The 288,358-nt window shown below is 39.6% G+C and overlaps 1 protein-coding gene and 1 pseudogene across 1 annotated transcript; both read right to left on the bottom strand.

Moving 5' to 3' along the window:
- Positions 1-109,299: 109,299 nt before the first annotated feature.
- On the bottom strand, positions 109,300-267,780 carry STAC (SH3 and cysteine rich domain). The gene is made up of 11 exons (XM_003930911.3): positions 267,379-267,780; positions 204,523-204,799; positions 171,334-171,434; positions 169,346-169,427; positions 168,179-168,294; positions 162,460-162,538; positions 151,280-151,344; positions 149,916-150,004; positions 128,207-128,258; positions 127,958-128,095; positions 109,300-111,106 (listed from the first exon to the last, which is right to left on the bottom strand). The coding sequence occupies exons 1-11, from the start codon at positions 267,487-267,489 to the stop codon at positions 111,008-111,010; spliced, it is 1,209 nt and encodes a 402-aa protein (XP_003930960.1). The 5' UTR covers positions 267,490-267,780; the 3' UTR covers positions 109,300-111,007.
- On the bottom strand, positions 252,182-256,466 carry LOC141585654 (small nuclear ribonucleoprotein F pseudogene; annotated as a pseudogene).
- Positions 267,781-288,358: the final 20,578 nt, after the last annotated feature.

Raw genomic sequence — 288,358 nt, 5'->3', positions numbered from 1 at the left:
GCTAATACACATGTCCTTTCTCTCTTGCCATGTACCCTAATAACCAGCTTGAATTGAAAGAAAGAGAGGGGAAATTTAAGGAGGACAAACCACATAATTACTATCTACGGACATTATTTAGCCACACATAAAATTGGAGGGATGGGCTTTATCTCAAGAGCTCATTAGTCAAGAGTATATTCATAATGCTCATCCACCTATGCTTATAATACCAGGGAGAGGATGAGGCTGTGGTTGATATCTCAGGTATGTAAAAAGGAAGACACTTGCTCTCTCATCCATCTCAATCATCAGCAGGAATTAAAGTTGCTTTTCAGCTCAGATTCATGGCTTCAGAGACATAGCCAACTGACACAGTCTCACTACTAGAAAAGTTGCAACAGAAATGATAGTGGCCCATGACCTGTTGGATGTCTCTTTGTTTCATTTTTCCTCATTTCTTTGAGGCTCAACTCCTTACTTTCTGGCTGTGGCCCTAGGCTGATCTGTACTTTTGGACTCGTTAAGAAACAAAACCCAAAACAGTTTTTAAAGAAGAGCCTCCATTCCCCAAATTGACATCAGTGAAGTTTGATTCTATTTTTACAAAAGGCCCAACTTCAGCCCGGTGGCTCCAGCTCAGCAGAGGGAGAGCAGAGGCTTCAAACGTGAGGGTGGTTCCTTTTATTGTGCTGCTTTCTTCAAACTTCCCCTCAGGGGGGAAGAAATCAAAATCAGAGAAACAATATAAGGTTGTGAAAAGTCAGTGGAGCTGCTCTCCCTCTTGGAATCAGAGGATTCAGGTCTTTGTACCTGCGAGGCAGCCTCTTCAAGCTGCCTGGCTTGATTCATTCAGCCCTCATAAAAATCGAAGGGCTGAACATCACTCTGTTTTCTCCGCTTTATCTACTCCCTTGAAAATAAACAGAAGCACCATGGGACATTTTGTCCCACATTTGCCGCTTCTAAGGGTTTTTTTCCAGTACCCTTCCAGGAGCTCTGAGTGACCGAGTGCTGTTTTCCCTGGTTCTGTTTCCCCAGGTTGTGCTTTCATGGCTGGCTCACATCCCTCTCAAACAGAACAGAGGCAGCAGCTGGGTCTAGTCCCCACCAGACGGGTTCCCCTTACCTCTGCTTTGTTCCCTCCTGTTTATGGCACTGTTCCTGACGATGGATCCATGCCTTCTGAGCTGCATCTTCATCAGGAATCAGAGAGTTGCCAGCAAGATACACAGCCCAAACAACTCAGGTGGAAAGAGGGCTTACTGAAAGGTCGTGGGGGGAATCTCCAGGAAAAGATCTTCACGAGAATAAGAAGGTGACTTGCATGGCTTCTCCAGCCTCGCTGTCCCTGTGAGGCTCAGTGGGCTCTCAGCGAGGCCTTGGACAGGGTGTTCTCTTTTCTCTGCTGCACTCCATTGTGATTCACACCAGCTTCCTGGGTCTTGCTCCATCACGTTTATGGTGTCATGGAGCTCACTCTGGCCCCTGAGTCTCCATTACCTGACAGCTTGTCTCCTCAGAGCTAACTGGCCCAGTCCCTCAGGGTTCCATATCTAAATTCCTGGGAAAGAAACTGATTGGCTTAGTCTAGGTCAGGTGTCCACCTCTAGTCCAATCAGCTGTGTCAGCTAGTGGACAGGTCACATTGTACATGGGCTGGCCTTTTTAAAGGAGAGTGAGTGTGGGTAGATTTCAAAGAAGAGGGGGGTCTTGGGTGAGTAGGAAATGGTTAGAGTTTCTAGTGCCATCCCTAAGTGACGCTTCCCTGCTCTCTGTCCATTACTCTGGAGCACACCCCGGTAAGCTTTCCTTTAAGAAAACATGATCTTCTGATAGTCTCACTCTCTGGCCTTCTGTTTTGGGTTCTGATGTTGGCATATTGTTCGTAGAGGCCTTTCCCATACCAAGATTAAATATTAAAACACTCTCCTGTGTATACACTTATTAAATATTTAAATAGTTAATATTTCATCCATCCAGGATATTTTTTGGGTGCAAGGAGTTAAATAGGGAAGCCAGCTCTATTTTTCCTTTCCAGGGGCCAACCACTTGTCCTGACACAGTTCTTATTGATCTACTCATTTTTTTAATTTTCAAGAATACCTCATTTATTACATACTACATTTTCTTATGCTTTAAATCTTTATCTAGATAATATTGTTTTATTAACCTGTGAATCCATGTGCCAGAATTGCAATAGTTTAGTTAGTATGGGCTTCTTTCTCTCTTTTTTTTTTTTTTTTGAAACAGGGTCTCACTTTGTCACACAGGGTGGAGTGCGGTGGCACCATTACTGCTCACTGAAGCCCTGACCTCCTGAGCTCAATCAATCCTCCCCGCTTGGCCTCCTCAGTAGCTGGGACTACACGATGCACCATCATACCCGGCTAAATTTTGTATTTTCTGTAAAGATGGGATTACACCATGCTGCAGGCTGGTCTCAAACTCCTGGGCTCAAATGATTCTCCTGCCTCAGCCTCTCAAAGTGTTGTGAGCCACCATGCCCAGCTGCGCTGCTTCTTTTAAACTGTGGAGTCATTTCTCACATCCTGTGATTATTCCGATCGTTATCTTCATAGACAAGACTGGTCTCATTTGCATAACACTGGCCACAGGCAGGTCCTGTGAGGGTTAGTGGAGGGCTTCCTCTCCATATCGGGAGGCATCTTACCATAGGAGTGCCACCTTTGGGCATTTTCCCTTCCATGTCCACTTCAGCAGCCCAAGGCTGCCAAGATCAAGGACTTCTCATCACCCAGTCCAGTGGCCCATGGCAGGAGTCATTCCCAGCAGGCCCCATGTACCCTAGGGCTGGGCTGGCTGTCTCCGTGCTCAGTGCATGCAGGTTGATTGCCAACGAGATCTGAGGTCACCTTCAGCTCCATTCCATGGAACCTTGGCAGCAGGCCACAGGGCCACTCCTGCAAGGCATTGTTCTCCACTGACTGCAAGCACCATCCACCTCCATCTCTAGCTTCTTGGTCCCAAGCTTAGGTGAAAGCCAGGTTCCTGGGATCCCATCACTTCATGTCCTGTTGAGCCCTTCTTAGAAGTCTATGTAGCAGAAGGTGGAAAGGACAGCACTTCTTCTAGGCTCCCTTGATCAGTTTGACCCATTCCAGTTTTTAAGTTTTAGGTTTAAAGCCCTTCTCTGGCTTCCTGTTAAGAAACCTATGATTTAGAATTTTTTACCCCGAAGTTTATTTGGCTATTTTGATGGAGATTTGATGGGGGAAGAAAATGAATTACATGGACTTAACTTACCACTTGGATTGGAGGTGCTACATTTTTTAAAGAAAGTAATGGGAAGGTAAGTGATTCCTTTCCTTGAAAGCAGTTTCTAAAATGTGGATCTACAATAGATGTACTATTTACCCATTATTCTACCTTTCCATCTCTCCCTCCTCCCAGGCAACCTCCATGGGAGGGAATGTGCTTCTCTAGCCGTTCATGTTAGTCACGTGACTGGCTTTGACCAATGAGATATAAGCAGAGGCTTTACACGTGTTTGCCTGTTTAGTTCGGTCTCTTGCGCTTCTGCCCTCCGCAGCCATCTGCATGTCCTGAGAAGCTCTGGTTCACATATGAAATACACATGGAGCAGACATAAACCTGGCCTGCAGACTAATGCACAATGGCCCTAAGTGACCTGCAGACCCGTGAGTGAGAAAAACAAATGATTGTTACTCTAAGTCATTGAAACATTGGGGTTGTTTTTTATACAGCACAGCACTATCTCAGCCCAAACCCGACTGAGTCACGTATAGCTCTTTCTCAGAGGAAGGAAATTCTAGCAAACTCTCTGTGTTGATAACACTTATTAATTCATTTAACAAATAACTCTGTGTGTGTGTGAGAGAGTGAGAGAAAGACAGAGATTGAGAAATAAGACCAGTTAGAAAAAATTAAATCATTTTATACAATGAAACTCAAATATTTCAAACAACACAGGTATACATTTCTTATCCCTGTAATCAATACTCAATCATAAAGCAAAATAACATTGCAAATTAAGTTAAAAAAAACCACATCGATAATCTTTGTCAACTTAATGGAACAGATGATGTTTTTCTTTCATGAAATTATTTTTTGCACTACAAACAAGCTCCTGACTGCTCTGTCTCAGGGTCTTTTGAGTTAGGTATGTTTATACCATTGTGAACCCTGCGTGACTTAATTCTCACATCACTTTTCCGTAATCACTGTGGAGCTTGCAGCTGAGACCCTTGGCTTTTGTTAGTATAAATGTTTCCTTAATGAGTTAGTCCATTTCTAATCTGTTTCGTTAACCTGCAACAATTTAAATAACAGCACCTGACACAACCTCCTAGCAGTATCCTAACAATGCAAGGTAAAGGTCTGGTATCTGGTTTCATGGTTTTCCTTTTCTTTGTCAGTCTGACAACCCGGCATATGTTTGGGTTAACATTTAAAATTTGTCATAAAAATGAAAAATAATGCAACAGATCACACGTCTTGGACTGTGGAACACCAGCATACTCATTCAGTTTGAGACCCTCTTCATGGAAGCACTTTTTGTTGATGTTGAAAAAAAGGACACACCGGACTTTGCACAGAAAAGGGATGTGGGCAGCAGGTGGTGCTATTGACATTGGAATCACACAAGGCCTGCCTTCCTGGGTGTGTTGGTCTATGAGATATAATTTACTGGTGTTGCATTGCAGTGGGTTTGCTGCTTTTTAGTCTTTCAGAAATACCCTCTACGTGATGACCTTATCTGGGCCGAGTCAGCCAAGCTTAGCCTGATGAAGCACACAAATGACTGCTGGGCTACAGTTTGGTCCTTGGGCAATATTTAATTTTTTGTTTCTTTCTGGGCTGTAAAAACAACACTGGCCCCAGCCTGATAGCCAGTGGTTTGCTGGGAAGACCTTTGTACCTCCCTAGATACAGGCAGGCTGGATCTTTCTAAGCGAATCCACTCCAGAGCCCACATGCTAAGGCAGGAGTGAGTCCTTTCTGCTCTGGTCTGCAAACAGTCAAAGGGGTCTTTAAAATGCAAATTAGGTGATTTTACCCTTAGTAACATGAAAATCCCAGTATACAATAATTTCTCTTCAATAATGTGGGGTCATAAGACACTTTGTTTTCAATTTGCTCTGTGGTCTCAACCATGGGAAGGCTTGTTTTTCTGTTTGGAATCTTGGAAGAACAGCGTCTTCTTAAGGATGTTCACTTATAGGATGTCTCACTTACACGATTTGTAATGAAAGTCACCCTGAGTTCTCCTGGAGAGATTAAACATAGATTTATAAGGCTTAAGAAGCAGCTATCATCTTGTTTACCTTATTCCTCTTACATCTGGAAATCTGATGCCCAGGGAGGGAAAATAAACTTGCCTAAGGGAGCCGAGTGCATGAGTAACACAGCTTAGATCTTGCTCTTCCAATCCAGTTTTTAAAAACACCAGAATTTTCCCCTGCCATAGTGCAAAACCTATGTACATTGTCATGCTGGCATTGTGCTAGGGGCTGCTCACCTGGGCCTGTCCTGCCCAGGTAATCTGTATTGTTGAAATAGATTGAACTCATGCTGTAGAATGAGAATATTATATACATTCGGTCTCCAATAATGTAATTCAAATCTAGGGCATCTTCAAGCATGGGACTCATTGATATTCTAACATCAGATTGAAGATGTCTTCAATGACATATATGTGTCTATGCTTCCAGATTTTAGGGACTCCCATAGCAAGTGTGGCTTTTTTTTTTTAATTTGAGGCCTAATTAACATATAATAAAACACATTCATCTTAAGTGTTCAGTTTGATGTGTTTTGACAATTGAGTAGTTGCCTTTTGAGAACAAAACTGACTATAGATCTCAGGCCTGTCTGGAAAGAAAGACAAAAATCTTAGAGATCCTGCCAGTTCTCCTGGTCTTCTTAAAAAAAATTCTGATTATGCATTCTTGGAAACTCACCAAACCTTCTACACCTTGTGAGAAAGGTGCTTGAGCCAATTTTATTTAGAACTCAAAGGGCAAAGTGACCACACACAGCAGCTGTAGCTGCTAATCAGAGGCTCTGACTGGTGTGTTCAGGTGCCTCTCACTAAGGACCCAGTCACTCTTCACTAACGAAGGTCAAACACCAGGTTTCTCTTGGTCCATTATGGGGATTGTGTGTGGCTATAGGTTTTAAATGCTTGGGTTTTAATTCCTTACTTCTGAGTCTTTGTCCTCAGTCTCCATCTTATATTTCCTCCTGGGTTCCTATAATTCTAGTAGCAGGTTTTGCAAAGTCTGTTCCTGCCCATGTGTTTGGGGTGGTATAAATCTGAGTCTTTAATGTAGGGTGTGCAGGGAGGATCACCTTTTTTAATGTTGTAATATTGTTTTGTTTTTTGTTTTTGTGAGATGGAGTTTCGCTCTTGTTGCCCAGGCTGGAGTGCAATGGCTCAATCTTGGCTCATTACAATATTTGCGTCTCAGGTTCAAGTGATTCTCTTGTCTCGGTCTCCTGATTAGCTGGGATTCCAGGTGGCGCTACCACGCTTAGCTAATTTTTTGTATTTTTAGTAGAGACAGGGTTTCACCATGTTGGTCAGGCTGGTCTTGAACACCTGACCTCGGGTGATTCACCTGCCTCAGTCTCCCAAAGTGCTGGGATTACAGGCGTGAGCCACTACACCTGGCCTTTTTATGTTGTAATATTGAAGCCCCATTCTGCTAGGCTGACAGGAAATTTCAACTCTCGTGTGACTGTGGGCATCTCTTCACTCTGGGGTTGTGCCAAGGTCTTGGAAGTCATTCATAGAGATAAGCAAAGGGGGAACCTCTCCAGTCCTGAGCCATGGGTCCACATTGGCTAGTGCTGAGACCTGTTCGTGTTCCACTTTAGACATCACAACCTTTGGTGAGGCCAGGAGGCCTGCTGCTTTGGGTAACTGGATCTAGCCTCCTGACCCTAGCATCTCCTCAAGGTCTAAGACCTGCTTGGAATACTATCCCCATAAACTCACGGGGATCACAGACATTTTTATCATTAGGAGTTCTGCCCAGCACTCTCTCTTTGCCAGCATAGGCTCTCTATTTCCACTGTCTATGGAATACCCAGTATTTCTTCATCAGGGAATTGTTACAGAGAACAGGAGAACAGGTTTCTGACCTCAGGTAGCTTCTGTCTCTGGCTCTGCAAAAATGCCTTAAGACAAAGAATTGCAAAGGCTGCTTGCATGAAATCCAGTGAGAGGAAAACAGCACTGAGAAGAACGCAGGTTAATATCTTAAAAGAAATATTCTCTGCCAAGTGTTTATAGTACCTCCATGGCCTGCTTTGCTTATGATGCTCCAGGGTTCTCTTTCTTGCTCACTTTCAGAACTTCATGAATACGTTTATCTGGAAATAGTCATTGTCTGTACCCAGCTGGGCTGAAAGAACACATCTTGGCACATTCCAACAGTGGTCCTGGCTGATTTGATTTCTAATGCACTCCAACAAAGAAAATGAATAAACTGCTTTATTTCAAATTGAACTTGGATATGTGTGAGTTTTTCCTTTTTTTTTTTTTGAGATGGAGTCTTGATCTGTCACCCAGGCTGGAGTGCAATGGCACGATCTCCGCTCACCGCAGCCTCTGCCTCCTGGGTTCAAGCGATTCTCCTGCCTCAGCCTCCCAAGTAACTGGGATTACAGGTGCCTGCCACCACACCCAGCTAATTTTTTGTATTTTTAGTAGGGATGGGGTTTGACCATGCTAGTCTCAAACTCCTGACCTTTTGATCTACCCGCTTTGATCTTCCACAGTGCTGGGATTACAGGTGTGAGCTACTGAGCCTGGCTGAGTTGTTCCTTATTATCCTCATTACCAGGGCCGGATAAATATTGGCAATTGAATAAGAGTGAGCAGGCTTTGACCAATAACCTTTTGGTTTATGTGTTGCTGGTGTCTTCAGGCTCTGCATTTTGGCACATCAAGGAGCCAGGAGCCAGGATATGGTGCTGTGGGCAGTATCACGTTCCTCCCATCCCAGGTGAGGAGAGAATCTATTCTTGTCACCAGGGCACACTGTGTGTCTGGCCGGTGGAGCTAGCTTGGCTGTGATCAGGGAGCGACTGAGTTTTGTTAGGTGCAACAATGCCTGGGCCTGCTTCCTGCTCCCTGGCCCTAAACCTGAGGGATTGGAGCTATGTTGGCTTCTGATAAATGCTTTCCCTGACAATCTGAGTTTGGTATCTTTCTCATTTTCTGCCCTGCTAGGTTTAGTCTCTCAAAATGGGATATTTCTGTCCGACAAGATAAGGGTTGTGTTATCATAACAAGATATTCTTGCTCATGGCAGTGACAAGCCTCATGGATGAACTCTAAATGTGCAGCCCTGGTCTCTGATCCTCACCCAGTCTCCTTGGCTTAGCTTCCCTCCATCCCAGAGGTCAGCGAGGGTGAGTGTGGGTGGACCACGCCCAGGGATGGGCTGATGCTTTGGCAGGGAGGGTGACAGGGAGGAGCTTAATGGGAAAGGGCTTGGGTGTTGAGTGATGCTGGAGGAGGCTGTGAGGCTTTGGGAGGGGCTGATGCACATTTACAGAAAAGCATAAAAGAGGGCTTTTTATACTTCGACAAGGTCCATTTTGTTATAGATGCTATAAAAAACTAGATTAAAAGTCCTAAAAATTAGAAGGGCTTTGTTACATTGCTGATTTGAAATCTTCTTATTCCTCCTATGGGCAGTGCCAGCCATGGAGAGCATGTTTTCTGGGATTAACCAGGACCTGAGCTGCATCTGCTGTAAAGGGATGTCTGGAAGGACTGGGGGCTGGGGGCCGGGGTACACCTGTGCGGCTGTGGCCACATCTGAGGGTTGCAAAGCACTCGGGGTTCATTTCTGCCCCATCTCTGCCTGTGAGAAAGAGAAACTTTGTTAGAGTTTGAATGTCAGTCCTGGGGACAAGGAATTCTCTCTCTCCAGCTAATAGCCCCAATTTCTGGATTAGGGTAGTAATAAATGCATAGAACTGCTTTGCCTAAGCTTGTCTGGAACCAGCTGTCATGAAAATGAGATAAGGTCTTGGGACTGAAATGTTCAAATGGCACGGTTTTTTTTTTTTTTTTTCTAATAACAGAGTTGCTGACAGTTGTAAGGCCTGAACCTTTTAAAATAGTTGAGGGTCAGCCAACATTTTAAAGTCAGAGAACTAAAATGAGTTAAACATGCTCAAGACATGTTGGGCTTGTTGATTATGACTTCAGATATGTGTGATATGATGAAAAAGATCAATTTGTAATAAATTTCATTGCTGTGATGAAAATGTGTTTTTATGGATGCAAACTGCAGAAGCTCAGAAATACTTAGGTTTGAAAGTTGTGTGGAAGAATGTCAATGTTTTGGTGACTTATAATCTTTACTTTTCCAGAGCAGTTTGCTCGTCAACTCCCCAGAATTGGTTGAACATTTCCCAGAACCTTCTAGAATGCTTCTAACGTCTAAGATTTTTTTTTTTCCCTAGAAGGTTTGGGAGAGTTAGATGAGGTTAGACACGTAGGAGGGATATGAGCACGTTGTCTTACCCAGAACCTTGACTTCTCCACAATTGTTTCCAGCATTCTCCTGCCCTTCTGTCCACAAAAAGAGGAGACACTCCCTAGCGTTAGCCTCACAAGAGCCCACAGTTGATCATGGAGTGACTAGTTTTCTCGACAAAGTATTCCATAATTTTTTGGAGGGAAATATGGCATCGTTATTAGTCAGCTATTATGTGTAATGAGCAAGCACAAAAATCTCAGGGACATAAAACAAAAAGCATTTATTTAGCTTATTCATCTGCAGGTTAATGGACATGTCTATTGATCTCAGCTGGACTTGCCCATGCATCGTGAGTTGGCTGAGGACCGACTGATCTAAGTAGAACACAGCTGAGTCGATCTGCTTTGACCACAGTGGCTGGGAAATCTCTACTTCTCACTGCAAGTTTGTAGGTCTCTTGGGCAGTGTCTTTCATCCTTCCCCAGGCCAGCAGTCTATCCAGGGCATGTCCTTATTATGGCAATGGCAGAAGTACACAAGGAAAGACTCCACTGCAAAAGCATATGTTAAGCCTCAGCTCTGTGTCACATCTGCTCAGATCGCATTGGCAACTTTTAGAGCTGATCCCGAAGACAAGGGGTGGCGAAATACACTCCACTGATGTCAACACAGGGAACTGGAAAGTCATACGGGAAAGGGTGTGGACACAGGGAGGTGTAAAAAATTGGCCCTTGAAATGTAATCTACCACAGTGCACACGAAGCACTTCTCTGCATTGCTCAAAAAATCTCAGTGGCTTTGCACTACCTTCAGCCTGGCACTCAAGTCTAAAGGCAATCTTTTACCTTCCTTCATAACCTTCTTTTCTGCTACCTTTCAGTTATACCTCCCACCTCCACCTCTCAGCCAAACACATCTTAAACATGCCTACCTTTCCCTGGGCAGCCCTCTCTCGTTTGCCGAAGCTCCATTCTTGCTTCATTGTGGAAGGAAGGGTCTGCTTCCTCCTTGCAGTTCTTGGAGGGCTGGACAGGTCAACTACCTCCAAAATCTCTGGCATCCAGCCTGGTGTTGAATGTTTAATAAGCAGTTTCCCTTCCCTCCCCCCAGGAGAAAGAGAAAGGAAAGTTGAGAGGACCCAGAGCCTCTGCCTCATCCAGCTTCAGGGTACCCTGTCCCTTTCACTCTCACATTGGAGTTAGGACATAGCTGAGACAGAGCAATTCATGGGGGTATTTTCAAGTCCTACTTTCATTTCCCTGGATACTCAAATTGATCGTTCTTCTGTTCGAACACCTGATTCTCAGCCTCATTGATCTGCCTCTATGAGTTTATTCTCTATTAGTTTATGCCTCTATTATGATTAGGTGATGAGACAATTGGCTTTTATGAATGGGATAATAAAATAAATATTTATGAGCTGTGAATCCATCTCCTCATATTGTTGGTCCCATCTTGTGGGTCTTATCCTGGGGTTTGTTCATGTTGCTGTCCTCTGGGAATACTTTTACCTTTCTAGAAGTCAAAGAACAATTCAAAGTCCACCTCTTGGGGCCTTTCTCACAGCCAGAGAGCTCAAGGGAAATCCTGTCTTATAATCAATAGGCTGTTTTTTAGTACAGTTTTAGATTTGCAGGACAATTGAGGAGGTAGTATAGAGCGTTCCATATTTTCATCCTTCCACTCCCTTCCACCCAAGCACACAATTTCCCTCCTAGGTACACCTTGCATTAGTGTGATACATATGTTACCATTAAACCACTATTGATACATTACTATTGACTATAACCTATTGATTAAATTAAGGTTGACTCTTTGAGTTGCATAGTTCTATGGGTTTGGACAAATGTTTAAAGACACATATCTACTATTATAGTTTCATACAGAATAGTTTCACTGCCCTCAATATTCCCTGTGCTTCACCTATTCACCTATTTATCTTTTCCCTGCTTCTTTCCCCGAGACCCCCTTGCTGTATTTTGTTAAAGGTGTTAAGTAAGGCAGGATAATCTTCTATGATCCTGGAATATTAACCAGAGTGGCTTTGCCTCTTGACACTCGTTTCATCAGGAAGGTCAGTGGCTCCCTCTGTCTATGTCTGTCTTTTGGGGTAATATGGAGAGTCACCTTAAGGAAAGAAGGTGGGTAAAGTGCCCAGCCTGAGACAGGAGGCTTGGTGCAGGTGACCCCTCTTCCCCCTGCCTCTACTGCAGGCTAGCGGAGGCTCTGAAGTTGGAGAAAAAGGTGAGGCGGCCCTGGGAACCCAGGTAATTAAATGATTTTTTGTAGTCATTCTTTTGCCTGCCTGTATCCTTAGGGGCTGACCAACAGGCTTTTCTGTCCCCAGGCAGGGGAGGAATCTAGTGGGAAATTTAATTTTCCTTGTGAGTTTACAGGAGTCAGAGGCCAAGACTTCCATTAATCACTGTGAGAATCATCCTCTGCCCAATTATTTGTGGGTGTCACCTATCCTGAACTATCTTCTTGGGGTTGGCCCATTCGGAACAACCCAAATTAACCTCTCGCAATTGGTTCTGACCCTCCCTGACACCACCTGCTGAAGGCTGGCTACCTTCACTGGGCCCTCTCTGCTACCCCCATTCTGCTTTGATGTTGGAATAGCTCTTCCTTTGCACAGACTCTGCCCTCTGTGGCAAGATCTCACAACACAGCTCTCTTTAAAGTTTGTCTTTAGCACAAGTTTTCATAAGGCAAACTGGAAATGATGGGATAGATTAATTAGGAAGCCTGGTTTGCAATGTGGAGACAGCTATTCATTCTAACTCGGAGCTTGCTCCATGAACATATGGAAAAAGTTGTTGCTTGCTACCCAAATACTTTCTTGAAGTGGCTTTGTGTTTAGTTTATCTTAACAGTGGTGGATTGGTCAGGGTCCTACAGGAAATAAATGGTGCATGCAATTATAATTCAGGAAAGTTTAATGAAGGGGTGTTTGCAAAGATGTAGATAGAGTGAAGGGTACTAACAAAGAATAGCGAGGCATTGTGGGATCAAAATCAGTGGGAAGACATTGCTTTTCCTGACAAGCAAAGGGCGAATGGTGATGTGAAGTTGGCAGGAGCTATAGCTGTTGGAGAGGGCCTTCTCAAAAGGAAATGTGACCATGGCTAGAAAAACATTGACCATGTCCAACTGTTGTCTAGTGGGGAGGGAGCCAGGGAATAAACACATAATTTCTTCCCTCTGCCCTTCAGTTGCTTGCTGGTAACTCCATTTGTTAAATCCAACCAGAAGCCAGAGGGCAAACGAGCCTGGGAAATGCATTCACAAAGGTCAGCCTGCTGGGGCCCAGAACAGGGCAGAAAAGGGTGGACAAGAGCTGGAGAGGAATGAGCAGAACAACGCAAAGTATATCATAAGCAGGATAAAGATGATAAGAACGTGTCGGGGAGCAGGGCTGGTAAACGTGCCACTAGTGAAAGGAAAACATGCAGTAGTCTTGTACAATAGCCAGGTGGAATCAGATCTTCCATGTGCTCAGTGATGCTTGATTTTGCAGCTTTAGGATACTTATTAGACTCCACCCCCACTCCCATGTTTTCTCCAACTTAAGGGAGTATCAAGTTGTATATATTTTTTCCCCTGGATTTTATTTTCCTGTTTTTTTTTCTTTAAAGAATGAAAGAATGATGTAAAAATAAATAAATGTATTATTTTCTGGTATATGCTAGAAGATTATGATAAATATTTTCAGCTCAAATATACTGGATTTTTCTACCTAAAAGCCACAATGCATTAAAATACCAAAGGAAGACTAAGTTGTGAATCTCAACTTCTTGAGGCCCCACCTCTTTACCATTTCTGCCCCTGCAACCACTGAAACAATTATGTGTGTGTGTGTGTATGTGTGTGTGTGTGTGTGTGTGTGTGTGTGTGTGTGTGTGTTTGCAGAAAGTGATTTATTTAGGCAGAGAGAGAAAAAGGAGAAGGAGAGAGAAACAGCTCTCACACTGACTGAGAGAAATAAAAGCCAGTGAGAAGGGTTCCTGGAGTGGGAAACCAGAGAAGGAAAGCTCCTCTCACACTGAGTGAGAGAATCCAGAAAGGTGGAATCCAGGATAGGAAAGCGCCTTCCACACTGAGAGTGGAAGGGAATTGAGAGAGAGATGGAGTTTGGGAGAGGAAAAGCAGCTTCCATGAGGGTGGAAGGGGACCCAAGAGGGGGAAAATCCCGAAACAACTATTTTTTTAAATTTGGGGTATCTCATTATTGTTTTAATTTGCGTTTCCCTGATGGCATGTGATGTGGAGCATCTTTTCATGTGCTTATTTGCCATCTGTGCATCTTCTCTGGTGAAGTGTCTATTACAGTCTTTGCAATGTTTTTAAATTGGGTTGTTTGTGTTCTTACTGTTGAATATCTTTATGTTTTGAATGACAGTTCTTTATCAACTATGTCTTTTGTAAGTATTTCTCCCAGTCTGGGGCTTGTTTTTTCATTCTCTTGACAGTGTCTTTCACACCAAAGTTTTTTAACTTTAATAAAGTCCAGCTTATGAATTCTTCCTTTCATGGATCATGCCTTTGGCATATCTAAAAAGTCATCACCAAACCCAAGGTTATCTAGATTTTTTCCTGTGTTATCTTATAGACATTTTATACCTTTGCATTTTAAATTTAGGTCTATGATCCATCTTGAGTTAAGTTTTGTAAAGGGTGTAAGGTCTATCTGTAGATCAAATTTATTTTATTTTTCTTACATCTGGATGTTCAATTGTTTCAGCACCATTTATCCAAAAGACTGTCTTTGCTCCATTGACTGTCTTTTCTCCTTTGTCAAAGATTAGTTAACTGCATTTATGTGGGCTTACTTCTAGGCTTTCCATTCTGTTAAATTGATGTATTTGTCTATTCTGTCACCAACATCACACTGTCTTGATTACTGAAGCTTTATAATGTCATGAGTTCAGTAGTATCAGTCTTCTTTTAATATTGTGTTGGCTATTCTGTGTCTTTTGCCTCTATCTGTAAACTTAAAATAGTTTGTTAATGGTTACAAAATAACTTGCTGGAATTTTGATTGTGATTTCATTAAATCTATAGATCAAGTGGAGAAGAACTGTCATGACAATATTGGATCTTTCTACCCTGTCTCTTCATTTCTTTAGCTCTTTTGATTTCTTTGATTAGAGTTTGGGAGTTTTCCTCATATAGATCTTATACATATTTTATTAGATTTACACCTAAGTATTTTATTTTTTAGAAGGTTCTAATGCAAATGGTACTATTTTTTAATTTTGAATTTTACTTGTTCATTGCTGACATACAGGAAAGTGATTGACTTTTGTGTATTAACCTTGTATCCTGCCACCTTGTTAAAATTGCCTTTTAGTCCCAGGTATGTGTGTGTGTGTGTGTGTGTGTGCGTGTGCGTGTGTGTGTGTGTATGTGAAGTCTTTTGGATTTTCTTCATAGACAATCATGTCATTGTGAACTGGTTTGACTACTGTAGCTTTGTAACATGCTTTGAAGATTGAAGTGTGAGGCCTACAGCATTGTTCTTTCTCAAGATTATTTTGGCTATTTGGGGTTCTTTGAGAGTCTATATTAATTTTAGGATATTCCTTTTATTTCTGTAAAAAATATGATTGAGCTTTTGATAAGGATTGCATTTAATCTGTAGATTACTCTGGGTACTATGTACATTTTAACAAAATTAAGTCTCCAGTTCATGAACACAGAATGTCTTTCCATTAATTTGTCTTTTTTTATTTATTTCAGCAAGACAGTTTTATTTATTTCTTCTTAACCAGTGTAGCTTTTATTTCCTTTTCTTATCTTATTACATTAGGACATTCAGTACAATGTTGAAACAGAATGGTGAGAGGAGATTTCCTTGGCTTGTTCCTGATTTTAGTGAGAAAACTGCCAGTTTCTCACCATGAAGTATGTTAGTTGTAGATTTTCTTTATGAAGTTGAGGAAGTTCTATTTTCAATTCACTGAGAGATTTTAAAAAATCACGAATGGGTGTTGGGTCTTGTCAAATGCTTTTTCTATAGTGATTGCTGTGACCATGCGTTTTTTCTTCTTTAGCCTGTTGATATGATGTATTGCATTAATTGGTTTTCTATTGCCAAACAAGGTTTGCATACTTTGAATAAATCTCACTTTGTTGTGGTGTATAATTCTTTTTGTACATTGTTCAGTTTTATTTCTTAATATTTTGTTGAGAAATTTTGCATCTACGTTCATAACAGATATTGGTCTGTAGTTTTATTTTCTTTTATGTTTGTTTGGTTTTGGCAATAAGGTAATGTTGACCTCATAAAATAAACTGCAAAGTAGTCCCTTTGCTTCTGTCTTCTGAAAGAGATTGTAGGGAATTGGTATTTCTTTCTACATACTTCCTAGAATTCACCTGTGAACCCATCTAGGCGAGGTTCTTTCTGTTTTGGAAGATGATAAATTATTGATTTAATTTCTTTAATAGATAAAGGCCTATTCCAATTGTCTATTTCTTCTTGTGTGAATTTTGACTGATTGTGTCTTTTATGGAATTGGTCCATTTCATTTAGGTTATCAAATTTGTGGGCATAGAGTTGTTAATAGTATTCCTTTATTATTTTAATGTTCATGGGATTTTTAGTAATGTCTTTCTTTCATTTCTGTTACTAGTGACTTGTGTTCACTCCATTTTTTTTTTCTTATTTAGCCTGGCTCGAAGCTTATGAACTTTATATATCTTTTTGAAGAACCGGTTTTTGGTTTTGTTGATTTTCTCTATTGATTTCCTGTTTTCTATTTCATTAATTTACGACTTAATATTATTATCTATTTATTCTACTTACTCTGGATTTAATTTGCTTTTCTTTTTCTAGTTTTCTGCCTCTTAATTTTAAGTGTACATTACAGTATTGTTAATTTTATGCATATTTTCATAAACAGATTTCTAGAACTTTTTCATCTTGCATGACTGACTGAAACTCTGTACTCATTGAACAGCACTGTATTTCCCCCTACCTGCAGCCCCTGGCAACTACATTCTCTTTATCCATTCATCCATGGCCATTTAGGCTGCTCCCCTATCTTGGCTATTGTGAATAATGCTGCAACAAACACGAGCACACACATATCTCTTTGAGATCCTGTTTTCAAATGTTTTGGATGTGTACTTAGAAGTAGGATGATTGGGTCATGTGATAGTTCTACTTTTAGTTTTTTGAGGAATGTCTATACTGTTCCAGACCAGCTGCACCATTTTACAGACACACCCAACATTGCACAGGGGTTTCAATTTTTACACATCCTAACCAACATTTATTATTTCTATCTTTTTGATAGTGACCATCCTAATGGATATGAGGTGCTATCTTACTGTGGTTTTGTTTACGTTTCTTTGATGATTAGAGATGTTGAGCATCTTTTCATGTGGTTATTGGCCACTGGTCTTTTTTCTTTGAAGAAATGTCTATTCAAGTCCTTTGAGTTTTTTTTTATTATCAAGTTGTAGGAGTTTAAAAAAAGATGTAGATATTAAACCTTTATCCAACATATGGTTTGCAAATATTCTCCCCCATTTAGTAGGTTACCTTTTCACTCAATTGAATGTTCTTTGTGCTGCACAAGTTTTTAAGTTTAATGTTATCTCATTTATCTATTTTTGCTTTTGTTATCCGTGCTTTTGGTGTCACATCCAAGAAATCACAGCCCATTCAAGTGTCATAAAACCTATATTTTTTTCTAAGAATTTTTCAGTTTCAGGTCTTATGTTTAGGTGCTTAATCCATATTGAGTAATTTTTGTATCTGGTGTGAGATAAGAGTTCATCTTCACTCTTTTTCATGTAGATATTGAATTTTTAAACTACTATTTGTTGAGGACAATGTGCTTTCTCCATTGTGTAATCTTGGCACCCTTGCTATGATTTGACCTATGGATTTATTTTGGAGCTTTCTTTTCTGTTCTATTGGTCTGTATGTTTGGCTTGATGTAAATGTCACACTGGTTTGATTACTGTAGCTTTGTAATATGCTTTGAAGTCAAGAAGTGTGAAGCCTCCAGCTTTGTTCTTCTTTCTGAAGATTATTCTGGCTATTTGGGGGTCCCTTGAGATTCCATAGGAATTTAAGGATATTCCTCTTATTTTTGCAAAAAATGTGATTGTGCTTTTGATAGGGATTGCATTGAATCTGTAGATTATGTTGGGTAGTATGGACATTTTAACAAAATGAAGTCTACCAATTCATGGACATAGGATGTCTTTCCATTTATTTATGTCTTCTTTCATTTATTTTAGCAATGTTTTATGGTTTTCATTGTACAAGTCTTTTGTCTCTTTGTATGCGTGTGTGTGTGTGTGTGTGTGTTTCCTTGAGAGCTTGTTTGGAGGTTCTAGCAGAGGAATGCAGCTACTCATATACCCTTGACTGAAGACTGGTACTTCTCTATCAGGGATGGTTGTCGTCTTCAATTAGTGCACAGCTTCAAGAGAGATGCACATGGAGCAGTGAGGGAGAAAGGGAACATCCGCCTATCCAGCTGGATCAGCCAAATCAGCTCTGGCAATCGATGGCGTGACATGTTGCAGCAAGATCACCCTCATCTCTTTTTGTCTCCTTGGTAATTTTATTCGTAAGTATCTTATTCTTTTTGATGCTATTGTAAATGGGATTGCATCAATTTTTAAAAAATTTATTAATTTTATTATTTCACAAATTGTTGGGGGCACAGATAGTATTTGGTTGCATGAGTAAGTTCCTTAGTGGTGATTTGTGAGACTTTGGTGTACCTGATTGCATCAAATTTTGGATGTTGATTCCTGGAAATTAATTTTGTTTCTTGATTTGGCTGTTTCCCTGTTTCTTTGTGTGCCTTGTGATTTTTGGGGCAGGGGGACATGGGAGCTGAGTTTTATGCATTGCAAAAACAGTGACATTTCCCAGTCTTTATGGACTGGCTTAATTGAGGGAAGAACTCACCAGTCAGCCTGGCTATAGATTCTGGGGACCTCTGAAACCTTTTTTGGAGGGATGCAATATTTCTGGCTTGTGCCCATTGTTTTCCAATGAGAAAGGTTTGCTAGTTTGTTTTTTAGGACTTGTAATCTCTTGCTTTTTCTAGTGTCTGTCTCTGGTTCTGCAGGTTCTCTGATGTAGCAATGAGCCACCCTCTTTTCCTTTGTTCTCAGGTCCCCAAGCATTGAAAGTATGACAGCTCCCTGTAAGTATATAGAATCAGGTGAGACAGACACAACACTAGTCTTTTAGGCAACTTTCTGCAAAGTTGGAATGCTGGACATGTGCTCAGTCTTCTCACTATTCCCTAGGGAGAAGCTGTGAGTTTAGTGCCTTCTTCTGATTGTATTGAGATGTCTCAGCTTCTCTATGTGGTCCTGTAGGCTCTCCGGTGCTGCAGCAAGCTGCCTCATCTTGTCCTTGCTTCAGTGACTCCCGGGCATGCAAACTATGTTAGTTCTGTTAGTGCTCCAAGTTAGTCAAGACAGAAACTTGTCCTTCAGGAAGCTCTCTGAAAAATGTTAGAACATTGGATACACGTTCTACTCTTCTTATGCGCTCCCCAGAATCTGTGAGACAAGCTGAGCTGTGTTGACTTGGGGGAGGGGAAATTAGGAATAAGTGAAACAGGCTCTTATTATCCATAGTAATGAAGCTATTCTAGGCCTTTCACTCCCTTAGTACTGCTGCATGTCTTCATTTGTTTCCGGAGTTCTCAAAAGCATTTTGGTCTGCATATTGTTAAGTTGTATTTTCTGTGGGGAATAATGGCTGGGACTTTCTATTCTGCCATTTTTCTCTAAAATAATTATTTTTATGCCAAGGTTTTATTTAATTTGAGATTTAAAAATAATGCTATACTTTTATTTCTTTTAAGCCAATTATCTGTGAACTAGTTTTTTGAGAAATTTTAACCAAAGAAGGTTCAATGACCAAATAAACTTGGAAAATGCTGGTTTAAACAAGGTTAAATCGATTTCCGTTTTGAAATAATAACCAGAACCTTTGGTATGCTAATGAGCACTGTAAATCTCTAAGAGGACAAGTAATTTCACAATCCTATTTGATTGTGGAAACCCTTTTCTTTTTCTTCCTAGAGCATTTGGTAATATCTAATGAACACTCAAAATGTTTCAAAGCAGCAGACACTATATATGGTTGAGCCCTGCCTTTGGTGTGTTCAGGATTTCATGATGTGCTTAATAAGAGCTTATGTCTTTGGTGAATCTGATGTAATAATCTGAGGTTGGTTGGTGGGCTTGGGAAACTTTTAAGCTTGGCTCCTTTGGAAAGGGTAAGTCGGTTTTGGATTTATCCAGTAGTCACACATAAGGAGACCCTGAGTTTTGATGGGAGGCCAGGTTTTCAAGTAAGTAAAAGCAGGAGGGAGTGTGTAGCTTGAGTGACGCAGGAGAGGCCAGCTGATGGCCTGAGTTTATAGAAGCAGATCTGATACTCTTACAGGGCTAAGAAGAAGGTTCCTGGGCAAGGCCTCGGTAGGCTTCAGTGAAGTGGCAACAGCTGTAGCAAGATACATTTTATGATGACTTTGGGTGTCAATAAACAAAGTCTAAAAGCGTAGAGGACTGGTTTTCGGAGTTCTCATAAAGGCATTTTGGTCTGTATTTCATAAAACTGCCATTGCAAAATTATAATTGAGACAGTGAAAGAGCTCTGACCTAACCAATTTCAACTTGTTTTTAACCTCCAAGCTGTCTTTGTTCAATCCTGGGAGTAGGATGAACTAACTTTGGTAGGAACTTAAGTTATAAGTTAAAACAAAGACAATAACAGCCTTTCCCCAAAACAAACCTTCTTGCCTGGGGACTAAGTTGCCTTTCTAGGCCTAATAAATTAGCCACAAGATTAGAAATTATGGTTTAGGAGTCATGCATGTGAAAGTGATGAGATTCTGACCCTTCTCAAATTGCTCCTGGGGATAAAATCCCTTATTGTAAAACCTAATATCACTGCCTGAGATATTTTGCAGACCCTGCACTTGATGGATCAGCTGGATGGATCACTTGATGGACCATCCGGATGGTAAAATGACTCATCTGATCTTGTGGCCCCAACTCAGGAACTGACTTAATGCAAGAAGGTAACTTCAACTCCCTTGGATCTGCCCAATCAGTATTCCCAGCTCACTGTCGCGCCCCCCCACCCCCGCCCCTGCTTAAAAACTTAGGAACAACAGTTTTTAAGTTGTTCTTAAAAACCTCCCTAATGCTTGGGGAGACTGAGTCGAGTAATAATAAGACTCTGGTCTTCCACATAGATTACTCTTTCTCCTTTGCAATTCCCCTGCCTTGATAAATTGGCTCTTTCTAGGTTGTGGGCAAGGTGAACCCATTGGGTGCTTACAGTCACACCATGTGTGGGGATGATGCACACATTCAGTTATAGCTACACGATTTATCCTGCTACAAAAACTGTGGCATACAGTAGATCACCTAAAAATGAAAGCTCTTATTTGGACTTTGAACCTCAGGTGTTGGGCAAAAGAAGTTTGTAAGGTGGACAGCAGCTGCCAGTGCAGTTAAATGGAAGTATGCAGCTTTGAATGAGATCCCAATTGAACTCTTGGTATATGACACATTTGCATGGAGCCCATGTCCTTACTACCATTTAGAAGAATGCTTCCTACCTGTACACCATTCATCCCGGATCTTGTTAAAATGCAGATTCTGCAGCAGACCTGAGGCAGGTTCTGAGATTCGACCTCTCTAACAGGCTCCCAATGTAGATGCTGCTGGTTCATAGAACATATTTTGTATAGCAAGGATTTAGAATACTAGAAAGAAAAGAAATCTTCAAATCTTCAGGGCTGTTTTTATACACAGTAACTTTTCTTTTTTTTTCCACACCCTTACAGACTTAATTCACCAAGGCCGAACCCAGAATATCATTTTATAGAAGGAGGGGAGCTAATATCCAGAGAATTTCCTGGGTCTTTCCACATCATTTGATGGATGTTGGAAGCAGAATACATGTTTTCTAAAACAAACAAACAAACAAAAAACACCTTAATTTGAGAACAGTTTTAGATTTACAGAAAAACTGCAAAAAACAAGCGTTTTCGTATATCCTATAGTCAATTTCCCAGTTATGGTAGATTTGTTACAATAATTCAATCTCTCTCTCTCTTTCTCTATATCTATATATAAAAGAAAGCATACTTACAGTTGTTTGTTATTGCTGGGTGTCTCACCTTCTCCCAATAGGTACCAATGGAGAAAGAAACACATTCTTTTTTTTTTTTTAAGTTTGTTTTTATAGATTTAGGGTGTATAAGTGCAGTTTTCTTACTTGTTACTACACTTGTAACCCTTAAATCTATAAAAACAAACTTTAAAAAATGTTTATATATTGTGTAGTGGTGAAGTCTAGGCTTTTAGTGTAGCTATCACCAAAATAGCGTATATTGTACCCATGCAGTCATTTCTCATTCCTCACCCTCCTCCTACTCTTCTACCCTTCTGAGTCTCCAAGGTCTGTTATTTCACTGAAGGTATGGATTCATGAGTGTTTACTTTGTATTTTGGGTTACAATCCAATGCTACTTTATTTCTTTTGCTCAAATTGTTTCAGCTTTGAATACTGGGAGCTGTTTCAGTTGGCTCCTGTGTCCGTTTGACACACTCCCATCTTGTTTGTTTTGAGTATTGACATTCTGGCACTTCGAGATGATCCAGGCTCATCTTGTATATTTCCTGCCTCAGTCTTACAATTAGCCATTTTCCCAAGGAGCCCTGGTTCCTTTTGCTGGAGAATGATATGAGAAGCTGTGATGGTTAATTTTATGTGTCAACTTGATTTGGTCAAGGGATGCCAAGATGATAGCCAATAAAACATTATTTCTGAATGTGTCTGTGGGGGTGTTTTTGGAAGAGATTAGCATCTGAGTCAATAGGATGAGTGACGAAGATCCACCCTTACCAGGGTGGATGGGCAGCATTCAATCCACTGAGGGCCTGGTAGGACAAAAAGGCAGAGGAAGGGTAAATTTTCCCTTTCTCTTTAAGCTGGGACACCCATCCTCTTCTGTCCTTGGACATCAGAGCTCCTGTTCTCAGGTCTTCAGACTTGAACTGGCTTTCCTGGGTCTTCAGCTTGCAGAGGGTATATTGTGGGACTTCTTGGCCTCCATGTTTGTATGTAGTGAATTCCCGTAATACATCATCTTGTGCCTGTGCGTGTGTGTGTGTGTGTGTGCATGTATGTACACACATGTATATCTTGTATTGTATCTATTTCTCTGAAGAACACTGACTAATACAGAATACAAGATTTGGGCATGTTTGTTGCTGCTGAGATACTATTGCTCCTAGGCACTATCAGCTGACAGTGTAAGAACACATATGTTTATATACTAACCCATGTATATACACATTTTAATAAATATTTCTATATGTAACCATCTGTATCTATATAAGCTAAACCTAAGCTCAAATTGATGTCTCTAACCGTAATCTATTGCCACATAGATCATTCTAACCTCTTCCCTTGTTTAACTGTAACTTCCTATTCCAACAGTGAGAAACTTGGCTCCCATCATCTGCCACCTGTTTGCTTAATTGTTTAATTCAGGTACCATGTATAGCAATACCACAATTGTTTACTTGCTACCTCCTTGAGAAACAACTTTGTAAACCACAGTACAGTGCTTATGTATAGTTTCTTCTGCCTTTAGTTTTATAGACTCTATTCATTTCCAAAAATACTTAGGTCAATATCATTTCCTCCTATCCACTTTAGTAAGATTATTTCTTACAGTTGTAAATACTATGTGTATATATATATATATATATACACACATAGTATTTACTATATGTCTATCTTTATGTATATGTTTACTATATATGCATAGTATTTATATATGTTTATATATAGTAAATTAAAAATGATATACGTATATATCTTTTTAAACTATGTTCTGCCTTCTGTCCTAAGATTTTCCTGACCTCCTGATTGTTTCTTAATTTTTTCAAATTTGCTTACATTAAAGTCCACTCTTTGTGCTGTAATATTAAGTAGGTTTTGACAAATGCATAGTGTTATATGTCCACTCTAGCTCCCATAATCCCCACATGTCATGGAAGGGACTTGGTGGGAGGTAATTGAATCATGGGGGTAGGTTTTCCCATTCTGTTCTCTTGGTAACAAATACATCTCACAAGATCTGATGGTTTTATTAAGGGCAGTTCCTCTGCACATGCTCTTCTGGCTACTATGGAAGACGTGCCTTTGCTCCTCCTTTGCCTACTACCATGATGGCTTCCCCAGCCATGTGGAACTTTGAGCCCATTAAAACTCTTTCCTTTATAAATTACCCAGTCTTGAGTATATCTTTATTAGCAGCGTGAGAATGGACTAGTACATCCACCATTGCAGCATTGTACAGAATAGTGGATGGCATCGTAAAAATCCCTTATACCTATTCATCTCTTCTCGCAATATAATTGTATTGATGTGGGTCTGTTTTTGGACTCTCTCTGTCTGTATTCTTTTACTAATATCATGCTGTCTTGATTACTGTAGTTTTACAGTACTGTATCTCCTGGAATTTGGCAGTGAGTGTTTTTCAACTTTCTTCTTCAGAATTGTGTTGCCATTCTAGGTGTTTTGCTTTTCTACATAAACTTTGGGATAAGTTTGTGAATATCTACAAAAGAATTAGTTGGGATTTTTTTTCTTTTTTCTTTTGAGAGAGTCTTGCTTTGTTGCCCAGGCTGGAGTGCAGTAGCAAGATGACTCACTGCAACCTCCGTACCCTGGGTTCAAGCGATTCTTGTGTCTCAGCCTCTCGAGTAGCTAGGATTATAGGCACCCACCACTATACCCAGCTAATTTTTGTATTTTTCATAGATACGGGGTTTCACCATGTTTGCTAGGCTGGTTTTAAACTCCTGACCTCAAGTGATCCACCCACCTCAGCCTCCCAAAGTGCTGGGATTATTGGCATGAGCCACTGTGCCTGGTCAATAATTAGTTGAGATTTTGACTGGGGTTTCATTTAATCTATAGAACAAGTCGGGAAGAATTGACATTTTAAGTATTGGCATCTTAACAATATTGAGTCTTCCAGTGGGTGAACACAAATCTCTTTCCATTTATTTGAATCTTCCTTGATTTCTTTCAGCAGTTTTGTAAGTCTGCATGTGTAGTAGATATTTTGTTAGACTTATACTTAAGTATTTAATTTTTTTGGGTGCTAATGTAAATAGTATTATTTATTTATTTTAAATTCCAAATTATTAATTGCTGGTATGCAACATGGCTTTTGATTCCAGCCCATCTCATGATTTTTCCACTGAAGCTTGATATCTGGGCAGCATCAGAAGGAAAAAGACCCTATGCTCTTAAATATGAAAATAATATTTGATATTTTCAATGCTATTAGAGTAAAGGAAAAGCTGGCACCTTCTTCCTATAAGCTTTTGGAAGGCAGCTTGGCTTTTGTCCTCGAGTTCACCTTTGCAGAGAACTGGGTCTCTTATCACCTTGTGATCTGCACTTGCAGAGATATTTCTTCTTGTTAATATTTCTCAGTGACACATGACATTAGCAGTACAAGGAAGGTAGCAGCTGGCTCATTGCCTATGTCTGAGTTTTTTTTCTCAGACTCCACATTTTGCACACAAAAATCAGCTTGGCTTTCCACTAGAAGTGACACTGAGATTTATGTTGGCTCATAACGTTTAACTTTACATTTCTTTCTCCAAAAAATATTGGAATGGGAGCCATGTTACATTCCCCAGAAACAGACCTCCAGACAAGGATTTGTGTGTATGTGATTTATGAAGAAACTATTCCCAGGACAAGCAGGAGAGGGAGTGGGGGAAGCCAACCAAGGGTGGGGTTTAGGGTAAGTCCTAGCTTAAACCTAATTCTGGGGTGTAAACCACACAGCAGAGTTTATGCAGCTTCAAGACAGGGAGCTAGACTTTGGTGCTCCTGCACCTGCCAATCACTGGCCATGGACCACCTCAGGAGGATGTAAACTCCTACGAGCTTCTGGCAGCTCTCGAAGCCTAAAGGTAGTGCTCTGAAGAGATTGCAGGTGTGAGCTGTTAGGAATGAGGAATGAAGAGGCTGGAGGCAGGGCATGTTTAATCAGTGAGAAGATCCAGGGGATATGGGCAGAACATTGATGGTAAATGCCTCTTGAGTCTTACATATTGAGAGTGCTTGGTGGGTAGAGCAGTTAGCACAGGGTTTGACATTTGATAGTTCTTTCCGTTTTGACTTCTCTCTTCTGATCTGAGGTTGTTCCCCCAGGCTTTCTCCTCCCAATATCTCATATAGGAAAGATATGTTTACTATATGTTCCTTTGCATGTTTCCTCTGGAGACAGACCATCAGTCCATTTTTTTTTCTTTTTGAAACAGGGTCTATCTCTGTCATTAAGGCTGGAGTGCATTTAAGTGCAGCGGTGTGATCATAGCTTACTGCAGCCTCAAACTCCTGGGTTCAAGTGATCCTTCCATCTCAGCCTCCTGAATAGTTGGGACTAAAAGTGTGTGCTGCTATACCTGGCTGATATTTAAATTTTTTGTGGAGACAAGGTCTCACTATGTTGCCCAGGTTGGTCTTGAACTCCTGGCCTCAAGTGATCTTCCTTCCTTGGCCTCACAAAGTGCTGGGGTTACAGGCATGAGCCACTTCACTTGACTCCTGCTTCTTCTTTACAAGGTCACAGGGCCGCCCACTCACTGTATCACAGCCCAAAGCTGTAGCAAAGGAGCATATTTCAAAAAATACATAACCACTTCTCTTTTTACTGGAAGGCAATGATTTGCCTTTTCAATTATCCAGGCAGTTTGATACCATTTTACTTTTAATTATCACATCCATAGGGAAACTGGGAGGTGAAAAGTGAGAAGCTGACACTCAATGGACCTAAAATTCAAATGAGCCAGGTTAGTAATGCCTCCCGCCCTGTAATTCCCCCTTATATGTTGACCCCTTCTCCATCGTGTTTGCATTAGTATAACTCATTTAGACAGGACACATTTCCCTAAAAGTAGTCATAATTTGCAGTGATGTTACTAGCAATTTTATTATTGATTTTGGATGATGAGAGCCAATGCACATTATTGATCAATTCTGGAAGCTAAAATTAGTAGCTGAAGGGAGTGGACACGTGACTCCTTTTCTGTTGGGAGTAAGGGTAGGGAGGTGGCAGAACCTTTAGGCCTTCTCTCATTCTTGCCTCCTTCTGCTCTTTCCTGCAGGTAGGCAGGACGTTGACAGAGGAGGTTGGGCCAATTAATCAGTTCCACTCTCCACTTCTGCCCAACATGATTTATTTTGGAGATACATTTATAGCCACTGTCTTTACCATGTTACTATCTAGTATGCCTGTATTAATCTATTCTTATCTTGCTATAAAGAACCACCTAAGGACTGGTTAATTTATAAAGAAAAGAGGTTTAATTGGTTCATGGTTCCACAGGCTGACAGGAAGCACGGTTGGGGAGGAAGCATGTTTTTTTGTAAGGAAGGTGAAGGGGAAGCAGGCACATGGTCATGTGGTGGAGCAGGGAAGAGAGAGCAAACAGGAAAGTGCTACACACTGGGGAACAACTAGATCTCTTGAGAATTTCCTCACTATCACAAGAACAGCCAGAGGGAAATCCACCCCATGATCCAATCACCTCCCACCAGGCTCCTCCCTCAGCACTGGGGATTACAGTTCATATGAGATTTGGGTGGGGACGCAGAGCCAAACTATATCAGTGCTTCTATAATTTTGGATGCTCCAGGTGTTTTGCAGCAACTAGAACAAACACAAATTAACATCTATGTATGCTATCCTGGCATAATTTCAATGCAAAGAATGATTGTTCTTTTAAGTACTTGTCCAAGACATTATGGATCAATTTAACACTTTCTTCTTTTTCAAGATATCAGACCTCATGCCAAAACTGCCAGTGGGTGACTCTCAAAAGGCAGTTTAAATGTGTCCATTGATAACTATAAATGTTTTATGTTTCTTTAAAGATAACACGAGTTATGCCACAATACTAAAACCTGTGTTGAGTGGATATCTAATTCAATTAAATTATTCTGCTTTATGTTTACTCCTACACTTATTTGTAATGAATGTTTGCAAGCTGACATATACAAAGACAGGGTTCATGGAGGATTGAGGGGTTTCCCTAGACTTGAGACTTTCAGTGCTAAAACTGGGAAATTCTCAGGTAAACCAGGACTTGCTGGTAACACTAGATTTCACAGTAAATTGAACCTGTAGCACAAAGTAGACACTGATGCCAAGGAGGCAGGTTTCTGAATTCATTGGCTCCACTGCTGTGGGCCAGTGGATGACTCAATTCTTTCCTTACTTTCCACTGTTCAAACTACTGTGAAATCTTGGTACAAGAGTGTTCCAAATTTACCTCCAGCGATTCAGATGTGAAAAATTAGCTTCTTTACTTTGCTTACTCTAGATCCAACATTTTCCAGAGCTTCCATGCTACTAGAGACTAAGAAATTCCAGGGTCGCCGGGCACGGTGGCTCACGCCTGTAATCCCAGCACTTTGGGAGGCCGAGGTGATGAGGTCAAGAGATCGAGACCATCCTGATCAACATGGTGAAACCTCATCTCTACTAAAAATACAAAACATTAGCTGGGCATGGTGGCGCATGCCTGTAATCCCAGCTACTCGGGAGGCTGAGGCAGGAGAATTGCCTGAACTCAGGAGGCGGAGGTTGCTGTGAGCCAAGATCGCGCCATTGCACTCCAGCCTGGGTAACAAGACCAAAACTCCATCTCAAAAAAAAAAAAAAAAAAAAAAAAAAAAAAAAAAAGAAATGCCGGGATCTTCCAGGGCTAATTGGGTGGGCTTATTTTTTCTCTTGTTGGGTACGGACTCCCCTTCATTATGTTCTCCTCTTGGCTGAGACAGCATTTGCCCTGCTGTCTTTTCAGGCTGTGATAAATATGGTGCAGGCAGAGAAACAGGCTTACTGCTAAGAGGACATGAATCAGGAAATATTTAGAAAAGTTAAACTCATATTCATTTAATGTGCCATGATAAATTTTTCATATTGAGTGTGTCAGTATATATTTTGTCTTTTGGTCCAAATTCAAATATAAATATAACTAACAATGTGGTACAAAGGCATAGGTTTTTTTTTTTTTTTTTTTTTTTTGCTGGTGTTTTACTATTGGGTAGCTCTATTAGAAGAAAATAAAGACTAAGGAAGATTTGAATGAAAGTTTTGGAAGGTTCTTCAACCTCACTGATAAATACCCTCTTTCCCACCTCTGAGAAACGCACGGCTGAGTTACCTGCTTATGAGCCAGAAAGCTTGCTCTTATTATGTTTCTGAATCTGGGAAGCTGTCACAGGGCTCCTTTTTGTACCACCATTGTGAAAGCATCTCAACTATAGCAGTATATCTGCTGTTACTGATATGGAATCTTCATCTCTCATCAGCTGTTTGCTAGTAACGTATGAGTGGTTTTAAATTCTCCTTCAATGGAATGAGTGCATGAAGTTTCACACTTCCTAGAGAATAATTTTACAAAGCCATTTCTTTAAGAGGCACATTTTTACAGTTAGTTGAATTTATTATTCCAGCAGCGACAGTTAAAGATATTTTCCAGGGGATGTTCATCCTTCCTGTCATTCATGCCCAACTGCTAAAACTGTAGATTTACATTGGGCATCTTGTGTTTCTGGCTTTTACATATTTAGCTGTCTCTTTTAGTAGGTGAGTATCTTCCAGAGGAGATGGTATATGAGTTTTGGATGTAATCATGACAAGAGGGATGTTTCTAATGACCCCTGTTTTTCAAATGCAAGTTTGATATATAGAAAACCCTTTCCTTTGTCGTCGTTGGCTCTAGAAACATTTGCTACTCCTTTTTGAGGCTTCTATTCTCCATTCAAAAGTTCAATATTTGTAATTCTAAGAATCAGATGGGGGTGACTATCAACTACATGTACTGTTTGAAAGCAACTTTGTTTTCTCAATAGATAAACCCCTCATCAAGCCAATCACAGCATGTCCTGCACATATAAATTCATGTCCAGTCATTTAATTTTGAGGTGAAACAAAATTTCTTGGGAATTTTGTCCTTGATCTTATTATTTAATGTGTGAATATTTTTATTTTAAGTCCAAGACTGGCATATTCCTTTTCTATTGCTGTGTAACAAATTTTCACAAATTTAGAAGTTTCAAACAACACCATTTACTAGCTCACAGTTCTGTAGTTCAAAAGTCTAGCAAAGCATGGCTGGGTTCTCTGCACAGGGTCTAAAGTGTCTATGGGGATGCTTAGGGAAGAATCAGTTTCCAAGCTCATTCAGGTTGTTGGTAGAAATCCAGTTCCATGTGACAGTAGGACTGAGGTCTTGTTTTCTTACTGGCTGTCGGATGGAGGTCACTCAGCTTCTCGAGGTGGCTTTTAGTTTCCTTTCACACGATCTCTTCTACCTTCAAAGCTAGCATTGACAGCACATTGAATCCTTCTTGTGTTTGAATCTCTGACTTCTTCTCCCATCAGCTGGAGAAAATTCAGTTTAAGTTAGCCCCATCTGGACCATCTCCTTTCTTAAATTTAACTGTAGCATATAACAAAACCTAATTGTGGGAGTGATATCTCATCATATCACAAATTCCGCCCACGCACAAAGAGCAGAGCTTATAGAAGAGATGTTGTTGCAGGGTCATTTGAGAAGTCTGCCAGCTCCCAATGGTGATAATGATAAAGAATGATGACCAGTTTCTTTGTGCATTGAAAAAAATCTCTTGGGTATAGAGATCAGCTGTTCAGAATTTAATAATAGAAATAAAAATGTTTAATTTTTATAAAGTAGGAAGGCACCATTACATTATCTCCATAGAAAAGGAGAGAGAGAACAACAAAAATGCAAGATCAAAGTAAAAATAAATTGCTGAAGGAGTGATAAACTTCAGATGTATGATTGTTCTATATTAATTTTATGATCTTGGAGTTTAACAAAAATAATGCACGTCTACTTTGTACTCTTTGTGCTTATGTCTTTGAGCTGAGACACATAACTTGAGCTCCAGTCTCTTGGCTCTAACCTGAACTTAGAGACCCTGGAAAGTCTGATCTTCATTTGGCTCCTAAAGATAATTATAGTTCACTTTCTTAAAGATAGCAACATTGAGGGCCTGTCTCACTCTAGGGTATGGGTGCTTGGATGTGACTGAGGTGTGAAGGGTCCACTCACTTGCACAGGCTGGAAGACATGTGGTCCGAGGTATTCAGCAGGTGCATGTTGTATTTTCTCTCTAGCTCTGTGGACTGTTATTGGATCTCAGGCAGTTTCCATGGGTGGCAGGCCACTCTCCTTCATCCATCTGGAAAAGTGAACACTTCAGAAATAACTATTTTTTTTCCTTTTTCCAAATCATATGTATGTTGGAAGCAGAGCCTAAATGCAAGTCTATTTACAAAGCCATTAATAGGTGATAGGCAGGATAGCGAGGTCCCATAGAGGAAGATTTTTCTTAGTCCATCAGTGACATACAAGGCTTCCAGAAGAATGTTCAAGGCAGTTAATTATTTCAAATTTGAATCATCTTCTGTAATCCCCACACAGAATCCTCCTGGAGTGGAGAACTGGGAGAGAAGGTGGGCTTCAGCTTTCCCTCCTGCATCCTGCTAGTCACCAGCTTTCTTTTTCTCAGCCACTAGAGGAGCCTTATCCTTCAGGAGTCTCACTCTCTCTTTCCACACTCTTTTCAGTCCCTTCAGGTTTTAAACAATCTGCTTCCTCATCCTTCTTGCCAGCTGTCAATCATTGTGTTTAATTTTAACTTTTTTTTCTTAGCTGAAACTCTGGAAGGCCGAAGATCCATGAAGGTAGGGGAGGGATTAAAAAAAGCAATTTGCTGGTCTCTGGTCAGATATGTATAAGATAATCAGAGGTTTACACTGCCAACACAGGCTTAGAAAAGTTCTTGTATACCATTTTTACATTACAGGGCCACTGTTTCTTCTCAGTGTGATTTGAGTAGTTCTTTTTGGTCACCTCAGCATATGCCTGATCCTCCCAATGAGTTGGTTTGGGCTTTGTTGGGAATAGTATGTAAGTTTTTCCACTCACAAGCTGTTTCAATAACTGGACAAACATCAACTTTATTCTTACTGTCTGTGGTTTTAATCCTCCTTGGACTTGGGAACACCACTTTATTTACAAAAAAAGCTTTGGTTTCCAAAAGTTTAATCACATTTTGCATGGACCATTGGATGATAACATTAAAATGGTCCATATTAACATATACATAGAGCTAGAGGAGCAAGATCAAAAAAACTCAAAAACTAGCAGAACACAAGAAATAACCAAGATCAGAGCAGAACTGAAGGAGATAGAGACACAAAAAACCCTTCAAAAAATCAATAAATCCAGGAGCTGTTTTTTTAAAAAGATCAACAAAATAGACAAACAGCTAGCCAGATTAATAAAAAAGAAAAAAGAGAAGAATCAAATAGATGCAATAAAAAATGATAAAGGGGATATCACCACAGATTCCACAGAAATACAAACCATCAGCAGAGATTACTACAAACAACTCTATGTACACAAACCAGTAAATCTGGAAGAAATGGATAAATTCCTGGACACTTGCACCTTTCCAAGCCTAAACCAGGAAGAAGTTGAAACCCTGAATAGACCAATAACAAGGGCTGAAGTTGAGACAGCAATTAATAGCCTACCAACCAAAAAAAGCCCAAGTCCAGGTGGGTTCACAGCCACATTCTACCAGACATACAAAGAGGAGCTGGTATCACTCCTTCTGAAACTATTCCAAACAATCCAAAAAGAGGGAATCCTCCCCAAATCATTTTATGAGACCAACATCATCCCAATACCAAAACCCAGCAGAGACTCAACAAGAAAAGAAAACTTCAGGCCAATACCCATGATGAACATAGATGCAAAAATCTTCAATGAAATACTGGCAAACTGATTGCAACAGCACATCAAAAAGCTTATCCATCACAATCAAGTAGGCTTCATCCCGGGGATGCAAGGCTGGTTCAACATACACAAGTCTATAAATGTAATTCAACACATAAACAGAACCAATGACAAAAACCACATGGTTATCTCAATAGATGCAGAGAAGGCCTTCGACAAAGTTCAACAGCCCTTTATGCTAAAAACTCTCCATAAACTAGGTATCAACAGAATGTATCTCAAAATAATAAAAGCTATTTATGACAGACCAATAGCCAATATCATACAGAATGGGCAAAAACTGGAAGCATTCCCTTTGAAATCTGGCACTAGACAAGGATGCCCTCTCTCACCACTCCTATTCAATATAGTATTGGAAGTTCTGACCAGAGCAATCAGGCAAGAAAAAGAAATAAAGGGTATTCAACTAGGAAAGAAGGAAGTCAAATTGTCTCTATTTGCAGACAACATGATTGTATATTTAGAAGACCCCATCATCTCAGCCCCAAATCTCCTGAAACTGATAAGCAACTTCAGCAAAATCTCAGGATACAAAATGAATGTGCAGAAATCATAAGTATTCCTATACACCAATAACAGACTTAAAGAGAGCCAAATCAAGAATGAACTGCCATTCACAATTGCTACAAAGAGAATAAAATACCTAGGAATACAACTGGCAAACAATGTAAAGGACCTCTTCAGGGAGAATTACAAACCACTGCTCAAGGAAATAAGAGAGTGCACAAACAGATGGAGAAACAGTCCATGCTTATGGTTAGGAATAATCAATATTGTGAAAATGGCCATACTGCTCAAAGTAACCTATAGATTCAATGCTACCTGACTTCAAACTATACTACAAGGCTGTAGTAATCAAAACAGCATAGTACTGGTACCAAAACAGATACATAGATCAATGGAACAGAACAGAGGCCCTACATGCAATGCCACACATCTACAACCATCTGATCTTTGATAAACATGTCAAAAACAAACAATGGGAAAAGGATCCCTGTTTAATAAATGGTGTTGGGAAAATTGGCTAGCCATGTGCAGAAAGCAGAAACTGGACCCCTTCCTGACACCTTACACTAAAATTAACTCCAGATGGATTAAAGGCTTAAACGTAAGACCTAACATCATAAAAACCCTAGAAGAAAACCTAGGTAAAACCATTCAGGACATAGGCATAGGCCAGGACTTCATGACTAAAACACCAAAAGCATTGGCAACAAAAGCCAAAATAGACAAATGGGATCTAATTAAACTCCAGAACGTCTGTACAGCAAAAGAAACAATCATTAGAGTGAACTGGCAACCAATAGAATGGGAAAAAATTTTTGCAATCTACCCATCTGACAAAGGACTTATATCTCAAATCTACAAAGAACTAAAACAGATTTACAAGAAACAAACAAACAAACCCATTCAAAAGTGGGAAAAGGATATGAACAGACACTTCAAAAGAAGACAGATACAGGCAAAGGGACGGAAGGCAGAAAACCACACTGCCATGTGTGTACCTATGCAACAATCTTGCATGTTCTTCACATGTACCCCAAAACCTAAAATGCAATAAAAAAATAAAAATAAAGAAGATGTATATGAGGCCAACAAACATATGAAAAAATGCTCATCATCACTGGTCATTAGAGAAATGCAAATCAAAATTACAGTGAGAAACCACCTCATGCCAGTTAGAATGGTGATCATTAAAAAATCTGTAGACAACAGATGCTGGAGAGGATGTGGAGAAATAGGAACACTTTTACACTGTCGGTGGGAGTGTAAATTAGTTCAACCGTTGTGGAAGACAGTGTGGTGATTCCTCAAGGACCTAGAAATAGGAATTCCATTTGACCCAGCAATCCCATTACTGAGTATATATCCAAAGGATTATAACTCATTCTATTATAAAGACACATACACATGTATGTTCATTGCAGCACTGTTTACAATAACAAAGACTTGGAACCAACCCAAATGCCCATCGACGATAGACTGGACAGGGAAAACGTGGCACATATACACCATGGAATACTATGCAGTAATAAAAAACAATGAGTTTGTGTCCTTTATAGGGACATGGATGAACCTGGCAATCATCATTCTCAGCAAACGGACACAAGAACAGAAAATCAAGCACTGCATGTTCTCACTTATAGGAGGGTGTTGAACGATGAGAACACATGGACACAGGGAGGGGAGCACCACACACTGAGGTCTGTGGCGGGGGACTAGGGGAGGGACAGTGGGGATAGAGAGTCGGGGAGGAATAACATGGGGAGAAATGCCAGATATAGGCGATGGGGATGGAGGCAGCAAACCACACTGCCATGTATGTACCTATGCAACAATCCTGCATGTTCTTCACATGTACCCCAGAACCTAAAATGTAATTAAAAAAAAGTATATAAAATAAAGAAAACAAAAAAATAAATAGAATTATTCTATAATGAAATATTTTGCAAAACACATAGTTTCTGATTCTTTGCCTTCAGCAAAATTGAAAAGAAGATGGAATAAAGTCAGCATCTAAGTCAGTGAAATTTGTTTTTGCTCATGGATCACTGTCTGATTTTTGGTATATAACGAAGAAGGAATTCAAAGAATTGTGTAACATTGTTACAAAAATATTTTTATTTCTACTTATTTATGTAAACAAAGTTTCTCAATGCTTTTTTCCATAAAAATAAAAATTAGATAAGAAGTTAATTTAAATTCTGCTTCATTTTATATTCATAATACTTATTCACAGTTATAAGATGAAGTTTAAAAAATTCCATATTATTAAGATGTGTTTACAAAAAAATTTATTTTTTTGTGTTGATTATTTTTCAAAAATTATATTTTTGTTTTGATATTTGCATGAGAGTAATTAAAATGGTAATTTAAACAGAAGAAAGTTTTAGAATCTTAAATGATCAATTGGATTTCTGTTCTCAATTCTTCACTCATTATGTTTGCAATAAAGAGTACATTTCTTCCGCCCTATTAATGTTGAACTTGACCATATGACTTGCTTTGAACAATGGAATCTTAGCAGATGTGAGGCAAGCAGAGGCTTAAATGTGCTTTTGTGATTCGACCTCCCCTCTTGAACTTATGTCATCCACCCTTCATAAGAACATGTTCAATGGGACCCTTGTCCAAGAAGGAAGAGATGGGGAACAGACCTGAATCACCCCAAATTCTGGAACCAAGTTCAGCTGACCCGTGGCCTGGGGTGAGACACCTCAATTGACCCAGAAACTCTGAAGTAAGAAAAATAAATACTTTCACTGTGGCCATTGGGATTCTGGGGTTGTTTATGTAGCATTATTACGGAAAAACCTGTCTAATAAATTTAGAGATGTGTGCCAAATGAAATAAATTAAAAATTCTATTTGTATACATGTTTCATTATAGAAAATATTATTAGTGTAAATAATAAAAGATATTCAAGCATAAAATATAAAGTCACATTCAGACAAAATTCTGTGGAGAAAACAGAATGAAAATACAAGTCCAAGAAAAGGAAAACATTAAAAGACTAGAAGAGCCTGTTCATGTATTTTTTTTAAAGGAGATGATAGTTGATGTCGAACTATGATGATATTTAATTTCCCTTAGAAATATTAAAATGAGTGATATTTAACAAATCTGATTTCAAAAAAAAAAAAAAAACCAACAAAAAACCCAGTACTTATATGCTGGATGTTATATCTTTTGCTCTTTTTAAAATTTGTGCAGAAAAATGGGTGACCAGGTACACTGTTTTTCAAATTTCTGTTAGTATATGTGAAAAAGAAGTTTGAAGACCGTCACCATATATAAGTACAGCTAGATGGTATCTTAAAGACCATTCAGTTAATAAAGACCCTTGAAGATCCTAAAGTCCCAAGTCCAAGTTTTGTTCTACATATGAGGAATCTGGTTTACTTTCTGTGCTTACTCCACAGTGTCCCTTTCAACCTTTAGTTCCACTGTAAAGAAAGAGATGTAAATGAAAATCCAAGTATCTATGTATTTGACCCGTGAATTTACTAACAGTAACAAAAAGGCAGCATTTCTTATGAAATTTGGCGAAAGAATACGGGAATGGCTTAGTTTACTTAAGTACGGAGACATTTTATCGATTTTCTCCTGTTCTTGATTAAATGAAACTGTCTCTAGAGAGAATTCCCTAAAACTGAGAATCTTAAAGTTGGCCATATAAACCCCCAAGGCTTTTGTGTGGCCGAAGATCATAGTCTACTCAATGTCCAGTATAAACATGATTTCTTTTCCTGGTGTATCAATTTCACTTGACCCAAAGCTTCTGTTTTTTTTTTTCTTCAATCTTTTTACTTTTATGTTGTTTATAAAGTAACTCAATTTTTTCATTATTTTTCAACTTACCACCAATAATGAATGCCTATTTCAGAGAAGTCAGGACATACAGTCAAAAGATCTTTCTTTTAAAATTAATTTTTATTTCAATAGGTTTTTTGGCAACAGGTGGTATTTGGTTACACAAATAAGTTATTTAGTAGTGATTTCTGAGATTTTGTTGCACCCATCACCCAAGCAGTGTACCCCATACCCAACATGTCATCTTTTATTCCTCACCTCTCTTCCCCTCTTTACCCCTGAGTCCCTAGAGTTCACTGCATCACTCTTTGCCTTTGCGCCCTCATAACTTAGCTCCCAATTATGAGTGGGAACATACAATGTTTGGTTTTCCATTCTTGAGTTATTTCATTTAGAATAATAGTCTTCAATTTCAACCAGGTTGCTGTGAATGCCATTGTTTCATTCTTTTTTTATGGCTGAATAGTATTTCATGGTATATATATACACCACATTTTCTTTATCCACTCATTGATTGATGAGCATTTGGGCTGGTTCCATATTTTTGCAATTGCAAATTGTGCCGCTATAAACATGCATGTGCAAGTATCTGTTTTGTACAATGTCTTCTTTCCCTCTGGGTAGATACCTAGTAGTGGGATTGTTGGATCAAATGGTAGATCTACTTTTAGTTCTTTAAGGATCGCTACACTGTTTTCCATAGTGATTGTGCTAGTTTACATTAACATCAACAGTGTAAAAGTGTTCCCATTTCACCACATTCATGCCAACATCTATTACTTTTTTATTATGCTCATTCTTGCAGGAGTGAGGTGATACTGCATTGCGGTTTTGATTTGCATTTCCCTGAAAATTAGTGATGTTGAACATTTTTCCATGTGCTTCTTGGCCATTTGTATATCTTTTCTTGAGAATTGTCTATTCATGCCCTTAGCCCACTTTTTAGTGGGATTTTTTTTTCTTGCTGATTTGTTTCAGTTATTTGTAGATTTTGGATATTAGTCCTTTGTCAGATGTATAGATTGTGAAGATTTCTCCCACTCTGTGGTTGTCTGTTAACTCTGCTGATTATTTATTTTGCTGTGCAGAAGCTTTTTAGTTTACTTAAGTCCCGTCCATTTATCTTTTTTTGTTGTTGTTGTATTCACTTTTCGGTTCTTGGTCATGAAGCCTTTGCTGAAGCCAATGTCTAGAAGGGTTTTTCCAATGTTATCTTTTAGATTTTTTTAAAAATGATTTATGGTCTTAGATTTAAGTCTTTGATCCATTTTGAGTTGATTTTTGTATAAGTTGAGGGATGAAAATCCAGTTTTATTCTTCTACATGTGGCTAGCCAATATATCCCAGCACAATTTGTTGAATAGGATGTCATTTCTCCACTTTATGTTTTTGTTGGCTTTGTTGAAGATTAGTTGGCTGTAAGTATTTGGTTTTGTTGCTGGGTTCTGCATTCTGTTCCATTGGTCAATGTGCTTATATCTATACCAGTACCATGCTGTTTTTTTGACTACAAACTTGTAGTGTAGTTTGAAGTCATGTAATGCAATACCTCCAGATTTGTTCTTTTTGCTTAGTCTTGCTTTGGCTATGAGAGCTCTTTCTGATTCCGTATGAATTTTAGAATTTTTTTTTTCTAGTTTTGTGAAGAATGATGGTATTTTAATGGGAATTGCATTGAATTTGTTGATTGCTTTTGGCAGTACGGTCATTTTCACAATATTAATTCTACCTATCCATGAGCGTGAGATGTGTTTTCATTTGTTTGTATCATCCAAGATTTCTTTCAGCAGTGTTGTGTGGTATTCCTTGTAAAGATCTTTCACCTCCTTGGTTAGATATATTCTGGAGGGGTTTTCCCCCACTGGCTGACATTCAAAGAGAATTTTTTTTTTTTTTGCCTGGGTTATAAGGAGGTTGATGTATCATTAACAGTGATGACAGATTGCAGGGGCTCTAAGACAGCCTCATGCCAAATTTGAAACAACCAATATGTTTGTGAAATAATTTAATCCATAATCACAGCATGTAATGAAAGGGACTGGTGGCTTGGCATTGGCATTTACAAGGCGATCACTATAATATGTTTCTATAAATTTCAGATTCAGCAATGTGTGTAGTTTATGAGCAATGAGAGAAAATGATCCATCTGGTCAGTTTCCGAAACTTGTTGAGGCAAGAGTGATGTCTTTAATCAACTGAATATAAAAATTACAGTACTATTTGAGTTATTTTGCTGTTCTGGAAAATATACCAGTTGGTGTCATATTTCTCTGTTCCTTGGCATTTCCTCAGGGATTTGAGAAGCAGAGAGGGTAACACTCTTCAATTTTGCTGATTATAAATTTGTTAATTTGCAAAGATGTGACAGATGTGGTACAATTATTTTTCTGTTACAATTCAGAGACAACAGAGCCAGGGCTTTGAGTATACTGCTTGCACTGACTTTGAAACATTACTTGAGTTATCTTTTATTGGTTAAGTCTAGAGCCACAGCTTGACCCTAGATAAGGCTGCAGACAGAGCATCTGTGAGATTTCTATGAAGTCTAGATTTTTCTATCACTTTTCATAGTGTAATGCAACCTCTCACTGAACTCTTGCTGCACTGACCTCTGTTTCAGCCATTCATTAACTGTGCTCATAAGCTATTTATTCCTTCGTGAGTGCCTTAGGAAGGCCTCATGTGTCAGCCTTTATAATCACATATGTGTGTTATGTTTGGGTCTACAAGTCAATATATATTTAACAAATCCTTGTTTACCATGACCTTTGGTGTTTTTATTTGGAAGACAATGATAATAGTATGAATATTTATGGTGGTCATGAGGATTAAATGATCAGCAAATGTGAAGCAGCAGCACATTGGTGCTCAGTTAGTGTCAGTTTGGGTGCCTTCTTTCCATCACTGTACATATCCAGCAGGTCCTCTCAGGGAAGGGAAAGAGTCCTGCATGTAATTGATGCTCCCTTGGTTTTTATGGGTGTGGGGTGATGACCAGACTTAATCAAACCAAGACTGTGAACTTGTAGGTTGAGCATCAACGGAACCAGGCAAGTATTAGCTGCGTCTCCTCATTGTATGGGTTGCATACACATTTTCTATTAATATTTCATATTCTTTAACAATCCACATTTTGAGGAAGAAAGTTATAATTTTTTCTGTTAAATTTCAGCTACTTTTAAGGCCCTCAGGTGTACTGCTCTCCACATTAAAATTTCATCTATATGATTCTGCTGGATTTTGCCTGAGATATTTTGGTACAGGCATGCAATGAGTAATGATGACATCACGTAAGACAGGGTGTCTATCCCCTCAAGCATTTGTTTATGTTACAAACAATCTGATTATACTCTTTTAGTTATTTTTAAATATACAATTATATTATTAGCTGTAATCACATTGTTGTGCTATCAAATACGAGGTCTTAATAATTCTATTTTTTTGTACACTTTAACCACCACCAGCCCCTCACCTCCCACTCTGCTTCCCTGCCTCTGGTAACTATCCTTCTATTCTCTATCACTATGAATTCAATTATTTTGATTTTTAGATCCCACAAATAAGTGACACCATGTGATGTTTGTCTGTCTGTGCCTGGAAAATGTCACTTTGCCTAATGACCTCCAGTTCCATCCATATTTCTGCAAATGACGGGATCTCATTCTTTTTTTATGGCTGCATAGTACTCCATTGTAAATAAGTACCACGTTTTCTTTATTCTAGGTAGAATCACCTCCTGACTTACTGGCTTCTTATTCTTTCATTCAATGAATGTTGTCCTTCCTGACCCTGTCATTCTTTCATTTTTTAATCTCTCTGAATAACCTCAGCAGCATGTGGCCACATTTCTATGTGTGGCTTTGTGTCCAGCCACTGCATATTGTACTATGTGTGCTTTTACATGCAAATGTCCATGACCAAAATGAGGAACTAAAGGGTCAACTTTCTGAAACAAATTTGGGAAGACATCTAGTTTTCTTTACATAGGAAAAAGATTAATGGAATGCTGAGGAATCTTATAGGAGCATTCATTTTCAAATGATGTAAAAAAAAAAAAAAGTCAGACCCTTTTCCCCAAGACTGTACTAAAATTCTGCTTGGAGGGCTCCTTGAGGATTTTCTCACAGAAATCTCTGTTGCAATTCTTAGTACTGATCACTCATTCCTCTCCACTTATATTTTCTCTACTGTCCCACCTTAGGTGATACAAAGCCCTAGTTCACTCTCAGGCATGAGAGCTGTCCCAGGTAAGGAACAAGTTATAGGAAGAGAGAGATGCCTCCCTCTCACTCAATCAGCATCTGAAGATCATTCTTACTGATGATGACCCTGGCAACCAAGAGGGGCAGGACCTCCAAGAACAGTTGGCTGAATGGTACAGGCTGGCAGAGTGTCTTGTCCACAAGCTCAGACTGGGTAAGGTGGTCACAGGCCCTGATGACGCAATGTCCTGGGCTTATGAGAAGACTCCAGACCACCACACCTACACAAATGACAACTTTATTGGTGGTCTTTCTTTCCACTAAACATTTGTGCCATGACATGACCAGGACTTCCTGTGTAGGAAGAGAGATGAGAAAGCCAGGATTGGAGGTGATGGTATTGCTAAAGCATCTTTGGAGCAAGAGGCAGCATCCATCCAGTTTTAAAGGACAGGAAGGAGGATGTGACAGGAGGCAGCTTGTTAGAGTAAAGGGAGCCCTGGACTAAGAATGGAAGTTCCAGGTTCTATCCTCAGCAATATCTCAGTAACTGTGGGCCAGCGATTTATCCTTCCTGGATGTCTGTGTCTAACTAGAAATAAGGACAAAGTATCTCTTGTGTGGTGGATCTAGCATTCAAATGTGGGAACATACATGAGCGTATTTCAAAATACGACAAAGCCCTTCACTGTGTGATGTTAGATAAGTTGGTTGAAGTGGTAGCATGTGGTGTTAGGAAAGTTGTTCAGATTGGAGACTTTTGAAGGTCATTAAGACTCCGTGGAGAGAATTTCCCAGGATAACACAGCAGAAGCCACTTGGAGGACCTGTGAAGTCCCCTGATGTATGAAGGGGCAGGGGACAGGGTTGTTTGTCCTATCCTAAGAGAAGTAAATCAGTTTTAGTGAGAGCTGTGAGGGGATGTAGAGTCTGTGTCTGGGAATCACATCTGTGGCCAGAAGGGAGAGACAGTTACCAAAGTCCAGAGAGAAGATGGACGAGGCACCAGTGATAATGGTAGAAAAAAAATCGTTTAAATTTTTTCCCATGTCATGATGGTAGCTCTCTGGATCATATCCACATTGCCAGGGCAGAAAACATGAGAGCTAAAGATGAAACACAAGGGCTTTCAGTGCAACACTGACTTGAACATAGATGTTCATGTCTCTGTATACATATGGCTGTGTTTGCAATGGGTGAAGTGGGAAATATCTGAATGGACACTATTGCATTTGTTTGCAGGAAATGATGAAGTTGGGAATGAAGATGTTAAAGATGAGAAAGTTGAAGAAGTCCAAGGACCAGTTGCCTCCAGGTAACAGTGAATAATCAGGGGCTGGTAATGGGTAGGTAAAATATGGAAAAGGCCTCTGAAAGAAGACAAGTGAGGTGTAGGTTGTTGTGGATCTCAGAGGAAAAAAGTTGCAGATTATATTGATTTAATGCACTTATTCAACAATGAAGCAGCCCTGTTGATATGGTTGTCTGTTTTCTTTGTGGTACTTGGAAGCAGGACCTGAGGAGAACTTACCAGCCTTAGGAATTTCCTGCACACACAGATAAGACCTGTTCTCTTCTGTAATGAAAACCAAGAGGAGTTTCACATCTGCTTCCTACACAGTTGTCATTAGGTTCTTGTTAGTTAAGATAAACAGCAAAGAGTTAACAAGGAGAGAAATCAGGAAGTAACTAGCAAAGTTAAACACCAAGAAAGGTACATAGACCAAAAGTACTCACTTTTCAAATCACAATATTAGAAAAAGGCCTAGAAGGCAAACCATCTCCGGAGTCTACAATGGCTTAACTGAGTTTCCTCAGAAGGCAGTCATCACACAAGAATAGAGAACATTGAACAGGACGGCTGACCTGTCTCCTTCAAATGGTCAATGTCACCAGGCATAAGACAATGAAAAGGGGAAGAGACATGTTGTGGTCAAAGAGAGTAAAAATGTCATGTAGCTATACTTCTTTAGTCATTTTGAACCCCAAATATCTCCTCTTTTTGTTGTTATTGATTTTGGTGACAGTGACTTGTTTGTGGAGGACAGTTCAGGTGTCTGGCTTAATGGTCTACATGCTGAAGTTGTCTGATAATTTCCTTATATTAAATTCAGCCTGAACATTTTGCCAAGAACATTACATAGTTAATGCTGTGAGCTTCTTACCTCAGCCCATCTTCAGGCAAGGAATGTCTAGTTTGTCCATCATCATTATCGTGATACTAGGACTGGTTACTTGGTTAAGGAGGAGTCTAGGAGAGCTGTCCCAAAGATATCTTATTCATAATTATGAAATAACTTGGGAAGTGATACTTTGAAAACGTATAAATATCCTGTATTCTAATGCTCTGCCTCTAAAAATTTTATCATCCATTAATCATCCCTGCCTGTGCCAAGTATTATATTTATATTTGTACATCGGTAATTTTATTTTCAATCCTTTGTATGTGCTTGTTTTTGCTGGCATTTTGCTACCAAAAATTTCTTCCCCAAATTTTAATTTTTTTTTTTTCTTTTTGATTGTTATATATGTAAAATTATTTTAATATGTATTAGAAAAAAATATCTTGCATATCAAATACAGAGTTTATAACATATATATGGTTCCACTGATAGCATCTATTAAAATAAGGGCAATATTTTACATATTTTTGGCATCTATTTAATATAGAAGTCAATTTAATGTTAAATTAAGTAAATTACGAATAGATGGCACACAGATACAGAATTTATATGGAATTATGCTTCTTTTCGTCATTATTGACATTTCATTCCCCAGTGTAAACTACACAGATCCTGGGCCTGCTTGCCCAAATTTTAATTTTAATGCAAAATTTATTTTAATCTATAAAATTATATTGTATATCACTCTGCACAAGTGAATTTTTAAAATTAAATGTAATTTTTTATGATTCTTTTTGTAGACAATAAATTAATACAACATTCTTTTTTTAATATTCTAAACTCTGCCACAGTTTTAGGCTATGTTTACCATATGCAATAAATTGTGCTTGTTGTGTTTCCCTGTCTGTATTATTTGTTTTTTGTGTGTGCACACCTGTGTTTGTGTATGTGTGTGTCTTTTGTAGTATTTAGGAAGGGTTTTATAGCTCAGGTAAAGTTTAACATTACGCTAAAACCCTTTTTTGACATCTTTAGACCCCCTTAACTTGCTACACTTTTAATATTTGGTTTCTACATTTTAAATTATATTTTTCAACTTTGAATTTGCCACCATGACAATCAAGCACATTATTTTCCTGTTTTCTGCTGTCTTCACCTGCCACTTCTTATAGTGTTGTTTCAACCCAAACATATACCAGAGACATACGATTTTTCCCATCTTGTTTCTAATTGTTTTAGATTTACAATGAAATGTTCTCTGATGATCTTCGCAGGAATAACTTTGTGGGAGGCTTGGAGTGAGTTGAAAAAGCAAAAACGACTCTTGTGAATGTTTGCCACACAGAAGTTTTAACTCTTCGTGTGCCAGTTACTTCTTCATCTTGGTGTGAGATCCCTTTGGACTTACCACAGTAGAACCCAGGATGCTTGTCTTTAGCTGTGAGATATCTCCAGGGCTAAAAACGGGGACAACGTATGTAAGCTTCTCAGTTCCAAAAGTCAGCCTCTTGGCTCTATCTTTAATAACAGAAATGGCTGGTGTGTGAGACACCTTGAGCTGTTCTGACAGGGTTTGGATAATAATGGCACAGTTATGAATAGATAAATGCGTGATGGGTGTGTTTGACCTTAAGACGAAAGCTACACAGGTGAAGCATGAGAAGATTGTACATCCACGATGAAGCCATTTCCCCCACACTTTTAGCCATTGTTTAGCTCAGTGTCTCTCAATCTCTTATTCTTATTTGTCCCATTAAGTGACTGTTAAGACATATTTTCCTCACTACCACCCCAATCATGACATTTCAAATCACAGAAACACTGTATATCTGCTTGTGTACTATATGTATATCTTTGCTTTATACATAAAATGATTAATTTTTTAACTCCCCTAAAAATTCATTTTTTGTAATATCACCTCTGTTGAGAATGCATGGTCTAGCACAATAACATTTTATCATTTGTAGTAGGGGTTGGTAAAGCATTTATGTAAAGGGCTAGATTGTATTTTATGGTTTGCAGGTCACATGCAGTCTCTGTGACATATTCTTTCATTTTTTTTAGCAACCATTTCAAAATACAAATCTATTTCTAGCTTGCTGGGTATAAAAACAGAGTGTGGGCTGGATTTGACCCATATGCTGTATTTGCCGATTCCCTGATTGGTAACTACAAAAAAAATCAAATTTAAGAGTTAAAAAATTACTTTTTTTTTGCAGGCTTATCACATGGTTGTTTGAAATGCAGGTGCTCTTCTACTTACGTTGGTGATACATTCATAAGTGAAAATATTGTAAGTTGAAAATGCATTTAATATATTTAACCTACCAAACATCATAGCTTAGCCCAGGCCACTTTGAACCTGCTCAGAACACTACATTAGCCTATAGTTGAGCAAAATCACCTAACACAGAGCCTATTTTATAATATAGTTTTGAATATCTCTTGTAATTTATTGACTGTGGTCCATTATGTCATCCCACCATTGTAAAATACAAAATTGTAAGTCAAACCATTGTTAAGTGAGGGAATATTTGTATATGATTTAGTTATAGATTCAAAAGGTACACATGATTCATTTATTTAGTTGTCAAATAGCGATTGAGGGCTTCTTGTGTGCTCAGCATATGAGTAACGTCTACATTATGGCAAAACAAAGAACCAAGAAACTAAGTGTTAGAATGAGTAAAAACAGGCAGGGATGAGCAGAGCAGGATGATGATGGAGAAGACTACAGTGGTATAGAGGGACTGAGTTGGGGACTGGGCTTAGAGAGACTTGGGTTTGTGTCTACACCCACCTCAGTCCAGCCTTATGACTTTGGATAAAGCATTTAACCCTTCAGAGCCTCAGTCTCTTAAACTTACAATGCAGATGGCAATAAAATCACCACTACAGGGTTTCTAAGAGGATTAACTGCAGCTGAGTATACAAGATGCCGGGTCCTTTATAGCAGTTCCATCTTGTTAACTTCCTTTTTCTTTCCTTTGCTCTTAACATGGCTGTGCTAAGTTTTTATGAGTATTGTTATAAATTATGTCAGAAAATCAATTATATAGCCATTCAGAGATGGAGACAACTGGAGACATGTTTGTAAGATGAGGATGCTTGTGGATTCAGGAACCACCTGGAAAGTCTGGTTTGGGAGGTCTCAGAGGCATCTGGGAATTTTCGGTTTTAAAGCGGGCCAGGTGATTCTGATGCGGGCAGTGCAAGGGCCACCCTTTGAGAAACATTCCCCTATTGTTAACCAGAAAGAATTGGCTGAGGTTCCCAAATCCCAGAAATATATAGTTTTTCTACCAGGTTTCCAGAGACCTCATCAGCTGCACAAGGGTGAAAGTGCCAGGACTGGGTCCAGGGATGTAATTTGGATATCTAGGTGGATTCTCTGCTGGGGTGACCAGTCTTAATAGGCTACAAAAGGAAACAAAGTGTATCTTGATCCAGCCCCAGGTTGACACCCTTGGTCAAGGGATTAGGCCTAGTAGGTAACAACACCACCAGCCTGACTCCAGATGGCACCACTGGATTAGAGGGCTTTTGACAGTTGAGGTTTCAGGAAATGGGATTGAAGTCAGGAAGAGGAAGGTGACAAGCACTAAGACGGGGTTTTCAGGTCTCAGCCATTGTCCAACTTTGTACATGGGAGATGAGACAACCACCTCTGTTATTTATTATGTACTAACTTCTCAGGCCCTCATTTTTCACATCTATAAAATGGGATAATAATTCCTACTTTAGAGTGATGCTGTGAGGATGATACAAAGTACTCAGAAGCACCCTGTATGGTATCTGGCACGCAGTAGGTTCTTAACATACAGGGCTGGTTGTTATAATCATTATAGGGTAGAGTTCTTCTAGCTCAACTCTAGAGAGCTAATCAGAAAATCAGACTCAGGCCAGCTTAGTAAGAATGGGGGAATGTATGAAGATAAATGTATGGAAGATTAATATAGGAAGATACATGAGAAGAGTGGTATTCTCCTTTTTAGTGTTTTTAGTACCCTTTTGAATGTTTGGAAACACACTGTGAAGGATCACAGGAATCAACCTGTCCCTGCAAACAAGCCATCACTCCAGTATAATACCCACCACCATGCAACAATGTCTCATGCTGCTTTTAAAGGCTTTCCATCGCTCCACTCGTCTCTGGTTTGCCTCTCAGAATCATGCTTCTGTTTGAGCTAAACTGTTACTGCTCTGACCACACTCTTGAGTATACCTAGGGAGGAAACTTCTTGCATTCTTGCTTTGAGTCCTGTTTGAGTTTCTGCTGTGCTGCCTACCTCTTATTCCCAGAACATGTGCTTCCCTCTACGTGGAGCCACGTGTCCTATGCAGCTCAAAGTGTAAACTGTACTAATGGACTGGATCTTAACAGTGTGCATCCTCTGTTGTAGCAAGTGCAGATGTTCTACAGTTAATTACAGTGGCCAACAGTTGGGGGCATACTTGTGTGGCAGTTTTCTGGAGCATGAGGCTTAGAGCCATTGGCATAGACAGATGGGGCACAGAGGGATTGCAGAGCACCAAAGTGGGAGTTGAACCGGCCAGAGACAGATGGGGCATCATTTAATAGTAGTGAAAGAGCAAAAATATTTCCTTGAAATTGTAAACCAAAAATAAAATTCTAAGCCCCTCAACTGACTGTATGGACTCCCTTCTTGGCCGAGGGGAGGATTCTAAAGAAACCTGAAAATCTAGTTCAGGCCATGACAGGAAGTGGGGAGTCAGACATGCCTCATTCCCTCTACCTTTCGGAGGTTAGACACAACTGACCAGCACTAAGGTAAAAATGCCGATCCTGAGACTGACAGCACAGGCTCTTTGTAGCAATAAGATACTAACTCCAACCTGGCTCTGGCGTAACATCACCTGGCAGATAACAGGCTCTAAAGGAAATAGTTATTTGACATATTTTGGAATGACCCTTGACATAGTTTGGATATGTGTTCCTCTCGACATTTCATGTTGAAATGTAATTCCCAGAGTTGGAGGTAGGACCTGGTGGAAGGTGAGTGGGTCGTGGAGGCCGATGTCTCATGGCTCAGTGCTGTCCTCATGATAGTGAGTTCTCCCAGATCTGGTTGTTTAAGTGTGTGGCACCTCCTCCTCCCCACTCTCTGTCTCTTGCTTCTGCTTTCGCCATGTGATGTGCCTGCTCCTGTTTCTCCTTCTGCTTTGAGTAAAAGCTCCCTGAGGCCTCCCCAGAAGCCAGGTGATGCCAGCACCGTGCTTCTTGTACAGCCTGCAGAACCATGAGCCAATTAAACCTCCTTTCTTTATAAATTACACAGTCTGAGATATTTCTTTATAGCAATGCAAGAATGACCTAATAAAACTCTGTAAAGCCATTTCTTGGGGGAAAAATTTACATTCTGTAGAAAATCTCCTTCCTTTTCCAAGCTTTTTTCCAAACCCAGAGAGATTTACCTAAGAGTCTGATACATTTTAGGGTATGATAAGAAACATTTACCATCTATTCTTTCTGAAGCTAGCTACCTGGAAGCTTCATTTATATAACAGGAACTTTGGCTTCCACAACCCCCCTTATCTTAACACCAAGCATTTCTTTCTGCTGACTTCAGCTCTTTAGGATGTCCTACCTTTCAGGGCCAAACCAAAGTATACCTTACCTTAATTGATTTATGTTTTTGCCTGTAACCTGAGTCTCCCTAAAATGTATAAAGTCAAGCTGTAACCACCTTAGGCATGTGTTCTCAGGACCTTCTGAGGCTGTGTTATGGGTTATTGTCCTCACATTAAACCTCTTTAGGTATTTTACAGAGGTTGTGTGTGTGTGTGTGTGTGTGTGTGTGTGTGTCCACAAAATCTTTTTTTGTTTTGTTTTGTTTTTACAGAAGTAAGTGGTCGGGAACGATTCCCAAGTCAAGGTAAGAACCCAGTCTCTCCCTTCTCTGACATCATGGAGATAATAACATCTGCCCATGTATGGACTGACTGTATACATCCCTTTGTTAGCTGGCGTGGCCACAACAATGCTGAGCTTCTCAACCAGTGAGTATGGATTCAGTAATTAGAGTATGAATTGAAATGAGTCTTTAGAATTCACTGCTGTTCCTCCTCCGGGGCCGGGGGCAGTGTTTATTCTTGTGGTTCTCTCTTTTGTTTGCTGGTGAAAGTCAATATGTTCATGTTAATTGGATTTGTCTGATTGAAACTGTTTTCTGCTATCATAATGAATGTAAAATGACAACCATTATTTACAAGAACTTCAAACAGAAACATGCTTTTATAAATGAATGTAATGTTAATGTGTGGAAACAGCATAATTTTAAAACTAGAGACACAAATGTCTGTCAGCTCTTTTGCCATCTGCATGGGTTTGGAGGCATAAGCAGTCTGACGCATTGCCTCAAATATGCTAACTTTTCACAGATCTTTGAATGACTCTCTGGTAAGAGGCTGTGCCTCTTGACCTTGAGATTCACAGAATGAAAGCATTGAGAGACCAATTTTTCAGGTCCTATGGGTCAGTTCTATTCAAAGTGTGGTCTAAGGACTGTGTCAGGCTGCCAGCTGTTTGTGAGTGGCCCAGGAGGATATGAATACAGAAATGGAGAGGACACTGAGGGCAATTTGCCATTGCTGCTGCATCTAAGCAATGATCAGTGGCTTTGTCTTTGAATGGAATAGAGGATCAGTTCTGGTGGTGAACCTGCATGGTGAGTTGCATTGTGGCACGAGCTGCAAACCAGTCATGGCCAGTAGGGCCATGTTATTAATAAAAGTTAATATAAACATATTGAGCTTGTTGAAATTGCTTTAAATGCTGTTCTTCCATTTCTGTCAACATATCTCTGTGGGATTGATTTATCTACTATTAGTGTTATTAAAACAAAAATACAGAAATAATTTATATATAATATTCCCTGTGAATAGTATCAATCTAATTTAGGTTAGCAAATTATGTGTTACACCAAAACTGTTAAATGCTGACATACTGGTGTTAATTTGGAAAATTGCTAACTTACAATTTTTAGTTTAGTTGTGAGTGTAAAATGACAAAAAGTTATGACAATACTGAAGATTTTCTATGTTTATTGTCACTATGCACACATTCAAGGTATACAATACATGAATTTTATTCTTTTTCTATGTCATGTTTGCTCTGATTATATTTATTAGTTGATATATTTACTGATATGTAATCTTTTATAAATTTACATTTCTGTGGGTATATAGTAGGTGTATATATTATGGGGTACATGAGATGTTTTGATACAGGCATGCAATGTGAAATAACTACATCATGAGGAATGAGGTATCCATCCCCTCAAGCATTTATCATTCATGTTACAAGCAATCCAATTATACTCTTCTAGTTATTTAAAAATGTACAATTGGCCAGGTGCAGTGGCTCATACCTGTAATCCCAGCACTTTGGGAGTCCGAGGAGGGCGAATCACCTGTGGTCAGGAGTTCAAGACCAGCCTGACCAACATGGAGAAACCCTGTCTCTACTAAAAAATACAAAACATTAGCCAGGTGTAGTGGTGCATGCCTGTAGTCCCAGCTACTTGGGAGGGACTGTCAATCCAAATCAATATAGTTTTGATTTGGATTTCTCTGAGGCAGGAGAATCACCTGAACCTGGGAGGTGGAGGTTGTGGTAAGCTGAGATCTCACCATTGCAGTCCAGCCTGGGCAACCAGAGCGAAATTGCATCTCAAAAAAAAAATTACAATTAAGCTATTTGTGACTATAGTCACCCTGTTGTGCTTTCAGATTGTAGGTCTTATTCATTCTTTCTATTTTTTTGTACCCATTAAGCATCTTCACCTCCAACCCACACCACCTGGATTACCTTTCCCAGCCTCCGATAACCATGCTTCTTCTCTCTACGTCCATGAGTTCAATTGTTTTGATTTTTAGATCTCACAAATAAGTATGAAAAGTGATGTTTGTCTTTCTGTGCCTGTCTTATTTCACTTAATGTTCTCCAGTTCCATCCATGTTGTTGCAAATGACTGAATGTCATTCTTTGTTATGGCTGAATATTAGTCCATTGTGTATGTGCATCACATTTCTTTATCCTTTCATCTGTTGATGGACACTTAGATTGCTTTGCTTCCAAATCTTAGCTACTGTGAACAGTGCTTCAACAAACATGGGAGTGCAGGTAACTTCTTAATATACTGATTTTATTTCTTTTGAGTATATACCCAGCAGTGGGATTGCTGGATCATATGGTAGCTCCATTTTTAGTATTTTGAGAAACCTGCAAACTGTTCTCCATAGTAGGTGTACTATGTACATTCCTGCCAACAGTGTATGAGGGTTCTCTTTTCTCTGTATCCTCACTAGCATTTGTTATTGCCTGACTTTTGGATAAAAGCCATTTTAACTGGGGTGAAATGATATCTCATTATAGTTTTGATTTGCATTTCTCTGATAATCAGTGATGTTGATGACCTTTTCACATGCCTGCTTATGATTTGCATGTCTTCTTTTGAGAAATGCCTATTCAGATATTTTGCCCATCTTTTGATCAGATTATCAGATTTTTTTTCCTATAGAGTTGTTTGAACTCCTTATAATTCTGCTTATCAATCACTCGTCAGATAGGTAGTTTGCAAATATTTTCTCCCATTCCATGGGTTGTCCCTTCACTTTGTTGATTGTGTTCTTGGCTTTGCAGAAGCTTTTATTAACTTGATTTGATCCTATTTGTCTCTTTTTACTTTGGATGCTTGTATTTGTGGTGTATTTCTCAAGAAATTTTACCCAGATTAATGTCATGAAGATTTCCCCCGATGTTTTCTTGCAGATTTAAGTCTTTAATCAATTTTGATTTGATTTTTGTTTATAGTGATAGACAGGGGTCTAGTTTTATTCTTCTGTGTATGGATATCCAGTTTTCCCAGCACCATTTATTGGAAAGATTGCCTTTTTTCCCAAGTGTATTTTCTTGGCACCTTTGTGAAAAATGAATTTACTATAGGTGTATGGGTTTGTTTCTGGGTTCTCTATTCTGTTGCATTGGCCTATGTGTCTGTTTTTATGCCATGCTTTTTTGGTTGCTATATCTCTGTAGTATATCGGTACCACACTGTTCTGGTTGCTAGATCTCTGTAGTATACTTTGAAATCAGGTAAAGTGATTGCTCTAGTTTTGTTCTTTTTGCTTAGGATACTTTTAACTATTCTGGGTCTTTTGTGATTTCATATAAATTTAAGATTTTTGTTTCTATTTCTGTGGAGAATGTCACTGGTATTTTGATACAGTTGCATTAAATCTATAGATTGCTTTAGGTAGTATGAACATTTTAACAATATTGACTCTTTCAATCCATAAACATGGAATATTTTCCCATATTTTGGTGTTCTTTTTGATTTATTTCATCAGTATTTTATAGTTTTCATTATAGGGATCTTTCACTTTTTGGTTAATTCCTAGGTTTTTAATTTTTTGTTACTCTTGTAAATGGGATTTTTAAAAAATTTCTTTTTCAGATTTTTCACTGTTGACATGTAGAAATGCTACTGATTGTTGTATGTTGATTTTGTATCTTGCAATTTGACTGAATTTGTATATTAGCTCTAAAGAGTTTTGTTGTGGAAACTACAGGTTTTTCCCAAATATAAGATTGTATCATCTGCAAACAAAGATAATTGGACTTCTTTCTTTACAAATGGGATTCCCTTATTTTTTTTTCTTGTCTGATTGTTCTAGCTGGGATTTCGAGTACTGTGTTGAACAGCAGTAGTGAAAATGGACATCCCTCGTTATGTTCCAGATCTTAGAGGAAAGGCTTTCAGTTTTGCGTTCAATATGATATTAGCTATTCGTTGGTTGTATACGGCTTTTGTTATGTTGAGGTATGTTCCTTGTACACACAGTTTTTTTTTGGGGGGTTTTCATCATGAGGGTATGTCAAATTTTATCAAATGCCTTTTCAGCATTGTATTAGTTTATTCCATCCTCATGTTGCTATGAAGAACTACCTGAGACTGGGTTCCTTATGAATAAAAGAGGTTTAATTTACTCACAGTTCTGCAGGTTATATAGGAAGCTTGGTTGTGGAGACCTCCAGAAACTTATAATCATGGCAGGAGGGCAAAGGAAAACCAAGCACCTTCTTCACATGGTGGAGTGGGAGAGGGGACAAAGTGGGGAGTGCCACACACTTATAATCAGACCTCATGAAAACACACTCAATATCAAAAGAACAGCAAGGGGAACATCCACCTTTGTGATAAAATCACCTCCCACTAGACCCCTCCCCCAACATTGGGAATTATAATTCGACATGAGATTTGGATGGCAACATAGAGCCAAACAATATCAAGCATCAATTGAAATGATCAGATGGCTTCTGTCCTTCCTTGTGTTGATATAATGTATCACACTGATTGATTTGCATATGTTGAACCATCCTTGCATCCCAGGGATAAATCCCTCTTGCTCATGATAATGATCTTTCTAATGTTTTGTTGAATTCGGTTTGCAAGGATTTTGGTAATGATTTTTGCATCAATATTCATGAGAGATATTGGCCTGCATGTCTGGTTTTGGTATCAGGGTAGTACTGGCCTTGTAGAATGAATTTGGAAATATTCCCTCCTTCTCTATTTTTCAGAGTAGTGTTAGTAGAATTGTTATTTGTTCTTTTTTAAATGTTTGGTAGAATTCAGCAGTAAAGCCTAGGGTCCCAGGCTTTTGTTTACTGGGAGACTATTTGTTAAGGCTTTGATCTTGTTATTAGTCTGTTCTGTGTTTCTTCCTGGCTCAGTAATGTCAGGTTGTAATGTGTCTAGGAATTTGTCCATTTCTTCTAGATTTTCTAATTGATTGGCAGATAGTTGCTCATCATTTCCACTGATTATCCTTTGAATTTCTGCAGTATCAGTTGTAATGTTTACTCTTTCATCTCTGATTGTATTTACTTGTATCTTATCTCTTTTTTCTTAATTAGTCTGGCTAAAGGTTTGTCAATTGTGTTTGACTTTTCAATAAAAACAACTTTTTGTTTCATTGATCTTTTATGTTGCTTTTCTTTATTTCAATTTCATTTATTTCTGCTCTGATCTTTGTTAGTTCTTTTCTTTTACCAATTTTGTGTTTGATTCGCTCGTTTTTCTAGTTTCTTAAGATGCATCATTAGATTGTTTATTTGAAGTTTTGTCTCTTTTCTTTAATGTAGGCACTTATAGCTGTAAACTTTTCTTCTTATACTGCTTTTGCTGTACTCCATAGGTTTTGGTATGTTGTATTTTCATTGTGATTTGTTTCAAAAAGTTTTTGAAATTTTTTCTCAATTTCTTCATTGATCCACTGGTCATTCAGGAGCATACTGCTTGATTTACATGTATCTGTTTATTTTCCAAAATTCCTCATGTCATGATTTCTAGTTTTTTTCCACTGTGGTCAGAGAAGATGCCTCGTATTAATTCAAAAATTTCTGGATGTCTTAGGATTTGTTTTGTGACCTAACATATGGTCTAGCCTTGAGAATGTGTCATGTGCTGAGAAAAAGAATGTGTATTCCACAGCTTTTGGATGAAATGTTCTGTAAATATCTATTAGATTCATCTGGTCTATAGTGCAGATTAAGTCTGATGTTTCTCTCTTGATTTACTGTCTGGAAGATCTGTCCAATGCTGAAAGTGGGGCATTGAAGTCTCTGGCTATTATTGTGTTGTGACCTAGCTCTTTCTTTAGTTCTAATAATATTTATATATTATTAATATATCTTTATATATTTGGGTGCTCCAATGTTGGATGTATATGTATTTAAAATTTTTATATTCTCTTGCTAAATTGACCCTATTTTTATTATATAATGACCTTCTTTTTTCTTTTTATAGGTTTTGTCTTGAAATTTGGTTTGTCTGATAGAAGTATAGCGAATCCTGCTCCTTTTTAGTTCTAATTGGCATGGAATCTCTTTTTCCATTCCTTTATTTTCAGTTTTTGTGTGTCTTTGTAGGTGAAGTGGTGTTTATTGCAGGCAGCAGATCAATAGGTCTTGTTTTTAACATTCATTCAGCCACTTTGTATCTTTTGGTTGGAGAGTTTAGTTCATTGACATCCAATGTTATTATCGATTAGAAAGGACTTAGTCTTACCATTTTGATTTATTTTTTTTCCTGGTTGTTTTGAGGTCTTCTCTTCCTTCTTTCTTTTCTTCTTGTCTTCCTTTAATGAAGGTAATTTTCTCTGGTGATATGAGTTAGTTTCTTGGTTTTTATTTTTTTGTGTATCCATTGTGTGTTTTTTGGTTTGAGGTTACTATGCAGTGTGCATAGGCTATCTTATAACTCATTATTTTAATCTGATTAAACACCTTAACACTGTTTCCATAAATGAACAAAGAGGCAAAACCAAAACCAAAAACAAGCTAATAAAAACTCTGTGTCTTAGCTTTATTATCTGGCTTTGTAACTTTTTGTTGTTTCTATTTCTGTCTTATTACACTATCTCTTGAAAAATTACTGTAGTTTTTATTTTTGATTGGTTCATTATTTGCTCTTTCTACTTAGTGTAAGAGTAGTTACACACTACAGTCACAGTGTTATAATATTCTGTGTTTTTCTGTGTAGTTACTCTTACCAGTGAGTTTTGTACCTTCACATTATTTCTTATGGCACATTAATGTCTTTTTTTTTTCTTTCTGATTGAAGTACTCCCTTTAGCATTTCATATAGGACAGGTCTGATGCTGATGAAATCTCAGCTTTTGTTTGGGAAAGTCTTTATTTCTCCTTAATGTTGGAAGAATGTCTTCCCTAAATATACTATACTAGGATAAAGTTTTTTTCTTCAGCACTTTAAATTTGTCATGCCACTCTCTCATGTTCTCATGTTTCCACTGAAAAGTCTGCTGCCAGATGTATTGCAGCTCCATTGTATGTTATTTGTTTCTTTTCTTGTACTGCTTTTAGGATTCTTTTTCTATCCTTGACCTTTGGGAGTTTGATTATTAAGTGCCTTGAGATAGTCTTCTTTGGGTTAAATCTACCTGGTATTGTATAACCTTCTTATACTTAGATATTGATTCTCTAGGTTTGCAAAGTTCATGCTATTATACCTCTGAATAAACTTTTTATCCCTATGTTTTCTAACACAAAGGATAAATGCTTGAGGGTATGAAAATAAATGTCACATTCTTCACAATGTGCTTCTTTCACATTGTGTGCCTGTATCAAAATATCTTGTGTACTTCATAAATATATACAACTACTATGTACCTACAATAATTAAAAATAAAAAAATTTAAAATTAAAATTTATTTTAGATTCAGTGTGTACATGTGCAGTTTTTTTTTAATTTTTTTTTACAAAAGTATATTGCATAATGCTAAAGTTTGGGCTTCTGTTGATCTCATCACCTGTATAGTGTACTGTGAATACAATACCCACTAGGAAGTTTTTTCGCCCATGCCCCATCTCTCTGCCTCTCTACTTTTGAAAACCCCAGCGTGTATTGTTATTATTTTTATGTCCATATATTCCCAATAGCTCCCACTTATAAGTAAGAACATATGATATTGGGTTTTCTGTTTTTTATGTTAATTCATTTAGGAGAATTGCCTCTAGCTACATCCATGTTGCTGAAAAAGACATGATTTTTTTCTTTTTTATGGCTGCATTGCATTCCATGTTATAGAAGTACCACAATTTCTTTATCCAATCCACTGTTAATGGGTACCTAGGTTGATTCTATGTGTTTGCTATTGTGAATAGTGCTGTGATAAACATGCAAATGTAGGTGTCTTTTTGGTAGACTGTTTTATTTTTCTTTCTTTGGTTATGTACTCAGTAATGGAATTGCTGGGTGGAATAGTGTTCTATTTATTTCTGTGAGAAATCTCCAAACTGCTGTCCACAGGGGCTAAACTAATTTACATTCCCACCAACAGTGTGTAAGTATTCCCTTTCCTCTGTGATCTTACCCCCATCTCTTATTTTTTGAATTTCTAACAATAATTATTCTGACTGATATGAGATGGTATCTCATTGTGGTTTTTATTTGCATTTTTCTGATGATTAATGATGTGGAGCATCTTTTCATGTTTATTGGCTGCTCATATTTTTTTTTTTTTTTTTTGAGAAGTGTCTGTTCATGTCCTTTGCCCAGTTTCTGATGGGGTTATTTGTGTTTTTCTTGTTGGTTTGCTCAAGTTCCTTATAGATTCTGGATATTAGACTTTTTTTTTGTATGCATAGTTTGCACATATTTTCTTCTATTCTGTAGGTTGTCTGTTTTCTCTGTAGATTGTTTCTGTTGCTGTGCAGAAGCTCTTTGGTTTAATTAGGTCCCAATTGTTGATGTTTGTTTTCATTGCATTTCTTTTGGAGACTTGGTCATAAACTCTGCCTAAGCTGATGCTCAGAAGAGGATTTTCTTTCAGGGCTGTTATAGCTTGACCTCTTATATTTAAGTTGTTAATCTATCTCTAGATAATTTTTGTATATGGTAAAGTGTGGGGGTACAGTGTCATTCTTTTACATATGGTTAACCAGTTATACCAGCACCATTTATTGAATAGGAAGTCCTTTCCCCATTGCTGATATTTGTCAACTTTGCCAAAAATCAGTTGGTTGTAGGTGTGTAGCTTTATTTCTGGGTTCTCTATTCTGTTCCTTTGGTCTATGTGTATATTTTTGTATCAGTACCATGCTGTTTTGGTTGCTGTAGGCTTGTAGTATAGTTTGAAGTTGGGTAATATGATACCTCTAGATTTGTTCTTTTTGCTTAGGACTGTTTTATGTTTTTGGGGGGTTTAATATAAATTTTTGAATAGTATTTTCTAATTATGTGAAAAATGATGTTGGTAGTTTGACAGGAATAGTGTTGGATCTAAATCACTTTGGGAAATATGGACATTTTAAAAATATTGATTTTTCCAATCCCTGAGAATGGAATGTTTTTCTATTTGTTTGCGTTGTCTCTAATTTCTTTCAGCAGTGTTTTGTAGTTATTCTTGTAGAGCTCTGTTACCTTTTTGGTTTGGTGTATTCTCAGGTATTTTATTTTCTGTGGCTATTGTAAATATAATTGTGTTCTTGATGTGGCTCTCTGCTTGAACGTTATTGGCATATAGATGCCACTGCTTTGCTGTTTATCAGATCTATGAGCCTTTTGGCAGTGTCTTAAGTGTTTTCTAAGTGTAGAGTCATATTATCAGTGAAGAGAGATAATTTGACTTCTTATTTTCCCATTTGGATGCCTTTTATTTCTTTCTCTTGCTTGATTACTCTGGCTTGGACTCCCAATACTATGTTGAACAGGAATGGTAAAAGTGTGCATCTTTCTCTTGTTCCAGTTCTCAAGGGGAAATGCTTGCAACTTTTACCCCTTCAGTATGAATGGCTATGAGTTTGTCATAGATGGCTCTTATTATTTTGAGGTATGTTCCTTTGATGCCTAGTTTGTTGTGGGTTGTGATCATGAAAGGATGTTGGATTTTATCAAATGCTTTTTTCTGTGTCTATTAAGATGATCTGTGTTTTTTGTTTTTAATTCTGTTTATATGGTGAATTATTCATTTACACATGTTGAACCAAACTTGCATCCCAGGAATAAAGCCTACTTTACTTGATTAGGGTGAATTAACTTTTTGATGTGCAGTGGATTTTGTTTGCTTGTATATCTTTTTTCTATATAAAAATTAAAATAATCATATCTGCTTCTAAAAGTACCTATTGACATTTTTATAAAAATATTGTTAAATTTAGAAATTAATTTAGAGATGTTTGACATTATTATGATGTCGAATCTTCCTATACAGTAAACTGATATGCCTTTTCATTGTTTCAAATCTTCTTTTGGGTTAGTTACTAGAATTTAAAGGTTTTCTTATTTTAGTTATTGAACATTGCTTGCTAAGACTATGAGTAATTATTTTATATTATTTCTCATGTAAATGAGGCAATTTCTTTCATTATATCTTCTAACTTGAGTATTGATATACCTGAAAGTCACTGATTTCTATATTTTAAGTTTGTTCCTTGCTAACATAGAAAAATTCATTGTCATAGTTTCTCAGCCAATTTAAGGGGGAAGATACTCCAGGTATACAATAAAATCATTTGTACACAGTGAAAGTGTTACATCATTCTTTCCAGTTTTAATCCTGCAGCATCATTTGTTGTTTGATCACACTGGGCAGGACCTAGAGAATGATGTTATGTGCTAGTGGTGATAGTGGATGTCCTCATCTCATTCTGACTTGGTGTTTCTCTATAAGCATGAGGCTGGCGTTTGGGTTGAAAAGAGCATCTTTAATCATGTTAGAGTAGTATACTTTTAGAAATTTGTATGGAATATTTTTATTATTTATTTATGCATATTAGGAATGGTTAACAAATTTTGTCAAATGACATTTCATTGTCTACAGACAGAATCTCGTTTTTCTCTTTACTTATACAAATATGGTAGAATGTACTAATAGATCCTGATACTGAACCATCCTTGAACAAACCTACCTCATCAATATGTATTGCTTTTGTGCTGCTAGAATGTCTTTCCTAATATTTTAATATGTATTTTTACACTGATACACATAAGTAAAATCCACTTAAGTTTTTCTGTTTTGGGCCATCTTCATGATCTTTATCAAAATTTGCTATTAATATTAAAATCATATAACTTTTAAAAAAATGTAAATATTTTCTTTCTCTTTTTAAAAAAATCTTTTTCATATTTTGAAACACTTTATCTGCAAATGACCTAGACTTAGAACTCTTTTCAGAGTTTTTCTCTAAATTTGTTTTTCTCTAAATTTTCTTTGAAAATCAATCTATTTAGAATTTCTTCATTTCCTGACATAACTTTTTATTCTTAGGAAAATACATATTTCATTCATCTTTTCATAGAGTTAAGTAATGAAGTCTAGTGTTGTCCTTTAAAATTTTTTCACTTTATTTATCCTTTTCTATTTCATTTTTTTGGTAAAATTATTTTTGTAATAAAAATTTTTCCAAGTTTTTTTAATTTTTATAAAAAATTTATTCTCTGTCTTCAGAGTAAAGGGTTAAATCGATCTCAGTCAGGCCTCTCTTGCTAACTCTGTCAGGCAGTCCTCTTTGGCCCCTGTTTGCCTTTGGCTCAGAATAATTTTGTGGAGTGGTATAGTAGGAGGGCCAGACCAGGGCCCTCTAAAACCTATGGCCTAGAGTAGGCCATCGTTTTGCTTGGGTCTAGGATAGTACTGTCATCCACACATCAGAAGAGTTAAAATTAAAGACTGACAATATCAAGTATGGGTGATCAGGCAGGGCTTCTGGAACTCCAAACACTGCTGGTAGTAAATTGGTGTGTAAATGGATGTAAATACTTTGGAAAACTCTTTGGCAGCATCAAATAAAGTCTGTGACAGAAATTCTACTCTAGGTATCTACCCAACAGAATTCTATACATATATATGCTAAAAGTCAGTACAATAATATTTGTAGCATTATTGTTCATAGTAGTCCAAATTGCAAATACACCAAAAGTCCATCAGCATTAGAATGAATAAATAAATTGTGGAATATTCATTCATTAAATCATTCATAAAATAGAATACTATACAGAAATAAAAATGAATGAGATACATGTGACAATGTGGAAAAGTCTCACAAAATTGAACTGGAGAAATATGACCCAAAATAATATGTTCTGTGTAATTTCGTTTATTAAAAACTCAAACATAGGCAAACTAACGTCTGGGGACAGAAGTCAGGTTTCTTTTGAGGAGGAAGGAGAGGCTGCTAACTGGGGGCACTTGCAGGGGATTTCTGGTATGTTGGTAATGTTGTATTTCTGAATCTGGGTAGTTGATAGATAAGTGTTTTTCTGTGATGAGTCATCAACCTATACGTGTGTAATTTTGAACTCTTCTATACATATGCTATAGCTCAATAAAAAGATCATTTGACAAAATCCTGCATTCCCATATTTATTGGATTTTCCCTGTCCTGGGATGATCATCTTTCTTTGGCAACTCTTCTGACTCTTACTCTCTTGTGTTTTCTTGCTTAAGGAACTGAGGAAGTGGAGGGCTCTGTGTCCACACTCGGAGATGGCTGGGTATGAATGCTGCAGCCCTATACAGATGACCTGCCACATTTTCCCTCCTGGTAGTTCTGGGAGGACCATGTAATTTAGGATAAGAGGGCCAGACGTTGACTGGATGGCTTCATTGAAAATTAGGCAGATCTGTAGAGCCGGTACAAGCTTTTGTGCAGAAACAACAACAAAGTCCAAATTGGAGTGGCTGAGTCAGGTATAAAGAGTGAGTACTAACTGAAGGTGGGAAATGAAGCCAGCAAGTCAGGAGCCAGAACAGATGGAGCTGGGGTTGAGTACAAAGGTAAAGCATGAGGTGAGGATTGATTGAGGTAGTCATTGCTGCCTCCTTGTCGGTGCACAGACCATTCATGGAGCAGGCTGGGAGAGGATGCAGGGGCCAAGCACCTGACCAGTGACACTTTCCATATTTTAATCCTGCAAATGGTTTTGAAACAATATTTGTTCTAAGCTCGGACTTCAAAATTTATAAAAACAAGTGTATGCTCGTGACAGCATGAGCAGTATCCATTGAATGGAACACCTGGAGGTTAGCTGTCTGCTCTAGGGAATTAAAATAAAGGATTTCTGGCAAGGTGCTTCTATCAATTGCTACCCATGGTGCAGTTAGAGCTTAAAATAGCACAAGGGGCAGGAGTGGGAGTTGTATTAAACTTTGTTTGTCTTTGAATTTATTTAGGGTCAAAGTAAAATGCAAGAGAAAATGTTTTGCAAAAACCAGGAAGTCAGAAAGTATTTTTATTCCAAAACCATTCAGTTGGTGTTAAAATGTCAATTAAATCAGCAGATGGTTAGCTATCCTTCTTTCTAAGATCAATTATGTAATTTCAGAATTAAAAGGCTGACAAATCGAGCATACATATATTCAATTGCTTCATTTAAATATATGAGACATGTCTTTAAGTCAACTTTATAAATATTTGCCTGCTTGTCCCACCTATCCCCCAAACCCTCCAATATGCTTGGAAATGAAACAGCCATGGGACTAGGGCATGGGAATGACTTCATTTGGTTTTTCTTGGACTGACTGTACTATTAGCTCAGCTTTTCTACCTGATGGATGATGTTTCTTTTTTAAATGGTGTTGCAAAATGAAAAAAAGAAAAACAAGAGACTTGTCCAAAGTCACTGACATAGATATTGGCAGAACTAGAACTAGAATTCAGGCATTCTTGTTGTAGCCACTGAGGATTTATTCATTGGATGAGTTTGACATGGGGTCTTGCACAGATACACCTGTTCACTGCTTAAATCGTCAAGTCACAGAAAAGCATTTAACAGTCACAAGGAAAGTCCAATCTGGAGAGGACACAGTAACAGAAGCCAGTGTGTCTTATTTATTGGTGTTTAGACCTAATCTGGAGATAGCAAGGAAGTAATAGAGGCTCTTATCTCTGACAGAAGCCGGGCAGGGCAGGTCAACAAATTATGAGAGAGATAGAAAACAACAAGGGACACTGGCCTCATCTGGTTCTCTTTTTATTTATTCTTGACAAATGTGATTTATGAATCCCAGATCTCTTGTCCTATTAGAGAAAGGAGCTATCTGCTTTGTGCCCTGACACTATAATTTTGCTCTAAGCCATTCTGTCTATTCTTATGCATTTCCTGGCCACATTTGTACACCCACTTGTCAGTTCCATAAATCATTCTAGATAAGCAAATCCTTCTCTTAACCTTTGGAAAGATAACATGACCAATATTTTCTGAACACATTCTTGCCAGGCTTGCTTTGGGGAGATAAATGTGGCCTCTCTTGATGGTGCATCACTACACAATAGAGTGATTTATGAAGCGGGAGTGGGGCTCGTTCATCGTGGCTTACCCAGAGACTTTTCAAATGTCTTTTTTTTTTTTTTTTTTTTTTAAGAATCCTGGTGAGTTATACGAAGACATAGTATGGGTATTTGACAAAGACCTTGTGGTCGGGATTTTTGCAGCTCTTTTTATGTACCAAAGTGGTGTTAAAATGTGAAAGTTTTAATATAGTCACTTGAATTATCCAGATATTCTTTTTGAGGGATATGAAAGTTAGTTATATATTTTTTTCTGTATGTTTACATAGATGCCACCAAAAGTAGCCTCTTTCTATCTTCCATATATTTGCAGTCTGCCTCTAGGATAAAGAAAACTCTACTAAGATTCAGAGAAAAAAAATGAAATGTATATGGCCCATGGGAAGAGTGCTTTACTACAACATAACCATAATATTGCACATTAATAGAAAACCACATCCAGCATAAACTTCAGAAAAGAAAAACGTGTCGTGGTGGAGACACAGGCTGTGGAGCCAGTAAGGATGGGTTTGCATCCCTATTTGTCAATGGAGTGAACTTATGGCAAGTGTCTATCTTGAGTTCACCTTTTTTGCTTCCTAATAAAATGAGTATAATGTATATCTTGGTCTTGTAAGGATTAAGAGACAACATCCTGGTTTTCAGTGAAGAATATTTTTTCCACTTAGGTATGGAGAATGAGGATGATCATCCCATTCCTCAGTTTATAGTATATGGTCTCCTTATTTCCTGCACGACCTCTCTTTTATTATTTTATTTATTGTCCCCTAATTTCCCATTCCCAATCCCGTTTCCTGTTCCCAGTGGACACTCGCTCTTGTGTGTCATTCCAGAGGCTTACTGGGCTTCGGATGTAAACTCTTATAAGCCAGGGAAAATTGGAGGCGCCTGCATCACGGTCTTCAAATCATCCCATCTGCTGCCCTGTGCTTAAGAGCTGGGAAGCTGAGCTTCATTCAGTTCCAGGGCTGTCTTTAATTCAGTTCAATCCACAGAATCTATGGAATGCCACGTGATACACTTCAGTGTTGGCAGAATGAGGTTAGGGCCTCATTTGTTTCAAGACATAAATACACACACACATATGCACTCACACACAGAGGATATACATATATATGTATACATATAAACATATAAATGTACATTCTGAAACAAAGTATATGCATGTAAACACATACAAAGTATACACACACACATATACACACATACATATATATGGTTTTTTTTTCTTTTCCTTTTAAAAGGATATCATGGTATTTTTGTTTTTCATAGCATTCAGTTAGGCTTTTTATGTAGATCTGCAGGTTTTTTTTTTTTTTAATAGTATTCCTTTTTTTTTCTTTTTGCTGCTGGAATAAGGAAAGCCCTTTCTGGATATGATCTCTACCATTTGTTGGGGTGGAAATTGATGCCCTTGGTCCTGTTCTAAGTCCATGCAGGCTCTACTGGAATTTTCTTTGGAGGTGAATAAATGTGAATAATTCCCAGCCCAGTTCATTCTGGGTCCCTTGGCAGGGGAAAGATGGAATCATGGAATATATATATTTTTAACTTCCACTGTCTTTTTTTTCTTAAACAAATGGGGTTCAACAATCTGTAGTCTGCATTACCTGCTGCTATTAGAGCATAAAGGGGGCTTCCTTTCTTGGTGACCTTTTCTCCGCAAATTGTCAGTTTCACCCTGTCTTCCTCTAGGGCTGTTTTCTTGGAGTTGCAGGTGCAATCAGGTTTAGAAAGGAAGATTCGGAGGGAGGTGGGAGTTGGGAGAGTGGGTGGGTACAGCACCCTGATTGCCACAAAACCAGCTGGAGCAATAGCAAGTTTTGTTTTGTACACTTCGAAGCTATTAGCAGATAAAGGTTCCCAATTTTGTTTAATTTTAATTATAGAGTCTACTTTATAAAATGACTTTCATGTCTTTAATTCTGTTTAATTAGATGTTTATATTGCCAATATTTTTCTTTATTATTATTGTTTTGTCAGTAGTTTAACTTTTAATCTCTTTGTGCCATTTTATTTCAGGTGTCCTTTCTTATATGTAGGATATAGCTGGGTTTACTTTTTAAAACAATCTGAGAATTTTTCTTATTTGGAAGAGGAATTTAACACATTCAATTTATTTTTCAAAATTATTTGTTTATGTAGGTACATAGCAGGTGTATATATTTATGTGGTATATAAAATGTTTTGATACAGTCATACAATGCATAATAATCCCATCAGGGTAAATGGGTTATCATCACCTGAAGTATTTATTCTTTCTTTATGTTACAAACATCTCACTTAAACTCTTTTAGTTACTTTAAAATGTACAATAAATTATTGTCAACTACATTCACCCTGTTGTACTGTCAAATTCTATGCCTTCCTCATTCTACCTAACTGTATTTTTGCACCCATTAACCATTTCTACTTCCCCTACCTCAACTACCCTTCCCAGTTGCTGGACCATCCTTCTACTCTCTGTTTCCATGAGCTCAATTGTTTTGATTTCTAGCTCCCACAAGGAAGTGAGAACATGTGAAGTTTGTCTTTCTGTGCCTGGCTTGTTTCTCCAGTTCCATCAATGTTGTTCCAAATGTCAGGATCTTGTTCTTTTTTATGGCCAAATAGTATTCCATTGTGTATATGTACCACATTTTCTTTATTCATTCATCTATGGATACTTAGGTTGCTTCCAAATCTTAGCTATTGTAAACAGTGCTTCAATAAACATGAAAGTGCAGATATCTCTTCAAATTACCAATTTCCTTTCTTATGGGTGTATACCCATTAGGGAGATTGCTGAGTCATATGGTAGTCCATTTTTAGTATTTTGAGCAACCTCCAAACTGCTATTCATAATGGGTACATTAATTTACCCTCCCACCAACAGTGTACAAAGATTCTCTTTCTCCACATCCTTGCCAGCATTTGCTATTGCCTGCCTTTTGGATAAAAAGTCACTTTAATTGGGCTAAGATAATATCTTATTATAGTTTTAATCTGTATTTCGCTGATGATCAGGGATGTCGCACACCTTTTTATATGCTTGTTTGACATTTATATGTCTTCCTTTGAGAAATGTCTATTTAAATTTTGTATTCATTTTAAAATCAGATGATTCTATATATTTTTCCCATTGAGTTGTTTGAGTCCCTTATATATTCTGATCATTAATCCCTTGTCAGATGGGTAGTTTGCAAACATTTGCTCCCATTCTGTGGGTTGTCTCTTCACTTTATTAATTGTGCTGAGCAGATACTTTTTAACTTGATATGCTCCCACATGTCCATTTTTGCTTTGGTTGCCTGTGCTTGTTAGTATTACTCAAGAAATCTTCGCTTAGACCAATGTCCTGGAGAGTTTCCTCAATGTTTTCTTTTCATAGATTCATAGTTTGAGGTCTTAGATTTAAATCTTCAATCCATTTTTATTTCACTTTTGGATATGGCAAGAGATAGGATGTCTAGTTTCACTCTTCTGCTTATGGATATCCAGCTTTCCTAGCACCACTGATTGAAGAGGCTGTCCTTGCCTCAGTGTATGTTCTTGGCACTTTTGTTGAGGACGATAACTCAGGCCATTTTTGTTCTAATTGAAGTATTTAGTGTTTTAACAGCTTTCTTATCTGCTTGTTCATCTGCATACTTTCTTTACTTTTAATTTTCCCAATCACTTGTTAATAATATGTCATGCTTTCAGTTTTGCTTTTGTAGTTCAACTTTTCTAAGGCACATTAATGCATTAATCTCTATTTTTTCAATTTTAAAGTTTAAGATCAATTCAATGATTATGTCTTTCCCAAGTTATTCTTGGAACTGAAATTGCTTACATTTATCTCATTTATCAGACCATTTCCTGATTTTTGACACTCTAGGATTATAAATCAGATTATTATTACTATTTAATCATTTTAAAAATATTATGCTGTGTATAGTTTTGATCCTCTTCTTTATGACCATCAAAACAGAAATTAACTCTGATTTTGTGTTTGTAGTTCCTTGGCCTATTTTCTCACATAAAACAATGGCTTCTTCATTTTTCCAGGTAGTTTTAAATTTCAGCCCTTATTTTAGCCTATTAATTTTCAGGTTGATTTTGCATTTTTCAAACAGAGTTGATACATTCTTATATTTTAAAGAAAGCACAAATCAGGCTTATACAAAGAGCTTTTTTTAAAAAAAAATATTTCTTATCAGCTTCTTCCAAATGTTTGGTATGTCTCTGAATCTTGTAGGTAATAGAGGAAAAGATGAACGAAAAATGGTTGGGAGGCCAAGGTGGGCAGATCATGAGGTCAAGAGATTGAGACTATCCTGGCCAACATGGTGAAACTCTATCTCTACTAAAAATACAAAAATTAGCTGGGTGTGGAGTGTGCCTGTCGTCCCAGCTACTCAGGAGACTGAGGCAGGAGAATTGCTTGAACCCGGAGGCGGAGGTTGCACTGAGCCAAGATTGTGCCACTGTACTCCAGCCTGGTAACAGAGTGAGAATCCATCTCCAAAAATAAATAAATAAATAAATAAATAAATAAATAAATAAATAAATAAATAAAAAGGCTCCTATGTGTTTGGTGGGGGAGAATCTGATGACTCTGTTGTCATTAGAACATTCCATTATTTTGGGCATGTTAAATTCCTGGTATCTCCTAAAATAATCCTCTGGTGCCATCTAAGGTTTAGAGCTCACAAGAGAGTTCAAAGCTGGAGATGTAAATGTAGTTGTCACCTACCTATAGGTTCCTACTAGAAACAACAAGACTTGAGTTTATCAGGGGAGGGTATAAGGAGAAAAGTAAAGATCTGGTCCTGAGTAATGCCAACATTTAGATTTGGGGTAGAAGAGAAAAGATGTGCAAAGAAGCAGAGAAGGAGTTAATAATGTAGGAAGAAAATGAGGGATGATGTATTACAGAATCCAAGAAAGGATTCTGCAAAGGATACAAGGAATCTGAACAAGTATTCTTATTCTATAATAGGGTTCTGTTAAAGGCTACTCTTATTTGTTTAGGTGTACCATTAAATTGGCCTTTTAGACAACATGGATTTGCTAGAGTAAGTCAAATTCACTGAGCCACATATAAAATTGAACATGAACTTGCTGGAATAAAGTGAATAGCCATTTACTTAACGTTGGAATATCAGGAAAAAATTCACCTGCCTTATCTCCAGCATCCCTTATTCATCCTGTGAGAATAGATAGCATCATGTTTTTGGATTAAAGGGTAGAGCAGTTGAGATAAGGATTTAAAAGACGCTATATTGTGTCTAAACATCTTCTATTTCTTGAACAATGTATAGCTCATCCTTTTAAGCTAGTTTAGAGAAAAGAAAGTTACTGAATACTCAGAATATCAGGCTTGGGGTCTAAATAGGAAGAAAACCAAAATGGTATTTTCTAGGGCCCCTTCAGGCTCATTTCCGTGATGGTGGGCACATGCCCCCATTTTCACGGAGGGCAGTGACCTGATACATGGCTTCTAAATCCTCCGACATTCCAGATTCTGAAAGCTTACTTTTTCTCTTCCAAGCTCCTTCTCCTTTCCAATAAGATGGATTCAGTGCTGCATCTTTTCTTGTCTTGTTTTCTTCATTGAAATCTGTGTCTGTTTTGCCTCCTTCTGCCCTGAGTGTAGGGGAAGTGGGGGAAGCATGTTCCCTGGTTTCTGTCTTACACAGGTGGGTCTCACAGTCTGGAGCATTACCACAGTACAGGAAGGGTATTTAAAACATTCTGGAAATTCACAAACATGACAAATATAGAAAGTAGAGTGAACCCTAATAAGGTCACCTAAAGCTTCAGTTGTGGGAAAACTAAAGACCGCTTAAGAGAATAGGTCTGGATGCAGTTCCGTAATCATTCTGTGTTGTTTGCTTTCATGAGATTTTGAAACGAGCTTCTATTTTGCTAAAAAGAAAGAAAAACATTGATTTCTACAGTTTGATTTTTCAAAGATGTGAGAATAACAAATAAACATGAATCTTGTTTTATTTTCTTCTTTTTGTTTAGTTTTTTTTTTTTTTTTTTTTTTTTTTCCCCAAATGTCACTGTCTGGAATGGACTCTGAGATGGTAATTTGAATGCTGGAGGTTTTCTGGTGCTTCTCTTGGAAAGAAGAACTTTGGCACAACTTTAGGAGTGGCCGTTCCCTGTGGCTGAGGGCAGTGCTTCTCAAGGGGCATAAACGAGCTGTCAACAGCCAACACTCCTAACAGTTGGTTTGGGAGTGGGGAATGTACCTCGGTTCTACAGGGGAGATCTGGATAGTGTACCACAGAATCCCCTACAGTCTATCAAAATAAATCTGCTTATACAGATTATATAAGCAATTTATAGTGAGTGCATAGTTGCAAGCAGTCCTTCAAGATTAGGAAGGAATGTCAAAGTTCTTGTTTAGTTAGAACTAAAACAATGGAGGACTTCTCTGCAGTGGTATCATCAGCGAATTTCTCTTTTTTTCTTGCTTGCTGTCATACCAATGAGAATTGAGTAGGTCAATGTGGTAACTATATTTTAGCACCACCCAACAATTTAATGTCTTACTGCTCTGTACTCAGGTGTTCAATTCATAGTCTAGGCTGACCAGTGGGTGGCATGATGCTTAGAAAAACTTTTTGGGACTCCTTTTTCTTATAACAGAATTGAGGCCGTGTGATCTCCACTCACATGTCTCTTTCCTGCTCCATTAATAACACCATCATTAGCTCAAAAGCATTCCGAGTGTTGTCATAATGTTTGGAAAATTTTGAAATTTTAAACTTTAGGCTGAGAAGTTAGCATTTACTTGGACCAGAATGGTTTGTGTTTTCTGAAGTCCCTATTGTTAGTTGCAGCAAAAGGGTAATTTCAAAAATTTATTTTTACGCGTAATTATTTTTAAAATATTTCCTTTTAGCAGCTCAACTAGGAAAGAAACTCTGAAATTAGCGTTCTTCTAACAGCAGCAGTCAGAATTATTTATCTCATTTCCTGTGTCCAATTAGCAGCTAGTCTTCTAGGACAGTACACTTTTAGAGAAGGAAAATAACAAGCATTTATTGAGCACCTATTATGTGGTCAACACAATTAACTCGAGTCTCATCAGGAGCCTGTTTTGTGTTCACCTTGCAGAATCAGAATAAATTTTCACCTAGAATTTGGTTTGAATATTGAGGCTAGTGAATCTGCATACCAAGAAAATTTGAAAGAAAGTTTATTATTCAAACAGGGGACTCCTAGAGGAAATTGAAAGGCACAAGCAGGTCTAGGCTAGCTTAGGAAAAGCAGGAGTGGATTGGGCCATTACAGTGGCTAGCAGGTGGGCGTGGGGACAATTTCCTGCCAGTGCTATGGGAGGAGTTGCATGCAGTGGCTCTCTTACCAGCCTGACCATATGTGGGGCCAAAGAAGGAGTGGGTGAAGCTTAAGAAGTCAGTAGTCAAACATAAAAAATGGAGTCAGACTCTATCACAGAACTTAAAATGCAATTAGTGGGAGCTCCGTTTCAAAAAGGAAGTTGCTTAGGGGTCCCACAGTCACTGAATAGTGGAGCAAGAAAGATTCAAAATCTGTGATATTTCCAAATCCCATTTAATATATGTATATACATATATAAATATATGCTCTAAGAGTTTTATATATTTATATAAAAATGAACCATAATTATATATATTATATAATACATAATATATATAATTTTTATATACTGTATCTATAATTATATACCTGTAATTATATATAGATGGCATTATATATGTAATGTTCTATAAGGGTTATATAAGGGTTGTATGCCTGATAGAAGAATGAGTGATGAATAAAACTACCATTTCCAAAATGTGTGAGCATTTCTTGAACATATTTATTTATACTTTGTAAGTAAGTATAAATAAAGGAGCTTCATTTAAATAAGATTGGAAAATGCTGGGTTGAAACCATTAAACCGTTTTTTCTTTTTTAACAGAACTTATGTGTTGCGAATCTTCAAGAGGAGCATGAAGAATGTCCCAATTTATTTGACCATGAAACACTCTTTTTCCTAGCAATACACTTTTGGGAAATGCTGGTTACACTAATTCCACTTGCTTTTATGTACATGGAATTAAGAGCCTTCCAGAAACATGATATCAATGTGTAGATAATCCTCCATCTACTTTATTGTTTAAAAAGTAATAGAGCTTTTCTTTTATTTTCCAATTTGCATAAATGAAAGGGCAGTCAAAAAGAACCTGCAACTTTGCATTTGTAGATCGCAGTTAACACTGTGACACTTATTCTTCCAGAAATTAAAAAAATATATTTATAATTACCAAAATATGAGATTATACTTTATTTTGTGCCCTGATTTTTCACTGAATAATATGTAATTGACAGATTTTAATTTCGAGACCATACACCCAGTAGATTATTTTAAATTGTTGTTTCGATGTGGTTTATTTAATTCATTCCTTATTGTTGAACTTTTGTCTGCATTGTGACTATTAAAATATGACCATTATTAAAAATGGTGCTGTAATAATTGTTCCTGCTGCTAAATCTTTACATACACCCCTAACAACATCTTTAGGATAAATCTTGGGGCCATTACACTTTCTCATTCTTCAGTTTTCTCAACTGTAAAATGGGACCTTTAATAGCATCAGTGTCAGACAGCTGATATGAGGGTTAAAATAAGTATTCCCTGTGCATGTGTAGGTCGCAGCCTAGCACTTATCACTCAGGAGGTGTTGCTGATTCTTATTTTATCGCCACACCTGGTAATTTGTAATCTTACCTGGCTGTGCTTATTATTCCCTTGATTTACCTGGTTCCTCAGCTGCAGGTCAGCTGCCGCAGCCCTCACTCCCACAAGGCCATCCTCTGTGCTAAATTTATCCTGGGTCCAAGTAAGTCCAAGGCTGCAGGGGCCTGAAGAGGGAGATCTGGGGAAGTTGTGACTGTTACAGACGTACCTCAGCCTCACAAGAGTCAACAGGGACTGAGCCAACAGGAGAACTCCCCAGCTAGTTCCCTGTCATGATTTTCCCGCCCCCCAACCCAACAACCCACATGTTTCTGAACTTAAACCCTGGAAGGGTAAGTATTAGGTGGGTGCCTTGCTTGCATTAGCCCCTCTCTCTTTGTAAAAGGAGAAATATGGTGTGTTTGTGATTATTTTTTTCATTGGTGCAGAGTTCTCTTTATCACCACAACTGAAAAACCATAATTGGGGTGTGGAGTGAAAGGCCATTTTACCTTTAAGGCCTAGAACACTCCCTGTGTTTGTTCACAAATCTCTTCTTGTGAACTATCAGAATGGGGGAACTGGGGGGGTCCCCAGCAATTCTAATTGTGATCAGGCTTGCTACACTGGAAACAAATGGAGGGCTGGCCCCAGGCTGGCTCTAACAAGGTGCCGTTTGGGTTGAAAAGGTCTCTTATTCACTCTCTTGGGACGACTTTTCCAAACACTGATGATGCAGTCTCTCCTCTAGTGGCTCAGGTCTGCCTGGTGATCCTGTTCCCACTGCTGTCATTCCAACAGCTTTGCCACAGCCCTTGTGTTTATTCTTTCTTTAGACCTAACTTCACAACATGGAGGAATTTGGATAGTGCCTCAAGTTTTTGGTCTGAACTTGCTTTAAACCACTTTAACACTGACCTGTTCAGCCTGGATTTGTCCCTTCAAACTGCTGCCCCCCAGCCACCATGTGACTTCTGGGAAGCCCCTCCTGTCTAAACAGAAGACCTCTTGCCTTTCTGTCTACTTGTGGTCATCCTGGCCCTTCCCCTCTTAGCTAGGAACTCTGTCCTGTGAGTAAATGTTTAGCCACAGAAATAGAACAACCTTAACCAGTGGCCTCCAGTTCCCTTGGATCCTCCCTCTAATGTCTGCTACTGTGTGTACGATCACTTCTTGCTTTTCTCCCATGGCAGACTGGGTTAGATATCCACCCATGAGCCAATAGTTGGTGGTTAGGGAAGCTAACAGTTTCAAACATGGCAATATTCATGGAAATCATGTACGTGGGGGAGAGAGGGGAAGGGGAAGTTCTGTGAAGAAGGAGGATGGTTCTTGGCAGACCATCCCTTATTGATCATTACAGTGATAAACTTTTAGATTGGTAGGAGAACAGGTGCTAGGCATTAGTCATCTTTTGCTGCAGTTAACAAACAACTCAATTTTCAACAGAATGAAACCACTTATTTCTTTCTGACATTACATGAAATACACAAGTTTGCTGTGATTGTGGAGAGCTTTCCTGGCCTCCAGGTATCTTGTCATCCCAGGACTCAGGCTAAAGGAGTAACCTCTATTTTCATACTGCTCTTGTAGAAAAAGGCAAAAATGCAAGAGGGTAATCTGAATAAGCTCATTTAAAGTTTCTGCTCACATGTGGCAAATCCCATGTTTGTCCACATTCCACTGTCCCGTTTCAGTCATGTGGCCAGCATGAGGGGAGGGGCCCAGGAGGACTGCAAGTAGGGTAAAGAAGTATATCCTGCCGACTGGGGTGAACGCAAAGTCACGTGGCAAATGTTGTTGATGAGTCATTCTCATTATTCATTATAGGAGAGGGAGCAGGAGGTGTGAGTTAATGGGAATAAGGGCAGGATAACACGTGGAGAGTTTAAAAGAACTTAGCACTTAAGGGACTGGAGGTGTGGTAAATTGTGAGGGTGGTAGATCAAAGTGGCATATTTTTCCCCCAGTGGAGAATTTTCTGCACAGAAGTGCAAGAGAAGCCACAAGAGAGAATAACTTGACACTTTTAGCCTACATTCATTGAGAGATTACTCTGAGCAGCCACTTTACGTTTGTCAACAGTCCTCATGAGCTTCATGAAGCAGGTACTGTCATTTTTATTTTAAAGTGAGGATAATGAGGCTGATAATATATAACTTGCATAGTCATAGAGTGACTGAGTGACAAAGTTGGTATTTAAGCCTAGGTGATGGACTGCAAAGTCTTGGTTTGTTTCTTATTTACTAGATAAAGGTGTTAGAAATACCTCCTTTTCCCCCAACCCACTACCCTGTACCTCCAATAAATCCAGTAGGTATGTAGGTGGTACCTCGCCTATCCTGGAGCAGATGGTAAACGTTTGAGGTCATTGAGAGGCACAAGATGAGATCAGTCAGCTCACATTAACATTTGCCTCCAACCTGTGCTTCAGGTGTGCTGTAAGTGTTGGGCAACTTTGCAATGAATACACTGGACCTTTGGTAAGATTTTCTGCTTCTTGGCTCAAGGTGGCCAAAGCAGCCAGAACTCCTGGGGATTACATCCAGATGGTGCTTTCAGCTAGAAAACAAACAAAATTTACCTCGGTCTCTCTCTGGATCCAACAGAAGAAGTTTTGGGTTTACTGTATTCCTTGGTGGATTTGCTGACACATTTCTATTTATTTGGGGCCAAATGTTCTGAAAGCAGAGCTTGCATTGTGTTTGCCAAACATGCTTAAGAACACAAACAAAACTCATGTTTGCAAGCCTCAGATAAATGCTTCTTGTGCCTTAAATGCCATTTGGAAACCATCCAGTGCCACAGTGTATAAGCTTTCTGAACAATTCTCTGTAATGGTATATGCAGAGGATGTATATTCACAATTACATGAATGTCTTTAATTGCCTTTGATTACATGGCACACTCTGTCCTGTCCTCTTAAAGTAAGTGTTCTTTACACACCAATGGCTTCCTAAATTTGAAATAGATTCCTGTGGAGTGGAATTTTGTATAATAAAATTTTCTAATTGGAGCTGGGGTGAAAGGAGAAGGAGAAAGGGAAAGGGATACCACATTCTAAACAGATAAAAGAAAAATTCAAGTATAAATGGTTACATGCCACTGCTCGTCTCCGAAACAACTCTGTGGGCAGAGTAGAGCAGGCACATTGGCCAAGTTCCCTCTGGGTGGTGGATTTGTGCAGTCCTAAACAGTTTCTGGTGTTTCTTGGAGTCTTGTTGTGTAAATGCAGAATTCAAATGGGCTGACCATAAGTGAGACAGAAGAACATGATGGCAAGGAGTGTATTACATACTCTTCACTGGTCCCCATGGTCCCCATTATTCATCCGTACCATGCAGGCTGGGGACAGGGGTAAAAAAGACCTATAAATAACCTAGGCTATCAGATGGTGGTAGTCCACATAGAATTGATTGGATGGGGACTGGAGAGAATTTCCAAGATTTGACACTCCACACGGATGACAAGGAGTAACGGATTGGCTGTTGGTAATTCATGGTCCTTATCAGAAGGCAATGGGAAGGATGGCAACTTAGCACCATCTGGATTGACTCAAAGCTCTTCTTAGCTGGTGATGCAAGCAATAGCTGGCTGTGGTTTGCAAATTCTCCATTTTATCCTCTCTATTCCAAAAGTTTGCTTTCTCCTCCTTTCCTCAATGCTGTGTGTCTTTTAAAATTGTCTTTTAGGCAGATGATGTTGCTCTCTATAAGAATGCAACCCCACTTTCCTCACCTGTGCTCTGGTGCATGGATTTTTTTGGCTAACATATGGATATTTGTGTTTTTTTTTGTTGTTGTTGGGGGTAGTTCTATAGTGCATAGGCCCAATCTATGTTGTTTAGACTTGGGAAATGAAGTTCAATGGCTGCAAGTAAGGAGCATAGATTAATCCTTAGAAATGTATGCCATGGCAATAAAATACTATTTATTAGGCTGTGCACACAATGAGCCAAACACTGCATTAAGGGAGTCTTCAAACATTTTCTCCTCCAACAAATATACAAGATGATTATTACTCCATTTTAACCAATGAGGAGATTGCAAATCTGAGTGTACCAGTAAATATCCAGATCTGGGAATGTAATTGGATGTGTCTGACTCCAGAACACATGATCTTTCTGATAACATCAGAAGGCTAGCCTGCCTCATTTTGAAATTTCCAAGGTCTTTTTTTTTCATGTCCCATTTTTCTTTGAGTTCCTTTACCCTGGTCCCCAGTGTTCAGTGACAGGTCCTGTGTGATCCTCTAACGTCAAAGCCTGATACGGCAGCATTTGTTTATAATGTTCCATTGATGCTGTTGTTTCCTTTTTAGACTGCATTTCTGAAATAGGGTTTTGGAAGTTAGTTCCAGGTAGAGGAGCTATTCCCAAAGGGCCTTGCCAAAAGGGTCTGGAGGTGCTGCAATTCTAGCATTGGTTCTTATACAGTTTTGCCAGACAAAAATGAGGCCAAGTAAGACAATAGTCTGCAAAGAGACTGTGTAGTAAACACTAGTACCTCCCCCAGTTCCCCTGTGTTGTGCACCCATCTTCTCAGCTTCTGTGAATGTCAGCTGCTCGTGTTTCACAGATATCCATCTTTTCTGGAAAATTATCCTGGAATGAGGGAAACTATCTGGCCTGCAAAGTTATGGGTATGAGCTTCTCTTCTCTCAAAAGGGATGCCTCTGAGGTGTGGATTTCTCTCCAGACCCTTCTATATATCAGGGCTAGACCATACTCTGCCAGAGACCAGATTCTTGCTCAGCGTCTTTCTCTTGCTTTTCCTACCATCCTTCCTTCACAAGTTTCTCATGAGAGGGCTTTCACAGAAAACCACATGTACTTGATTCTTGTCTCAGGCTTTGCTTCTAGAGATGTTGACCTAAAGTAGGCTGCTGATAATGGTCTGGTCCACTCTCAGCACAGAATCTTGAATTTAATAGCTGAACAAGATCTATTTTATTTCCAACAGCTTTCCCTAACTGTATCTGAAAGGGTTATTTAGTGGATTCTGGAAACATTAAAAAGGCTGTTTTAGAATAACTGAACCCACTTTTAAAATAACAACTATATAGACTTTTCAAGAAAGTTGACTCAAACTTAAGTAATCCAACAACTATGGATACTATGTAATGGGGTCCATGTACTAATTTCTGATGTTTTTCCCCTCGACCAGATAGATTTCCCCCAAGGGCTTATTCTCTCTTGTCATCCAGTCTGTGCTTTCTTTTCTTCCATTTGTCTGGTTCTGTTGTGAGTAAATTGCTACTCTTGTCTCACACTGTTCTTATTTTTTGCTGGCATGCAAGGAAAGCAGGGTTTTCATTTCACAATGCTGAGTCTCAGTCTCTCCTTACATACTTGTTCAAAGTTTAGTTTAAATATCATTAAATGATTGGAAAAAATGCTAAGTGCTAAATCTTTCTTGTTGGGGAAATGCTTCTCTCTTTGTTTTGAGGTCTTTTGCTGTCTGGCTAGGGCCTGCATCCGTGTGCTGGAACTCCGTTATTCTGCTCTGCATTATACTCTGCCTTTTTCCTGAAATGATTCTGATCAGTCTCTGAGCTGAAAACAGATCCCTTTTTGGGATGAATCAGGGCACCACAACAATTCCTGTGTAACCTCACCAAACATCTACTCTTGTTGCAGATTAGAGGCTCTGTTGAGTTACTTCATATCCAATATACTTTGAGTAAATGTTTTAGTCTGATATATATTCTTTGAAGTTTGTAGGTTTCTGAGAATGTTGCCTGTAAAGGTTTTAAAGTCAGTTTTCTTTCTGAATGTCTTTTTGAGTTTTACAAAGTGGGCCTTAAAATCCTCCAACGAGAGGAAAAAGAGGAGAATCAGAAATTACTATTTATTGTATCTATTTTGTTTTTCAATATAGGAAAGCAATTGTTGAATTAGGCAATAGGATGGGAGACTTCTTATTTGCAAGGTCTCTTCAGCATCCCAGACCCACTGAACCAATACTCACTGTCATGCCTTTGCTCACGCCATTCCCTCTGCTTGACACCATTCCCTCTCCTTTCTACTAAACTGCATTTCATTCATGTTTCAAGAGCATGTCCCACTGTCCTTAAAAAGTCTTTTTTAAATACTGTCCAATTCTTTACATGACCTTACCCTCTTTTGAACTCCTAGAACATTATCTGTATGCAAATTGCAAATAGATGTCATTGCGTACGCATACTCTGACTCCTGGTGGCTACCACTATGTTGTGTTGAGATGATACTAGACTCAGGGTCTATCCAGGCTCATTGGGAAAAGGAAGTGCTATAAACTAAATGTTTGTGACCCCCTCAGATTAGTATGTTGAAGCCTAATCCCCAATGTGATGATGTTAGGAAGTGGGCTTTTCGGGAGGTAGTTAGATCATAAGGGTGAATCCCTCATACATGGGATTAGAGCCCTTATAAAAAAAGGCAGGGGACAGATGATCTCTCTCTCTCTCTCTCTTTCTTGGCCTTGTGAGGATACAGTGAGAAGGTGGATGTTTACAAGCCAGGAAGTGACCCTTCCAAGACACTGGATCTGCTGACACTTTGATCTTGGACTTCCCAGACTCCAGAACTATGAGAAATAAATGTCTGTTGTTTAAGCTGCCCAGTCTCTGGTATTTCTGATACAGCAGTCTGAGCTAAGACAGAAAGTATAATTAATTGGGAATGTCTCCCATAGATATCAATGGTAGGAGTAGCCCTATGTTTGACATACTTGTGTTATATCATTCATATAACAATTTTATACTTTGTCTTTTTAAAGTTATTGTTTAGAAACATAATCTATCTCTTTAGCTAAATGCATATTCACTGAGCAAGCAGACCATCTGCTTCTCTGTAGCCACAGAGCTTAGCTTGTGACACAGAAGGTATTTATTATAATGAACCATTAATGACTTGTACTGCACAAATAATATCTATAGGCTACCACAGCTTCATTGTTCTTTAGATAGATAATTGCTCTTGGAGCTTCTCTTGAGTGCTTAACCTACAACCAGGCAGAAAGGCATGGTTCAAAGAATCACAGGCATGAAACATGGTTTCACAATTAAAATAGAAAGAAAGAAGGTGAAGCTCCATTTGACTTAGAAACACTAAAAACACATTCATTTGCCTGTGGGAATTTTTGGTTTTTAAAATTTTCCATTACAAAGAATGATTTTCAAAAGAAAACTGCTAATTAAAGTGGGCTTAAAACTTAAGTTGGATTGTTTTATGGAAAACTAATTATGAATTATATCTTTATTAAATACATGTCCACAAACCCGCAAAACTTTCCAGATTGAGAAGATATTTCCCCACTAAATCTAAATCTTAGAAAAGTTTGCATCATGAAGGAAAGAAAAAGAGCATCTATTCAAAGTCCAAACTCATTAAATAACTTAGAACAAGGGTCAATATGTGAATGAGCAATCTATTTGTTTACCTTTTAAAACATTTCTGAAGTTTCTGATGTACCATATGGATGTCTATTTCTTTGGAGCTGAATAAGTTATTCACCTTGGAATTGTTATTACTAAGTCTTGGACCTCAACATTTGGTTTATTTATAGTCAACAAAATATCAGAAAATTGTGTGTCACTAATAAACATGTGATCACTAGTGGAAAGTACAGAAATTACCTGAGGATAATTTTCAGACTCATTCAGAGCTTGAAAAACCCAAGAAACCATAAAGACAAGTTTTTAGAATGGCACTTTCTGGTGAAGGTATTACCAGTACAATTTTGATTGTAATCAAAAGCCAAAAGTTACACATAATTAAGTGTCTAATAGGTGTCAGGCATCATGCCACAGATTGCATACTTACAAAGATGAATAGTTCCAAAGTAATTAGAAAGAGTATGGGTCTGACACTTCATAATCACGGATTCACATCTGGCAGTATAACTAATTGTAGAAGCCTAGGGAGTTTACTGACCTTTTCTGAGCCTCAACTTCATTATCTATAATCTAATGATGTTGACTTCAAATGCCGTTACATGAAATAGGTGAGATGAAATAGATCTGAAGACGATTGGAACAGAAACAGAAGCTGCTTGTTTAAGACTTAGGTGAGAAGCTGCCCATTGTTGGGAGAGAAAAGACTACATGATGTGGGATAGAAGCCTTTTTTGATAAAGGGAGAATATATTAGTCAGAGGTTCTCCAGAGAAACCAAACCAATAGGATCTCTCTCTCTCTCTCTCTCTCTCTCTCTCTCTCTCTCTCTCTCTTCTCATGCTTGTGGTGATGCTGATGTAAACAAACCGACTGTGCTATCAGTCATATAAAAGTATAGCACATACAGTTATGTATAATACATAATGCCTGATAATTATAATAAATGACCATGATACTGGTTTTTATATTTACTATACTATCCATTTTATCATTATTATTGAGTGTGCTTTTTCTACTTACAAAGAAACTGTAAAACAGTCTCAGGCAGGTCCTTTGGAAGTATTCCAGAAGAAGGCATTGTTATCAGAGGTAATGATGGCTGCACGCATGTTATTGGCCCAGACCTTATTTCAGGGTGAAATAAGAATGGGGGTAGAAGACAATAATACTGATGATCCTGACGCTGTGTAGGCCTAGGCTAATGTATGTGTTTATGTCTAACTTTTAAAAATATTTTTTAATTTTTTAATTTTATGGTTACATAGTAAGTGTATGTATTTATGGGGTGCATGAGATGTTTTGATACAGGCATGCAATGTATAATAATCACATCATGGAAAATGAAATATTCATTCTCTCAAGCATTTATCCTTATGTCACAAACAATCCAATTATATTCTCAGTTATTTTAAAATGTACAATTAAATTATAGTAACTGTAGTCACACTGCTGTGCTGTCAAATACTGGGCCTTACTCATCCATTCTAACTCTTTTTCTTGTGCCCTTTAACCATTCCCATCTGTCCACCAACCCCCACTGCCCAGTATCCTTCCCAGTATCTGGTAACTCCCCTCTATTTTATGTCCATGAGTTCAGTTGTTTTGATTTTTAGATCCCACAAGTAAGTGAGACCGTGTGATGTTTGTCTTTCTGTGTCTGACCTATTTGACTTAACATAATAGCCCCCAATTCCTTCTATGTTGTTGTAAATGACTGAATCTCATTCTTTTATGTAGCTGAATAGTAGTCCATTGTGTATATGTACTACATTTTCTTTATCCATTCATCTGTTGATGGACACTCAAATTGCTTCCAAGACTTGGCTATGCGGGGCAGAGCTGCAACAAACATGGGAGTGCAGATATCTCTTTGATATACTGATTTCCTTTCTTTTGGGTATATACCTAGCTGAGGAATTACTGGTTCGAATGGTAGCTCTAGTTTTAGTTTTCTGAGAAACTTCTAAGCTGTTCTCCATAGTGGTTATAATAATTTACATTCCCAACAGTGTACTAGGCTTTATGTCCTCGTCAGCATTTATTATCACTTGTCTTTTGGATATAAGCCATTTTAACGAGGGTGAAATGATATCTCATTGTAGTTTTGATTTGCATTTTCGTGATGATCCATGATGTTGAGCACCTTTATGCCTCTTTGCCATTGGTATATATTCTTTTGAGAAATGTCTGTTCAAATCTTTTGTCCATTGTTTAAATTGGATTATCAGATATTTTCCTGTAGAGTTGTTTGAGCTTCTTATAATAGTCTGGTTATTATTCCCTTGTCAGATATGTAGTTTGTAAATATTTTCCCCCAGAATGGGAGAAATGGTTTGTCTCTTTATTTTGTTGATTGTTTTCTTTGCTGTGAAGAAACTTTTTAACTTGATGTGATCACGTGTCAATTTTTACTTAGATTGCTTGTGCTTATGGGGTATTACTCAAGAAATCTTTGCCCAAACCAATGTCCTGGACATTTTCCCCAATGTTTTCCTGAAGTAGCTTCATAGTGTGAGGTTTTATAGTTAAATTTTTAATCCATATTGATTTTATTTTATTTTATTTTTTGTATATGGTGAGACATAGAGGTCTAGTTTCATTCTTCTGTATGTGGATATACAGTTTTCCAAGCACCATTTATTGAAGAGACTGTCTTTTTCCCAGTGTATGTTCTTTGGATTTTTGTCAAAAATGAGTTCACTGTAGGTGTGTGGATTTGCTTCTGGGTTCTCTATGCTGTTGCATTGGTCTATGTGTCTGTTTTTATGTCAGTACCCTGCTGTTTTGGCTACTATATTTTTGTAGTATACTTTGAAGTCAGGTAAAGTGATTCATCCAGTTTTGTTCTTTATGCTTAGGATAGCTTTGGCTATTCTGAGACTTTTGTGGTTCTATATAAATTTCAGATTTTTTTTCTATTTTTGTGAATAAGGTCATTAGTGTTTTTATAGGAATTGCATTGAATTTGTAGATCACTTTGGGTAGTATGGGATTAACTTACTATTGGGATTTAACAATATTGATTTTTCTAATACATGATCATGAAATATTTTTCCATTTTTGGTGTTCTTTTCATTTTCTTTTGTCGGTGTTTTATAGTTTTCGTAATAGAGATCTTTCACTCTTTTGGTTAATTCCTAGCTATTTAATTTTTTGTGGCTATCATGAATGGTATTACTTTTTTGATTTGTTTTTTAGATTGTTCACTATTGGCATATAGAAATGCTGCTGATTTTTGTATGTTGATTTTGTATGTTGATTTTATATGTTATATCCTGCAACTTGACTGAATTTGTTTATCAGTTCTAAGAGTATTTTTGTGGAGTCTTTAGGCGTTCCCAAATATAAGATTATATTATCTGTAAATAGGGATAATTTGACTTCTTCTTTTCCAGTTTGGATGCTCTTTGTATCTTTGTCTTTTCTGATTGCTCTAGCCCAGGGCTTCCAGTACTGTATTGGATAACGATGGTGAAAATGAGTAGCCTTGGCCTGTTCCAGATCTTAGAGGAAAGGCTTTCAGCTTTTTAGCTATTTAGTATGATACTAGCTGTGGGCATATCATGTATAGCTTTCATTGTGTTGAGCTATATTTCTTCTATACTCAGGTTTTGAGGGTTTTATTCATGAATGGATGTTGAATATTATCAAATGTTTTCTCAGCATGAATTGAGATAATCTTTTTTTGTCTTTCATTCTGTTGATATAATGTATCACACTGATTGATTTGTGTATGTTGAACCCTCCTTGCATCCCAGGGATAAATTTCACTTGGTCATGGGTGAATGATTTTTTAAAATGTATTGTTGAATTTTTAAAAACGGTTTGTGAGTATTTTGTTGAGGATTTTTACATCAACATTCATCAGGGATACTGGCCTGTAGTTTTCTTTTTCTCATGGGTCTTTGGTTTTGGTAGCAGGGTAATACTGTCCTTGTAGGGTGCGTTTGAAAGTATTCCCTCCTCACACTATTTTTCTGAATAGTTTGAATAGGATTGGGTTTAGTACTTTTTAAAATGTTTAGTGGAATTCAGCAGTGAAGCCATCAGGTCCTGGGCTATTGTTTACTGGAGGACTTTTTATTACAGCTTTAATCTCATTCTTTATTTGTCTGTTCAGATTTTCTATTTCTTCCTGGTTCAGTACTGTTAGGTTGTATGTTTCTAGGAGTTTGCTCATTTCCTCTAGATTTTCCAATTTATTGGCATATAGTTGCTAATTGTAGCCAGTAATGATCCTTTGAATTTTTGCAATATCAGTTATAATGTCTCCTTTGTAATCTCAGATTTTATTTATTTGTATCTTCTCTCCTTTTTTCTTAGTCTGGCTAATAGTTTGTCAATTTTGTTTAACTTTTCAAAAAGCCAACTTTTTGTTTCATTGATTTTTTGTATTATTTTCTTCATTTCAATTTCATTTATTTCTTCTCTGATCTTTATTATTTCTTTTCTTCAATTTCATGTTTGGTTTGCTCTTGCTTTTCTAGTTCTTTAAGATGCATTGTAAGGTTATTTATTTGAAGTTTTCATTCTTTTCTTATGTACATGTTTATAGTTATAAATTTGCCTCTTAGTACTGGAGGGATAAATTTATCCCAAGGCCCAAGGATAGACACTCCTTGGGATAAATTTACCCCTGGGATGCAAGGATGGTTCAACATACACAAATACAACATACCATAGGTGTTGGTATGTTGTGTTTCCATTATTTGTTTTAGGACATTTTCTCATTTTCTCCTTAATTTCTTTATTGACCCACTGGTCATTTAGGAGCATATTGTTTAATTTCCATTACTTGTATAGTTTCCAAAATCTATATTGTTATTGGTTTCTAGGTTTGTTTCTTTGTGGTTGGAGAAGATACATGGTATTTTTTTTTTAATACTTTAAAACTTGTTTTGTGACCTAACATATAATCTGTCCTTGAGAATGATCTATGTGCTAAGAAAAAGAATGTGTTTTCTGAAGCTGCTGAATAAAATGTTCTGTAGATAGCTGTTAGATCCATTTGGTCTATAGTGCAGATTAAATTTGAGGTTTCTTTTTTGATTTATTGTCTGGGAGATTTGTTTAATGCTAAAAATGGGGTGTTGAAGTCGACAGGTATTGGGGTATGTATCTCTCATTAGCTCTGATAATGTTGCTTTACATATCTGAGTGCCACAGTATTGAGGGCATATATATTTAAAATTGTTATATCCTCTTGCTGGATTGACTCCTTTATCATTAGATAGTGACCTTCTTTGTCTCTTCTTATAGTTCTCATCTTGAAATATATTTTGTCTGATATAAGTATAGCTACTCCTGCTCTTTTTTTTTGTTTGGGGGAAGCCAGTCTTTTTAAAACATCAAGTTTTGGTCTGCATATCCCTTTTTTTCAACACTATAATTAGATCACACAGAAATGTTGAAAGTTTGAGAATCCCTGTTGTAAATGACAAGAAAAAGACTCAGTGTCCTACAGGGACACAGACATAAGGCTAGCACCTGCTTGTGAGAATTGGCAAGTGTGCTGCAGGTTTTGCTGGGTCATGTTCAAGAGAAGAATTGGCACTCACATGTCCATAGGCTGTGGGTTTTCCTTTTAGTTGTTGAAACAGCAGAATAGGTGTGGGCCCCAGAGACTGAATGACATTGTTAGTCATCAGTAGCCCCACAGTAACAGCAGAACTTGCTTAATTAGAAGATCATGGGCACATATGTAGTTTGTATTTTCTTACTGAAGAAGTTTCTTCAACAGAAATTAACAAAATCATCCAGAACAAAGCCAGGTTCCTGGTATCCCCATTCAATCTCACTCCCTTCAATGAGGGACAACTTGGGAGCTAAAGTGAATAGAAATGTGATAAAGATTTTCAATATGGTACCACAGGAAACATTACCATTCCTTTAATTCTAGAAGGCTGCTCAACTTCAGAGAGTTAGCCCAATAATGACTTGATTGTATTGTAGCATGAGATGAGCTGAAATGTGAAATGTAAAGTAAACATTCAGGACAATGATCTTGGTGTTATGGTACATCATGAATAAGACTGAAATAGAATTTACCTATAATAAAAGGCTCTTGGTGTAGGAGGGCTAGATGACAGGCATTATGCTTTTCAGACCAGGGTTCCCAGTATTGTAAACTCTAAAATGAAAAGTAGAAATTTCTAGAAAACTGACTTACACTAAAAATGCAGGAAAATCACAACTTTTAATTTTCCTTTGTGGTCTTGATTGCTCTAAAGCATGCTGTGGCAAGGGTCTCACTTTTGTATGAACCTCCTTTAAGAAATAACTTAGAATCATAGAGCATTAGAATGAGTTAAAAGCAACCCTAGTAAGCCTTATTTATGTAAGCTTCTCCTTGACTTATGATGGGATTATGTCTTTATAAACCCAATAAGTTTATAAGTTGAAAATATCATAAGTCAAAAATTAGTATACCTGACCTACTGAATATCATAGCTCAGCCCAGCCTACCTTAAATGTGCTCAGAACATTACATCATTTGCATGGTTAACTGGGCTCAATGGTGCTGCCCCCCATTACCAGAGTATATTAGACTGCAGCCTGGGAAAATATCAAAATTCTAGATCGAATGTCCAGGTTTTACTGAATGCTTATCACTTTCATGTCATTGTAAAGTTGCATAGTAGAGTCATCATAAGTTGGGGACTATTTGTATGGGTAAATGAGAATCCATTTGTTAATGGTAGAACTGAAAAGAGAACGCCATCTTTTTGCCATTTCTCCCTAGTCACTTCCTTCTTCTTCACAGCCCAGAGTATTTTCTCTTCTAGCTTGGATGTTTTATCACTTTAGTTCAAATTTGAAGCAAATTAAACATGATGCTCTATTTCTGTTTATAGAAATATAGAAGTAGAGGTAACTTCTATTTCAAGAAGTCAATTTGAAGGCAAATACATATAAATGGGAATGTAAGAGTGATTTCACATCTATAGATACAGCGTTTTTGAAAGGCAAGAAGACAGAAATCATCAGTTATGACATGAAATGTTCTTAAATTGTATATTACAATTTTTAGGAAAGAAAACAGAAACGTGATCTGTTTACTGGGTCTCAATTTCCATATAGCTTTAAACTGTTCTGAAAAAATAAACTTCTAAAAGGCAATATAAGTTGAAAATGTTGTAAATCAAAAAGATATTGAGAAGGCAGGCCTTTCTCTGCATTTGCTACTCAAGTTATCACATGATTATACATTTTGAAACAAACAGATTATACTGCAAGTGTGGGTGAGCACCATATGAATTACTGAAAGTTGTCATATCATGAAGCTTTATTTGAAAAATATCCTGTAAAGATATAGATTTAAAAGTTTGCTTTTTCTGAATATATGTAATTTTGTGTATTAATTCCAGTCAAAATGCTTATGGAGGACTCATTTTTGAAGAGTAACAATTGTAATAGTTTATACCTTTCATGTTTTAGAGGCTTTCTTGGGAGATTCCAAATACTTAGGTTTTATTGTAAATGTTCTTTCTCATTTTACAAATTCACTTTTCTTTCACTAGCTACATTAGTTATGAAATAAAAGAAATCCTTGTTTTCTAAGCTTCTGGCTTATATTATTCCTCATCAAAGGAGCAGGTAATGAGTTTTTACTAAGAATAGTTAAGAATATTTCAGAAATATAGAGAGAAAAGAAAAGAAAAATTTTAAACCTGTTGACTTTCCATCTTCATTATTGAGCAAGCTAACTTTCATACTTCTATTATGCTATAAAATAATTCATGGTACAAATTTAAACTGATGTGTCTCTTTAGGACAGAGGATGAGTTATGAAACACTTGTTTTTATTATACATTATTTTTCAGGAAGATGATTAATTCTTAATGAAATTGTGGGTTGATCAGATAGAGAAGTGAGGACATGCCTGTGGACAAAAATAACCCCTAAGCTATGGTGACTCAATAATGTGGGATCAGGGAAGAATCTTCACAACCTTGAATACTGGGTTACTCTGATGGAGTAGGGTAAATCCAAAGGGCATGGATGTAATGAGCTGTCTATGAAAAGCAGCTTAAACATTGGCCTATCTTCTGGTATTAACACATCGAAAGAGGCAACCACAGGGCTAGAGAACATCTGTGAGGAACAGAAAGGGGCTTCTGAGAGGAAGCTTTGTGCACAAGTGTTCTAGTCTGCTTGGCTGCCCTGCTGTTAGAGATGTGAGCATCAGGCATTGGGATCAGTTCCAAATTTCTCCTTTCCCTGCTTTTTTATGTATTATAAAACCTTATGGCTATAATTTTATTGCCATGCCAATTTGCTCGTGTGATAAGATGTATGACCTGTGAATATAAATAATATTAATTTTAGCAGTCACCATTTATAGGAAACCTGCCATTGTACTAGTATTATATTAATCACTTAATATATGTTATCCTAATTGTTCTAGTCCATTTGTGCTGCTGTAACAAAATACCCTAGATTGGAGACTGGGTAATTTATAAAGAACAGAAATTTATTTTCCTGCAGTTTAGGATTTGGGAAATTAAAGAGTATGGCACCAGAAGATTCAGTTTCTGGCGAGGGCCTCTTTGCCTCCAAGATGGTACCTTGTTATTGGAGGGAACAAATGCTGTGTCCTTACATGGCAGAAGGCAGAGGGAAAAGGGACCAACACTAATTCCCTTCAGCCCTTTTATAAGGTAATTAATTTTATTAATGAGGGCTCTATCCTTACAGCTTACTCAGCTCTTCAAGACCTATTCCTTAATATTATCACAATGACAAGTTTCAACATATACATCTTGGGGGATACATTCATATCATAGCCCTAGTTTATCCCATATCAACCTTATAAGGAAGGTATTTTTGCTGTCCCCGTTTCAGCTTGCTGTCATTAAATGTGTGAACAAGAACATTCCCTCCTTGGTTCTGATCTGATTTTTTATATTTAAGAACCCAGCTTCCAAAAGGTTTGTTTCTGGAGTTTTCATTGCCAGGATCAGAAATGGTGTTGGCAGAGCTCTAGCCTCCTGGCAGTCCTCCCTTCTGGAAGAAGCTGTGTGAGGCTAATGGGGTTGGGTGGTGGGTAGAGCCTCCTGCCAACACTTGTAAGCATTGACTAGTCCCACTGAGCAACATCCAGTGGGCCTGCCCTGGGGCTTTTTCTCTCATCAGCCATAGGCCCATCACAGTCACTCCTTCATGCTGACCCCATTCTTCAGAAGATGTCTAACATGGCATAAAAGAGATGAGTTCCTCAGCCCAAACTTCAGTCTTGTAATTACTGAGCTATCTGTGCCTATGAATGGATTGGAAACTTAATTCTGTGGTCTGAATATTTGTATCTCCTCCAAATTCATATGTTGATACCTAATCCGCAATGCAATAGTATTAAGAGGTGGGGCCTCGACTGGGTGTGGTGGCTCATGCCTATAATCCCAGCACTTTGGGAGGCCAAGGTGAGTGGATCACCTGAGGTTAGGAGTTTGAGACCAGCCTGACCAACATGGAGAAACCCCATTTCTACTAAAAATACAAAAAAATTAGCCAGGAGTGGTGGTGCATGCCTGTAATCCCAGCTACTCAGAAGGCTGAGGCAGGAGAACTACTTGAACCTAGGAGGTGGAGGTTGTGGTGAGCCAAGATTACACCAATGCACTCCAGCCTGGGCAACAAGAGTGAAACTCTGTCTCAAAAACAAACAGACAAACAAACAAACAAAAAGAGTTGGGGCCTTCAGGAGGCAAGTAGGTCATGAGGGATCTTCCCCTGTGATTGGAGTTAGTGTCCTTATAAAAGAGGCTTGAGGGAGACTGTTTACCCTTTCCGCCAAGAAGGTGCCATCTGTGAGGAATGGACCCATCACCAGACACTAAATCTAATAGTGCTTTGGTCTCAGGCTGCACAGCCTCCAGAACTATGAGCAATAAATTCCTTTGCTTATAAATTACCCAGTCTAAGGCATTTTGTTATAGCAGCCTGAACACACTAATACAGAAATTGATGCTGAGAAGTGTGCTTCTGTAACAAGTGCCTAAAAATGTGGAAGCAGCTTAGGAAATGGGTAATGGATAGGTACTGGAAGAGTTCTGAGATACATGCTAGAAAAAGCCCATATTCTTGAGAGTGGATTACAAAGAACAATTCTGGTGAGGGCTCAGAAGAGAGGAGAGCCACAGAGAAAGCCTTAATCTTCTTAGAGATTATCTAAGATCTTCTGAACAGAGTGTTCATGGAAATATGGACAAAGAGTCTATTCCAATGAAGTCACAGATAGAAATGAGGAATGTGTTACTGGAGGTGAAGGAAAGGTGATCTTTGTTATAAAGTGGCAAAAAACTGAGCTGTATTCATGTCACAGTGTTTTGTGGAAGGTAGAACTTCTGAGCAATAAAATAAGATATTTGGTGGAAGAAATATCTAAACTAAGTATGGAGGGTTTGGCATGGCTCTTCTTGACTGCTTAGAGTAAAATCAAGAAGAGAGAAACAAGTTAAAGACAGAACTCAAAATTAAGGGGAGCAGACCTTAACGATTTGGAAATTTCTTAGCCTGGCCATGTTTTAAAGAATAAAAAAGCATGCTTGGGAGAGAACACTAAGGATGTGGCCAAACTACCGTTTGCTAAAATTAGTGTGAATCGAAGGAAGTCAGATATTATTCATCAATTCAATGCAATAGTGGCCATGAAGGCATTTGAAAGATCATCAGGCCTGTTACTCCCATCACAGGCCCAGATTATCTGAGGGATAGATGTTAAAAGAGGTCTCTCAGGTGCTCTGTGCAGCCTCAAGTCTCTGCTCCCCACACTTTGGCACAGCACACTGACCACCCCAGGTGTGGCTCAAGCAGGTCCAGATATGGCTCAGATTTCACCTCTGGAGGGCATAGGTGGTAAATCTGTGTTTACCATAGGTGTCTAAGCAGTGCCATCTTCGTAAGTGTGCAGAGTGCATGAGCTGTAAGGGCATGGCTTCCTCCACCTAGGTTTCAGAGTGCTCAGGAGAGCCTTGGGTCCTAGGCAGAGAACTGCTGCTGGGATGGGGCCACCACAGAGAGCCCCCACTGGAGCAATGCCTAGTGGAGCATGGGGTTGCGGCAACTGAAGAAAGCTTCCACTAGGGCAATGCCTTGTGGAGCTGGTGGGGTGGGGCAGTCTCCAATATCTTGGACTGTTAGAACCACTGAAGCATGATTCCAGCCTGGGAGAACCATGGGTACTTGATATGGTTTGGCTGTGTCCCAGCCCACATCTCACCTTGAATTATAATAATCACCATGTGTCAAGGGCGTGACCAGGTGGAGATAACTGAATAATGGGGGCAGTTTATTCCATACTGTTCTCATGGTAGTGGGTAAGTCTCATGAGATGTGATAGTTTTATAAATGGGAGTTCCCCCACCCAAGTGCTCTTGCTTGCTGCCGTGTAAAATGTGACTTTTCTTCTCATTCACCTTCTGCCATGATTGTGAGGCCTCCCTGGCCATGTGAAACTGTGAGTCAATTAAACCTCTTTCCTTTATAAATTACCGAGTATTAGGTATGTCTTTACTAGCAGCATGAGAACAGACTAATACAGTACTTGACTTCAACCTGAGATAGGTGCAGTGTGGATGTCACCCAGCAAAACCATGGTAGTGGGATCATCTGTAGTCACAGGAGCCTACTCCTTTCTTCACTGTGTCCAGAAGGAAGAATATGGAATTAAAGAAGACCATTCTTAAGTGTTAAGATTAAATATTTTCCATATTGGGTTTTAGATTTGGTCACGTAGTGGGTAGAAGCCTGAGCTCCCCATTTAGTCTTAACGGACACAGTGGCTGGAGCGGTAGGCCTCATTACAGGTTGGAGGGAACGCAAGTCCTACCTCCATATTTGGTATCCCATTCTTTACTGTTTCTCCATTTTGGAATAAGAATGTATAAGCTATGCCTGTCCCACCATTGTATTTGGAGGCACATAACTTGTTTGATTTCTCAGGGTCATGGCCGGAGTAGAATTTGCCTCAGAATGAATCACACCCTTGAGTCTCACTCATATCAGATTTAGATAACATTTAAATGAGACTCTGGCCTTTAGACTTTTGAGTTGGTGCTGGAATGAGTTAAGACTTTTGGAACTATTAGGATGGAATGGGTGTATTTTGCATGTGAGAAATATATAAATTTATGGTCTGAATGTTTGTGTCCCCCCAAACAAATTTATACTTTGATACCTGATCCACAGTTCAATAGTATTAAGAGGTAGAACTGTTAGAAGAAGGAAATTAGGTCATGAAGGTGGAGTCCTCATAAGTGGGATTACTGAAAGTGGTGGCAGGTGCCTGTAATCCCAGCTACTCGGGAAGCTGAGGCAGGAGAATCACTTGAACCTGCGAGGTGGAGTTGCAGCAAGCCAAGATCATGCCATTGCACTCCAACCTGGGTGAAAGAACGAGACTCCATCTCAAAAAAAAAAAAAAAAAAAAAAGGAGTATGCACAGATGGCAAACACATGCAAACGTAGCTATTGGGGAAATGCCAATAAAAGCCACAATGAAATATCACATTGTGTATATCACATTATACATTCTCTGCATGTAATGAAATTTCACATGTACTCTATAAATATGTACAAATATAACGTTTCAAAAAAGGTAAATCTAAAAGAAAATCACTAGAAACATATAAAAATGACTAAAATAGAAAGCAGTGATCATACCAAATGCTGACAAGAATGCAGAGAAATCCCATGAATTACTAGTGGGAATGTAAAATGGTACCATCACTGTGAAAAACAATTTATCAGTTTCTTAAAAAACTAAAAATCTAACTACTGTATGATTCAGTAATCACGCTCTTAGGTATCTATCTGAGAGAAATAAAACCTTATGATTGCACAAAAGCCTTTACATGAATGTTTATAGAAGTGTTATTCACAATAATAAAAAACTGGAAACAAACCAAACATCTTTTAATGAATAAATGGTGGAACAAACTGTGGTACATCCAGACCGTAAAATATCACCCAGTAATAAAAAGGAATCAATTGTTGATCGATGCAGCAACCTGGACGAATCTCCAAATGATTATGCTGAGTGAAAGAACACCAAACCTAAAAGGTTACATACGATATTATTTCATTTATACATTTCCTACATGGCAAATTCTAGAAATGGATTAGTGGTTGCTAGGAGTTAAGGTGGGGATTTGGGCTGAAGGGTGGCTACAAAGGGCAACATAAGAGATGCTTGTTGGGATGGAAATGTTTTTTATTTTGACTGCATATCAACATTCTGTTGTGACATTGTGCTGTGATTTTGCAAGATGTCACCACTGGGGGAGACTGGGTAGAGAGTATATGGCATTTCTTTTGACTATTTTTTACAACCACATGTAAATCTATAATTTTCTCAAAATAAGTATACTTTTAAAAATCACTTAAAAAAAGCAATAATGTAAATTTCACTGGGTTAACCTGAAGTGAAAGGATATATATCTAAATGTAATGTCTTAAAGACATAGAGGTTAATTTCTTGTTCATGTAACTATCCCACGCAAGTGTTCAAGGACAGAGGTGGGTTCTTCCTCGTAATAATTCAGAGAAAAGGTTATGGTTCCAACATCCATTAGACTCTTGCTATATATGATTGAGGCTCCATTGTTGTATCCATAGTCCCACTGGTAGAAGAATACAGAGAGTACAAGGCTGGGTTGGCCTTCTGTGTCTGCCAAACCTTGACCTGAAAGTGGTTCATATTTCTGCTCATGTTCTATTGCAAATGTGGCCACATCTAGCTCCAAGGAGAACTGGGGAACGTAGTCCCTGTCAAAAAAAGCAGCTTCTGAGATACAACCATGAATAGGGAGAAGAGATTTTAATGGACAGGTTTCTGTTTGAAATCTAAAAAAATTCAAGCAATTTGAAAGAATAAAAAAGAGGAAAACAAATGCCCTGGCTTTCCAGTTCCATTTTCTCTACTTCCAGAGGTCACCACTGTTAAAGTTTGCAGTATTTCTTTTCAGACTTTTCCTAGGCATCTATACACGTAGTCATAGATAAAGAGCCCCCAGAGGGAGACTCACCAAAATGATTGCATGTTCCACATAACATTGAACAATTTTCTCTTTTAACTTACCAATGTTTCTATTGTTCTTTGTCACTGCCTCTCTGTCTCTACACACACACACACACACATACACCCTTCATTTTAAAGAAATACTTCTATTATTTCCATGGTAGAGATGTATTCCACAGCTTATTTATATTACTATAGAACCATTTTCTTTAGCCCCATATATAGACTGTTTCTAATTTTATGCTGCTATAAGTAGCACTTAGTTATTAACAACTTTGGGTAAAAAGCTGTTTCTCTGTTTAGAATTTTTCCAGTTATGAGATTCAGAAATAGGATTAATTCCTGGGATCAAGACCACTGGGTACAAGACCTGCAAGTTTCATATTTTAAACTCTTATCTCTTTTTTTGGATGCCTTCATGCGTTTGTCAGCTAAGTTTTCTTCTGCAAAGGTTTACCATATTTACTGAGTTCAAAAAGCCAAATTTTATTTCTGGGCCTGGTTTGAATTCTATTTTACTTCTTGGTGTTCATGATTCTCATGTTAGTATGTATGCAGAAAAATAGGAACAAGACACTGTCTCATTCTTGGAAAACTGTAGTTTCTCATTCTCAGGAGATTCCATAATGAAAGGCAGATCCCTGGGGTCAGTCATCCTGGACTGTGCTCTGCAAGGGGAGAAGTCAGGAGTGTTAAGGTCATTCATACATACAATTCATGCTTCTTAATTTGGAAAAGTTTCGATAAACTTAACAATTCCTTCCTGGCTGGCCACTCCTCTTGAGTTTGCTGGTCCTGACACTAGGTCTATCCCTTGGGCTTCTGGCTGTCCTCAGCCTCAGGTCCTGGTTTCAGGCAGTGTAAAGCCTTCTCTCTTGGACCTATATCTGCCGATTAACTTTGCATTGGAACAGTTTTTACTGCTCAGTTGAATCCATGAATAATTCTGCTCTGGTCCTTCTGCTTCCTCTTCTCTAGGAAATAGATATTTTTTCCTCTCTTATCTCTCTGTTTTATGATGTGGCCCTTTCTCTTCTCTCTGTGTAAAAGTCACAAAAGCTTTTTTCCCCTGTGGGGTATATTTCTGCCTTAGAAGGTCTCACTGGGTCCTGCTCCTCAGTTAACCTTACTTTGGCTTGTTTCCTCAGCTTCCCTTGTCCTCTTTCTTTTCCATCTGGACTGTGTCCTTCTGTGTGCTTTACACTTGATCAGTTCGATCACTTCTGTTTTACCATTAAAGGGTAACAGGGGTAGAGCCTTGGCAGTGGGAGATGGCAGAGATCTGGGTTGGCAAAGGAGACCGATGCTGGATCACTGTCAGACAGGCAGTGTGGTCTAAAGAATGGGCATGCAATCTGGAGCTAGAATGGCATGGCCAAACCTGTGTGGGCGTGTGTGTATGTATGTGTGTGCATGTAAACATGTATGTGTGCATAGGTGTATGGCAGACAATGGAAAGCAGAAAAGCTGGGAAAGAAAACAGAAAAGAAACTTCAACATAGTCAAAGGAAAGGAATAAGGGAACATATCAGAGGCATTATCGAGGTCTAGAAGAAGGATGGCAGAAAGTTTTCTGAGGATCATTTTTTAAAGTATTAAGGACATTCTTTTCTTAAAAAGAAAAAACTGGTGAGAACAGAACCTAGACTTCATGGAATTAAGGAAGAAATCAGTAAAGAGCTGAAACTCAGGCTTTGGACTCTGGCTGCCTGGGTTTAAATCCCAGCACCACCACACACCATCTAGTTGACGTAGGATAATCTTGTTTCTCAGATTCTTCACCTGTGAAATGAGAATAACAATAGTCCAGCCTTCTAGGACTGTTGGGAGGATTTTTTTTTTGGCCATTTAAAAAAAATTGCATTTTAGGTTTTAGGGTACATGTGAAGAACATGCAGGATTGTTACATAGGTACACACATGGCAGTGTGATTTGCTGCCCTCCTCCCCTTCACCTATATCTGTCATTTCTCCCCATGCTATCTCTCCTCACCTCCCCACCCCGCCGCTGTCCCTCCCCTATTTCCCCCTGACAGACCCCAGTGTGTAGTGCTCCCCTCCCTGTGTCCATGTGTTCTCATTGTTCAATAGCCGCCTATGAGTGAGAACATGCGTGGGTGTTTGATTTTCTGTTTTTGTGTCAGTTTGCTGAGAATGGTGGTTTCCAGGTTCATCCATGTCCCTACAAAGGACACGAACTCATTGTTTTTTTTATGGCTGCATAGTATTTCATGGTGTATATGTGCCACATTTTCCCTGTCCAGTCTATTATCAATGGGCATTTGGGTTGGTTCCAGGTCTTTGCTATTGTAAACAGTGCTGCAGTGAACATGCATGTACATATGTCCTTATAGTAGAACGATTTATAATCCTTTGAATATATACCCAGTAATGGGATTGCTGGGTCAAATGGAATTAAATAAGACAGTACATGTATATCACTTAGGGTTCCATCAGAAAAGCAGGGCTACTCTAAGTAATAAACAAAATTTATTATATGCATGTGATTTTGTAGAGACTGGGGGAGGAGCCTCTATGCCAGACTGTGTATCTCTTCATCTGGTGTTGCACCTAACGTAGCATGAGGGTACCCAGGCCGGCAGCTAGATAAGAAAGGGGGGTGTGAGCCAAAGCATAGACAAGCTGGATTCTATGAGGATGAACTGGAACTCAAGCCTGTCTCTTCCTATCAGCAAACTGGATGCCATGACTGACATGCAGGAGCAGCTGCACCTTTCACCGAGATGCTGTGCACATGTGTGAAGAAGCTGAAGGAGGAGGTAAAGCAGGAATCGCAAGAACAGCCAGTGACAATGTAAGTGAGCCGCCAAAGTGCCTCGTGCCTCCCAGAGCATCAAAAACATGGCGGCAGCTTTATTTCTACTTTTAAATCTCAGGCAATGTTTATCTTGTGACCTTCACCGACGTGGCATCATTCGGGGATGGGAATTCCGGGAAGAGTATTTTGAGCTTAGCTATGTTGTCATGGTGTAAAGGAGGGTGTTGGCCTCCAGGGCCCACTGGAGCACCTGTTTATGGTGGAGGTAGTTCTCGGTTGAGTTGGAAATCTTTCTGTTTCTTTCTGTCATAGTTGCCGATACTGTTTTGAGCTGGCAACTTGGAGCTCTGTCCTCTCACAGCTGCAGATAAGAGCATTCTAGTCCTTTCCATGCACAAAGGCCCTTCTTCTTAGGCCATGCTGGAGCTATTCTTTCCTCCTGAGAAGACATTTACTGTAGCCATGGAAACTTGGTCCAAAACAGGAATGTTGTGTTTCCCATAAGAGGTACCACACTGCACACCTTTGGAATTCCAGCTTATTTGCTTGCCCTAACCTCACAGACTCAGACTGTTGACGCAGTTCAAGCAGACCCTGCCTCAGCACCCCTCGACCCCAGTCCTTAATCCGCTCAGCCACATTAGAATGGTGGGGTGCCTTCTCCGAGAAATCACAGCCATGCTCTTTGGGGATTTTTGCTGACTTTCTGTGCACCCCTGTGAAACACTGGTATTCAGATATAATCTAAAAATGTACACATAAGAAATGAAGAATCCATAACAAGTCCTCTGATTTATCTGCTTTCTGCCTCAGTTTATTTGTATGGAAGATAAGGTTGTCAGCCACCTTCCTCAAAAGGATATTCTGAGGCTTCACATTGAAGGGTTGACATTTATTAACCAGGGTCATATGAAAGCCCTGATTTAATCTCTGGAGAAATGCTCTGAGTGTTTCAAACATGGGGACCATATAAGCATGAAGAATTTTGCCCATAGCTCTTAAAAGAGATGGCAGTCAGTCAACAGAGGCCTGGGACAATCCTTCGTTCATCTTGCTTTGCACTGTGCTCAGGCAAGTTAAATGGGGAATTGGAGGTGATCAGCATGTACTATGCTGGTTTTAAAACTATTAACTATTCACATACTGAACAAAAGATACTCTGAAAATATTTACCATATGAGAGTAAGTCATTATTAAAAAACTACTTACTTGTGCAGTTAGAATTTTTATATTCAAAAAGTTGCTACAGTGTAACTGCCTCTTAATAAGATAATACCACTCTTGGGGGACAAAAATAGTAAAAAAAAATGTGACCCTTCTATGTGCCACACACTACAATATACCCTTTCACATAAATATCTCCTTTAATTTGCTAAACATCCTCCCAGGTGAATATTATTATCTCTGAGGATTAGAAAGTTGAAATAATTTGTCCAAGGCCACCAACTAGTAAGGAATAAAATTAGGTTGCTTGTGTTAAAAAATCTATGCTCTGTTCTCACTCATAGACGGGTGTTGAACAATAAGAACACATGGACACGGAGGGGAGCACCACACACTGGGGTCTGTTGGGGGAAAATGGGGGAGGGATGGGGGTGGGGAGTTGGGGAGAGATAGCATGGGGAGAAATGCCAGATATAGGTGAAGGGGAGGAAGGCAGCAAATCACACTGCCATGTGTGTACCTATGCAACAATCTTGCATGTTCTTCACAGGTACCCCAAAACCTAAAATGCAATTAAAAAAAAATCTATGCTCTTCTTACTATCTTATCAAACACTAATAGTTGCCTTCTAGGTTAACAGCTGTAGTATTTATGATTTACTATTTATGTTCTTTTTTTGTGATGCAGTGGTAATATAAGTAAAATAAAGATAAAATAAGCTTTTAAAGATGAAAGCTATTATATTTTAGGGCACACAATTACATTTGTAATATATCTAAACTTACATAAGCGCAAACAATGTTGTTGCTGTCCTTGTGCACTTATGAAACGGGTTAGACTCCTTCAAAGGATGGTTGTGTAAGTGGGAAACAAATAACAGCTGAATTCATATGAAGGGAAGGCCGCATGCATTCAGTGCTGGGAAGCTCTAGGGAACCGAAGAAGACGAATATTCAAGAGAAAGCAGAAATGTTATTAAAAAAACTACTGACCAATGCAGTGAAATTATGGCATTTTGAGTAATTCTGTCTCTGCTGTTTGGTGAAGGGTATGATTTCTATTTTTCCAAGAGTGAACAATCACTAAGAATCCGTCATTGTTTCTAGTGTGTGGTATGTCGGAAAAGTGACTTTCCAAAAGAAATCTGTTTGCTATAATTATCCAAATCCCAAACCATAAGCCCAATAAAAATCATTTTGTGTTCAGCATGAAGGGAAGGCATAAATAAATAAGCATGCATTGTATTCCCATGAACAGTCAGTCAGCTGAGTTGAAAGAGTGAAACTTTCAGAAATTGGTGTCAGAAACATGCCTGAAAGGCAAGCCCAGTTGGTTTGCCATGTCGCACAGATTGACAGTGTATGAAGAAGTACACTGAGATGCTGGACATGGAGTGTGTCCTCTAGGGCAGGGACCAGGGAAGGGGCCTAGGGGGAGAAACCCTTGGAGCTCTTCTAAGTCATCGTTTTAAATGGAGGCTTTCCTTGGCAACTAAACATGGCATTTGTATAATTTTAACTGTCATCTAAGTTCTTCTACAGAGAGTAAGTCTTGTCAAAAAGGAGACTTCTAGCCCTGTTGAGCACTTTGGTGTGTTAGGCTGTGCAAAGGGAAGGATGGAGCTGGAGAGAAACACATTGTTTAAAAGAGTGAGAGGAATTATCCACATCTCAAACCATAAGACCTAGAAAAGTCATTTTGTGTTCGGCGTGAAGGGAAGGCATAGGTTAGCACGCATTGTATTCCCATGAACAGTCAGTCAGCTGAGTTGAAAGAGTGAAACTTTCAGAAGTAGGTGTCACAAACGTGACAGGAATACAGTGACAGGCAATCTTGTTTAAAGAAGCAGTCCTGGGACCAAGGACTGGGAGATGTAGGAGGCATGGGAGACTCCCTCCAGAGGCCTGGGCACCGAGACTGCTTCTTGTGTAAACAATAGCAAAGACCTGGAACCAACCCAAATGCCCATTGATGATAGACCGGACAGGGAAAATGTGGCACATATACACCATGGAATATTATGCAGCCATCAAAAATGATGAGTTCGTGTCCTTTGTAGGGACATGGATGAACTTGGAAACCATCATTCTCAGCAAACTGACACAAGAGCAGAAAATCAAACACCGCATGTTCTCACTCACAGGCAGGTGTTGAACAATGAGAACACATGGAAACAGGGAGGGCAGCATCACACACTGGGGTCTGTTGGGAGAAAATAGGGGAGGGACAGTGGGTGTTGGGGAGTTGGGGAGAGACAGCATGGGGAGAAATGACAGATATAGGTGAAGGGGAGGAAGGCAGCAAATCACACTGCCATGTGTGTACCTATGTAACAATCCTGCATGTTCTTCACATGTACCCCAAAACCTAAAATGCATTTTTTTTTAAAAAGAAGCAGTTCCTGGAGCTCCTGGGAGCCAGGTGGGAGGAATCAGAAGGGCTCAGGAAAGAAGGGCAGGGAGATGGTGAAAAGCCAAGTGCCAGGACTCCTCCTGAGACTCTTTGTTGATGCCATCAGGTCAAGTCTACAAAACTCAACACATGATTTATGGGAGCGGATTTCTCGTAAACAGTGATGAGAAGACCGACTTTCGCTTCCAGCTTGAGCTAGTGCAGCTCAGAAACAGCTTGCCGTTCTGCCTTCTGGGTGCTCACACAAGTCCTACAATTAATCTAAGACACATATTTACTCAATGCTCTTTACTTTTAAGATTACTTGGAATTTGGGACTTAAAAATCATAACATGCAAATAATTCCTATCCCTTTTCCCCGATCCCTACCTGAGCTGAGGTGTCTCTAAGAGCACTAGAGACTGGAGGGGTGAATGCACGGGGACTTGTGGAGCTGCCCTGCCAGTGGGTGCTCTTTTATGTTGCTTTAGTGGAGGTGGTGATGGATTTGCAACATCACACCCACGCCTCGTGACGGGGGCTGGAGCTGCAGTTTCTTGCCAAGGAATAGAATATAATCAAATCTCTAGTCCAGGTCTTGGATTTGATCTCTGTCTCGGTGGGCTTTGTTGGCCAATTTAGCCTCCTACAGACAAAGGTCGTGGTCATCTAGTACCATGACCTGGGTATTTAAGAGGTGAAAGAGTGTGCTGGTAACAGTGATTTTTCTGATGATGTCAATACTCCATGGCAGTCTGAAATGATCACAGAGATAGTTTCCCTTGACTCCCACCTGCAAGGCAATCAAGCCTAGCATTCTGCCCTCAAAGAGTCTATTCACTGAAATCAATTTTTACAATCATCACTAGTCAAACATGAAATGATAGACACTGCTCGAGCAGTTCAGGGCAGGGCTATGCAGTTTCAGAATAGCTCGGTTTGGCTTGAGGCCTCTGGAGAAATCTCCACTGCAGAGGCTGGACTTGCTTCTGTTTCCCTGGGGAAGCCCTTGGAGGGTTTTTAACAGGGTGGCAACAGGATCAAAGTGAAACTTTAGGAGGATGATTCTGGCTTTGAGGTTGGCTCTGGGGAAGAAGCACCTCCAAAAAAGGCATTGGCATGGTGGAGGAGCTGTGAGCACACGGTGCCAGCAGGTTGCTGCCAGACAGGCTGCCTGGCCATGCTGTGCTGCCCTCCGTCTCCTGCTGTTGCCCTATATGGCTGCAGACTACTGCTCAGTCACGGCCTCCCTCGTTGCTAGCCTGCTCCTCTCTTGTTCCTGGAAGTGTCTTCCCTTCTGTTTCAGCGTTCCCAATACCAACTCTGTTTTCACCCCAACATGTTAGAACCCTTACTGAATGTTATTTTCACTTATATTTCATGATGCCCCATAAACCTCTTCTTGGGTTCCTTCACCTACCTGTATCACCCCAAGCATGTTATATTCTTGTTTCCCACAATCTTCTCTTGCTTTGATACCTCTTTCTCTCATGCTTTATCAGTTACTCATTGCTGGTAATGATTGATCTGTCTTGAGATATAAATATAGAATGTATTTGAGAAACAAATTGCAGGCTAAGGTGGAAATGCTCATATCTCATCGTCTCCTTATCATCAGACCAGAGCTTATCTTCAACTCTGCTTTTGCTATCCCAGATCACACAAAGCCAGGGGTCATTGTGACCAAAATTTACCCTTCCCTGCTGAGAAAAATAAAAGTGAGAAGGAGAAAAACAGATTTTTAATATTCATCTCTGGAGGCTATGAAGTTTACAAGATAGAAGAAAGGTATTATGTCCTAAAAAAGGTGGAATATTTTGGAGTGCTGTAGTCTCTGGGTGGTGGTGGTGTTGGGGACAATGGAGAAGGAAAGGGTTAAAGAGAGGTGCAAGAAGAGAGAGGGGCATGGGAGACGCCCTCCAGAGGCCTCGGCACTGAGACTGCTTCTTGTGTAAAAAACAGGCAGGTTCTGGCTTTGAAATCCCTTAACTGACTCAAAGAACAAACAACTGCTTAAATCTTCACTGGAGTGCAGTATAAATGCCACCTGAGTGCATGTGTGTGCATGCGTGCATATGTGCATGTGTTCATGTATGCGTGTATGCACACATTCTGGAATGCCTTGCCTTCTGATTAGAACATACGTTGCAGTAGCATCCTCAGTGTAGGCTCCAAGGAGGCAGGGACGGTGTGACCTTGGATATGGTCCTAGTGGCCAAACGGAGGAATCTTTCTCCATTTTTCTCATCCTCAGAGGCTAGCGTGGTGATGGAGAGAAAAACTTTCCTACGCCGGTTACACATTACCACCATGATATTGTATTTTTCAGATTCTCTTTAGTTGGCTTTTCCTGAGTTTTGGGAGTTCAGTGTTCTTTAGGCATAACAATGGGTTTCAGTTAAATTTCTCCTGTCATCTCTCCACGTTTCCAGGTGGCAGCGCAATGCTGTATGTTTCCTATTGGTGCTGTAACAAATCACTACAAACTTAGTGCCTTAAACAATCCAAGCATGCTATCTTAGAACTATGGAGATCAGAGGTCCTAAATGGTCTCATTGGGCTGGGGTACAGGGGGCTTTCTTCAAAGGTTCAAGGAAGTTCAGCTGTGGTCCAGCTTGTAGGCTTCTCATCAAAGCTCTGCAGGTAACAGGGACTACCCTTCCTAGAAGTCAGGTTAGCATCAATCTGCTGTTATTTCAGCTGGTGTGTTGAGGATCTCACACATTCAGAAATCTCACATTTCTGCCTTCGGTAGATGCAGAGCTGAGTATAACCTGCTCAGTCTTGCTACTTCTTGGTGACTACTCATGGCCTGATGCTGCCCCACTCCCACCTACCAGCTTGCTGTATCTGGAACCTCATCTGAGTCCTGCTACTGCCCTTTTGGCTGAGTCCTCAGACCCTCACTGAACTATTCTTTTTATTTTACTTTGGAGGCAAGGTCTCACTATGCCATCTAAGCTGGAACATAGTGGAATGATCATAATTCATTGCAGCCTCAAACTCTTGGGCTCAAGTGACTCTCCTGTCTCAGCCTCCCAAGTGGCTAGGAAAACAGGTGCATGCCACCATGCCCAGCCTAACCTCCTCGTTCTACGCTTTTTCTGCAAAGTATACAATACTACTCAGTGTATTGTGTACTCACCTGGCTGATTCTGCAGTGAGTGCAATAGGTGTTTCTTGGTCCTGAAAGCTCATAGATTTATTCCCAGCAGTGGATCAACAAGATTTGCCCTGCACTGCTTCATTGTATTGAATTTTATGTTTTTAATATCACATCTGCAAAGTTGTAAACTAATTTCTTAGTATTTAAGGTTTTAACGCACCTCGCCACCCTGCCCTGACCCAGCGCCTGTAATTGAAAGGGACAAAAGCAACTTAGGCAGCACTAGGGGTGAGCAGCTTCATATTTGGTATCTCTCTGGATCAGGAAGGCTCCTTTGAGATCCATCATGAATGACAGGAATTTAGCCCAAATCACAACATGCCTGTGATTAAAAAGAGAAACCTGGTTCCCTTGGTTGTGAAGAAGCCTATATATTTTTTTCCATTTTGATGATGTTTTAACCCTTATTATTCTATAAATAATTTTCTTCTGGGGTCCTAAACATCAGGACAGATGTGGGAAAGATGGGGCCTTACCTGGGTGGATTATTCTTCTTAGGATATTTCTCTAAAGATAAGATACGAACCTAAACCCTCTTTGGAATGATATGTTGCATAAGTAAGCAGCCTCTTTCTCCTATGGCCCCCATCAGGCCTCCACCTAACCCCATCCCCTCTTCCTCACCAGCTAGCTCCTCTATTCCTCCCCAAGTCTTTTACTAATACTGCTAATATTGCTCAAATACACAACACTCCAACATGAAGGGCCCATACAATTGGAAACTTTTGTGTTAAAAAGTGAAAAAAAACCCCTTAGCCCACAAAATGTAACTGCCCAGTCTCCACCAAATACCCTCCCTTATCATCCATAAGTTCTAGTGAAAGTAAAGTGCTTCAAGTGTTGGGAAATTATATGAGAAAGAGCTGAAAGGGTGCCTTACCACACTGCCAATATAAAATTGCCTTTTTGGAAAGTGAGAACATTTTTAGCATGAGAGCTTTGAGCTCTGTAGGTCCTATTTCTAATGAAAGCAGTAAAGACCCAGCGTACTCTTATGGTTCACTGTACTTTCTCTATTGTAGCACTAATCACACATTTTTAGTATTACTTGTATGATTACCATTTTTCCCAGTAGACTGTAACAAATACCTGCTGATTTTACTGCTAAAATAACAATGTTGTATCTTAGTTCATGTTGTGCTGCTATAACAAAATTTCACAGGCTGGGTACTTTATAATAGAGAGAAATTTACTGGCTCACAATCCTGGAGGCTGGGAAGTCCAGTATTAAGGTGTTAGTGTCTTGTGAAGACCTCCTTACTGCATCATCCCATGATGAAAGGCAGAGGACAAAGAGAGGGCAAAAGAGATAATGAATCTGCTCCCAAGATAAAGACATTAATTCATTCATAAAGGCAGAGACTCCATAACCCAAACACTTCCTATTAGGTCCCACCTCCCAACGCTACTGCATTGGGGATCAAGTTTCTAACATTTGAACTTTGGAAGACACATTCAAACCATAATACATTGTCATGACCAAGGAAAACTCTGTGTCTTGAAACTAGAAGCTTGTGATTCACCATGTCTAGATTTAGATGCTCTCAGGTATGAATATATTTCATTCATTCATTATGTGATTTTCACCCTTCCTTACCAGTCTTGTAGGTGGCATGCCTTGGAGCTGTAAGAAATGGCCCCCATCCAAAGATCCAATCTTTGAGAACTTGGAAATAAGGGCACAGTTACTTTTGAAAGTTAAAATTTCCAAAAGTTAAGTACAGACTAGATAAAATTGGAGAGATTAAAACTCACCCTGAAAAGAGGCAATCCCTGGTTAGGGCAACACTTACCTGAAAGCAAGGACATATTTCAATCCTATGAAAGCATTGAGTGAAATCACTAATGCAAAAGTGAGCATTGGTCATTTTAAGCACTGGATGAAGAGAAGAAATCTTCTCCAACAAGTATCCAGCATGGTGGGTATCATCGTCAAGATCATTCTTATTGTGCATGTGACTCTTTCAGGTTATGTCAGTTGGATGCTACCAAATGCATCTATAACCCCCATAGTCACTGAGTGCCCTTCCAAGTACAGGAGGGATTTCATGCAGTTGCCGTTAGGGAGACCAAGTAGGTTAGATATGCCAGTAAAGTTTGTTCCTCAACATAGTGACGATATTACTTTCAATGTCAGCTCATAAATTATTATTTTGGGCCTATGTAACTTTTTGAGGTTGGCAAATGTAAGTTTTACTCTGAGAACTGGATTTCTCCTCCATGCACCAACGCATCAGACTCCTGGTTCTGCAAGGCTGAGGGTGTGTCCCATGGATCCTTGGAAATTCATAAGTGTAATGCAAACTCTTCTCCTGGCAATACCTTTACATCATCATGTGCTTTTTACTACAATCATCTATAAATCCATTAACTTGAAACTATTATTATCATCAAGGAAATAATTACAGTAAACTATATAGTAAGGCATGGCACTAATAATAATTATTGCCTCCTTGTTATTCTGCAACTCTAGCATTTAACTTTGCAACCAAATGCTCTCAGTAGCCAGCCACTTAGGAGCACTAGGAATACTGATACAGGTGTAAAACCTCATTCCACCTTTGGGTAAGTGATCTAACATTTCGGAGTCTCAGTTTCTCCAACTGAAAAATGGAGACAGTAAGACTCAGCCATCAGGATTATTTTCAGGAGTAAATTAATTCTTACCATGCAGCAAGTATTTATATCAGGATAAGACTGATTATCCCAAGCCTACTTTATGCAGTCTTTAGCTATGTGCTTCTAGGAATACCACTCCAGTAGAAGACATATTTCAGTATTTCATTTCCTATATGCCTAACATAAAGGAAAGAAAGGACTCAGATAACTTTAAAGTAGGAACTTGAAAGTTTGAGATTATCAGAAAAACTCTTTCCAACAGTGACTGTGGGTTTCATTGTAATTTATCTTTCTGTCAAGATTGCTGACCCAAATTCTCTGCCTTTGAAATTGAGGTTTTCTAAGAATATCTTTGGAAACTCTTCATTTAAAAGTGGTTTCTTTACAGTTTGCTTCAGGGAGCTAAAGAAAATGTTTACTTAGGAAATGACCTGAGTGATTCATCCTAGTGTATTACAGAAAGGGAGGCTGGGGCAGAGAGAACTGGCTGCTATTTCCTTCCTCCAAGGCTGGCTCCAAGGAAGTGGTTGGAGGTCCTTGTAGAATATCTTTTATTACAACCCCACTGTTGCTTGTCCTTGTCTTTGATGGAACACATGAGCAAAAATAAATAAAAATATAGATACTTAAAGGATTTGTTTAATAGATACATGTTGAACTCTGTATACTAAAGACATGACTTTCCCCCCAGCATCTACTGAACATTTATAAAGATGATAATACATTTATCAGCACACAAAACAATGTCAATTAATTCCTCAAAGCAGAAATCATATGTACCAAATTTTCCGATTATAGTGCTCAATGTTGTAATTAACACACAGTAAAAATCAGAGAAAAATAAAAACTGTAATTAAATAGAATTTATAAGTGAATGAAAATAGAAATAGCTATCTAATAGGGTCAAAGCTGAACTCAGAGGAAAATTTATAACCTTGGATAGTTTTTATTACCTAAATCAAGAATAAAGGTAAATAAACTAAGCACATAATTTTCAAAAAGCTGATAAAAACAAAGATAGAAAACGAAAATTTTTGCCATGTATAGGAAAAGATGGTTTCAGGCAATAACCTGAAAACCTGAGTGAATAATGCCAGTGGAGGCATTCTAAAGATGATCCATGATCTTGGAAATAGCTCTTGTAGTTTTCCTGGGTGTGTTTCCAGGACTTCGGTATGTCCTGATTTCCACGAAGACGTGGAGGATGTTCAATAATTAATTGCATAAACTTGACAACGAGCTGATAAAAAACCCTGCCATGTTTTCATTTGCAAAAGGGGACTGTTAAATGGCCATTTTCTTGTTAAAATTTCAAGGTATGAATAAACTTTTATAATCCATAGGAAGATTAAAGACGATTTAAAACTTCTCATTGGAATCTAAGAAAAAACACGTTCTAAGGGTCAAAACACCAGATGTTGTGTGAAACACACAGCAGAGTGGCAACTTAGCAAAATCTAGGAGATAGTTACAGGATGTCATTAAACTTGTTTTAATTTTTTGTCCGAGTTATTTTTAAGAGTTTCTGTTTTGTGATAAATCTGTGGAGCACACCTGCTCACTCAGTTTCCTGGGGATGCTATTTTGAGAAAGGATGAGTTTTCTTTTATTCCCAGATTTCGCAGCCTACTCCCTGATGTTGTTTGCTGCAGCTATCAGCATGATAAAGCTACTCTTCCTTTGAAGTTTTTCACTCTGGGAGTACACACGTTCCCACTTTAGCTTGTTCTCGTACCAGCTCGGATCCCAGAGTAGATTGCCTTCATCCTTATCATGATGATTGTGTGCTTCTGCCCTTTAAAAGTATTTCAGTGAGATGTAGAAAGAGAGGGGATAGTAGAAGCATAGGGGCTATTGGGTGATCTTGTATGAGAATTCTTTACTGCAGAATTTCCCAAGTTATGTTCCTTGGAATGTTGTTTTAGGAAAGGCTAATAGGTGATTCACAGTTTTAAATCTCCTTTTTAGAGACTTACCATGAGAATTAGCAAATTAAAGGCTCTGAGAAGTCCTGAGTAATCAGGTTTGCTTCAGTTAAATCTCAGGTATTTTTCTCCCACACACCACTTTTTCACAGCTGCATCTCTGCCTGGACCTGGCTGTAGGCTGAGGCTGGCCAGTACATTTCCTTCTTGGCTCTCTCCTCCTTGGAGTGCCAGTTTCTTGGACAACTGGATCTTTTGCCTTTTAACAGTACTTGGAACCAAGGTATTGTGATCTTCCCACTAGCTTTATTTTTCTCTCTTTAATAGCAGAGAAGACTAACTCTAATAGGTCCTACCTTGTTCGACTCTGCTACCTGTTCCATGCAACCCAAATGCTGCACTCTTCCTCTTAATGGGAGTGAGTGAGTGTATGTGTGTGGGTGGTAGTGGTGGTAGTGGTGTGTGGTGTGTAGTTAGGGAGGAAAAGTGGTCTGTGAAATTAACCATCTGTGAAATCTAGCCATCTAGACGTCTACACATGGGCTCTCTTTGCAGCCCTACTGCCTACATGAAAGCTGCTGTAGATATCTGCTAGTGATAGGAGATAAAGGGAGTTCTCTTCCATCTGGAGCCCTGAGGAAGGTTCACTGTTATTCATATCAAATTTACTATAATGGAAGTGAAGTCTCACAGCACTGGTTATGAGGTATAGGGCGTATTTTCCTTTGTGTAATGTATGTTCCTATGTACCATCCCTTGGCTGTAGGCAGGGGCAGAAGGTGAGGGGTCTCAGGCTGTTTTCTTACACTATGAAGCACATCCCTCAGCTTCCCTTTTGATTCTTCATATTGACATATCCTTCCTTCCTTGTCTCCTCAACAGAGTCTATCTCCTGAGGTCTTCATCTCTTCTCCATTCAAAAATGTGGTTCTTCTTTTAGCCATTTTCTGAGTCTTGCAAAGCTTTAAGACTTTGGTAGGCCATAGCTATCCTTGTGCTTTTAATTTATGCAGGCAGGCAGGAGAAGAAAAGCTGTGACTCCTAAAATCTATGTGTTTGTGTAAGCATTCATAAAAATCTATACTATGAGGAGCGTCTTGCTTTTTCCCTTATGTCTCGATGACTCTAGATCTTTAGGGAATCCTAGATATCTTTTATTTGGAGGGCTAATTGCCTGCTACCACTTGATGTTTGCAAAACTTTTGGGCTTTGTTGTGCAGAAAGAGCATCTTTCTCTTCTAACATGAACTCAAATTACAAAACCCCTGCCTCTGTTGTCTGTTTCTGTATAACAAATCACTCCAAAACTTAGTGACTTAAAAAATCCCCACATAATTATCTTGTTCATAAATCTGTAGCTTGGGCAGAGCTCAGCAGGGATGACTCATCTATTCTCTGTGATGTCTGCCACCTCAGATGATAAAACTTGTAGTCTTTCCAATGGGTCTTTCCTGCAGGATGGCCTCAGGGTAGTTGAAATTCTATGGTATCTCAAGGTTCTAACAGTGAGTGTTCCCAGAGATCAAGGCTAAAGCTGTGTTTAAAACTTAACCTCAGATGCAGTCTGGGATGGGATCATTACCACGTTTTGAATATGGTTTGTCCCCTCTGGGACTCATGCTTATATTTGATTGCCATTGTGGCTATATTGGAAGGTGGGGCTGAATGGGAGGTGTTTGGGTCATGGGGAGAATCCCTCATGAAGAGATAGGACTATCCCATGGGTGTGAGTGAGTTTGTGCTCTCCTGGGACTGGATTTGTTACTTCAAGAATGCGTTGTTAAAAATCAAGGCTGCTCCTCATGTTTGGTCTCTCTCTTTCTTTGCACATACCTGATTTCTATTCTGCTTCCCTACCATGCTATGATACAGTACGTGGCCATCACCAGAAGCCAAGTAAATGCCAATGCTATGCTTCTTGGACTTCGTAGCCTCTAGAATTGTCAGCTAAATAAATCTCTTTTCTTTACAAGTTAACCAGTCTCAGATATATTGTTATAGAAACAGAAAATAGACTAAGCCTTGTAGTACCATTTCTGCTGTATTCTATTGGCCACATAAGACGAGCCCTGATTCAGTGTGGAAAGGGACTACACAAGGGAAAGAATCAGGAGGTAGGATCACTGGGAGAGTACTGTGGAGGCTAGGTACCACATCTTCCTTCTATTCAACTGTAAAAGGCAAACTGATTTTTAGGATTCTTCTTAATTTAACATGCATATGATGTGACATCACTGTACCAAAAATTCAATGGATATCGCAACAGAAAGAAGAGATCAGGACACGTTTCTGATGCTCCTTTCCAGCCACTGTGTTGTTTTTATTAAATGGAATACTGAATTAGAGGCAAAGAGCATTTGTACTAGGCATCCAATTTTACAGAAAGACAGTCATATGATCTACCCTGGCTCTCAAAGAATCCATCTTGACATTGTACCTGGTTTTGCATGTGGCATCCGAGAGGGAGGAAATTATGGATGCTGGCCTTAAGGTAAGAGTAAGGCACCCAAACTTCTGTGAAACCAACAGCCATTCCCTCTCAGTTCCCAACTTCACAATGCATAAAAACCAAAGAAATAAATGGAGACTAATGATGCTTTGATTTGGGAAATAATGTTTACATGCATAGGATGTACCCATTTAAGTCTTTTAAAAACCACTGTTCTAATGATTTTATTGCACTGTAACAAAATAAATCAAACTGACATTGATTCCAAGGTCATTGTGAAGTAAGTTTAACCATATTAATGACTAATAGGATGCAAGTTTGAATGCTAGGAGGCTTGAGTAGGAAGGCATCACAGTATATTGCATTCTTGTAAACATTAGTACAAGTACAGAGTCATAGGGGTTCCCCTAGATGACGCTAATTGGGCCCCTAGTTCCTCTACTTTCAGAAGGATAAAGCATGAGGGTTCTTTTCCATTTTACATCTCCTAGGATATAATATACTGCCCTAAAGAAGAATGGATTCCAATTTGGCTACATTTCTTCTAAGACGCTGTTGTTTCCCCTCCATGTTCCTGGCTCTCCACAAGGTAGGCTCAGCCTCCAAAGTGGAGTCCTATAGGACAGCATGAAGGAAAAATGCTGCCTCCAACAGAGAGGATGCAAAGTGAAAGTGGAGACTTTTTGTTAGAGTCTCTTTCCCAGGTCCATCTCCTTCAAATAGGGACTTCCTAACTGAAAGGGCTGTATAATCTTCAGTAAGTAAGAGCTCTCTGCCCCACCTTTCCCCACTTATCTTCCTCACTGTATCTATGTCTCATGTCCTGCTCTGTCACCCAGGTCAATAACTAGGACAGCAGGAAGGATGGCCCATCGGCATTCTTTAGGCAGGTCAGGTCTTTGCAGGTAACGCCATGTCAACATAGCGCTCACATCTAATGCACACCGGCAGAGGTACTCAGAGGACTGAAGAGAAAGAAAGAACACATCAGACACTATGGACAGCACAATCACAAAGAGAGGGAGCCTGGGGAGCACTGGAATGCTGAGGGCTGGGAAGCAGGCCTTTCTGATGCTCTGCACAGAGATTGCTGGGGCCTGAAATGTGATGACACTGACTGACCAGTACGGGTGACAGGTCTGGAACCAAAATGATACATGGCTGCATGGATCTGCACCTTGCACTGGGCTATCCTGCAAACTGGAGCACACTCCAGGGTGTGAACTTACACCACACAGACAGGAAAGGAGTGGGGTCCCGGGGGACAGCTGTAGTTTATAGTCCTGCTGCTGCTGCCAGGCATGGCATCTGGCTCTGCCTGCCGACTCCCTCAGCCTCGTCCCCACTTGGGGCGGCCTGGGTATGCTGTGCAGTGGGCCCTCTGTTTTGTGGCTGTTACTTCACAGTCTCCGATCCTTGAGTCCTGTCTCGCTGTTTCCTTGGGGGCTGGGTCAGTGCGGCAGCTCCTCTGGGTTGGCGCAGTGTGAGATGAGGCAGAGGCATCACAGCAGAGCTTGCCTACTGCAAACGGAGGAGGAGTCAGGATCAGATGTTCTCTAGGACATCCATGGGCACGAGGCCTTTCTTTTTTCCACTGAGGACTCTGATAAAACCATCCTGTTCTTCTTCAGAACTCATGCAGATCTGAATGCCAAGGAAGAAAGAAAACAAAAGACTTTACTGTCAGCAAGAAAGAAGTTAGGACCTGCAGCTGGAACCCCTGCATACAGGTTGCAGGAGCAACAAACTGCAAAAGGGAGGGCAGTTTCAGGGTGGGGAAACAAGCACAGTGAGAAAAAGGGTTGATAAAGAATTAGGCAGAAACCTAGGTTTGGAACAAGTCCCAGGCATTGAATGTTTTCTGAAATTTGGCTTTATGAATGAGGATAAGGAAAATGAGGATTAACAGTACTGTGACCCTCAGAAGAGTCACTGTGAGGACAGAATGAGATAATAATGTTTGTCACGGAGCCTAGCATATGGCATGCAATGAGTTCTCAAGACACGATTTTAAAAGATTTTAACATAATAGCATTCAGCAGACTCCTGTCATGTGCTCGGAATTTTATATGCACCTCATATAACATCAGGAAGTCAAAGGGAACTATTTCACTCCTGGGCTCAAGCAAATAGATGCTAACATTTGAGGCCATCTATGCTAGACTTTCAAAAGGGGTTGATAAACATTCATTCGGATACTGTTGCTGCTCACCACTTATTGGCCACTGAAGCGCAAAGAAGGGTGGATGTGGCCAGATGAAAGTTAGAAGAGGTTTGTGAACAGAACTGCTGTTGTGCTGTGAGTTTCTTCTGCCTTACCTGCTTCCATGGGTGACAGGCCATGTCTTATATTGGATTCCCTAGAAACAGAGCCTGAAGCAGGGGTTCTTGTGCAAGTGAATTACTGAGTGGCTACTCTCAGGAGGTGGGAAGTAAGGGATACAGGATAGGGTAAGGGAAAGAGCCAAGCAATGAGAGGTTTCCAGTTGGAAAGCAGTCCAGCTTGGTTTCCCTGGGAGCTCTGGAGCATGAATCACATCACAGAATTGTCTCCCTTTGAAGCTAGGGTTTCAGACTTTTGGACTCCGTATCAGTGAGTCATTGGCCATTGACTGGCCTGTGAGAGGCATAACCTCCCAGGTGAGATGGTCCGATGGTCCTGCTCTCTCAAGAGGCCTTCCCTGAGAAGGGCAGCTGTGAGTTGTTCGTGGCTAACACAGCAACCGGGAGATGAGTGTGCCCACCTGCTGGAAGGGATGTGGGCAAGGCCCCAACAGAAGCCACCACAGTGGACTCGTCCATCATGAAGAAGAAGGGGCTTGATTAGGACACTCAGAGAGCTTGATTTGTGACTTGTGGAGCTTGGAACATATAATGGACTAGTATTGGGCTCATGCTTCAGAAATCTGTGTGAGAAACTTGACCAGAAAGAGGTGCAGACAGTGAAGTGAAGAGGAGCTATTTTGTAACAGTTAGAGGACGCATTGATTGTTTCATGAAGACCACATGTGGGTCACTTATGAGAGAAGTCGCTGATGGGACATGCTAGATCCCTTGACATGACTTCAAAAGAGATAGACTACTTGATTTTCAAAAGCTGAGACCTGGCCGGGCACGATGGCTGGCGCCTGTAATCCCAGCACTTTGGGAGGCCAAAACTGGTGGATCACTTGAGGTCAGGAGTTTGTGACCAGCCTGGCCACTGTGGTGAAACCCTGCCTCTACTAAAAATGCAAAAAGTAGCTGGGCGTGGTGGCACGTGCCTGTAATCCCAGCTACTTGGGAAGCCGAGGCAGGATAATTGCTTGAACCCTAGAGGCAGAGGTTGCGGTGACCCGAAATCGTGCCACTGCACTCCAGCCTGGGTGACAGAGTGAGACTCCCTCTCAAAAAACAAACAAACACAAAAGGCTGAGACCTGCCATTGCCCATGCCAGTAATACTGAAGGGGAGAGGCTCCAGTGATGAGCAGGGAGTATGTTTTAAAAGAACATACAAAAACGCCTCGAGAGGAGGATTTACCTTTACAATTTGCCAGAGTGTGTGTTTTCTTCCTTATTTATATGTGTCAAAATTCAACAACCCTTAATATAAGCTCTACCAGTCAGCATCAATAAAAATATGAACACCTGCCCTTTTGAATAGGCTGGTTCTAGGTGAAGCATGAACCATGAAAACATGTTCAATTTAAATAAAAAAATCAAACTTGAAAACAATTTATTGACACATACACACAGGGATGCTGTATTGTGGTGATGTTGAAGAGTGAGAATACAAAGCAAGGAGTCAAAACATTGAAATTCTGGCCAGAGCTAAGAGCCTAATGCCAATACTCTGTGCCTTGGAACAAACAAAAACCAGACGGCAGTTTTGATTTTCATTGGTCTTTTGGGTCATTTTCAAAGCATTCTATCATCTCTGTGAAGAGCAAATTTCAGTTCTTGGAGCAAAAAAACCACTGATGTTCAAATGCGTGCCTGTATATAAGGTAGACCTTTGCTTTTCTCTCTTCTCTTTCAAAGTTTTCATGTAGAAGAGAAACACTGCTTGACAGAGCCTGTGGAAGAACTGTTCAGAAGTGTCTCTGAAATACGTGAACAATGGTTCATGCTTTGTTGAATGCACTGGCTTTTCAACCTTCTAGCTTGGTGTCTCTAAAGTGCTCTGATTTTGGGAGACCTTTGTAAGGATGAGAAGTTTTGAAGATGATGAGTACAAATGGCTGAACGCACCCATCAGCAGCTTTCACTCTACCCAGAGATGAGGGGTCCAGAGTTTAAAATTCTGATTGTAAAATACATAACCTGTCAGCCTTGAGAATCTACCATTTCAGGAAACAATGGCAGAGCCTGAAACATTTCCATTTGTTTAGAGGCAGAATGGAAATATCATCCCAAAAGATCAGTTATGGGTAGAAAAGGGTGGAAAGTGAGGACAAACAGAGGAACTCCTTTGGTTTGGAGGGCCATAAATAGTCTCGGTTTACTCAGGAGTTTCTCAATTTTAGCACTGGAAGTCCCAAGTCCTGCCAAACCCTTCATTTCCAAACTGGAATTGAACAGTTGATCTCCCTAGCAGAAATGTTTTGCTCATCAGGGCCAGTTAGAGGTATTTCCATTGCTTAAGGATTCTCAATTCCCCACTTTCCTTATTTATTCACTCATTCAACAACTCTTTATTGAGTACCTACTACATGCTAGATATCATTCCAAAAGCTGGGGAACTAGTGCAATACAAGACAGACAGATCCCTCACAGAGCTTTCTAGGTACACTTGGGAAGACAGACATTCACTGAGTAATCAACAGTGTGTTGAGTGCAAGGGCTGTGGCTGTTTTGGTGGCTGATTGTCCTGTGGACAACATTTAGTAATCTGACTGGCAACATAAAACATAATATGTTTTTGCATGATTTGCTGAATGAAGAAGAGTACTAATGTAAAAATAGAAACGTGATTTAGCCAATGGGGTAAGAAACACCTTCTTGAAGAAGCAACATTTAAAGAAGGAGAAAAAGGTGGGGGAAGGAGGAAAACAAGAGTAGAGTAAGAACAAATTCTGGCATCAAGAGATTGTGACACTTTGAAGTCATGGGAAAAATTCAGTGTAGCCAGAATAGAGAGATGGTGGGAGTAAGGGGTGTAAGATGAAGCCACAAAATCCGTCAGGGCCCAGAGTGTGCAAGAAACACAAGCCATGCTAAATCTCTGCTAAGACCTTTGGCTGACCTTCTGACCTGTCCCATGGACTGGAATTGGGCCATAAGCAAAACACTAAAATCATCATCGACAAAGAGAATGAGATCAATTTCGTTAGCATTGCCTGAGTCGTTTAAGATACAGGTGAACAACAGAACAAAACTCAGGGCTCTACAGCACGGGAAAAGGGCAAACAAGGCTGTTGGTAGTAACCACAGTGTGTTAAAAGATTTTAGTTGGAGGGATGAGGTGCTCAGATTTATTTACAACAATTCTTTCTATTCTCCTTTCCCCTCCCCTGTCTTCACTTCCTCTTCCCTCTTCTCCACGCCCCTCCTCTGACTTTCCTCCTTTCCCTTCCCATCTTCATTCATCCTCTGTTTTTTTCTCTTGCCACCCATTCTCTCTCCATCCTCCCTCCCACTCTTTAACCTAAAGAGACCTCCTGAAAGTTGGACAGATTTTATTCCCATACTGATAAATCCCGACCTGACCAGCCAGCTTGCTGATATGAGGACATCCAGCAGTGATAAGCTGGATGCCCCAACACCAAGGTAGGTGCAGCATATGCAGAGCAGAGGCACCCCATATACACAGCACCCCATCTCCAACCAGCCCAGCACTTACCTAACCATGTAGCTCAGCTATAGCTAGCTCCTCAGCATCTCTCAGAGACTTTGCTTTCCTACTATGGGACACACAGAGTTTATGGTATTCTGGATTTGAATGACTTACTCAATTTCTTCTCAATCTCATTCTCTCTAGACTCTTTAATGGCTTGTAGGTCCCTGCTTTGGAGTTAAATGTTAACCCAGTGTTCAGTCTTTGATATTTTAGACTTCTGATCATGCATCCACGTCGTCTACTCTGGTTTTTGAATTTGGTGGGAACTGAGCTGGACTCCAGCTAAGTCACTCATTGTTTCAGCTGGGCAACCTTAGATCTGCATCAATAACTCACTGTTCTAGGATAACTAAAACCTTGAGGCAAATGCTGATGATGGGTACCCATGGTCATTTTTGTCCTTTTCCCACGAAGCAGAGTCCTGCCTTTCATTCTGTTGCCTATCCCTATCCTATGTGACTTGGGTAAATTTAATTGATTCAAGTCTGTTTCTATCCTCCTTGTTAGTGATTTTTAGTGGTTTACATAGAACTTAGTTCCAGTCAATGAAGCAAGATGAAATATCTGCTGGGGAACTTCTGGGAAAGTGTTTTTTTTTCCTATGAATCTTTGTCTGGAAGTATTCCTGGAGTGGCTGTAGCCACCTGTGACCACTAGGGGACATGGCTACCATTTCAAGGATGGCTTAGCAGAAATGTGGAAGAATTTGGTTCTCTGAACAGGGGATCAAGCCACTGAATTATCAACCCAACAACTGACCTGTATCAGAACTTTTATTATAAGAGTAAAATAGACCCTGTGAGGTTGAGTTTGAGTTTTGTAACTTGAGATGTTTATTCGTTTGCTATTAGTGTTGTAACAAATCACCACAAACTTAGAAGCTTTAAACAACACCATTTTTTTTTCTTTTTTTAAATCACAGTTCTGTAGGTCTAGAGGATTTGGCTGGTTTTCTCTGCTCCGGATTTTACAAGGCCAAAATCAGAGAGTCAACAGAGCTCTATTCCTTTCTTTCTTTGCTATTTCTCTAGGGGAGTATTTAATTTTAGGCTCACTTAGGTTGTTGCTGAGTTCAGCTCCCTGTGCCTGGAGGACTGAGATGTTCGTTTCTAGCTTCTAGAGGCCACCCTCATCCTCTGGCTTGTGGTCCCCTTTCTCCATCTTCACACTCAGCAATGGTAGGCTGAGTCTTTCTCATGCTTTATCGCTCTCTGACTCACCCCTTTCCCTCATTTCTCATCTGGCCTCTTCTGTTGCATCTCCCTGACTCTAGCCAGATACATTTTTCTGTTCTTAAGGGTTCAAGTGATTCGGTCTGGCCCATTTAGGCAATCTAGGCTATCTCCCCATCCCAGGGTCCATAACCTTCATCACATATGCAAAGTTCTTTCTGTGTGAAATCTGGATTAGTTTCCCATTGTTGCTATAATAAATTACCCCAAATTTGGTGGCTTATAACAACACAAATTTATTATCTTACAGTTCTGGAGTTCAGAAGTCCTAAGAACAAGGTGCTGGCAGGGCTGTATTCTTTCTAGAGGCTCTAAGAGAGACTCTGTTTCCTTGTCTTTTCCAGCTCTAGAGGTCATCATCTATATTCCTTGGCTCACGGCTCCCTCCTCCATGTTCAAGGCCAGGAGCATAGCATCTTCAAATCTCTCTCTCTCTGACCTCAGCTTCCATCATCACATCTCCTCTGACTCTGGTCCTCCTGTCTCCCTCTTCTATGGATCTCTATGATAACACTGGGATCACCCTGATAATCCAGATAATCTAATGGACACAAAACTTTAACTTAATCACATATACACAGTGCCTTTTGTTATATAAAGTAACATATTCAAAGTTGTGGAGATTAGGGTCTGGGCATCTTTGAGGAGTTGTTATTCTGCCTACCACAAGATAAAAGGACCATGACTGTTACTATAAAACATTTAAAAAATTTCAGAAACTGTGTACATATGTCTCAAAGTTCTCCTTTCAGACATAGTGAATGCAGTAGGTCGAAGGAAGACTTGGCTTCAGTGTTAAAAGGAGAGAATATCTAGAGATAAAAGAGACGATGCAATGAGACTCAAAGAAAACATGCTGTATAGCAAAGGCATGGATTCAACCTAAATGCTCATTAATGGTCTGAATAAAGAAGATGTGGTACATATACATCATGGGAATACTAAGCAGCCATGAAAAAACAAGATCATGTCCTTTGCAGGGACATGAATGGAGCTGGAGGCCATTATCCTTAGCAAACTAACACAGGAACAGAAAATCAAATACCATACATTCTCACTTGTAAGTTGGAGCTAATAATGAGAACATGTACATGCACAGAGGGAAATAACACATACTGGGACCTTTTGGGTAGGGTGAAGGGTGTTTGGAGGGTAGGAGAATGGACGGGGTCAGAAAAAATAACTAATGGGTGCTAGGCTTAATACCTGGTGAGAAAATAATCTGTACAACAAAGCCCCAGGACACAAGTTTACCTATATAACAAACTTGCACTGTACCCCTCAACTTAAAATAAAAGTTAGAAAAGAAAAGAAAAGAAAAGATGCTGTAGAAGAAAGGGGCTGACTAAGAAAAGTCTACAAGGAAATAAATACCAAACTAACATCTTAGAAATGTTAAAAGACTGAATTGAAACTTCAGAAAATCAAAGTGAAGTGAGGACTATCTTGAAGGAGTCTCTTGGGAGGAGTTAGAGATAAAGAAGTGGAAAATGATAAAGACATTAAAACTGTAAGGGAAGTATGGTAAACTAGAAATGATCCAACCAAAGAATGATTAAGCTCCTGGAGAAAGAGACATTGAGAGCAAAGGACAAATGATAAACCAGGGAAAATATTGGTCACATGTGGTACACCAGGCATAAATATTCTTCAAATGTAGAACACTTTTAAAATAATGTAAGAAAAAGGGCAAAGTACATAAATAGATTATTAAAAAATATAAATTCCCTATAGATACATATGAGATAAAATGCAAGCCTCTCTAACCATCCAGAAAATGCAAATTAGCATGAAATATTATTAATCTATCAAAACAACATAACAATAAGTAGTAACATTAAATTCTTGCAAGTATGTGATGATCTGAATATGCTCATGAACAGCTGGTTTGAATGTAGGTTGGTAAAACTTTTCTGAATGTAATTTGGCAGTATGTATCAAGAATTGTAAAGTCTTGATCTGTTTTCCTCTAAATTCTAAAGTACATCCTAAGAAAGTAATCAGAGTTAGAGACAAATAGGTTCAAAGATGTTAATTGTAGTTATCAAAGTTTAGAAAACGAAAGTTCCGAATATCCAATAATAGGAGATACTTAAACACATTCCTGTACATCTAGACTAAGAATTGGCAAACTTTTTCTATAAAGGGACAAATACTAAATATTGTAGGCTTTGCAGGCCATCTGATCTCTGTTGCAGTGACTCAACTCAGCTATTTAGTTGTAGCATGAAAGCGTCTACAGACCATATATATATGAATAAATTTAGCTATGTTCTATAAAACTTTCTTAAAAGCTGTGTTTTGGTAAACATTTAATGGCATTTTTTTTAAATGTTAGGAAACTAAAGTGGATATGATATCAAAATATGAATTAAAAAGTTTGGCATGAAATGTGCCCAAGTATTTATGTTGGTAATAATTTAATGGTTGAATTCCTTATGGTTTCTATTTTATCTTTTATACCTCTTAAAAAGATTTTCCCTCAAATGTTCTCCAAAATAAATGCATTTTGGTTTTGTAATATAAAGTATTTTTGTTTCTTTTCTATAGCTTTGATAGAACACAAACAATCAATGAAATGGTATAGGTGCAATAAAATTATGCATACATTTAAAGAAATTTTTTGGGAGGATCTTTAATGTCTGGTTGACTAGAGTAGAATAGACTAAATTCCACATGAATGTTTAATTTATGAACTTAATTAATTTTCCTAAGTATTTTAAAGTCCACTTTTGAGATCATGATTTTTTATTTTCTTTTTTAAAAATTTTATTTTAAGTTCCAGGATACATGCACAGGATGTGTGCAGTTTTGTTAGATAGGTAAATGTGTGCCATGGTGGTTTGCTGCACCTGTCAACCCATTACCTAGGTATTAAGGCCCACATGCATTATCTTTTTATCCTGATGCTCACCCTGTCACCACCCCATCATGGCCCCACCTCGACAGGCCCCAGTGTAGTGTATGTTGCTCCCCTCCCTGTGTCCATGTGTTCTCATTGTTCGGCTCCCATTTATGACTGAGAATATGCAGAGTTTGGTTTTCTGTTCCTGCATTAGTTTGTTGAGGATAACGGCTTCCAGCTCCATCCATGTCCCTGCAAAGAACATGATCTTGTTCCTTTTTATGGCTGCATAGTATTCTATGGTTTATATATACCATATTTTCTTTATTTAGTCTTTCATTGATCGGCGTTTGGGTTGATTCCATGTCTTTGCTATTTGGAATAGTGCTGCAGTGAACATAAGCATGCGTTTATCTTCATAATCGAATGATTTATATTCCTTTGGGTGTACAACCAGTAATGGCATTGCTGGGTCAAATTATATTTCTGGTTCTAGGTTTTTGAGAAATTGCCACACTGTCTTCCATAATGGTTGAACTAATTTACATTCCTACCAACAGTGTAAAAGTATTCCTATTTTTCCACAGCATCACCAGCATCTGTTGTTTCTGGACTTTATAATAATCGCTATTCTGACTGGAGTGAGATGGTATCTCCTTGTGGTTTTGATTCGCATTTCTCTGATAGTGATGTCGAGCTTTTTTTCATATGTTTGTTAGCCACATAAATATCTTCTTTTGAGAAGTTTCTGTTCATGTCATTTGCCCACTTTTTGCCCACTTTTTACTGGGGTTGTTTTTCTTAAAAATTGTAAATTTGTTTAAGTTCCTTGTAGATTCTGGATATTAGATCTTTGTCAGATGGGTAGATTGCAGTAATTTTCTCCTTCTGTAGGTTGTCTGATCTCTTTGATAGTTTCTTTTGCTGTGTGGAAGCTCTTTAGTTTAGTTATATCCCATTTGTCAATTTTTGCTTTTGTTGCAATTGCTTTGATGTTTTCATCAGAAAATCTTTGTCTGCGCCTATGTCCTGAATGGTATTGCCAAGACTTTCTTCTAGGGTTTTTATAGTTTTGGGTTTTACATTTAAGTCTTTAATCCATTTTGAGTTAATTTTTGCATAAGGTATAAGAAAGGGGTCCAGCTTCAATCTTCTGCATATGGTTAGCACATTCTCCCGGCACCATTTATTAAATAGGGACTCCTTTCTCCATTGGTTGTTTTTATCAGGTCTGTCAAGATCAGGTGGTTGTAGATGTGTGGTCTTATTTCTGAGATCTCTATTCTGTTCCATTGGTCTATGTGTCTGTTTTTGTATCAGTACCATCTTGTTTTGGTTATTGTAGCCTTGTAGTATAGTTTGAAGTCAGGGAGCACAATGCCTCCAGCTTTGTTCTTTTTGCTTAGGATTGCCTTGTGTATACAGGATCTTTTTTGGTTCCATATGAGTTTTTTTCTAATTCTGTGAAGAATGTCAATGGTTATACACCCTCTCAAGACTGAAACAGGAACCAGTTGAATCCCTGAATAGACCAATAATAAGTTCTGAAATTGAGGCAGTAACAAATAGCCTATCAATTAAAAAAAAAAAAACCCAGGACCAAATTTATAGCTGAATTCTATCAGAGGTACAAAGAGGAGCTGGTACTATTTCTTCAGAAACTATTCCAAACAATTGAAAAGGAAGGACTCATCTCTAATTCATTTTATGAGCCTGGCATCATCCTGATACTAAAACCTGGCAGAGATACAACAAAAAGAGAAACCTTCAGGTCAATGTCCCCAATGAACATTTATGTAAAAATCCTTGATAAAATACTGGCAAACTGAATCCAGCAGCACATCAAAAAGCTTATTCACCATGATCAAGTTGGCTTCATTCTCAGAATGCAAGGCTGGTTCAACATATGCAAATAAATACATGTAATTCATCACATAAACAGAACTAAAGATGAAAACCACATGATTATCTAAATAGATGCAGAAAAGGCCTTCAGTAAAATTCAATGTCTGTTCATTTAAAAAACTCTCAATAAACTAGGTATTAAAGGAACATACCTCAAAATAATAAGAGCCATTTATGGCAAACCCACAGCCAATATTATACAGAATGGGAAAAAGCTAGAAGCATTCCCCTTGAAAATTGGCACAACAAGGATGCCCTCTCTCACCACTCCTATTCAACATAGTATTGGAAGTTCTGGCCAGGGCAAACAGGCAAGGAAAAGAAATGATAGGTATTCATGTACGAAGAGAGGAAGTCAAACTGTCTCTGTTTGCAGATGTCATGATCTCATATTGAGAAAACTCCATCATCTCAGCCCAAAGCCTTCTTAAGCTGATTCGCAAAAGTAATGTGCCATCACAAGCATTGCTATACATCAACAATGGACAAGCAGAGAGACAAATCATGAATGAACTCCCATTCATAATTGCTACAAAGAGAATAAAATACCTAGAATACAACTAACAAGGGGAGTGAAGGACCTCTTCAAGGAGAACTACAAACCACTGCTCCAGGAAATAAGAGAGGGCACAAACCAATGGAAAAATATTCCATGCCATGGATAGAAAAAAATCAGTATTGTGGAAATGGCCATACTGCCCAAAGTAATTTATAGATTCAGTGTTATTCTCATTAAAGAAATATTTTTGGCCAGGTGTGGTGGCTCATGCCTATAATCACAGCACTTTGGGAGGCTGAGGTGGGTGGATCACTTGAGGTCAGGAGTTTGAGACCAGCCTGGCCGACATGGTGAAACCCTGTCCATACTCAAAATATAAAAATTAGCTGGGCATGGTGGTGGGCACCTGTAATTCCAGCTACTTGTGAGGCTGAGGCAGGAGAATCACTTGAACCTAGGAGGTGAAGGTTGCAGTGAACCAAGATTACGCCATTGCACTCCAGCCTGGGTGACAAGAGTGAAACTCCATCTTAAAAAAAGAAAAAAAAAAAAAAAAAAAAGAAATGTTTTAACGGCATTTTAAAGTTGATTTAATAAGGATATGCTTTAAATTTTAAAAATAAAGAAGGCAGGTGCAGTGGCTTACATTTGTAATCCCAGTACTTTGGTAGGCTGGGGTGGGCAGATTGCTTGAGCCCAGGACTTCAAGAGCAGCCTGAGCAACATGTTGAAACCCCATCTCTACATTAAATACAAAAATTATCTGAGGATGATGGTGCACACCTGTGGTCTCAGTTGCCTGGGAGGCTGAGGTGGGAGGATTACCTGAGCCCAGGGAGTGAAACCCTGCCCCACCACACACACACAAAAGAAGAAGACGAAGAAAACAGAAAACATACTCTGTCAACACAAATTCTCACTGTGTTCATAACAAGTGGATAACTTAATTGTATTTGGAAACTAGAGCTCTGTAAAATAATAATAATAATAATAATGATAATAATAAGACAGATTAACCCCTGAGGTTGAAAATGTGAATTAATCAGAGATACGCATCCCATTTATCTTCAGAATCAAATATATTTTATTTTCCTGTTAATGAGCATTTGTCTCTTTATATTTGCAAGGTTATAAATATATTGGCAACTTTCAGGTGCTTACTGGGTAATTTTAGGTGGCATTAATCACTGCAGATGAATTCCTCATTTAGGCTTTTCTCTTGAGTGACGATGGTAGCCAGAAAAATGACTTCTGCTATGCATCTGTGGTGGCCGGGCCCTGTGCTAAGGCTTTACATAGGTGAGCACGTTTAACCCTCACATAAAGTTCAAGAGGGAGATGCTACTATGCTGATGAGAAGGTTGACATTCAGAGGCTACTTTGTCAAAATTGCACAGGATATAGATCCATTTCTGTATGACGCTAGTATCTGTGTTCTTTCTATTACATGCTCCCTGCAATTAACAAGCATATTTTGAAATCTCCTACCTAAAATAACTTAGAACACTAAAATGGAGATAAATTTTGAAATTTGTTTCTAAAACAGATTTTTAGAAGGTAATTTTTCTTTGAAATGGCTGATGTATTTAAAAAATTGGTACTATGTTTATTACCTGAGTGGTGAAGTAATCTGTACACTGAACCCCTGTGACATGCAATTTACCTATATAAGAAACCTTCACATGTACCCCCTAACCTAAAGTAAAAGTTAGAAGAAAATAATTATGAGCAGACCCATTTGGTTCCATGTTCAGGCTGAAATGTTCTATTATATCCTGAATGTGTCTAGCTGAAGAGGCTGAGTTGCTCGCCTTACCTCCTCCACACCCCAACCCCTAGCAGATTCGGTTTAAGCATGTAGGCGTACAATTCAGGTGTGAGGCCCATTCCCAGAAAAAAAAATGGGGGGGGAATATGCCAAAGAATTGGTGGGAGTCACTGAACAGATGTTCTGCTTCTGGAAATTGATCAACTTGAGCACATTTTAATTTGTCTTCTGGCTTTGCCAATTGTATTTTAGTAACATAGAAACAATGTTTGCTCTCAAATGAAAAAGCATAAGATTATTCTGAGAAAAAAAACATGCTAGCAAGATCATTGAATAACACTTTGCCAATAAAGATGAACATTCTTCCCAAATTTATTTCATTCAAAAGAGTTCCCAAATTTTTGGAACAGGAAGTTGGGTAAACTTAGAGAAGTTTGAAGTGTTGGCATAGAATCAAGCTGGGAAAAGTGCCCATTTGCTTTGTGGGTTGTGTATGGCGTCAGAGACAGGGTGTTATTGTGATAATGATGCCTATGCCTGGAATCAAGAATGACTCAATAGGGAGCCCACCTGAGCAAGAACTTGTTTTCAAGAAATCCTCTGGTTCCGAGACACCTGTCTTTATGACACTTGCCATCCTTGGGAGCTAAGCTGCTCTTTACTGTTCAGAGTTCATTCCTCATTGTTCAGGGCACGTGGCTAATGGAAAGCCCTGATTTGGAGTTTGCAGACCTGTGTTTACTTTCCAGCCTGGACACTTACTAGGCTTTTGCCCTTTGAGCAAGACACATAACCTGTATGAGTGTTTGTTTCCTCATTTATAAAATAGAAAAAATGAATCCATAAAATTCATAGGGCTTGTGTATGACCCCTCAAATAAATGTTGTAGGTATATAAACTTTATATAAACAATGTGTCTGTGTGACATTAAATAATAACTAATAATAATAATACAGTAATTGTTATTGTGACAATGTTTAAGACAGTATTAATTTGTTCTTTCCTTTCCTTTGAGCCAGGGACTAGAGATAAAAGGTTCTCTTTCAAAAAGCAGACCCCAAAACAGGGTCATCACATCCAAAAAGGAATAGCCATGTGGGGTTTGCACATACTTTTATGGGAAGTAGAGTGGTCACTGAAATCTTCCAGGGGTAGGGGTAGTGGGTTTCCAGAGACATTGTCATTAAGGGAAACCCTCAGATGCCACTGCTCTGTATAGGCCAGGCGTCCCCAAACTATGGCTCGTGGGCCGCATGCAGCCCCCTGAGGCCATTTATCCGGTCCCCCCACCGCACTTCAGGAAGGGGCACCTCTTTCATTGGTAGTCAGTGAGAGGAGCACAGTATGTGGCGGCCCTACAACGATCTGAGGGACAGTGAATTGGCCCCCTGTGTAAAAAGTTTGGGGACGCCTGGTATAGGCAGATGCTAGCTTCTGCTGTTTCCTCTTTGAGGAGTGTTCAGGAAAGTGATAGATCGGCAAATAACAGCCCCACGGAGAACAAGCAACTTCAGGCAGAAAATGAAGGATCAGGTGCTTTTAAGTGAGATGTATTTCATGTCAGCACATTGATGGCTTTTGATCTCTTTAAACAGATATTCTGTCCACAAGTAACCTGGTAAAAGAGAGCTTGTGCAATTTACAAAATGCTGTGTGTCCTGAAGTGGGCACATGATATAAGCAATTTTTATGAAAGAGAATAATGCCAATTTCAAGTAAAACTGTGAAACCAGGGTGAAACCATAGAGCCCAGTGACCCAATTTCCTAAGGATATTAGAGACTTTAACAACCAAAAATCATTAGATGGCATACAGCTCCCGGGGTTATTGCATCTATATAAGAAGCAGAGAAGGCAGTTCTATATAGCAGGGCTGGGACATGGTGATGTGTGCGTGTCTACGGGCATTTTTACACACGTGCAAAGTTGAGGCCCAGGAAACCACAGCAACACTGTATACCTTTATCTTACTAGATTAGAAAGACAAGATTGAGTATTTTAAATTGTGCTTCTTTTTAAATTTACTTTTTTTTGTAAATTTTTTTGTAAATTAATACAATGAAAGAAATTTAAATGGAAGAGAAAAAAGCCCTTACATATTTTACTGCCATTATATCATGAATACTTATTTGTTCAGGGTTTATGAAACCATCATTTAAGATGGCAACACTATATTTGAAGATACCTGCCCTCTCTCCTAGGTCTCTCCTCACTTCTCCAAAGGCAGATCTGATTGCACCACATATGCAATATGTGGTTTTTTACTGTGTTTTAAAGCTTCCTCTTCTCTTGTTCTTCCTGGGAGGGCATCAGGGCATCTTGTGCCAGTTTTGCATAGTCCTTTCTGCTCCTTTTCTCCAATGGGGCATCTGGTACCACTGGCTCCTTAGATTCAGACCAGCCTGTGGTGGTGGTGGTAAGGTGGGTGGGTTGTGGTGAGGCCTCTTAGGGCTGGCTCCAGATCATACCTGGTACTCCGTCCAGTTCACTATGGTTCCATGAATGAAAACAGGGCTTCAGGCCCCATCTGCGTCTCTCCCTTTGTGTTTACCTTGGGAGAACATTGACTGAAATCTGGGTCCAGATCTCAGTATTCCAATTCCATAATAATATCAAAACACCATCAAAATTGCTTATTTTGTCCATTAAAGAAAATATTATCATTGAGCTAATCACTTCTGTTGTTGTGCAACTGTTCCTAATTCTCACCATCATGAGTATCACTCTGATAACTACTGTTTTTTTTTTTTTTCATATAAAGTCTCCCCTTGTTTACTTTAGGTTATTTTTTTGGATACATTATAGAAAATGGAATTAATGTATTCATGAAATTGAGCAATTTCATGGCTCTAAATTTATGGCACCAAATCAGTATCCAGATGAGTGGACTAATGTCTCTTAGCATTTATAAAAGTGCCAGTTTCAATGACTCCATCACCACCTTTGTTAAAATATATAGGGAAAGTAATGCTCAGAATTATTGGTCTCTGATTTTCAATGATTTTCATTTACTTGAATATAAAGGGAGGGTGAGTTACATTTTTTTAAAAAGTTGTCCTCCATATTATCATTTTTCTTTTAAAGATTATTTTGAGTAGCCAAAAAAAGGTAAATTATTATTTTTTGAGGATATGTTTGTTAGTTTGAAAGTGATAAAGTCAGTTGAGGCTACACGTGGAATATACAATGTTTGATTAACTGGGCAAACAATTTTTAAAGCTACAAATCAGCTGTAATTATAAGGTAATGACTGATTTTTTTGGTGTGACTTAGAAACTATCTTTGAAGCAATCCTAAAAAAGGCATTCACAATGTGCTTTGGGCAACTCTACTGAACAGAGATATATAAAAATTATTATTGCCTTTTACATTTTGAACTTCCTTGTAGGGTAAGCTTTATCAATGTCAACTCCAGGCATTCATTGCCTTGGGAAATAATAAAATTATTATACCAAGAATGCAGAAAGAAAGAGCGGAAAGATTTTGACTTCCAAAGTTGAAATTTAAGGTCCTCTGTGAGACTTTATTGGGAGAGAAAATAAATTTTTTAATTTTCCAAATTCCCCAATAGTATATCAAGAAAAATCTTGGATATCAGAGTATATTATTTTACTCTGTAGTGAGGACACAGGATATGACCTGAGGGGAGCTGCAATCAGAGAAGGGAAGGTAGGAAGGCCTCTCTCTGCTGGAAGATAGAGGAAGAGCAGGCCAGAGAGTTAAGCTGTGAGCATGCTGCCTCTGTCTCTATCAGCGTTTCAGTCATGAGACAGTGGAGCTGAAAGACATACAAATGTTGGGGTTCACATTTTACTTCTCAGGAAAATTGACAGTATCAAAAAGAACTCTACATTCCTGGAGCAAGACAGTGACAGGCACCTGTAGATTAGATGTACGGAGACATTCATTTATGAGCTTGAGATAATATCTGGTTATCTAAGTTTAGTCCATGTCTTTTGCAGTGATATGAAACTGTTATGAGCTTCATTGAGCAGGTAGAGGCTTGGACCCAGATAAGAAAACCCAAGAGATTCCTAACAGCAACAACTAATAACTAAGTATTCACTAGAGAGCATTGAAGAAGTAACCACACCATTGGTGGACATTAACTCCGAGCCTGAATAAGAGAAGATGCCCACATTAGAGAGACCAGTGGTCCTCAGAGAAGATCGTGGGGGACTAGATGTCCTCAACCTGCCACTTGGACATTTCCTTTTGTGAACAGGAACCACCAAGTGAGATCCCTAAAATTTTGGTTTGCATGTTTAGCTCCTACAACATTGACATCATTGGAGTATGTGTATATTTTCTCAAAGTGAATACTTTGAATGTGACCCCACTCATTCAGATTTATACACGTTATGATGTTTATTAAAATGACATCCTATTTGGCCCGTATCTGGAATGTGTTTATACGATTTACTCACCTGATTCTCTTTCAGTGTTATCTGCCCCTGTTCCTTACAACCAATGAAGGTTCTAACACATCTAAAAATCTTCTCATTTTGTTGTACTCTCTGAACAAAGTTGGCTGGAAAGAAGCCAATTCTGTCTTGAATTTTTCCCTGAAAGGAAAAAGGAGGTATGCGTCCACAATTGCAGCATGTATTGTAATTGTAGTTATCAAATGATTTTTTCTTTCTTTTTTTTTTTTTTTGAGAATGAAAAACACTTACTTTCCACCAGTCTTCATTGGAATCCTCTAAAAGAGTAATTATGTCTCCTGGCCTAAAACAAAGAATGAATGAGTTAGGTAAAAAAAAAAAAAAAAAAGAAAACTAAGATACTTTAAAGACATGAGTAATCATGTCTCATTTATACATGTCGTCCTAAAAGAAACAGAAATAAAGTAAATATAACTTTTACCAGTTCTTCCAATTCAAGAAAATAGCTTTATTACACATTGAAAGCAAACATGATTTTATGCTGTATTTTAAAAATAACTGTTGCCTGTATTTTGATATATAAATGATAGAAAAGCTCCAAATGTTAGAAGTTGATACATTTCAATGTACAAGTCTCCCTTCATCTCAGCCCACGATTTACCTCCCATGCTCTGTGTGTCCTTCTAGACTCCTTCCCACACTCTTACATTTATAGATAATAAATACCTGTATTGTTAAATTTAGTATTGAGATCTAGAATTGGTCATTATCTTTATCATTATCTACACCTTCCCAATACCTTCTCAAAACCTAGCATACTTTTGCTTAGGTCCACTTTCCCTGCCTACCTTTTATGCTGGTATGATTGGAATTTTGTACTAGATGTGTGTGTGTGTGTGTGTGTGTGTGTGTGTGTGTGTGTGTGTGTGTGTTTACATCATTCATCAGTAATTACTTGGGTTTGTCTGACTATTGTTTTTCTATTTGTTTTTATTATGTTTGTTTTTATTTGTGTTTTTGCTTGTTTTTATTGCGTTTGTTTTTATTGCGTTTCTGTTTTTCTATTCAACATAGCTATCACAATCAGAAGATGATTATTTTTCACACTGGGAAAGTTTTTTCTACTATTTCTTTCATGTTTTTTTCCTGTCTATGATATTCTCTTCTCTTTCCTTTTGGAACTTCTGGTCAACACATGCCGGACCTTCTGAATCCATCCTCACACTTTCTGTCTTTCTTACACACCTCTAGTTTTATTTTCCTCCATGTTCTTAAATTTTTTCCTCAATTTTATTTTCCTGATTATTTATTTTGTATTTGGGCTTGTTTCTTCTATTATTTATCATAATACTAAGAATTGTTTTGGAAAATAATTTCAGAAAACATTTTTAGAAAAAAATAATTTCCAAGGGTTCTTTACTATTTCTGAAAGTTTTCTTTCTTTCTTATTGTTTCCTTATTCTTTTCTGAACGAGTTCTGAAAGTGGCTTTCCATCATGGCTGCAATATTATAATGGATTGTATTATATGATTCTAATATAAGAGATATTAATATGAGATTATTCTATTTTCAAAATATGTTTATAAGAGATTATTCTTATAAGAGATATTATATAATGTATATGAGATAATAAAATATATATAGTATTCTTATAACTTATTCTTATAAGATATTATTATATTTTCAAAACAGTATTTCTTTCTTGTACTGAATATTTATTTCCTCTAAAATTAGTTGGCCCATACTTTATCTTATTACTTCTTTTTCATGTCAAGTATTTTTACTAAAATCTAGTGTTTCTTGGTTGTCCCCTTTTTGAAAGACTGAACATGGAGGCAGGTGGATGTGGACGGCTTCTCTGCTGTTCCGTACCTCTGGTCGGCCATGAGTTTCTCTTTCAAGGGCAACGGCTATTTACAGGCTCGTTTAAGGGAGCAGGGTGTGTCAACTGGTTCATCTCCTTTTTGGATACTTGAATGTATAGCAGACAAACATTGGTGCCGCCTGCTTCTCCCAGCCTAATGGCTGTAGCAAGGAGGATTTTCTTTTATTTTTGGGGGTGGGAGGGATGAAGTCTCACTCTGTTGCCCAAGCTGGAGTGCAGTGGCACAATCTCAGCTCACTGCAACCCCTACCTCTCAGATTCAAGCGATTCTCTTGCTTCAGCCTCCCAAGTAGCAGGGACTGCAGGCGCGTGCCACCATGCCCAGCTCATTTTTTGTATTTTTAGTAGAGACAGGGTTTCACCATGTTGACCAGGCTGGTCTTGAACTCTTGACCTCATGATCTGCCTGCCTTGGCCTCCCAAAGTGCTGGGATTACAGACATAAGTCACCGTGCCTGGCCCAGCAAGGATTTTTTTTTACCCCTGGTGAGAGAAAAGATCAGTTTATTTTTCTCCTAAGTAGAGCTGCCTTTTCCTTTTTTCCATGCCCTGTAGAAAGTCTGAAGGTCCATAGTTATCTCAACACAGTTCTTTCCCAGGCTTCTGTGCTCACATAAGAGTCCTCCTTAGGCATGGGTTCCCTTTCTTTAGAGTATAGATGTTGGCTTAATTCTGGAGTCCAACATAATTGCTGCCAATTGTTCATTATAAATAGTAATGTGGTGTTTTGAATACAGTTGAGACTGTATCAGTTATGTATTGTCACAGCAATGCTGTGTGATAAACAGCCACAAAACCCCAATGACTCGCTCACAGGCCTGGGTGTTGGCTGGCTTTTGCTGAGGTGACTGGGGTAACTTTGTCCTATTCCACATTTCTCATTCCCTAGAAGGTCAGTTTCATAGCAATGGTCAAGATTCGGGAGCAGAGCATAGAAACATGCAAAGCACATAAAGCCTCTATGGCTTAGATCCAGAACTGACACACTGTCACTTCTGCTTCATTTCATTGGCAAAGCAAGTCTCAAGGTCAGTTCAGACTCAAGGGATGGGTCACAGGCTCCCCCTCTGTTGTGAGACAAACTGCAAAGTCTCATGACAGGGGTATGCATATAGGGAGGGGTGAATAATTAGGGCTATTAATGCTATCAGTCCACTGCAGACTCTTCATGCTCTTCAGTGAAGTGCTATGCCTTCCATGTCTCTTTAAGTGTGCTCCCCCTTCTATAGCTGTTTTGTCCTGAGTATTCTTTGGTCTCTGGTCATCTTCATTGTTCACAACTCAATTGCATTTGCTGTAGTCTTTGAGGAAATTCCCAATATTTCTGGTTCTCTTCTAGCATGTATTCTTGTTTTCTAGTACTGTTACAGATGTGTTAAAAGAAAAAGGTATTTTCTGACACGTCTAGGAATTGGAGCAAAAGTAGATTTGCGTGTTCATTTTGCTATTCTGATTCAATCTCCTTTGCTGTCATTTTCAATTCTCAGTTAATATCTGTCTTCATCAGGGATTCCAAATATAACAGGCTTGTTATACCTGGAGCATTAAGTACAACTGGCATTTTGGTATTTCAACAGTCACAGTTTCATGCTGATGCCACAGAAAGCGAGGTGGCTGAAAATCACTTTCCCAGGTCAGGGATTTAATTAAGCAGCAAGGATGAAAGTCAGTGTAGAAAAATCTTCTAAGCCCCAGCACATTTTGTTTAAACCAGCAACCTAAGAAACCATGAGTTAGTATCAAATATAGCGACTTTGCTGCTGCTCTTGTAGAAAGTTTAAGTAGGGAATAAAGCTAGAGGAGGTACATTTTCCTAAGAGTAAAAGAGAGAGACTGTGGGAGTACCTTTCCCTAAGGGTGAAAGAAGGTGCTGCCTGAATCCAACTTCTGTTTTTATAGTCTACTGAGAGACTCGCTCCTGACTGTGCCTAGAGGTGAGCAGTCCCTACCACTTGCCCCTTGTTAATTCAATTATAGATTAGAATAAAGGATTCATTGGGATAACAGGCTATAATCTTATGAAAAATACCAGACATACTCCTGGAAGTGTGATGAGTGTTCTGTCTTTTCCCAAAAAAGAACTCCACCAGGACCAGAAAATTGCTTGGTGAATGATTTAGTTATCCATTTATTATTTCCTTTGTTTTTGTTTACCCACTCATTCAACAAATATTTATAGAATGTGGACTCTGAAAGACTGCCATCTTACTAGGCACTGGGTTTACTATTGGTGATTAAAATTCTCACTAGGACTAATAGTTCACTGAGAAAGATGGGTAATAAACAAGTAAATAGGTAATAAAACATTTAATAAATATATAAATAATAAATATATCATGTGTAGGTATAATTAGTAAGTATAGAATTGTAAATTGGCTTAAGGATTATGAGGGAAATGAGAAGATGTAGCCAAAAAGGACCAGTAGATTCCTCTTGACATTAGTCAAATACTCCAAGCACCCTGCAGAGATAGCTAATGACTCTTTTTCGTTATAGAGAGCATCTTGTTCTAGGGTAGCCCTTGAATCCAAGATAGTAACTCTCTAGCATCTGGGTCAGCAAATCTCTGGCTTGTGGGAATTTTTACTACCCCTATACCCTTCCAGGCACCACACAACAATCTCAGCACTCTTTCCCCTAGAGCCTGTGCTCTGATTTAGAATTCTTTTCAACATTGGGCTGTAGGTGGTGGATCTGAATAGGCATGTGAGATAAAACCACTCTGCATAACATAGCCTATTATTATTATCATTTTGAGATGGAGTTTGGTTCTTTCGCCCAGGATGGAGTGTAGTGGCATGATCTCGGTTCACTGCAACCTCCACCTTCTGGTTACAAGCAATTCTCCTGCCTCAGTCTCCTGAGTAGCTGGGATTACAGGAGCCCACCACCACGCCTGGCTAATTTTTGTATTTTTAGTAGAGATCGGGTTTCACCATGTTGACCAGGCTGGTCTTGAACTCCTGACCTCGTGTTCCGCCCACCTCGGACTCCCAAAGTGCTGGGATTACAGGCATGGGCCACCACGCCCAGCCTGCTTATTACGATTTTAAAAAAATGAGTCTTGAACCAGTTTTGAGGCTCTAGCTGGAGGATAGTCAGTTCCCCTTTTTAAGCAGATGATCAAATCCCCACCCCGACAACTCCCTGATATGGGCTCTTGTACTCTGGGCCCCTCTGTACCAGCCCTAATGTTCCACTCTAGAGCCAGGTACTAGGCAATGAGGGACATCCCCCGTGCCCTGGAACCTGTGAAAATTATTCAAATTAATCATCTACAGGGAGCTCCTGGAAACCTAGCCTATCCCGATGCCTGCCACACATAATCTGCCTACGTAGCTCCGGCTTGCTGTTACCCTGACTCCCGGGGCAACCTTCTGTGTTGCCTTTAGTGGCAGCTCTTCACTCTCAACTGTTTTCTTCTGAACCCTTTCTCAGTTTAGTCCTCTTCTCCTGCCATGGTGTTGGTGTGTTGTGCAATGTCATCAAAGAAACAAACTAAAACATTCTACCAACTGGCTCAATTTAGAAAGAGCCTTGCCATTGGTCCCACAGGAATGGAGCCCTAATGCTTAAAATCCTCCTCTCCCCAGGCTGGACATGGCTAATCCGTGACTCTGCCCTCAATTGTTCTGTGCTTCTGTGGCTGTCAGACCCTTTCCATGGAATCATTCTTCATTCAGGTTATCACACTACAGGCACATTTGAGAAAACTCCTTCTCTGGCCAATAGTTATTCTCTTGCTTTCAGGAGACTTTATATTCCTGATCCATTATGTGTAGATTTCGTGGTTTAACTCTTTATTTCCAAATTCTTGAGACCAACTTGATGGGCTCAAGATACTTAAATACTTAAAAAATACTTAATACTTAAATACTTAAAAAATACTTAAATCCTCAAATACTTAAAGTTTCCTTTGCTTAATTCAGTCAGAGCATTGTACATTCAAAGAAAGGTTTTGCTTACATTGTAATCCATAATTGTATGCCACGATGTAAAGTATAATGAAATTCATAAACAACTGAAGCATCAGTTTCTTTTGGTGAAGAGAGGTTAGAGCACCACAGCTGGCCTTTGCTTTTGTTTGCTCAATAAAATTTACCATAGGCCCAGAGGAAGACTTTCAAGTTGGTTATATCATGAATTATTGGAACTCTTGAAATGGTGAAAGAGCTGTGGGCTAGCAAAGATAGCTACAGAATTATGCTTGCCAGTGAGGAGGACAGGGTTTAACTGTGAGTGTGTGTGCCTGCATCCATGTGTGTAAGAACCAATGGTTGCTTTCCGGGTTCATTCTCAGCAGTCCTTTTGTCTCTATCCTTTCTCAATTTTTCATACGGGCATTGAAACCCATCTCTTCCACTACCAGGTAAACTGTCTGCAAGGACTCGGTGTACACAGAGGGTGTGAATGATACGAGCTGTATGAAATTCTTGAAATTCTTTGGCCAGCTGTATGAAATTCTTCTGTAAGATGTTAGAAAGATGGTTTGGTCTTCCAGGGTGGGCTCTTGGAGGGAGGAGTGTGAGTTGTCCTGAGGGCCTCTCCCTCCAATCCCCAAGTAGAACACAAATCCCTAGGAGAGGAGACGTAGCGCCCTCCAGATGAGGACACTGCTTCTGAGAGAAATACCTTCTCCACTGTCTGAGACAAGCTGAGACCTCAGACTGACCCTACTTTGGGAAGCAAATGTTCGAAGCAGAATGCCTTAGGACACTTGCTTTCAGACTGTTTTAAAATTAAAAGAAAATGGGCCTGTCTCACTCCTCCATTTCTGCCCATTTATCCTAGGAAAACTATATGACATTCAAGTATTTTCTAAATGTTTATAAAATTTCAGGTATTGGAAGTGTGCATTGGGGGATACAAAAATGAAAAAAATTCTCTAAGCCTTTATTTTCCTATCTGTAAGGTTAGGATGATAGTACTTACCCCTTCAATATTTTTTGAGGACTGAATGACATAATACTTGTAATGCATATTTAGATAAGCCCACAGTAGATGGTGGCTATTACTGTAAAGACATAGTTAATGCCCTCGAGATGTCAGAAATCTCAAAGGATAAAGACAGTAAACTGTTCAAAATAAGTGTCATCCCCCGACTTGGGGGATGCTAGGGTGGTGTGGAAATGACAAACAAGTATAGAATTGATCCCAAACAAAAATCCCAAATACATGTGTCTCTTTGAGGACTGGCTATCTCAATTGTATCTATATACTTATATATTGCGAATGATAAATTATTGTGAGCTATATTTACTTTGCAAAGTTTAAACTTTTTTTTTAAAAGTCTAACTCCGTTGTCCAGACTGGAGTGCAATGGTGTAATCATGGGTCACTGCAGCCTTGACATCCTAGACTCAAGCAATCTTCCTTCCTCCATCTCCCAAGTTGTTGGAACTACAGGCACATGACACCACTTCCAGATAACTTAAAATGTTTTATGGGGTTTCATGATGTTGCCCAGGCTGGTCTCTAATTCTTGGCCTTAAATGATCCTCCTGATTCAGCCTCTTAAAATGTTGGGCTTACAGGCATGAACCACCATGCCTGACCTCAAAATTAAGTCTTCATCACTGTGATTGATATAGTATAGGGATTAAAATTGTGAATTTCCATAGAGACTTGTAATTTTTCACTTGTAAATTAGAAGATTTATTTTAATCATTGCCTTTTAAGTTTATGTCTCATTAGGGTTTTGGGAGGTATGGTTGGTTAATGAAATGGCTTTTGACTTCAGTGGCTTCCGACACTGACATTCGGTATGATTCAGAACTATGGAAAAGCTTCTTTCTCTCTTCAGATTATGTCCATTCTCCCTTCCTCCTCCACTCTACTTAGTGACCACAAAGGTGTATCAAGGTCCAGGAGCCGGACCTAGTATTCTACTGTCCAGGTGGCTGATTGTAATGGAGATGTTGACAGGGTTGAGCCTAGAGGTTAATGGCAATGTTCACTAAATGAAGTTGTCATGATTAGTTGCATCTTCATGCAAGTAAGCAGGCTGAGAGAGAGTTCACCACTTATAGGTAGGGTTTGAATCTATGACTAACTCCACTAAATCAAGCTGCCTTTTGTACCACCTATGCCATGTCAAAACTCATCAGAACTGCCCTTTTTACTATATATAGTTGCTTTGAGCTTCTTTAATATTTCTTACCCCTTCTCATTCATTAGACAAAAAGAACCTTAAATCAAGTTTATAGCAACCAGTCACTCAGCAAAAACAGATATCCTTGAAAAACCAAGCTGAGGGGAGCGGAAGGAGTCAGCCAAATGACTCCAGTAATCTTAGATCTATAACCTAATTTTTCACCAGACCTATTTCCCAATTTGCACTATCTTTGTCCAGAAACTTTCACAGTCGTGGTACATGGGTATGTAATAAGGAACTCTTGAATTGCATTTAGATTTTGTCCTAAGCCTGATAGCTGTAAGACTGCCTGCACTTTCCCAAGTCCATAGATCAGATCAGAGAAAAAGCATTTACCTAAAGGGCAATTTGGAAGGAATTTGGTAAATGTTCTTGAACTGTCATGGATCACGCTCTCCAGAACCTAATTGAGAGAGGCATTTGAGTGAGAGGGAGGCTGCTAAACACATTAGTGACATTCGGGAAGATCTGGGTTTCTTGACATAGTGCAGCATCAGAACATAATATGCATCAGAGACTCCTCAAATAGCCTTAATTGCATTTTGATGTCCTGGTGACTGTGAAGATTATTTTTAAATCAAATTGGTGCATTAGAATTACATTTAGTTTTAATTAAGTTGATGCATTTGCCAAGCAGTAATGTACTTAGAAAATGGAAACAAGACACCAAGGGAGTCTTACTCTGTCTCAAAACCTTGCAGGGTGAAGGACATTCGAGTGTACACAAGTTACAGGTCAGAAAGCCAATGCACACCTGTGCATGGAGCATTGACAGAACTGGGAAATCTCTGTTCTGGCTTTGAGTCTGCCACTGGCCCGCTGCATATCTTTGGATAAGTCACAGTTGTTCTCAGATAGCGCAGATAATCAGAATCTAGGAGGACATTTAACCATGCAGGTTTCCAAGTAGGATTTGACTCTTTAGGTCTAGGTGGAGCCCAGGAATCTCTATTTTAATAATATTCTTTAGGAGATTCTTATGGCTTGTAACAAGTGGCTTCACCGTTCTGACTTGAGTTTTATCCTCTGTGAAATACTACTTGCTTGGGTAACCTCTGAGATTTATTAAAAGAACTCACAAGGATGCTAGGAAAAATTATGACAGACTTTGAAATGGGCAAAAAACATGATTGATCTGGATGTCCTGTCTGGTACGTCCTTTCAGATGACCTCCCCGTTGTCAATGCCTTTGAGCTATTTTACATCTCAAGCAAGTTGCAGAAAACTGATATTAATGCAAATGATTTTTGTCCATAGAAATGCAAGTGAATTTTGCCTGGTGGAATATAATCAGCTATTACCCTTTACCCTGTGAATACTGACTGCTTTTGCATCTATTTATAAATTCCTGTCAACATTTCTCATTGCCTATGTATACATGATGTACTGAGTTCTCCTTTGAATCGGGTGGAACATACTAGCTATTTCATTAGTTAATAAGCCATATAAAAATTCTGACATGTGTTCAATTTATACTGCATGAGAGTCATGTTTTTATCTTAATTAAACAAAATTCTCCTTTAACAGGTGACTTCTCAGTAACATACTCTATAGATCGCAAACTCTCTTGTCTTACCAGTCAGACTTAACAAACCTAATACACTTGAAAGAAGTGATGTGAGTGGCCAAGAAGGGATAAAGTAAAATGTTGCCTAACCTTGCTGATTAAAATAGAATTGTCAACTTTATCAGAGAGAAAACCTAGCACAGTGAACCCAGGATAGAAAGTGTAGTGGAGGAGAAAGATCAGTGGACTAGGAATCACCTCCAAGGATTCTAGTCCTAAGCTTCTATTTTCTACCTGTGAGTTATTGGGCTTGGTTCTCCTACTTCACCTCCAGAAAGATAAAAAAGAACCATACATTGTCTCACTGGAATATTAACTAAACAGCCAAGTGTCCATTCACGAAGCATTGCCAAGTTTTAAGACAGTCTTTCCAGAATCAAGACTGGAATTAATGTAGTTATCTAAATATGCTTCCGCCTCTGCCATGGAATTTTCACCACCTCTTTTTGTAATGGGGCTTGCCTTTGCCCCTGATTTGGCACCTCTTAAAGTAATTCTCTGGTTCTGAAGTTTAACCCCATGATTCCCTTATCCATTCTTCACTGGAGAGAGAAGGCTCACTAACCAGGCTTCCCAGCCACCCATGACCCTTCTTTTTCTGGAAGCCCAGCTTCCTCCATGTCCCTTTGAGGCTGCTGTAAAGTCGCCTGCACTACCTCCTACCCATAGCCTTGCACACTAGGTTGTAACTTCTGGTCTACTCTTCTGTTGGCCCCCTGGCCCATGACTCCTTGAGCTCTTTGAGAACAAAGCCTGTGAATGGTTCTCCCAGCAAAGAGCAAATGCTTGGTTACCAGGTGATGAGGGGTGAATACATGAAGTAAATCCTGGAAATAGCCATACAAGGGTTAAAATCACTTTTAACTTGATTTAAAGTAGTGCTTTGAAAATACCCCACAGAGATGAATTCAGGCCATCCCATCACCAGAGATTGTTGAAAATACTAGCTCATGAGAAAAATGGTTGCTTGCTTTCATTCAGACTTGCCCATGGAGAATCTGAGACTTGCTGCCACTAGGAGTGGCCATTCATGAATCTATAATTTGCACTTGGAGTTACAAAAGAAGATAGGTTTTTCTTTGAATGCCCCCAAATGTGGGTGTTCTGACATACATTGAAGTAGCAATTAATTTGCATTTCTTTTAGGTTTTAATAATACTGAAAGAACAGTTCCCTCTTTTCCTGTCTCGGCTCGTAGTCTTTTTTTCTCCCTTCTTTTTGCCACCCTTATGAAAAATGGCCATTATCATATAAATCTGTTTGAGGAGAACTAATAAAAATGAAAATGACTTAGATATGGGAAGTCAAAATGAATTCTTTGGAACAGGTATTGTATGATTGCTGAAATATGCATGTGAACCTTTAAATCTTTTATTTACTCTCAATCCTCTGTTTCAGTGTCCCTAAGATGTTTTAGAGGTTTACATTTACTCGAAGTTATTTCTCTCTAATGATTATTTACATAAAATATCAATTCAGCAAAGTCATGAAAGTTATTGTTGATTGAAAAGTTTTTATTGACTTAAAAAAGGTGACTTGGTGTGAATAATAAGTGATGACTCCAAGACCCTGTTTTGCAGACTACTGAGCCCAAAAGCAGTGAGGATAATGGGACTGGCTACACTGTAAGTGTTGAAGGCAGGATTTAATTTTGTCAAAACTAAGTGTGGGTTGTCAAGCTTTGGCTAACAATGTGTGTGTGCTTGCATGTGTGTCAATGTGTACCCGAGTGTGTGTGTGAGTGTGTGTATGTGCATGTATGTGTGTGTGTGACTGTGAGTCTGTGTATGGGGTTATTTGCATATGTAAGTGTATCACACACATGTACATATCCACTTGGCCAGAAGGGTGATGTGACACGTGAGTGATGTTAATTCGTGGAGCAGTGTATGATAATAATGTCAACAGTGCTGATTATAATAGGGTTCTTTAGTTTGCTTTTTATGCTCATTAATTAATTTATCTATATATACGGTCTAGCTCTGTCACTCAGGCTGGAGTGCAGTGGTGTGTTCATAGCTCACTACAGCCTCAACATCCTGGGCTCAATTATCTTTCTGCCTCAGCTTCCTGAAGAGCTAGGGCTACAGGTATGCATCACCATGCCTAGCTAATGTTTTATTTTTATTTTCAAAGAGATGGCATCTTGCTATGTTGCCCAGGCTGGTTTTGAACTCCTGGGCTCAAGTAATACTTCTGTCTTGGCCTCTCAAAGTGCTGGGATTGCAGGCATAAGCGACTACACGTGGCCATGTATTTTTATCATCATTTAAGAGCTTTGTTCATGAATTAAACTGGCAGTCCATAAAGTGTAATTACCAGGGCTCTTCAAAAAACTTGATAATAAAAGTCATTGGTGGAAACTGCCTAAGACCCTTAATTTCAGGAGGCTATTTACTATACCAGCCTGCTATACCCTGATAGAAGAACCTGGGCGGATCTCAAATGTTAGCAGACCTCAAATCGTCAGCAATGGTCTAGAGATTCCATGCATGATGGCAGCATATCTTGGTGTCAGTGATAAAGTTTCAGACCTATAGCTCATCATGTCAGCAACTACAAAACCTGCTCCCAAGATAAGTATTGGATATCACAGCCCCTTTTTGCTGGACCCGTTTGACAAGGTCTCACTGTGTGTGCTTAAAGAGAGAGCCTTGAACTACTGTGTTTTCTTTATACTGTATCCTTAGGGTGGTGTTAATGAGGTTGTTCAGAAGACTAGGAGAGAAAATATATTGTGAAAAGATGTAATTATAAAGAGAAGGTATCTAAAGGCTACTGTGACCTCACTTTGTACTGGGCATGAAATCCCACCTTTTATTTATATTGTCCCATTTAATACTCAGTCCCCCTAGGAAGGAGAAAAACTGAGGCTCTAAGAGATTGAACAGTTTGCTCCAATGGATGTAGATAGTGTCATAGTTGGAAACTAGACCCAGGCCTATTTGACAGCCGGAAGTTACTTTTTCCTGCCTTGCCACCTTGCTCTCTTGCTGTCTGCCCTCGATGGTAGACAGATAGAGAATTGTCATGGTCTGCATTAGCTCTAGAGGTTCAGGTGGGCAATAGCAAATTAATTTATGAACGAAGTGTATTTCTACTTTTTCAAAGCAGTGTAATAAATTAAATAAAGAAAGGAAGTTTATTTTGCACTGAAACTGTGGCAACGTAGACTGTGTGATGCCTCTGCCTTTACATGGGAATGGAGACTAATGATTGGAGCACAGCTCGTCTAAGAAGAGTATTCACTCACCTAAGAACAAGAGAGCAGCAAATAGCTCTTTCTCTTGTGAAAGGAAAATAAAATCTCAGGACTCTAAACTCACTCTATCAAAGGGAAAAAATGTTAACTTTGGGATCTGAGTCATGCAACAACTACCTTCCCTTTTTTTCCTAAACAGAGAGTTGCAAAGACGGAAGGCCACATAGCTCCCCAGGTGGCTCCCTCACAAATTGCTCACAAGGACATTCCTTGTGGGCCCCAAACTGTTTACTCTGTTTAAAACAGAGTTCTGTTGAATCTCATCCTGACGATATGAAATAACAGCTTTTTTTCACAGGTACAGGACAAAGACAAGGCTAGAAATCATCCCTCCACCCACCCAAGACAAATGCTATCTGACTGCTTCCTCTACTATATGTTTATTCATATCTTATATGAAATGCAGATTTACTGAGCACTAGACAAATGTATGATTGACTGTTCCTCCATCCCCCTTTCACTTGTAACATGTAGATTCAGGGAGCATTAATCAAAGCCTCACAAGAATGTGACTATGCATCTCTCTACACACTCTCCTTGCTTTTTTTCTATCCTCCTTACCTTACTGATGCCCTTTCCCCTTCGAATATTGAAGTCCTCAAAACGCTCTTTGGAAAAAAAGCACAGACCACTGATCTTACTGTAGCTTGTGTTTCTTTTTCCTAGGCACATTCTTAACCTTAGCAAAATAAACCTCTAAAATGATTGAGACCTGTCTCAGACAGTTTTTGGTTTATACTCTCTGAAGTCCCCCACCTCCTCTCAGCTGTGAGTGCTTCAGTAAAGTCTTAGAAGGGCCTCTTCCAAATTGTCTTAAATGCTTTGTTATTTGTGAATGGAACCACAGGTTACTTTTTGTCTCCTTCTTTACAATTTCTTTTTGACAAATAACATTTACCCTGGTATCAAGGCCCATCTCTTCCTGGAAACAGGCCTCTGACTAACTAACACCTTTCAGTTTGGTTTGCTTCCTCATTTATAGTTTCCATTAGATTAACTATATATATTAACATAGTCTTATATATTAACATAGTTATATATATATTAATGTAGTCTTGATTTGCCCACTAAGTTTATGTGTCAGGCATAGCATTAGTTCATTTAATCTCCAAAATACTCATTCATTCATCAAATAATTACTATCTACTATGTTTCAAGAATGAACTCATGTCTAGGGATATGAGGGTTTGTAATTACAGACTTGTTCTCATGGAGTTTATGGAGAGACAGAGATCAACCAAATAATTCCTGAAATAAATAAATACAAGTAGAGGTAAATGTTTGAGAGAACTATAGCATCATGAAAGATGTAACAAGAATGTAATCCAAAGTGGGGTAACAGGAAAGGCTGCAACGTAGAAACGAATTTGACCTGAGATCTTGTGGATGAATAATAGTCAACTGGAAGAGTGTGCCTGTGTGTGTGTGAATGTGTGTGTTTGATGATGGTGGTGGTGGGTGGATAGCAGGATGGAGGGAGAAGCAGACTGCAGGAAGAAAAATCCTTTGGCAAGTAGGTGGTGTGGTCCTTTTGTGACAAAAAGAAGCCCTGTGTAGGTGCATCAGAGAGGTCACCATGGATGAGACTGTGGGTCCTGGAGTCCCCACAGATATTCTAGATTTTACCCCAGGGCATTGGGAGGACAGTTTTGAGCAAATATGTGTTTTTCGAGCAGTCTTAAGGCAGGCAAAATGATTATTTCCTTTTACAAGTCAGGAAGCAGAGGCTCAGATGGTTAGGGTAACGTTTGCAGGATTCATTGTAGGGGGGTGTCACACAGCTAGACAGAGGCTCAGATGGTTAGGGTAACGTTTGCAGGATTCATTGTGGGGGGGTGTCACACAGCTAGACAGAGGCTCAGATGGTTAGGGTAACGTTTGCAGGATTCATTGTGGGGGGGTGTCACACAGCTAGACAGAGGCTCAGATGGTTAGGGTAACGTTTGCAGGATTCATTGTGGGGGGTGTTACACAGCTAGACAGTGGCTTGGCTGGGGCTTAGACTGAGGTCGACTGATGCTCACAATTGTTATTCTTAAACATTCAGTGAATGCTGATATAGTCTCTCTCTCTCTCTCTTCTCCCCTCCCCGCTCCTTCCCTCCTTAATTCTAGAAAGGAACCATCTACTTTTGAAATACAAGAAAGAACTGACTGGAATTAATATTATTAAGGTCCTACTGTGTACCAGATATTACTATCTTATTTAATCACCTTGATCCTAGATCTCAGTAAGGGGAGTCAGAGCAGGGCTTATTATTCCTGTTTTCCAGATGAGAAAACAGGTTCAGAAAATTAGCTAGTAAGCCCTATTGTTGGAAAATAGAGAAGGGATTGTGTGACTCCAAAGATTAGACAAAGCCTGGAACACTGTTCTGTTACCTTAGTGCACTCTCGCCCATAGCAGACAGGAAGGGAGAGGAAGACAAAACACAGAGACCAGGAAAGCACTTCTACAACAATCCAGGTGAGAGATGAAGGTGGGGGTAGATACAGTTGATTTTAGGCAAAGAGAAGGAGTAGGAATTGAGCATCAAATACATTTTGGGGAAAAGTAGAGTGGGACCTCTCCCTGGCTGGCTTGAGGCCTGGACAGTGGGTGACATCTTTCATCCTAAGGAGCAGGTTTGTGGAAGGGAGGGCAGAGCTGCCATGCTCTGTATGTTGCTGGGGTAGGCAGGTGGGTAAGTGAATCTGGAGGTCTGGGGAGAGGTCTGGAGCACTGGCCTTTGGCAGAAGCTTTCCTTATTATTGAGCAGATATGTAATGAATACTTGCTGACGTGGTGATTCATTTGCTCTGATTGACAACTGCTGACTGTGCCAGCTGGTGTCTTTGTCCTCAGGCTCACACTCCCCACATTTCCTGTACCCACATCCCTTGTTCTCTATCCTGAGTATAATACCCAGCGTGCTCCCCTGGATCAGAATGCAGGTGGATAAGAATGCTATTGTGTTAAAAAGAATTTTTTTCTACCTTATGATCTGAGGAGAAAAAGACAATTCGCAAAGCTCCGTTCATTCAAGGAGTTACCCTGAATCCCCAAAGCATTGCCTTACACATTCTAAATCAGGTGCCTGGGTTTTAAAATGGGAAACTACAATCTCTTGGCCAAAAAAAAAAAAAAAGAAAAAAAAAGTAAGTGTGATTTATCACTCCAATCTTGAAGTCCATGTAATGCAGACATTTCACTCCTGGGAATGGATAGTCTTGACTGCCTTCAGGCAGACTGTAAACATTTCATTCGTGACCAGACAGCTTGACTTCTAATGGCCTGCAACCAACTAAAACAAGCACGCACAGTGACGACCACCACCAGGCGGCTAGACATCATTCCTCAGTATCCCAGTAACATTCTGTATTTTTCTGAAATTGCTTTTTTTTTTTTTTTGAAAAAAGTATGATTTCAGAATAATCTAATACAAAGCTGTAGGACTTCTATAATAGAAAGCTGTTAAATCTTAAATGCTACATACCCAACTGACAATCTCAAAAAGGACACAATATGGTGTAATTGCAAAGTAAATACATGTCATCCTTGTCTCCATCAGCAGATAGTTAATTGTGGGTCATCTGGTGAAGGCATGGCTTCATCCCAGCAATGAAGCCTAGGCAGGCTCTGCTCTGGCTCACAGGGCTTGTCATATCTCTAACAGAACAGGGCTTCTCTTGAAAAAGGCTGCCTCCTCCTCTTCCACTGATGATGCCAGAACTGTTCAGGTAATGTTTACAACTTCAGCCAGAGAGTTCATCATGACAATTTTACTCAGCAATAGAGAAAACTCTAGCTTAGCAATCGCTGAAACATGAAGAACCTCAAGCTATGGTAAGAGAATGGTTTAGATTTTGAGAAGGTCAGAAGACTCATCTATTCTCTCTAGTATTTCAGTTACCACTAAGTGGATAGTTCCTAGTTGACTCCGATAGTTTTAGTTTGATTTTTCCCTCAATGTTAATTGGAGATTATAGATATATATATGTATAAAATAAAGTATTTTATATATAATAATTTAAGTTCTGGGGTACATGTGCAGAATGTGCAGGATTGTTACATAGGTATACATGTGCCATGGTGATTTGCTGCACTCATCAACCTGTCATCTACATTAGGTGTTTCTCCTAACACTATCCCTCCCCTAGCCCCTCACCCTCTGACAGGCCCTGATTTGTAATGTTCCCTTTCCTGTGTCCATGTGTTCTCATTGTTCAACTCCCACTTATGAGTGAGAACACGCTGCGTTTGATTTTCTGTTCTTGTGTTAGTTTGCTGAGAATAATGCTTTCTAGCTTCATCCATGTCCCTGCAAAGGACACAAACTCATCCTTTTTTATGGCTGCATAGTATTCCATGGTGTATATGTGTCACGTTTTCTTTATCCAGTCTGTCATTGTTGGGCATTTAGGCTGGTTCCAAGTCTTTGCTATTGTGGATTGTGCTGCAATCAACATACATATGCATGTGTCTTTATAGTAGAATGATTTATAATCCTTTGGATATATACTCAGTAATGGGATTGCTGGGTCAAATGGTATTTCTGGGTCTAGATCTTGAGGAATTGCCACACTGTCTTCCACAATAGTTGAACTAATTTCATGCCCATCAACAGTGTAAAAGTATTTCTATTTCTCCACATCCTCTTCAGCATCTCTTATTTCTTGATTTTTAAATTATTGCCATTCTAAATGGCATGATGTGGTATCTCATTATGGTTTTGATTTGCATTTCTCTAATGACCAGTGATGATGAGCTTTTTTTCACGTTTGTTGGCCACATAAATGTCTTCTTTTGGGAAGTGTCTGTTCATATCCTTCACCCATTTTTTGATGGGATTATTTGTTTTTTTTTTTTCCTTGTAAGTTTGTTAAAGTTCCTTGTAGATTCTGGATATTAGCCCTTTGTCAGATGGATAGATTGCAAAAGTTTTCTCCCATTCTGTAGGTTGCCCATTCACTCTGATGATAGTTTCTTTTGCTGTGCAGAAGCGCTTTAGTTTAATTAGATCCCATTTGTCAATTTTGGCTTTTGTTGCCATTGCTTTTGGTGTTTTAGTCATGAAGTCATTGCCCATGCCTGTGTCCTGAATGGTACTGCCTAGGTTTTCTTCTACAGTTTTTATGATTTCAGGTCTTATGTTTAAGTCTTTAATACATCTTGCATTAATTTTTGTATAAGGTTCAAGGAAGGGGTCCAGTTTAAGCTTTCTGCATATGGCTAGCCAGTTTTCCCAACTGCATGTATTAGGTAGGGAATCCTTTCCCCATTGCTTGTTTTTGTCAATCAAGCAGAAGAAAGGATGTCAGAGATTGAAGATCAACTTAAGGAAATAAAGCATGAAGACAATATTAGAAAAAAAAAAAGAATGAAAGGGATGAACAAAGCCATTTAAGAAATATGGGGCTATATGAAAAGACCAAACCTAGGTTTGATTGGTGTACCTGAAAGTGATGGGGTGAATGGAATCAAGTTGGAAACACTCTTCAGGATATTATCCAGGAGAAGTTCTCCAAAGTAGCAAGACAAGCCAGCATTAAAATTCAGAAAACACAGAGAACACCGTAAAGATACTACTCGAGAAAAGCAACTCTAAAACCCATAATCCTCAGATTCACCAAGGTTGAAATGAAGGAAAAATGTTAAGGGCAGCCAAGGAGAAAGGATAGGTTACCCACAAAGGGAAGCCCATCAGACTAACAGTGGATCTCTCTGCAGAAACCCTACAAGCCAGAAGAGAGTGGGGGCCAATATTCAACATTATTAAATAATTTTCAACCAAGAATTTCACATCCAGTGAACTAAGCTTCATAAGTGAAGGAGAAATAAAATCATTTACCGACAAGCAAATGTGGAGATATTTTGTCACCATCAGGCCTGCCTTAAAAGAGCTCCTGAAGGAAGCACTAAATATGGAAAGACACAACCAGTACCAGCTACTGCAAAACACACCAAATTGTAAGGACGATCGATACTATGAAGAAACTGCATCAACTGACAGGCAAAACAACCAGCCAGCATTGTAATGATAGGATCAAATTCGCACATAACCATATTAACCTTAAACGTAAATGGGCTAAATGCCCCAATTAAAAGACACAGACTGGCAAATTGGATAGAGTCAAGACCCATCAGTGTGGTATATTCGGAAGACCCATTTCATGTCCAAAGGCACACATAGGCTCAAAATAAAGGGATGGAGGAATATTTACCAAGCAAATGGAAAGAAAAAAAAAAAAGCAGGAGGTGCAATCCTAGTTCCTGATAAAACAGACTTTAACCCAACAAAGATCAAAAGAGACAAAGAAGGGCATTATATAATGGTAAAAGGGTCAATGCAACAAGAAGAGCTAACTATTCCAAATATATATGCACCCAACACAGGAGCACCCAGATTCATAATGCAAGTCCTTAAAGACCTACAAAGAGGCTTAGACTCCCACACAATAATAGTGGGAGACTTTAACATGCCACTGTCAATATTTGACCGATCAACGAGACAGAAAATCAACAAGGATATTCAGGACTTGAACTCAGCTCTGGAACACGTGGACCTAATAGACATCTACAGAACTCTCCATCCCAAATCAACAGAATATACATTCTTCCCAGCACCACATCACATGTACTCTAAAATTGACCACATATTTGAAAGTAAATCACTCCTCAGCAAATGCAAAAGAACGAAATTCTAACAAACAGTCTCTCAGACCACAGTGCAATCAAATTAGAACTCAGGATTAAGAAACTCACTCAAAATCACACAACTACATGGAAACTGAACAACCTGCTCCTGAATGACTGCTGGGTAAATAACAAAATTAAGGCAGAAATAAGTAAATTCCTTGAAATCAATGAGAACAAAGACACAGTGTACTAGAATCTCTTGGACACAACTAAAGGACTTGTTTAGAGAGAAATTTATAGCACTAAATGCCCATGGGAGAAAGCGGGAAAGATCTAAAATTGACACCGTAACATCACAATTAAAAGAACTAGATAAGCAACACCAAACAAATTCAAAAGCTAGCAGAAGACAAGAAATAACTAAGATCAGAGCAGAAATGAAGGAGATAGAGACATGAAAATCCCTTCAAAAAAATCAGTGAATCCAGGAGCTGGTTATTTGGAAAGATTAACAAAATATATAGACTGCTAGCTAGACTAATAGAGAAGAAAAGAGAGAAGAATCAAATAGACACAATAAAAAATGATAAAGGGGGTATCACCACTGATCCCATAGAAATGCAAACTACCATCAAAGAATACTATAAATACCTCTAATGCAAAAAACTAGAAAATCTAGAAGAAATGGATAAATTCCTGGACACATGCACCCTCTCAAGACTAAACCAGAAAGAAGTAGAATCCCTGAACAGACCAATAACAAGTTCTGAAATTGAGGCAATGATTAATAGCCTACCAATGAAAAAAAAAAAAAAAGGACCAGACAGTCACAGCCGAATTCTACCAGAGGTACAAAAAGGAGGTGGTAGCATTCCTTCTGAAATTATGCCAAACCGTAGAAAAAGAGGGACTCCTCCCTAACTCATTTTATGAGGCCAGCATCATCCTGACACCAAAACCTGGCAGAGACGCAACCAAAAAAAGAAAATTTCAGGCCAATAGTTGATGAACATCAATGCAAAAGTCCTCAATAAAATACTGGCAAAGCATATCCAGCAGTACATCAAAAAGCTTATCCACAATAATCAAGTCAGCTTCATCCCAGGGATGCAAGGCTGATTCAACATACACAAATCTATAAACGTAATCCATCACATAAACAGAACCAAAGACAAAAACCACATGATTATCTTAATAGATGCAGAAAGGCCTTTGATAAAATTCAACACCACTTCATGCTAAAATCTCTCAATAAACTAGGTATCAATGAAATGTATCTCATAATAATAACAGCTGTTTATGACAAACCCACAGCCGATATCACACCAGATGGGCAAAAACTGGAAGCATTCCCTTTGAAAACCAGCATAAGACAAGGATGCCCCCTCTCACCACTCCTATTCAACATAGTATTGGAATTTATGCTCAAGGAAATCAGGCAAGAAAAAGAAATAAAGGGTATTCAAATAAGAAGAGAGGAAGTCAAATTGTCTCTGTTTGCACAGGATATGATTGCATATTTAGAAAACCCCATCAATTCAGCCCCAAATCTCCTTAAACTGAGAAGCAACTTCAGCAAAGTCTCAGGATATAAAATCAATGTGCAAAAATCATGGGCATTCTTATACACCAATAATAGACAAACAGAGAGTCAAATCATGGGTAAACTCCTATTCACCATTGCTACAAAGAGAAATACCTAGGAATACAACGTACAAGGGATAGGAAAGACCTTTTCAAGGGGAACTACAAACCACTGCTCAAGGAAATAAGAGAGGACACAAACAAATGGAAAAACACTCCATGCTCATGGATAGCAAGAATCAATATTGTGAAAATGGCCATACTGCCCAAAGTACTTTATAGATTCAGTGGTATCCCCATCAAGCTACCATTTACTTTCTTCACAGAATTAGAAAAAATACTTTAAATTTCATAGCATATATAGCCAAGACAATCCTAAGCAAAAATAACAAAGCTGGAGGCATCACACTACCTGACTTCAAACTATACCACAAGGCTACAGTAACCAAAACAGCATGGTACTAGTACAAAAACAGATATATAAACCAATGAAACAGAACAGAAACCTCAGAAATAATGCCACAGATCTACAACCATCTGATCTTCGATTAAATATATTTTTTGATTCCCTATTAGACTCCTCTGGATACCAAGTGCATTTAATGTTCAACCTTCATGAAAACTCGCAGGTCTGTTAAGCATGTACTAAAGTGATGCTTCCCAAAGTGTAGTCCTAGGCCAGCATCATCAGTGCCACCTGGGAACTCCTTGGAATGCAGCTTCTTAGGCCCTGGCTCAGACCTGATGAATCAGAAACTCTGGGGACAGCCTGTGTGTTAAACAGCCCTGCAGGTCACTAGATGTATGGTAAAGTTTGAGAATCACTGCTCTGAAGCATTAGCGGGGGCACAAATGGAATTACTTTTTCACATGAAGAAAAACTGACTTTAAAATTTTATTCTTTTTTTTTCTTCACAAAAGGTTTTTACCTCATTTCCAAATCTTCATTCTCCTGTGGTACAAATTTGTACAAGGCAACGTAGGTGTTCATCTGTAATGGGTCTTTGGAAAGAGATCCCTGAAAGAGAAAATAAAAGAAAAATGAGGAAAGGAAGATGAAAGAAATTGAGAGAGGAAAGAAAGAAACAGGAAATGGAGCAGTTATTTCAATGTAATTTCAGTGTATAGATCTTAAGTGTTAAAATGTCTAACCATTACTAAAGATTTTCTTTCAACCTTGCATTTATTATTAATTTCTTAACTGAGGTTGGTTTCACTATAAACAACTTGAAAACAATTACTTGGAACTGCTTGCCAGAAATATTGCAATTTTCCCCAAATAAATTTTCTTTGATAATATACTGGTTCATGAAAAATTATACAAGTTAGACTTTGGAAATTGGAATATTCTCTCTAAAGAAAGAGGGACACATGAATAGCAGTGCATAACTCTTGCTTCCTAAAATTAACTGTTTATTAGTTAGCCAAAAAATTGGTATCTCGGATATCAAAGGGAACCAGGTATATTCATCTGGCAATTAGTTCATATATGTTGAGAAAAAAGCACAGGTTTTTGGCATTAGACTGATATAGTTTACATTACAGTACCGCCATCTATCAGCTATGAAACCTTGCAGTAATGACAATAAAAGCTGCCGTTTACATAGTTTGCTGTGTGCTAGGTATTAGGTTACATGCATTAACATACTTGAACTTAACAACAACTCTCTTAGGTAGATTCTGTGATTGTCCCTAACTTACAGATGATAAAAAACTCTTGTAAGTGTCATATAAATATTAGCTATTATTACTAACCAAATAAATGTTAATGCTATAAAACATTTACACTTTATAATAAAGAAGTTAAAATTATGTCATATATAGTTGCATAATATAACTATATAGTAATATAATAAATACATGCTATAAATTTATAGAGAACATACACAAAAGCTGTACACAACTATGTATATCATTTTTAGCTATGTTTAACTCTCCTCTTCAAAGCTCAGGTACATTATATAATACTATTCTAGTCTGTCTTAATTTTACATATATAAATGAACATTTAAAATATATATACTTATATGCTATAAAATACAGTGATAAGATATTATATAATTCTGTAATCTTATATAACAGAAACAAAAGGTGTATAGTGCAATGCTTACTCTTTTACCTTTTATGCACTGTGATATTTATGTTTATTGCATGCTATGGTACATTGTGCTATGTTATTCTATTCTGGTCTGGAATAGATGCTGGTCTGGACCCACTAAATCGATTTCATGACCCACTTGGGTTCTATCTAAGGACACCTGTCTGACTTGTCTTCTGTGACATCTGTAAATACCTGGTGGTTTACGTTCTTTGCTGGATCTCTGAAATCATCAGTGCCATTTTCCGGATATGTAAACACTGAAGGAGACAAGAGAAAGCAGGTGCTTTATGAATCTAGTCACCATTTTAAAAAAATGTATGTCTGAAAGATGGCTTTATTTATTCTAAGTATCACAGCTTTGCTTCTACTTTACTGCTTATTGCCTGTTCCTCACCCTCTGTGACCCAGCTTTCAGGTCATCTTCCACGTGACTCTTCTCCCGCCTCCCTATACAGCATTCTGCACCACCTTCTCTGTGCTCCCACAACTTTTGCACATGCCTGGTTAGCACTTGCCTCTTATAATTATTGGCAATAGTGTGCTCATATTTGATCTCATTTGGTAGTGTACTTCTCAGGAGCATCTGTCTTTGTCGAATGCATCAAACTGCTTGTTAATAGGTTGGTGGGTGAGGTGTAGTCCAATTTAGTTTTAATTGAGCTGCCTCATCTAAATAGGATTTCTTAATCTATATTCAATATCTTGATTCTAGTTTCTTGAAAATATCTACATTCTATTTAAGCTTTAAACTTCAAAATAATTCCTTGATTTCTTATTGTCAATGCACTGGGGCTATTATTTGGTTTTTCTTTTAGTTTATTCTTGAGAAGTATAATTTTCTTCTTCTTATATTTAAGTATCCACTCTGCAGCCTTTGATAGCGGACAAGCCTTCACAAAATGGGCGGAAAGGCTGGGCATGGTGGCTCATGCTTGTAATCCGAGACTTTGGGGGGCCAAGGCAGGCAGATCACTTGAGGTCAAGAGTTTAAGACCAGCATGGCCAACTTGGTGAAACCCCATTTCTACTAAAATACAAAAATTAGCTGAGTGTGGTGGCACGTGTCTGTAATTCCAGCTACTTGGGAGGCTGAGGCAGGAGAATCGCTTGAGCCTGATGGGAGGCGGAGGTTGCAGTGAGCTGAGATTGTACCACTGCATTCCAGCCTGGGCAACAGAGCAAGACTCCACCTAAAACAAAAAACAAAAAACAAAAACAAAAACCAAGAAACAAAATGAGTGTGAGTTTTCATTGTCCACAAACCCAGCTGTGGGAGGTCCCTGATGGATAATGGGAATTCTGCCTTATCTAGTTTGGTCAACCTAACCTACCTCCATGACTAATGGCATAGCTTTATCATTCTAGCTGTGTGTATTTTCCTTAAACAAAAATGTGGTAAATATGTCCAAGTTTATATAATAAAGCTTTGTTGTCTAAATTACTCTACCAGTTAGATGACTTGAAATTTTAAGATTATACATTGCTGCTTTATTCTTCTCTTTGACTTGCCTTCAGATTATCAAGGAAATGTCAGCAGACAAGGGGGAACACCACAGAAGGCTCTGAAACCTATTTCATTAGAGCACTGACAGCCTTTACTGTTCTTAAAATAGCCTCAACAACAGTGATATAGAAAACGTGTTTCAGAACAAGAGCCTCTGCAAAGGTAGTAGTGCTTATCAAGTGTCTATTCTCCATGGCTTGTAGTTCCAGAGTTTATGGATGCAATTCCATTATCCCTAGGAAGCCAATATGCAGTCACTGGTGGAGCTCTGCTTTGTAAGTAACCAGAAAACGAAGCCCTGATTCTGTGAATCTCATTTACCTCAATATTTGGCCACTCAGCTTGATGTTTAACAGACTAAAAAGAGTACAGATTAACAAAACCTTTTTCTGGTATGGTGTGACTGTCTGATATCCTACTGTAAACACCTGATTCCCTAAGTATAAAACTGGACACCTGTAAAAGAATATTACATATTTGAATGGGAATGTAAAGAGAATCTTCCTAGAAAATTCCTGATTTGGACTGAAAGGGCATCTATATAAAGTGCACACACAATGTTCGGTGTGGACTGATTTTACAATTTTGTAACTTCACGTTGTTTTAATTTTTATACTGAATCTCCCTCTGGCCAACTGGCTCAAAATGTGTACCATTTCTGTAAACTTTGCTGAAAAATATTTGAAATAACCTCAAATATGTTTTCAGATGTATGGTTGCAAGCATAAATGGAAGGGTGCAAAAATAATTTTTCAAACCTATTCCAACCATTTCTAAAACTTTGATTTAAAGGAAGGGGAGAAGAGAAAGGTAACTATCAAAAACATACCATATACCTTTTACTTTTGGTGCTTTAAATTACTTCATGAAAAATAATTTGGTTGTTTATTTCACCCATAACAAGTATTCAAAGAATATGTCTATTATGTGGGTATAATTTCTAATGCTACAGAAGCAAAATGAACCTTTAGTTCTTACCACATTCCCAAATAACTTTCTTCTTTTCCCATTCTATATGCTGTCTTTTGTTTTTTACCTTGCAGACCTGTGAGACCCAAGACCACTGTGTTTTTTAGTTAGATTATTATTTTTTTAACCTAGTAATGTAGCAAGTTACATTACTGGATTACCTGATGTGAACCCAGATTTGCATCCCTGGAGTAAGTTCAACTCGGTAATTATATAATGTCTTTTAGAACTACTATATAGGTTCCGTTTACTAAGAGTTTGCTTGAGATCTCTGCATCTGTATTCAAGAGAAAGACTGGCCAGTGATTTTCTTTTTCCATGTCATCCTTGTTTGGGTTTAAAGTCAGTGTAATCCTAGCCTGATAAACTGAGTTGGAGAATCCTGCTGTCCTTCTTCCCTGCTACTTCTTGTTTCTCTGAAAGAGCTTATGTAATCTGAAAATTTTCTCTTCCTTAAATGTTTGGTAGAATTTACTTGTAAAGTTGTTCAGGCCTGGCATTGTCATAGCGTAAAATTTAAAATATCGATTCAGCTTCTGTAAGTATTATAAACAAATTTATGTTTCCTATTACTATTTCTTCTTGAGTCACGCTTTAATCATTGAGATCTTTTTTTATATCTGCCCATTTAAAAATGTTTTAAAATACATTGGCATTCACTTGGTTATAAAATTCTCTGGTTTTCTTTTCAATCTCTGTTATGTTTCCCTTTTTTGTATTGCTTTTTGTTTCAATAAAACAAAAATCTCTTTTATCTTAAAAAATCATTAGAGATCATAATTTTGTTTAAAAACACTCAAGATTTATTGATCTATCTTTGTAATTTAATAATTTCTTCTCTTGTCTTCATTATTGCCTTCTGATTTTTTGTTAATTCCATTTTATTTTCTGACTTCTTAAGTATAGTGCTTAGATTATTACTTTTCAGACTTTCTTATTTTTTAACCATCATTTTAAAGCTAACTACTCAAATCCCAACTTTAGCATTTTTGATATGTGTTTTTTTTGTTATGTTTTCATTCTTATTTAACTTTAAATATATTCCAATCTTTATCATGAATTCCTTTAACATGTGATTTGTTTTGTTTTGTTTTGTTTTTTTGCTTTGTTTCTGAGACAGGGTCTTGCTCTGTCACCCAGGCTGGAGTGCAGTGGCACAATTATAGCTCACTGTAGCCTCAATCTTCCAGGTTCAAGTGATTCTTCCCCCTAGACTTTCAGAGTTGCTGGACCATAGATATGTGCCACCCTGCCTGGCTAATTATTTTAAGTTTTGTGTAGAGACGGAGTCTCCCTAAATTGCCTAGGCCGGCCTTGAAATCCTAGCCCCAAATGATCCTTCCACCTTGGCCTCCCAAAGTATTGGGATTACAGGTGTGAGCCACCATGCCCAGCCAAGCTATAAACATTTTAGAAGTGTTTTTGTTTCACAAGTTATTGGTTTTCCTAGTTATCTTTTGATTATTGATTTCTATCTTACTTGCACTGTGGCCACAAAGATGTATTCTACGTAATAATTCTGCAAAATTCATGAAATTTGCTTTATGACCAAGTGAGTCATCAGTATTTTAAATCATTCCATGTGTTCTTTTTAAAATTAATTTTAAGGTCAGGGGTACATGTGCAGATTTGTCACACATGTAAACATGTGCCATGGTGGTTTGCTGTACCTATTAACCTATCATCTAGGCGTTAAGCCCAGCATTCATGAGCTATTTTTCCTAATACTCTCCCTCCCCCTACCCCACTCTCCCAACAGGCCCCAGTGGGTGTTGTATGCCTCCTGGGGTCCATGTGTTCTCATTGTGCAGCTCCTACTTATAAGTGAGAACATGTCGTATTTGGTTTTCTGTTCCTGTGTTGGTTTGTTGAGGGTAATGGCTTTCAGCTCCATCCATGTTCCTGCAAAGGACATGATCTCATTCCTTTTTATGGCTGCATAGTATTCCATGGTGTCTATGTATCACATGTGTTCTTAAAAGGAATGTGACTCTTCTACTCGTTACGTGGAATGTCCTTTGTAGGTCAATTAGATTAGGATTGTCAAATGTGTCATTAAATCCTCTGTATCTGTACAGAATCTTTTTGTCTATCTGATTTGCCAATAACTGAGAGGCATCTTAAAATCACTCACTAATTTGGAATAATTTTTGTCAATTTCTCCTTGAGTTTCTATCATTTTTCAGGCTGCGTATTAGGTATACACGAGTGTAGAATTTATATCTTCTGATGAAGTGAACATGACCATGTAAATAACACTTTTAAACTAATGCTTTCTTGGTCTTAAAGTCAATTTTCACACATTAATACAGCTATATAATTTTTTTGCTTAATATTTGCCTGTGATTGCCCCTTTGTTTCTAGATCTGAAAAGTTATTTAATCTGCCTATGTTTTTCTTCCTCCTCGCCACTGCAGAAAGTTAAAAAAAAACCCTTTGTTTTTCAACTTCAATATCCTTATGTTTTAGATATTTGTAAGCAGTATATAGGTCATTTAAAAAATCTATTCTGAAAAACTTTATCTTTTATCTAGAGTGCTTAAATCGGTTTACATTTATTTTGATTACTGATAAATTGGGATTCCTGCTTAACATTTTCTTTTGTATTTGTCCCAAATTTTCTATGCTTTTTCTTCTATTTTGCTACTTTCCATCCCTTCTTCTTCTTTTTTTTTGAATTGATTTTTTTTCCTCCTCATCATTCCATTTGATTCCCTTTCTGGTTTGGAAGGTTGAATCTATTTTTTTTTTCCTTTAGCAGTCATCTTAGAAATTTTAGGAGGTATGTTTTAACAAAATCAAAAGTGAAATAATGTATTTAATCTCCTTCCAAGCAACACATGAATCTTTGAATGCCCACTTCCCACATAAAGTCGGCATTTTAGCTAATATTTTATTAACAACTTTTAAAAAACATAATTTAAAAAATGTATCCAATGTTTGCTTAGATTTAACCACGTTTCCACTTTCTTTGCTCTTTATTCTTACTTTTCAGTCTTTCCATTCAGGTCATATGTTCCTCTTTGAAGTACATCTTTTAAAAATGTTTTGAATGTTGGTCTTTCTTAATTGAACTGTAAATGCAGTTTTTGTCTGAAAAGCATATTATTAAAAGATAGTTTGCTTCATTTTCAATTCTAGATCATTTTCTTTCCACAAACTGAAGATATCCCTCTACTGTTATTTCACTTCTATTGTAATTTGTAAGAAGTAAGTCTAATGTTCATTTCTTTATATGTCACCTGTCTTTTGAACTGGATTTTATGTTTTCTTTCATCTCTGAAATTCTGCAGTTTCACTAACATATGTCTAGGTATAGATTTCTAAATCTGAGGAATAGTGTCTTTAATCAATTCTGGAAAATTCTCCACAGTATGTTCTTAAATATTGTCTCGCTCACATTCTCTCTTTGTCTCTCTCTCTTTTTGGGACAAGGTCTGGTGCGCTCCCAGTCTGGAGTAAAGTGGCATAATCATGGCTCACTGTAGCCTCAACCTCCCAGGCTGAAACAATTCTCCTACCTCAGCCTCCAAGCTAGCTGGGGTTACAGACAGGTTACCATCACGCCTGGCTAATTTTTGTATTTTTTGTAAAGATGGGGTTTTACCACGTTTCCCAAGCTGGTCACAAACTCCTGGGCTCAAACAATTCTCCCACTTCAGCTTCCCAAAGTGGTGAGATTACAGGTGTGAGCAACTGTGCCTGGGGCCCCATTCTCTCTTTATGTACTTCTAAATTGTCAGCTAGATGGCATGTTGGATTGACTCATCTTCCATGTCACTTTAACTCTCACAAATTCCACTGCTTTGGCTTCCTGACTATACCCTACTATTTCTTTGTATCGAAATTTTAGGGAACTAATTCTTTCTTTATGCCTAATATGCTGTTAAACCCATCAATCAAATCTCTCTTCAGAAAAATTCTAGAAGTTCAATTGGATTTTCCTCAGGTTTGCCTGCTTACTTTTGGTAGTCCCTTATTCCTTTATGTTTTCTAGTTCATTTTTAGCATATTAAATGTATGCAACTATATAGTCATCTATTTCTTCAGTTGGTAATTCTAACATGTACAGTCTTGAAAATCTGACCATAAAATTGGTTGCTTCTGCTAATACTTACTCATGATGGTTCATTTTCTTATGTGCTTTGTGAGTTTTGATTGTTAGCTTATGTTCTTTGAAAGTTCATTGGTAGGACGTTTTTGAGGTCTGGTTTAAAATTTTCTTCCTCTAGAGAGGGTTTACATTGTTTCTGCCAAATGCCTGGTGATGTTACTGCACCTGGGCCACTTTAAGCTAAATGAAACTAAAATTTCATATTTGCTCATAAAGCTAGTATGAATTCAGGCCCGATAACCCAAGTAAGAAGACTTTGTTTCTTTCTTTCCTCTTCTCTATCCTTTCCTCCCTCCCTCCCTCTCTTTCCTTTACCTGTCTTTTTTTCTCTCTCCTCCCGATATTTTTGTTTCCTTTCTTTTTCATCTGCGTTAAGGCTAACATAGTATATTCCTCTGCAGGGAATTCTTTTTGTCCAGTGATCCTAGGGTACCTTTTGGAGTATTAATATTTTTCAAAAGGGCCTTACATGCAACCGAATACCCAGGCCATTCCCCATTTTATCCTCTATTGTTCATTAATGGGGCCTCTTATTTCCCATGCTAAGGTCCTAGGGATGTGCACAGTAAACACTGGCCTTTACCTGCTTATATCTCTGAATTCATGTTTTATTGTCATTCCTAGACTCTAAGGAACTGCCTTATTTGCTGCCAGCTCAGGCATGCATTAACTAGAAGTTTATAAAAACTATGTATCTTAACAGTTTTAGGAATGCTAAACTGGGAAAAATTCCTCTGAACATCCAGTTCTCCACATTGCTGGAAAGGGAATCTTCCATTCAAGTTTAAAAAGATCTTTACCTGAACTTGATACAAAGCATGTGTTGCACCAACATACCACAGATAATTGCATCTGTAATTTAGAAATTATCCACTGGAGTGGTACAAAAACCAGGGGCACCTGCCTGCTTAACCTTTAAAATATCTGCTCTTTTTTTTGTGATGCCTTAAAATTTGAGTTATTGAATTAATACATGCTAAAGACTAGTGTACATTTTCCAGATCTAATCTTGCCTTTTTTTAGAACAAAATTTCTTTGCTTTAGTGCAAAGTGAGGTAATATTCGATTTTGTAATATCCTTAAGTGGCTGAGGATATTTTGTAATATCCTTAAGGGCTGGATTAATCCAGCCCTGTTTGAAGAAAATTCTAGGAATTTGTCTTGCTTATGTCCTCTTCTGTCTGTTTCTCTTCCAGGAAAATTATGATCACATAAAGTCATTCTGAAATGCAATTATTGAAGGCAGCCAATAACATTATTATTTGCCATTTGGAGCTGAAATAGGCAGGCCAGATTTTACTTCAGGGGAGATTTTTACTTCTCTCTTTGCTCATTCCTTTGTTATGAGTAAAGTTTCTAGCAGTTAAGCCAAAGGTGAAGACCAACAATTTCCCCCATGTATATTTATGATGCATTCAGGAATAGTGTTCAAAACAACAATCAGAAACACTCAAATCTGCCAAGGATCATTTATAAGAGAGAAAGCAGAGACTATACTCTTTGCAGTAATGAATTGTACTTCTGTCCAAGGTGGCTTTGGAGATATTCCTCAAGGAATTTGACATCATACCTGGCTAGAAGAAATAACACCTATATGCACTGCATATTTTTAAAGACATAAATGAAACATGTAATACAGAACCGGTTGTGACTGGAATCCAGACACTGCTTCTGAATTCCCTCCTTGCATGACTCAGAAGATCTGTGGGAACTTGGACCACATACATAGAGTGTTTTCTCCAAGTTGCTTCTCAAACTGCATGGACAGGACATTAAAGCCAGTCAAAGAAAGTGTTTTGAAGCCAACGGCTGCATAATTAATCAGCCTAGCTTCTCAGGGTGCATTGTAGATAAAACTATCGCTGATCAAAAGAATTGTTAATACATCTCCGACCCTTTTTGGAAGTTTATTGCTTGCTAAGTTCTTTCAACAGATCTCTTTGAATAAGGCTGTGAAAATGCCCCTTAACATAGAAGACATGGAAAATGATCAACTTGGTGACTTTGTGTGCATGACTCTGTGACTTAGATTCCTTATCTATAACGGGGTGTATTGTGGTGTGCATGTGTGAGTGTTGGAGGGGAGAGAATTGGACTAAGTGACCTCTAATCCTACTTCTTAAACTTTAGTGACCCTTTGAACCACAAATTCATATGCAGATTCTGATTCAGCAGGTTTAGAATGGCCTGATACTTGGTATTTCTAACAGGCTGTCAAATGATGCTCACGTGAGCATTTAGAGTAGTGAGGCTCTACCTGCATCTCTGACACTTTATGACTGTGTGACGGCTTTGTTAATAGCAGCGATGCTACATATCAGTGATTACTAAATATAGCTCTTCCCATTATAAAATCCTATTAAGGACTACCTTTTGAGAGAAGAAATCCTCTGTGTAAATTGAGTCCTAACTCCTCAAACAATTGGTGAGCAACAGCATAGACAGAGCCAGACCGGGAGGACTGAGGCAGATAGTTAGGCAGAGAGCACATGCTGGGCATACTTTTGAGAAGCAGCAGATAGAATTTGCTGATGGATTACATATGAGGTGTGAGAGGAAGAAGGAGTCAGGGCTTATGTCAAAGACTTTGGCCTAATCAGCTGGTTGAATGGAGTTCCTATTTACTGAGCAGAGACAGTTGTGGGAAGAGCCAGCCTGGATGTGTGGCTGGGTGAGGGGATCAAGAGTAATGTTTGGGTACGTTAACTTTAAGATGACTATTCCGCATTCAGGTGGCCATGTCCAATAGGTGATAGGCATCTGGAGGGAGCAAGGAAGCCTAATACTGGAGATGAAGTTTGAGTCATCAATGTATGGATAGTATTTACATTCATTATCTCATCCAAAGATCATAAGAACCCTGTGGATTTGGTGTTACTGTCTTCATTTTAGAGATGAGGTGATTGAAGCAGAGAGAAGCTAAGTCACTGGCTTCAGGATCACATGATCCTTAAGTGAAGTCTAGCAATCTGCCTCCAGAGCAAAGATAGGCCAAGGACCAAATGTTCCCAGTGCAGTTAGTGAGGAGGAGGCCAGCAGTGATGTGGGTGAGAAGAGTGTCAGGGGAAGGAGGAAGGCAGAGGTCAGACTCAGGACTGAGCAGCTGACCACACTTGAAGCATTAACATGCAAGTCTCTGGTGAGTCAGATCTCCAGATACTGAAATTCTAGAAACTCTAGGTTGCTGTTTAAATTCAATTGCTGGTCCTTCAATACCAGACAGTTGGGCTGCGGTGGTCCTGCTGTGCTGCTGACCACTATGAGGTTCGCCTTAAAGCCAGCACACTCTACTTTGTCTTTCTAAATGGCACTGCTAAGTGCTCAGTGATTGTTTGCGTTATCTAAAAGTACAGCTTTCCCCATGTGATGCCAAAGAATCCTTACCCCTGTGGTGAGCTTTAGCAGATGTGTGCGGGCCTGGCAAGGGGGGGCAGGGCAAACGCTGGTGCTTATTTAGGAAGGAAAGTCATGGGGCAGCTGAGCACATGGTGCCTTGTGGGAATCACACGGGCACAGTCCAAACTAGAGAAGAGACATAAATGAATTCCCAGAGTGAAGGAAGTGAAAGCGATATCTCATCAGACAGCTGTTGACAAAACAGCTATGTGGCATTGAATGAAGAATTTCTGCATCCAGGCTGGACAAGGCAGGGGCTGGGATTGGAGCTTGGAGCTGAATGCCATGGGAATTTCAGCTCAAGTTAACAACGCAATGCAGGTCCTGCAGGACTGTGACTGATACACTTTTGCTGTTGATAGAAAATACTTCCTAAATATTTTTGGATAAACAAGTGAAGGTTAAGCAGTTATTGATGTCAAAAAGGCCCAGCAAAAATAAATCTGTAAAGGTTTGGTCACATGTCTTTAAGCTCTGGATTACGAGGTGGCTCTTTCTTAATGTCAGCAAGTGAACATATGAAGTTAGCGTTTAACAAACATTTTACAAATTATTATAACTGAGGCATAAACTAGTAGAAGATTAAATAATTATAATACAGAATGTTTGGCTGGATTGCACTTATTAGTTCTTTTAGCTTCTTAGTTGTCTCTGCTGGGGAAGGAGCCAAGTATGAGGGTCACACTCCTCTCCCTGGCCCCACCACCACTTGGTTTCAGGCACAAGTTAGCTTCTCTGTGGTATGGTTTGCTAATTTAATCTAGCTCAGTGGGGATAATGACGTATTCATAAAAAGCTCTGGAAGTGACTCCTAAACCACAATAGAGCTCAGTATATATATATATATATATATATATATATATATATATAATATAATATTATATATATATTATTTTATATATATATAAAATAAAATATATACTCAATACATATATTACATATACTCGTATATGTTATACGAGTATATGTACTCATATATATTATATATACTCATATATATCATATATATGATATTATAGATCATATATATTATATATTATATATAATATATATTCATATGTGTCATATTATATATAATGTATATTCATATATGACTCATTCTATATGTATATATACTCTCATAGAGTATGGAGTATATATATACTCACATATATAATATATATTCTTTATGAGAGAGTATATATATATATATATATATATATATAATGTATATATACTCCATACATTGCTCCAGAAACAATGCTCACTTTCCCTCCAAAACATTGAACTCTTGCCCTGATTAAATTCCAGAGCTAGCAGAGAAAGCAAGGCAACTGGAAATCAGCTTGACCTGCCCGCTGAGCCTGACTCACGTGATCACATTGGTGCTGTGCCAGCCCCCTCACTCACCACTGTTGCTGCGTTTCCTTAGGTCACACCCACCTCCTGGCCCATCAGCTTCCTCAGGAACCTCCACGAGATCTGAAGTCTTGGAGGAAAGAGGAAAGAGCATGGGATGAGCAATGTTATATCTGTGAGTCAACTGAACGAGGATTTTGGTGTCAGTAAGAGAGCTTAGGTAGAATTTGTGTGACACGTAAGGACCCAGTGATTGCTGTCCTGGCTGTTTGGCTAACTTTAGAGGAAGCTGTGTCCACTTGTGGGCACCGTACCTCCCTTCAGGTGTCTGTGGCAGGCTCAGGCTTGGCAGTGGTAGGTACTCAGTGAGTGCCGAGTGAGTGGCTAGAAGCACAGGCCACAGCCAGGCTTCTTCCCAGGAATAGGCAACAGAGAAATCAGAAATCCTGCCCACATCCTATCACTTAAAATATTCGGTGAAACTCTATCTCTTTCTATAGGTGTTCTAAATATGAGTTTTAGAGAATGGGATGCCCTATGGAGGCATGCACTACTTAGGTACAAGTTAAATATCATTCCCGTTGTGGCAAAATTAATTGTTTTAATAAAATGTATCCTGACTTTTTAAAGTAAATCACAATCATTCTTCCACTTAGGTTACAGAAATAGCAAGAACAAAACCAACAATAATAACAGTAACATCACTCTAAATAGCTAATGGTGCCTGATCATTTACCATGTAATGTTTTTAAGGACTTTATAGATACCATCTCATTTACTGCCTAAGTTAATCCTATGATAGACCAATTTTTCAGAGAGAAAGCTGAAGCCCAGAGAGAATCAGTGGCTCTATTTGAGGCCCCATAGTGATACATGGTGAAGCTGGGGCTGTGAATCCCAGATGTTGCCTCCAGAGCTCGTGCTCTTAAGTACTGTGCTTTATTCCTTGGTGTGCTAGAGCGTCTCCATGGGCTGGTGAGAGTCTCACGGTTATCACACTGGTGGCATGAAATGGATCACTGTAGGAGTTGTACTCCATGGAATTGGCAAATGCTACAAATCAGGGTCCAGCTGGTGGTTAAGCATTTACCAGCACACTGCTGAGGGCCTCTTTCAAAGGACCAGGTGACCCAGCTCTGTCTACCTGGCTCTGTCCTCTTCAAAAGAGGAATCTAGGGGGCCTCTGAGGACAGTCATAAATATATATATACACACATATATACACATATATACATAATATATATAAATAATATATACATATATACATAAGATATATATATACATATGCATATATATTTATATATATCATATATGTTATATGTATATGTATATGTGTGTGTGTGTATATATATATATTTATGAGTGTCCTCAGAGGCCTCTTACATCCCTCTTTTGAAGAGAACAGAGCCAGGTAGACAGAGCTGGGTCACCTGGCCCTTTGAAAGAGGCGCTCAGTGGTGTGCTGATAATTGTTTAACCACCAGCTCAGAGCTGGACCCTGATTTGTAGCGTTTGCCAGTTCCATGGAGTAAAACTCCTATGGTGATTGATTTCATGCCACCAATGTGATACATGTATATGTGTGTACACACACACACACACACACACACACACACACACACATTGAGATGGAGTCTCACTCTGTCACCCAGGCTGGAGTACAGTGGTGTGATCTCAGCTCCATTTCCCAGGTTCAAGAGATTCTTGTGCCTCAGCCTCCCAAGAGGCTGGGATTAGAGGCATGCACGACCATGCCTGGCTAATTTTTGTATTTTTAGTAGAGACAGGGTTTCCCTGTGTTAGCAAGGCTCATCTCGAACTCCTGACCTCTGGTGATCTGCCTGCCTCGGCCTCCCAAAGTGCTGGGATTACAGGTGTGAATCACCACACCTGGCCTGACGGTCATATTTTAAAAAGTTATTTATTTATATCTTATCAGAAAGGGACAAGTTATCTTCTAAGCTCTCCTAGCTGGCTCTAGAGCCCTTTAGTACCACCGTCCAGAGACGGATTTTTGTTACAATTTAGCTTTAAAATTTTTTCAAATGCTGTTATATCATGATGCAGCAGAAAGAAGAAAAAAAATGTCATAGGAATTATAGCCACTCATACCTGGCTCCCTTTGAAGCTCACGATTTCTGTACAGAGGTTGGTTTGCAGAGAATTTCATTTATGTTAATTTAATCTTAACGAAACTGAAGATTATTAATAAAGTAGCCAACTAACTCCCAGAATATTGTTTGAATTTGGTTTCTTCTAGCCTTCCCAGAGCCGTCAAGCCTTTCATATTTTAGAACATTTGAATGTACATTAAGGAAAACATAACAATTTGGAAACAGCCAAGCAGTGACTTCTCAACAATGTAAAACAAATGTCTCTGCAGCCCTGGAAGAAAATAAACTTGTGGAACAAAGCTTGGCTACATGGGAATATGTTAGCTTTAGGACATAAAAATACTAAAAATAAAAATAAATAAAAAATGCAAGATGCTGAAGTTCATTATTACTGACCTGCAGGCAGGAAGCAAAATCACTTTAAAGTACCAATCAATGGTTTCTGTTTTCTTCCTTTGAGGATAGTTGGACTTTGGGGAAAGAACGAAATGACAGATGCTTAGGCACAATTTGGTTTGTCTGTCTCCCACAGCTCTCAGAACAATGCCTTCACAGGGCAGACCTCCAGCGAATATCTACTGGTGGAACCAGTGCCACTCTAAGTAGACAGTGATAAATGGACATCCCTTTGACATTCAGAAAACTATGCTTTTTGCTTCTAAAACCAGCCTGTAGGGTCCAGATGTTGCTAGAGACAAAGCTATTTTAGAGATGAGAGCAAACTGGACATTCCCAGTTGTCCCTCTAGTGGTCTTGCTGCTTCTTAGCAGCAGCCCCAAATGAGGAGGCTGACATGTTCATTGCCTGCTATGGGATGTTTCCATGGAGGTCTGTTTGTCGTAGTTCAGCAAAGCTCAGAACCACAGGAGCAGCCATCTACTGCTCGTGTGGATACATCAGAGCCATCTCTGGGGAGCCATCTCTGTGCAATTGCCTCTACATGCTGGCTTTTCAGTTGCCCTTCCACCAATGCCGGCCTCACACAAGCATGGGAGAGGCGTGCGCTGGAGTGGGATGGCACACTGGTTCTCACCAAAGATAGGAGAAAGGCCCGTTCAGAATGCTGGTCAAAGTGGGCAGAGATCTCTCTACTGTGGCCAGTTTTGTTTGTGCTTTTCCTTTGATTGCTGGGTGGCATCTACAGTCTTGACTTGCAAGGGGAGATGGTTGCAGGCTGAGAGTGAGCTGTGTGCGGCTTTGGGGAAGCAACTTATTGACAGCAGTGGCCCTCGCCGCAACCCTGAGAAAGGAGTTGCCGCATGGTACCTGAGGTTGGGGAGATGATTCGCAGTTTTGGATCTCTGTTTCAAACGAATGGAATGTAAGTTTAGTTTGAACCTGCTGATTTTGCAATATCTGTAGGACTGGTCTGGTGCTTGGGCAAGAGGAAATACCTAAGGGAGTCATCATTTTTGACACAGTGCTTGGACTAAAGGAATGTGAAAGAGATCAACTGAAAAAAGAGTAGAATAAGAAGACCAAGCAAAAGCAGACCCCTGGGAATGCCCCGACTTAAGGAGTTACAGGAGGACACATCAGAGAAGGAGATGGGCTGAGCAGAACAGGGAGGTACCCTTGAGTAAGCCAGGGGTTTCTAACACTGCCCAAGCATGAGTGTCTCTGGGAAGTGCCCTTCTCAGGTGACATATTTGCCTTGTTAATGGATTACACCCTTGTTTAACTTCATAATAACTCAGGTTCAAAGAAAACACAGCTAAGGCCTAGATGCATAATGAAAATGAAACAGCTGGGTGCAGTGGTATGCACCTGTAATTCCAGCTGCTTGGGACACTCAGGCAGGAGGATCATTTGACTTCAGGAGTTTGAGGCCAGCCTGGGCAACATAGCAAGACCTCATCTCTAAAAAAAATTTAAAAAATGACTTAAAATATAAAACGACAACAATTTCCATTTATTGAGTGTCAATTATGTCAGGCCCTGCACTAAACATGTTATGTATATTATCGTTACCCAACCTAAGCAGCCTTTATTTATATATAAATCATACCCATGTATGCTGTGTATATTGTCATCACATTTAGCACCATTTTAATCCTTCTTTCAGTAAAAGAATTAGCATTGTCTTTGGATGCCAAATGACAATGATCTCCTCCCTAAGGAGGTCATCAGGTATCTTAAAATGTCACACATTATCCCCTCACTGCTTTGAGGCAATGTCTACTGAAGTGAAACATTTTTCATCTTTACTATGAAATGCTTCAGTACTCATATGACACAGTCGTTACAATATCCTTAACACACGTAGGCTACATTCTCAATCATAATAAAATAGGATGAGACATATAAAAGTATTTAAAAAAATGGCCAACAATGCCACCATTGTCAGATTTCTTCACTGTTGGTTTGGTCTTCAGAAATAAGTTGTGAATTCTAAGGACACAAAGCTATGTCCTCCTGTTCTTTTGCATCCCCTACAATGCTAGTAAACTGTAGGCTCTTCATTCATGTCTTCTAACCAAGGAGAAGAAAGAACTATCTGACGTTAATTTTATGTAGTGTAAGGGAAAAAGAGTAAAAATGTTTTTCAGTTCTTCCCTCTTAGAAATCAGTGGATGCAAGAACAGGGTTTTCTGTGAGTTTAAAGATGTCTTCACAGATAGTCAGTTGGCATTAGTCAGAGGACCTATAAACCTACCTACTCGCCTACCCAACCTCTGTTCCTACTCACCTGCCTACAATCTCAGATCATCTTATGGCTTAACCTGCACCCAATGAAAGATGCTGTTTCAACTCAGTCTCTGAGAACCCCTTCCAGGCACATGCCCTGCTCTGCTTCCCACAGTCCACCTAATCACTTGATGTTGAGAGCACTTAGTGGGGGCAGACCATTTGAAGGCTCATCTGTGTCTTGCCTGGAAGCTTGCAGTCCAGCGGGGGCTGCGACAATGGAACTGATAACTAGGTGCCAGGTATCCTAAGTGGCCATGTGAGGTGGAAGGTCCTTGCTTCTTTGCTGGAGGAATGGTGGCTTTCAGCCTGGGCTGCAGAGTTGTATGGCATCTTGGCACATTTATAGAAATTCTGGTTGAAGCAACCAGAGACAAGATGATGGTAACAGGTCACAGAGATGCATGGGACAGTCAGTTTAAGTCAGATAAGACTTAGGAGAGGTGCTTAGAAGGCTGAGTGTTCACAGAGTCATAGTTCAGGTACCTTCGAGAAGGCAGTTTTTGTGTGAAATCAAAAGGTGTGCCCTCTCTTAGAGAGAAAAGACCAAAGATGTGAGAAATAGCTGTGTCTTTGAACTGGAATGTAGCTAGAAGGAAAACTGGAAATAGCCAGGACTTCCGAGTTCCTGGCCATTGTTTGAGCCAAACATTTCTGTGTGTTGACTCATATGTTATCTAATATCTAATATTGGAGGGTAAAGGAGAGAGGGTCCCTGGGAAGGTCAAGGGGCCTGAGTCCAAGGGGATGGGCTTTGGGTGGGACAGTAAAATTATCCCTGGGTATTGGCTACAGGAAGTGAACCTTTAGTGGCTCAAAGCACTGTGGGTTTCTCTCTGGAGGGTGTCTGACTCCCTGCAGACCCACCCTCATGAGGCATTTAGGTGGAATCCCCCATACTGCAGTGCCTGAGGCCTGCTCTGCCCAAGACCACCACAGACAAACCAAGGAAGGAAGAGGACAATTACAGAGGTTCTATGAGGCGAGTCAGAGCCGCTGCCAGAGCTGCTCTTCTTTGTCCTCTGCGCCAGGGAGGTGCCGAAGCGGAGGGTCTCGTAGACAGGGTCCACCTTATTGCCACAGGCTGCAACAGAAGAAGAAGTTCATCCAAGGAAGCTTATCTGAGAGGACCCAGCCAACTGCCCACCACGTCTCCTGGGTGAACAGCACCTAGGAAGCAGGTTCTGTGCAGAGGAGCTTAGCCGTTGGGTAGACAGGGCTTTTGTGGCCGTGCCTTCATCACGATGCGCCCCCACCCAGCATGCTCCCATTTGCAGGTCCTGCCATGTACTAACTAGTACTCTGCCCCCCAGTTCTTCCTGATTGGGTTTCCTCTTTTGTTATTTGTCTCTAATTTCAAGGTTCTTGCGGGGACCAGCTTTATTTCCTCTACGGGGAGGCTGTGCTCACCAGGGTACAAAGCCTTGAAACACAAGGTTTGCAGTAGGAGGCATGTTTTAGAAAGAGCTTGTCACTACTGGGCCTCACTAATTTCTAATTGAAAGCTTTCTAATTTGAAATTTCTAGTTTAAAACTTGCCCCCCTAAGAAAAGCAAAAACGTAGAGATTTTCAGAGGGAAAAATAATAAAAGTAAACTGAAAGTTATTGTTAAAGAAGAAATCCAAGCCAGAACTATCAATAAATATAGGGCATTTTTCATCTTCATTAGAGAATAATATATTCACTGAGTTCCACTAAGCATCGGTATATAACCTATATTTATTTTTATAGCAATTATGAAAAGCAACAATTGCTGTTGTCATTCTGTGGGGCTTGACAGGTCAAGTAGCTTGTTCAAAGACACACTGTTGCCAGCAGGGAGCTGGGCTTTGAGCCTGGTCTAGGGGGTGCCATGCTTCATGTTCTTTCACTGCATCATCCTGCTGATGGTGGGATTACTAATCAGTAGCCTTTGGGAATTAGGTGTTTTTTGAGCTTCATCAGAGATAGGATGAATCCTGGAATATATGGTCCACTTATGTTTCTCTTCCAGCAAAACACAGTCATACCCGAAACAGCCACCAAACAAACACACAGAGATGCCCCACAGGTTTTATAGCCCTGGGAGGACAGCAGCCATTAATGCTAACTTTGCTGCTCCAAACACAACTCAACCCATCAATGTCCAACTCACCAATGGGCATAACTTCTTTAATGCAGCCAAACTGTTCATGAATGAGCAAGGGGGAGCTGTAGTAACGCCGAAACCCCTTTGGCTGGAGAGAGAATGAGGAAGGCAAGGGGTTAATGTCACTGATGAGATGGAGAAAACCATACAAGAGCCCCCCAGATAAAATCAATTGGTTTCTCCAGGAGCATGCTCCTGTTTCCCATTAAGATGCCGACTTATCCTATAATTTTATAATGTAACTCCAGCAGGGGCACAGAGGCAGGGAGGTATAGGTGGCAACAAGCAAGTTACACTCTATCCGGAAAACAAGGTCCTGGCCCTGGCTCCCTGGTCCTGCCTGTCCTCCTCCTGCAGCACACGGCACCCTCCTTTGCAGCCCAGACCCTCTTTGCCTCCTGGGATTGCAAGTGGACTGCCACGTATTATTTCACCACAGTTTGTTATTGTGGTTTTTAAAATAATATAAATAAAAGTCGTGGATATGGGAAAGTTGGCCTCAGAAGGAGGCCTAAAGGCTCTTGTATATCTGAAGACCTTTACCCAGAATCATTTGCTCTGTGTTCTGGACTCTTATTTTCTGTTTTTCTGACCTCTCCTTCATGGTCTGTCTTGGCTTATGGGAATCACCACTGAGGAAGGAGAAGGGGAAGCAGGGGAGGCAGAGGTTTGAGAAAAGAGACATTGCAAATCAGAGTAAGCAGATAAACTAAGAACCTGGACTTACTATACTCCATCACTGGATGGGAACTTGGTGGCCCAGTCCCTACAGAATTCCAGAATCCTTTCTAGTGTTCCTGGCAAGTGATGTCCTTTGTCGGTACAGTGTCAGTGATGGGAGGGGGTGAAGGAGCATTCACTAACCCTAGAGGCAAGACATTATCTCTTCTTGTTAAGACTTAGTTTCCACCGATCCTAGGTCCTTCCCCAGGAGCCTCAAAGGACAAGAGGATTACTCTTCTATGTGATAGGTCTAAAATGTTTTGAAGGCAGCTGTTGATGTCTGTCTGATTATCCTCTAGGGTAGACATTCTTGGTCCTTTCTAGAATTCTTTGGCCATCCTAGTTTCAAATACCCTCAAATGTGCTCTGGATTGCTTTTTCTTTAAAAAAGTTTTTGAGACAAGGTTCTTGTTCTGTCACCCAGGCTAGAGTGCACTTGCCCAATCATGGCTTACTAAAACCTCTGCCTTCCGGGCTCAAGCGATCCTCTCATTTCAGCCTCCTGAGTAGCTGAGGCACACACCACCACAGCCAGCTCATTTTTAAATTTTTTGTAGAGACATGGCCTTGACATGTTGCCCAGGCTGGTCTTGAACTCCTGGGCTTAAGCGATCCACCCACCTTGATGTCCAAAGTGCTGGGATTACTAGCATAAGTCATTGTGCCCGGCCTGAATTGCTTCTTAATCAGTGTGTGGCACCAGGACTGAAGCCCATCCTCCTGAGATGGTGTGAACAGCCATCTCAAGGGCCATTCAATCTCTCTTGGTTTGGCCAACATGATTCTGTTAAACTGGTGCAGATATTTATTACTCTTTCCTCTTTTTTGGGGGGCTAAGCTCTTGTCTTCTCTTGCTACCCACTGAACTGACAACCAATAAAGCACTGGGGTGACCAACCATTACTATTTAGTAATTAGTTTGCCTGGGGCTTAGGGGGTTCCTGAGGTGCATGACTTTCACTTTTAAAACCTGAACAGTCCTAGGATGTGGGACTTTCAGTATTAAAGCTGAGAAAGTGCCAACCTGGGAGAAGAAGAGGGCCGCTCTGTTAATGACCCTGACTCCTTTTCAAGGTGGAGCATTGCTGATTAGGTTGATAAAGCTCCTTATCTGTTTTCTGATTATGCCAATTAGGAAGCCAAGCTGGCAGCCAGTTCTGGGGTGCTTTCCTCAGGGTTTCAGGGAAGGACTTTGGGGGGAGTGATCTCACTGCAGCAGGCAAGTGCCCTAGCAGGGAGGTGTGGGCCTCACTCCTGGCACAAGCCCTTACCAGCTTGCCCATGCACCGCTGGGGTGACAGGCCATCTGTGCACTTGTGGTGGATGCTCATCTTACAGGCTTTGCAGCGCAGTCCATGCTTAGCATTTGTTCCTGTCAGGCACATGGCAAACTTTGGTTAGGATACAACCTGCCCTTTCCTGCCGATTAGTCTAAAATCACAGAAAATGAGATTCCCTCTATAACCAGATAATTCTTTCCTATGACTTTTTCATGAGGCTTTCAAAATAGAAAAAAATATATATCTGGTAGGTTCTTTAGCATTCTCCTACATATTCTACCTAAGGTATATGCTCTGGTTTCGCCCCATCTTTCCTATTCATTAATCCAGCAACTCTAAGCCTCCTCCATGCCCTCTGTTCTCTCAATTTAAGCTAGTAAATTCCATATTATTTGCTTTTCATGTAGGTTACCCAGTTCTACTTTTCTGTGTCTTACTGAATAGTACAAATCCTGAAATTTCACCTATATTCTTCTGTCTTTCTGTCACAGGATCTGAGCTGTTGGATAAACTCTCAGGAAAATGTTTAAGGGGGAACAGCAGGTCTGTGTGAGAGTGGGGCTGACAGTCTTCTAAAGTAGGGGAGAGAGGACTCAATCAGATGCCAAACCCAGCCTGGGGAAAGAAGAAGAGGATGTGAATGATACTGAAATTACGGCTGCAGTGAATCACTTAGCATCTTGGAAGAGGGTGCTATCATGGAGCGAGAAGAAAGAAGGCAGAGAAGAAAAGGCAGAGAGCCATCCTGGCAGTTGCATCCAGGCCTGTGGTGTTACTGCAGCATGGCCTAGTTGGAGGCGCCAGCAACTGGATCTCCAACCTGCCCAACAATAGCCTGGGCTTCATTCTGGCAGATGCTGGTTTTCACGTGTGGATGGGGAACAGCAGGGGAAATGCCTGGTCTTGAAAACACAAGACCCTCTCCATAGACCAAGATGAGTTCTGGGCTTTCAGTTATGATGAGATGGCTAGGTTTGACCTTCCCGCAGTGATAAACTTTCACTCTCACACAGACCTGCTGTTCCCCCTTAAACATTTTCCTGAGAGTTTATCCAACAGCTCAGATCCTGTGATAGAAAGACAGAAGAAACTAGAAAGGCCTAAGGCAGGAGCACTGGAGAGGAGCTGGGAGGCCCAGCAAGAGGACAGGGTGTTCGGGAGCTTCAGCAGGGTGGCAGGTACTGGACACTGGTGTTCATTATTTCAGAAGGTGGGTGGATAAAGGTTAAGAGAGGGTGTTAAGATGGGAAGGTTCTGTCTTCATTGAGTACAAGACGAGAGAATGCAGGACAAGAGGTACCATCTGCTCTGATATCTCAAAGTAAGATGGTAGGTTCCCAGGCAGGTCTCCAAAAAAGTGCCAAAATGGATGTTTGCCACTCTTAGTTGACCGAGCACTTCATGTATTAGAAAAGAGGAAGAAAGGGGAGGTAGTGGAGAGAGGATTTCTTTGCAGAATTGTTGAGGCACCATCAGTTTTATCCCTTCTCCTTTACCATGATGAGAAGCATGGGGGTGCTCTGTTGTGTCCTTAGTCCTGAGAGGTTCTCAGAAAGACTATTTTAATAGTTCGGCCTGTGTCCCCTGGAGTCTGTGAGACATGTGGCTGTGGCTACACCCAAGCTTGCTTGGAAAAACCTGAAAATAAAAGACATGGATAGCCAGGGGTCCTGTCGGCCTACTGAGGAGGCCACTGTGTGAATAAGGCCTGCTCCCCAAAAGCTTGTTAGGAAAAGGGTTGATGAGTCCAACAAGTGTGTGATTCTCATGGATCAGGTATGGATTATGTAGGATGCCGTCCAAGACGACAACCTGGAAAGACAACAGGATTTCAACAAAGTACGTCTCTTCCGAGGGGAGAATATGTCTATGAAGTCATATTCATAGGCATGAATATGTCTATGAAGTCAAGATACCCCACTGTATATCACAGCTGACCACATGCCCAAAGTGAGGATGTTCTAAGACTACAAAATGCACCCTCTTCTCCACAACTGCCTCGCCATCTAGCCACGGTCACTGTTCCACCAGCTTTTGCCCTCCTCCAACTCATTGTGTGTGCATTGGCTGGGACAATGTTTTAAAAATGTAATTAAATCAACCCCATTTCTTGCTTAAACATCTTTCAGCAGGTTCTCTCTGCCTTTCCGATGTATTATAAGATGCCGATCATACTGGCGAGGCTCTGCATGCTTTGGGAGCCCACCTTTCACTTGATCTCAGGCCAGTCCCTCTTGTTCACCATGCTTTAGCCATGTGGTCTTCTTATAGTTCCTTGGATGCATGAGCTCTTTAATTCCTCAACTCCTGCACATGCTGCTTCATATGCTTGGAATGCTGTTCCCATCACTCTTCAGTTGGCTAGCAACCCCTCAGTCTGGACCTCTTGTCATTTCAATGACGTGTTCTTGAAAGCATTTCCCACCCCTGTCTAAATTATCCTTTTCCTATTATTTTTTCTCCCAACACTCTTTGGTTATTTTTCACATCATTTATCACAATTATTATTTATTTGAAAGTTTGTTTTATTCTGCCTTTCTCTCTGGAGCATGAACTCGGTGAGGTTAAGGACCGTGCCTATTAATTTGCCTTGATATTCCCAGCTCTGAGCATTATGACTGATAAATGTGCATTAAATAAATTAATGAGCACATTTTTTTTGTGGTCACTCATGAATTGAAGCAATGGTGACTGGTTTGAGATAATTCATGGAAGTTGGTTCATCAACGATGCATAAATAGTGTGGAAGGGCTGAAAGGTGGAATTTGAACAGCTATTTGTATTATTTCATTTCAAACAACAGGATCTAAGGATTTGCCTGAGGGTCCAAGTGGCAAAACATTTGCCCCAGGTTGGAGAAGGTCCTGCCAGATTTTACTCTTTCACTGCTTGTCCTAAATATTTCCTCCCTTTATTTAGATTGTTTAACCTACATGAAGATGAGGATGGGGCTAACTGGATGATATAGTAAGGGAGGGTAAGAACCTGGCATGCAACGTGGAAAAGGAACAGACAAACCCCTGAATGAGCAAAGAGTTAGAAACCCTTCAGGAGGTATTACCTGTAAACTTCCTTCAGGAAGACATAATTTAACATAATATGTGTCTGCTGTTATAATCACAGACAGAAAGTTGAAGTGACACATAAACACACTATAAATTATTGGGTATGTAGGCTTGTTTATAAATACTCACTAAAAATCCCTTTTCCTTTTTGAGAATAACTACTTAGCTGAAAGACTGCTATGCTTTCAAAAGACTGAACTTTGAAAGCAATTACTTATTTTTCATTTTCAAATTAGAGAATGCTATTTGTGCCCTATGTGGGAATTTAAGTAAAAACTTCAAAGAGGAAGTTATTTCATTGTGTGCTGGACTCTGAAATAGCATCATCGTGTGTGTGTGTGTGTGTGTGTGTGTGTGTGTGTGTGTGTATTTTATTCAGACCCAAACACCATGATTTCAGTTTTCCTTGTCTGTTCTTATAAAGTACACTGTTTTGTATGAACCAGAGCACCAGCAATTAGTTGGTTTCAGATATTCCAATTTCCACTCTGGAATAACAAGAATGATTGAAGAGGAAAGCTTGCATTTTGCAGCTCAGAGAATAGTTCAAAGGAATAATTCACATCACAGCAGTGGCATTAGTTTATTGTAGCAAGATATGGAGAAGCCATGGTCTGACTTGTTTTATTACTAGTGATCCCCATCACAAAGTCATTACTTCATGTGACCCTTATTCCTGAGTAGAGTAGGAAAAACATAGTTTTAAATTTGAATCTGTCTCAGGCCGGCTCGTTAAATTTAAGAAAACTACTCGTATTCCTGGAACCTCACCTAAATCATTAAATGGAACTAGTGTAGGTACTCTCAGAGTTGCTAATAGAATACTATCATAGTGTATGCAAAGGGATTGCATGGGTTTAAATACCTGGAAACAAAGATGCCACTGGACTTTGGGTAAACAGTGGTAGATTGATCATAGAATTTCCCATCTAGTCCTACCAACACCCTCCTAAAATTACAGTCCAGGAATTTTTTTTTTTAAAAACATATACTCCAAAGAACAAGGTTACTGGGAGAAATAGCAAGAATAGACAAGAGTTTAGCATATATTTGGAAGATAAATGGCAAGTGGAAATATGGTAAGCAATTCAGTAGATGATAGGAAGGCTGAATTTCTCAATAGCAACTTGGAAACTAGAAGAAGATGAAATTTCAAAAGCTGTTAAAATTGTCTGAGAAGAAAAATGATTTCCAAACCAGAAGTTTATGCCCCAGCAAATTATTAACATGTATGAAAGTAGAATTAAAGATATTTTCCAATCTTCAGGGGTTCAGAATATCTACTTTACACATACCTTTTCTTAGAAAACTGCTAGAGAATATGACTCAGAAAAATGAGGGACTAAATCAAGAAAGAGGAAAGAAAAACTGAAAACTGACACAGAGGAGAGGTAAGCAGCATCCCACTGTGATAACTCTGCAGTACCCATACACTGGAGCGTCAAGAAGAAGTAAGGCAGTAGAGTTGGAGAAAAGTAGCACTTAAAAGTTTATTGATAGCCAGACATGGTGGTTCATGCATGTAATCCCAGAACTTTGGGAGGCCAAGGTGAGTGGATTACTTGAGGCCAGGAGTTGGAGACCAGCCTGGGGAACATGGAGAAACTCCGTCTCTACTACAAATTCAAAAACTAGTCGGGTGCAGTGGTTCATGCCTGTAATCCCAGTGCTTTCGGAGGTGGAGGTGGGTGGATCACTTGAGGTCAGTAGTTTGAAACCAGCCTGGCCAACATGATGAAACCCCATCTCTACTAAAAATTCAAAAATTAGCTGGACATGGTGATACATGCCTGTAGTCTCAGTTAGTCAGGAGACTGAGGCATGAGAATCACTTGAACCCAGAAGACAGAGGCTGCAGTGAGTTGAGATTACATCACTGCACTCCAGCCTGGGAGAGAGAATGAGACTCCGTCTCAAAAAAAAAAAAAAAAAAACATGTTTATTGATACCTTTGAGGTTTTGATATTATAACAGATATGGCATTTCACAAATCTGTGAAGGCATTTGAAGAATATAATTACAGATACATGAAAAGTTTAGGAAGTGAAAAAGGCAATTTTTAATTTGAGGAAAAATAAAATCTATGTAAGATTCTAAGAATTGTACAACACTTGAATCAGAAGTTAACAGACACAATAGTGCATAAATTGGCTGTGTATCACAAAATTGTGATAAAACTGCTTGGGAGGAGGAAGCAAGGGAGCAGAGATTGTGATATGACTCTTTGCAGAAGATGATAGCAAGGAAGAAAGGAACAGGGGTGTTGCTGGAGACAGGAGAGCTGAACCCTCATCTTCTGTAGCAGGAGGCCGACACAGTCAATGAACAGCAGCAGGAGCACAGCATTTAGAAATGCGGAAATAAATGGCAGAAGAAACAGAGGACAAAAGTGGTTGCCTTCCAGACGAGAGTCTGGGATGAGACAGTTTCTGCTGTGGAACTTTCAATACCATTTGTTTTTAAACTATTCTCATGAACTACTGTAACGAAAAGCAGATTTAAAAAAATGAAGTCTCTGGAAACAGGGTCAAGTCATCCCCCTGGAATGATGTGGCTCTTGGGTTACGGAGATGTTGGGAAAACATGGGGCCAGCTCATCACGTAAGTCATCAGTTCTTCCCTGGGCATTTGAAGTTCTAAGACAGTTTGATGAATTGCAGCTGAAAATTATTAAAAACGTTAGTGATGATGTTCAAATGGAATTTGGAATGGATCAAGGCAAGCCAATACAACACTGATTAGGTGGTAGGCAGTGGGCTGTTTTATGACCATGGTGTCATTTACCACTATGGATAAGTGAGCTGTGTGCAGAGAGCCAAATATGGGAGCATAAAGACATCTGTACATAAATGTTGGAAGAAAATATTGAAAAACTTCTCTCAATGCTAGTGGCTGAATCTGCTATACTAAATGGCATGCTTCTGCTTTTTTAAAGAAATGAAATTAATTACATATATCTGTAAAATAATTGGCTGGACTCATTTTGATAAGATTTTGCCATTGAGGCATTGCTGAATCCTCAATCCAATTTCATGTAATGTCAGAGTTAAAGATAAAACTGGATAATCGACTTTCAAGATGGCCGCCTAAGAACAGCTCAGGACTTCAGCTCCCAGTGAAAGTGCAGAGGGTGAGTGGACGCCGCATTTCCAGACGAACTCTTATTGCCCACAGACCAGGAGATACCCAGGCAGAGGGGTCGCCAGCGTCGCAGTCCCAGCCGGTGCGGCTGTTTTGGCCCCCGCGGGGCTGATTCCGCCCGCGCGGCTGCTGTGACCACTCCCTGTTGCTGCGGTTCTCCTTACAAAAGCCACTGGTCTGGGAGCCCTCTTAGCTGGCGAGCAGAGCCCTGAGACGGCAGAATAGCCCATTCATCTGAAATAGCGAGCCAGGCCAGGAGATTCCTAGGCAAAAAATCCGCCAGGACCCGGCGCCGCGGTTCGAGCCGACTCCGTGAGTCCCAGCACGGGAGATCCCGGCGCCTTTTCAACAAGCGACCGGAACACGGGGTCGTTCAACTTAAAAGAAAAGACTCTGAGTCAGGGAGCCAGGTGATCAGGCTCGGTTGGTCCCACCCCTCCACCCCCAACAACAACGAAAACAAAAACAGTAATTGGAAACCCTCTGGGTTGAGCCCTTCAAACCAAGCACAGCTGAGCCGGGACGGTCCGGCTCCGTGGGGGAGGGGCTTCCGCCATTACTGAGACTCTCCACCGCTACGGAGGCAGCCTGCCGTTGCCGAGGCAACCTGCCACAACTGAGAGAATCCGCCATAACAGAGGCGGGGCCACCATTGCCCAGACAGTTCTAACTACGCCCATATAAAAAGGACTACAGGGAAGAGCTCAGGGCAGCTGGGCGGAGCCCACAGCAGCTCAGCAAAGCCCCTGCAGGCAGGCAGTGGCTAGGCGTGCTGCTAGCTGGGCGGGTCAGACCTGAAAAAAAAAATCAAAAAAGGCAGTAGTGCAACGGAAACTCATAAAGCTCCAACTCCCTGGGACAGAGACAGACAACAGGTGGATAAACCCACAAAAATGGGTAGAAACCAGCGTAAAAAGGATGAAAACTCCCGAAACCAGAACACCTCTCCTCCTAAAAGGGATCACAGCTCCTCACCAGCAAGGGAACCAGACCGGATGGAGAAGGAGGGTGATGAAATGACAGAATCAGACTTCAGAAGATGGGTAGTAAGAAACTACAATGAGCTAAAAGAACATGTTCTAACCCATCGCAAAGAAAATAGGAACCTTGAAAAAAGATTGGACGAACTGCTGACGAGAATGGACAGCATAGAGAGGAGAATAAGTGAATTGATGGAGCTGAAAAACGCAACACGAGAACTTCGTGAAGCATGCACAAGCTTCAACAGCCGAATTGACCAAGCAGAAGAAAGGATATCAGAGGTCGAAGACCAACTCAATGAAATAAAAAGAGAAGGCAAGAACAGAGAAAAAAGCGCAAAAAGGAATGAACAAAATCTTCAAGAAATGTGGGACTATGTGAAAAGACCTAATCTACGTCTGATAGGTGTACCTGAATGTGATGAAGAGAATGAATCCAAGCTGGAAAATACTCTTCAAGATATTATCCAGGAAAACTTCCCCAACCTAGCAAGGCAGACCAATATTCAAATCCAGGAAATACAGAGAACACCACAGAGATATTCCTCAAGAAGAGCAACCCCAAGGCACATAATCGTCAGATTCACCAGGGTTGAAATGAAAGAGAAAATGCTAAGGGCAGCCAGAGAGAAAGGTCGGGTTACCCACAAAGGGAAGCCCATTAGACTCACAGCAGATCTCTCAGCAGAAACCCTACAAGCCAGAAGAGACTGGGGGCCAATATTCAACATCCTTAAAGAAAAGAACTTTCAACCCAGAATCTCCTATCCAGCCAAACTAAGCTTCATAAGTGAAGGAAAAATAAAATCCTTTGTGAACAAGCAAGCACTCAGAGATTTCATCACCACCAAACCTGCTCTACAAGAACTCCTGAAAGAGGCTCTACACATATAAAGGAACAACCAGTACCAGCCACTCCAAAAACACACCAAATGGTAAAAAAGCAGCAACACAATCAAGAATCTGCATCAACTAACCAACAAAACAGCCAGATAGCATCAAAATGACAGCATCAAATTCACACATAACAATACTATCCCTAAATGTCAATGGACTAAATGCCCCAATCAAAAGACACAGACTGGCAAATTGGATAAAAAGCCAAAACCCATCAGTGTGCTGTATCCAGGAAACCCATCTTACATGCAAGGATACACAAAGGCTCAAAATAAAGGGATGGAGGAAGATCTACCAAGCAAATGGAGAGCAAAAAAAGGCAGGAGTTGCAATTCTCATCTCTGATAAAATAGACTTTAAAGCAACAAAGATCAAAAGAGACAAAGAAGGACATTACATAATGGTAAAAGGATCACTGCAACAAGAAGAGCTAACGATCCTAAATATATATGCACCCAATACAGGAGCACCCAGATACATAAGGCAAGTTCTTAATGACTTACAAAGAGACTTAGACTCCCACACAATAATAGTGGGAGACTTTAACACCCCATTGTCAATATTAGACAGATCAACCAGACAGAAAGTCAACAAGGATATCCAGGACCTGAACACAGACCTGGAACGAGCAAACCTAATAGACATTTACAGAACTCTCCACCCCAAATCCACAGAATATACATTCTTCTCAGCACCACATCACACCTACTCTAAAATTGACCACATAATTGGCAATAAATCACTCCTCAGCAAATGCAAAAGAACAGAAATCATAACAAACAGTCTCTCAGACCACAGTGCAATCGAGTTAGAACTCAGAATGCAGAAACTAACTCAGAACCGCACAGCTTCATGGAAACTGAACAACTTGCTCTTGAATGTTGACTGGATAAACAATGAAATGAAGGCAGAAATAAAGATGTTCTTCGAAACCAATGAGAACGAAGACACAACATACCAGAATCTCTGGGACACATTTAAAGCAGTCTCTAGAGGAAAATATATAGCAATGAGTGCCCACATGAGAAGAAAGGAGAGATCTAAAATTGACACCCTATCATCAAAATTGAAAGAGCTAGAGGAGCAAGATCAAAACAACTCAAAACCTAGCAGAAGACAGGAAATAACTAAGATCAGAGCAGAACTGAAGGAAATAGAGACACAAAAAACTCTTCAAAAAATCAATAAATCCAGGAGCTGGTTTTTTGAAAAGATCAACAAAATAGACAGACCACTAGCCAGATTAATAAAAAAGAAAAGAGAGAATAACCAAATTGATGCAATAAAAAACGATAAAGGGGATATCACCACAGATTCCACAGAAATCCAAACCATCATCAGAGATTATTACAAACAACTCTATGCACATAAACTAGTAAACCTGGAAGAAATGGATAAATTCCTGGACACCTGCAACCTCCCAAGCCTAAACCTGGAAGAAGCCGAAACCCTGAATAGACCAATAACATGGTCTGAAGTCGAGGCAGCAATAAAGAGCCTACCACCCAAAAAAAGCCCAGGTCCAGATGGGTTCACAGCTGAATTCTACCAGACATACAAGGAGGAGCTGATACCATTCCTTCTGAAACTATTCCAGACAATCCAAAAAGAGGGAATCCTTCCCAAATCATTTTACGAGACAAACATCATCCTGATACCAAAACCCGGCAGAGACTCAACAAGAAAAGAAAATCTCAGGCCAATATCCATGATGAACATAGATGCAAAAATCTTCAATAAAATACTGGCAAACCGATTGCAACAGCATATCAAAAAGCTCATCCACCATGATCAAGTAGGATTCATCCCGGGGATGCAAGGCTGGTTCAACATACGCAAGTCCATAAACGTAATTCACCACATAAACAGAACCAAAGACAAAAACCACATGATTATCTCAATTGATGCAGAGAAGGCTTTTGACAAAATTCAACAACCCTTTATGCTAAAAACCCTCAATAAACTAGGTATTGACGGAACGTATCTCAAAACAATAAAAGCTATTTACGACAAACCAACAGCCAATATCATACTGAATGGGCAAAAACTGGAAGCATTCCCTTTGAAATCTGGCACTAGACAAGGATGCCCTCTCTCACCACTCCTATTCAATATAGTACTGGAAGTTCTAGCCAGAGCAATCAGGCAAGAAAAAGAAATAAAGGGTATCCAAATTGGAAAGGAGGAAATCAAATTGTCTCTATTTGCAGATGACATGATTGTATATCTGGAAGACCCCATCATCTCAGCCCAAAATCTCCTGAAACTGATAAACAACTTCAGCAAAGTCTCAGGATACAAAATCAACGTGCAAAAATCACAAGCATTCCTATACACCAGTAATAGACTTCAAGAGAGCCAAATCAAGAACGAACTGCCATTCACAATTGCTACAAAGAGAATAAAGTACCTAGGAATACAACTAACAAGGAACGTAAAGGACCTCTTCAAGGAGAACTACAAGCCATTGCTCAAGGAAATAAGAGAGGATACAAACAGATGGAGAAACATTCCATGTTCATGGTTAGGAAGAATCAACATCGTAAAAATGGCCATACTGCCCAAAGTAATTTACAGATTCAATGCTATTCCCATCAAGCTACCAATGACCTTCTTCACAGAACTGGAAAAAAACACCTTAAACTTCATATGGAACCAAAAGAGAGCCCGCATAGCCAAGTCAATTCTAAGCAAAAAGAACAAAGCGGGAGGCATCACACTACCGGACTTCAAACTATACTACAAGGCTACAGTAATCAAAACAGCATGGTACTGGTACCAAAACAGAGATATAGACCAATGGAACAGAACAGAGGCCTCACAGGAAATACAACATACCCACAACCATCTGATCTTCGACAAACCTGACAAAAACAAGCAATGGGGAAAGGACTCCCTGTTTAATAAATGGTGTTGGGAAAACTGGCTAGCCATGTGCAGAAAGCAGAAACAGGACCCCTTCCTGACACCTTACACCAAAATTAACTCCAGATGGATTAAAGACTTAAACATCAGACCTAATACCATAAAAACCTTAGAAGAAAATCTAGGCAAAACCATTCAGGACATAGGTGTAGGCAAGGACTTCATGACCAAAACGCCAAAAGCAATGGCAACAAAAGCCAAAATAGACAAATGGGACCTAATCAAACTCCACAGCTTCTGCACGGCAAAAGAAACAGTCAGTAGAGTGAATCGGCAACCAACAGAATGGGAAAAAATTTTTGCAGCCTACCCATCTGACAAGGGGCTGATATCCAGAATTTACAAAGAACTAAAGCAGATCTACAAGAAAAAAACAAACAAGCCCATTCAAAAATGGGCGAAGGATATGAACAGATACTTTACAAAAGAAGACATACAGGAGGCCAACAAACATATGAAAAAATGCTCATCATCACTGGTCATCAGAGAAATGCAAATCAAAACCACATTGAGATACCATCTCACACCAGTTAGAATGGCGATCATTAAAAAATCGGGAAACAACAGATGCTGGAGAGGATGTGGAGAAATAGGAACACTTTTACACTGTTGGTGGGAATGTAAATTAATTCAACCATTGTGGAAGACAGTGTGGCGATTCCTCAAGGACCTAAAAATAGAAATCCCATTTGACCCAGCAATCCCATTACTGGGTATATATCCAAAGGATTATAAATCATTCTACTACAAGGACACGTGCACACGAATGTTCATTGCAGCACTGTTTACAATAGCAAAGACCTGGAACCAACCCAAATGCCCAACGATGATAGACTGGATAGGGAAAATGTGGTACATATACACCATGGAATATTATGCAGCCATCAAAAACGATGAGTTCACGTCCTTTATAGGGACATGGATGAACCTGGAAACCATCATTCTCAGCAAACTGACACAAGAGCAGAAAATCAAACACCGTATATTCTCGCTCATAGGCGGGTGTTGAACAATGAGAACACATGGACACAGGGAGGGGAGCACTACACACTGGGATCTGTTGGGGGGAAATGGGGGAGGGGTGGGGGGTGGGGAGGTGGGAAGAGATAGCATGGGGAGAAATGACAGATACAGGTGAGGGGACGGAAGGCAGCAAAGCACACTGCCATGTGTGTACCTATGCAACAATCTTGCAAGTTCATCACATGTACCCCAAAACCTAAAATGCAATAAAAAAAAAAAAGAAAAAAAAAAAAGAAAAAAAAAAAAAAAAAAAAAAAAAAAAAAACTGGATAAAATGGTGATTTACAACTGAGACCACTTAACTACAAAAATAATTTGGAGAATGAGTAAACATAAACTACTATAAGAAAAGAAATGTAATCAGTACAGTACTTAAATCAGCAGTGAACAACAGTTATAATTCTTGTTAAGAATTAGTCTGCTTTCAGATCATATAAGTATAGAATTACTCCTATAATATATTTGATTAAATTAATATGGATTAGACAAAAAAGACTCTTTACTATGATTTGAGAAAATTTTAAATCTGTAACTACATATATAAAAATAGAAATATCTGGAAATATCCATAAATATTGCTTGGATTATATGAAATATCTATAAGTGTTTCAAAGGTAAATACAGACATGATAGTCCAAACACTTCCTAGGTCTCTGCTTTTCCAGATTTAGCGATTGGGCCCCTTTCAACCTCCACCAGTAAAGGGGCATGGCTGGGAGGGGAGCCTGTGAGGGATGCCTGCATCAAGAGTTGTGCAGAGCCCAGAGTAGGTCACATGATCATGTCACAGAAGGGTCTCAAAGCTGGAGAGAGGAATACAAAAGCAATGGACAGTTTTCAGTGCCAAGGCAGACCAGAGGAATTTAAGGGCTAAGGATGGTGCAAACAGTAGGAAAAGTGACACAGTCAGTGCTTTTTTTTTCTTTTCTGTTTTCCTTTCTTTTCTTTTTTTTTTTTTTTGAGACAGAGTTTTGCTATTGTTACCCAGGCTGGAGTGCAATGGTGTGATCTCGGCTCACCGCAACCTCCACCTCCTGGGTCCAGGCAATTCTCCTGCCTCAGCCTCCTGAGTAACTGGGATTACAGGCATGTGCCACCATGCCTAACTAATGTTTTGTATTTTTAGTAGAGATGGGGTTTCACCATGTTGACCAGGATGGTCTCGATCTCTTGACCTCATGATCCACCCACCTCAGCCACCCAAAGTGCTGGGATTACAGGCTTGAGCCACCGTGCCTGGCCTTTTAAACTAAAGGGTAGACAATGAAAACAGGCCTAATAATGCAGCTAGCTCTATTCATTAGCAGCTTGCTCTCAAATATACACTAACCCAGGAATAAACAATCATATGAAGGCCACTGAAGCAGCTCTCCAAGATGCAACTGTTACCTACTTTCCTTGATTTATTTTAAACACGAAACCTTGCGTTCCTCCTTTGCTTTATCAGATCATTTATGATTCCTGGTAAGGGTGGCTGGGTGGTGCCTCTTGAGAGCTGCTCATGCTGCCTTCCCTGCCTTTCTTGTTCAACTGGTAAACAGTCTTTCTTTCTATGCACCACCTCTAAGTACTTTCCAAAGCCTCCTGCACATATACCCTCCCATGCTCCACAACTGCAGAACCCTCCACTGTCCTCTGTCCCCTCCCTGTTCTCAGAGCATCTATTACAACAGGACAGCTCCTCTTCTATTCTGTGGTAACTGACATGAAATGGTGGATCCTTAACCTCTGGGTCCCCTGTGGTCAGTGAAGTGCTTGATACAAAGTACATCACTGTCTATCAGGAAAGATCAGCTGACCCAGGCCTGGGCAGGAGAAGTGTCCAGGCTGAGAGAATACTGGGGCTTCACCCCTTTCATTTCACGGAAAGGACTGGACTTCTTTCCATAGAATGAAGGCCTGCGTGACCACAGGGTCTGAGTGTACCTTCAGATCTTTATGTATGGGCTCCCACGTGGCTGACCTTGCTTTTTATACCAATGGTCTAATGTGACCACATCCAGAATTCTCCAAATTCCCACGTCACCCTGCAATGCAGGCCAGATACTGTCCCATCAGATGCCTGCCTGACCTAGGTGGCTGGGTGAAAGCTGATTCTGGGAATTACTCTCTCTGTCTCTGCTACTGGCTCTTCATATCCTCATAGTCTCCTCAAAGCAGATGTTGGAAACTATCTGGGCAAGAACTAAGTTAGCTGTGTCTCTTAACCTTTATAATGTTGGTTCTGGACTTCTCCTGGATAATGGCTGACGTTGGCCTCTGCCTACTCCTTATAGAATGAGTTCTCACCATGCCTCCCCAGGTGACCCTTGACAGTCTCTGTGAATGCTTAGTTATCCTGACAGATGCCTCAGATTTCTATTGTCACTTTTACCTCACATATGTAACCCGGAAGTGCCCACCGTCATATACTGAAACACACGTAATAACAGGAGTGTGGAAGCATAACAATTTAGCTCTAGTTTCATGTACTGATCCAATGTAAAGGCAACTGACTAAACACATAAATAATGGCCTGAATGATCACATGTGGAATATGGAGTTCCACAATCAAAGGATTGCATAAATTTTACACCCTTAGTGCCACTATTGACACCTGTGGCTTCAAAATCTAAGAAATCATGATGATTTGAAGAAGTCAATGCTCCATAGCAGAATTAAAGATAAAAACGTAATATGTGATGTATTTTCATTACTTTCACATGCCACTTCTCTTTGATGTGAAGTAATGATGTGGAGACAATTTCTAACATTCTGAAGTCACATAAAGCTAGCTAAACCAAATGGAGCCACTGAGCATAATTTTTTTCCTTCTCATATAGACAGAGGGTAATTTGAAAGAAAAGAAAATGAATTGAGGAGAAAATAAAACTAAGATCGAAGGAGTTTGTCAGTGAATACACACACACACACACACACACACACACACACACACACACACAAAGAAAAGACATTGTATGACAAGTCAGAAGCTTGAATTTTTATCCTGATTCTACTTTTTTACTCCTGTATTCTTACATTTGAATAAGAAGGAAAAAAGGTAGGGAAGAATTAACAATTATTGAACTTTTATGCACCATTAGGCAATTTCCTGGATGCTTCCTGACTTTATTAATAAAAGAACATTACCTTTTATATAAAAATATTATTACAACTGGGGAAATAGGGATAACAGTTGACTTCATTGGAAAGAATGAACAAATGTTGAGTTGAGATGGGTATGTAATTCACTGGTTGTGGAGCTCAACATTGAAACTTTTCTTTCCTCTTATGATCTCAGCGGTCTGTGTGGCATTTTCACTGCCTCATTTTTACCAGCTGTGTATGAAGGCCTGAGGATATGCAGCTAGTGAGGACAGGAACAGGTGTAGGATCCAGGTCTACACAACTCTGAAGTCCAGCTCACTTCCCTTCTTCTCACTGCCTCTCCCTGCCATCTGCATGCTGACATATCTCTGATCTACCCTTATCTGGTCTAGATTTCTTCCACTGAAAGTGAAAGGGCATTTGTGGCTCTCAATACGGTCTATTATAATGATAAAATTAAAATATGTATATGTAACCATGGTCAATGAGGATGAGGTTGAAAGAGAAACAGCAAGAATTTGCAGGAGCCAAAAGTTTTCCTAAGAAGATTCTGGGGCTGAACCTACTCTGGTCCAATACCCACTTTGGAAGAGACATTTGTCTCTTTGGAAGAGAAATGTGATTCTCATCACATTTGTGGTGAGTTACAAATGGGCTCTCATAGTTGACAAAGGTGAACAGGACTTTTCAGGGTGGCCAGCTGCTATAGAGATGTGGGTACCCATAATAGATTCCTAGAGGGGATTACTCTGCTGGTCTACAGCCTAGTATAGGCCTTTGAAATATGTAGCCTGAAAGTGTGGAAGTAGAGTTCCTCCCACTGCACACACTATTGCCAAGCCCTCTAAGCTGGTGATTACGTACACTGTCACTAACACATTAGAAGTTAGGGCTGCAAACACTATTTATTGAAGAAACTGTCCTTCTTCCGTTGTATATTCCTGGCACTTTTTGATGAAGATCAAGTGACTACAGATGTATGAGTTCTTTTCTGGGCTCTCTATTTTGTTCCATTTGTCTACGACTATTTTTATGCCAATATCATGCTGTCTGGATTACTATCACTTTGTAATATAGTTTGAAATACGGTAGTGTGAAGATGTCTGTAGCTTTTTTCTTTTTGCTTATGATTGCCTTGGCTATTCAGGATTTTTCTGTGGTTTCATATGAATTTTAGAGTTGTGTTTTATACATCTATGAGAGGACATTTGAAAATTTTGATAGGGATTGCATTGAATCTGCAAATTGCTTTGGGTAGTATGGACTTTTAAACACCTTAGTTAGCTTTCAATGCTTTATAGATTTCAAAGCATGTTTTTTTAATTCACATTTTCTGATCAAGGTTTTTCAGCCTCTGCACTACTGACATTGAGGCCTCATCATTCTCTGTTCTGTGTATGTGTGCAGGGCTGTCCCGTGCGTATTTAGCAGCATCCCTGGCCTCTACCCACTAATACCAGCAGCACCCCTTCTCCCACAGCTGTAACAACCATAAATATCTCCAGACATTGCCAAATGTCCCCTGGGGATAGAGATGCCAGATAAAATACAGAGGGCTCAGATTTTAATTTCAGGTAATACAATTTTTTTTTTTGTGTTAGTATTTCCCAAATATTGCATGAAACAAATGTGTCCCAAATGTTGCCAGTGACCTATTACAAAAATTTGTTGTTTATCTGAAATTAAAATTTAACTGGGTGTTGTATCTTTTTATTTGCTAATGCGTGAGGCAAATTGCTTCAGGTGAAAACCACCAATGTAGAGCTACAGTTGGTTTCAGCCATTTTTTTTTTTTTTTTTTTTTTTTTAAGTAGCTGAAACTGGCTTGGTGAGGGAAGTCCTTGGTCTAAGGCTACAGGGCAAGAATGGTACAGAGATGATATCTGAACCCAGGTATCCTGATTATACATTTCCTCTTCCTTCCTTTTCATGGAAGAACTATTTATCCTTATTCCCAAAGGCTTGAAACTGAGAGATAATCAAGATCAAGGCATTTGACACAGGACTGTACCCAGGGTTGCCAAGAAGTAGAGACTGCATATGCTTTCTCTGACACAATTCTTTGAAGTTAGCTATGGTTTCTCACTTAACAGGTGGAAAATTGAGGATCAGGGAGTTTAAACAATGTTACTACGTTAACTAGTTAGTAAATGGTAGAACTGGAATCCTAGTTAGTTACTAGATTAACTAGTTAGTAAATGGTAGAGCTAGAATGGTAGGTCTAACTTAATGCAAACCTGACATTGCATTTCTGGCTGGTGTTCTTTACTTATTTATTCTCCCCCTCTTCCATTAACTAGGTTTACCTGAAACCTTCTAGTTAGATTTTCTGGTTGAATCAAGATATCAGTTCTTTGATCTATCATAATTTAAAAATCAAAAATAAAAGAATAAACTGATCCAGAATTTTAAAAAAATACAGGTTCTGACTAAACCAAATCATGAAACGATTTTATTTTCCTTTTGGCTATGGTGCCTCCTAAATGAGGAGTCCATCAAAAGAGAGACAATGGTTAAGCTAGAGAAATCTGTAAACTATGTAGGAAGCTTCTGGAAAATTAAAAATTGATTCTGTTATGCTTTTCTTTTAAAGAAAATATGGGATGTTTTGGTTCTTTGTACACAACAGGAAATTGCAGCTAAGAACTGTGGATAGTTTGGTAGAGAGTCATTAACTCCTATTCGTCCTTCAATACCCAACTCAAATACCACATTCTTTTTTTTTTTTTTTTTTTTTTTTTGAGACGGAGTTTCGCTCTTGTTACCCAGGCTGGAGTGCAATGGCGCTATCTCGGCTCACCGCAACCTCCGCCCCCTGGGCTCAGGCAATTCTCCTGCCTCAGCCTCCTGAGTAGCTGGGATTACAGGCACGCGCCACCATGCCTAGCTAGTTTTTTTTTGTATTTTTAGTAGAGACGGGGTTTCACCATGTTGACCAGGATGGTCTCGATCTCTCGACCTCGTGATCCACCCGCCTCGGCCTCCCAAAGTGCTGGGATTACAGGCTTGAGCCACCGCGCCCGGCCTACCACATTCTTTATGAAACTTTCACTGGCCTGTTCCTCCTGAGGTAGAACTATTGTTTCTACACTTGGCTTTCCCTAGTACTTTGTATATGCCTTGGTTCAGGTGTTTTTATGCATATCCCCAATTATTTACTAGGATAATCTGTATTTATCAAGCATCTGTGGGGGAAAAAAAGAAAGAATAAGATGAATATCTGTGCAAGAAACAAAGTAAAGGTGTTATTAAAAAATACAATTAGCTCTTTTCTCAACTATTTTTGTATTTCCTTTTCTCTTTCCCCAGTACCTAAGGCCTTTCACATAACTCTGAAGGTACTTGCTGAGTTTCAGTTTCAGAGAATTTTTTCAGGAAGCTAATTAAAGCCTTGCAACTGAAACTGTAGTTCATGGCCCAGCATCAGTAGCATTGTCTGAGACCCTGTTAGGAATGCAGAATCTTAGGGCCTAACTAGACCTACTAAATCAGGATGTGTATTCCAATAAGACTTCTGAGTGATTTAAACACTCACTAAATTTTTTAGATGTCCTGCGTTATAGATCAGAACCTGGGAAAAGAAAATACATAGCATATGTGTTGAAGTCCTTCATTTGGGGTATATGACAAACATCACTAATCCATTACCATAGTTTTCTCTCTAAATTGAGGTGCAGCTTTAAAAGCTTCTCTGGGGAGCTACTTTTAATCAATTAGTATGGAAGTTGATTTGCCCTCCCAGATCTAGCCAACCCTCTCATTTTACCAATAAAGAAACTAAGGCTCAGAGAAGCAAAGTGATTTGGTAGATATCACACTGTTCCTTCATGGCAGAGCTGGAATTGAAATACTAATCTCCAGCCTCATGATCTTATGGTCTTGTCACACCACGCTGGGAAGGTAAGCAGACACAGCTTGAACCAGGGCTTACAAATGACCTCTTTCTCATCATTCCAACGGGAGACCTAGATTACTTGTCACTGTCTTCTCAGTGTAATGTTTCAGAAAGACCTTGATATTTGGAGTTAGAGCATTACAACTTAAACTGCCCTTAAACTTTAGATATCCCTCAATCGTTGCAAAATTTTCTATTAAAGGGGAGAAAGGGAGCATATTTTCTAGCACAGTTGAACTCTAGTATGGGGCCTCCATGTAAAATAACCCATTCCATCTCTCCCCTAGTCCAAGTTCAGTTGAATAAGATGGTCTCCAAGTTTTCCAGGAAATTCAATAATGTAGTACTTCACCAGTGACTTTTGAAATGCCATCAAGCAAGCAGAAAGGACCCTTTAAAAATGGGAAGACCCCAAGACCATCTTTCCCTGCCTATGTTCACCACTCCTTGCTATACTACATCATTTCCAACCCTGTCTCAGCTTTAAAAAAATTAATGGCATTCATTGTTTATAAATGCCTCTGTTGATCTTTCCTATTTCGGTTCCTGACTACTAGTGGAAAAACTCTCTCTACTTCCCCCGCCCCTCACCGCGCTTGGCTTTAAAAATAGCAATTAGAGTTTGGTTGGCTGAGGGCCTTGTGGTTGGAGTCCACAGCCTTTGCCCTCTGGGTCATTGGTTCACATCCTAATACCATGGCTGGTAGGCTCTTCTTTTCTTTTGCGTGTTTTGCTTAAAGTTTTGGGAGGAGGTATCCTCCTGGATGCTCATTTTCTCACGACCATCTGGGAAACGTCTGGACTTGACATCCCTGACCCCGGTATTAATAATATCTGCTATGCTGTCTCCTTCTCCTCTTTTCTGAAGTCTGCAGTGTTCACAATTTCATGTCCTTTCTTCAGAATTGCTCTTCTAGCTCAAGGCTAAAGAATTTGTATTGATACCCAAGTCTCCAAAGAATGAATTGGCCAGTTCATGCTCAACCCCTTTCCCCTATTTCTAGACTGCTTTCCTAGGATTTTGATATATGATTAATATCAACCTGTTTTTCACACATAGAGATAGCTTTAATAATAGTGAGCAGGTTTTAAGTCTTATAGTCCACAAAGTGCTTTCACATGTATCACTTTATTATCGGTAAATTCTATGATGTAGGTATTGTTATTTCTAATCTCATTTTAAAGACACTGGGATTGAGAGAAGGTAAATTGGTTGTCCGAGATCACTCAATCTACCGAGACTCTGACTTCTTAGTATCACCCTGCCTCTCTCCTGCACCTTGGAGATCTGTATTGTGAGTCTCTTTGTGATGATCCGCTTACTGATGTTCACCTGTGGTACTGTTGATGCCTGTTAGGGACAGTGAACACAGTTTTACTTTCTATGAAACCAATGAGACAAAGTCCTTACCTTATCTTTATGAGTCACTGGAGGTTCGGGCAAGCAAAACTGGGCAGCATGATTGTCATTCTTCAGGCAATGAGGTAGTGCAAGCATTCTTGAGGAAAGCAGTAATGTGATGCCAGTTTGCTTCTAGAAGACATTTGGCAGCTGTGTGTTAAGTGGATGGGGAGATAGGGATAGAAGGAAACAACGCAATTTAGGAAGTTCTTGGAAGGGTTTGTATGAGATGTACTGAAGCCTGGATGGGGCTGGGAGCTGTGGGGAAGAGAAGTGGGTGCTTATGGGAGAGAAGTCACAGAAGTAGCCCTATCACTGTGGTCGTGGAAGGAATTTCTGAATAAAAAGGCCAGATAGCTGAGAGGATGAGGTGCCATCTGCCCTCAGAGGAGAGAGAACATCAGTGAAGTGGCAGGTTTTATTGAGGGAGGAGATGCTTTGTCTCACTGTGGGTGTATTTCAGCATCTTGGCATCAAGAAGGCATCTGGGCAGCAAACTTCTGGCAGTCGGTGCAAGAGACGAGACCTCTGGAGAGCAGGAGGCCCACAGCAGCAGTGCGGGGCCCCTACACAGCAGGAAGCAAGGTGCCTTCAAAGTTGCTAGAACCTGAGCACAACTGCATTTGGGTACTGGCTCATTTAAACTTTACAACACACCTATTAGGTAGGTGTCTTTTTTGTATATCTTTAAAATGAGAAAATTGATACTTAGAAGTTATTCCCTGAAATCGCCTTACAAACAAATATTAGGATAATCTCAGGCAAAGTGATATAGTTCTTTCCAGGCAGCAGAGTCAGTCTGGTTTATCATCTTTCATCAGTTTTAATTATATGTGATTCTTGGCACATCTATGGCATTATAAATGGGGGGGTGGCATCTGGATCTTAGATTGCAAGGGATCTGGTATAAGCTGAAGTGGATATGAAGCCTTTAAGCCACAGTCTTGCTATGACAACAGAAACATACTTCCCTGACTACAGGCAGGAGTGTGTGTGCCTCTGTGTGTGTGTGTGTGTGTGTGTCGCATGTAACACATGTACATGTGTATGTATGGGCCTTCCTATGTTTATTTATTGTTAGGTTGTTGAGGCAGGAACAGCTTTTTCATTTTCTTACCAAGGAACAGCTAACATGTGATAGAATGATAACTGCTTTGTTTCTGTGGTTGAACAATCAGACAGTGTTTGATAAGCGATGGAGAAAACACTTGAATAGGATTTAGCCATGTATTTCTCTTCCCTCTATCCTTAATAGTTGGGTTATAATGTAGACACACACAAACACACACACACACACACACACACACACACACACACACACACACACACACATACCCCTGCCTGTTTCACTGAGTCCAAGACATATACAAAGGACTGTCCTATTTTATAAAACTGGCCCAGTTCTGTCATTTTATGATGTGGTATCCACTGTGGCTACATAACCAAGGGGACCATTCTAAATTAGGTCAGTGGAGCATTCCCTGTTACAGCAGCTGAATGATGGTGCAGGATGCACATTTTCCAACTGGTCTCTATCTTCTTTGTGTTTATAGCTGCAGATATCCTATTCCTGTGGATTCCTAGCCTTTACACAAAGAAGTAACAATAAGTCAAAAGGCAGGCGGCCTCTCAGCCTCTCAACTTTGAAATGTGTTGGTCTGAGCCTCAGGCAGGAAGGCAGGACTCAGCAATATCACAGGCAGGAAAAGGCTTTCCAGCTTCAAGTATAGAAAACTCTTAAGTGCATCTAGGATTCATTGCTGTGTCTACTTTCTGTCCACCCCCAAGTTTCACCCAAACTCTACCTTAGATAATTTCTCCTCCTTTCCTTCTGTCCTGGGCAATATTTTTATTTCTTCCTGGATGGAACAGGGATAAAATATATGAAGCACAACTGGTCTCAGAAGAACAGATAAATATGTAGTCAGAATATATGTGCTGTGATATTACTAAATAGTATGGATTTGGTGACCAATAGGGAATGACTAAAAATATAACAAAAGGCCACCTTAAATGATCAGACATTGTCCCCTTTCTGGTCTGTTATTTAGGCACTGAACATATGTTCCTGTGTGTCACTTCTTTCTGCTAAGGTGTAATCTGAAAATACTCTTAAAATACAAGTCTCTTTTTAGGGTCAGGAAAAAGATTACTTTCCTTAAAGATTATCTCTACACAGTGGTTCAAGAAAAGCACTTGCAAACATCATGAGCTGCCATTTGAGAGAGACAGTCTCTTTCCTTTGGCCGACTTAAAAAAATTCCTCCTTCCCTGAATTTGATCATTTAAGACTTCAGTCAATTACTATTAATAGTAAAGTAAACAGTTTACAGGGAGGAAGGTCTGTATTTTTTTTTCTTACACTGATAAGATAGAGGCAGCATCTGACAACTTGGCAAATTTTTATTTTCTGGAATGTTGTATGCCTATAAAGACTTTCTCTTGCCACTGGTCCCTTTCTCATTCCTAATAGCCATGAGATGTTTAAGGATGGGGTGGAGAGAGAAGACAGTATCCATGTCTTTCTAAGATTAGCATATATGCATATTAAGAAAAACAGACTTAGAGAAATATGTAGTAGTATGATGATCAAACTCATTGAGACGAGCTAGGCTCTAGTTCTAAGGAACTGTTTAAAGGAACTGTTGCTCCTTTGGGTCTTGACTTCCACAAACTGGTACCCAAAATGGGGTTTAGATATCCCTTCAGCAGCAATTAGACTTTAGGACATTCTAGCCTAACTGCCTGGATAGGGGTCTGGGTGGGATGGCATTTGAAGGCCAGTGAGTGCACCAGGAGGCTTGTTGAGCCCAACGTGTCCACCTACAATTGAAGAGTCAATCTTGGAAGGAGCCCCCTCAGGCCTTCCGCTTACAGTGGCAGGGGATCCTCCTTTCTGCCACTTTCTGGGTAATGTCTATTTCCCTTCCCTTTGTTACCTCTCAGTCTCTCACTTGAATTTACTATGATGTCAGACTTGGTCTTCCCAGATATCAGTACAGGGACACTCACACAGATGACTGAAGTTGTCTGCAATTCTGCCTTCTTAATTCTCGGTATTTTGCTTCATGTATCATAAAAATCATAATAACCGAATTTCTGATGATAATATTTCTCACTGGTTGAACACTCATTTACTCCTTTAACAAATTCATATTGGCCAGCTATTACATAGGTGCTGGGCTTAGCGCTAAGGACACTCCAGAGAACACAGCACACCATGGCCTCTGCCCTCTGGAATTTATATTGTCACATTTGCCATGTGCCAGTCTATGTGATTCCATTACACAACCTGTCTCCTTTACCCCTTTAGACAATGCTATAAGGAAAGACATGCCTTAGAAGGTTATACTATATTAAACAAAAGACAATTATAAACAGAATCTGCTTTTGGTTGGAATAACATACAAGAGAATCAGATAGTATGATAAAGGAATCAAAAGAAAAAAGTTTTTAAAATATGCTGAAATAATGTGTGGGGTATAGGGAATGAAAAGGTTTCACAATCCAAATTTTTCTAAGAGGCAGTGAAGAACAGACCAGATACTGTAGCTGATTTAACTGCTAACATAAAGCAGCAGTGACCAAGTCTTTAGATTTTATAGGCTAGTATAAAAGGCAAGAATGTGCTGGTAGCTTCAGTGAGAGCAAAGCAGACAGGGAAACAATGCTAAAGAGTGGAACTGAGGAAAGCCAGCAGAAAGCCCTGAGTTGAACTCTGCTCACCAATCCGCCCCCACCTACAACAGACTCATTAGCTGAACAAGTGGGATCCATGGCAGTTGACTCCCTTATGTATTTGCTACTCATGTTTCCTTCTTAAAAAAATGTTACTGAAAATATACTTTGAACAACTGACAAACAGAACAAAAATAAGAGCCTAAGAACGGGGAAGTTAAGTATAGCTAGAAGAGAAGGTTTGAAATGTTCCCAACACAAAGAAATGATGAGTGTTTGAAGTGATGGATAGCTTAAATATCCTGATTTGATCATTAAACACTGTGTGCATGTATCAAAATATTACATGTAACCCATAAATAGGTACAATTATTATGTAACAATAAAAAGGAAAGAAAAGAAAAAGAACTGGTGAGTTACATAGTAATAGAAGAAAATGGTGGTGAATATTAAAACCAGTTAAAGCTAGAAATATCTAAAAATATGTATAAATCTTGTTATAAAATTTGTATATATCTTAAGATTTATTCTCAATCAAAAGTTTGAATTATAAAACACAGAAATAACAATAAAAATCCAGATTGATTTAAAAAATCTGGATTAATTTGCAAATTAAGTAGAAATAGTGTTGCTAGGGAGATGGGAGTTGAGATGAAAAGTTTGGTAAATTTATCTGGATTAATAGAGGAACAAAATACCATATTTATTTTTACTTTTTAATAGTTTAAGAAATATAGAATAAAGAATGTTTTTTGAAAATCTCAGAGATAATTATTAGTAGACGATCATATTATATATGTGGAAATACAGAATAAAGAATGTTTTTTTGAAAATCTCAGAGGTAATTATTAGTAGACGATCATATTATATATGTAGAAATATAGAATAAAGAATGTTTAAAGAATAGAACATATTATATAGATGTAGAAATGTAGAATAATTTTTTTGAAAATCTCAGAAGTAATTATGAGTAGAAAAACATGTATCTCCCAAAAGATGAGAGGCTATTAAAAAGAAAGAAAACGCAGAGCACATGTGAAACACAACACACACACGATGGAAGGGAACAGGTGACACAAATTAGAAAGCATGTAAGTCATAAGACAGAAGAAAAGCCAGGTATTTCACTCACGACAAGAAATGTAAACCCTCTTCTGTTTGAGAATTAAAAATTCAGGTCGGGCAAAAAAGAAATCTAAAAACCAATTATGTTTATTTTTCAAAGAAGCACTTAGAGAATAGGACAAAAAAGTTTGGGTGTAAATGTAGATAAAGGCCTATCAAGCAAACGTAAAAAAACTAAGGTGGAAATATTATGATTAAAGCTGAGTAAATGACAGAAGCTTTAAACAGGATAGGATGCCACTGGCTGGGTACAGCGGCTCACACCCGTAATCTCAGAACTTTGGAAGGCCGTTGGCAGTTCGAGACCAGCCTGGCCAACATGGTGAAACCCCATCTGTACTAAAAATACAAAAATTAGCCAGGCGTAGGGGCAAGTATTTGTAATCCCAGCTGCTCGTGAGGCTGAGGCAGGAGAATTGCTTGAACCTAGGAGGTAGAGGTTGTAGTGAGCCAAGATTGTGCCACTGCACTCAGCCTGGGCAACAGAGTGATGCTCTGAATAGGATGCCATTTTATTTCGGTATGGATATAATTCACAATGAAAATATCCCTGTTATGATGTTTGTGCACTGAGTATCTTTGCATTAAAATATGTAACACAAAGGAGAAATGAAAAGAAAGATGACAGATGAGGGAAAATATTCTCTGTGTCAGGCTGCCTTCTGGGCTGGATGGAGCCTCGATATACTTGGGAGTGACTTTTAGAAAAATTAGAAAATTTTTCCATGTTGTTCTTCTATTTTTGTTTAAATTTGCTTCTATTTCTGTTGCTTTTATTTCAAGGCAGACTGTTTTTTTTCCCCCATTCACTAATGACTGTTTTAAAAATACTGACTGTGTGCCAGGTGTATGCTGTGTAGCTGTGGTGGGAATAGATACATAAATTAGAACTGGCTGTGCCTTTAAGAAGCTTAACAAAGTCTACACTGTCAACAACATGGAAATTCAGAGAAAATAAATGATTACCATAGAACTAGGAAAAGCATTTTAATCGAGTCTTGATAGATGTAGAACTGGATTGTTGGGGAGAGAGAGTAGGAAAGAACAGCATTCAGGTGTTCCAGAAGGAAGAGCCAAAGGCTGGGGCACTGAAAATGGGCCCAGAAAATGGTATTAGGACCTTCCATGGCGAAGTGAGTATCTGTGGGAGAGCAGTGGGAAATTGATAACAAGAGCAGCCCCCCTCACTTCCTCTTGTCCTGTCTTCCCTTTTGATGGCAGCACAAGATTTTTTAAGATGACATGCAACGCTCCAGAGCACAACAGTATCCCCTAACAAGTGTCACTTCCATTTCTCTGTGAGAGTCTACGATATGTCCTTCCTTGGAGTCTACCAGCATCAATTTTTGCTCAATCTTTGCTGAAACGATTATGGTTTACTTTTTTATTTAAGTAATTTTCAATGAGAGATTTCTTAAAATACACAGTACTTGGCAGCAGGCATAAAATTTGAGGAGATTAATAGCAGATACTAGCTTAAAAGTATGTTGTGCTTTTTTATTTTAAAGGTGCTGTGTACAAGCCATATGTTCATGTGTGTCATTTATACTTAATAGTCTCTGTGAGAACATTGGATGGACCTTATATTGAAGTCTGAACAAGTCTTTAATGAATTTGCCCTTGTGTGCACTGGAAACTCTCTCTGAATTATGTATATTAAAGAGATACATGCCAGATTGTGTTCAAGAGCAGCCAAATGGAATTACGGAAAAGTAGCTGTTGATAGGGAACGCCTTAGTTACAATCCATTTTCCCACTGCCTCCGTTCTCTGCCGAGAACCCCTGTGTTGCTTTCAGGATGGCAGGACTTCAAAACACTAATGTGCGCTATGGATATCCAAAGGGAGTATGCTAGACAGCGTTTTCCAAGCACATATTTTATCCCCTCCTCAAATCCACAGAGCTTACATCTTCTTTCTTGATTTTTTTTTAAGAGATGAAGTCTCACTCTGTTGCCCAGGCTGAAGTGCAGTGGTGCGATCATAGCTCATTGTAACCTTGAACTCCTGGGCTCAAGTGATCCTTCTGCCTCGGCCTCCTGATTAGCTGAGACTACAGGTGTGTGCTACCATGCTGGCTAACTTTATTCTATTTAATTTTGTTTATTTATTTATTTTTTTAAGAGACTGGGTCGGGAGTGGGGGTGGTTCACTGTCTTGCCTAGGCTGGTCTTAAGCTCTTTGACTCAAGCTCTCCTCCCACCTCACCCTTCCCAGTAGCTGAGATCACAGGTGCAAGCCACTGTGCCCAGTGGAGCCTACTTCTGAAACTGCTTTAAGAAAATCCTTTTTTTAATGTCTTGAACTCTGCCTCCCAGTATCATCTGTCATTTTGTACTTGGGACTCTGAGTGAGTTTAAACGCTCTTCCACATGAGATCTTTTCAACTATTTTAAGATGATAGTTTTCAAAGTCATTTCCAAGCCAAAGATTGCCACCTCCTGCAAACATTCCTTATCTGCTAGGTCACCATCTCCTTACCATGACTATGTTCCAGCTTTACTTATTTTCACTTAAAAGTCTGTGATCAGGCTGGGTGTGGTGGCTCATGCCTGTAATCCCAGCACTTTCGGTGGGCCAGAAGTCCAAGACCAGCCTTGCCAACATGGCGAAACCCCATCTCTAATGAAAATACAAAAATTAACTGGGCGCAGTGACACCTGCCTGCAATCCCAGCTACTTGGGAGGCTGAGGCAGGAGAATCGCTTGAACCCGGGAGGCGGAGGTTGCGGTGGGCCAAGATCACGTCACTGCACTCCAGCCCGGGGGCCAGAGCGAGACTCCATCTCCAAAATAAATAATAAATCAATAAAATAAAGTAAAACAAAATTCTGTGACCATAATCAACAGGATTCTCTCAAGCGGGCCAAATGTGCAAAGAAGAGAAAGGAGCTACTTGCCTCTGTTGGATCAGACATTAAGCCACATTAAACCACGTTTTTGTCCTCTAGTACTAAAGTGGCAGCTAAGTTCTGGACACCAGAGATTAATAACTGCATTGGACAAACCACTGAGTTCTGGGTACTGCATTTTAATGTGGAAACCTCCTGTGGCACAAAGGAGAATATCTATGTGAAACATTAAAAAATAAGAGTTTTCGAGAGCATTTGTATTTTATTAGTTACAAGCTGCACAGCTCCTAGAACAACTTCAATTAAATGATGGACAGAACCTCAGAGATCCGATTCCATTCTAAGAATACGCAGAGTTGGCATTTACTTTTTAATATTCTCCTTGATCTTTGTTTGGCCTTTCTCGCCAAGAGACAACTTCATTGATGAGCAAATACTGCTTTGTCTTTTTAGTTCAATGTCTTTATGTATATGTGTGTGTGTGTGTGTGTGTGTGTGTGTGTGGTGTGTATACATATGTATTTTTTTCCATTCAAGGTTTGGTTAATGGCTAATGGCTTTATTGGACAATGGGATGAGGTCAGAATAGGTCAGAAAACAACCTAATGGTCGGACAACAGCACAGCAGGAGTGTCTTGGACTCAGTGTAATGTAGTATTTTCTCATGTTATATCATTCATTATGATGGCAATATAATGTTTTAGGTACAGCAATTGCAAGGTTCTTATGCATTTTAAATTTATTCCTAGTGGAGAGTGTTTTGTACTTCATCCTGTAGCATTAAAGTATGTTTGCAGGTATAGTAGACCCTTGTCCATATCTTATTTACCATTGTAATGCTGTGAGTGTTTGCAACCAATGACTCACAGATGCCAACGCCTCCCCGCCTTTTTTTTTTTTATTCCTAGGGAGCTATCCTTGGCCAAACGGGATGCTCCTTCTCTGAAATGCCACACTCTCACTACTTCCTGGGGGCAGGCATGGCCAGTGACTGAGGGACAGAAATGTATAAAGGCTAGTCCTTTGTCTGAAGATGGGACCACTCAGTGGAATCAGTCTGAAGTGGATTCCAGTTGAGACCACACCCTTGCTTAGCTACTTCCCCTGCTTCTCCTTCTCCTGAGGGCACTCCCCACAACAAATCCCTTTCATAAGACAGCCTGGCTCAGGCCCTGCTTCTAGGGATGCTTTCCTAAGACATTGCCATTATTATTTTCCCCAGTAGATGCCAGTTATGAAAGTGAATGATTCATTGTGCAGCAACTGTATAAAGAAAGTTGAAAGTTTAGGCAATGCAATCCATTTTTCTAAATATCTGTTTAGAAAATATGACTCCATTTAATATGCTGTGTCTTCTAAGTGAACTTCATTAAAAACATTTAGTTAATTTAAAAATAGTTTGGAAGCAAGGTATCTGGCAATAAACAGAATGGAGTCCCTTAGAAGTATCTCCTTATTTGATGATGTAGACCCATGTATTAAGTTAGTTATATTAATAGTACATGTTGACTTGTTGAAGTCTTTGAAATTTCAATGAGATGCAGATTATCACACAGATTCAGTGCTCTCCTGAAATGAGTCATTGTAGGCAGTTAATTCAATGTAAGATAGAATGCCGCAGACGGAATACATTTAGGTGATACACAGTGAAGCCGAGTTCTCCCACCCCTGACTCCCACTGTCAAGACCTAAGTGAATTTGCTTGGTGGAGGAAGCATGTTCCTCTAGTCAAGTACAAGAGACAGCTCAGAATTCTTTTAGACTATTGAGTTCTGGTGACTCAAAGGCAGGGACATTCAGCATTGGAGCTGACAGGCACACCTAACTGCCTGTTTCTATCAGGTCTCCATGAAAAGCTGCGTTGTTTATCTTTGGCTTGCATAGATGACCAAAGTTTCTGGGAAGGGATGGCCTAAGAGGTGATCATAAAGGATAGCAGTGTGTTGAAGGCAAGCTTAGGTTAACTGGAGGGATGCCACGGTGCCTGCTTTACACAACAGGTCTGGGAGTCTGGTAAGTAGCAGTTTCAGGTGTCAGGTCCAAGGGCAAGAGCCTGGCTGTCAATAAGAAGCTAAGGAAATTAGAAATGGATGGGCAGTGATTGAGGCTGGAGTCCTGGTCTACTTCTATTGATCAGGGATCTTATGGCAAAGGTGTGACCTTTCCACCTTCAAGGCACAGGTGTCAGGAAGGTGCAAATGTGAGTCCTTGTAAACTGAACTGTGAGTGTCCATTGAGGATGTCAGGTTCATTATATTTTTTATTTATTTATTTTTTGGGGACAGAGTCTCACTCTGTCACCCAGGCTGTAGTGCAATGGCTCTCTCTTGGCTCACTGCAACCACCGCCTCCCAGGTTCAAGCAGTTCTCCTGCCTCAGCCTCCCAAGTAGCTGGGATTACAGGTGGGTGCCACCATGCCCGGCTAATTTTTGTATTTTTAAGTAGAGACAGGGTTTCACCATGTTGGTCAGGCTGGTCTCGAACCCCTGACCTCATGATCCGCCGACCTCGGCCTCCCAAAGTGCTGGGATTACAGGCATGAGCCATCGTGCCCAGCTTCATTTTATTTTTAAAGAAGTATCCATCAGCTGGAAAGTGCACGAGGTTGATTCTTCTTGGCTATCATTATACAACCTTTGGTTCCCAGTTGAAAGGAAAAAAAAAACAAACAAACCAACCAACCCAGCTTTAATATCTTTTCTGAGATCTTATTCTAAGGCAATAATAGCAAGTAATCTTTCCCTAAAATCTAGAATACGAGGATAAGCTGGCTTGGGGGAAACTAATCTTTAGGTAATCTATGTGGAGACAGAAAGCTATGTCGGAAGAGTCAAGAAAGATAAAGAGGCAGATCAATTGTGCTCCATTATCAGATAATTTAAACACCTGTGTATTGTTTTAGGCAGTTAGAGCATGCACCAGCCCCTACTTCATCTCCATTTCTCTTCCTCCTCTTACCTCCTTCCTCCTGTCTTTTCTCTCTCTCCCTTCCCCTTCTGCTCCATATTCCCTTTCTAAACCCCTTTTGTTCTTTCCTAGAAGGAGCCTAATATTTGGTTTATTTTGTTTCTATCCTTGAAAACAGCAGTGAGATTTGTTGATTCTTTTTTTCTTTCCTTATAAAGATAAAATGGCAGCTGCAATGTAAATTTATTTCTCACAAGAGAAAGGCACAGTGCGATTCTGTTTAGCACAGGACTTTTTTTTTTTGGTGATATTCAAAATAGAGTCTTTCAAAATTATTACTGTATTTAAGGTGTACCTAGATTTCTCTTTAGGGTGATGACTATGACATTCCTCAGAGGTGAACTCATTTCCGTTACTTATTTTGAAAAACACATCCTCTGTCTTTTCACACTTACCACAATGAGATCTAAAATAGAGGCTCATCATCACCTGTTTAAGGGTTATTTATGAATAATGGTGCCTGGAAAAGGCCTGATGCAGAAGCCATGCAGGCACAGAAACTATGTTAGAGGATGAAGTGTCTAAGTATTCTGAGCATGAGACGTGAGGAGACCCTCCCACTGCCCCCGCCCCAGCCACCCCAAGCTGACAGTCAGATGCTAGACATTGCTTCCATATGGAGACGTGAAATGGAAGGGTGGGAGCTCCAAGACTTAGCAGACTCTACCAGACAAAAAAAGATCAGTAATCCAGAGAGCATTCTAAATGGCAAAGGGACGTCAGACAAGGGCAGCTGCTGTGCCTGATGCTGGGACAGCCTTGCTCCCAGATGTAAACAGAGCACCCTGTATAAACCTGGATTTTTTTTTTTTTGGTGCAACCTTGACTTGCTTATTACATTTTTTTCTATGAAATATGTGAATGGCAATAAATTCATCTAGACTAAAGAAAAATAAAATAATACATGGTAGATGAGATACTAAGCCCATTCTCCACCCTTCCCTGTATCCAAGCCTGTGGCCAGGTGGCTGGCAGTCCTTGCTACTAGAGATGGCAGGTGGGGGCATTGGGGTTGCCCCTGCCTTGACCATGGGTTTGACCACCACATAATTTAATTCGGCTAAGGAAACGCCAATACAAGTCACAGTATACCGCCTCCAGCCTAAGGCCTTAAGAGGCTTTGCATGCTCCCAGTTGTCCTTGCTGTGAGAAGAGCGTGATGTGGCCAGAGCTCTGGTTCAAGGAGAGGGCAGGAGATGAAAGATGGAGTAACGAAGCTGAGTCTGGATCAGCCAAACCCCGGCTGACCTGAAGATGCCCGAGTGAGAGTAAAACATGGCCATTTTAAAAGAACTTTAAAACTTTTCCGCATTTTAAAACTACTTTTTAGAGTGGCTTTTAGGCAGCTTTCTGGTGGAAATCTTTTTTTTTTTATTGCATTTTAGGTTTTGGGGTACATGTGAAGAACATGCAAGATTGTTGCCTAGGTACACACATGGCAGTGTGGTTTGCTGCCTTCCTTCCCCTCACCTGTATCTGTCATTTCTCCCCATGCTATCTTTGATACAGGCACTGTTCCTGAATGTGGCCCATTTAAAAGAACATGAATCATAGTGACTAGAAAATGAGAACGTGAGTAGATAAAGGTTTTCTGAAAATGAGAACAAGCCTTGTGTGTATGACTGTCAGAAGGGTTAATGTTGCCCCCCATTTTGAATATCCTACCTGCTAACTGAGCCTTGGCAAAGGGTGAGGAGAACTGCAGAACCTTGACTTTCAGGCCATATTGGATGTCACTGATACGTCCACGCACATATGACAGACACTGGCTTTTTTTGGGAAGCAACAAGCATCCCAAGTCTCGCTCGCTGCCCATATGTAGTGACAGGCTGATGCAGGTGTTCACAGACACAGATCTCATGTCTCAATGCAAGAGCACGCTAAAGGGCTCCAGGGATCTGCAGGGAATCAGCTAAAGTCTTGATTACAACTATATCACAACCCAACTTCTCCCACCACCCAGTGCTGCTTCCCTTACCTTCTCACAAATATTGTTCCCCAAAGCACTCCTGAATGATCTTACTGTATGTAAATCTCTGAGCCCTAGCATCTGTGCTTAGGGACCTGGACCCATGGCATACCACTCTCACTCAGCTTTCTGGGGTTGCTAGGATCTGGAGAAAGGGGTGGCAGAAGGCCTTACCCACTATCATGTGGTTGCAGACATCACAGAAAGTGGGCTTCTTGAAGATGTGTTCCTGGAAGGCATGAGCCTTGCCACCTGGATGCAGGCCAGCTCTGGCGGGTGTAGACGTCAGGCTTCCTGGAGTAGGGAGTGGGCTGGAGCTGGGGCTGACCTCAGCCACCATGTGGGCCTGCAGTTTCGTGTCTTCGCTGTTGGTTCGCTGGAAGAAGTTGTCAGCACTTTTGCTTCGTAAACTCTTGGTCTTGAAAGAAAGTGATCGTTTTAGTTTCTGGAGCTGCAATGCAATGACAGAACAGTCTCTTTTACGGTCAATGGATCAAGCAGAGCCAGGCTGTGGGGGTGAGGTCTGCTGTGTGCACTTGCACAGTCCCCACTGACACCCTCAGCCTCGGAGGAGGCTCATAAATGTCCCCGTGTGGGTGGGGTGATGGCAGTGCCTAGTAAAGAGGGAATTTCCCCTGCCCCTGCCACCAAGCCAGATGAGCAGAAAGAGGTCCCATTTTGCCTTTGCTTCTGCCCCTGCTCCTCCTCCCTGCCTCCTTAAAGTCCTACCGGTGCAGTCGAAATGTCCCACCACATTGGGTTTTGACATATTTGCCTTTTGAATTTGAATCATTGGAAATATTAAGTGTACAAACTCATGGGCTCAAAGGCTAGATGTGTAAAGCTGGCCTTTCTCTCTAATGATCACTTAGCAGCCACTGGTCTCTGCACACAGCAAAGCAGAAGAGGCCATTGTCTGACTCAAAATGAATCTTGCTAAACTATCTGCAGAACACAAACCAGGAACTCTCAAGTCTGCTTGGGTCTGAAGCATTTGGATAAGTAACCTCTGTGTGTGAGTGTGTGTGTGTGTGTGTGTGTGTGTGTGTGTCTGTGTGTATGTTTGTGTGTGTGTGTATGTGTCTGTGTGTGTGTTTGTGTGTGTGTGTGTATGTGTGTGTGTGTTTGGGACATAGGACATATTGAATTATCCCTTTGACTTTTTCTGCTCCTCCTGCGGCCCTCCCTCTTGTTTTTGGCCACAATAAACTAGACCGTTTCTCCTTTGCCTCTGGGACTTGTGAAAAGGCACCAAAACAGGTTTGGAAAGGCACAAGCTTCTGACAGTTCTGGGTTTGAGTTTAATTAGCCTCTCTAATCTAGTGTTCCTATGAAAGCTAGAGGAATCTTTTGGAAACACAGATACGAACACATGAGCCTCATGGTTAAAATCCCTCAAGAAGTTTCTTTTGTTCTTAAAGAAAAGTTCCCTGTCATGGGCTCCAGGAACTGGAAGAACCTGGACCCCGATACCGGCTTGGACATGGTGCACCTTGTTCTGCCCATCCCCACAGTGGCCTTTTACAAGTCTCTCCTGTTTACTTTGTTTTCCCATCACTAGCCCTTAGTACATAGTTTTTTTTTTTTTTTTTTTTTTTTTTTTTTTCACTCAGCAACAGATCACTTCACTTTTAAGGTTGTTGAATATCCATGGTAATTCTTTCTGTTGCCAAGAATAAACATGTATGGCCCAAAGCTGCAGAAAAAAGATGCTCAGATATCAAACTGAAAAGCTTCTGCACAGCAAAGGAAGCTGGAAGAAGCTATCAGCACTTTTGTTCCATAAACTCTTGGTCTTGAAAGAGAGGACAGACCAGTCTCTCTTGTGATCAATAGATCATGCAGACCCAGGCTGTGGTGGTGAGGTCTGCTGTGTACACAGCACATACCCCACTGACACAGGGTGAAGAGACAACCTATAGATTGGGAAAAAGTCTTTGCACAATATTCATCAGACAGGGAATTAATATCTAGAATATACAAGAAACTCAAGCATCTCAGTGACAAAAACTTCCAAACAATCCAATTTAAAAATGAGAAAATGATCCGAACATACATTTCTCAAAAGAAGACATACAAATAGCTGACAAATATATTTAAAAAGTTCAAAACCACCAATCATCAGGGAAATGCAATCAAAACCACAGTGAAGCATCATCTCACCCCAGTTACAATGGCTACTATGAAAAAAGACAAAAATAACAAATGCAGAGGAAAAGGAACTCAGAGAACTGTTTGTGGGAATGTAAACTCGTACAACCACTATGAAGAAGAGTATGGGGGTTCCTCATAAAACTACAAATAGAATTACCCTATGATTCAGCAATCCCACAGCTGGGAATTTATCTAAAGGAAGGGGAATCAGACATCTGCACACCCATGTTAATTGTAGCACTATTCACAATAGCCAAGATATGGAATCAACCTAAGTGTCCAACAACATGATAAATGGTTAAAGGAAATATGGTATGTATACATGATGAAATACTATTCAGCCATGAAAAAGAATGAAACTCTGTCATTTGTGGCAACATGGATGGAGCTGGAGAATATTATGTTAAATAAAATAAGCCAGGAAAAGAAAGTTAAATGCTGTATCTTATCACCCATATGTGGAGGCTAAAGAAGGTCGATCTCGTGGAAGTCAAAAGTAGAACAGAGGATAGTAGAGGCTGGGAAGGGCAGGGGGGAGGGAGGATAGGGAGAGATTTTTTACAAACAAAATGAAGCTAGATAGGAGGAATAAGTTCTAGTGCGCTATAGCACTGTAGGATGACTGTAGTTATCAATAATATATTATATAGCTTCAAATAGCTAGAAGGAGGATACTTTTGAATGTTCCCAACTCAAAAAACTAATAAATGTTTGACGTGATGGATATGCTAATTACCCTGATATGACTATACGTTGTATGTATTGCAAAATCACTATGTACCCCATAAATATATATAACTATTAAATGTCAATTAAAAATAAAATTATAAAAGTAATTAAAAAATAGAAACAAAAGATGCTCAGTACTCTTTGTCTAATAAGGGTCTCCGTAAGTCTGGTTAGACTCCTTTTACACAATATATCAGACAAGTTTGCAAGGCCTTGCCAAGCCCAACCACCTGTGCCTGAACCCAAGTTCCACCTCAGAAGTCCAGGAAGATATGGTGGTCATCAGTGTTTGGGGTAGCCTACTAAAAGGCTGCAGTTCTCTCCCCTTTCCTTTATCCACGCACTTTGCAATGTGAATTTGCGTCTCAGTCTATCAAAAGTGGAGTCTAGTTTCCTACTCCTTGAATCTTGCTGGTTTCTGAAATCTGACCAGTAGAAGGTAGCAGAAGCAATTTTAAGGGAGTTCCAAGCCCAGGCCTTAAGATGCCTTGCATGCTTCTGTTCTCCCCCAGGAAACCTGCCCAACTGCCCAGTGTAGCCTGAAGGATTATGAAAAGCACAGGGTCCAGTCAGTTCCTTCCCACTCTAGGATAAAGCCCAGAAGCAGAGCCACCCTGCTGCCCTGCAGGCATAGGGGTGTCTAGATGAGACCAGAAGCAGTGTCCAGCTGAGTCCTTTTCAAACTTTCCACCCACACACTCTTCAACTAAAAAGATGACTGATGTTCTAAGTCATTAAATTGGGTAGCTATTGTGTGTACATAGCAATAGATGACCAGTGCAATGCTGTTCTCGCCACCCGCCTGTGTGTGGTGGGATTGTACTTTTTCGCCCACCTGAAGTCAGGTGTGGTTGTGTAAAGCCAGCTCTCCACTTCAGGGAGCCATACAAAACAGAGGCCCTGCAAAGCCCTCTGAAAAGCCCCACTAGGGCTGCCAATAGGACATCATCAGCTGGAAAAGGCTAGCCAGAGAAACTGCAACAACCTGCAGAAACATCAAAAACAGTGGGCCAGCTAAGACTCTTGTCCCCTTCCCTCTGCCCTACAGCTCAAACTAACAGAGGAGTCAGAGCTGCCAAAGAAGGAGGAAGAGAGAGGTCTCCCTGAGTTACTGTGGAGTTGCTTGTTGCTGAGACATAAGCTAGTGCATCCTCATGGATACAGGGCAGTGAGTTTTGCATCCTTGGGAGCATAGCATTGATTTTGAAGAGGATATTCTATCTTTGAAAAAGTTAAGTGAGAGAGGCTGTGAGACATGCATTGGGATTAAGCCCCTTTGAGGTGAGGACCTGTATGCAGCAAAGGAGTCGAACAGACCTCTTCACTTCAAGTCCTTCAGGCTATAAACTGGACTGGTGCTGGAGGGAGGGAGGCTTACACAGGAGGTGAAACTGAAGTTTTATTTTAGAAGGACATTTAATACCCTAAAGTGAACAGGAAGGTAAGGAACCTGCCAAGGTTTTGTCATGGGATGTGTAGCCCAGGGAGAGGTTTATCAAAGTAAACACCATCACACAGGAAAATAAAAATCATTTTCTGTTTGTTCCCTACTGAATTCAGATGACTCAAAAAATTGACTACTCATATCTCAAAATCAGAACAGCACTCACCCTGTTGTGAGGGTCACAGAGGATAATGTGTGGGAGAGCCTTTGAGAACTCCACGGGATAAAAGCAGATGGAGGATGATGGGGGGGGGTGTGCAAAAGAGGGGAAGCAAGAAGCTGGAAATATGGAGCTGAGCTAAGTGCTTCACCAGGTGACCCTTCTTGATCCTCTCAACCATTTGGTGAAGATGCCATTTTACTTCTGGAGAAATGAAAGCTGAGGGTGGTTAGGCAACTTGCCTAAGGTCACACAGCTTCTGTGAATCAAGACCAGGGCTCAAACTGAATCTGCCTTACTCTGATCCCCATGATCTTTCTACTGCTGGTGAGTCTTTAGGGGATGGATCAAGGAGCGTTACTCCCTACCTCCAGGGAGATGACACTACTTCTGGCCGTCAGTGAGGATGTGGAGCAGGAATGCAAATCTGCTTTTTGGGGAGCTATTTCTTTTATTTGATGTACTTCAAATCTCTAAAAAATGGTAAAAGAGCATGCCCTGTTTATCAAAGGAAAGCATCAAATGTCACTTCATGGCCTCTGCTGCCAGGACAGGGAAAGTGAGCGGGGGATGCTTATGCATATCCAGTCTTGTTTCCCTCCTGTGCTCATGTGCTTTACTTCTCCTTTCAAACCCTTCTTCATATGTGGTGTGGTGTTCTGGGTTCCCTGGAAGCTTGTGTATGATGTTCAACTATGATGCCAGGAAACCCGTCACTTTTTTCTTGCTCTAGGGGATGTGGCTTGGAAATTGTATCAAGCCATTGGAAACTGCCTGCCTCTAGAACTGGAGAATTTTTTTTTTTTGGAAGTCAATGTGACTTATTCAAGTGGAGAACGTAAAAGAAATACCTACAAGTTCAATTAAGCCCTTGACATGAGCTCAAAGGAACATGCTTTCTCTAATTATCTCTAAAAGAGCAGAGGCCAGGTGAGAGAGAACATATGAAAGGCAGTAATAGAAGCAAAACTTGATAATCACAGATGCCGCAAAATGCTTAGCTTCCATATACCACTGCCATGGCCCAGCTCCATTTTATTTATAATGGTAAAAGAAACATATTCTTGAAAACCTTACCATGTGCTTTAAACTACTCTGTATAGTTTCCTTCATGTAATCATCCTAATAACCTTATGGGTAGGGGATCATTCATTCATTAAATAATTCATTCAGTGAATATCTGTCATGGGTATTGCTCTGAACTAGGCATAGACCTTGATTTGGGGGCTATGACAGTAAAAAAAGGATTAAGTACTTCCTTTTAAGGTCTAGTGGGTGAAGATAGACTATAGGTACATAATCAGAGTGGTAAATAATATAAATATGGACAGGGAGAGGAGGTAACAAGGAAACTAAGGCCAGAGACGGGCCATTAGAAGGAAACGAGGAAGGCTTCTATGACAGGTGACAGTGGAACAGAGACTTGAAGGAAGTAGCGAGTGTTTGAGCGATGCTGGAGAAGAGCATTGTGGGCAGTGGGGAAACCGAGAGCAGAGGCCCCAACAAGAGATCAAGGGTCGGGTATTTGAGAAGCACCGGGAGGTCGGTGCGTCTGGATGAGAATGATCGGGGAGAGAAAGAGCAGAGATGTCAAGGCTAGCTTCCTGCTGGACCTTGCAGGTCACGGCAAGGGCTCTGGAATTTATCCTAAGGGGGATGGTTTTGAACAGGGAGGTGACAGGCTCCGACTTTTATTTAAAAGGGTCACTATAGCAGCTGCAGGAGGGCAAGCTGGAAATAGGGAGACAAGTTGGGGGAGGAGACTCTTGCAGTAATCCTGATGAGAAGTAATTTTAGCTTAGTTTTGTATAGTTATGGTAAGATATGGCTGAATTTGGAGTTGAGTTTTGGATACATTTGAAATGCTTATTTTGAATTCAAGTGGTGTTGCCAGTTAGGCAGCTGGATATATGATTCTGGGATTCAGGGGAAAGGTCCAAGCTGGAGTAATACCTTGGGAGTCATTAGCATATTGATGGTATTTAAAACCAGGAGACTAGATGAGATCACTGCATAGGCGGTGAAGTGCAGACAGTGGAGAGAAGTGATCTGAGGACAGAGCCCTGGGGGCATTCCAGCATTTAGAGGACAAAAGGATTGGTAAGGACAAGAAAAGGAATGTGAGAAGGAGAGGCTAGTGAGGAAGGAGAAGACTCAAAGAAAGGAGTGTGTTAGAAGCTGAGGGAAGAAAATGATTCAAAGAAGAGAGAATAGCCAAAAGCATCAAATGAATATTAAATAATAATATCAAGTAGGGCAAGGTTTGGGAATTGGTTATTGCATTTGATAAAGGGAATGTCTTTGGAGGACCTTAATAGTAGCAGATTCAGTGAAGTGGTGAGTGTGAAAATCTAACTGAGGAGGTTTCAGGAGAGGATGGCTGGGAAAAAATGAGCAGAGGCAGTGGGCGTGGACAGTTGGTTTGAGAAGTTTTGCTATAAACAGGGTTAGTGAAAAGAGGCAATATCTGAAGGGAAAGGTAGCATCCCAATATCTGAAGGGAAATGGAGTTTTTTTGGTCATGTTTTGTTTAAATATGGGAGCTTACTCCAGCATGTGTTAAATCAGATGATGCATAAGAGAGAAAGAGGGATGCTGGAGCCACGTTCCTGGGTAGTTGAGAGGAGGAGGGATCAGTAACCAAGAAGGGTTGTCTTTAGATAGGAGTGAGGCAGGCCTCCATAAGGAGAGAGATGGAGAAAGGTTGGAGTAGTTGGTACGGGCTGGATGTGGCTTTTCACTTTTGATTGCATCTGTGTTCTCGGTGAATACAGAAACAAGTCTTTCCCCCGAGTCAGAGACAATGGGAGGTGGAGGGAGGAGATGTCAGAGTTGAAAGAGGGAGATGTGGAATAACCATTTCAGAGACAGGGCAGGGTCAATGGACTAGAGTAATGCACAGTGGTAGGATGGGAAGGTAGCTCAGAGGGTCCATTTCAGGTTATTGCCTCATTTGACAGATGAGAAAACAGAAAAATGGCAACTTGCCCGAAGTTAAATGACTAGTAAGTTGCTGAATGAAGATCCACATACAGACCTCTCTGTCTCCAAAGCCCCTAAAGCCGAATGGACTTTCATGAGAAGGCATCCCATCCTTGACATGTGCTTAGTAAAATTTCTCTGCTTAGTGTGTTTTATTTTTTGGTGCCAGCTGGAATTTCAGCAATAATCCATGTGGTTGCCAGGTTGAGCAACACTTCTATGGCAATTATTCAGGGAATGCAGAAATCGGGAGTCATGAGAGCATTGGAACACAGAGAACTGCAGCCTGAAGGTGAATGTAATAGCAGGTGTATTGATTTACCAGTCTGTTCCGCAGTGGCACATCAAGTTAATTAACCAGTGTGCACTTGATCATTTCTGCCAGGATCTGAAGTCCACACTATAGGGGAAAGGGGCTGTTCTGGGGCAAAAAGTCTGCACACACAGGCGGTAAATCAGGAGGCACAGTCCCCATATCAACTAGGTTTCCTCCCCATTCACATTTAACCATAATGTTGGCCGCCATGCTACAGACGTTTCCTTGGCTATTTAATGCTACCACAAATACGCTGGCTTTTACTTCTGAGTAGAAATGACGTCATGGGGAAGCCTTTGACAAGCAAATGTTTCCTCCTGGATACTCACATGTGGGCTACATCTTTGATTTTTAAATGAACATTTTTTCTTTTTTATCTTTTAACTTTTCTAAAATAGTTACGTCTCATTCATTGAATCAAGAGCATTGAAATGCTCATTATTCTCGTTTTTTTGTGAGAAGATAAACCATTAAGTGATGACATCTAATAACTGGGGAAATAACTGTCATACTGTGGCCCAATAGCCCTTGTGCATTCACTCTGGAAGTCAGCTCCCTTCACGCTCCAGTCGCCACGCAGATTCACCTCATCTGTTCCAAGATTTGTTGATGCTGTAGTTTGTCAAAGCGCTTTCCACACTCACCTCTAACATTTTACATGTGAGCTAAATAGTGAGCACTGGGGGTCTTCAGAAATGGAGTGCTCAGTATGAGGATTAAATTTCTCAACAACAGTTTTACCCACTCACAGCTTGTTTTCGTTTACGGCAAGTACAAGATATTCCAGGTATTGATTTTCTTTAGTTTGGTTGGCGATTTCAAAGTTGAAATACTCTTCTTACATCGACCTGGCTCTGTCATACCCAGCTGCAAAAACCAGTTGTTAATGAATATATTGGTAAAGCAACAGTTATTAAATATGATTGATTGCATGCTCTGCCACTGATAAAATGTGTAGTCTTGGGCAAACCTCTCAAGCTTCTTGGCTTAGATTATACCAGTAAATATAGAGAATGAGCTCAGTGGCTGCAAAGTTCCCTTCCAGGTCTGAGAATTCAGCATGGTGAGAAAATATAAAAGACTTTAAATAGTCTCAACTTTTAGGAAGTCTAAGATCTAATTCTGGAGACAAACGGCAATGCATAAAACTCTCTGAGCATGACAAAAGCCCCTGTATTTATATTAACAAGTGATAAGTTTAGTGTTTTGATCACTGCCTATTTTAATATGTCAGAAACAGGAGCTATCAATGGAGACTGAAACAGTCAGAGACATTCTTTCAAACCCTGAAGTATGAATCGATGTTAAAACATAATTCAATTGTTTAAGTGTTCTGATGGCCTCCCTTAGTTCCAGGTTATACCAGCGTCTTGAATGTGGGATATGGAAACTTTCTGCTGGATTATGTTTATCCACCTGTCCAGTATTACTTCTTTTTATGTGTGTGTGTATATATATATATATATACACATATATGTGTGTATATATATGTGTGTGTATATATACATACACACAGACACACACACACACACACACATATATATATATATATATATATATACACATATATATATTTTATTGCACTTTAGATTCTGGGGTACATATGAAAAACATGCAGGATTGTTGCATAGGTTCATACATAGCAATGTGGTTTGCTGTCTCTATCCCCATCACCTGTATCTGGCATTTCTCTTCATGTTATCTCTCCCCAACTCCCTACCCACCACCGTCCCTCCCCTAGTCTCCCCACAACAGACCTCAGTGTGTGATGATTCCCTCTCTGTGTCCATCTGTTCTTAATGTTCAACACCTGCCTGTGAGTGAGAACATGCAGTGTTTGATTTTCTGTTCTCGTGTCAGTTTGCTGAGAGTGATGGTTGCCAGGTTCATCCATGTCCCTAAAAGGACACAAACTCATCTTTTTTATGGCTGCATAGTATTCCATGGTGTATATGTGCCACATTTTCCCTTTCCAGTTCTATCATCAGTGGGCATTTGGGTTGGTTCCAAGTCTTTGCTATTGTAAACAGTGCTGCAATGAACATACGTGTTCATGTGTCTTTATAATAGAATGATTTATAATCCTTTGGATATATACCCAGTAATGGGATTGCTGGGTCAAATGGAATTCCTATTTCTAGGTCCTTGAGGAATTGCCACACTCTCTTCCACAATGGCTGAACTAATTTACACTCCCACCAACAGTATAAAAGTGTTCCTATTTCTCCACAACCTCTCCAGCATCCGTTGTCTCCAGATTTTTTAATGATTGCCATTCTAACTGGCGTAAGGTGGTATCTCGATGTAGTTTTGATATGCATTTCTCTAATGACCAGTGATGATGAGCATTTTCTCATATGTTTGTTGACCTCATATATGTCTTCCTTTGAAAAGCATCTGTTCGTGTCCTTCACCCACTTTTGAATGGGTTTGTTTGTTATTTTCTGATAAATCTGTTTTAGTTCTTTGTAGAATCTGGATATTAGCCCCTTTATTAGATGGGTAGATTGCAAAAATTTTATCCCATTATGTTGGTTGCCAGTTCACTCTAATGGTTGTTTCTTTTGCTGTACAGAAGCTCTGGAGTTTAATTGGATCCCATTTGTCAATTTAGGCTTTTGTTGACGATGCTTTTGGTATTTTAGTCATGAAGTCCTTGCCTATGCCTATGTCCTCAATGGTTTTGCCTAGGTTTTCTTCTAGGGTTTTTATGGTGTTAGGTCTTATGTTTAATCCTTTAATCCATCTGGAGTTAATTTTAGTGTAAGGTGTCAGGAAGGGGTCCAGTTTCTGCTTTCTGCACACAGCTAGCCAGTTTTCCCAACACCATTTATTAAACAGGGAATCCTTTCCCCGTTGCTTGTTTTTGTCAGGTTTGTCAAAGATCAGACGGTTGTAGACGTGTGGCGTTGCCTCCGAGGCCTCTGTTCTGTTCCATTGGTCTATATATCTGTTTTGAATACCAGTAGCATGCTGTTTTGATTACTGTAGCCTTGTAGTATAGTTTGAAGTCAGGTAGTGTGATGCCTCCCACTTTGTTCTTTTTGCTTAGAATTGACTTGGCTATGCAGGCTCTCTTTTGGTCTGTCCAGTATTATTTCTAGTCATCCCTTCCTGCACCCTATTCACTTTAGATACACTAAGAGCAGGACCCTGTTTTCCAATAATACATGAGCCTTCAGTGCTCACTGCCCTCCACACAGAACAAAGAGAGTGCTGGGCTCCAAGAAGGCCAGTGAAAAACAGAGAATGGGGAGTGGCCTCTGTCACCCGGCAAACTGTCTGATACCATGGCCACCAAGCCCATCACGGGTGACAGAGGCCACTCCCCACTCTGCATTCCGAGTTGCTGCTCCTGTTGCTGTGAGACAGTGGGAAGAAGGTGTACAGTCCCAGGGACCACACTGTCCTTTTCCCCCAAGAATAAAGAGAGTGCGGGGCCCTAAGAAGGCCAGTGAAAATCAGAGAAGATGGAAATACGATGTCTGGCTGGCTGTCTAAAAGGTAGAAAAACTGTGTGGAGGGTGGTGAGGATTCTACAGTAAAGACCTTTCTAGATTCTGATTTATACCTCAAGTGGTTTTAGAGATTAAGTGACGGGCAGCAGAGCAGAAGGATTTATACTCAGTACGATGCTGGGTTTCATTGATCAAGTACTGCTTCTCATAATGCCTTGCAAATAGTGGGTATTTGCTACTGGCTGAATTGTATTCCCTCTCAAATTCTTATGTTGATGCCTGAACCCCCAGTACCTCAGAATATGACTTTATTTGGAGATAGGGATTTTACAGAGGTAGTTTAAAATGAAGTCATTAGGTTGTACCCTAGTCCAATCTGACCGGTGTCCTTGTAAGAAGAGGAAATTTGGAAACCTAGAGGAAAAATCATGTGAGAACTCAGTGAGAAGGTGATCATCTACAAGGCAAGGAGAAAGTTCCCAGAGAAACCAATACCTTGATCTTGGACTTCTAGCCTCCAGAGCTGCGAGAAAATAAATCGCTGTGAGAAAATAAAATTCTGCCACCCAAACATTCTGTTGTGGCAGTTCTAGCAAATTAATACAGTAATCCGTAAAAGCTCACTGAGGTAACTATTGTGCTCCTAAAACAACAATTGCAATTAGAAAGAGCTGCACTGAGGATATTTCTACAGTGTTTCTACTGCTGCACAGGACAAATATATCTAGCATGTGCTCCACTGGCTAATAAAGATGGAAACGTGGGTTAATAAAGATGGAAACGTGGGTAGATTGTCCTGTCCATGCTGTATTGTCTGGGATGTCTCTCTCTCATATGTTCCTGGAGACCTGCTGCTCATTATCTAAGTCTCAGCTCCAGTATTGCTTCTCATGCCCTGCCTCAGGCTCTCCCTGGCTCCTCCACATAGAGCTCAATATTCTATGCATGCAGGTGCCTTCTCATTCTGCCATGCCTGCAGCAGTACGTCATCACAATTGACATTCTACATACTCTTATTCTGAGGTCAAGGAGTATTCTTTTCATTTTTGAATCTCCAACACACAGCTACAGGTTTTGGCATAGAATAGGCATTCTCTGTTGAGTGAGTAACTGAATGAATAGATTGCCCGCCTTACATATTTGAATTCCCCACATTTAGTGGGAAGAAAATCACTGATAGTGATCCCTTCAATCTTCTGGCCTAGAACAAGGTTCTGGCCTAGAAGACTCCTTGAGTCCTCCCTTCTCTCATCTTGAACCCCATTTTCTTTTCTTTTCTTTTCTTTTTTTTTTTTTTTGAGACAGAGTGTCTCTCTATCACCAGGCTGGAGTGCAGTGGCACGATCCTGGCTCAATGCAACTTCTGTTTTCCAGTTTCAAACAATTCTTCTGCCTCAGCCTCTCGAGTAGCTGGGACTACAGGCACGTGCCACCACACCCGGCTAATATTTTGTGCTTTTAGTAGAGACAGGGTTTCACCATGTTGGCCAGGATGGTCTTGATCTCTTGACCTCGTGATCTGCCTGCCTCGGCCTCCCAAAGTGCTAGGATTACAGGCGTGAGCCACCGTGCCCAGCCTTGACCCCCATTTTCTACCAGCAATCAAGGCTAATTTCCCTTTCCTTAAAAATATCTCCTGTATTCATCTTTCCTCTCCAAGACATACCAGTTTTGACCCTTTTCACCTGTATTATGACCTCCAGTTTCACTTTATAGTATAATCTTGTAGCCTTATCTTCCAGGAGCCTGGTTCAGGCAGGGGCCAGATTCAAGGAACCAGGTGGGTACATGAGGGTATCAGGCCAGTCTATAGTGTAAGGAATTGGAGCAGAGTGACACAGATGACAGCGTTCCTGTGGACCCTGAGGCCTGAGAACAAAGGCAGAGTTCTACAACTCAATTCCAAGGAGGCCGGGAGAAGTGGGGGCACATACTCAAGACTGAAGAGCCACCATGGTGGTCAGGCAATACCAAAGAGTGTTTTCAACCCAGAAACAAGTGTGTAGCCTTGAGATGGCTCAAGGACATGCAAGGAGAGGAAGCATCTTCCAGGTTACATATGCCACCCCTTATGGACAGGGAGAGTGAGAACTGTGAAGACTCTGAGCAGGTTTCAATGTTCCCCACCACTCCCAGGCCTCCTCCGACAGTGGACAAGGCCTAGATGGGTGCAGGTACACCTTGGCAGTCATAAGGAACATCTCTCTGCTCTGGCACCCCTCCTGTGTTTTCTGGGGCAGCACAAGGACCAGAGGTTCATAGTGGGACCTGGGAAGGTTAAATGCAACAGTTGGATTCTTATAGAGAAAGGATCCTGAATTGCTGACTGCTGTGCCCTTGAGGGCCTCTAGGAAGCAGCCCTCCAGCTTACTTCTTCATTTCACAGTCTCTAAGTTAGTAAAGGGCATAGCATTTTATCTAGTTAATAGACCTCAAACCTTGGAAACATCCTGGACTCCAATTTCTCCCTTCCTCTTCATATCCAGTCCATTAGCCAATACATTAGTCAATGAGACTTTCAAAATACAGGCAGAATCCACCCACTTCACACCACCTCTGCTATTATCATCCCAATCTGACATCCTGTCTCACCTGTACAACTGCCTTCCTCACAGTCTCCCTGACTGAATAAATTAACTATATTCTATTTCTTGCTCCATGCTCCATACTTCCTTCAAAGTGGCCAAGAGTTTTTACTTAAGATGGAAGTCAGACCATTTTACCGTCTGCTCAACACCTTAGCGTAGTTTCTCTGTAGTTATAATAAAATGTTATGTCCTTTCTGTGATCTGACCTCTGGTCATTCTTACCATTCTCCCTCATTATTCACTCGGTACCAGTCCTTCTGGCCTCCTTGCTGATCACAAACGCACCGGAAAACGGCCATGTCAGGGCTTCTGCTCCCGTTGTTCTGTCCTGTAATGCTCTTCCCTTCCCACGGTCTTCTCACGTCTCACCTGCTTCAGGTCTCTGTTCAAAGGTCATTCACTAGAGACTTCCCCGATCCCTGTGTTCGATCTCCCTTTCCTCTTCAGAGCACTTATGACTATTTGATTTTATTTTTTAACTGTTTATTTTGAAGGCTTGTAAGCACATAGAAAATTGGCAATAATAGCTCCATCAGTGCTGGCATGCCTGCCCTTAACCCAGATTCAACAACTATTAACATTTTGCGCTATTTCTTATTGTTCTCTCTGACATCCGGATATTACTGTGGTTTGCTATGGTCATTCCTATTGTCATCATCACTGATCTCTCTGGGAATAAATGGCATCAGGATCCTTTATTCTTAAATACTTTATTCAGTCTGTTTCACTCAAGAATTACCATATTTTCATGTAAATACAACATAGTAAATTAACGTTAATGTAATACTGTGATCTAATAGGCAACTCACACTCAAATTTTAGGAGGCCTCAATCACATCCCCGTCTGGACAAGTGATGAGCAGAGTGGAACTTGAGCAGAACTAACATCCTTCCTAGCATTAAAAAATCTGCTTCAGAATCTAATCTAGGATTATGCATTGCTTTTAGCTTTCAGGTATTTTTATTCTCATTTAATTTGAAATAGTGTCAGCTTTTCACTGTTTTTTTTTTTTTTGACATTTTTAAAGAGGACAGAACAATTGTCTTGTAGGATGTTCCCCAACATGGCCTTGTCTGATGTTTTTTCACAATTCTGTCAGGTTACGCATATTTTTTTGGTAGAATTATCACAGAAGTGATGCTGTGTCCTTCTGGGTACATCAGGAGATATGTAATTTCTTTTATTATATACTCATTTATTTGTTTATTTGTTGAATATCTGCTTTACAAGCTAGAATGTAGTTTCCACAAGGGTAGAGAATTTTCACTGCTTTGTTAACTTCTGCCTCTCAGAATTGCAAACTGAGACTGGGACATGTTAGATGCTCAATAAATATTAGTTGAAAGACTGAATCTAGACGTGATTGACTCCAAAGCCCAGGTACATTTCACTGCTAGATGAACTGCTTGCCACAGCATCCTCCAAAGAATTCCAGAAAAACATCCCTATCCTACATGTACTTCAGCAGTTATGGCATGTCAGGCAGCCTGTAGACACCTTGGGCAGACAGAACAAAGCACATAAATGGCTCAGAGCTCTCTGGCACTTATTTCCAAGGCTGGCCCAGAGGGAACATTGCATTAGGGTCCTGTGGCGATCCTGGTTGGAGGAGAACTTGCAAAGATTTCACATACAAGAATTCATATATGACACGTATTAGGATGCGAAAGAAGGTCGAGGTGTTTCACAGGCTCACAGTGTTCTTCATGGAGTCACATTGGCCTCAAGAACATGAACAAGGTTCTGCTCTGCTCATCATTTATCCAGAGTGGGACATGATTAAGACCTCCCAGGGCTCTTGCTTGCAAAATCCCCTGTGGACTTGGAAGTGAGAAAAGTGGAGAGGAAAAGTAAGGTGGAGGCTAACGAAAGAACAGAGCACAGCTTGTTTTCCCAACGCAGGTTCTCAACCAAAGGGTAAGGCCTTAGGTGGGGTGATCATGGACGGGGCAAGGAGCGGGTTGTTGGTGGGGATGAGTGGAAGGGGGATGAATTAGCTGTCGCACGTTTTGCTTTAGATGGGTTGGATTTTTAATACCTAAAAATGAGACTCTTATGACTAACAATGAAAGCCATGAGATCTTCCCAAAATGTTGTCGAGGTGACGAACAGAATTCCACCCAACCATGTTAGAGGAGTGTGATGGGAGAAAAATAAAGCGAATAGCTGAGGGTAACATTCTGAGTTCAGCTTACTTAAACTGGTGACCCTATCTGTATTTAAAAACTTGTTTTCTTATACGTTATATCATTTGATCTTAAAATTAGTAGTGGGGTTAGAACTTTAATCCAAGCTTCTAAGTCACATCTGGAGATCTTTCCTCTAGTCTGGTCTGCTTTTCTGTATTGTATTGACTCAAGAAAAATTTATGGCTTGAGAAAAGGAGCTAACAGCTTAAGTCAACAATTTATATGCAGAATACTTTGTGTGTCTCAAACAATGTGTATAATCCTTGACTTTTCATTTTCAAACCACTGCTGTATACTGCTAAAGCCACACGTTAGATTTATAGGAACTTAGTAAATGGTTTTTGATTAAACAGCTTGCAGCTTTAAAGGCTGCTTGGAGAATTAGAGCAGCAAGTACAATCCCAACTATGTTTAGAGCCTCATCTGATGCTTTCCTTGGTTTTTATAATCTCTCTAGCAGGAGATAAGATAAGGGCAGTTTCCTTTGCCAAATGAACAAGGAAGACTTTGCTTCCTCCTGATAATTAAGAAAAACCCTAGAGTTAGATTACATCAAATGAGAAAAAGAAAACTACTGATTTTAAACATTAGCTATTAGGTGTTGTAGAATTATTCTGAATTTTTAAATTGAGGAGGGCTTTGGATTCCTTTTATCTATGAAAGAGCAAACCAGTAATACATTTTCTGAAATACGTTTTTTTTTTTTTTTTTTGAGAGAGGGTCTCAGTGTCACTCAGGCTGGAGTTCAGTGGTGCAATCCCAGCTCAAGTGATCCTCCCACCTCAGTTTCCTGAGTAACTGGGACCACAGGCGCAGATCACCATGCCTTGCTGTTTCTTTTTTGTATTTTTGGAGAGACAGGGTCTCACCACGTTGCCCAGTCTAGTCTCTAACTCCTGAGCTTACGCATCCCCCTGCCTCCACCTCCCAAAGTGCTGGGATTGCAGGCATGAGCCACCACTCCCAGCCTGAAATATTTCTTTTTCTAACATTTCTTTTGAAATGTTATTAGTCACATAGAAAAGTTGCAGAATAGAGTTCATACACACCTTTCATTCAGCTTCTCCTCCTTAACACTTATATAACCATAGTAAACAACCATGAAATTAACACTTGTAGGAAACATTAACAGATCTTAGTAGAATTTTGCCTTGTCAGAATTAGTTGTCTCACTATTGTCCTTTTTCTGGACCAGGATCCAATCCAGGATTCCATATTGCACTGAAGTGTTTTCTTACTTTAATTTCCTCCCATTTGTATTAGCTCCTCAGTCAGTCTGCCTTTCATAATCTTGAGCCTTTTGAAGACTACTGGCCAGTTATTTTGTAGATTATCCTTCAGGTTGGGTTTTTCTGATGTTTTCTGATTATTATATCAAGGTTATATATTTTTCAAAAGTCTAGGACAAAAGCGATATGCTTTTCTTAGTTCATCATATTAGGAAACACCTGATGTCAACATCTTCCATTACTGGTGATTTAACTTAGGTCACTGGGTTAAAGTAGTATTTGCTGGGTTGCTCCACTGTAACATTATCCCTTTCCCCTTTGTAATAAATATCATGTAACTATGAGACTTAAAAAAAATTATATTTCATTTCAAAATGTGACTGTGAGATTTTGAGATGGCAAAAATCCTGTTCTCATCTTACATTTGCGCTCTAATTGCAACATCCATTAATGAATTTGCCTGCAAACTTATTACCGGCTGTCTGCCTAATAGTGGTATTCTATTTCTATTAGTCATTCTACATTTATGAATTAGAATTCTACTGCAGAATTATCCTTCATTTATTTATTCATTTAATAAATTATTCATTTCTATCAGTATGGAAATGATAGATATTTGCTTTATTCAGTGGGTCACAATTCCTCATTATCATGATTGATTTTGTTGCTCAAATGGTCCCAGGTTTTCTCCTTCAGATCTCCTTTTAGTTGGTACCTACTTCCTTTTAGGCATGTCCCCTGCCCTAGTCAGTTTTGAACGCTTCCCTACTTTCTACAGGAGTTTTCTAGGCTTAACTTGATTTTTCCTGTCCCAAGCAATCATCCATTTCTTCACGGAACCTGGTTAGTTTCATAGGGGAATGGCATCTAGAAAGTGGGATGTCTGAGGACCAGATGTGCTTATTGCTATTGGGTGGCATTAATTTTAGGCTCTAAAATTCCAGATTTCTTAGTGGATAGAGCTATGAAATATATAAATAAGTATGCATACACCTACCTATATGTATCTATATTTTTATATCAATCTGTAGAAATATTAAAACAAGTGGTTCATATCAATGCATGTTCTTCTTTATTAAAATAAATTTCATTGCTCCCTGATTGATATTTACATGACTAGATTCTAAAACTACTGTCCTTTAAACTATACTTGAGGGAGAGGGAACGGTTATTTTTTGGGAGAAAATACACAGGACAAAAAAGAGAAATAGGAAAACATATGAAGAGCAGATAATCTACTTAAAAGAGGAGACATATAGCCACTTGACAAATGTTCGTTAAATAAAGTGAGTGGGGTGATCTTTTCCACAAATACTTACCGGCTACATGCTCTTTGTCATCCGTTCTGTTGGGGACAAGGAGAAGTAACAACATGCTCCTTGTCCTCAAGTTTTCACTCATTTGGGGAGAGAGATACATGAACAGATTAATTACATTCATTATACGGCATTAAACTCAGTCTTGTGAGAAAAAAATAAAAATATAGGCAGGATCATTTTTGGAGGCATATTTTAGGACAATATTTATGAGCAAAAGAAGGAAAATGAGGAGGAAAGGAGATTCAAGTTCAAAGCCTAAGACAGGAAAAGAGCTTGATAATGTGTTAATAAGCCTGACAACATCAAGTAGCAACAGATAATTGCTCATTGTGGTAAGCAAGGGAAGAACTTGTTCATATTTATATTTACATTCTACAATATTAATAATGATACATACACGGTAAACAAAATACAGTACAAAAAAGAAACCTATTGAAAAGTAAGTCTTCTCACATCAGATCTCTAGTTCAACTGAGGATAAAACCTCTATGAAGTTTCTTCTTCCAGCACTGTTCTGTCTGTATGCCTGTGCATAGGTGTATAGATTGCCTCTTTTAAAAACCAGGCATCTAATATATAATGTATCTTTTTCTGTAACATGATTTTTACATTTCATAATATATACTGAGGATCTTTTTATTGCATGTATCTAGTAGCATGGGAGATTTAACTTATTTCTTACTGAAGCCTAATATTTCATTGAATGGAAGTACCGGATTAATTAATAATTCCATTTTCTCAAGGCAGAGACCTGTAGTTCTTCACCAAAATCCATTTTAATTTTCTTCCTTGGTATGTGGCTAGGTTATATATTTTAAAGCTTCTGGCTGATAAAGGCAGAAACAAGGCTGTGTTTTTGCTCATGGAATACAATGAAATGTTGTGTATCCCTTCTGAAATTCGGTCTTAAGGCTGTGTGCATGCCTACCTCATTGTCTCTTCCCTTTTCACACTGGCTGTAATATGGATGTGGTGGGGGCCCCATTCAAACATGGAGGTTGTGAAGATGTCCCAGGGAAGAGCTAAACAGGATCTTCCAAGGAACTGGGTCTTCCAAGGTCTTTCAAGGTCTTTCATATATAATGCCATATAATGAACGGAATACAACTGCCCTGCTAACCTAAACAGCTTTCCTTGAAACCTACGTGGGAGAGGAATAAACAACTATATTTTTTGAGTCACTGAATATTTATTGGATTTCTTTGTTATAGCAGCCTATCCTTATCTTCACTAGTATATTTTCTATTGCAAACAACCCTGGAATGAACATTTTGTACCTACGTGTTTGCATACACAATGACCATTGGCTGGTATAAGAGAGTGTCTTTTGCTATATACCTTAACTAGTACTTGTTACAATTAATTTTTAAAATATTTGCTGATTTCATAGGTTAAAAGAATACCAAAACTTAAAAAAACCTTTTAATTTCATATCAGTGGGGCTAAATATCTTTTTATATGTTTATTAATCAGTTTATGTAGCCTCTATGGACAGAGACTAGTTTGTCATTCATCTGTAACTTTATTCGTTGAATATGTTTAGTGGATGAGTTAATAACAATATTTTTATGAAGTTATATTTATCAATGGTGATGCTAATGCTGATAATGGCCAACAGTTGTGGAACACTTACAGTCTGCTTATTCTTTTGATCTCTGAGGATGTTTCCTCACCTAAGTACATATACTGACATCTCTTCTGGCTTAAAAAATAATATGACTCTTTTGAAATTTATTTTTATTTTTTAATTGATTAAATTTTTTTTTTCCTAGACTTGGAAAGCAAGATCAAGAATAACATGACTCTTAAATCACCCATATGAATACTAAAGCCATAATGGGATACTTTTCTCACTATATTTAGGCACATATTGTAGATCTTGGGAAACTCTTTTTTCATTTAGAAATAAAATAACATAAAAAGCAATCAATGCTCTAGTGCCAATGAAAACTTCTAAAACATGAAATGAAGTAAGGATGGTAACACTCAGGTAGTAAAAGGGGAACACAGCTAGGAAAATGTTTACTGTTGGAATAAAAAGTAAATTTTATATACTCTCTAGTTTGTTCTCTCAATACATATGAGGAAACATAATATTCAGAATAAGATATGAAAATTGAGAAGGCCAAACTAGAATAGAAGAGTGGGGGTCTTGAAGGGTTCAGGAAGAATTTGTAGCAACCAGTAATATATGCCATAGGAAAATGTAAAACAGTAGGAAAGGTGAACGAGAGAAAGACTGTCTGCAGAAAGGTAATCTGGTTATGTGTGGGTCTGTTTGGGGCGTTCTCATGGAAGGCAAAGTAAAAGTACAATAAGTTGAAAATCACTAAAGATGTTCAGGAAGATATAAAGAAATAATTGGACCCTGAGGTAGACTTCAGAATGACTATAGCATAAGCACTGTTCAAAAGCAAGATAAGAGAGAGCTTCTGGGTTAAATGAAGAAAGAAGACCCAGATCTGTCAATGGGGCAATCACCATGTGTCAGATCCATGTAGTGAAAAGAGACACCTCTTTTCCTGCTGGCAAGTTAAAGTAACCTGTCAGAAGGTTATGGTACCAAAAATTAATTGAATTCTCAAAATATGACTACAACTATTGTAATTCTTCAAAAGAGCCTCTCCTCACCATAAATAATCATAGATGAATGAACTTTTAGGAAATAAGCATACTATGTGTTAGTTATTTTAAAAGGTACAATATGTAAGAGTTACAAATACATACAAGTGAATAAGTTCATGTACTTCACATGAATGTAAACATATGGAGGCATGACTTGTAAACAGTTGAATGTATCTAAGTTTTCTGTATGTGAAAATTTAGTTAATATGCTCATTATGGAGGTAATAGGAAACTACTTTTTTTTTTTTTAAAGCGGAACTGAATTAAAATATTATTTGCAGAATCAGAGAGAAAAAAAAGGAAGGAAGGATGTCAAAGCATATGGACAGGAAAATGGGTAAACCACAAAGAAAGAAATCTTAGATCACTTCAAATTTCCCTTCCACAATATGAAGCAATGTGAGACAAAGTTATAACCTAAATATTCTTAAAGTAGACAAATTACCATTTATGATCAGAGAAAACAAAAGCATTGGGAAATATGGGAAATGTGAAGCACAAAAATACTTGTGCTTGGAATGATTTAAACATGGCTAAGTAGTATAGATACAGCTTACAAAGAAAATTAACTCATCACAAATACTTAAAGAAACAGATGACACATTGTTTAGAAATGTTTTAACAATAATAAAAAATACCATAAATTGTAGTAGCAAAACACAAGTAATGTAGGGCAGCAGTCCCCAACCTTTCCGGCCCCAGAGACCAGTTTTGTGGAAGACAGTCTTTCCATGGATGAGATGGAGGTGGGGATAGTTTGGGGATGAAAGTGCTCCACCTCAGATCAATCAGGCATTAGATTCTCATAAGGAGTGTACAACCTAGAGCTCTCATATGCACAGTTCAAAATAAGGTTTCTGCTCCTATGAGAATCTAATGCCACCGCTGATCTAACAGGAGGCAGAGCTCAGGTGGTAACGCTCACTAGCCCTGTGCTCACCTCCTCCTGTGTAGGAAGGTTCCTAGAAGGTCATGGACTGCTATGATCCATGGCCCAGGGGTTAGGGACCCCTGGTGAAAATGCTTACTACTGGAAAAGGAAGGGACTGAAAAAGGAAGTCAGGTTATGTGAATTTCCTCATTTTATGTTGAGAAATAGTAACAATGACTACGGCAGTGGTGTCAGTTACAGTAACATTTGAGTCTTTCTATGTGCCAGATATAGTTCATAGAACTTTACAGTTCTTTTAATCTTCTGATCAACACTATCTGGTAGTTCCTATTATTATTCTCTTTTAGGATAGAAGAGGAGAAGAATGTGTTATTCTGTTCTCAGTGTTAATACTTTAGAGTTACATAGTTACAATAGTGTTAAGTAGAATTTAAAAAGTAGCCATTAGTATATGTTACAAATTAGATTGTCTTCAGTTTATCAGGAAAAAAGTTCATCTGGCAAAGAATAATTTAAAAAGAAAAAAAAATTAGCAAGAAATATGATAATCTCCAGAAATAAAAAATAAAATGACAGAGGCAAAGTCAAACATATGGCAGTGGTTGGGACACCCCAAATATGGTGCTTTGACAGACTGAAACTGAAGAAGCACCCTCATAGTGTCTCAGACCTTCCCCTGCCCCATCCCTCAGTCCTCTGTGATTTCCAAAGTACAGGATGAAGTTGTTTTCTGAGGTCCTCTTATCTGCCTAAAGTCTGGAGCTGCCAGAGAAGAAAACAGTTACCTCTGCTCCCTTCCCTGACCTGAACAGACTTTTGTCACAAACCACTATTTGCTCGGAGGGTCCAAAAAACTTTCTCTGAGGCCACTGTATTCTCTTCAAGCCCATTGAATTCCCTTAAAATACATATGCCGCCCCCCCCCCACAATCATCCATACTTCCTCATTTCCCCTTTCCCTAAGAAGAAGGGTATATAATCATATTTACCCCATTGTGGGTGGTGCAATCACTCTGTGATTCTCCTACACACACACTAACACATTTGTATGCCATTTCTTCTACTAATTTGCCTTTTGTGTGTCGATTTTTCAGTGAACCTTTAGGAGGTGAAGGAGAGGCTTTTCCTTTGCCCCCACAAAGTAAATGTTAATGGGTTATGTTCCACATTAAATAAATTTACAATGTTGTTTAAAAGAGCCACATTAAAACCAAAATAACTCATAAAGATCAAAAGAGAATTAGCAAAGAGAATGACAAATGCTGATAAAAAGGAGGGCTTTGCAATATTAATATTGGATAGAATTGAATTTAATTTAAAAGAAATTAGTAAGACAGAGTTGAATTTAGTGGTGAATGGTACAATCCAAAATGAAGTTTAAACAGTTATGTGTTATTGTGCGCCAATAACATGACATTAGATTATTGAAGATAAAAAATGTTAAACTATAAAAGAAATAGAAATGAACCAGTAGTAAAATACTTTGACATCCTTCAATCCATGCTAAATTTCACATTGTAAAAGAAAGTATAAAATATATGAACTATTGAACTTATAATGTTGATTTAATCGAGAGTATTAAGTTCTTTACACTTCAGTAAATACATTTTATTTTCAAGTGCTTATGAAACACTCACCAAAAATTACCTTATAAGAAACCACCAGAGACTTGTCAATGAGTTCCTCAGACTAGATGATTAAACAGGCCACATTCTATTAGCACAGAACTGTGGAACAATCATTTAATAACCCAAAGGCAAACATTAACACACCTAACCAACTGGAACTTAACCCTCACCTCTCATTAGCATGTATGCACGCACACGCACATCCTCTTCTGTTTCAGGGTATTAAAAAATAGTGATGAAAATAATAAGTGTAAAAAATGTAAGAGATATATAATCACAGTTGTGTTTAAGGGTAACTTCAAAGCCACTAAAGAGTTCATTGTCACAAATGAAATAATAAATATTGGTGAACTAAGAAGTAACTAAAGAATTATAAAAAGAAAAACAAAGCGAGGCCAAATAAATCAGGGGAGATGTCAAAAAATCATAAAATAGATAAATCTAAGCACTAGTTTATTGAAAAAATGTCAAAATAGAAAAAAGTTACTTAGTCTAATCAATAGGAAAAGAAAATATCTCCACTAAAACAAAATTTAGAATAAGAAAGGCAGTATAACCACAAATGCAAATGATTTGAGAGACTTCACTAATCTATTTGAATATTTGACCTTAAAAAATAACCTCTGGGAAAATGTAAACTGCTAAAATTAATTTTAAAATGATAGACTAGCTGATTAACTCAATTATTAGAGAAAATACACAAAATGATTTCTAAATAATTATCTGCAAAAGAGTGGCTGGACTGTTTTTCTTTTTCTTTTTCTTTTTGAGACAGAGTTTTGTTCCTGTCATCCAGATGGGGTGCAATGGCGCGATCTCAGCGCACTGCAAACTCTGCCTCCTGGGTTCAAGCGATTCTCCTGCCTCAGCCTCTTGAGTAGCTGGTATTACAGGTGCCTGCCACCACACCAGGCTAATTTTTTTTGTATTTTTAGCAGAGATGGGGTTTTACCATGTCAGCGAGGCTGGTTTTGAACTCCTGATCTCAGGTGATCCACCCGCCCCCAGCCTCCCAAAGTGTTGGGATTACAGGTGTGAGTCACTGCACCAGGCCTGGACTAGTTTTTTATGGGCAAGTTTCTTCAAAACTTTAAGAAACACAAATTCTATACTACATAATATGTCCCGTAGCATAGATCCAAATTTACTTTTTTTTCAAACCTATACGATTCCCTTGCTGGAACCTGGTGAAGACCACATGAACACAAATATACAAACATCCACATTCTACAAACCAATTTCCTTTCTAAATACAAAGAAAAACATTATAGGTGAAATACTAGGAAACCAAATAAATCTATTGAAAGAATTATACTCTGTGGTCAAATAGAGTTTATTCTAGGAACAAAAACTATTATTTACATTGTTTTGAAAACTCTGGCTATAAACAGTAAAGCAAACAATAGAAAAATTTACATGTGTGTGTCTGTGTGTGTATAAGTACACCTGACTGAAAGAAGAATGAAGATGAACTATGCTGATTCCCCTGAATCCATTCCTGGATATTCCACATAAGACAGGAAGAAGGTTGAAGGCTCCAAGGACACAGGAAAGGAGAGAAACCAGCAGACCTTTGGGTTCCATTTATATGGGGAAAAAAGTCTTAAGCTTAGAAGACAGCTGAGTACCGTGTCATACACAGGCTATCATTTTGTTGTTGTTGTTGGGTCCCTTCCCTCTCCTACCTGGCTTTAAGAAGTTCATTGCCTCCCACACTTGTCCATGCAAAGCATTTATGCAGCAATGCCAGTTTGGGGCACACTGGAGGCTGTGGGGTTGCAGAGCATCTTTGGATGCCTGCTGCCATGGGGGGCAGATATGTCAGGGGTAGGCCAAAGACCTGCCCCAAAGTTGTCCCTGGCCTCCCCTCTATATGTGGGCTGCATGACAGCTTTTGCTGCTCCCCCCCAAAAAAAGTGCCCAATGTGAAGGTACAGGGAAGTTTCCTGAAAAGCAGCATTAATTGGTTGGGTGATGGGGGTTGTAAACTGGGAGTGGTTGAATCTAGATAACAAGACCAGAGGAAGTCTGCTCTTTGGTACATTACTCATGCCTCAAATGACAGCAAGGGACATGCTTGATGGCTTTCACTTCTGCTTCCCCCACCACGTACAAATCACCAGCTAAGGCAGCAAATACTCCCAGGGGAATATAACCCTCAGGGAGAAATAACAAGGCATAGGGAAGACAATGAGTGGACCAGAACAGAATATAAACTTAATATGGGCATCATGCATATCCTAAAGATCATGAGCACAAAAAATACAAGACTTGATATAAAGAGACCAAGGGAAGGGTTGCAGAGCAGCAAGGGTAATTTTGTGCAGATAATTAAAATGTTTAATTAAAGAATATATAAAAAGACCTGAATAATAGGAAGGTATATCATGTTTATGCTGGAGTGCAGTGGAACCCTCATGCCTCACTGAAGCCTCAAACTCCTGGGCTGAAGCCATCCTCCCGCCTCAGCCTTCTAAGTAGTTGGGACTACAGGCATGTGCCAACATACCTGGCTAACATAAAAAACCAAAATTGTAGATACCTGGTTTCACTATGTTTCCCAGGCTGGTCTTGAACTCCTGGGCTCAAGTGATCCTCCCACCCTAACTTCCAGAGTAGCTAAGGTTATAGGCATGAGCCACCATGCTTGGCCTAACAGTTTTAGTAAGTCAATTTTTTTCCCAGTTACTATAAAAATTAAAAGTAATTCCCAAAGGATACTGAACAAAATAATATCTGCAAATAAAAATATTTACAGAATAAAGGAACCAGAATAAAGGGCCAAGGTCCTATTTAGAAAGAGAAGCAAAGAGAATTGTATCCCAACCAGATTTTAAGACATACTAAAAAGCCATAAGAATGTTAAAAATACATGATACTTATTTTTTAAATAAATATATACTTACAAAATACCATATAAAACCATTTATATCAATCGAATTGAATCAAACATAGAACTCTGAAAAAGGTGGGTGAGTGCATGTAGAATTTTGCGAGTATCAGAATGGTTTAGGACAAATTGGATTCCTTCCTCTCCCTGTGCCGCACACAAATTTACAGTTGAATTAAATATCTAAGTGTGAAAGAATAAAACTAACAAAAACATAGGAGAATATCTTTGGCACCTTGGGTAGGGAAGAGTTTCTTAAATAGACTCAGTAATCACAAGTCATAAAGTAAAACACTGGTGGATTGTACAGCATTAAAATAAGAATTTCTGGCAAGTTCCTGAGACTGATCTGTGACAAGAGTAAGAAATAAACATTTATGGTGATAAGCCACTGAAATTTGGGGATTGTGTGTTTCAGCAGTTAAACAACGGATCAATAGAACTAGTATATCAAGAGGGTGAGGGTTAGTATGGCTTATGTCTGGTATTAATTGAAGGGGGTCTGGTAGGAGTTTGGGTATTTCTGTTTGTATAAGAGAACTGTAACTGTCTAATAGTGAAATGGTAGATCAATATTTAGGATTTGAATGAAAATTGAGTAGATTACTCTCCTAGAAATAATAAGTGATAAAGAAAATGCTATTTGTCCCATGGCTTTAATGTCACCATACCAAAAACCAGATATAAACCTGGTACTCCAATTAATTAGAAATCCAGAGGCATGTTCAGTTATTTTCACTAAAGTGTAAAGCTCTTGAGACGAGAGTCTTGTCAGTTCTGTTCATAGTTCACAGTTTCTCAGGTGTGTGACTATGAAGATATTACATGCACACTGTGCTGTACAAGAATAATGCAGACATCAGCTACATGTGCTGCTGAGCACTAAGAACATGGTTGGTCTGAACTGAAATATGCTGTCAGGTAAAATACATACATGATTTGGGAGACAATATAAAAAAATTAAAATATCTGAGTCATGTTTTTATATAGATTTTTATTAAAATTACTTTCATTAGTTTCTTTTTGCTTTTAATATGGTAACTAGAATTTTTTAAATTACACATGTAGCTGTTATTATATTTCGATTGGACACCAAGTGGTTGTCTAGAGCAATGATTGGAACATTATTGGCTTAAAAGATATTGAAGGAAAGAATGAATGAGTGAATTAGTTCAAATGAAACTTTTAATTAGCAAGTGGTTCATTTTTTACATTTATTGTTCAGTCTTATGTCCTTAAATATAACTGAAAATATTTTATCAACTGAGAAAGGGATGGCTTCAGCTGGGAATCTAATTTAGCAGTTTCCACAGGAAGTGGAACAGTGAATAGAGCACTATTACTCGAAAATGGATTTCGATTATGGAGTAGCAACTGTATGGCAGACACTTAATGTGCACTCTCCCATTAAACCCACCATACAATTTTACAGAGAATTATATTCCAATTAGTAGACGACGACACTGAGGGTCAGAGTAATACAAATCACAGTGCAAGTAAATGGTGAAGCCAGGAATCTGTCCTGCTCACTCTGACCAAGCCAGATATTTACTGCCAGCCTACTCTGATCATGTTCCTTATCCTCACATTCAGTATTTCAGCAGCAATTAACTAGTAGTGGGCACTTTCCTGCCTCTGAGCCTTTGTTCACACTGTTCTTCTGTCAGGAACACGCTCTCACCTTTTCAGAAAGCCACCTGTTGTGTTAGATTTAGTCATAATTGGAACTTATTTTACTTACCTGTTTCTTGTCTATGTCTCCCTTAAAATGTGACCTTCATGAGGGTATGGAGGTTTTCTATCTTGTTCACTGTAGAGAGCTTAACACTTAGTGTTGAAATGCTTGGTACACAGGCAGTGCCTAATAAATAACAGCTGCCTGGATCAGTGAAGATGCCTCCATTATTCCAATCAACCAATTGCTCTTTGGGTCTTCCATAATGTGCACTCCAAATATATAGTTCTTATTTCAATTTGTATCATATTATAATTCACTCTTTTTGTGTGTCTCACCACCCCGAATTTGTAAATTCCTTGTAGATTGGATTAGGCCTATTTAGAAAGAGCAGCAAAGATAGGGATATCCCAATTAGTTTTTAAGACATACTACAAAACCATAGGAATTTTAAAAATACCTGATATTTATGCAAAACAGCATATATCAATGGAATTGAACCAAACATAGAGCCCTGAAACAGGTGGGTGAGTGCGGGTAGAATTTTATGAGTGTAAGAATGGTTTAGGACAAATTGGATTCCTTTATCTCCTCATACCACACCGAAATTTACAGTTGAATTAGAAATCTAAATGTGAATGAAGAAAACTAATAAACGACAACGTAGAAGAATATCTTTGGCACTTGGTATTTTTCTGAAAGCCATTTTCCTTTGTTTTTTCCTCTCACAGCAGATTCTTTTAGTTGTGTACTCAATTTCCAATTCCTACTTCTCTTTCTCTTAAAAAAAAACAACAAAAAAATAAAAAACAAACAAACAAAACAACCCTCCATTTTTCTTCGAACAGCAATTTGTCCAGCTTTCCTTACAGCTAGAAATGACCATGTGACAGTTTCGGCCAATGAAATGTACATCCAATGTAGATTTCTCCAGAGAGTTTTGGTTTCCTAATAAAAGAGAGAAGACATAGTTGTCTTTCCGTTTCTCTCTTCCCTTCTTGTCCAGAACATAGGCAATAATGTCAAGAGCTACAGCAGCCCTCCTGCCATTTCAGTGCAATAAATGAGTACATGAATGAACTGGACAAGGTGGCCGAGCAGAGGAAGATCTTCATGGCTTTGCTGAATAGCTGAACTAAGCCAGCCACTTCTTACTTTCAGACTTCTTGCTTTGTAAGAAAAAAACAAACCCATATCTGCTTAAATTATTGTAAGTTGGGTTTTTGTGTGTGTTATTTTAGTCACAATTATCTTTAATTTGTCTAGTTAATATATTTAACAGGTATATGCTATACTCATGGGCATATGTAGATTTTTGATAAATCCAAAATATTATTGTGAGAGATTAAATCTGCACAATTTTGAAATATGAGGAATCTGAGACTCAGAAAGACCAAGTGACTGCCTATAGTTACATGCTGATAGTAAGCAGTAGAGTTAGGAATCAAATGTATGTCTCCTAAGACCTCAAAAGCCATGCTCATGACCCACCCATATTGCCTCATGACCGGGCATATGTGCTGCCTTCACAGCCTACAACCCTTGGCCTAATGGAGACCTGGGGATCAGTCATCACTGTTGCTTGAAGACCTAACATGGAGGGACAGTCTCTCCTGGGCCTAGCTGGTGTGGTCTTAATTCCTATGGTGCAATTAGTTAGCAAAATACTCCCTGCCTTTCCTGGGCACTTCTTTTACGAGCCACTTTGGAACATCTCCCACTAGCACTCTTTGATCCTGGTCATTTTCCCAAGTGAGGATGAAAAGATGTTCTGTGTGTTTGAGGAACATCAAGGAGCTTAAGCTTCAATAACTGGAGTAGACTAGGAGAAGGAGAGGAGGAGGCAAAAGACAAGGAGAAAGTTACACAAGCAGATTCTCGATAAGGACTTTGGATTTATTCTCAGTGCTATAGAATTTCATTACTTGACTCGAAGAGACCTGACTATTAAAAAGATTGTCCTGACTTATGACTTATAGAAAGGACCAGCATTTCTATAGACAGAAGATGGCTTAAGCCAGGGATATGGCAGTGGACATGATAAGAAGTGGTATGCTCTGGACATATTTTGAAGTTATAGTCTACAGGGTTTCTTAGTGGGTTGAATGTGGGGTTTGAAAAAAAGGGAGGAGCCAAGGATGACTCTAGGGTTTCTGGTTTCTATAGTTGCCATTGGAGGGAGTGGCCATTTACTTAGATGATAGACAGTATGAAGAAGGATGTCTGATTCATGAAGGGGATGGATATTGGGTAGTTGCTTTTTATGGGTTACTTTTGTGATGACTATTAGATATCCATGAGAAGATGTGGTGTAAAGAGAATTCAAATCCCCTAAATGTATAGTCCAAAACCTCACACAAACTGTATGAGGCCAGATGGCAAGGCACCAGAGTGAACTAAGTAGATTATGAAACATATAATATTTGAAGATAAAGATCAATCAGGAGGCCAGGCACGGTGGCTCATGCCTGTAATCCCAGCACTTTGGGAGGCTAAGGTGGGGCAGATCACGAAGTCAAGAGATCGAGACGATCCTGGCCAACATGGTGAAACCCTGTCTCCACTAAAAAATACAAAAATTAGCTGGTGGTGCATGCCTGTAGTCCCATCTACCTGGGAGGCTGAGTCAGGAGAATTGCTTAAACCTGGGAGGCGGAGGTTGCAGTGAGCCGAGATACAGCCACTGCACTCCAGCCTGGGTGACAGAGCGAGACTCTGTCTCAAAAAAAAAAAAAAAAAAAAAAAAAAAAAAAAAAAAAAAATCAATCAGGAATTACAAATGCCCTCTGATGTTAGTTTTTCAGTTTCAATTTGCTGCTGAATACATCAGTGTATTACCAAGAATATGGGTGTGTTTGTTTGGTTAATTGTCTCAGTCTGAGTAAATGTGCTGATTTAATACAGACAATAAAGTACTGATATCCTTTAAGCTTTTCTCCAAAACAAACAGAAAATATCCAAACACACATATAAACGCAGTCACCATACAGCATAGCAACCTAATCAATGGCAATGGGCCCTGGGGAGCTGCTTGCCCAAAATGATCAAGCTGTCAGGATCCACATTTTGGTTCTGAATTCTAATTGTTCTATTTGCCTGTTTGTTGAGTGGAAAATGTAGGCCATTGAGATAATTTAAAGAGAGAATCCCCATAAAACTCTTAGCACAGAGTATGGGACAGAATATCAACCCAAAAAACATTAGTTAGCTATTATTAGCTACCTTCACAGAGCATGTGATATAGACACACATACCCATGAAACATATATCTTAACACCCATGCACTGATAAAGCTTATGAGCAGATGAACACACACTAGTAAAACTATTTGTATAGTTGCATGTACACAAATATACAGAAAATGCCTTATTATTTTCTTATTCTCTCGCTTCCTGTCTCACCTGCCTTTGCACTTGATAATATTCCTTTTTCATGCTTTTTAAGAATGGAAAGATTTTTTTCAAGGATGGAAAGGGTTTTCTTCTAAGAGCTGGCTGTTACTACTGATGCCTGCCATGGCTCACAGCGTGCTGTCCTCCTGAATGAATGACAAATTCAGCAAATCGCTTTCTCTAAAAATAGACCACTCCAGATGATCTTTGGCTTTGATTCTCATTTCAATACACCTTTAAAAGAAAAGAAAAATTCCATTCTTTTAGAGGCCCACTGCTAACCTATCACAAGCAATGTGACTTGATGAACATGAAAAAATCTCCTCTCAAGGTTTGCAAAATGCTCTAGTTTGGCCTCATCTGTTTATTGGATTCACATGAAATAGAAATATAAGGCTGACAGATTTCTCCAGACACTGCCAGCACAGTGTTCATTCTGTTTGGCTTTATGGAGACACTTACCTGAAATATTTTACCTTTATAATTCAATGCATGGCTTGCCTTTTCTATTTTTCCCCAAGATGCACATGGATGGATGGAGTGATACAAGATACCTTTCAGGTCTGAGTCACCGTGCAGAATCAGATATATTGCTGTCAGCACTACAGGCCAACTAAACGTTTAATGGACATTATTCCTCAGGAGTTCACTTGGCTTTCTGGGTCAAGAAACACTTCGTTCACATCATCCATATGGGTGGGATGCATGTTTATGGCAAAAATAAAACAACAACAAAAACGAACAAACCTCACTGATAATGCATTTTTGTATTGGGAATATCAACTGTTGACTCAATGCTAATGGAGCCTGAGCATGAATTCTATTTAGCTCCTTGCAACCTCTTCAAGCATAAATCAACGAAATTCTGATTTGGACTACTCTGCTCCACTGATTTGGATTGGAAAGGGGCATTCAATCAAGCTTTTAATATCAACTCATTAACAACTTCTCTAAAGTCTGTCACTGGGACACTTTACTCTGAATTCTCAAGCTGGATAATGCTAAATCTGGAAGACCATAGAAAATATGTGAAACCCATGTTTATCTACTTCTAGATGCCATTCAGTAAAATCAGCAGCAATTGGTTTTGCAAATTTCATGTTGGTGACCTTGACATCAATCCTTGCCAGAGGCAGCTTCTGTCTACTTTGTTGTTAAGGTTATCATTATCGTCATCATCATTAATGTTTCTCACTACAGTATGTGAAGTAAGGGCACCACAATATTTTGCATAATTTTGCTGTGCTCTGTGGATGGTGTCACAATTAAAAATTGATACACACCCACCCAATCATTCAGGTGTCTACAATTGCAGGTATATGAAATCCAGTTTCAACCCGATCTAAAGACTAAGAATATTGTTTCATACAACAACAGGTCTTAATGCAGGGAGACTTTAGGGATAGTTAGTTCAGCAGCAGAATGACATCACTAAGGACTCGGGTTCTCTCCATCCTTTAACTTTGCCTTCCTCATTCCAGTCTTAAAGCTGGCTTCTCAAATGGCTGCCCATTTGCAAATATTCTGCAGCAGAAGAATGACATTTTCTCTTGTATGTGTTCTAATCAGTCTGGAAAACCTTTTCTAGGAGCTCACCGTTAGATTTCCTTCAGGTCTCACTGGCCAGAATTTTAACAACCACGATTGCTTAAACCAATCAGGATTTGCATCTCTGGTGTTTGGACCTAGAATATGGTTATACGGAGTAGGGTAGATGCCAGAGCAATATTAGCATTTTATTAGAAAGGAAAAAGAGGAGTAAGTGGCTATGGGGTAGACAAACAATAGGGTCTCCTAAACATACAGAGACCCCTGGTGGAGAATGGCAATAACTGGGCTAGTGGTAGGAGTAGGAGGAGATGAGCAGAAAGAAGGGGATAAGGAGAAGAGGAGAAAGAAGATAGCGAGGACTTAAGGGAGCAGGAGTACTTAGTCTTCTCCCCTAAAGTGTGGGCAGGACCCATGAATAGGATGGGATAGTAACTCCCTTCATTAGCTGACATCGTATGGGAAAGGTGATGGGCTAGTCACTGTGCTGATTGCTATGTTATGTTATTGTATGCAACAGTCCACCCTAGCAGACTGGAGTGAGACTATCCTGTTGTCCTTGAAGAAGTAAGCTTCTAGGTTGTGAGAGGAGGGGGGGCACGTGGCAGGGGCCTACAGTGGCCTCTGGTTACTGAGCACATCCCTGAACTGCAGCGAGCATGAAAACTGGGACCTCAGTCTTACAGCTGCAAGGAAGTGAATTCTTCCAACAAGCAGTGAACTTGGAATTGGACCCGAAGCCCCAGATGTGGTTGAAATCCTGACACCTCAATTCCATCCTTGTAAGATAAGATACTAAGGAAGAATCCAGCTAACCTATACCAAGACTCCTGTACAAGAAAAACTGTGCCATAATGACTTTGTGTTGCTTTAAGCTGCAAATTTGTGGTGTTTTTTGTTACATAGCAATAGAAAATTAACACAACCCTTTGGACTGTTGGATGAATGAGTAATAAACTTCTTTGTACTAAACCACTGAACTCTGGAGGTTAATAGCATGTAGTGTTACACTAACTAAATACAACATCATTAACAAAGTGGCTCATATAAAAGCATTAACAGCCCCATCAAATATGCCGTGACTGGTCCCTCTGGAAATCTTGCTTTGGAAACAATCTTCTGGGCCTTGCCCAGAGCATGGCTGTACCTGCTAATGAAATGGAATTCTGAATGGCTATGACAGATTAGTCATCATCCTCAAATTTTGGCACTTCTCATTTATGGGATCTGGCTTTCACCAATTAATTAGGATCTGGGCCAGATATATAAAGCATGATACCTCTGAGAACCACCAGGATCATCTGTCACATTTATGCAGCAGGAAAGCCCTTGTGTTTCTAGCAGGTGCTAAAGGTTTATCGGTTTATTTTTTTGTTTGTTTGTTTCTTGTTTTATTTTGATAAGACAAACACTACTAACATCTATCTGGTCTACTCATATAGGGAAGAAGGACATAATTCAGCCTTTTTCTCAGCCTTAAAGTGTAGTACAACTTTTTGAATAGACTTAATGGCTCTCACTTAAATGAACATATAGTATGTGCCAGGTACTGTGCTATTAGTCTACATATACTTTTCCATTTAATGTTTACTACAACCCTAGAAAGGAAGTAATAAATCTCATTTTGTTGATGAGGAACCTGAATTTAGAGAGGTTAATCAATGTGCCCAAGATCATAGCTTTTGAGTGGCAGAGCCAAGAATCAAACCCAAGTCCATGTGATTCATTCATCCATACATTAATTCATTGGTTATTCCTCTAAGACTTACTTTCCAGGCACTAGTTAGTGAATAATGTATAAGATAATAGAGCGGGAGTTCGTAAACTTTCTCTATAAAGTGCTAGCCAGTAGCTCTTTCAGGCTTTGAGGTCAACATAGTCTGTCACTACTTCTCAATTCTGCATTATAATATGAAAATAACCACAAACAATGCGTGAATGAATGAACATGGCTGTGTTTCAATGGAAGTTTATTTACAAAACAGGCAGTGGGCTGGATTTCTCCTGTAGGCTGTACCTTGCTCAGCCCTGGTCTAGAGGGAAGACTGATGCATTGTAACACATGCTGGTAAGTGCAGAGAAGGGTCACCCAGCAGGAGCTGTGGTGCACAGCCCGGATCGCCAGCCTCCTTCACCTGCTGCTGGAGCACTGTTGGCTGCAGGTTCACAGTGAAGGGAGCAGCCTCAATCAAGATCAAACCCTTTCCTTGGAGGCATAGCTGGTAGATGTTAGAGTATAGGCCCCCTGCTTTTTGCCAATTTGTAATGACTCTGATGGACCACTCCAGCTTCAGAGCAATTGACCAAGGCCTTTGTTGTGACTGCATTGCAGTTCAACATCTCCCTTAGCCCATTCTCCCTTTCTCTAGTGTCTTCCAGGGCCTGTTCCCAAAAGTGCCTCTCAGAAACCACCTGCGAGTGATTCTCCACCTCAGAGTCTGTGTGCAGTAAAGCAGACCTAAGTAGGCCATTTAACCCAGGCTGTTGGGTGGGGAGGGGGTTGAGGGTTGAAGAGAAAGGCTTCCTGATCAAAGTTGTGTCTTAAAGCACTACGGGAACCATGCTAATAGAGGAGGCAAGAATTAGGGGAAATAGGAAATAGTCTTCTGGTCAGAAGGAAGGATCTGCCAGTTGTGGTGCTCATGCTTGTAATCCCAGAACTTTGGGAGGCTGAGGCATGAGAATTGCTTGAATCCAGTGGTTCAATACCATCCTGGGCAACAAAGTGAGACCCCATCTCTACAAAATAAAAATAAAAAAAAAATTAATCAGTCATGGTGGCATGTTCCTGTAGTCCCAGTTACTTGGGAGGCTGAAGTGAGAATGGCTTGAGCCCTGGTAGTTTGGAGGCCGCAGTGAGCTATAATCATGCTACTAGACTCCAACCTGGATGACAGAGTGAAACTCTCATGTCTAAAAGAAGAAAGAAGAGGTCTGGTTAGAAGGGTAAATATACTGAAGCAAGAAACACATGATGGGTTCAGGGAACCATATATAGTTCACAGTTGCTGAACTGTCATGTATGGCTGGGATTTAGCTATATTATATATAAAGCTGATGGGGAGGCAAGGGCTAGATCATGCAGGGTCTTTAAACAGTGGTCAGTTGTATATCTGGGGATGGAGTAACTGACTAGAGACAGCCCTGGATGGTGAAGGAGACCCTTCTCCACATTCCTACCATAAAATTGGAGGTAAGGTACCGGGAGAAGCCTCCACTGGAGAGGGCTGCAGGAAGCTGTGTGTCTTGGGGAACACCTGGCCTCAGTGAGTCACGAGACAGAGAAACTGGGAAGACTCTCAGAATACAAGAGAGCATAGCATGGTTATCACACCTCCAGGTTTCAGAGGACATGGTGGAGGGTTGGAACACTTGGAGACTTTCGCAGAGTAAGTCAGGGGTAGCAAGCTCAGATAGAGTGGAGATGAAGCCGAAGAGAGAATTGGTGGCTGAGGGGTTAGCACTCAGGTTTAAGCATGGGTGGCCCCAAGGTGAGGCTGGCAGCTTAGTGTGAGGGTGCTTCTGCACTGAGGGCCACTCTGCAGGCACAAGGATCTCCTGAAGCTCAACTGCAATCTGAAAACACTGTGCTTTCCTATTTCATAGTTTTTAAAGGAAACAAGAATTGTATGATATTTTAAATTTTTCCGATAATATATTAGGTTGGTGCAAAAGTAGTGGTTTTGCCATTTAAAGCGATGACAAAACTGCAATTGCTTTTGCACCAACATAATAGATGTATTTATAATAAAGAAAGGAAATGCACTTTGTATCATCAATCTTTGTATTCTATACACAAACAATTGGTGATGGTTTGGTGTGTATAATTCCAGAACCATTTCTGAGAATTTACTAATATATATTTACTTTTATTTAAAAACATCTATCATCTATCTAACAATTTTTATATGCTTTTTTACATGAATGCGTACACACGCTGTTTTGTGACTTGCTTTGTTCATGTCAGATTGTAGACACAGTCATCACGAATATTACTAATATTTTTCCATGCTGTGGATGTAGTATATTATGCTTAATTATTATAATTGTGATACTGATAGAAATTTGAGGCTTTACTAATTTTTGCCCTTATAAATACTGCTGCAATGAACGTTATCATACATATATGAGTATTTATATGCACGAGCCTACTATGATATAAACGAAGATTTGTGGGTGCTATTATCAGTTGGTAATTGTGCCAAGTGCTTTGCGTGTGTTATCTCATTTAATTCTCACAATTACTGTTTGAAATAGGTTTCATTAGGATCCCATTAATTTTCTCAGAAGAATAGTGGAATGAACTTGCTAATTTGCATTAAGAAAGACTTGTTGGTTTATGATTGGAATCAACTTGAGCTTACTTATTTATTTAGGTTGGATTGACATCTTTACAATATTGGGTCTTCTCATTTAAATGTCATGTCTTTCCATGTGTTCAGATCTCCTTATTTGTCTCTCCATAATGCTTGCATGTTTTTTCACGTAGGACCTACATATTTCTTGTTAGAGAGAGTCATAGGTGTGTCATAGGTATTGTTGGTGTGAATAAATTTAATGGAATTTGTGTTTTGTACTTTGAGCTTATAGCATACAGAATTGTGTTATTAGTCACATGTTTTAGTGATTAAATCAACTCTCATATCAACTGCTAATAATGGCAATTTTGTCTCTTACTTTTTGCTTATTTTTCTCATCCTGGGACATCCAGAACAATGTTGAGGAACGCAAGCAAATGCGTATTTTGTATCATTCCTTATTTTATGGGAACTCATGATTTCATGCTACCTTCCTTTTATTAATTATCTGTTATTTGTTGTATGTTTTGGGAGATTTCCCAACTTTATATTTCATTTATCTGATTCAGTTTTCAGAGTTGTTCATTCTATTTTTCAGGCCTTGCAATAATTTAAAAAATTACTTATTATAATTGACAAAAAATTACAGCGAAATCTGATTTTTCCAAAAATTTCATTCCTAGGCATTAATTGTACCTTTTTAAAAGAAATAAAAACCAGTACCTTTAAGATGGTCACAATACTTCTTGAATCCATCTGAAGCTATCAGTTAGAAAGTTTTCAAGGCTAGCCATAAATCTTATGTTATGGGGTGGCTGCTGGTTTTTTGGTGAATACTTTTTAATAAGTAAACAAATACTAGTTTACTAGGAATCTTTCTGATAATCAGAAATTCCAATTGATTCTATATCACTAGAGTCATAGCAATTTTCTCCTTTTTTCAATAAAAGTAGATGATCATATATATATATGTGTATATATATATATATATATATATATATATATATATATATATATATGATTTCTAGGCAGAGTCTCGCTCTGTCACTCAGGCTGGAGTGCAGTCATGTGATCTCAGCTCACTGCAACCTCTGCCTCCTGGGTTTGAACAATTCTCCTGCCTCAGCCTCCTGAGTAGCTGGGACTACAGGTGCACGCCACTACGCCTGGCTAATTTTTTGTATTTTTTTAGTAGAGATGGGGTTTCACCATGTTAGCTATGATGGTCTTGATCTCCTGACCTTGTGATCTGCCCACCTTGGCCTCCCAAAGTGCTGGGATTACAGGCATGAGCCACTGTGCCTGGCTGATATTTTAAAAAAGTATGTTGCATTGCCCTTGCCTATTTGGGATACATTCTCCTTGGTTCTGTGACCAAGGAGACATTTTAAAATATACTGATGGCTTTGTTAATGCTCTACCCAGGATTTAATGTGCATCTATGCTCTTTCGGGAGACATGCTGATGACTTTCTTTTTCAGAATCATTCACATGACTCACTGTTGGATTCCAGATTGAATTGACTTTCTGCTTAGAATCTGAAACTATGGCACCCTTGACTTTTACTCTCAGTTTGATGCCCTTTGAGTTTCATCATGAGAAGATCACCTGTTTCTTAATTTCTGGAAATATCAAGGATTTTTCTCTATTCTTATAGTTTATAAATGTCACATGATTTTTCTGTGTATGCAAAGTTCTTTCCATTTGATTTTTCATTTTTTCACATATAATTTTAACAGTTTTTGCTGTTTTTACTGCTTGGCCCTTCTATTTTACTTTCATTGCTCATTGGTTATTGAGTTCTTTCAATTTGAACACATAACTCTATTTTTTTCTACTGAATTTTCTTTTATTTTCTTTTTCCTATTAAAAAAATCTGACCTAAAATAGAGGTGAAGAGACAATTAAAGATAAAAATAGAAGAAAGTTGAGAATCAAAACAAAAATTCCGTTTTTCCCCCCCCAGTGGAGATGCTGACTGGTTGACCTGTGTCAACTTCCAATATTTCAAGACCTTTCTTTTATTAATTATCTGTCATTTGTTCTATGCATTGGGGGATTTCCCAGCTTTATCTTTCATTTATCTGATTCAGTCTTCAGAATTGTTCATTCTGTTTTTCAGGCCTTGCCATAATTGACAAAAATTATGCAGAAATCTTAGTTTTCCAAAAAATTCATTCCTAGGCATTGATTATACCCTTTCAAAAGAAATAAAAACCAGTTCCTTTGAAATGGTCACAATACTTCTTGAATCCCTCTGAAGATATCAGTTAGAAAGTTTTCAAGGTTAGCCATAATCCTTGTGTTATATCTTATTTCTCTGGTTTAGCTGTTTGGTTTGTGCACAGAGGTCCTTTTGGTTTATGCTTTAGTTGTTTATATTTAAGGGTGAAGAACTAGCTTGATCGTATAGGTACCTGGAATGACTCTTCTCTGCGGATAAGGCTCTGAGGAGATCATTGCCCTGAATCCACCTGAGGTGGGAAGACTGACAGGCAGACTTAGCTTTAGGATATGTGGGTGGGATCGAGCAGGCAGGATGGAGACCCCCCACAAATGCCAAAGTAGGGAGGCTTTTACTCTGGGATTTGAATGTTTTTATATATACTCCTCCTTATTATTCTTGCACAGAGCTGCCTGGTGTTTATTAGTTTCTTGCGGTTTACAGATTTTGAAATCTAGAATTATCTTGGACTACGCTCCCTTGCCTAGCCTCCAAATCCATTTTGGGTGACCGCCTAGGCTAATGTTAGATGTTGTTTAGACAGAAACCTTGAGCCTTTAGCACTGAGCAAGTTAACTAAGTGCTGTAGGCTTCTAGCTCTGCATCTGCAGAGTGGGCACAAAACCAAAGCTGCTTTGGGAGTGTTGTTGTGATGATTAAACAGAATAAGGCATAAAAGATTGTATGTAGTAACTGTCCAGCACACGTCCACCTTCCTTTTTCTTCACTGCCGTCTCTCTCCCCGTCGTCTTCTTCCCTCTTCTTTTCCCTTTTCCCTTCCTTCATTCTTCTTTCCCTCCATGCCCTATGTTTCTACCTTTATTACTATCATTATACCAGGATTTGGACCATTTGCTAATTCTCTTATTTATTACATTGTCACTCTTTGGCTTTGTAGGGAATAGAAGTTAAAGATATAGGTAAGAGCTCTTCCTAAAGGCCAATTCTGCTTTGGGAATATGGATGTGGAAAAGTTTAAAACAAACAAACAGGGACTTAGAGTCAGAAATGAATCTCAATGTAGACTCATATTAGGCATGTGACCACGGGCAAGCAGCTTTACTTTTCTAAGCCTCCACCTTTGTAGTTTCCTTACCTGTGAAACGAGACTAAATAAAATGATGTAGCTAAATCACCTTGCACATCACGTCCAAGTGAAATGTCTGTCCCGTCTCTTTCCCTTTCTCTCGTTCTGCAAATCTGTGCCATGATGATCATGCTGTGGACCTGCTTCATGGGTGAGACCTGTGTGTGGGTGCATGGGGCCCTGCACTTAGAAGGACCCTGAGTTTCGTTTAGTGCTTTTTGCCATTGCTGTCTTGAAATTCTACAAAGTGTTTGAACAAGGAGCTCCTACTTCCCTTTTGCACTGGGCCCCACAAATTCTATATCCGGTTCTGCCTTCTGTGATTCAATTCACTGAACAATCCATATTTCTGTCTTGCCAGTAGACAGGGAGGAAGCAGGTTCCCAGGTGCCCAAGGGCGGCATCTGGGGAATCCTATCTATGGCCACAGCTCTCCCAGTGTCATTTCTACCCAAGTTCCTAAAACAGCCAGTGAGGGCTTCCTTGGGTTCCTGCAGCATTTCTAACTACAGCTCCAATTTGACACACCAGCTATTTTTTTTTTTTTTTTTTGAGACGGAGTTTTGCTCTTGTTACCCAGGCTGGAGTGCAATGGCATGATCTCAGCTCACCGCAACCTCCACCTTCTGGGTTCAGGCAATTCTCCTGCCTCAGCCTCCCGAGTAGCTGAGATTACAGGCACATGCCACCATGCCCAGCTAATTTTTTGTATTTTCAGTAGAGACGGGGTTTCACCATGTTGACCAGGATGGTCTCGATCTCTTGACCTCATGATCCACCCACCTCGGCCTCCCAAAGTGCTGGGATTACAGGCGTGAGCCACTGTGCCCGGCCTCACACCAGCTATTTTTTATCCAGGTCCTTAAGATAGCTTTCTACAAGGTTTTGGAAATAAAGCAACTCGATGCCTTTTCGTTAATGACTTTTAAAAGAATGAGCATTTTACTGAGTGCAAGAAATCCTCTAAGAATATGCAGAAAAAGGCAGGCTCATGCTGTGGATGAACTAGAGCAGGCGTCCCCAAACTACGGCCCGTGGGACGCATGTGGCCCCCTGAGGCCATTTTTCCAGCCCCCTGCCGCACTTCAGGAAGGGGCACCTCTTTCATTGGTGGTCAGTGAGAGGAACACAGTATGTGGCGGCCCTCCAACGTTCTGAGGGACAGTGAACTGGCCCCTTGTGTAAAAAGTTTGGGGACGCTTAGACTAGAGTGTTTCCTTCAGTGTGAAATTCCTGCCAAGGAAATGCATAGCTGGGAGGTTCCCTCTGCCTCTTTCATGACACGGTTGACCATCTGTTCCTTTATTTCCAGAAGGAATAGAGACTTTTTTTCACCACAAAAAGTGACTCCAAAATATAGAGATAGGTACATTTTTAGAGGCTTGACTCCTGAGTAGTTTCAAAATAAACACAAAACATTATAGGGAGGCTTCAATAAGCTCGTCTCAGCCATATGAAGCCGACCTCCTTTTCCTCCTTTAACCAAGGCCACAGCTGGGGAAGAAGGGATGAGGTACGAAAGGTTAGGCTGACCCAGTGTGGTCCTAGCACTTTCCTCCTTGCTGCTTCAATTAATTCTGGCCATCCACGGAATGTCAGAGGCTATAATCAGAGCCCTTTCAAATGAAGGGAATATCTACAGACCAGTCTGGGTCAACAGAACACCTGGGTGTAATTATGGTCAATGTAGTAAATAAATAGGATGGGTATCACAGGCATTCATGGTAGGTGTTTACCTCTACGGTAGTGGTCCTCCAAGTCTGGTCTCTGTATTTCTAGCATGAGGATCAACAGAAACTTGTCAGAACTGAAAAACTCAGCCCTGTCCCAGTACCTACAAGATCAGAAACTGGGGATGAGGTCCAATTATCTGTGTTTTAATAAGCCCTCTAGGTCAGGCGTCCCCAGACTTTTTACACAGGGGGCCAGTTCACTGTCCCTCAGACCGTTGGAGGGCTGCCACATACTGCCTCTCACTGACCACCAATGAAAGAGGTGCCCCTTCCTGAAGTGTGACGGGGGGCCGGATAAATGGCCTCAGGGGGCCGCATGCGGCCCGCGAGTGGTAGTTTGGGGACGGCTGCTCTAGGTGATTCTGATGCACTTAAATTTGCAGTCAACTGCTCCATATCATTCCTGAAGGTCATTATAAGATGTCCCAACCCAGAATATGGGTCTAAATGGTCTAAGTGGTCTGTCTTCTGGATTTTGCCTGTAGTATGTGTGTGTGATTGGGAGAATAATTCAAGCTCTGTGAGTCTCAGTTCCCTCAACCCTAAAATCATGGAGTTGTCTCTGATGATCTCAAATGTTCCTTCACATTATATTTTCAGTGAACTGAGATTCAGAATGTTCCATTAAGGCTCTCAAATAGTTACATAACATGTGGACAAATGACCATTTGACAGTAGTTGAGTGGCAAGTTCTATGTTTTTATTTATATATCTCTATCTTTGTATCTATCCATTTGTCTCTGTATTATCTATCTGAATCTGAAACACAGTAGCCCAGGTTTGGGAGTCCGGTGACCTGAATTTGACACCGACTACTTATCCTGTGTGAAATTGAGAAAGCACCCACCTCCCAGGGGATGAGACATTGAAGGCAAAGGGTTTAGTGCTGTATCTTGAACAGGAAAGCTTCCAAAGGTCACTCACTATTACTTTATTGCTTGTACCTCCTTAGACTGGGGCATAACCCCCATTTTAAGCACTTGAATTCTTTCCTTCCCTTTATTAATTTCCCCCAATGCTTTCCAAAACACTTGTGCATGAGTGCCTCCATTTAGCATTGGGCTGCCTAAGTTGTAGAATTAGCAGTGGCTGGTCAAAGCTAGCCTAACCTTGAGGCACAATCCAGGTCAACTCCAGGTCTGGGCTTTGATTTATCTATGACTTTGGTGTCAGTTGGGAGATCCTTTAAAAAAGCCATGAATGTATATGAGTCAATTTAATTGAAATCGTTCCAAGATTCCTGAGTGAGGTACCCTAGAACCATGGGTTTCTCATGAATTGAGTTATTTTAGATTGAAGGATGGCCATATGCGGGACGAGATCACTAAGGCTATCTTAGACCAAGCAGCTGGGCCACCTGTCCGCCACCACTCAGCACTTTAAATTGGCCAAATGACATCTTGCCGAGTGCTAGCCCTTCTCTCCAAATGGTGTTTTCTGAGGGGAAACACCCTCCCTGAAGATCTCGGGTTCACTCTTGCTGCTATGTTACTCAGTGTCGTGCTAGGGGTAGTCAGTCAGTTCCCAGGGCCAGCAGCCCTCATTGACTTACGTCAGGTGTCTATCAACCCATTGTAAAATGTAGCACTCTACTTTTGAAGCAAAAGTTCCAAATATTGCAGCATGGAAAAAGGAAATGACCGCTCTGGCTAAAGGGGCACAGGTAGGACCCCACTGCAGAGGCTGCTGTGGGTTCCTCGCCCAGACCCTCCCTGTTGGGGCCCTTGCCCCGTCTCTCAGTGACTTTGGCAGGCAGATTCTCTTCTTTTAGAGAATCACACGCAACTAATGGGAACTGTTCCCTCTGGGAGATTGGGCTTCCCTCCCTCTTCCATTTCTGGGGCCAAAGACTGGCTGATACAAAGTTAAAAAAAATGTCCTGCCATATTTCCTTAAGGGAGGGCAACTCTGGTGCGCTTTGTACCCCATGTGGGTTAGGCCGAGGTAAGACTTTACAGGAGACCACATTCTTGTTCAGCTCTCTCTCCTGCTCTGTTCTATCTAGGATATTCTCCTGACAGCACACCCTCTATGAATTATATGCTTCTGAACATCAGGCTCTGTGTTTTAGAGACCTCAACTAGAGGTGAGGAATAAGGGATGATAGAAAACCTGAATTCAATACCTTCCACAGCAACAGCAACCTGTATGTCAGAAAGAGGCTCTTCAAAGTCAGATGATATGATCTGATGAGTGGCTGTTTTCTTTTCTCCCTTCCTTCTCTTCCTCCCTTCCTCTCTTTCTCCCTTCCTTTCTTCCGCTCTTTCTTTTCTTCCCCCCCCTCCCTCCCTCCCTCCCTCCCTCCCTCCCTTCCTTCCTTCCTTCCTTCCTTCCTTCCTTCCTTCCTTCCTTCCTTCCTTCTATACCTTCATAGACGGCAGTGAAATAATCTTACTACAAAGCTCATAAACTGGCAGGTAACATTTTGGTCTGACTATTGGGGGATGAGGTCAACGTTGCTGCTCTCCTCATAAGCTTCCTTCTGTCTCACAGCTGCTGTCTAGAATCTGGGAACCAGGTGCATGGGCTCAGAGAGCTGGAATCAGGCTCTTTGTGCAGCTGTCCAACCAGGCCATAGACAAACTTACAAGTGAAGGTCCAACTGAGAGCCAGCAAAGATCCTGCCATGGAGCTAGATGGCTTGGCGGTTTGCTCTTGGCTCCTGAGACACAAGTTTGAAATATCTCCCATCATCGGCGCCATATTTTATTACAAATTGAGCTTAGGTGGTTTTATTTTATTTTTTAATTAATTAATTAATTTTTTTGCTGCATGCAAAAGTCATCCTATCAGCACTCTATGAAAGAAACTTTGCCAAAATAATCCTAACCACAAGAACAAACAAAGAAATAACATATGAAACAACATATATTGCTTTTTCAGACAAGCTCATAAAATCCATGAAATTCTAGAGCACTTGGGCGATCTGAAGTGCACTGAAGTTATTCCTTCTGAAGTTATTTCGCAGTGATTAAATATCTGCCATTTCGGAGGCTTCAGTGGGCTGAGTGGTGGTCTGACAAGAGGCCTCCTGGTTTTACATCATGTACGTTCTTGTATTCATGGAAGAAGCATAAACTGGAGGATTTATTTTTGTAAACTGGATTTTTTTCTTTTGCAATTTTTTTTTTTGCCTCATACAACATATTCATGGAATATTTGTTTTGATCATTTTCACTTACAGGACATATACCTGGATAGAAGAGATAGTGCTCAATATAGCAGTTAAAAAAGATATCCACTCAGATATTGACAGTAATGAAATCTTATATTTGAAAATTTATATCTTCAATGTTAATTTGAAGGTCAGGTCCATTGGAAATAACTACCAGTAAACTGATCAAAAGCATCCAGCAAAAATGTATTAATTAAATAAGTGAGTACCAGCAACATTAGCTTAATTGATTTGCCTTTTAAACAATAACTAAGAAATTTCAAACCTGTCAGGAACTCAGCATCTGACAAAATGACTAATAGGACACATAGCCAAGAATCAGAAAATATCAACAAAAAGTCTGAACTATCAGATTAATCACTAAATAAAAAACAAAAACAAAACACAAAAACACTAAAAGACAAAACCATGTTTACTTTTCTGATAGTCCATTAGATTCAGTGTCCACTTTGTTTTGAGGAACAAAAAACTCCAACTGGTTTTATGGTTTATTTTATACTACAAATGCAAATTAGCAAAAGCAAATTAGAAGCCTTAGAGTAGAGAGAGAGAGATGATCTCTGTGCAGGAGGAGAGAGTAAAATGTAAGAATCAGACACAAGAACTAAGAGAGAATAGCAATATAGAGTCATTAGTGTGAGGAAAAAACTACCCTACGTATAATAAGTTCAATAACTGGCATTCAGAATAGTGATTCTGAGTAATTAGGATAAGGAAATTATAAAAACAATAAAATTGCTTTGAAATTTACAAAGCATTTGCAATCCTGTTATGTGGGCACTAAATTACATTTGGTATATTCTGCTTTTGAAAGCAGGGAAATGTGAGCCAGAAAAATTTAAAAGCAAAATTCTGAACAGAAAAAATGCTTGGGACATTTTCATGCCCTCCATTATCAGTATAGCTTGGTTCTCCTGGATGATTCCTTTCCTGAACATTCTGATGAAGTATCCCTGTACTTCTGTGAGATGGGAAGTGCTAATTTCTCCTAAAATATGGAACTCTGGAAAAAAGTAGTGACTAACATTGTATAGTAGTAATAATGTGTTATCAGAAAATTATCCCTAGCATTTTTCAACCATAAATCTGATGTAAAATATTTATTGCATTTGTATCCTGTGATTTTTATTATTTTTATAATGTTATTTTTCCAAGGAATTTCATTTCAAATTTCTTACTAAAACTAGTAGAAAAATATTGTTCAATAAACAGAGATCCAATTTATAAACATCTAAGTCATGCACACTCTGCCTGATAAAACTTTGGTTCATTATCTGCTAAAACAAAATAGAAAAAAAGAAATCAATCGCAAAATCTCCAAGCTTGTTGAACTCCAGGGCGGGGCTCCCATTGTGTTTTTAGAATAAGATAAACTGGGAGAGGAGGAAATAAATTTCTATGATGAAAACTATGATCAGAGGGTCTTCTTTATCACAGAGGTAAATATTATTTACCACAAAGACTCTCGGACTGAAGTAAATTATTCTAGTCCAATGTCTTTCTACTTGACTCTCACCTGTTTTTTAATTTTGTGGAGAGATGCTTATAGAACACCAAAAATCAACGTGTATTCTTGTTGGATGATTCTGGCCCCTGCTGCTATCTTCTTGCCACATGAGGGGATTTGAATGTAGATTACTGGGACCAACAGCCACTCCTTATGACTGAAGGTTGACTGATAACCTACATGGACCAAGCAACAAAGAAGAATAGAGCTTCCATAAGGAGTGAGACTAATACTTTTAATTCTTGATGACTTTGTTTGCACCTCATTCCATCCTGCTTTTTATCTTCTCACTACTAACATTAGCCCTTTTTGTTCTCTTGGTTCTCACCCCACCGTTGGAATTTTTCCTGTCTCCACATTTCTGCCTCTGATCTTAGAATCTCTATTCATTTATTCTGGTCATTCACTCTGACTGAGTAGTCTCCAGCCAGATAAGGGCCCTTCTGGTTGATCCCAACTTCCACTTCTTGTGCAGGCTCTGTGAAGATAGCTCCCTGAGGAGGAAACGGACACTTTGACTTGTCATCGCAATTCCTCTCATGTCTGCTCTTTTCTCTCACTTCTCATTTGCTCTCTGTCATCTTTTTTTTTTTTTTTTTTGAGACGGAGTTTCGCTCTTGTTACCCAGGCTGGAGTGCAATGGCGCGATCTCGGCTCACCGCAACCTCCGCCTCCTGGGTTCAGGCAATTCTCCTGCCTCAGCCTCCTGAGTAGCTGGGATTACAGGCACGCGCCACCATGTCCAGCTAATTTTTTGTATTTTTTTAGTAGAGACGGGGTTTCACCAAGTTGACCAGGATGGTCTCGATCTCTTGACCTTGTGATCCACCCGCCTCGGCCTCCCAAAGTGCTGGGATTACAGGCTTGAGCCACCGCGCCCAGCCTCTATCATCTTTTAAAGAATGGATGGCTCACCTCCCTGGCTTTAGGTGCTCCCCATGCCAATCCATCTTTCATTTCACTATTGCATCGTTAGTGACCTCTCTTATCCTCCACTTTCAAATCTAAATCCCTCTGCCCAGCTTCCAAGACCTTCATCTGACCTCTTCAACTGTCTTGTCTGTCTCTTCCCAGTATGCAACTTCGGTCAAGCCAATGATATTGTTTCCATCTTTGCAAGGTTGCCCAGAAGATTAAGTCCACATCCCATCTTTTTGAAGGTTACTGTTACTGCTACCAACTTACGATTGCACAGGGCTTCTTGGATCATAAAAGATTTTGATATCTATCTATCTATCTATCTATCTATCTATCTATCGATCTATCTATCTGTCTATCATCTATCTATCTATCTATCTATCTATCTATCTATCTATCTTTTGATTCTCCTATTAACCTTTTACAAGTCATCCTCATTTATCTCTCTCCATACTTCACTGTATATATTCATAGAAACCCTCGTTAATTTTATTTCCAAAATATAATGCAAATATATATATATATATTTTTTTGACAGAGTTTCACTCTATCGCCCAGGCCAGAGTGTAGTAGCACGATCTCAGCTCACTGCAACCGTCATCTCTCAGGTTCAAGCGATTCTCCTGCCTCAGTCTCCTGAGTAGCCGGGACTACAGGCATGCACCACCACACAGGGCTGGTTTTTGCATTTTTTAGTAGACACAGTTTTGCCATGTTGGCCAGGCTGGTCTCGAACTCCTGACCTCAGGTGATCCACCCATCTCAGCCTCCCAAAGTGCTGGGATTACAGGTGTGAGTCAGTGTGCCTGGCCTGTATCACTTCTTAAATTGTCCACTAGCTGCTACCTGGTCTGAGATGCCATTCTCCCTAATCTGGACTACCATAGCTTCCTGACTGGCCTCTTTGCATTCACTCTTGCTATGCTGCAGTCTCACTGCATACAGCAGCTACCGTAATCTTTGTAAAATGTGAGTAATGTACGGTCCAGATCCCCCTCCTCTCTGGCTTTCTCCAGTGGTTTTCTTTCAAACCTGGATCAAAATCTAGATATTTTTAGCATGGACAATGAAGTCCATAGGACCAAGCCAGCACTGTCCACTAGAGCTTTGTGCAGTGATGAAAATGTTCCCTAATCTGTGGTGTTTAATACAGTAGCCATTAGCCACACGTACTTACCAAGTACTTGAAATATGGCTAGTGTTACTGAGAAACTGATTTTAAAATTTCAATTGATTTAAATATAAACTTAACTAGCCACATGCGGTTCATGGCTACTATATTGGATACTGAAGATGGAGCCACTGGACTCACCTCCTGCTATTCTTCCTGTTGTTTACTCAACAATAAGCCCCCAAGATTTCTAGCTGCTCTTAAAAAATGCAAGCTTGTTCCCACCTCTGGGGCTTTGCCCAGATCCCCCCACTGGGTTCTTCTCTTCCCCTAGATCTTCACACAGCTCAGGCCCTTACTCCATCTGGTTTCTGAAACGAAAGTTACTTTTTCACAGAATCCTTTTCTGGTCACTGTCTTAGCCAGTTTGAGCCATAATAAGAATACCACAGACTGGGTGGCTTAAGCAATAAACATTTATTTCTCACAGTTCTAGCAGCTGGAAGTCTGAGATCAGGGTGCCAATATGATCAATTTCCTGCTGAGGGCCTACCTCCTGGTTCACGGATGACTGCTTTCTTGCTATATGAAAGCAGAGAGAAGAAGGAAGCTCTCTTTTGTCTGTTTTTATAAGGATACTAATTGCATCATAAAGCTTCCACCCTTATAACTTTATCTCCCAAAGGCCAATGTCCAAATACCCTTATATTGGAGATTAGGGATTCAACATACAGATTTGGAGGGCACACATATTCGGTCCATAGCAGTCAATCTATGTAAAATAGCTCCTCATGTCACCCCATTCCACAAGTACTCTTCTGTTTAACTTTATCACTGCCTAAAATAATGTTATGTATTTTTTTACCTTGTTTATCAACTGTCTTCTCTACTTTCTCCAGAAGTACAGGTACAGAGCAGGTGGAAAATGAGCTTTAGGTAGACTGACTTTTCTAGGTGACTCTGAACAAAGGGACACAGGAGCAAGGGAATTGAGGGTGTTTGCAAAGAAGTAATTACAATGATGGAAAAGTAGAATCTAAGAACCTAAAATGGGTGAGGAATAATGAAAGGAAAGTAAGTTCACTAATTTAATGGGTTTTATGCTCTGGTGTGGCCGAAATAGTATTGGAATAGAAAGGCTAAAGGGAATTAGATGGTAGCCACAGAGTTGGAAGCTGGAAAAGGAGATTCTGGAGAGGGTATAAATGCTTGTTTGAATGAAGTCTTGGGAATGCTTATGGAAGTGGTGGCTGATATGGAAGAGGGTAGAAGACAAGATCATAGGAGTAGAAAAATTTGAGAACTCAGGAGGTCAGGATATTAGGAAGAGTCATCATCTTCAGTGTGTGAAATCATAAAGGATTATGTACAACAGAATTTTTTTTTTTGAAGAACAAACAAATCTTTATTGTCTAGAAATATATATATATATAAATCCCGGGGCCTGAGGTCAGGAAAAAAACCCCACAAAATATGTTATTCTCTCATTTCCCCATCTTCTTCATCTTCTTCCACACCTCTGATAAAAAGGACATTATTACACCTTATTAAAACTTCACCCAGATGTCCAGACAATGCTTCATCTATGTATTCTTCTGTATTTGCAAGCTACATGTTCATTGTAGCCATCTACGGATACCAGGTAGCCCTTGCACTCCATTCCCCACTTAAGTTTCACCATCACTGGCTTTCCTGTTAGTCCATTGAGGAAAGATTTGGGATTGAGGGGTAAACTCATTGTAACCATGGGCGAATGCTGCAGGAATGAACTAGAGTAGGCCTGGCTCTGGAAGAAGAGACCTCCCTGGGGTTGGGAGGTGACCGATGATGACAGCAGGAAGTGGAAGAATCTGAGAGCATGGATTTTAAAGCTGTAAGTTTTAGGGGAAGAGAAACAGTAAACTGGAGACAGCAGTAAGGCTGCCTCTGCAACCACCAGGCATGATGAAAGAGAAGACAACCACTACTTGAAAGCTCTGCAGGGGCTGGGCACGGGGCTCATGCCTGTAATTCTTGCACTTTGGGAGGCCTAGGTGAGGGGATTGCTTGAGCCCAGGAGTTTGAGACCAGGCTGGGCAACATAGTGAAACCTCATCTTTACAATCAATCAATCAATAATAAATAAATAAGTAAATAAATAAATACATACTAGCTGGGCATGATAGTGTGTGCCTTTATCCCAGCTACTTGGAAGGCTGAAGTGGGAGGATTGCTTGAGCCTGGGAAGTCGAGGTGAGCCATGATTGTACCACTGCACTCCAGCCTATGCGAGAGGGTAAGACCTTGTCTCAAAAAAAGAAAGAAAGGAAAGGACTAGGTATTATTAGCATAAGAAGTAAAGGACACGTTAGAGAGGATATTGGGGATACAGAGGATTTTGCCAAAACGTGAATTCTAGAGGGTAGAGTGGAGGGCACTGACCTCTAGGAGGCTGGGCAACGGGCTGGATTAGCAGATGTGCAGATCTGTAGAGAGAGGAAACTATGAGAGAGGAAGGGGACTTGCAGCCTTGTGCTTCTAGTGATTGACATCACTGGGAAAGGCGTGTGATGGGAATCTTTTCCAAGGTTTCCAAGTCACCTTGTTCTGATAAAACTGAGAGTGCTGGAGGGGAGGGAAGGGAATGTGGGATCTTATCAAGTCTCACAGAATTCTGGTGCCGCTTTTCACTCTCCTGATGTTAGTTTGGAAGGCAAGGCAGCAGTGGAATTCCTGGGAGCCCAGGGTGTTCTGAGTCTTCCTTCCTTATTCCTGTTTTCATTTCTGACCTCAATCCTTCATTCTGTAGTCACAGCTGCTTCCAGACCTGAGGAAAACATGCTGGCTGACACTTCAGCTATGGGGGCCATTAGAAACAGACAACAGGTACATGCCTCATTTTCAGACAAATGAAGCATCCTCTGGGAGCTGCAAGCCATCTTGTCTTCTCTCTACCTGCTGCCAGAGAGTTTCCTCCCTGCTCAGCCTGCCCCACTCAGGACCACCAAGGGCTTCTGGTTTTCTGGCTTGGTTGACTCCATAGATGATGCCTCTCTATGGAGGAGCTCATCAGAAGAGCACATAAGAAAAAAACAAATCAACAACAACAAAAAAAGAGCACATAAGAAGAAATGGGTGACAGCTGAGTCAAGAGTGATACATTCAGTTGAGGGTAGGTTGAATTTAAAATGTGGGCATCAAGAGAGACTGTCCAAAGGGCAGCAGGATATATTGGTCTGGTGCTCAGAAGAGTGATATCTGGATTGGATACAGATTTGGGAGTTTTCAGTTGGTGGATGAAATAATAAGAAGGGGTAAGATTTAGCACAGAGAGATTATGAAGACGGAGAAGGGCTGGGGGTAGAAAACAGAATGCTGGGGAAGAACAACATCTGAAGGACGGTCAGAGGACAGATTGCCAATGGGATCAGAGAGGAACTGTGTTGGGGGAACCAAAAAAGGGTGAGAGACTGAAAAAGGGAGCAAAGGATCCTTTCTCTTGGTAAGGTGGATATGTGAGCACTGGTGCTTAACGCTTCTGATTTCAAGTCCACAACTAAGGAACCAGTGTTACACAGAAATAGATAAGTACAAAAGAGCGTATGAACAAGATGGAAGCCCTGGGAATCCTGCCAGAGAGAGGGAAGATGGGATGAGACTGAAGGACAGTCCTGGGGCTGTCTTACTAGCATGCATTTGGAGATGTTATGAAGATTTAAGTAAAATGGATAATTTTCTGGTAAAATAAAAGTTAAATCTGACTCAAGCCAATTTAGGAAAAAAGGAACAGAATTTAAAAATGGAAAAATATTTTCAAATTTTATTTTAAAAGAGGTGGTAGGTTTAGATTTTACTGGCATTTTTGTTTGACATTCAAAGAGAATATTATTTCCGGGTTCCATGAAATGTTCCACACATAAAAAGACAAAAACAAAACAAAAACATTCATGGACATGTTCCCAAATCATTTTCTGAAACTTGGCATAGGCTTAAACGTAAAGTCTGACCAAGAACACAAAAGGGACAGTTATAATAAAGCATTGGCAATCAAAACTCAGAAGTTTATTAAAAGAAAATCCCCATGGCCAAGTAGGACTTGTTCCAGGATTGTAAGAAGAGTTTAATATTAGGATATCTATTAATATAATCCATCAGATAAAGAGGCCAAAGGACCAAAAAAAAAAAAAAATCACATGATTGCCTCCATACTTGCCAAAAAGTCATTTGAAATAATTCCACATGTATTCCTGATGGAAATTCTTCGTAAGCTAGGAACATTACGTATCTTTAAAACAAGTAAGGCTGCCTTAGTTTAATTGTGAGCATGAGTGGGATGTCTGGAATTTGTGTAGAAGGGAATCTTAAGAAATGACTTAGTTGGAAATGGATTTATCTTTAAGTTGAATTTGCAGTGCACATGCTTTTCTCAGGCTACATACGTACTTGTGGTGGCTTCTGGAATGGCTAGCGTTTTACGTGAGAGCCCAGGCCACCTCTCAGCACCAGTACTGTGCAATATTGCACGATAGTAAAATACTAGTGGCATTTAATGTTAAGTCAGGTTCCAGCCTCATATCTCTCTAATATTTACCATACTTTTGGAAGTTCTCCCTTAATGAATCCCTGTCCTTACCCACTTCACTCCCTTTCCCCCTCCAAATGAGAAAGAATTACAGTTATAGAGGCAAAATTATTATTTCACATATTATAATACTCTGAAAATAACAGCTATCTTTTACTTGCTATATGCCAGGTTCTGTGTTAAGCACTTTACATACACTAATTAACTTGAATGGCAACGCTGCAGAGGACATTATTATGCTGGCTTTATGGAAAGCAGAGTGAAGCTCTGGAAAGCGAGGGACAGGAAAGCTTGTTAAGTGGTGTCCCAAAGCGGCACAATGGGATTTGAACACGACTGTGTCTGTGCGCATGCTCTGAACCAGTAAGCGACATTGTATTTCTTTATTAATGAATAAGAAATGGAAGCTAAAAAAATTTAGATTATAAAGTTAATAGAAAAATAATTTCTTATGTGCCAGCTATTACCAGTTAAAAAATATAAAAATGGTAATTTATAATAGTAACTCAGAGTATAAAATATTGTGTGCTATGTTCTTAATGTTTGTGTCCCCCTGAAATTCATTTGTCAAAACTTAATCCACCAGTGGGACGATTTTAGAGGTGGGGCCTTTGGGAGGTGATTAGGTCACGAGGGCGGAGCCTTCATGATTCGGATTAGTGCCCTTATAAAGAGGTCTCAGAGAACTACCTTGCCCCTTCCACCATGAGGACATAGGTGCAAGGCTCCATCTATAAACCAGGAAACAGGCCCTCTGCCAGTGCCTTGATCTTGGAGTTTGCAGCTTCTGGAACTGTGACAAATACATTTCTGTTGTTTATAAACTCAGTTTATGACACGTTGTTTTAGCAGGCCGAATGGAGCAAGACACTTGGAAAATAACAGAGAATTTGGGCAGGAAATATTTGAAGGCAATTCCAAGTATTTATGAGAGGCATAAAAGGTGTTTCAATAACTGGAAGTATACGTTTTTGAATGAGAAATCTCATTACTCTAAAGATTTCACTGAAATAATATTAGGAGTTTCATGGAATTACTTTCAAAATATTATTTTTATAATTTGGTAGAAAATGAAAATTTGAGTGCAGACAAATAAAAATCTTCCACATGGGTACTTATATTATTAATTATCAAACTATTAGTAAGCTATAATAATTAAAACATGATAATAGTAATATAAAAGTACAGTACAGTAATAAGTGCAAAAATAAAGTTACAAAACATATAACATATAACATATAACAAATAAAACATATAACAGATAAATCTAAAAGAGAATCTAATACATATTATCATTTATTGCATAATAAATGTAAAATTTCAAATCAGTGAAAAAAGAATAAATTATTCAACAAATGGTTTTAGAAATAATGATTAATCATTTGGGAAAAAATAGATTTCTTCATACTACATAATGACAAATTCCAGATGGATGAAAATGATAAAAGTTAAAAGTACATATTGAGGATCTAGAGAAGGATACAGGTTATTTTATTTTTCTGTTCTCAGCATTGGGAAGTCCTTTCTAAATATAATTGAAAAGAAGAAAACATAGCTAAATAAATTTGAGACATTTAAAACTATAAAAAAGGAATCTTTTATATTGAAAATATAATAAAATAGAAAAACAAATTTCAATCTGGGAAAATGTATATGAATGGTTGATTTTTAATATTTCTAAATAATTTTTAAACAGTCAACAGGAAATGAATAAACAGTTTCAAAATGGACAAGGACATGAATAGATAATTCACATACCAAAAAAGACAAGTAATTAAAAAAGGCATGAAAAATAACCCTTTTGATTAATAAATGTAAGTAAAACAATAATAAAATCCAGTACTTCTGCATCATTCAAATTTGCTGGTTAAAAGGCTCTACTACAATTCAACAACAAAAACCAAACAATCCAATTTTGAAATGGACGAAGGCCTTGACTAGCTATTTCTCCAAATCAGATATACAAATGACCTATAAGCACATAAAGACATGCTCTGCATCACTAAACATGAGATACCATCTTGTACCCATCAGGATCAAAAAGACCCAGAAAATAACTAGTATTGGTGAGGATGCAGAGAAACTGGAATCCTTGTGCATTACTGGTCAGATTCCAAAACTGTGCAGCCACTGTGGAAAATAGGATGGCAATTTCTTTAAAAATTAAACATAGAATTACCATATAATCCAGCAATTGCACTTCTGCTTATATACCCATAAGAAATGAAAGAGGGAACTTCAACAAGTATTTGTACACCCACTTCATATCAGCATTATTCACAGTAGCCAAAAGGTAGAAGCAACCCAAGTATTCACTGATGCATGAATGAATAAACAAAACATAGTATATACATACAATGGGATATTATTCAGCCTTAAAAAATAAAGGAAATTCAGATACATGCCACAACATAGATGAACTTTGAAGACATTATGCTAAGTGAAATAATTCAATCACAAAAGGAAAAATATTATATGATTTATCTTATATGATAAATCCAGAGTAGTTGAATTCATATAGACAAAAAATCAAATGGTAGTTCCCAGAGACTGGGAAAAGAGGGGGATGGGGAATTAGTAAATAGTGTTGAATGGGTACAGAGTTACAGTTGGAGATGATAAAAATGTTCTGGAGATGAATGGTGGTTAAGGTTGCACAACACTGTGAATGTACTTAATGCTTTAGAACTGTACACTTAAAAATGGTTAAAATAGTAAATTTTATGTTATGCATATTTTACCACAGTCAAGAAAAACCTAGGTTGGTTTTGATGTCTGCAAGGAATGGAATTTAAAAAAGAAGAAAAAAAATGAACTAGAAACAAATTACCAAGTTGGCTTGATGATTAAGAAATCTTAGTTTAGACTTAAGGTGGTCAAAATAAATAAGAAAATAAAATATTCATCTTGGAGTTCCTACTCATGGATCTGTCTTCACATGGTTTTGAGGATCAAAATTTGACAACAAAAGTTGGTTTGGTAAACCCCAAACTGAAAAAATAACAAAATTTGGGTCCTGCCAATGATGTCCTAGGGGACTTGACCAAAAACAAACACTCTAGAGTGGGAACATGCCCATTATCTCCATGTGGATTTATAGATTCAATGCAGTTCCATTCAGAATCCCAGCAGGTGTTTTTGTGTAAATTGATCAGATGATTCCAAAATGCATAGAGTAAAGCTGTAGGGCTTACTCTACCAGATATCAAGACCTTTTAAATAAAGTCATTACATTTAAGACAGTCCTGTACTGGTAGAAAGATAGACAAAGAGGCCAATGGGCAGAATAGAAACTTCCACATAAACAGTCAAAAGTGGTGTACTCAAAATGAATCTTGACCCCTACCTCACACCATACCAAAAAAGCAATTCCAAATCAATTATAGATCCACCTGTGAAAGGTAAATAATAACAATTCTAGGAAATAATAATAGGGGAATATCTATATGACTTTGGAGTAGGCAAAGTTTTCATAAGCAGTACACAAAAAGCACAACCATAGGAAAGAAAATATAAAAATTAGACTACATTAAATTAAGAATTTCTGTGAAGAAGAAAAAAGGTAAGCCTCTTTTTTTTCTGTGTAGAAGAGAATATCTGTAATATATTTTTCTCTCAATGTCCTCATATCCAGAATATGTAAATAACCCCTACAAATTAATAAGAATAAAACAAATAACCCAATAGAAAAATGGGCAAAAGACTTGAACAACTACACAAGAAGATATCAAATGCCAAACAAATATATAAAAACTGCTAAGCCTATTAGTCGTTGGGGAAATACAAGTTAAAACCACACTGCAATATCACTAATCACTATGAGATGGCCAAATGAGAAAGACAATATGAAATGATGGTAGCACAAAGAGTGGATTGAACTCTTATACATTGCTGGCAGGAATATGAATTGGTACAGCCACTTTGAAAAGTATGTTAAAGCTGAACATATGTATACCCTATAACCTCAAAATGCCACTTCTAGGTATATACCCAATAGAAGATCTTCATATGTGCCACAGAGAATATATACAAGGAATGTTCATAGCAGTATAGCTTATAGCAGTCCAAAACAAGAAACAATCCAAATGTCCATCATCAGTAGAGTAGGTAAATAAATTGTGTTTAATTCATACAACGGAATGCTACATGGTAATAAAAATGAAAACTATTGCTACCTACAATGGCACAGCTAATTTCAACGTAACGTTGAGGAAAAGAAGTCAAGCATAAAATACTGTATAATTCTATTTATCAAAAGTTCAAAAATGAGCAAATAATTTATGTTTTCAGAGTGAGGATACTATTTACCTTTAGGAGGTTAGTGATTTGAAGGGATATAGGAAAGATTCTGGGGTGTCAGTAATATTCTTTTTGTGATTTATGAGGTGGTCACACAAAGGTCAAGAGTTCATCTTTTAGAAAATTCATTAAGCTATAATCTTTTAATGTGTGCAGTTTTGGGGATGATGTACTTGGATGAAAAGTTTACTAAAAAAGACTATAACTTTTTGAAGTCACTGTGGTAATGAGAATAAAATACCTTAGAAGTATTTATACTCAGACCTAGTAATTCTATTTTTCATGAAACTTATCAGAAACATATACAAATATTTATGCATTGGAATGTATATTTTAATATTTTTAAATGTGTGAAAGCTGGGAAAGAACCTAATGAAATCAGAAGGGACTGATGAAATAGATGTGGTAGAACAATGAAATGGAATGTCATGCCATCTTTAATATTTGTGTTGTTGATTATTTAAGAGTATAGGAAAACTATAACATTAGGTGGAAGAAAAAGCAAAATTTGTGTTTGTGTATACACTATTCTAATTCTGTTGTCAGTGGACATCTGCATAGAAAATACTGATGCTTGAGATCTCTCTCAGACATTTCAACTTAGTAGTTCTAGCCTATGGCCTGGGTTCCCTTGGTGATTTCAATGCAAAGCCAAGGTTTTGCTTTCTTTCATCTTTTTCCCTGAGTAGAAGTTAAATTCCTTATTAACAATAGCTTCACAAATATGTATGAGATGTGCTGGGCACAAAGTAGGCACTCCATACACAAGTAATTGCTGATGGATGGACATAGAAACCTTTCTGGGAGATTCAGGGCATGTCTTCATGGCTAGAGATTTCTTTTTCATAGGTTGGATCATGGTCCAGGTTCAGAAAGAACCATCCAGGAATGAGGCTCACTTTGGTCTATGGCCCCACTGGGGCACTGGGTAGCTTATATCACCATTTCAAAATCTAAGTCAAATGCCAATCAGTCTATGGCTCATCTTCTTGGGGATACAAAGTAGCTGAAGTGAAGTCTTACTTTAGTCAATTAGTATAACTAAAAGGCCAAAGAGGAAAACTCAGTTACATTACTGGAATGTTAGTTGTGATTACTGAAATTATTCCAGTGATGACATTTGGGATTGGCTAGTGGTAGCAGTTATCTGATTTGAAATAAGGAGAGAAAATTAAGAATGCTTTATGCTTGTGTATGCTTACAGCGTATTAGGTATATTACATATTCTTAGGCCTTATAAAAACCACAATGGTTGGGTATTAGCAGCCCCATCAGCATACCCATGAGGAAGCTGAGGCTTTCAGATGTTAGATAACTTGCCCATGTTCACAGAGGTGTCAACCTCAAAGCCTATATTCCCTCTATATCATCAAAATGTGAACTTGTGTCACATAAGTGATGACAAAGAGATTTATACCAAACCTTCATATTAGACACTAGCAAGCTTTCTATTTTGTCAATAAGTCAGTGGGAGAAAAGACATTCATTGAAATAAGGGATAATGGGACGTGAAATTTTTGTTTATATTCAATGGTCTTTGTCAAGTCCTTAGAAAATAAATTGGGCTATGATCTTTCTAAAATAGTGGGAAGAAAGAGGGGTATGATACATCAGTGGCTTTCAAACTTGTTCAACTCAACTAATTTCATAAAAAAGAAACAACACAATCATATTAAACTATATTATGACTTGTGCTTACATACAAGAGTTTGTTCCAAGGAAACTGTACTGGGATACCAAAGTCCAAGGTGGGGTTCATAGACATGGGTTTTGCCAGTAACTATCTGTGTGATTTCAAGCAAGTCACTGCCCCTCTTTGGGCCTCAATTTCCTCAAGAAAGAGAAAAAGGACATTAAAATAAAATACCTTTGAAGCTGTAGACCCTTTGTGAATCTGCTGCAAGCTATGAATCCTTTCCCTAGATGATGCACATATGCATGTACATGCACAACTTTGAATGCCGCTTCAGGTTGTTCACAGATTTTCCAAAGACTACTCATGGGCTTTCAAAGAGCATATTGGCCTTTAGTTTAAAACACCTGTAATATGTGCTAATGGGATTATAGTCATGCTTATGAAAATAACCCTTATCTTTGAGAGATGCAACCTGATAGTATATTTATGGGTGAAATGAGTTCTTGTCTGGAATTTGCTTTAAAATGATCTAATACATGTAGGGTGGTGGTGGGGTTGGGGGTGTTAATACATAAAACACTACTGTCCATGAATTGATTGTGAAGCCACATGATTAGGCCCATAACAGTTCTTTATACTGTTTTCTCTACTTTTGTGTATATTGAAATTTTCCATAATAAGATAAATTTTCACAATGAAAATGATCTAACCTTTCTCAGCTTCCACTTCCTTGTCCATAAAACAGAAATATTAACAGAATCTTCTATTGTGAAGATTAAGGTTATACCTGACTTACAGTAAACATTCAGTAGATGCTCACTATTGTTTTTCAACTATGTAAATATAAAAATAGATTTAAAAAGATGTAAGATGTAGATCAAAAATGCTATTAATAGATGCTTCTGGATGATCAACAGCTGATTTTTTTTCCTTTTTATAATTTATGTCTGGACTGTTCAAATATCTACAAAGAATATTTGTTACTCTTACAATAAGACAAAAAACCTGTCTTTAAAAAAGGTAAGTTTAAAAGTCTTCCTTGAGAGAGTTTAATGCCCAAAGAAGCCTGAGCCATGTTTGTCTCACAAGATATTTTACAAACAAGACCACTTCATGGAAGAGTAAGATGGAATGCTTATTATTGTCTTGTTCACATTTTCCTCACCAAGCGCTCGTGCTCAGGGTGGAAGATCCTTGTAAACACCAGTGAGCTTCAACACGTGGCCTTCCTCGTGTAGAATGAATTGAGCCTTCCTCTCCTCTAGTTTCATGTCATCCTTGTCTTACCTTACCATATGTCCCTCTGGCCTAGCAGTTTAGCTTTTTTAAGGGGCATGGATCCCTTTGGGAATATCACGAATGCCATGCCAAGAAAAAGTCACATTTAGGCATACACCATTGCATTCAATTTCCTAGTGTTCAGGGGCCCCCATAGTTCATCTCCACTAATTAAGCACACTGAAGCCATGACATCAAATTTAGGAGTGTGGAAATACACATCCGGTATATCGACCACTTTGAGAAAAACTAATTTGTACAAAGCCATAAGCCAGATAAATTGGCGGATAATTATGGGCATTACATATGTGGTTTTTGCTCTGCCAAATAATTTCCATTAGGACATCTATAAATAGCAAATCCATACAATACATTTGAATCATGCCGCTGTTTGCCCAAATGCTAAGCCCTTTCCAGAACACACCTACTGCAGAGTAACAGGCCAATTCAAAAAGTTTAATACCAGTTTCACTCTTGAGTTAGCTACATTCTTTTACAGAATTCTAGCTTTCCTCTACAATGGCCACTGACCTATATCACTTTGGGGATTGATGTTCAGTGGCAGGCAATGACACCCAGAACCTTTTTGACTGAGGAGTCATGTATATGGGTTATGAGATTGTTTTGAAGTGGGTCATTTGAGATGAAATGGATTCCATCTCTTTATCCAGGAAGGAAAAGGATAAACATGACTGAGTCCTTAAACTGTACCAGGGGGACATTAGGGCATCTCATGTACCCCTCACAATGACTCTGGAAGGTGGGGGCTTTTCCCGTCACTTCCAACTAAGTTTCAGAAAAGTTGACACATATACCCCAGGTCTGGCAGCTAGTAATTAACAGGAAAAAAAAGTAAAGATGCAAAGCGTTCAGGCTTAGATTACCACCATTGATGGCTAATTTCAGGGGGCTGAGAAATGTACAGTGCTCAGTATCACTCCAAATCCCCAGAGCCACTCAGGCTGCGACTTTCATCCTCCTGATTGTATCAATGGCTTCCAGGGATGCATGTGAAGGGAGACAGGATGGCACTTATCCTTGCCCCATCTGACCTGTTCCTATCCTACCAACTGGCATCCCCTTCCCTTTGCTGGTATACAGGGACAGCCTCACATTCCCCCAAATGCTCGGGGATCTCATAAGGAAATCAGAATAAAGAGCCAGGAGCTCTACATTTGAAAGAATCCACATAACTACAAACTCCATCTTAGGCTTTGCACCACCAGCTGAGTTGCCATTTGGCATTGCACTGCAAGCAGCCACATTTTACTGGATCCTCTTCCAAGATTGTCAAACATGTGCATAGCACCCACGAGAGTTTCAGAGGAAGTGTAACAGTGACAGGAGAAGTGTTGTGGGCTTGGTTTTGTGTGTATATGTTAGTGTAACTTTCATAAAAGCAAGTGTAAGTTCTTAGAGTATTAACTTCCACAAGAGGAACATCAACTTTCAGATAAATGCAGTACTTCCCTTATCTTTTCCTTTTTCTTTTTTCTCTTTTGGCGAGTGGCATCTGAAGGTAGGGATGATCTCTGTTAAGCAAAAGGTCTCTGAGACCCTTGAGATACAGGCTTGCTTTTCTGGCCCAGGACTCAAGCTTTTCTGCAAGAGTATCCCTCGGCTGTCCCCATCCCTCAGCCTTTGGAGCCCACCCATTACCTACACGTGCTTTGGACACAAGCAGGTTCAGAGCACAAAACAACCAAGCCGCCACCCGCAGGAAATCCATATCTGGACCCGGAGCCACCACGAATCCCGTGTGTGAATGTGTGGGCGAGAAGGCTGGGTCCGCGGGGACGCGGTCCAGCATCGCGGGCAGTGGGTCCCACCGGACGGTCCAGTCTCAGGGGAGGCACCGTCCAGCCCCGGCCACATGAGCAGGTGGCAGCTCCCCGCGCCCGTGCGGGACGCGAGGAGAGACAGAGCTGGACCCAGAGGAGAGGGCAGTGAGTTTGTGTTCTCCTGGGGCAAGTGCGCTCGGTACCTTGGATTCCTGGCTGCCGGTGGATGCAGGAGAGGGCGGCTGCTCGGCGCCCGCCGCCTCCCGGGGCAGCCCGTCCACGCCGTCCTGGCGGGGGCTGCTCGGAGGGATCATCGTGGCCGCGAGGGAACGGTGTTGGGCTCCCGGTGGAACAGCCAGGCTGCCGTCCCCCTGCGCGCCCTGGCCGCCGCGCGCACCCGGCTGCTCAGCTCCGGGTCCCGGGGACTCCCATACTCGCCCGGGCGCCGCCGTGCCCTCCTCCAGCCTCGCCCCTCTCCGGCCCGGCCCTGCCCACCTCCCCGGCACTTCCGCGGGCGTGGAGGACAGCGCGCCCTGCCCCGCCCCGCCGCGCCCGCGGCCACCTCGCCGGCGACCTGGCAGTCGTGGCTGCCACTCGGCCGAGGGCGAGCGGGGCGAGCGGGGCTTCAGCTCGCCGGCGGGAGGAGGGAGGAGGCGGGAGCAGCTCCGGGGCGGGGCCGCGCGGCCAACGCCTGGGGTAGTGAGGGCAGGCAGGGGCCAGCGCCCCGGAGAGTGGGGAAGGGTGGAAAGCGGGGCGCGCACCGGCACCCGGCGAGGGTGGATCTTTGGAGAGGATGCCGAAAATTCAGACCCAAACCGCAAAGAATAGAAAATCTGTGAATGATACGGCCGGAAAGGACCACTTGCAACGACTCCCTCATTCCTCGCCCCAAGGAATGGTGACTGAGACAGTGACTTAGCTAAGCTATTTATAGGGTTCAGTGACAGAGCAGCGATCCGAGTGGGGGGTCCCCCGAGTCACGGGCACTGCGCTTCCTCCATTCAGCTTTGATCTAAAGCAGAGCGATAAGGCGGTGTGTATATGGACACCTGTTCCTCGTGGGTTCTGCACTTACTGTGCTCAATCCTTTCTTTTTACCTTATTTATTCCTTCCAGCTACTCTGGGTCTAGGGATTATCACTTCCGTTTTATAGATGAGGAAACTGAGGTTGTAGGAAGGCTGAGTAATTTGCTTTAAGTCACTAAAACTGTAACTGGTGAAACTGGAATTTGAACTCATTTTGGCTTCAAAATCCATGCATTTCCAACTGTGGAGCCTCAAATCTAGGCCAGGTCTTGGCTGAAGAGCAATTGGGTGTTGCAGTATAGCAAGAGTTGAGGACCATTCACAGAGAGGCAAACCAGCCTGTCTTACTAAATCTTTTGGAAACATAGGGATAGCCTCATTGAATAAAGATACCAGAAGGGTCCAGTTTATTTTAAAGATAACCTTAGTGTGCAGGGAAAGGAAATACACCTAGATATTTAAAAGCCTCTTTTCCCCCCTTAATACAAAACACTCTCAATTTTTTAAAAGAAGATTGTAAACTTCTGTTCAGATTTTTAAAATTAGCTGTAGATGTTTGCAAGAACAGCTTCATGGATGCATAACCTGTGCAGTCACACAAGGCCTTGCACTAATGCTGCCATCTTGAAATTCTGTAAAAATATTTAACAGGAGACCACGTTTTCATTTTGTAGTTGACCCTGCAAATTGTATGTCTGGTTCTGCATGCATGCCCTAGCTCATGTCCTTTGGAATGAACCACTCTTACTCTTCCCATCCCAGACATCAGTTGAAAGCAAGTGTCAGCCTCTTACTCAGCGTTTAGCTTTCAAAATGCTCAAAATTCTCTGGTGACCCTCAGTCTCTTCTTTAACCGGTACAGATTGGCTGGCCCAAATAGCCTCAACTTTTTCCTTCTCACAACACAGTTCCTGATTGTTCAATAGAGACAAAATTCTGGTAGCCAGAGTCACAGACATAATGACAGGAGCAGCCATATCAACATGTCTTTATCGAGCATCTATTCTGTATCAGAATTGTGCCAGAAACTAATGATACAGCAGAGAGAAAGCATAGATTAAGTCTGTTTTCCTGCATTTTAAGTCTAGTGGGAGAAAGAGTGATTAATTAAATCACACACACATTAAAAAAAAAACTATGATAAGGGAAATTACAATACTTTGATGACTGTGTACAAATGTGAAGCCCGAGCTAGCATGGGGCCAGACCAGGGTTTTGCTAGGAAACAAAACTCCCAGGGTCTACTGGCGATTCCAGTCTTGTTGAACAAGCATGCCATGACTTACAACAATACATTTTTCATCTTTGGGTTTTATCTTTTTAAGAATTGAAGATGTCACCCTTCCTTTTTAAGTGCTTAGCTCAAGTTAGCAACAGTATTGGCCAATAGTATACATTTAAATGTTGTCCCCTGAAGGAAATTTAGAGAAGCTAATACCTCCCTCATTGCCTGATCCTGCAACTGAAATCCTTAGTCTTATAAATAATACCTACCATGGGAATTAGCCATAATGTCCCAAACTAAATCAAGTCTTTGTTTACGTGTTTGTGTTTCAAATTATTTTCCATCCTATCTTGTTATCTAACTTACCTTATTCTTCAAATTACATATGTATTTGTTACTCTTGAAATCTCCTTCCTTGACCCATTTATCTGATTAAGATTCTTAAATCAATGTCATGTTCCCATGACTTCCTTTCCTAAGTAATCAATGACAAGATTGCCTGCTCTTTTGTTGGGCTATGAACTCCACTAGGGCAGAGTCAATGTCATGTTCATCTTGTTTCTCTAGCTCCTGGTATAATGCTTGTTAACAAGATGGTGAAAAGAGGCTACCCTTGTACCCTCTGAGCTCTAGAAATGGCCTAGGCATTAGTCACTGCGCATTTCCTGCAAACACTGAACAGAGAAAGACTCTGAATACTTCTGTAAAATAATGGAATTTGTCAGTGATTTGAGTCAGTAGATGGGAGACCAGCAAAGTGGTCCTCATGGAGCATTGATATCCCTGAGCAGAGGTGTACATTTTCATGGCTATGTGTGAGACACCCCATCTGACACCCAGGAATGCTTAGGTGAGACTTCACAGAAGACTTGAAATTCGACATTAGAAGCTTTATGACATTTTAGCTATGGCTGTCAAGATTTCTCATTTCTGCTGGAGTCTGGTAAAGCCTGAAGAAAAAGGATTGTGAATTATTATTCTAAATCTCAAGTCTGTAGCAGGACTTTGTGATTTTTGTAGATTCCCTTCATGGTCTATTTCACTCTGGTTTCTGAGTAAACATCAAGCCAGCAGAAGTGTGAGGTATAAAGAAATTTATCTGCACAAACTTGAACTGGAAGCCCCCACTCCTAGTTCATTTACTTATTCATTAACTTGTAAAGAGGGCAAAGCCCTTCACCTGATTGCATCCAAGGGCCTTTCACAGTAAACACCATTAAGCAGAAGACTGTGTAATCCTGCCAGCCTTCTCTCATTTATTTGTTCTGAGTTTGTATAAAGAGACTAAATTTCATCCTATGGACCTTGGCTTCTTCTAGAACCATTTGGTTAAAAGATACTAGTAAGACATCATTTGGACATACATCTTATGAGAAAAAGAAAAAAGACTTTTTAAATAAAACAGTCATACTTATGAAGGGTACTGAAAAGAACAACAAGAAAAAAGAAGAGGGAAGATAATATGGAAAGCTGATGAGGAAAAAGGAGAGGCTCTAAAGGAAGGGATGGCTCTCCATGCCTGAGGCACCAGAGTCAAGATGGATACGAAATATAACACAGTATATGAGAAAGGCGTGGGTTGCTGATAACAATGATAGCAAACACGTATTGAGTTTCTAATATATCATGGACATTGTATATTTGTTCTTTCATTTAATCACTATGAAATCTTAGCAAGATAAAGAAAATTATCCAAGGTTCTACAGTTTAGGAAGAAGGACTCAGATATATCCCGCTCCTGGGCCAAGTTTTGGCCACTGTGCTTTGCTGCCACTTAGACAACAGCAGAACCCAAGATGTCCTGGAAAGGCAGCAGACCTTAAAGGGAAGGAGCTATGCAAATTGAGAGCCAGAGGCATAATAGAAGACACAGGGTGAGTTTCCAAATAATAAAGAGTTGCCCACTTCATTCTTAATAGTAAATAATGAGCAGATTTACACTTTAGAGGTGATAGCCAAGAAGTCTAGACAAATGTAAGCAGGAGGCATCCACTGTTAGCATCACTTGTTACCCTCCAGATCCAGCCTAATGGATCTGCCTTCAAGCTTAGAGAAACCAAACTCTTTACCCAAAGTCTTACTACTGACGCTATCACTCTCAGCACCGCCTCTTACTTTGAACAGCTGTTAATGCTAGGCTTCATTATGGTCTCATAGGAACTTATGATTGGTCTCTCCTCAGAATCAAAGCTAATAATTTAGAGACTCATTTTTGTGAGCATGCTTAACTTGTTTTTTGTAAGTGCCAATTAGTAATAAGAACAGCAATAATAGTTGATCACATTGTAAAGCACTGTCTGTCTGCATTAGAGTTACCGCTACTGGAGATGCTCAGAAAAAGATAACAAGGCCCAGTCCTCATGTAGCTGTTTACCTTCTGGTTGAAGACTATCTCTCTTCTCTAATATGTATGGCTGCTTCTTGAATCTTTGTTCTATATTTAGTGGAAAGGCCAGGAACCTAAAATCCAAACATCCCAACTCTTCCACCTAAAAGCAGTGAGATCTTAGATAACTGATTTAATCTCTCTCAGCTTCAATTTCCTCAAGTCTAAAATGGGATAATAATCCCTACTTCACAGAGTTCTGTAAGAATGAATGCCTAATCAAAATAGGGTCTGCTATTGTTATCATCATCGTCCATAGGATTATGGGCAAATGTATTTGATTTGAGTTGGATTTACATTTATTATAGTCAAATACATATACAATATCAAAATTAGATGTATTCTACATTGCTAAAGCTGGGAATAGCTTTTGTTTAGAGTTTAGAAGCAGCAAATATCTAAAATTTCTTGGAAATGCATATTAAGTAAATTCATCCTGTATATTTTGGTCCTTTGACCAGTAATTAACATTTAGCTTTATATTTTTTTCTTCTATGAGTCTAGAGCAGGCGTCCCCAAACTACGGCCCCGCGGACCGCATGCGGCCCCCTGAGGCCATTTATCCGGCCCCCCCACTGCACTTCAGGAAGGGGCACCTCTTTCATTGGTGGTCAGTGAGAGGAGCACAGTATGTGGCGGCTCTCCAACGATCTGAGGGACAGTGAACTGGCCCCCTGTGTAAAAAGTTTGGGGACGCCTTGTCTAGAGTAATAGTTTAAGAGGTGTATGATCCAGCCTACCTTGGTCTTATTGCTCCCCCAAAATGCCTGGTCTCTCACCAAGTTTTATAGCATCTTAGGGCTCCCCACCATTCCCTATGGCCAGCTCTCCTCATGTTTTAGACTTTAGTGCTCACCATCTGAAACCATTGTTTCTTTCTTTTCTTATTTGATGTCATCTAGAATGTAAGCTTCACGAGGTCAAAGGTCTCATCTTTCCTCTTCACCATATATCCTTGATGCTTAGGTACTCATAAGTGAATATTTGTTAAATTAATGAACTGATAAATGACGAAATGTCAGTGTTGTAGAAGAACTTGTAGATCTAATTAAAAAAAAAATAACTATTCTGTGGAGGCGAAAATCTGTACCTAAATAGATTAAGTACTTGTCCAAAGTCAACTAACATGTGACACATGGACCAGTGTCAGTTTACTTGCTACCAATCCCATTGGTCATTGTTTTATTTAGCTTTGAAATATTTGTCCAAACTACTAGCTGCACAACTTTCTTTTCCAGGCTTTCAAATTAATTTTGATATGTATAATATCTAGAAATATTCTTCTGCAAACAGCTTTATCATTAGTCAAGCAGTATTCAAGAATACTGAAAAAATTCAAAACCTTCTAAATTTCCACCACCCACTGGTGATAACTATTAGCATTTTGGTAAACCTCCTTCCAGAATTGCATGCATATATGGGTATATTTTCATTTATATTTATTCGTATTTACGTAAAAATGATCTCAGGACATTAAGCATTTTTGTAACATCCTTTCCCTTCAGTAATATATCAGAGAGATAGTTCCATGTCAATAAATATAAATATACATCATCCTTTTCTAATGACTATGTGTTTCCCTCTGTATAGATGCACAGTAATTTATATATGAGGGATCATTTATGCTTTTTCCTAGGAACTGTTAGAGAGCAATTAGAAACTCATTGTCTCTTTCTAAATAGCAACCTGGTAAGGTAAGTACTATTAGACCCATTTTTTAGATGAGGTAATCAGAAGCCTGAGAGGGTTTGTGACTTCCCTAATGGGATATGGTAAGTGCAGAGTATGGAGTCAGCCCACATCTTTGAACTCTAAACCTGAGGCTTCTCATAGTACCTAAGCAAATAGTAAAACTCAGTGTGATCACTGTTGTGTAAGAGACCTGCAAAACCTGATTTGAGAGCATGTCTAGGGGAAGGATAAGTTCCGCCAAATGAAAAGGATGATGGAGAAGATTCCAGTGAACTTGAAGGGTGACTGTGATTTTTCTGGAAGGATAAGAGGAAGCAGAGAATCTTGAGCAAAATGCACCATGTCAGTATAAACATGGAGATGGGCATGTGCAGGCATTGTTCAGTTTTGGTTCCACAGTTCCCCCCCACCTTTGGGAGTAACATTTGCTCATCATATCGGCAGTGCTTGAAAAAAAGGGAAAGATTAGAGTCAGAAAAATTGTTTGAATAATAGTTTTAAGTACTTTTACAAATGGCCCTTGAGGAAACTTGGATCTCAGTCAGCCTGGGAGGAATGCTACTGTTCTAACTAGTAATAGAGGGAGGGGAAAAAAAGCATCATAGAAATTGCTGGAGGGTTAAATGGGTCACAGAGTGAAAAACAGCTGAAATTCAGAGCTCTGAGAGACACACATAGAATCTTCATTCTGGGCAGCCAGACACAGAGAACTCTGGTTCTCTTTGACATAGAAACCCATTCTGTATATAGGGCCCTAATATTTAAATACACATATAGCTTGCACATTTATAACCTTTAAAGGATTATGAATATCCCACTTCATCATAGGTGTCTTAAATGAAGGTCTTAAAAAGTGGGCAGTAGGACTGACTTTCAAAACAAAGAACAGGAATTCCAGCAAAAATGGATAATAGTTGATGCGCTTTATTTGTAATGCTTTGCGCTTACTTTGAAATATGTTCCAAAAGTTTGTAGAGCCATGCTGGCAGCAAACAAATCTCAAAAATTCCTTCTACAATATTTTTCAGGATGGGGGCTATCTGACTGCTTTGTCTTTCTGCCTCCTGTAACCCTCTGTGTTTCTCCAATTGCTCCCTTGGCAGCCCTGAACCATCCATCAGGCACTTGACAATTGGCCTGGAAAAGATGACTCAAGCCTTAAGCCTTAGATGCCAAGTTTCTTCCCTCTATAGCTGAGGCAAACTTACCCATAAAGGCTACACTTGAGAAATAGACCTATGTTTAATCTACCTTTGTTCTTGCAGAACTGGCCAAAAAAATAGAGATTTTTGTCTCCTCCAACATTAATAATAATAGTTAACAGTAGTTCATAATGATAGCTTATCAGATAGAGGGCACAGTGGGAGATAGTGTCAATGTAGTTGTTATTCAGGCAGACCTTCTGAGGAGGGATTTGACTGCCTCTTTGTCCTGTTTTGTACCTAAAATGTAAGCTGCCAAAATGCCAAAGTCTACCAAGCAAATGACCCAGTACTCTGAGGAAGCCCAGCCTGGGTACCAACCACGAATTGCATAGGAATTACTGAGTTCCTTAGAATGCAATTACGGTGCTAGTAGATGAAATGAAATAAATATTCATATTTTAAATTAAAAAATATCCTATTTTTCGATTTGCTTTTCCTTAACCCACTTATGTAGTGAGTCACCTTGTCCTGTTGTTTCTACCTCTTGTATGGCCATGGGGTCAAGGAGTTAGTATTCAGCTTAAGATATCTGAGATTTTTATGAAATAAGTTGTAGACATCTAAATGAATAAAGTCTTTAATTTATTTGCCAAAGGTTTCCAAGGGCTGCTGCATACTAGGTGCTTTATTAGTTCTAGGAATACAGACAGATATATGCAGATTACCTGACCCAGAGGAAAATTTAGCTTTATTAGAAAGGCAGAATTTGGGACAAATAAGAACCAGAGGTGGGCCTGGCATGGTGGCTCATACCTTTAATCCCAGCACTTTGGGAGGCTGAGGCTGATGGATCACCTGAGGTCAGGAATTCCAGACCAGCCTGGCAAAGATGGTGGAACTCTATCTCTACTTAAAATACAAAAATTAGCTGGGCATGATGGCATATGCCTGTAATCCCAGCTACTCATGAGGCTGAGGCAGGCAAATTGCTGGAACCTGGGAGGTGGAGGCTGCAGTGAGCTGAGACCATGCCACTGTACTCCCGCCTGGGTAACAGAGCAAGATTCCATCTCAAAAAATGAAATGAAATGAAATAAAATAATAATAACCACAGGTATGAAGACAGCTGTGGGAATCTGGAAAAGAAAGGGCTAATTGAACTGAGGGGTCCAGGGAGGATTTACCAAAGAAAAAATTAATAGTGAAAGGTAATGACAGTTTTCCAGGAGGAGAAGAGGAAGGTTATTCCTGGCATCTTAAGATTGGTATATATCCTGCTTATGTTTTCTTGTGGTATTCTGTGTTAGCCATTTATTTATATTTATTATTATTACTTTGGAGATATTGAAAGGACCCAGAATTGTTTTACTCATTGCACTGAATATCAAAATCAGTCAAAATCAGTCCTTGCAATCTCATTGCTCCTTTTGACTTATTTAATTAGCTGTTCCAAATTTACTCTAATCCTCACTTAAAATACCCTCCCTTCTAATGATATCCACCATAGCATTTAAAAAATGTATATCATAATGTCACAGACATGCATGCATATTTTTAAAATATGTGGAATTAATTTTTGTGTATGTGTTTTAAGATGCATTCAGTGTATTGCACTATGTCGTATTTCTTCTTTCTAATGTATTTCAAGAAACATAGTTTGATTTTTAAAACTATATTAAAAGTAAAACGTCGTTTAAAAAAATCATTGAATACTCATATTGTTGAATGTTTTCTCGATTTCATTGTTGCAGAATTCTATTGTTTGGATCTGCCATGATTTCTTTCATCATTGTGTTGATGGACAGCTGAATTGTTTCTATTTTCTTTGTCTCATGAATAGTGCTACTATGAACATTCTTGTGTATGACTTTTGATGCTAACATGTCAGCGTGAATTAAGGATTCCAGTTGTTTTTCTTTCACACTTATACAGTCATTATTTTTAATTTTTATCACTGTGATTTTATTTGCATTTTGCTGATGATTAATGAAGTTTAGCACTTTGTCATGTGGCTATCAGTCATTCAGTTACTCTCACAAACATATAGTTAAAAAAATCAACACAGAAGAGTGCATATTGTATTATATAATATATAGAAAATTCAAACATGCCCCCACTAATCCCTAGCATTAGATGTGATGACAATGATTATCTTTGGGGAAGAGGGTGCTAGTAAACTTCTATCACCTCACTTTTGGTAGTGGTAAGTCCACCAAAAGTGGAGATTTTCTGGAGATATATTTCAATAAAGCCTAAAAATTTACCTAAAAATTTGATAAGCTGTAGATAAACAATCCAAATAAAAGTGAGTAGACCTCTGTTTGTTAGTAGAAGGGGCAGACATATTTTTCCCTGGTTCTTTAATTGTCTAAGCACAATTAAAAATCCCTGGATGTTATGTATAAAACTGACATAACGAGACTCTAAAAGACAGACTAAAGAAAGCAGAGAAAAGAATGCACTCATATGTGCTTTCAGGATCTGAGGGATGACACATTGGTGAGTTCCCTGGATTTCCTTTTTGCCTTATATATCCCAGACTTGGAGATGAAGAAGCTTGCAACCCAGAAATGCCAGTAGGAACAGACAAAAAAAGCACCAACAAAAGCCTGCTCTCTTTAGCCAATGGACCAAAAAAGGGAGCAGACAAGCCAGACAGAAACTTATAGACAACAATTGCCCTATTCTAGCCAAACATGCAGAAAACACCATAGTTCTACCCCGAACTGTGCCAGTATAGGCTGAAGGGGGAACCCAAATTTTCACACTCACTAGAGTATAAAGAGATGCCTCAAAAAAATGTAGGGAATCAGGACTTTAAGCCCCACCAGCTGGTAATAAGGCCCATCCATAGTGTCAGATAGTATCAGTGGGGACCAGCGAAGAGTGAGACTTTCATCTTCATCCAACAGTAATAGAGACCATCCTCCTCCCCTAGAGGATCTGGACTTCAGTCTCCACCTGGCTGTAACGAAGTGGTGCCTGCCCGACTTCCTCTGCAAGAGCAGTGTCTTTAAAGCCAGCTAAAAGTGAAGATAAGATTCAGAGTCTTGTGACATAATACAAAATTGTCCATGTTTCAATAAAAGTATTAATTAGATCAAGAAACGGGAAGACAGCAAACAGAATGAAAAAAAAAAAAAAGCAATCAATAGATACCAACAGAAATGACAGAGATGTTAGAATCACCTGACAAGGCTGTTTTGGCCTGGCATGGTGATACATGCTTGTAATCTGAGCTACTTGGGAGACAGAGACAGGAGAATCGCTTGTACCTGGGAGGCAGAGGTTGCCGTGAGCCAAGATGCTTCAGTTAACAGTTACAAACATTCTTAAATGAATAAACAGAAAACCTCAGCATAGAAATAGCAAGTCTCAGCATAGAAATAGTCTCAGCATAGAAGACATAAAGAAGAACCAAAGAGAAATTTTAGATCTGCATTCTGTAATGGGCAAACTTACCTTCAAGGGCCAAGGAAGCTGAGAGGTCCAAGAAGAGGCTGACAAAGCCAGTTTCTCAGAATGAAACTTTTAATAGGGGCTTCTGAACAGAAGCCATTAACTCAGGCTGCGACCAGATGACATGGTGGACCCCTGCGTCACTAACCCCCAGACCAAGGGCTTATATACCATAGGGAAGGCATATGTAGGACAATTAAAGCTGACACCCCCAGGGAAAAGCAAGAGTGCTCTATGAACCTGCCTAAGGGTAACAATTACAGTAACAACAGAAAAAGTAGAAATTTTAGAGGCACTCCTGGAACAGGGGTTAAGCAGAAGTCAACGTGGCAGATGAGCGTCCAAAATGGCCTTTATGTTCCACACTCCATTTCCCTAATCCAGCTCTTACAATCTCATGCACTCTCCTTTTCCAAAATGGTCCCTGAGCCTTTAGGGAGAAGGCTTGATATTGTACAGCATTTAATGTGGTGCATTAGCAATGAAAGACAGATTGGGCCCTGTGGGATTCAAATGAGGAAGACTCACAGACTTGGTTGAATCATCTCTAGTCTTTGGAATACTATGACTATGGTTTTCTCAGAAGAAGAAAAACAGCATAAATAACATTAATATGCACACAAGGATTACCAGGAAAAAAAAAGAAAAGGTGAAGAAAAATAAAACTTGGTTCTTCTTTAGAAAATTGTTGTGGCCAGGATGTAATTCAGCATTCAGTTCAAATGATAGGAAATAATAAAAAGTCAAAAACAGTGATTAGGGCTAGAAACAAATGAAGGATTTACTATAGTTTTCTCTTGAATAATTTCTTCCTCCAGTTACTCCATTTCTACCAAGGAAAAATCATATGTTGACCAAAAAAATCACAAACTTAGTAATTTGGAAAGGAAGGTTTTATTTTTTAATGAAGCCACCACAACATGCAGGTGGGAAGTGAAGCCTGCAGCTGAAATTGAAAAGCAAGTGCTTCAAGTGTGGGCACAGGGAATAAGAATTTATGTTGAGCAGGCTGGCTAAGTATACATATTCAAGGGGTTATAGGAGCTATGAATATTCATGAAGGAGTGGCATGGGCATGCATAATAGGCTAACATATATGCAACATACATCCCATGTTCACCTTGGGGTGGAGACTCAACATTTAAGTGTATTACAGTTAGGCCCTTTACATCAAAATATGAGGCAGAGAACATGAAGGCCCTTTATGGCAACCTCGGCAGACTAGCCAGAGCCACTTGGTGGTCTTTGGTTTCTTCTTGTGTTGGTCATTTGCTGCACTGAAACCACAAAAAGGAAGGGGCAGCATCAGGCAATTTGTTGATATCAGCAGTGAAGCCAAACTTTTGAAAGGGCTGGTTTCTGTTTATCACTTAGGGGGAAAATATATTAAGGGAGTTTAGTGAGGGAAGGGGTATGATGAGGTATGTCTGACCTCCCTTCCCATCATGGCCAGGAACTTAGTTTTGTTTCTTGTTTTTTTTTTTTTTTTTTTTTGAGATGGAATCTTGCTCTGTTGCCCCAGCTGGAGTGCAGTGGTGCAATCTTGGCTCACTGTAACTTCCACCTCCCAGGTTCAAGTGAGTCTCCTGTCTCAGCCTCCTGGGTAGTTAGGATTACAGGCACATACCACCATGCCTGGCACCCGCCCAAGAACTTAGTTTTTTGAGAATTCTTTGTTGTTCCTTTGGCCATGAGGGGGTTTGTTTATTTGGTTGGGGGACTTTAACAGTTTTATTTTTATTTTTTACATAGTAGGACCAATTTATTAAATTTCAGTCTCATTATATTTGGCCTGATTATTTGCATAAACTATAGCAAGAATAGTGCTTGGCCATATTGGCACTTTTAAAGATGGCTTTGCTAGAATTTTTTTTTTTTAATAAAGAATCTCAGAGTAGAGTTTTAGAAGCTTCGATTCTAACCAAGCCAATTATTCTCCATCAGACTGTGGCTGTAATTCCTGTAGGAATGGTTGTATTCCTCTCTTCTCAAGGTCTCAGAATAACTTGAGATTCCTGAGACTAACAGAAAGTAACATCCTTTTTTTTTTTTTTTGCTACAGGTCACAAGGTGCCAGACCAGTCTTTCCAAGGGGCTTTTTAGAGGCTCTCTAAAGTCAATCTCAGTTCCTCAAAGCAGTCTAGTCATATCTGAAAGTATGCCACTCCAGTCAAGGGCTTGGTAAGATAACCAGTGTCTCTAATTGTGTCCTTTTACAAAAGAAAACAGTTTCTTACTGAAATTATGCAAATAAATTATATTACCACTACAGAAGAATACTGATGAATAGTTTCCAATTTTTGGACAACTCAGGTTGAGAGAAAGGTAAATTTTGCTCATAAAAGTATAACTTACTCAAATCATTGTAAGCTCTAAATAGCTCAAAACAAAACAAGGTTTTCTTGACTCTTCTTTGACTAGAGTAGTAGTCTTCCAAATAGGGTGTTATCTGTTCATCTTGGTACTGCTAAGTACCAGACACAGGCAAGGAGAAGAAGAGGCTCCCTGCTTGTGAGTATCTCTTCTTTGCACTTGCCAGGGAGCATTGATACAGAAGTTAAGCAGAAATCAGTTAGGCAAAGAGTAAGGGTATAGGAGCACTTGGAAAGGCTTTTCTTTTCAGTGAAAAGCAGCCCCAAATCATTTTCCAACCAAGAGCAGCCTGTAACGTCAAGCTGCAGACATAGACAAGCAAGCTGAGAGCTTGCACAGGTGAATGCCAGAAGGAACTAGGGATTAGACGTGTTCAAGATGGTGGCTTCATCTTCCCTTCTCTTTGCCAGTCATGTGTACTGTAAGGAACAGACAACATGGCGCCAATCAACTGGAAAGCCCACTTGAAATTCGATTAGGGTAGGGCCACCAACCTTCACTGCACTATGTAAACCTCATACCTGATTGAACCAATCTATAATCCCTATGTAAATTAGGTACTGTCTCCTCAAACTGGGCTATCAAATTCGAGGCATTTACTACCAGCTGGGTTTTTCCACTTGAAGACCCCTCCCTCTCTGGAGAGAACTTTTTCTCTTTCTCTTCTGCCTATTAAACCTCCACTCCTAAAGTCCTCATGTGTGACTGTGCCCTAAATTTTCCTGGTACACGGCAGTGAACCCCAGGTTTATACCCCAGACAACATAGGCACTTCAGCATGATCCTATAGAAACCATTTCTATTTTATTGTGGAACTCTTGTGGATACTGTTATCCCCATTAGAGGTTTCTATGACATCACCTGAGACAGCATGGGTATTTCACGTGTCAGGATCTTTTATATCTTCAGTCACGAGGGTAGCTTTAATTAACATCCCATAACAAGGTGGTCAATTTCTCTCAAGTGGAAATTCTCTGGTCCAAAGTGCCAGGAGTCATTGTTGAAAAGGGCTTGCCAGTTTTTCTCATAAGCCCCAGTAAACATTACACAAAAGGTTCTCAGGTGGAGAATTTGTTCCTACAAGCACCGCAGCTTCTACTCTCTGCTCTGCGGGCTTGGGCTTGGGAAAACTTAACTGGTTCCCATTTAGCATCTCCAATTAATATTGCCCAAAGAAACGGTTTACATGCTCTCTCTTTTGCAGTACTAGGTAGGAGAAATATTTCCCAGGCAGACACAATGTTCATTCTCATAAAATATTTAGATAAAAGAGACCAAACTGCTTCACATAAAGCCTGCTTAAATATTTCAACTTCCATAAGCCTATTGGCTCTTACCTTTTTATGTTCTAGTCTTAGAAACTTCACTTCTTCATTACCAGACCATTTACCTGCTCTTGTGAAAAAGTCTCTGGGTTCCCAGATGTGGTTCAGCTAAGGAACCTGGGCCCTTTTGTCAGTTTTTATCTTGATGAATCCACCTTGACATTGCCCCTGAGCAATTGTTGGTCAGCTTTCTCATTGGATTCTTTGCCTTCTGATTTTTTTTTTTTTAATTCTCCAGTCTGGGGTAAATACAGAAAGCTAGTTTGGGGCCCTATAACATTAGGGGATGAGCAGGGGCTTCCTGTGGTCCACCCAACCTTCCACAGTGTTGTACTAAGACCTTTGTTTTAACCCCATCAGCTTCTATTTTATTTGTTCCATTTTGTAATAATCATCTAAAGATTTCCACCTTGCTGTGATGAGTTATGTGACCTTCCCTTTTGCCTTTCCTTATTCTGTTGTTAATTAACCTATGTATGTATTTATTATGATGTATTTATTAGGATCTATAACATTCACAAGGGGAAGCTGAGACAAATAATTTGATAAGGCTTTTCTGACAGTCTTTTGGTTTTGAGCAACAAGATTATATGAAGTACCCATGAAAATAGGCCCCTCATTGCCAGGCACGGTAGCTCACTCCTGTAATCCCAGCACTTTGGGAGGCTGAAGGAGGGTGGATCATGAGGTCAGGAGTTCAAGACCAGCCTGGCCAGCATAGTGAAACACTGTCTCTACCGAAAATACAAAAAATTAGCTGGGTGTGGTGGCAGATGCTTGTAATCCCAGCTACTTGGGAGGCTGAGGCAGGAGAATTGCTTGAACCTGGAAGGTGAAGGTTACAGTGAACCGAGATCACACTGCTCCACTCCAGCCTGGGTGACAGTTTGAGATTCCATCTGAAAGAAAGAAAGAAAGAAGAAAGAGAAAGAAAGAAAGAAGAAAGAGAAAAAGAGAAAGAAAAAAGAAAGAGAAAGAAAGAAGAAAAAGAAAAAAGGAGAAGAAAGAAAGAAAAAGAAAGAAAATGGGGCCCCTTTAACCACAGCATTTTCCATGACCTGGGAAATGGGCATATTTAGTAGGCAAATATCCCAGTCATCATGAAGCCAGTCCCATGTGAATTGCACAGGATGCATTTCAGCTACTTCATCTGGGGTTTTCTGCTTGGCATTTATGGGTGGAGTCGGGCAGAGCCCCTTCTCATGTAAACCTTACAGTGGCTTTTATCCAGTCCTCCAGGCTGGCTCTTCCCTTGGGAATAGCCTCCTGTGTCTGGACCACATCAAGCCACCTTTGATGATTGTTCAACAGTGAGCTGCTGGTCCTGTATCAGCCCAAACATGCTCTTCCACCCTGAAGGATTTTAAAGCAAATTACTCTCATAACTGATTTTAGTAAAGGTTCTTCAGGAAGCTGGTGATACCAATTTACAAGATGGAACAGTTCGTTTGCTCTAGCACTATACCCTCTGGTTTCAATAGTGACTTGGATTTGTTCTTTCCTGATATTGGCTGCCTTCTTGGTAACCACAGTTCTCAGAGGTACTTTCTGTTGTTCCTGCATAATTTTGCTCTGGGGGATCAGCTTTGAGGCTAGTAAAGGAAGCTTCAACTCACTGAAATCTGAGCTTGGTTTAGCATCAACATCGCACCCAGCACTCTCATTTAATTTCATTTTAGCTATTATAGATACCAATAAAAATAGATTGAATATTTCAGTTTTTCTTATTAGTTTGCATTCCTCATGCTTCCAGGGAAACAACTCCCTAAGATTTGGATCCATTTCTAAATTTCACTGGTAACTTTTACCTTTAGAGTGAGAAGTAGAGATGTTCTTCTTCAAAGTTTCCATCTTAAGGTCTGAAAGGATAATAATTTCTCACTCCAAAATTCTCTATCCACTATTAGTCCCTATACTATAGCTTGGTTAGCTGCTTAACCTACCCAGGCATGCTTGGACAGGACTGGGCAAGTGCCAGCCCATAGTTCATGCCATTCCTTGTTTGGAAGCACCTCCCTGATCATCTCCTGAGCCACTTCCTCTGTCTTTGTTCCTTCTTTCCCTAGCCTATTTAGGAAAGTCTTAAGCTGTTAGCCAATTGGGTCAAGTATAGAATGTAAGGGGCTGTTCTAGCCAATGGAAACTGGACACAGCAGCAGGGTGAATATGTCAGGTAATAAATAATCCTATCTCCTTTGTCCAAGTGTGCTCTTGTGGCAAGACTGCTACCGAGTGGCACCCTTTCTGTAGAAAGTAAAACTGGCCTTGCTGAGAGATCCTTTGTCTCATGTTGATTCTTTTTGTGACACTGGGAACCCATTTCTAACATTTCGTAACTGAGCACAGAACAGTTGCAGCTCCATATCTTGGGTGACTACATGGCTACCCAGGGATCAAAGGTCCTCATTCCCCATCCTTTTATAAACTGGACAAAATTACTTTCCTTTAGCAGAAACCACTTCCTCACTTTTTTCTTAATCTTCTTCATCAAAAAAAAATCTTACTTCTTTAGACTGTATGTAGAACAGTGTCTCTGAGATCTAGTAGTTTTAATTACATATATTAATTGCAATTTTATTTTACCAATAATTTAAAAACTATATTTAACAAAGACTACTAAAGGCATGTGAACTAAAAGGCTTTTGAGTGAGGTTCTATTTTTCTGTTAAAATATTTGATTTAAGCATTTACTTTTCTTTAAGCTAATTAATTAGAACTCTTTTACATATTTTGATAATGATATATCACATACAAATGACATACATAAACATTTTAGAACACTTAGATGCCCCTAAATCAAGGAACCCATTTTTACACTGATTTTTTGCTTCCCGAAAAGGAAAATGCCAAGGGACTTGACAGTGCAAAGCTTCCATGGCAGTGCATCTCACTGCAGTGGCATTCCCCTGGGGCTGGTGGGGAGCCTGGCACCAATCAGCTCACTCTGTGATCAGCCCTTCCCCCATGGGACTCCTGTCTCTCAGTAGGACATGTTTCCATGCCCTACTCATATTTTTCTTATCTAAATGTGCAAATAAATGAGTAGCCCCCCTGTAGTAATAACTATTTACTGTAAACAACTGCCATCAGCACCTCTAACACTGCAGTTCTTTCCGGTAACTCATCAGTTGTTATACACACACCAAGGTCAAGTCCTCTCACAGTACAAAGTAATCTCTAATACCTCCCAAATCCAAAGAGATTAGTAATGCAATACAAAAGAGAGCAGAGTTTTAGACCTGGTAGGAATCTCTTTGCTTATAACTCTTGGGATTCCACGAGGGAAAGCAGAAAATCCTTCCAAAAGAGGATTCTATGGCATCCTTTCTGTTTTCCTTAAAGGATCCCAGGCTATTAGAAGTTTTTGCAGATTTTTAAATGTGGATCGAGGGTGTCAAGAGGAAGGAGGGAAAGACAGAAGCGGATAGAGAAACAGAATCAATCAAGTGAATTGTTTTATTTGACATATATGTTTGGTTTTAAGGCCTCTGTTCTTTGTCTGTATATATACACACACGAACGTATACATATGCAGCCTAAATATTAGTTTTAATTAAATCAACTTTGGACTATAGAGCTCTTAAAAAATATTTTTCCTAATTGTAATTCCTACTTAAGCTGTTTTACCTTTGCTTCCGCTGCTAGCTGGGTTTTTGTCACCTAATGGGCAGCCTTCAGAAGCAGCCAACCCACTGCAGCAGCCACTGTCTGCCCTTCCTCACCACAGTATGATAAGATGTTTGATAGATGGCTCTCAGTTAATAATCACTCTAAATCTGCTGGCATTTCCTGGGCATCCCTGTACTCAGGCACAAGTTTCTGAAAGGTGAGTTGCACCACTTCACATAGAAGTGGCTGGCCACCCTGGGATCTCCCACACAGATACTTCATTCCCTCTTCCCATTTTTTGGTCTCTCAGCTCCTGGAGAGCTTGCCACATGTTATGCAGGGGGCAGGTCTATGCAAACCTACGCCTAAATGCCAAGGAAGCTGAGCGGCCCGTGAAAGAGGCTGAGAAATTCAGTTTCTCTGAAAGAAACATTTGATAGGGACTTAACAAACAGAAGTCACAGTCTTGGGCAATGGTTAGACAAGATGGTGGGTCTCCATGCCATTATCCCTCAAAACCAGAGGGTATATTTTGTAGGGAAGGAATGTGTAGGACAGTTAAAAGTGACCTCCATGGAAAGGCAATGTGCTATGTGGATCTGCCTAAGGGCAGGATTTATTGCCAAGATTGTTTTGACCTGAGGGCAGGATTTATGATAGCTAAATAAAGTAAGAATCTTAGGGGCACATGTGGAATAGGGATTGATTGGAAGTCAACATGGCAGAGTAGCATTTAATATAGAGTTGCTTTATCTTCCACAATCTGAAAAAATACAAAAACTGAAATAAAAACCTCCATGGATGATTTAAATAGCGGAAAGAAAATGACAGAGGGAAGAATCAGTGAACTGGAAGTTATAACAATAAAAATTACCCAATCTGAACAGTAGAGAGAAAATAGATGGAATAAAATGGAGAGAGCTTCAGGAACCTGTGGGGTTATAACAAAAGATTAACATTCACCTCATCAGAATCCTGAAAGGAGCGGATAAATAGGATGGGGCTAACAAAGTACTCAAGAAAACGATGTCTGACAGCTTACCAAATTCATCAAGAGACATAAACCTTCAGATTTGAGAAGCTGAGAGAACCCCAAGAAGAAATCCACAAAATCCATTTCAAGGTATATTATAATTAAACTTACGGAAACTAAAGACAAAACCTTGAAAGAAGCCAGAGACAAATGACACGTTTACCCATAGGGAAAACAAAAGGAGAAACAATTCACATGACAGATGATTTCTCATCAGAAACCACGGAGGCCAGAAGAAAGTGGCGTATTTTTCTTTTTTATCATTTATTTATTCATCTTTATTTTAACTTTGGTTTTAGGTTTAGGGATGCATATGCAGGTTTGTTTTATAGGTAAACTTGTGTCGCAGGGGTTTGGGGTACAGATTATTTCAACACCCAGGTACTAAGCATAGTACCAGACAGGTACTTTTCCTGATCCTCTTTTTCCTCCCACCCTCTACCCTTAAATAGGCCTCACTGTCTGTTGTTCCCTTCTTTGTATCCATGTATTCTTGTTATTTAGCTACCATTTACAAGTGGGAACATGCTCTATTTGGTTTTCTGTGTCTGAGTTAGTTTGCTAAAGATAATGGTCTCCAGCTCCAATCAAGTTGCTGCCAAAGTCAATGATCTCATTTTTTTTTTTTTTTTTTTTTTTTTTTGAGATGGAGTCTGACTGTTGCCTGGACTGGAGTGCAGTGGTGCAATCTTAGTTCACTACAACCTCTGTCTCGTCTCCCAGGTTCAAGCAATTCTCCTGCCTCGGCCTCCCACATAGCTGGGATTATAGGCGTCTGCTACTTTGCCCGGCTAATTTTGGATTTTTAGTAGAGACAAGGTTTCACCATGTTTTCCAGGCTGGTCTTGAACTTCTGACCTCAGGCGATCCACCTGCCTCAGCCTCCCAAAGTGCCTGGATTACAGGTGTGAGCCACCTCACCTGGGCCTGATCTCATTCCTTTCTATGGTTTCAGAGTATTCCATGGTATATGTGTACCACATTTTCTTTATCCAGTCTACCACTGATGGACATTTACATTGATTCCATGTCTTTGCTGCTGTGAAGAGTGCTTCAATAACATACACATCTATTTGTCTTTATGGTAGAATGCTTTATATTTCTTTGGCTATATACCCAGTAATGTGATTGCTGGGATTCTGTTTTATGTTTTTGCAGAATTGCCACACTGCTTTCCACAATGGCTGAACTAAGTTACACTTCCACCAGCAGTGTATAAACATTCCCTTTTCTCTACAATCTCCAGCATCTGTTATTTTTGATTTTTTAAAAAATAGCCATTCTTATTGGTGTAAGATGGTATCTCTTGTGGTTTTGCCTAATGATTAGTGGTGCTGAGCAGTTTTTTAAATGCTTGTTGGCTAATATATGTCTTCTTTTTAAAAGCGTCTGTTCATATTCTTTGCCCACTTTTTAATGGGGTTATTTTGTTTTTGCTTATAAATTTATTTAAGTTCCTTGTAGATTCTGGATATTAGACCTTTGTCAGAAGCATGATTTGCAAAAATTTCCTTCCATTCTGTTCACTCTTTTGATAGTTTCCTTTGCTGTGCGGTAGCTCTTTAGTTTAGTTATATCCCATTTGTCAATTTTTGCTTTTATGGCAACTGCTTTTGGCATCTTTGTCATTAAATCTTTGCCTCTGCCTATGTCCTGGAGTATAAATTTCCAGGATTTTTATAGTTTTCATCAAATTATAGAAATGAAATCTTGATTTAGTGGCTGCCAGCGATAAGAAGGGGGTAGGAGCAGGGAATTAGTGGGTGTGGCTATAAATGGACAACATGTAGGATCCTTGCAGTGTTGAAAACATTCTGTATCTTGACTGTATCAAGGTCAATTTCCCATTTACCATATTGTACTGTGGTTCTGCAAGATGCTACCTTTGGAGAAATACATGGCATTTCTA

The sequence above is a fragment of the Saimiri boliviensis genome, chromosome 9 (assembly GCF_048565385.1).
Source record: "Saimiri boliviensis isolate mSaiBol1 chromosome 9, mSaiBol1.pri, whole genome shotgun sequence".
Lineage (NCBI taxonomy): Eukaryota > Metazoa > Chordata > Mammalia > Primates > Cebidae > Saimiri > Saimiri boliviensis.
The sequence above is the reverse complement of the archived record's forward strand: the minus strand, read 5'-3'. Positions and strand labels throughout refer to the sequence as shown.

Excerpts from the sequence above, each read along its gene's own strand:
- STAC (XM_003930911.3), bottom strand. The coding sequence starts at position 267,489 with ATGATCCCTCCGAGCAGCCCCCGCCAGGACGGCGTGGACGGGCTGCCC. Across the intron at positions 168,295-169,345 it reads TAAAGAAGTTATGCCCATTG|CCTGTGGCAATAAGGTGGAC; the intron begins GTGAGTTGGACA and ends CTTCTGTTGCAG. Across the intron at positions 128,096-128,206 it reads CCAATGAAGACTGGTGGAAA|GGAAAAATTCAAGACAGAAT; the intron begins GTAAGTGTTTTT and ends TTTTCCTTTCAG.